This window comes from Nyctereutes procyonoides, unplaced genomic scaffold (assembly GCF_905146905.1).
Source record: "Nyctereutes procyonoides isolate TBG_1078 unplaced genomic scaffold, NYPRO_anot_genome, whole genome shotgun sequence".
Classification (NCBI taxonomy): Eukaryota; Metazoa; Chordata; class Mammalia; order Carnivora; family Canidae; genus Nyctereutes; species Nyctereutes procyonoides.
In genome coordinates, this window is record NW_026575052.1 from 13,075,298 (window position 1) to 13,350,593 (window position 275,296).

The 275,296-nt window shown below is 43.4% G+C and overlaps 6 protein-coding genes and 1 pseudogene across 15 annotated transcripts; 4 read left to right on the top strand and 3 right to left on the bottom strand.

Annotated features, from left to right (window-relative positions):
• The first annotated feature begins 2,263 nt into the window (after positions 1-2,263).
• Positions 2,264-20,836, top strand: THEMIS2 (thymocyte selection associated family member 2). The gene is made up of 6 exons (XM_055331094.1): positions 2,264-2,361; positions 4,560-4,700; positions 8,885-9,295; positions 14,455-15,527; positions 18,044-18,197; positions 18,833-20,836. The coding sequence occupies exons 1-6, from the start codon at positions 2,268-2,270 to the stop codon at positions 18,886-18,888; spliced, it is 1,929 nt and encodes a 642-aa protein (XP_055187069.1). The 5' UTR covers positions 2,264-2,267; the 3' UTR covers positions 18,889-20,836.
• A 3,253-nt stretch (positions 20,837-24,089) lies between these two features.
• RPA2 (replication protein A2) lies at positions 24,090-40,404 on the bottom strand. Its single transcript, XM_055332392.1, has 9 exons — positions 40,251-40,404; positions 39,904-40,010; positions 35,061-35,162; positions 34,817-34,930; positions 32,547-32,621; positions 31,775-31,891; positions 26,217-26,324; positions 25,941-26,035; positions 24,090-24,802 (listed from the first exon to the last, which is right to left on the bottom strand). Exons 1-9 carry the CDS (start codon positions 40,258-40,260, stop codon positions 24,718-24,720), a joined length of 813 nt encoding a protein of 270 aa, XP_055188367.1. The 5' UTR covers positions 40,261-40,404; the 3' UTR covers positions 24,090-24,717.
• Positions 40,405-43,168: 2,764 nt separating this feature from the next.
• Positions 43,169-74,842, top strand: SMPDL3B (sphingomyelin phosphodiesterase acid like 3B). Of its 4 annotated transcripts, none has more exons than XM_055332381.1 (9): positions 44,265-44,310; positions 58,442-58,540; positions 62,259-62,472; positions 65,853-65,950; positions 69,523-69,666; positions 70,651-70,823; positions 71,158-71,338; positions 71,421-71,554; positions 74,328-74,842. In XM_055332381.1, exons 1-9 carry the CDS (start codon positions 44,280-44,282, stop codon positions 74,691-74,693), a joined length of 1,440 nt encoding a protein of 479 aa, XP_055188356.1. In that variant the 5' UTR covers positions 44,265-44,279; the 3' UTR covers positions 74,694-74,842. The 4 variants fall into 4 exon arrangements, with proteins under 4 accessions (XP_055188358.1, XP_055188356.1, XP_055188355.1 ...); XM_055332380.1 differs by lacking the exon at positions 44,265-44,310 and adding an exon at positions 51,434-52,233; XM_055332383.1 differs by lacking the exons at positions 44,265-44,310; positions 58,442-58,540 and adding an exon at positions 43,169-43,309.
• Positions 74,843-75,623: 781 nt separating this feature from the next.
• Positions 75,624-109,329, top strand: LOC129513924 (acid sphingomyelinase-like phosphodiesterase 3b). Of its 6 annotated transcripts, XM_055332389.1 has the most exons (11): positions 75,889-76,027; positions 79,432-79,610; positions 80,443-80,536; positions 93,005-93,097; positions 96,813-97,026; positions 100,404-100,501; positions 104,078-104,221; positions 105,192-105,364; positions 105,699-105,879; positions 105,962-106,095; positions 108,870-109,326. In XM_055332389.1, the coding sequence occupies exons 5-11, from the start codon at positions 96,983-96,985 to the stop codon at positions 109,233-109,235; spliced, it is 1,140 nt and encodes a 379-aa protein (XP_055188364.1). In that variant the 5' UTR covers positions 75,889-76,027; positions 79,432-79,610; positions 80,443-80,536; positions 93,005-93,097; positions 96,813-96,982; the 3' UTR covers positions 109,236-109,326. The 6 variants fall into 6 exon arrangements, with proteins under 6 accessions (XP_055188359.1, XP_055188364.1, XP_055188363.1 ...); XM_055332388.1 differs by lacking the exon at positions 93,005-93,097; XM_055332390.1 differs by lacking the exon at positions 93,005-93,097 and having other exon boundaries at positions 79,432-79,588.
• Positions 109,330-110,158: 829 nt separating this feature from the next.
• XKR8 (XK related 8) lies at positions 110,159-116,209 on the top strand. The gene is made up of 3 exons (XM_055332391.1): positions 110,159-110,569; positions 112,777-112,973; positions 114,608-116,209. Exons 1-3 carry the CDS (start codon positions 110,277-110,279, stop codon positions 115,315-115,317), a joined length of 1,200 nt encoding a protein of 399 aa, XP_055188366.1. The 5' UTR covers positions 110,159-110,276; the 3' UTR covers positions 115,318-116,209.
• Positions 116,210-119,262: 3,053 nt separating this feature from the next.
• On the bottom strand, positions 119,263-219,772 carry EYA3 (EYA transcriptional coactivator and phosphatase 3). 2 transcript variants are annotated; one of them, XM_055332040.1, is made up of 18 exons: positions 219,680-219,772; positions 185,172-185,270; positions 177,200-177,243; positions 172,047-172,126; positions 167,328-167,394; positions 164,041-164,177; positions 157,542-157,679; positions 150,939-151,024; positions 147,390-147,573; positions 145,374-145,513; positions 140,078-140,161; positions 138,554-138,643; positions 136,273-136,331; positions 134,128-134,288; positions 131,258-131,372; positions 130,084-130,205; positions 124,797-124,897; positions 119,263-122,970 (listed from the first exon to the last, which is right to left on the bottom strand). In XM_055332040.1, the coding sequence occupies exons 2-18, from the start codon at positions 185,202-185,204 to the stop codon at positions 122,890-122,892; spliced, it is 1,722 nt and encodes a 573-aa protein (XP_055188015.1). In that variant the 5' UTR covers positions 185,205-185,270; positions 219,680-219,772; the 3' UTR covers positions 119,263-122,889. The 2 variants fall into 2 exon arrangements, with proteins under 2 accessions (XP_055188015.1, XP_055188016.1); XM_055332041.1 differs by lacking the exon at positions 157,542-157,679.
• LOC129513748 (60S ribosomal protein L19-like) lies at positions 206,703-207,295 on the bottom strand (annotated as a pseudogene).
• Positions 219,773-275,296: the final 55,524 nt, after the last annotated feature.

The following is a 275,296-nucleotide window of genomic DNA, read 5'->3' on the forward strand; positions in this document are numbered from 1 at the left end:
AAGAAATCCAGAAACGTGGCCTTAACTAAGCGATCAAGGTTACCATCACAGTGAAAAGTCCTGTGACTAGGTCCTGTGCCCCCTTGGAGAGATGATGATAAGAAGGGCATATCCCCTTGGTAGTAGCCTTCTAGAAAACCCGCAGCCCCAGCCTAGTCATGAGGAAAACATCAGAAAAAAATCCAAGTTCGGGGACATTCTGCTAAGTAGCTGACAATTTGTCCTTGAGCCTGTCAAATTTATAAGAACAAGCAAAGGTTGAGAACCAGTCACAGGACAGGAGACGTGCCAGTTAAATGCAATACAAAATCCTGGATGAGATTCTGGAACAGAAAAAGGACATCAGAAAAAAAGCAGATAAAATCCAGATAAAGTCTACAATTTAGTTAACATTAATGTAGTGATGCTGGTTTCTTAGTTTTGACAAATAAGCTCTGGTAATGTGAGAGGGTAGCATTAGGGGAATTTGAAACTATGCTGAGGGATATGGGAAATCTGCTTTTTGCAACTTTAGTGTAGATTTTAAAAAGTTTGGGACGCCTGGGTGGCTCAGTGGTTGCATGTCAGCCTTCAGCTCAGGGCATGAGTCCCACATTGGGCTCCCTGCGTGGAGCCTGTTTCTCTCCCTCTGCCTATGTCTCTGCCTCTCTCTGTATCTCTCATGAATAAATAAATAAAATATCTAAAAATAAATAAAAGTTTAAAAGTGTAAAATCTGCACTCAAACAATAAAGAGTAGAAAGAAACACAACCAAGTGTTAGTAATAAGTGTATTTGGGGGATCCCTGGGTGGCACAGTGGTTTAGTGCCTGCCTTTGGCCCAGGGTGCGATCCTGGAGACCCGGGATCAAATCCCACATCGGGCTCCCGGTGCATGGAGCCTGCTTCTCCCTCTGCCTGTGTCTCTGCCTCCCTCTCTCTCTGTGTGACTATCATAAATAAATAAAAATTAAAAAAAAAAAAGTGTATTTGGATAGTGGGAAAGTGTCCTCTTTTTAATTTGTCAAATGTCTTTAGGGTTTATTCCTTTTATTTTTAGCTTTTATTATTTCTTTTATAAAAGATTTATTTTTAAAGATTTTATTTATTTATTCATGAAAGACACACACACAAAGAGGCAGAGACACAGGCAGAGGGAGAAGCAGGCTCCCTGCAGGGAGCCCCATGTGGGACTCCATCCGGGTCTCCAGGATCATGCCCTGGGCTGAAGGCAGCGCCAAACCGCTGAGCCACCCAGGGATCCCCACCTTTCTAAAAAGATTTATTTATTTACTTGAGAGACACGGAGCGGGGCTGCCTGCAGGAGGAGGGGCTGAAGGAGGGGGAGGGAGAGACTCCCAAGAGGACTCCCCTTCCCCCAAAGGGCAAAGCTGGGCAGGGAGATCAGGACCTGAGCTGAAACCTAGAGTCGGAGGCACAACCGACTGAGCCACCCAGGTGCCACAAACTTATATTATTTCTTCGCTTTATAGTGGTAAAAAAGTGAAATAAAGAATTTTGCACAGTACCTAAATGATTTCATTTTGTCCTCACAACCAGCTAAGAAAAGATCCTTTGCCTTATTTTACAGATGAGGAAACTGGGGCTCAGAAGTCAGGGATTTGGGGACGTCTGGGTGGCTCAGCGGTTGGCCGTCTGCGTGCGGCTCAGGGCCTGATCCTGGAGACCCGGGATCGAGTCCCGCATCCGGCTCCCTGCGAGGAGCCTGCTTCTCCCTCCGCATGTGTCTTTGCCTCCCTCTCTCTCTGTGTCTCTCATGAATAAATAAACTTTTTTTTTTTAAGTCAGTGATTTGTTTAAAGTTAGATACCAATCAGCGGGCTCTCGCCTAAGATTTCTCTTTAGCCCAAGGAAGAAGTTTTAACTAGAAATGTCCAGAAGGCACGAGCATCCCGGAAAGGGTGAGCTCCCTGGTGCAGGGCCGCCAGGTCCTTCCCGCGCCGACGCCCGGCGCAGAGCTCCCCGAGGCCGCCGCGTTTCCCCTCCCGACTCGGGGCCGGCGGGGGGCGGCTGGGGCGTCAGCGCCCCGCCCACCGCGGGGTGCCCCACAGACCACCCGGGAGGGACGTGGGGACCGGCTTCCCGCGGTCAGAGCCTCCAGGCGCGGGGCCCCACCGAGACCCCCGCCGGCCGAGGCGGGAAGCGGGCGCCCGCGGGTTCCCACGCCTCGCGGCGGGCGGCTCCGCCCACGTGGCCGCGGGGCGGGGCTGCGGGCTCGGCGCGGGGAACGCCGCCACTCGCTCGGCGTCGGGGGAGCCGCGAGGACCATGGAGCCGGTGTCGCTGCACAGCTTCGTTTGCACCCTGGACCTCGCCTCCCTCCCGCGTGTGCTGCGGGTCTGCTCGGGGGTGTACTTCCAGGGTGAGTGAGGGCCCGGGAGCCCGCGACCCCCGGGAGGCCAGCTCGGCCGCCGCCGCCCGTGCCACCTGGGGCCGCTCCGCGTCTCTGCGCCTCGGCTCTTGCTTCCGTGGATGCGAGAGCGCAGACTGCCCCGCGGGGCGACGACGAGCAGTCAGTGAGCTCAGACCCTCGGCGGGCGAACCGGGCCAGGCGCAGGTGGAAGCGCGCTGCGCCCCGAGGGCGGCCTGGCGGTGGGGAGGCTCGTGCCAGCCACCCCCCCCCCCGCGGCCAACCTGCGCGCCTCCTCTCAGCCCTCCCAGCCCACCTGCGCCCTCAGCTCCGCTCCCCGATGCGTCAGCTCTGGAGTTGGGCCCTCCCTGCCCTCTGCTCCTGGCGCACCTGCACCGTCTGCCCGCCTGGTTCCCAGGCATGCGCGCACAGCAGGGGCTGAAGGGACAAGGGAGCGACTGACCAGCGGCAGAGGGAGCAGAAGCTGCTAAGAGGGTGAGGGAGGAACTGTGGCGAGGAACAGAGTGGGGATGCTGGAGGGAAAGGGAACTTGGGGACTGGGTGGAGGGGGCGAGTCTCCTTCCTTCGAAAGCGAACGAAGGCAGGGATGCCCTGTGGCATCCGTTCCCTTGCTTGGCCACAGCAGCCTCCAGTGTTCTGAGATTCCAAGGGGGAGGGGGGTGCAGTCCTAGAAAAAGGGGGAGACTTGAGAAGAGCCATCCAGGAGCCACCACTGACTAGGGTTTGCAGGTCCACTTGGGAACGTGGAAGATGCGGGTTCAAATGCTGACCCCCCCCCGGGGGGGGGCTCCCTGCAGGCCTCTGCTGTTTGTTCTACTGCCCACATCCCCTGACTGCTGTGTGTCACAATGGCTGCTTCCTCATTTTGCCTGAACCCAGGCATGGGAAGTGGCGAGGTGGGGGTGGGTGCGCAGAGGGGTGAGTAATGGGGCAGGTGGGTGGGCCCCACCCTCCGAAGCCCTAGTGTGCTGCGGTGTCCCAGCTATCCAGCTATACACACACCCTGGGCTGGAGTCCCAGTTCTGGCCCCTTTGACCTGGTAATCTGGGGACCCCACCCAGCCTCAGCCGGGAGCAGCTCATTTAGGAAAGGGACCCGGTCATCCCTCGGAGGGCAGTCACGGCGCAGTGTGGCGCCCCAGCAGCTAGTCCCGCCAGCCCTGGGGACCACCCCTTGAAACTGGAGACAGAGCTGCAGTTTATGAGCCTGGGTGCGTTTTCCTGGGATAAGGGGTAGGATTTTCAGCAGCTTCTCAGGGCTGTTGTGAAATGCAGTGGGTCAGGTGGCCTCAAGGCTGACCTGTGTGTGGGGTCGTGTCCCTTGTTAGCAGACGGAGCCTGTACCCCCTGTGGGAGAGATCTCTACTGAGTGCCTTCTATGCCCTGGACATTGCTTTAAACACTTGAAAATAGTTAAGTGGGGCTGCTGTGCTTGATGGTGGCACCCAGAACCTGCCTACAGGGCCCACTCTGTCAGTGGCCCTCCATTTTCTCCTGTGCTCCTTTTTTAAAAAATTAAATTAAATTTTAAGGATTTTATTTATTTATTTATTGATGAGACACAGAGAGAGAGGGGCAGAGACACAGGCAGAGGGAGAAGCAGGCTCCATGCAGGGAGCTGACGTGGGACTCGATCCCGGGTCTCCAGGATCAGGCCCTGGGCTGAAGGCGGCGCTAAACTGCTGAGCCACCCGGGCTGCCCTGTGTTCCCTTTAAAAATAATTCATCTGAAGAAGAAAAGACAGTTTACACCCTAGGGGGGTGTCAGGCCGTGTGTGACCTCTAGGCAGGCACCGACCGTCTCAGGGCCTGGCAGTGTAGCTGTACCTTGGGCCTTCCGGCCTAACTCACTCAGGACTTCAGCACATGCTTAGACGCGGCCTGTGCAGCTGCAGTGATGCTGAGACGACCAGCCCTGCCTATGAGCTCGGTCGGGGAGGCACGGGGATGTGGAGAAGGCCAGAGAAGTTATCGCAGAGGGGTAGCCAGCACTAAGAGCCGGCAAAGGCAGGGTGCACGCTGCCTGAGTACAGCTGAACGAGGGCCACGTGGTGGGGAGACAGGGAAGCCACTCCAGGCAGCAGGAGCATGTGCGAAGGTGAGGCAAAGCACAGCCTGTTGGGGAACAGGGCACTGGCCACCCGGCACTTGGCTCTTGCTGCACAAGGAAACTGGTCTGTCTCTCTGCAGGCTCCATCTACGAGATCTCTGGGAACGAGTGCTGCCTCTCCACGGGGGACCTGATCAAGGTCACCCAGGTTCGCCTCCAGAAGGTGGTCTGCGAGAACCCAGGAACCGGCCAGACCATGGAAATCACCCCTGACTTCCACGGTAAGGAAGGCAGCTGTGTCTCCTCCCAAGTGGCCCCTTCCGGGCACACCCGTGGGCTCGCCCGCCCCAGCAGGCACTCCCACCCCTCTAGGTCGGCGCATGCGCTCTCACATCCATCGCATGCGCTCTCACATCCATCGCTGCCCTGCTCTAAGGCCTGGGGTGTCCTCAGAGCGGTCCAACAATGCCCTTAGCCTGGGTGGCTGCACCCTCTCCATAACATCTCTGATCACATCTGCCTCTCAGCTGGGGCTCTTTCCTTTGTTCCAGGTCTTTGTCCATCTGCCTGTCTCTGTGTTTGCTCATACATTCGCTCACCAAACATTTGCTGACACTTGTGTGCCAGGCCCTGTGCTAGGGGTTTGGGGAGTGGGGCTCAGGATGAACCGGGTGCAGCCCTCCCCAGCCGGGGCCTTCCAGGATGGCAGTGAGAGGGCAACAACAGTCGAAACATAGTTTAGAGAGGGTTCCTGGCAGGGGGGTAGCCTGCCACAGGCATCTGTGCAGGCTTCCTGGAGGAGGTGGCACCTGAGCTGGAAGAATTCCCAGAGGCAGAAACTCCAGGGAGGAACAGGTGCATATCTGGTGCTCCAGAAGGGACGTAGCTCAGTTACGGCAGGAGGTGAGTAGCATTGGTGGCCCATGGGCCGGGACACTGAAGTTGACAGTCTGGATGGGAATCCTGGCTCTGGCAGCTACTAGTTTTATCTTGGCCAGTTCCTGGCACCCCTCTGTGCCTCAGTTTACTCCTCTGTAATAATCAGGCTTGATGTGAGCATTGAGTGAGTTGCCACGCATGAAGTGCTTAGCACAGGGCATGGCACAGAGCAGGTATACTCTGAGCGCTCATTCTACATATGATTTACCGAGATTGCCTGAATGGGACAGGCGAGGCCTTGGGTTCCAGGTGAGAGGCAAGTGGTGGCAGGCAGACTGCAAGTAGGGCTTTGTGGGGCACTGGCACATTTTGATCTTTGCAAGCACTGTGGAGCCAGTGAGGGTTTTAAATATGGAAGTGGTGGCTTTATTTTGTATTTTTGAGGATTTTTTTCTTTTTATTCTGAAATATGTTCAAGTTACAGAAGACTTGCTAGAACTACCATACACCCTTTATCCAGATGTACCAATTGTTTCCCAGTTCTCCAACACAAGGACATATATTACTATGTGTATGTCTATGTATTTTTTTCTGAACCATTTGAGAATGAACTGCAGACATGATAACCCTTTACAACTAAATATTACTCCTTATATTTACTATTATTCCTCAGTACAAGGACATTTGTTCATAAAAGTATAGTTCGATGATCAAATTCAGGAAGTTGAGTATCGATATAATACTACTGCCTAACCTAGTTTATTCAAATGTCAACAACTGCCCTAATAATTGTCCTTTATAGCTGTTTTCCCCTTGATCCAGAAGACAATCTCAGGTCACATATTGATTTTTCTTTTTCAATAGGAATTTCCTTCTCCTTTTCACTTATTTTCCTAGAGTGTGTGTGTGCGAAGTGGGGGGAGGGTGGGAGGAGGAGAGGGAGAGAGAATCTTGAGTAGGCTCCATGCCCAGTGCAGAGCCTGACATGGGGCTTGATCTCATGACCCTAAGATCATGACCTGAGGTGAAATCAAGTCGGACTCTTTTTTTTTTTTTTTCCCAAGTCGGACTCTTAACCAAGTGAGCCACCCAGGTATCCACTTTTTTTTTTTTTTTAAAGTAGGCTCCACACCCAGTGTGAAGCCCAGTGCAGGGCTTGAACTTACAATCCTGCGATGAATACCTGAGCTGAAATCAAGAGTTGGACACTTAACTGAGCCACCCAGATGCCTCCAGATCACATCTGGATTTCTTTTTTTTTCTTTTTTTTTTATAATAAATTTATTTTTTATTGGTGTTCGATTTGCCAACATACAGAATAACACCCAGTGCTCATCCCGTCAAGTGCCCCCTTCAGTGCCTGTCACCCATTCACCCCCACCCCCCAACCTCCTCCCCTTCCACCACCCCTAGTTCGTTTCCCAGAGTTAGGAGTCTTTATGTTCTGTCTCCCTTTCTGATATTTCCCACACATTTCTTCTCCCTTCCCTTATATTCCCTTTCACTATTATTTATATTCCCCAAATGAATGAGAACATACACTGTCCTTCTCCGATTGACTTACTTCACTCAGCATAATCCCCTCCAGTTCCATCCACGTTGAAGCAAATGGTGGGTATTTGTCGTTTCTAATGGCTGAGGAATATTCCATTGTATACATAAACCACATCTTCTTTATCCATTCATCTTTCGATGGACACCGAGGCTCCTTCCACAGTTTGGCTATTGTGGACATGGCTGCTAGAAACATCGGGGTGCAGGTGTCCCGGCGTTTCATTGCATCTGAATCGTTGGGGTAAATCCCCAACAGTGCAATTGCTGGGTCGTAGGGCAGGTCTATTTTTAACTCTTTGAGGAACCTCCACTCTGTTTTCTAGAGTGGCTGCACCAGTTCACATTCCCACCAACAGTGTAAGAGGGTTCCCTTTTCTCCGCATCCTCTCCAACATTTGTGGTTTCCTGCCTTGTTTATTTTCCCCATTCTCACTGGTGTGAGGTGGTATCTCATTGTGGTTTTGATTTGTATTTCCCTGATGGCAAGTGACGCGGAGCATTTTCTCATGTGCATGTTGGCCATGTCTATGTCTTTCTCTGTGAGATTTCTCTTCATGTCCTTTGCCCATTTCATGATTGGATTGTTTGTTTCTTTGGTGTTGAGTTTAATAACGACAGCCTGAGGAAGAAAAACCTACGTTTAATTGGGGTTCCTGAGGGCGCCGAAAGGGCCAGAGGGCCAGAATATGTATTTGAACAAATCATAGCTGAAAACTTTCCTAATCTGGGAAGGGAAACAGGCATTCAGATCCAGGAAATAGAGAGATCCCCCCCTAAAATCAATAAAAACCGTTCAACACCTCGACATTTAATAGTTAAGTTTGCAAATTCCAAAGATAAAGAGAAGATCCTTAAAGCAGCAAGAGACAAGAAATCCCTGACTTTCATGGGGAGGAATATTAGGGTAACAGCAGACCTCTCCACAGAGACATGGCAGGCCAGAAAGGGCTGGCAGGATATATCCAGGGTCCTAAATGAGAAGAACCTGCAACCAAGAATACTTTATCCAGCAAGGCTCTCATTCAAAATGGAAGGAGAGATAAAGAGCTTCCAAGACAGGCAGGAACTGAAAGAATATGTGACCTCCAAACCAGCTCTGCAAGAAATTTTAAGGGGGACTCTTAAAATTCCCCTTTAAGAAGAAGTTCAGTGGAACAATCCACAAAAACAAGGATTGAATAGATATCATGATGACCCTAAACTCATATCTTTCGATAGTAACTCTGAACGTGAACGGGCTTAATGACCCCATCAAAAGGCGCAGGGTTTCAGACTGGATAAAAAAGCAGGACCCATCTATTTGCTGTCCACATCTGGATTTCTTAATCTCCTTCAGGATGGCATAATTCTGTAGCCTTTGTCTTGACATCAACTTTTTGTAGAGTCTAGACTGGTACTTTTGGAGAATGTCCTTCAGTGTGGGTGTAGTGTGATGTGGCCTTGATTAGACTTGTGTGGGGCATTTTGGGGCAGGAAAACTCTGGAAGCAATGTTATGTCTGGATGTGGGGTGTTTAGGGCCAGTACAGTGGCAGGAGAAGAGCGGATGGGGACAGGGGAAAGAGGTGGGTGAAGAACAAGTCGGGCCACCAGAACTGGCAGACAGGATGAAGGGGGGTAGTCTGAGGTCATTTGGCTAGGAGCTCCTGGGTTTCTAGTTTGAGAGAGAAGGAAAATGGCACTGCCCCGCATGGGGTGATAGGTGTCGGATGTACGGGATTGGAGCAGTGGTGAGGAGTATGGAAGCAAAGTTGGAGGTAGGTGCGGTTCAGGATGTAGGCAAATGTCATTGTCAGTGTGTCTTTTGGGAAACACACTGCTGTTCTGTCCTTGGCAACCATCCCTCAGTGTTCTTGCCTGTCCGCGCGAGGAGGAACTTGTCCCTCAGCCCTGCAGCCTGGATGTCTAGATGCTTGGGGCCTGTCTCCAGGGAATTCTGACTGAGTTCTCTGTGGCAGACAGGACCTGGTATACGTGGCTCTGAACCCTGCAAAGGCCTGTCCTGCCTTGACACCCTCTGCTGTGCCCCACAGGCTACTTCAGCCCCCTCACTGGCTGTCAGAGCTATGGGACCCTGGAGGAGCTGCTCTCTGCTGCAACCCAGTGCTCCAAGACGCTGCCCATTTGCTTCATGTCGACCCACAGAATCACCACAGAGGCCAGAGTGGTGCCTGAGGACCAGCCCCTTAAACTCGAGGCTGTGGAGACACACCATGGGACCTATTGTGCCCGCTGTGTACTAGACACTGAAACACATCCGTTCATTCTGCACCTGCCTCTGTCTCAGAAGGGGCCCTTCTGGGAGTGGAAGCCCGGTGCCCCTCGGCCCCTGCTCAAGGCCCTGCAGGACCCAGCACTGAGCAACCTCCTCTTCACCTGCCCAACCCTCCCCTGGCGTACCCTGATCTTGAGGCCCCAGTATGAGGTCCAAGCCATCATGCACAGTGAGTTGCCTGGGCAGGTTGGTGGGGTCAGAGGGGGGCCCTGGGAAGCAGCACAGATGGAAGGTACCAGGTGGCTTACTCAGTACATTACAATATAACAGAATAAAGACTCCCAAATAGTGGGAAGTTTGGTATAAAAGGAGACAGGAAAATGAGGGGACTTAACTGTGAGGTCCTACATAGCAGTTTTATAAAATCAGGCAAAAGTTGGGATTGTGAACTGGCTAGCAACTAGGACAAAACAACAGTTACAAAGTAAAACCCTCCTGTCTGGGTGATGAGGGCACCGGGTGAATCCTTAGCTGTTTCACGGGCTATTTCTTAGGACAGGCTGGAAGCAGCGTGCAGAGCAGGGCTGGTGAAACAGGCAGACCTGGCCAGGTTTGGCCACTTGGAGGCCCAGTCGGAGCAGAGGCAGAGGAACAGGTGCCCTGGGGCCTCTTCCCTGGAGGGTAGAGTTTGAGGTTCAGCTCCCTGGCAGTTACCTGGGGAGCAGCTGGTCATGGCTGCTGGTGGGCTATGGTGGGAATTCCTTATCAGGGAATTCCTGATTTTTCAGAATCTTTGAAAACTACAATAAAGTAGTTTAGTAGTGGAAAAAGTAGTGGAAAAATTCAAATACAAGCACAGACTAGGATAACAAACCTCTGGACCCCATCACCTGACATCATAATTATTAACTCATGACCTATCTATCCCGTTTCATCTCTTCCCCACCTGCCAGATTATTTCAAAACAAACCCCAGGTATCCTATCATTTCTCATACAAAGACTTCAGTGTCTCTCTTTTAAAAATAATTTTTTTAAACAGACACACAATACCATCATCACACCAAAAAGAATTAACAGTAACTCCTAATACTACTACTTGGTGTTTGAATTTCCTCTATTGTCTCATAAATTTTTTTTAAGATTTTATTTATTTATTCATGAAAGACACACACAGAGAGAGAGGCAGAGACACAGGCAGAGGGAGAAGCAGGCTCCATGCAGGGAGCCTGACATGGGACTTGATCCTGGGTCTCCAGGATCACACCCTGGGCCAAAGGCAGGCGCTAAACCACTGAGCCACCCAGGGATCCCCCACATAAATTGTTTTACCGTTTATTCACAGCAGGATCCAGATAAGATGCAAACATTGCTGTTGATTGTTAGGCTTAAATCTGTTAATCTATAGATTCACGTTTCTTATTTTTCTTATAATTAATCTGTTGAAAGGCCTAGGCCATTCGTCCTGTGGGCTCTCTCCCATTTTGGATTTTCTTGCCGGCATCCTTGTGCTGGTGCCAGCATGCCTCTGTCCCCTGTATTTCCTGTTGTGTTGGGCCCAAGGCCACCCCAGGTTTGATGACCCCCTGGGAGGCCTCATGGGACTTCCTTCACATATGGTTGTACTCACAGCCATGATTTATTATAGCAAGAGGAAGGAGAGTCCTCTTCTGGTGGAATCACACAGGACTTGGCGAATCCCTCTAGCACTGAACTATGACAACACATGTAGGTGTTGTCTATCAAGGAAGCTCACAGACTCAGTGCCCAAGGTTTTTCTCAGGCGCTGGTCACATACTACCCTCTGCTTAGCACATACCAAAATTCCGGACTTCCATACAGAAAGCAGGTGTTCAGCATCACTGACTATTTTGTACAGTCTAAGGACAGGAAACCGCCCCCACCAGTTAGAAGATGGTGGGAACACGTGCTACACCATGTTCTCAGATGCCAGCCAAGGACCAAATTTGCAGGCAAGCTTTCCTCAGGCCAACTGTTAGCTCTTTTCTGTCCATCTGTAAATAGGCACTTAGAGTTTTGACCAGACACATGAGGCAGTTCTCACTGCTGCATGAGGTGTGGGGCAGGGAGTCCCCACCTGGCTCTATGTCTGTCACCAACCTAACTTGCAGCGCCAACCTTGCCATGTGATATAGTCAAATACAATGGATGGGCCAGCATTAGTAATGTGAGTGTCTGTTGCTGATCCTTACCTGATCCATGATATCCTTAGGACCCGAGATAGTGATTTTAATCCTATTGTCCCTCATTCGTCTATTAGGAAACTACTATAAAAAGCCCCTATGCCCCTTTGGTTAATTTGTACAAGAAATATGGGACATTGGGCAGCCTGGGTGGCTCAGCAGTTTAGCACCGGCTTCAGCCCGGGCCATGATCCTGGGGACCCGGTATTGAGTCCCAAGTCAGGCTCCCTGTGTGGAGCCTGCTTCTCCCTCTGCCTGCGTCTCTCATTAAGAAATAAATAAAATTTAAAAAAAAGAAATAAATATGGGACATTGTGTTTATATATGTCGAGGTTCCAGGATACCATTCTACCTCCACTCTGGCAGACCTGGCCAGGTCCTGTTTCATGAGCAGTGCTCTGCACAATGCCTCTAGCCTGCATGGAGGGACACCCTAAGAAATGACCTATACTTTACTAGTTTAACAACTTATTTATTTATTGAGAGAGAATGTGCATAGGGAAGAGGCAGAGGGAGAGGGAGAGGATCTCAAGCAGACTCCATGCTGAGTGCAGAGGCCTGCTCGGGGCTTGATTTCACATCCCTGAGATCATGAGCTGAAACCATGAGTTGGACATTTAATCGACTGAGCCACCCAGACACCTGTTTACTAGCTTTTAAAATGGATTGGCTCCCTAGCATTCTTCAAGGATGATTATTTAGGTTTTTAAAAAAATCATCATGAACTTGGCCACAGTAACCGGAGAAGGACAAACAGTGTATGTTCTCATTCATTTGGGGAATATGAATAATAGTGAAAGGGAAGGGAGAAGAAATGTGTGGGAAATATCAGAAAGGGAGACAGAACATAAAGACTTCTAACTCTGGGAAATGAACTAGGGGTGGTGGAGGGGGAGGAGGGCGGGGGGTGGGGGTGAATGGGTGACGGGCACTGAGGGGGACACTTGACGGGATGAGCACTGGGTGTTATTCTGTAGGTTGGTAAATTGAACACCAATAAAAATTAATGTATAAAATAAAAAAATCATCATTATGAACTCACAGATGAAATATTTTCAGTGTTCCAATCCACTGGAATTATTATTGATGCTCACACATCTCAGCTTTGACCTATGGGAGCCTTTTCAGTTTGGCTCCTGAATCCTTGTGACACACCTGCATGGTCTCGAATAGATTTTTCTTAGTTTCTGGTGTAAGATGTTCCAGACCATTGCACATTTCCTCTCTAGGAAGTATTCTCTTTCCCAGGGAGCCCTGGAATCCTGTGGGAAATAGTAGTAAGAGACCACAGTCTGGGGAACAAAGGCTTTTGATGGTGGGTTGGGCTTGGGGGCTGCCCTGGATAATGAGGCAGTTCAGGTAATCCATTAAGTGCTTTGAAGAAAAAAGCCAGAACAGTATAATGAACTCCCCATGCCCATCTACCAGCTTCAACCAGCTATTAGCTCACCTGGCACAAAGCAAAAATCCCAACTGTGACCTGAGGCAAGTCACATTGAACCTCAGTGTCCTCATCTATAAAACGAGAAGGATATTCCTTGCTCCATCTTCTGTGTGATATGGCTCAAACACAGCGGAGCCACCTCTTGAATTTATAAACCAGGTATTAATCGATGCCCAGAAAGGAAACAAGTTGCCAAGGTCATCAATCAGTGTTTTTCTTTTTCTTAAAGATGCATGCATCTATTTTAATTTATTTATTTTATTTTTTTATTTATTTCATTTTTTTTAAAGATTTTATTTATTTATTCATGAGAGACACAGAGAGAGGCAGAGTCACAGGCAGAGAGAGAAGCAGGCTCCATGCAGGAGCCTGATGTGGGACTCGATCCTGTGACTCTAGGATCACGCCCTGGACCAAAGGCAGGTGCTAAACCGCTGAGCCACCCAGGGATCCCCCATGCATCTATTTTAGAGAGAGAGAGAGCAAGCGCACAAGCAGGAGGGGCAAAGGGGGAAGCAGAGAGAATCCCAAGCAGCCTCTGCTCTGAGTGCAGAACCCATATACAGGGCTTGATCGCTAAGACCCTGAGGATCATGACCTGAGCCAAAACCAAGAGTCGGACGCTAAACTGAATGTGCCACTCAGGAGCCCCAACCAGTGTTTTCCTTAATTTCTTTTTCTGGGGGAGAGCATGCATGAATGGGGAGGTGGGGCAGAGAGAGAGATAATCTTTATTTTTTTATTCATGAGAGACACAGAGAGAGAGGGAGACAGAGGCAGAGACGCAGGCAGAGGGAGAAGCAGGCTCCATGCAGGGAGCCTGACTTGGGACCGGATCCTGGGTCTCCAGGATCACACCCTGGGCTGCAGGAGGCGCTAAACCGCTGCACCACCAGGGCTGCCAAGAGAGAGAATCTGAAGCAGGCTCTATAGTCACAGTGGAACCAGACTCAGGGCTCGATCTCACGACACTGAGATCATAACCAGAGCGAAATCAAGAGTCGGACATTTAACCAACTGAGCGACCCAGGTGCCCCTCTTGATGTGGTTTTATACTTAAAATGCAGAAAGGATCTGGAAAGGTAGCTTACAAAATTACATTCAAAATTTAAAAATGTAAACAGTGGTTGAACTAATTGGATATCTGATGCTATTAATGAATTATCAAATCATCATTATCTAGATATGGTAACGGCATTGTGGTTTTTAACTACTCCTTTTAGAGATACGGTGAAAGATCAAGATGGCATGATGTGATTTTTCTAATTAAAAATAATCAGTGGTGGAGGACAGACAGGGTATAAGTGAAAGAAGATAGGCTGTGCATTAAATGTTAAATAGTGACAGGGGGTTCACTATACTATTCTACTTTTATAAATCTTTAACAATTTTTTTAAAGATTTTATTTATTTATTCATGAGAGAGAGAGGCAGAGACATAGGCAGAGGGAGAAGCAGGTTCCATGCAGGAAGCCCAATCCCAGGACTCTAGGATCATGCCGTGGGCCCTAAGACAGGTGCTAAACCACTGAGCCACCCAGGGATCCCCAAATTTTTAACAATTTCTATAACAGCTTTTGAAAAGAGGTTAAAGAACAGAATGCTTAAGGAATCTGATACCACAGGAAAATGCTGCCAGAACAGAATAGGAACAGGTCAGGCAGCCCAGACATCATTGCCAGGGGTGGAGGGGCACCCCCGGGCGGGTGTGAGGAGTGCCTCTGAGCTGATCTCTCTCCACAGTGCGCAGGACCATTGTCAAGATCCCCTCCAGCCTGGAGGTCGACGTGGAAGATGTCACTAGTTCCTCTCAACACATTCATTTCATCCAACCACTGCTGCTGAGTGAGGCCCTGGCCCGGGGAGGCCCCTTTCCTCTGTGCATGGAGATCCTGGAAATTCCGGAGGGGCCCTCCATCTTCCTCAGCCCATGGGCAGGCTCCTTGCAGAAAGGCCAGAAGCTCTGTATCCATGGCCTGGCCTCACCACCTTGGCGGGTCCTGGTTTCAACCAAGGGCCGGAAGATACCCAGACACTTCATGGTCTCTGGGGCTTATCAGGGCAAGCTGCGGCGGCGACCCAGAGAGTTCCCCACAGCCTATGATCTCCTGGGTGCTCTCCAGCCAGGCCAGCCACTCCGGGTAGTGGCCACAAAGGACTGTGAGGGCGAAGGGGTGGAGAGCCCTGGGTTCACTTCCCTGGCTGTGGGCGACAGGCTGGAGGTGTTGAGATCTGGCCAGGCCCACGGGGCTGAAGGCAGGGACATAGATGTCTTGGTGTGTCAGCGGCTGAGTGACAAGGCTGAAGAGGAGGAGGAGGAAGAGAATGAAGATGTAGAAGAAGATGACCAGATTCTGCTGCCCCTTTACTTCTCTGGTAGTTTTGTGGAAGAGATGAGTGATAGTCGGCGCTATAGTCTGGAAGATCTGACTGCCCATTTTTCATTGCCCTGTGAAGTCAAGGTGGTGGCCAAGGACAGCAGCCATCCTGCTGACCCTCTGCCCTCCTTCCCAGGCCTGCGGCTGGAGGAGAAAATCATGGAACCTTTCTTGGTGGTCAGCCTCAATTCCAACCCTGAGATGTGCTTTGAGATCCCTCCCCGGTGGCTGGACCTGACTGTCGTGGAGGCCGAGGGGCAGCCAGGCCAGCCGGCTGGGCCTCTCCCTGTAGCCACGGTGGAGGAGCTGACAGATGCCTTCTACTACAGCCTTCGGAGGTTACCGGCTTTCAAGAACCAACCCCCCCCACCCAGGCCCCCCAAAAGTCAGGGTCTCAGTGGGCAGAAGAAACAAAGCAACAAGGAGAAAAGCGGCCAGGTACCAACCTACCAAAATGGGCAGGGAGGGGAAGTTGTCAGGGTCACTGCAGGTCCTGCCAGTTTTGTCCAGCATCCCATTTCTCTTTCGGTTGTGAAGAACTTACAGTTTATACACTTACACACTTTGTACCTATTATTCTTATAATCTAATGTTGGTATGATCATTCATATTTTAAGGGTGAGAAAACGAGGACTCCGAGACCTCCGAGACTTGCCCAAGTCAGTCACGAAGCAGAAGCCCTGAACCATGGCATAAGCACTCTGCCTCCAGGCTTACCTTGCTTTCCCTGCCCATCGTCCCCTCATGTAGGCCTCATCATCTGTCACCTGAACCGTGTCAGCAGCCTCTCCCACCCCTCCTCATGGCTGTCAGAATGGCCTCTCTCACTTCCCTGGTTACTGATGCGCCTCAGCCCCATCTTCTGAACCGTCAGTGGCTCCCTGTGGTAAGGGGGTAATGCCAACCCCTCAGCATGGCATCCAGGGAGGGTCTTTTATAAACTGACTTCAGTGTCACCCTCCCAGACCCATCCTCCACTACCCACTCTGGTCCATACTCAGCCATAAACTCCTAGAGCTTCTTCAGTATGCCAGGATTCTTGCCTCAGCACTTTACACATTCTGGTTCTATTGCTGGAATGTTCTTCCTCTTTTCAGTGGACAAGGCTCAGCTCAGACTTCCTCTGGCAGTGACAGCCTTCCCCCTTCTGCATTCACACTGATGTTTGTGGTATGCAGCTTGGGGGTGTGGGTAGGGGTGGGAACAGGTGGGACGACACCTAGTTTTTGGTGTATTGTGAGTGGTCTGTGAGGGCAGGGGCCTTGCCCACTCCCAGGTAGGCAGACAGCGCCAGTGAATGCTGAACTGATCCAAACTAAATCACAGGGATGGGGAAAGGACCAGACATGGAAGCAGAGGGACCCAAGCTTATGGCCCAGTTCACTTGCTCCATGGCCTGGCTTCCTCTCCATTTTCTCACCAGTGCACCTGAGATAAGGTCACTAACTCACAATTCTAGTTTCTTAGCTGCTGCCTGCTGGGTGTCTACTCTGTCGCAGGCTCCTTATGTGCGTAGCCCCACAGAGCTCTCATGACCTGAGAGGTGGGCACTGTGAGGTCAGGCACTGATGGATAGCTCTACAGTTGAGAACACAAGAGGCACAGAGAGGTCAAGTAGTTGACCCGAGAGCACACACCCAGCAAACAGCAGGCTGGGGTTTGAAGCTGGGTCTGACCACCCAGCCTGGGCACCTAACTACAGTGCTCTGCTGATAGCAGTTGATTTGCATCAAAAGCACTTTGTAAAGTGTAACAGGCTTACGGTTTTGGGATTTGGAGAAACTGGTATTTTGTACTGTGAGGGTAGATGGTGGGAGGGCAAGGGGAAGTGAGAAAGACAAATCGGGCAGTTTCGGCCCCAGAAGGAGACTGCATCTGTGGAGGAGGGTGGAGGGCAGTCCTTTTCTTTTCTTTTTTTAATTTTAATTTTTATTTTTAATTTATTTATTTATTTATTTATTTATTTATTTATTTATTTATTTATTTATTTATTTATTTATGATAGTCACATCACAGAGAGAGAGGCAGAGACACAGGCAGAGGGAGAAGCAGGCTCCATGCACCGGGAGCCCGATATGGGTTTCGATCCCGGGTCTCCAGGATCGCGCCCTGGGCCAAAGGCAGGCGCCAAACCGCTGCGCCACCCAGGGATCCCAGTCCTTTTCTGATTGAACACAGACTGGACTGAGGCATCTGAAACACAGGCCTTCCCGACAGTACCGGAGAACATAGTACAAAAAAATTGAGAGACCTCAGTTCCAGCCTTTGTTCCTGCTGGAAGTGACTTTGGGCCTGGTCCCTGCTCACTACCCTTGATCCTGCAACTTTTCTTCCCTGGGTTTCAGTATTTCCCACTGCTGATCAGGGGCCCTAAATGGTTTGCTCTCCAAAGCATAGAAAGAGCATAAGCTTTAGAGGTCATGAACATGGCTCTGGGTCTGAACCTTGGCCCAGCTTGCAATCTTGTGTGAGGTATGACCTGACACTCTATCTGAGCCTGTTTCCTTGTGGGTACATTGGGAACTCAAAACAGCTACTCAAGAGGGTCCCCTGAAGATAAACGAATAGGTGTGCATATGGCAGAAGGTAGGAGTTCAACAAAAGTCCTCCTCCTTCTAGGACCCCTCTCAGCTCCGGCACTCTGTCCTGATATTCTGTGACTGCTTTCTTCCCCTTCAGCAGCAGATGTGAAGGACACTGATTGAATCCCCTCTGGGGAAGAAACTCAGGGCACCCTGTCTCTAGCCAACTCTTTCCTCTTTCATCCTGGCCCCTCTCCTCTGCCAAAGAACATTTCAGGCACTAGAAACAAAAACACTTGGGTCCCACGGAGCCCTACCCTGGCAAGGAAGTCAAGAGGGGAGCAGAGGAAGTGATAGTCGAAGGAAATGACATTTCATGGACTCTGCTGCCCATCTCTTGGGACCCTGACTTTTTCTTTTTCTCTCGCTTAGTCTTCTGAACTCTTAGAACTGCAGCAAGCCCCTCTACTCAAGCACAAGATGCAGACGCTGCCACGGAATGCCAAGGACAGCTCAAATACATACAGCAAGGTCTCAGGCCACAGGAAGGACCGCAGGCACACTAAGTCCATCACAGAAGATGGAGGTGAGTCCCTGTCAGCCCCAGTTCACCCTTGTCCCCGCTTCTTCCCTCCTTACCCTGCTCCTGCTTGTACCTCTGACTGTGCTGGCCTTACCCTCAGCAAGGCCCCACCCATGAGCAGCCCCCTTCTGCTGCTCTCTGCTGGACAGAGAGGCTTTTAAGGGGATGGGCCAAGGGGTGCCTGGATGGCTCAGTTGGTGAAGTATCTGCCTTCAGCTCAGGTCATGATCCTGGGGTCCTGGGATGGAGCCCTGTATCAGGCTCCCTGCTCAGTGGACGAGTCTGCTTTTCCCTCTTGCTCTGCCCCTCTGCTCCCTCCCTCTCCCTCTTGCAAATAAATAAAATCTTAAAAAAAAAAAAAAAAAAAAAAGGATGAGCTTAGGTTGGAGGGTCCCTACTGTCCCTCTCCACGGGCTTCAGAGTCCTGGCAAGGAAAATGAGTTCATCTTCCAACATACTACCCTCCCCGAGGCATGCAAGGGGAATATTTACACAGTATTCAGACAGAATAATTTATAGTTTCTGGCCTAGCAAGGACCTTAGAGCATCCAGACCAACTCCTTCCCTGTCCAGTACCCTAAAAAGGGAAGGATCCTGCCTAAAGCCAAAGATCATCACTGACTTGGACTCTTTTGCAGATAATGATGACCATGATTATGAAGAAATACTTGAGCAATTTCGGAACACCCTTTAAATGCTGGAGGAACCGTGCTTCTTACCTGCTGTTTCTCAGAGAATCTGAGATACCAGCCAACGTTACAAAGCCTTTACAAGACCTTTGGACATGATCTCACTGAAATCAGACTGTGGACAGGAAATGGCTTCGTGCGGACCAATCTGAAAAGGGATGGACACACCAGCTCTCCTGAGGTTCTAGGTTCCTGCCACGGAACTAGCACGGGCTAGCTTGTTTGGGGCCAGCACCTTGTGCTTGACTCCTCAGCCTCAGAGCTCTGGTATCCAAAGGAGCCAAGGAGATTCTACTCAATCCTGAGTCCCCAACACCAGCTGTCTCACTGGTTGGTGCAGAAAGGAATCAGAGACCACCAACCTTGATGGTGGCGGCACAGTGTTGCTTGACTCTCAGTAAAAAGGGCTCAATGCTAAACATAACGCACTGAGAGCCTTTTCTTATGTTTGCCACTCCCTCGCCACCCCCCCCGCCCCAAACTCTAACCCCTGAGAGAACAGGGGCTGTGTTATCTGTGCAGAATGCAGCACATAATAGTTGCATGTGACTATCCAAGAATTTTTTCACTCTAAAACCATAGAATAAAAATGATATCTAGAAAAATAGGAACAGAAACCATTTAGTAAGGTCTGTGTGCTAGACCCTTTATAAGCATTATCTAAATCCTCGACTCTCTAGATAGACAATGGCCTGATTTTAAAGATCAGAAAACAAGCTTAAGTGGTCAGGTGTTTCAGGAGGCAGACTAGTCATGAGCCTGGGTTAGCATCCCTGCACCACCTCTCAGCTAGGACTATGAACAAGTTATTTTAACCTAAGCTTCAGTTCCTTCACATGTAAAATGAAATAGTTATCTACCTCACAAAATTGTTTTGAAGATCAAATGAGATAACCCTGGTATTTAGTGCAGTGCCTGGAACGAATAAACAATAAGAATCTTAGTATCATTACTGTTGACCTAGATCACGTAGGTATACCTGTGTATGGACTGGTTGGAAAGCCTCATCACCTCACATAACAGAGATAAATCTGTGTCTATGCAGAGACTAGCTCAGCTTCTAAGGTCAGTCCAGGCCTGTTCCGTGAGGTAAGACCACAGGAATCACCCCCTGGAAGTGGTAGGGTTTTGGTTCCTAGATTGAGGCAGTCACAGAACTAAGCACTGTGGTCAGTAGAGGTCAGATGAACAAAAATGTGCCTAGAGTCTCCAGCTGTGGTGGGAGCGGAGTGTCCATCTGCAGCTCCCAGATTCTGGGGAGCACACCTGAGCCTCTCCTTCCTCTGTTTGCTAATACGCCTCTGGGCTGTCCAGACCCATGGCACTTCTAGGCCTCCTGGCTTTCAGAACTGTGCATGGATTTCTCCAGGTGACTACCAAGCAGCTAATCCAAACTGCTGGGTCAGTTCCCATGCCTTCCTCCAGGGAGACAGTCTAAACTGAATGGAAGGACTGAGGAAAAGTGTATTTTGGGACAAACAATAAACAAGGAAAGTATGGAAAAAAGTTCCTCCTTGGCATGGGATCCCTAGGGCCAAGACAATATGCAAAATGCCAATAATTTTCACTTTCAGTCTGCATTTAATTGTGGCATCAAACTGAGCAAGCTCACAAAAGGGGGACAGAGAGGGCTACCAGCTACTACAGAAGGGGATTTCTAGTGGCCAAATGCTGCAAGAAGAAAGCAAGCCAATTTCATAGCTAGGACAACTAGGCTTAAAAGGAAAACATGTCGGCAGCCCAGGTGGCTCAGCGGTTTGACGCCTGCCTTCAGCCCGGGGTGTGATCCCTGAGACCTGGGATCGAGTCCCATGTCGGGCTCCCTGCATGGAGCCTGTTTCTTCCTTTGCCTGTGTCTCTGCCTCTCTCTCTCTCTCTCTTTCATGAATAGACAAATAAAATCTTAAAAAAATAAAAGGAAAACATGTTTGAAAACCACAACTGTAAATGTTTTATCAGAGCAATTGGGGTTGGCAGGGAACAAAAGCAGACAATGCCCGTGGGGTGCTTTTGTCTTAACTCTGGAATAAGCTACTGGGTGGTGGGGAGGGTGTTATAGTGGGGCTAGGGGCTCCCCCTGAACAGTGGTCTCCAAAGTGAACACAAACTTCTGGGAATACACAAGATGTATACTGGGAGAAAAGAATTGCTCATCCCTTCATATTTATTTTTCATATCTTTTCTCACTTCTATTTTGAATAATATAGAGAACATGCTAACAGTAACAGATGTAAATAACTGCTAAGTAAATGAACATAAACTGGAGATACATACTCAAAAATGGATCGAGTTCTGAATTTCCCTCAACCGTGTTTTATTTTTTTTATTTTTTATTTTTATTATTATGATAGTCAGAGAGAGAGGAGGGGTAGAGACACAGGCAGAGGGAGAAGCAGGCTCCATGCACCGGGAGCCCGACGTGGGATTCGATCCTGGGTCTCCAGGATTGCGCCCTGGGCCAAAGGGAGGCGCCACCCAGGGATCCCCCTCAACTGTGTTTTAAAGCTTTTTTTCTTTAAAAAGACTTTTTTTTTTAAGACTTTATTTATTTATTCATGAGAGACAGAGACATAGACAGAGGGAGAAGCAGACTCCTCACAGGGAGCCTGATACGGGACTCGATCCCCAGACTTGGGATCACACCCTGAGCCGAAGGCTCAACTTCTGAGCCACCCAGGCGTCCCAGAACTTTTTTAAAAAAGATTTTATTTATTTACTTATTCATGAGAGATAGAGAGAGATAGAGATAGAGATAGATAGAGATAGAGAGAGAGAGAGATAGAGATAGAGAGAGAGAGAGAGAGAGAGAGAGAAGCAGGCTCCATACAGGAAGCCCAACATGGGACTTGATCCCGGGACTCCAGGACCACACTCTGAGCTGAAGGCAGGCACTAAACCGCTGAGCCATCCAGGGATCTCCCCAAAACTTTATTTTTAAAAAGTAAGTTCTACACCTGAAGTGGGGCCCAAACTTATGACCCCAAGATCAAGTCACATGCTTTACCAACTGAGCCAGACAGATACCTCAACTGCATTATTTTTTTTAAACCATTCAGGGCACCTGGGTGACTCCGTCAGTTAAGCATCCAATTCTTGATGTTGGCTCAGGTCATGATCTCGGGATCCTGGGATCTAGCCCTGTGTTGGTCTCCAAGCTCAGTGGGGAGTCGGCTTGAGGATTCCTCTCCCTCTGCTCACACACAAGCACACATGCTCTCTAAAATATATAAAGAACTCTTAAAACAAGGGGCGCCTGTGTGGCTCAGTTGGTTAAGCAGCTGCCTTTAGCTCAGGTCATGATGCAGGGGTCCTGGGACCAAGCCCTGCATTTGGCTCCCTGGTTAGTGGGGAGTCTGCTTCTCCCTCTGCCCCCACCCCCACTTGTGTGCTCTCTCTTGCTCTCAAATAAATAAATAAAATCTTAAAACAAAAATCTAAAAAAAAAAAAAAAGGGAAAAAACCCCCAAATTTATTCATATACATCAGACACTATTTCTTATTGGCCCTTTTATAGTTAAACCTGATAAATACTATTTCCCAAGGCACCTAATTTCCCCATCAGTATACCTAGAGAAAGACTCTCCTGAGAACAAGCTGGAATCATTGCTTGGCTGTGATAAATGCAGGAGCCTCCTGCTCAAGCACGGTAAAGGCTCTAGAAGGCTGGCGTTTCATTCTGCTGAGGAGGGCCTGCCTGTGCTCAGCCTCACAGGCCTCTGTGGTGCTCAGAAATCTTATGCACATCTTATGCAAGGCTACGTAAATGCCAAGATGGCAGGGAATACAGCACTGCTAAGCAGCCACTCTGTGCTACTGGGAATGTGGAACCAGCAAATCCAATGATATTACTTATTTTGCTTTGTATTCCTAGTACTCAACAAATACGTGTTGAATTATTAATTAGTCTGTAACTGCTGAATCATCAAATTCAAAATCAAAAGACTTCTATCCAGAATTACTCTGTTGCCTTGCCCATTTGAGACTGCTAGAGAACTAGATGTCAACCACTCATAAAAGTATCCTATGCATTCAAAATTCAAATTCATGGATGATTTTTTAAAAAAGATTTATTTATATTGAGAGAGCAAGCATGCACAGTGGGGAGGAGCAGAAGGAAAGGGAGAGGGACGCCTGTGTGGCTTGGCGGTTGAGCGTCTACCTTGGGCTCAGAGTGTGATCCCAGAATTATGGAATTGAGTCCCAAAGCAGGCTCCTATAGGGAGCCTGCTTCTCTCTCTGCCTATGTCTCTGCCTCTGTGTGTCTCTCATGAATAAATAAAATCTTAAAAAAAAAAAAAAAAAAAAAGGAGGGAGAGAAAAATCCAAGCAGACTCAGATCTGAGCGTAGAGCCCAATGTGGGGCTCAATCTCACAACCCCTAGATCTTGACCTGAGCCGAAACCAAGACTTGGACACTTAACCAACTACACCACCCAGACACCCCCAAAATGTATGATTTTTTTTAAACCTGTTTTTAGCCAGTACCTTTTCTTTCAGGATATAATCAAGGATGGACAAACCTGTAGGTAAACATATTGGCTGACTGACTTCTTAAGCATCAATATAGCTCCCTAGATAGGAACTGTTCTTCGGGTACAGAAACAACCACCAGACTGTTGTTCACTTTTAGAAACTGGATGGTGGGCATTTTCCACATGGCTGCTAGTAGGTTTCATTTTGAAACAGGTTAGAGCAATTATAGAATTTTTATTTGCATGTTACATCTCATTAACTTACCTCAGAATTAGTTCTTTTATTCAAGATGTACCTTACATTCTGGAGTTGTCAGAAACATCTTTGAGCTAGTTTGCTCTCTCGTAAGAAATAGAACTGATTAAGCTCACCAAAGGCTGCAGGCCTTTGGATAGTCTCATCTCGAGGTTAAATGATAGATATTCAATTCAGTTATGTGACCATAAATTGCTAGAGTCAAGATTAAGGTTCACTTTATAACCTCTACTAATGGCAATGGTAGATACTTTACAAACCTTATTTTGCTCAATCTTCACGACACACCTATGAGGAAATGACACAGTTCTCTTCATAAATAAGGAAATGGGAGGCCTTTAGAACTGACGTAGTCTACCCAAGATCCTAATATGGGAAAGCCAAGATATCAAACCCAAGTCAAGCTATGCTACACATCTCAGATTATAAAGGTATTAATTATACCATCTTAGGAATAAAAAAAAAACATTTCCACAGATTCTGCAATAGAACTTTTATTAAACATATGGATTTTGTATGAAATCGAAATATTTCTTTCTCCCCTCTCCCCTCATGAGGTCACGACTCTAGAACTTCATGTTCATAAAAACACACTTTTGGCAGCAGTCATGACAAGGTGAAGGAAAGTGCAATTCTGAAAATAATACCATATAGCCAACTAAAGGGGGGAACAAAACCAGGCAGAGGTTAGCAGGTTTTTTGGCTAGCTCTCTGCTGAAGGCCCTAGTTCTGCTCATCTTCTCTCAACAGGGAACGTTATAGGAACAGAAACTCCTGAGTATTCTTTAATTAATACTGCCCAACTCTCTTGGTAGTATGTCTCTCCCACTTCCATCAATCCTGATGTTGTAAATGGCTGATTCGTAACTTTAAGAAAGTCCACCCAGGTTTATATTCTCATCAACTGCCCAAAATTGAGCTTCATAAAAACAAAAATAAAAACAAAAAGCCAGAGCACTAAGTTTCAAAAGGATGTTAAATGAGACCCTTTCTAGATGAAACCTACTCCCTAGAAGTCAACTGACCAAACATATGCACAGTTGGAGACAACAGATTATGAAATCTGGTCCAGCTGGAAAATACCTGGAGTACTCAATTAGATCCAGTTAGTCTGCATCTGTGGATTTAAAATGATCATCATCCACAGTGGAATAGATGTGGCCCTCATTGCTAAGAAAATCCACAGCTTGCCTAGAAAGAAAGAAAGAAAGAAAAAAAAAGGCTCATTATCAAACTGATGCAGAAGAAAGTAAACTGTCTTTTGGGTATGGCCAAACACAGATTTTGCTCACAGGGGACTCTTGCGGGGAGAAGTGCAAGTAAAATTGCAAAACTGAAACAATGCATGGAGACAATAGCTAACAGAGCTGCCCTGGACCCCCTCTACCAAACGGTATAAAGGCAAGAAAATACAGCCTAACTCAAATGCCAATCTATGCAAATTGAAACAAGAATCTAAGAATATAGTCTGCATGCACATAAAACTCCTAGTATAAACACCTATTTTTCAAAGTTCCTCCTCCCACCAACCCTCTGGGAAGTAAAGTTGAAGGACATAAAGGAAAGGCCTTTTCCAGAAACAATAGAACACCTTCATACCCTTTAAGGCTCTCAGGATCAGTATTAGTAACATGTTTAATAATATTAATAGTATTAACTGCCTATTTAATAACAGCAATAATTTACAGAGCAACTACTACATGACAGTGTTTCTGTACCTCATCATCACTGGAACTCTGAGATATGAATTAATATCTTCATTTTATAAAACAGGAAATGAAATCAGACCCAAGCCTTTCTTTTCTGTGTAAACCTAGAGTATCAAGTTACACTAACAAGTAACTATCGCATGCACCAAAATACTCTGCTTGTTTGATTCTTTCATCAGGATCAGGAAGCTGCTTGTCTAACATGGAAACAGAAGATGTTGGAAGGACGCTCTATGGTTTCAGGTTCAGACAGTCAAACGCACATCTCCACAGTGGAAACAGTAACACCAATGGGACTATACATGTGAGGACCAGGAGCTAAAGATCTCACTCCTCCAGGTCAAATTTTACCTGGTCAACTTTGACAAAATTATATCCCTTGCCCATAATGGTAATCACTGTTTGTTAAATGAACAAGTTAATCAGTGATGTGACGGGAAGCACCATCATTGTGAGTTCTTTTTTTATGTTTCCATGACTGAACAACTTCCCTTCTGTCAATGAGACTGCAGCTGACAGTTCTATTTTTATTTTTAATTCACTTCTCATTATCAGGAAACCCTGGTGAGTTGAAATGGGTACAATTCTAGAGCTCCAGTTGATAGAAACCAAATACTCACTTAATTGAGGCTACAGACATGTGTTGAAGCTGGTTCTTGAGATCCTGAAAGTTTAATCCTTCAGGTCTTGGACAAGCCTTAATCAAATTCAGCACCTGAAGATTCAATTCAAATGAGAAATATTTTAGCAACTACTCTGAATCAACTTCTTTATGTAAACCTGAGACCCTTTATGAGAAAGAAATGGTTCAGGTCCTTAACCTTAGAAACTCATTAGGGAAGTAACAAATTTAAGACTGCCTGTGTCTTGAATTTTTGGAGCCACACAGTGTTTACCTGGTTTTGGGCCACAGTGAGGCCATTTGCTGGGATGGAGCTATTCCCACCAAAGTTTCCTGTTTCACCCATTCCTGGATTGCTGATAGGTGCTCTCCCTGCTGGGGGCTGAATTAAGAAAGAAGTTCACAGTATTAGAAAATTTACCAATTTAAACACAGTCCTTGTTATTGTTAGATAGCCTGTTGATTAAGCAGCTCACAAAAATAATTTAAGCCATTCTCCCAATAACAATTGCTTACACTGGAAAGGATGACTATCATCATTAACAAGTATTTCAAGGGAAGATAAAGTGACTCTTTGAAGCACAGAATATCAGAGAGAAAGGTACCTCTCAGCTCCTTATTTTTGCTGAGGGGAACCAGAGAAAAACTAGCATTGAGAAGAAAATTACCTGGAGATTTGCTATAATAGTCTTTATTTATCCTTAGTACTTTATTATTCAAATGTGCACTTATTTATTTATGGCTTGTTTTTACCTTCTCCCTCTGCCTGTGTCTCTGTCTCTCTCTCTCTCATGAAAAAATAAATAAAATATTTAAAAATAAATAAATAATTATTTAATAAAAAATCTTTATTATTGAAGTATAGTTGACACACAAGGTTATATTAGTTTCAGGCGTATAACATAGGGATTCAATAATTCTATACATTACTGGATGCTCACCAAGCTGTATTCACCCATTTCTTTTTCTTCCAAAGATTCATTCATTCATTCATTCTTCATTCATTCATTATGATAGACATAGAGAGGGAGAGAGAGAGAGGCAGAAACACAGGAGGAAGAAGCAGGCTCCATGCAGGGAGCCCGATGTGGGACTCGATCCCGGGACTCCAGGATCGCGCCCTGGGCCAAAGGCAGGTGCTAAACCGCTGAGCCACCCAGGGATCCTCTGTATTCACCCATTTCACTCACTGCCCTCTCAAGCATTTACTGTCACCTAGGCATGAAGCATGACAGAGAGAGGAAAAAAAGATGGTTCCCATGACTCTGTTATTCTTTTTTTATCACCAAATTTTTAAGAACAGCAGACTATAATCACTGTTTCCATTTCACTTCTCCTTAATGACTCTCTAGCCCACTACTATTTGGACGCTCACTACTGAATATACTTCTGCAACCTCTTACGAAGTCACCAATGACTTTTCTTTTTTTTTTTTTTTTTAAGATTTTTTACTTATTTGTTTATTCATAGAGACACAGAGAGAGAGAGAAGAGGCAGAGATACAGGTAGAGGGAGAAGCAGGCTCCATGCAGGGAGCCTGACCCGGGTCCCCAGGATCACACCCCGGACTGCAGGCGGCGCTAAACCGCTACACCACCGGGGCTGCCCCCCAATGACTTTTCCTTTTTTTTTTTTTTTTCTATGTTTGGAATTCCTAGTTCAATTTCTTTTTTTTTTTAATTTTTATAAATTTATTTTTTATTGGTGTTCAGCCAATGACTTTTCAACCAACATACCCAACAGTCTCAGAAAGACACACTGACCACACTCCTCTCGGAATGTACCCATCCCTTCATAGGCTTCTTGAAGGCATGTTCTTCTGGTTCTCCACTTAACCTCTCAAACTGTACCTTCTCAGTATCTCTTACCAGCTTTTCTCTCTCCCTATCTCCCCAAAGGCTGACAGCTCCCCCAGGATTCCATCCCAGAGCTCCTCCTAAGGCCAAATTCTTGTTCCCAGCCATTGACTGGATACATCCACCTAGCCCTCTCACATACTCTGAAGTAAGATTATGACCCTCCCCAAATCTGCTTGCCCTGCTCCATTCCACCTCAGTGAGTAAAAGCTAACCCCATCCCACAGACTCCAGTTGTCTGGGAGTCCATTCACTTACCTCCCACAATCTGTCACCACAGCCTATCACACAAGCTCCAGCGTAGGTCAAGTCCACCCTCCTTATCCTGGCCTCCCAGTGGCCTCTCAGCCACTAGTCTCTCTGACTCGGGTCAACCCTCCTTTGCTACCTCCTTTGCTGTTCAGCTTCAGATCACATCCCTCCTCTGCTGGAAAGCTTTCAGGTGGCTCCCCCTGCCTGTGAAAATAATAGAAACCTACACATTCGAGACCTACCACAACTAGATGTCAAAAATCTCTATTTGACTGTTCTTTTTTTTTTAAGATTTTATTTATTTATTCACGAGACACAGAGAGGCACACAGGCAGAAGGAACAGCAGGCTCCCTGTGGGAACCCTGATGCAGGACTCGATCCCAGGACCCTGGGATCATGACGTGAGCCAAAGGCAGACACTCAACCACTGAGCCACCCAGGCATCCCTCAGACAGTTCCTTTTTTGACACACTTCACTCCCCAGCGGCACCTGGACTTCTTGCCAACTATAAACATGCCTCTGATTCGAACATGTTGTTCCCTGTCTGGAATGCCCTTCCTCTCATCTGCCTGGGAAACACTGACTTCTCATCCTTCAAAGCCCAACTTAATTGCCACTGCCTTTGTAGAGCTTTCTGACAAGCCCCAAACCAAGTCAGCCGTGTTCTTCCTTCTCAGCTCCCCCAGCATTTGGTCCATTCCCTCTCACAGCAGTCATTACACTGTTGGCCTGGCACTTCCTGCCACCAGCCTCTCCACCTTCATACTGTGTCTGGTCTGGTGCAGTACGTGTTCCATGCTTTATCCACTGAACTGAATGAATAGGATGATACAACATTATATGTGTTAAGTACCTATACCAGATATAAGAACACTGTGGAAGCTCATTAGGAGAAATCCCATCTAGTCAGGAGATGCATTCATTCCATAAATGTTCATTAAATGCCTACTGTTTGGAATAAATAAAACACCAGTCATGGTCCCCTGTTTTCAAGCTAAACACTGCCTTCACACTGCCTGCTGATTAGACAGAAGCCTCACATTTTATGATCCAATAATACTGAACTGAATGCTGTTTCTTATCTCGACACTGCTTAAAGTGGCTCATGTCCTGGTAACCCCACCTCATGTATCCTTTAGGACTTGGTTTAGGCATCACCTCCTCCAAGGGTCTTTTTTTTTTTTTTTTTTTTTAAGATTTATTCATGAGAGACACAGAGAGAGGTAGAGACACAGAGAGAGGGAGAAGCAGGCTCCATGCAGGGAGCCTGATGCCTGATGTGGGACTTGATCCTGGGACTTCAGGATCACGCCCTGGGCTGAAGGGAGGCGCTCAACCACTGAGCCACCCAGGGATCCCTCAAGGGGTCTTTCTTGATGTCAAGGTTTCAAAGCACCCTGTGCTTGCCACTTATCCTGCATTTATGATTAAGTGATCTGAATCTCCAAAGCTCAAATACAAACTCTTTGCAGGAAAGAGGTGTTTTGCTTTGAAGATGTTTATTTATTTGAGAGAGAGCACAGAGGGAGAATGAGAGGGATAAGTGGACTCCTAGCCATAGCCAAGTAGAGAGCCTTACATGGGCCCAATCCCAGGATGCTGAGATCATGACTGGGTCCAAAGGCAGACACCTAACTGACTGAACCACCCAAGTGCCCCAGGGCGTTTTGTTTACTCCTCAATATAACTGTCGATATTCCCAGTTTCCACTCCCTAACTACACATTCTCACTTTGAAATCATTTTTATGAAATATGTGATACATACACATATATCATTAAGTATTGTAATAAATACCCTAAACCTTCTATGCAATTCCATTCTTTTTAACCCACTTTCCCCATCCTCTATCAAAGTCTCCCTTTTGAAAATCCAGGTTTCCAAATCCAATAGCAGACTTCTCTCATCACCTTTCCTGACTTCAAGGCAGCATTCTACAATTGATCACCATCCCCTCCTTCCTAAAATACTATTTATTTATTTGTTTGTTTGATCACCATCCCCTCCTTCCTAAAATACTATTTATTTATTTGTTTGTTTTTTTTAAAGATTTTATTTATTTATTCATGATAGAGAGAGAAAGAGACAGAGACACAGGCAGAGGGAGAAGCAGGCTCCATGCAGGAAGCTCGACGTGGGACTCGATCCCGGGACTCCAGGATCATGCCCGGGCCGAAGGCAGGCACTTAAACCACTGAGCCACCCAGGTTGCCCTCTAAAATACTTTTTATTTATTTTTTTTTTTTAAATACTTTTTAAAGCATATCCTACAGAATCACATTTCCTGGTTTCTTCCTGCCAGTTGGCAACTTTTTTGACTTCTAGTGGCTTCTGTTCTACTCCAGACTTCTAAAGGTTAGTGTGTCCCAGAGCTTAGGTCTCTCTGACCTCTTACCTCCCCAGCTATCTCATCTCATCCAAGGCTTTAACTCCCAAAGTTTGGTCTCTAGCCCTAACCTCTCCATTGGAACCCACTTCTACACATTCAACCATCCATTCTGTTCTCCACTTGGATATCTGACACCTCATACTTGCTAAGTCCAAAAGAACTCTGGATTTTACCCTTCAAATGTGCTGGCTTCATTTAGTTGCTCAAGCCCTGAACATAGAAGTCATTTTTGAACCCTCCCTCTTTATATCCTGTATGTAACCCACCAAGAAGTCTACCTTCAAAATATGTCAAAATCCAACCACCTTTTATCTCAGCTGTTGCTATCAATCCTAAATTAATTATCTTGCTATTTCTAGTGCCTCATAATCTATACTCCATACATCAGCCCAGCCTAAGTGAATTTTTTAAAAACTCAAGACCATGTCACTCCTTAGTTAAGACCTGCCAAAGGCCTAGAATAATAATTGGTACATACCAGGCTCAATAAATATCTCTCAAAGGAAGGAATGAATTTCTCTCTGTATCCCCAGTGCTTACCAAATTGTTTGGTACAGAATAGGATGCAATAGCATCCTTAGTGGCTCATGAGTTCTCCAGCCTCTCCTACGCTATAACCAATAAACTTCCAACCTGAGACCAGAATAATCAAAGGACATTTTTTTTTAAAAAGTAGGCTCCACAACCAATATGGGGCTCAAACTCACAACCCTGAGATCAAGTCACATGCTCTACCAACTGAGCCACCCAGGCGCCCCAATCTAAAGACATTCTGTTTTTTTTTGTTTGTTTGTTTGTTTGTTTTTAAAGACATTCTAATACAAGAATAAACAAACCCTCTGTGGTCATAGACAGACTGGCCAAATGGAATTCACACAGCAGAAAATAATGCTGAGAAATTTCAATGTGATGCAAGAAAGATAACTTCAGGAAGAAAATAATGGTGCATCGTTTTAGCCAACGGGTTAGAAGAAAAGCAGTAAAATGCCATCCTACTTGGGATTTTTCTGAATATAATCCTGGAGCCAAGTGCTCAGCCTATATAATTATGTGTCTACACTTAAAGATTGTCTTAGGCCTCAGCCTTCCAAGTCAGTGGGGTCAGAGGAACTTGTAATTCTGAAAAAAACATGAGTGCTTCCTTTGGAATAAAATAACATGGCAAAGTTCATGAAGAAAATGTTCTGCAGACTGACTGAGGCCTCTCTTCTGGCTCAACCTTCAAAACGTTAAGAAAATCAAAGCCCCCAACCCCTCCAAATCAAAGCCAGAGCACAGTGGATGTCTATGTTCTTCCAGAGAGGAGGAAAAATTCTGAGAGTAAAGTCGCTCACCTGGCTGTAAGATTTGCTCAGGATCATGTGTGCATTGACAACTTCCAGAATATGTGTGGTAAACTCATTCATATCCTCCAGAGGCATGATCTTAAAGGCTACAAGGCTTTTTTTGTTCTATTAAAATAAAGAGAAAAATGGGAATAAAGGACAAGCACATTAAAATCAACCTCAGGTTAAAACACTGTGGCACTTGTCTTGGTTATATTTTGTCAATATAGAAAAAATGTGTTATGTACTTAAATTTTTTAACTCAAGGTTAACCCTAATATAGTCATTAATGGGACAAAAAAAACAAAACAAAAAAACAAAACCAGCTCAGAGTTCAGTAATTTGCCTAAGGTTATACAACCAAGCAGAGTATAGTCTCCTGAACTCCGAATCCAGTGTCCTCCCTTTTACCCCTAGTGGATGCCACGGATGGCAATTATAGGCAGGGATCCTGTTCTTTCTCTACCATTCCATTAGTAGTAGTTGTTGTTTTTTTTAAGATTTTATTTTTATAAGTAATCTCTATACCCAATATGGGCTTAGAACTCAACCTGGAGATCAAGAGCTGCATGCTCTTCTGACTCAGCCAGGCATCCCTCTGTTAGTTTTATATTAAGCTAAAGACCCATTATTTCTCTTTGAAGAGAATAACGAAGTAATTTCAATCTAACTCCCATTTAACATAAAGACTTGGTTCAATCTTAAGTATCCTAAACTCAGGAATGATTCCAGAAATTGCCTCATGTAAATATATTTTAATTATTATTTCTTCTGACTTTACCTGAAAAGATCGCAGATGGCCAGCCACTTTCACATATGTCTCTGGAGGAACCACTGTGTTTTCACTGCTGGCATCCTAAAAAATAAATACAAACCCATCACATTAAGGTTTTAGGGATGCCAGTGAAATTTTAAAAATGCTCAATTAAAAAAAAAATCTGCTAAATTATATATGGAAAGAGAGCATTATATAGTAAGAGCACAAAAGAATCCTCATGTGGCACTAACTAGTTTGCCTGCCTTTTAGAATTTACCTTTTTAAAAAATCAGACATTAGAATAGAAAGGCTTCTACAGACAACTTCCAGTTCCAAATTCCTATGTTATGTACATCATCAAAAAACACTTTGTGACAGTATATACATTTCTCTATCACCAGCTATGTATCATAAATATACCATGGTTTAATAGTGCTCTATTGCTTGCATTTTGAAAATTATTTTTTATTTTTTTAAAGACTATTTATGGGCAGCCCGGGTGGCTCAGCGGTTTAGCACCTGCCTTTGGCCCAGGGCATGATCCTGGGGTCACGGGATCGAGTCCCGAGTCGGGCTCCCTGCATGGAGCCTGCTTCTCCCTCTGCCTGTGTCTCTGCCTCTCTCTCTTTCTCTCTCTCTGTTTCTCATGACTAAATAAATAAATAATCTTAAAAAAAAAAAAAAAAAAAGGGATCCCAGGGTGGCGCAGCGGTTTGGCGCCTGCCTTTGGCCCAGGGCGCGATCCTGGAGACCCGGGATTGAATCCCACATCGGGCTCCCGGTTCATGGAGCCTGCTTCTCCCTCTGCCTGTGTCTCTGCCTCTCTCTCTCTCTCTCTCTGTGACTATCATAAATAAATAAAAAAATTTAAAAAAAATATTTAAAAAAAAAAAGACTATTTATTTGGGAGAGTCAGCACAGTGGTAGGGAAGGGGTGGAGGGAGAAGGAGAAGCAGATTCCCTGCTGAGCAGGGAGCCTGATGCAAACTCAGTCCCAGGACCCTGGGATCATGACTTGAGCTGAAGTCCCAGGGGAAAAAAATTTTTTTTAAAGATTTGAAGGGGCACATGAATGGCTCAGTTGATTAAGCGTCTGCCTTTGGCTCAGGTCATGATCCCAGGATCCTCCCTCTCCCTCCTGCTTGTGCACACTCTCTCTCTCAAATAAATAAAAAAGGATCGGGGGGGGGGGGGGAGGAGGGCACAGGCCAGTGAGGAAAGGGGAGAGGGAGAGGGAAGCCAACTCCCTGCTGAGTGCAGAGCCCAATTTGGGGGCTCAATCTCACAACCCTGAGATCATGACTTGAGCCTAAACCAAGAGTCTGACACTTAACCAACTGAGCTACCCAGGTGCCCCTGAAATTGTTTAATTTTTTATTATAATAAACAATGCTATGATCAACATTCTTACAACTGAATCTCAGCATACATCTTTAATTATTTCCTTAATGTAAACTTCTAGCAGTGGAGTGCTAGATCAACATTTTTATGATGGATGATTTTGATCACCAGTTAATTTTTTTTTAAAGATTTTATTTATTTATTCATGAGAGACAGACAGACAGACACACAGGCAGAGGGAGAAGCAGGCTCCATGAAGAGAGCCCGATGTGGGACTCGATCCGGGGTCTCCACCTGAGAGCTGAGCCACCTGGGCTGCCCTCACCAGCTAATTTTTGAGGTAGGTTTTATCAGTTCATACTCAAACCATCAAGGTCGAATGGTATCCATTTCCCTAAACAATGACAAATCATTCATCAAATATTTAGTAAGTACCTACTAAGTGGCAGAGGCACTGTGCTACCTACCACTCTTATCAGAAGTGGATGCTGTCATTCTTTTTTTTCTATGCTAAATTAATAAATTAAAAATGGTGGGCCACCTGGGTGGTTCAGTGGTTAAGTGTCTGATTCTTGATTTAGGTTCAGGTCATGATAGCTGGGTTGTGAGATCAAACCCTGTGTGGAGACTGCTTCAGATCCTCTCTCTCCCTCTGCCTCTGTCCTACTACTCCTTCCTTCTCTAACAAATCAAAACAACAAAAAATCCTGTTTTCACAGTTTGTATTCTATTGTCTCTGTCACTTGCCTTTTAACTTTGCTTTTAGTATAGTAGGGTTTGGAACATTTTAAACTTCTATGAAATCAAATGTAGTAACTTTTCATTTTAGGGTTTCTGCCTTTGATGCCTTGCTTATAAATTATTTTTATACTAAGAAATTAAAAAGACTAAAAAAGATCCCCATCTCCAGAGTCCCAAAGTAAGACCACTCTAATTCAAAAATAACTGCTTACGTCTGTGTCAACCCATTGGCGAACATCCATGGGTGCAGCTGTCATGTCATCTATTTTGTATACAATGTTGGTTGGGGCCTTCTCTGTGTGTCTGATTATACCCACAATAGTGACCTAGATCAGAAGGGAAAAAAAAGTTTGGTTTTCCTGGAAACTAAAACAACATTTATGTATTTTTAAATAAATAACTTTTATTTCATTTTTCATATGATGAAGTATCTCTTCCATGACCTATTTTACTTACCTGTGAAATCTCAACATTCCCAATTTTGAACATTTCATCAACTAGAGTGGCAGAGAGCAGCTGAGATATGGTACAGGGTACAATGTGTTGGGCTCGGGCTCTCTGAAAATAAAAAATATGTATAAATTCAATTAAGAAAATAATATTACCACCCATTAACACCTTTCATGTACCAAGCACTTTACAATTTTAGTATATGTGCTGCTGAAGCAAGCACAGCACTCTACATACATAACACTGAATCTTCAGAATGAATGTCATCACCCTTGCTTCACAGAGATGAAAACCAAGGTCATATAGCTAACACATACCACATTTTTGAATTCAAACTAGGTGTGCCTGACTCCAAAGCTCCTTATCAGTGGTTAAATTTTTTGGCACTATGGATTCACTAGAACAAACAAGCCAGAGTGGCGACAACATAAGGAAGGATGACCTGACCTGCTTTTGGAAAAAAAAAATTTTTTAAAGATTTTTAAAATTTATTCATTTGAGAGACAGATACACAGAGAGAGAGCATGTGAGCAGGGGGAGGGGCAAAGGGAGAAGGAGACTCCCCATTGAGCAGGGCCCATAAGGGCCTCCATCCCAGGACGCCAAGATCATGACCTGAGCTGAAGGCAGATGCTTAACCATCTCTGAGCTACCCAGGCACCCCTGGAATAAAACAAACTTCAGTTTTAGGATGAAGGCAAGCTGGAAGTGGCTACTACTAATTACTTTAGGTGGTATTTGGAAAGGGTTCGAGAAATGGCTAGCAGAGACAGAGTTTTAGAGTTGCTCTAAATCTTGTAATAAAATGTAACAAAAGTTAGATGTATAGCTTTCTCTTAAGGACAGATGCTCTCAAGATTGGATGGAAGTCTGGGGAAAATGGGATAAAGGCTTGGCCACACTGGACATCTTAAAGGGAAAGGACACAATGTGTTGAGCAAAAGAATGTCTAATGAGGACACTGAAATCCAATCCAAAAGCAGCCTTAAAAAAAAAAAAAAAGGCAGCCTAACAACAGTATAAACTCTTATTGTCACCTGCCACTGGCCAGGGCTTGTGTCATGGCATAAAGATAAAAAAAAAGTAATAAGATTTGCCCTCAACACACTCCTACCTAATGGAGGTACAACAAACCTAGTATCGATATACCATAGAATGAGATGCACTACATGGGACCCCAAAAAACGTATTTGCACTTTCAAGAAGTAGCATTCATGCTCTACCTTGAAATATGAAAACACTGACAGTGAAAATAACAGTAAGGGATAAGCATTACAGGCTAAGGGTAAATATGCACTCTTACAAACTCACTTAGGAAATAACTACAAGGAAGACAATGCATGGTGGATTAAAAATTAGAGTTCTTCCTGTCAAAAACCAAGAACTTGATAGCTATTCTACATGTAAGACAGAATATAATGGAATCTTGGCACTCAGGGATTTAGCAGTTACAGCCTTGTCCTGAAGGTCCATGATACTAGCAACATTTCCTTCTGCTGAAGCATAAATTTGAATGATGAGCATTGCCAGGATGGTATAACGTAAGCCCTGCCAATTACCAGCACAAGTCACAAAAGGCTTGAGGGTTAAGATTATGGCTTTATCACTCAGGAGCAGTGTGCTCATGGTCATGTTTTTCAACTCATTTGGATCTTAGTTTTCTTATCTGTAAAACTAGGAATGATAAACTGATGAAAATTAAGTATATGGTATAGTACTTCAAATAATACCTGGCACATCATAAGAACTCAAAAAATGTTAGCAATTATTCTGTCAGTGTTCCTCGCTGTTTATATCTGCAATAGCTTTTAATAAGGATGCGAAAGAATCAATAAATGCTTTTCAATTTTACCTTATGGAATTTTATAAGTGAAGTTACATGTGATATTGGTATTTATAGACTGAAAATTTGCTGAGGTCATGTTTTAGCTCTCACTACTATATATTCCGTTTCCACTCACAGGTGAGATTTTCATTGTATTTTCAGCGTAAGAAAACTAAGAACCACTACTGGGAACAGGAACAAGAACATGTGCTTTGGTGCCACACAGTCCTATGGACCTGTGTTCAATCCCAGCTCCATAGCCCTGGACATGCCACCACCTCTTCTGTCAAGTGGACATCCACCTTTCAAATTCTAAACAAAACATACAATGTATATAAAAATACTAATGCTGATTTCTACGTGTATTATGTATTCAACAAACATTATCATTCCTCAGTTAAAAAAAAATTACATATGGGTAATGCCTGAGGTGTTACCTATACCTTCAAATTTATCTCAAATCACAGATACTCGTTTTCTAACAAGCACCTATTATGATTGCAAGGAGTCCCTGGTTTGTTCCAAGAGATTCACAGAGTGTGCCAGGATAAGAATATTTAAATCCCTGGGTGGCACAGCGGTTTAGTGCCTGCCTTTGGCCCAGGGCGCGATCCTGGAGACCCGGGATCGAATCCCACATCGGGCTCCCGGTGCATGGAGCCTGCTTCTCCCTCTGCCTGTGTCTCTGCCTCTCTCTCTCTCACTGTGTGCCTATCATAAATAAATAAAAATTAAGAAAAAAAAGAATATTTAAATTAAAAATTATTTTCTAGCTGACTATGAATCACAGGTTACTCTGACAGCACTGTATGAAAACACCATTTTTATGGGTAAAAAGTGGTCAGTACTGAAAATTTCACATGGTTCAATAAAATGTAACAGGTTTACAGTAGATAGGAAACCTTTTAGATAGGGTGTTTATCTAATTTACTGTGGAAAAGGCACTAGATTTAAAAACAAAAGGATCTTGGTTTGAGTTTCCAGCTTATAACCATCATCACTCTCTTCTGAAAAGCTGTCTTAATACACAGTCCAAGTTAGGGATCTGAGAGAAAAATTCTATCAACTAGAATGAAGAAAACAGTCAAGCTTAGAAAAGATGAAAACCAATGGTCTAATTTTTGCTTTCTTCTTCACATCCTTAGGGAAGACAAAGAGTATGAGAGTCCCCTCTGGTCTTCCTGGGAAAAAGAAAACTGCAATAGAGAAGCTGCTCACCAGATTTTGGATTTGTGTCCCGTGTGTACTATCTAGTCCCACTTACTTACTAGCTATAGAAGCTTAGGCAGTCCCTCCATCTCCCAGAGCCTCTGTTGTTTAAGGAAGTAAACAATACCTTATGGAATGATTATATGAAATTGTATGAAAAATATAAAGCAACGTCCAAATGTATGGGAATTATCAATGAATTCTTTCCCACCGACACACACCCCTGAATTAACGGTTTAGGTAAACGCTTTTCAATCTGTATAAAAACCATAGAACCTGCTAATACTGAATCTCAACACCACATCTGAAGGACACCTAACAGAGTAGCCAAATCAACCTTGCATTTAAAGGATGAAATCAACAGTAGTTGTGAAATGCAAACTCATTTCTGAAAGGGTAAATAACAAGAATCTGGACATCTTTTTACAGATTGCTTCCCCATACATTACCTTATTTATGAATTCTCAGAACCACCCTGTGATTTAAGTAGTACTAGTACCAGTATCAGATGAGAAATACCAAGGGTCACAAGGTTCAAGTTGCGCCACTAAAGATACTGCCAGTGAGAAGGTGATTCTGGACACTATGTATTCTGGGTCCAACACTCGTGTTCTTTTTAACAAAAATATGTGGGATCAGGGGTGCCTGGCTGGCTCAGTCAGAAAAGCATGTGACTCAATCTACGGCCTCTATCACTGAGTTTGAGTCCCACGTTGGGTGTAGAGATTCCTTAAATAAAAACTTAAAAAAAAAAAGAAAACGAAAAAAGAAATCTGGGACCATTTATTCAAAGTGACTACAGGGCAGACACTTTATATATACCATAAACTAGAATATTAAGTCTCACAACAACCTGTAAGGTATGTATTATTAATCCCATTTAGGGGATCCCTGGGTGGCGCAGCGGTTTGGCGCCTGCCTTTGGCCCAGGGTGCGATCCTGGAGACCCGGGATCGAATCCCACATCAGGCTCCTGGTGCATGGAGCCTGCTTCTCCCTCTGCCTGTGTCTCTGCCTCTCTCTCTCTCTCTCTCTCTGTGACTATCATAAAAAAAAATAATAATAATAATAATCCCATTTAGTAGCATTCCCATCTGATTCCCAATGTTAAGAAATCTGCCCAATAAAACCCTGTAAGTAGTGTTGGAGCAATGGTAGCACATAGATCTATCCAAGAACATGCTCTTTCCACCGCTTTTTATCACTTCATTACATTTAATTTTAAAAAAAAATTAGGGCAACCCTGTCGGGACCCTTCTCACTTCTGAGAGCTTTCTCCGTGTTTCTGCTTCTATCACTTTGCTTTAAAAAAAAAAAAATCGAATACATGAAAAATGCAAAGTAGGCTAATACAAGTCCAGTTTTTCCACAAGACTGATTCATTAACTACATTGGTAAATTTCAAAATAAAGCCTATTCGGGATCCCTGGGTGGCGCAGCGGTTGGGCGCCTGCCTTTGGCCCAGGGCGCGATCCTGGAGACCCGGGATCGAATCCCACGTCGGGCTCCCGGTGCATGGAGCCTGCTTCTCCCTCTGCCTGTGTCTCTGCCTTTCTCTCTCTGTGACTATAATAAATAAATAAAAAAAAAATCAAAATAAAGCCTATTCAGCAGTGGAAGTGAATGTAGGAGAAAGTTCATTAAAAAAAAAAACAAAACAAACTTCTAGCACTTAATGCTAAGATTCGGTAGGGCAATAATTGCTAATTATCCAACCAGTTCAGGTTTGAAATCTTTCGCCGCATCAAGTTTCTCCCAGGGGTGTTAGGAGCTTCAAGACAGAAAGAAAGAAAACGAAATACTCTTTCAACCTACTGATTTCTTTTCAACCTGCGAAGGTGTCGGCGATCCAAAGCCCCCCGGGGACTGCGTGTAGCCGCCGGCTCCGCTAAAGGAGGAGCTGCTGTAGCTCTCAGATCCGCCTGGTTTGAAACGGCAGTATTAGTGCCCGCGCTGCTTCCCGAGCCTCTCTCTCGACACACCCAGGCCCCCTCACACTCCCCCCACGGCCAAGCACCCCCAGCACCGCGCTAACCTGTCCCACCGCCGTGCCCCGGCCCCCCGCCCCTTCGCCACACTGTGCCTCCTCCACTCCCACCGCCGCGCGCCTCTCACCGACCCCCGCCCTCTCGCTCTATCCTCCTTGCGACTCTCATGCTTACCGAACCACATCTCGGTCACTATTCCCTCAGGAAAGAGGTCCGCGACACTCCCGTCAGGTGGGCTCGCCGGACTCCTCAGAACCCTGTTGCGGCCGCAGTGCTAAGCGCACTTCCCGCTGGTGCCACAAACTCCTTCCCGCGAACGACGGAGCCAACCAGCGTCCAGAACGCTTCTGGGTTCAGCCAATCAATGCTCACGAACTCGTCGCTTTTTCCTGTCTTAAGAAAACGCGCACTCTGCTTCCGATGGGGCCGGAAGCCTCTACGGCCATTTTTACTAAGGGCAAAACAAGCTGCGCAGGCGGAAGCAAGGAGCGGCGAGAGGCTGATAGGGCCGTTTCTCAAAGTAACAACCAATCAAAATGACAATTACGAATCTCCGGCCGTATAATCCCCCTCCCGTGAACGACACTTTACGTCACTTCCTTTGTTCGGCGTCTTCCTTTTCCCGCCAAACTGTCACCAATCAGACGACGCCTTAATCTACACAGCCCCCCCCCCCCCGCAAAATTCTTGCTTCGGCGACTTCGCCTCGTCGTCGTGCGGCGCTTGCGCACTCGGTGACCTGGCCACGCTGTCTGCAAGGCACGTGGTGGGATTGCTAGTTCATTAGCAAAAAAACAAAACAAAAAGCCAGGTTGTCTTCGTTTGTTGGCATTCCCTCGTCCTGATTTTCCCCGGCGAGGCTGCAGTAACATACACCTCTCCCCCGGGACGCCCCTGCCCACCTCCTGTCCCCTCTGCCCCCGGGATTGTTTAAACCATCCTTCACGTAGCAGTGTTCTGTCCCTCCTGTAGAGAGAACACGTCGGTCAGCTCCTTCGCTAGATTGTTAGGCTCCCTCATGCCTCACTTATTTTGGTAAAAAGTGTGTATTGCTGCCTCTTTTGTTCGAAGTTATGTGCTGGTCAGGGGGATTCAACAGTGAATGAGATAGGTACGGTCCCTGGGTTTCTGGGCCATTTTATTTTTCGAAAACTGCAGGCCGTGTCTTAAATCACATTTAGCAACTCAGTCCGGTGAAGTGGATACCGCTACGGTCTCGGTTTTAACAAAGGAGGTAGCCGAGGCAACGAGATGCTAAGTGGTCTGATTTCATCCACCAGTGTAGTCGCTGTACCTTCCTGAACATTCTAGAATTGGGGCACAAACTCAAGTTGACATGTGAGTCAGGCAGGAAAACTGTAAATGTAGTAGGTTGGATAATAGAGGGGATTTTATTTATTTATTTATTTATTTATTTATTTATCTATTTTATTTATTTATTAATTTAATTTTTTTTTCTCCACGGTGACAAAAATAACCACACAAAATAACGACGAATAGCAACTGACAAGGAATATGTTCTGCTATATTTTTAGCAGACGCCAGAAATTTTGATTTTTATGTAAAAAGTTCTGAATTTTAAGTGCGGGTAAATTTAAAAATTTAAAAACACCATGTGGGCCAGAGAAAAGATATCTGTGGGCCAGACATAGCCTGCCTGCCACCCCTTACCTATGGAAATTCTGTAAACCTCCAAATCGAGATACAGCCAAGGACAGAAACCTGAGGCAAACATGAGTACGTTGTTATATTCAGGGTAAGGTGATTGAAATGTACATAGTCTAGCAAATAAGAGCATATTTATGATATATAGGATAAAATGTTTGAAATTAAGAGGATTCTGGGAAATCTAAGATGTGGATTTGCTTGGGGTAATTGGGTTCATTTGGGGTTAGATTAGTTATAAATTCAGCTGAGACGATCATACATTTAAGAATGAAGGAAATTATGGCAGGGCTTGTACAAAGAGTGTGACTAAAATTAAGGAGAGGGGGCAAGAAGCTGCAGCCCACATTGACCTCTCTTTTCCATAGGGATTTATATCACCGTATTTGTGGGATAGATGGTGGGGAGATCTTTTACCTGTGACCCACTTTCAGAGTTAGAGCTTCTTCTCTGTTCCCTGCTAAAGATTCCCCTAGGAGTTAAAAAGGATGTGTAACAAGTATTTTCTTATATAGGCTTTCCAAGGCTGAAGCTATCTGGTATCCAGGATGAGAGTGCTGGTAGGCCTATGTATTGTTTGAAGTTTTAATAATAATAAAAAGTTTTCAAAGAGAGAGAAAAAAAACCCACCAAAGAATATAAATGAAATGAAAATGTCTTAATTAAAATACTGCACAATGCAAAACATCGAAATAAGATTAATTAATTTCCTGTTTAATTTTCTCTACAATGAGATTTACTCACTTGTAATTTTTTTCATTTTTAATTTTACTAAGTCATTTTTATATGAGTCAATTCTTTCCTGGACAATTTTTTAAAAGATTTTTATTTATTTATTCATGAGAGACACACAGAGAGGTAGAGACATAGGCAGAGGGAGAAGCAGGCTCTCTTCAGGGAGCCTGTTCAGGGACTGGATCCTAAGACCCCAGAATCATGCCCTGAGCTGAAGGCTGACACTCAATCATGGAACCACCCGAGCACCCATGGGCAAATTTTCTAAGGAGTGCTTAATTCATCATTCAAGTTTGATCCATACAAATGTTACTGGTATTTCATATCTGCCACTGTAGTTTTATGGGTGCTCATTATTTTTATCAAGTACAGTTTGATCCAGGGGACTTTTTGAAGCTTTCAATATTATATACATCTGATTTTCTTTTTTTTAAGATTTTATTTATTTTTTTAAGATTTTATTTATTTATTCATAGAGACACAGAGAGAGAGAGGCAGAGACACAGGCAGAGGGAGAAGCAGGGTCCACGCAGGGAGCCCGACGTGGGATTCGATCCGGGTCTCCAGGATCGTGCCCCGGGCCAAAGGCAGGCACCAAACCGCTGCGCCACCAGGGATCCCCCTATAATAGTCACTATTCTTGCACTATTCTTTGTGCGTTTCAACCGGTTTTTGTACTCTTTTTCTAATTGGGACTTTCTTATTTGTGTTGTCATTGTGAACTCATGGCCTTTCACAGATTTAAATTTTCCAGTAACCTTGGCAGCAGCAATAATAAAATAATCATCATATTGTTACGGATGCCACGGTTGCCGCATCTTAGCTGGTGAAAGGTAAGTTCCTTTGTCCTGTCAGTGCTGCTAATGCTATTTATAGCCTTTTGGCTTTCTGACAACAGGAGAGGATGTTCCAATGCCACAATGCCATACAGTCTGATTTTTTTCTTCTTCCTCCAAGCCATGGACTCAGCGTCCCTCCTCTGGGTGGAAAACAGCACACATGAGCCTTTTGAGAGTTGTCTGTGGGTGGGGGCTGCTGCTCTTGGAGTCCTCTTAGTAATCACTCAGCAATGACAATAGTTAATTTTTTTAAAGATTTTACTGATTCAATTGAGAGAGAGCACGAGTAGGGGGAGCAACGAGGCAGGGGGAAAGGGAGAGGAAAAAGCAGGCTCCCCGCTGAGCAGGGAGCCCAATACAACAAGGGGCTCTATCCCAGGACCCTGGGATCATGACTTGAGCTGAAGGCAGATGCTTAACCGGCTGATCCACCCAGTGCCCCAATGATAGTTATTTTTTAAGGTTAGAAGTTTTCATTTATTTTTCCAATTTAACATGGAGTGCTATTACCTTACATTTGTTACACTGGCAGATAATTTGTGGATAGCATTGCTTGCTTGTTTTAATCTTGAGGGGAGGGCATCCGATTGGCAAAGACTTAGAATCTGGGCATGTCGCTGGGTCAAAGGGCAGGATCAAAAGGTCCTGCTTTGGGACGCCTAGGTGGCTTAGCAGTTAAGTGTCTGCCTTTGGCTCAGGTCATGATCCTGGAGTTCTGGGATCGAGTCCTACATCGGGCTCCCTGCGTGGAGGCTGCTTCTCCCTCTGCCTTTGTCTCTGTGTCTCTCATGAATAAATAAACTCTTAAAAAAAAAAAAGGTTCTGCTTTATTCACTTAATCTTCACACAGTCAAATGAAGTAAGCACTCTTAGCATCCTCATTTTACAGATGAAGAAACCGAGCTTCCCAGCCTTCTCCATACCATAGGCTCATGGGCAAAATAATGCTTATACAGCACACTGGATGAAATATTCAAGGCTGACAGGAGCCAAAGGTACAGGGTGACCAGTAGTCCCCGTTTGCCCAGACTTCCCCAGTTTTAAAACTAAAATAGGGATCCCTGGGTGGCACAGCGGTTTGGCGCCTGCCTTTGGCCCAGGGCGCGATCCTGGAGACCCAGGATCGAGTCCCACGTCGGGCTTCCGGTGCATGGAGCCTGCTTCTCCCTCTGCCTGTGTCTCTGCCTCTCTCTCTCTCTGTGACTATCATAAATAAATAAAAATTTAAAAAAATTATTAAAAAAAATAAAAATAAAACTAAAAATATTTTGTCCTGGGAACCCTTCCAGTCCCAGTCAAACAAGGTAGTTAGTCACTCTTGCAGAGGTGTCTGGCCAGGGGTCTCTGGCAGCCCCACAGCCAGCCTGCCTGGCTGACCTCTGGATGAATACCTCCTTGCTCTTGTAAACTTAGTGGTGCACTGGTGTGAGACTGAGCAATCAGCCTGAGATCCCAGAGCTAGTAAAGAGAGGATCCAGCATTGAACCCAGCCCTATGTGACTCCTGAGCCTAATGCTTAACCACAAGCATTGTCCTTCCGTCTTCCTTTATGCCCATCCCCTCAGCCTTGTCAGTACTGCTACCTCCTTAAATACTTAGCACTTTGATGTTGTCTTATCAAACCAACAGAGGTAAAAGGGGCTTATATTCACTTTTCTCAAAAATATTTGCAACTTTGAACTTTGAAGAGTGCCTCAGGAAGAGGAAGTGTGCCCAAAAGAAAGATGGTAAGAGAGGTACCTACAATGGGTTGACAGTGTCCTATCTGGATGTCGTGCTAAGAATTTGATTTTTTTCCCCCTTGGCCCTGGAGAGCCACTGAATATTTTGGAGCAGAGGAGTTATGTGGTCACCTCCAGGTTTTGAGATGATCTCACTGGCTGGGTGAGGGAACAAGGATAGGCCAGGGGAGGCCAAGACTGGAGATAGGGTGTTCTATTAGGAGGCTGGTGGGCCTGCACCAGGGCAGGGAGTGAGAAAGAGAGGCAGAGTTAAGGCAGAACCATGGGAAAGGAAACGGTTGAAGAGGTCTGCAATTTATTAGTTTGTTCTTCACTCAGGCTTAATTACTCAACCATTCACTTATTCGACACATATTTATTTAGTGCCTATTATTATTATTTTTAAAGATTTTACTTCTTTATTCATAGATATGCAGGGAGCGAGAGAGAGGGAGGCAGAGACACAAGCAGGCTCCATGCAGAGAGCCTGACGTGGGACTTGATCCAGGGTCTCCAGATCACGCCCTGGGCTGCAGGCGGCGCTAAACCGCTGCGCCACCAGGGCTGCCCTATTTCGTGCCTATTAAGTGCCAAGGGCTATGCTAATCTTTTTTTTGGGGTGGGGGGGCTATGCTTATCTTGAACCGACTCTAGTTTTGAATCTGGGTGACAAGAGGAAACAGGTCAGGAATTCAAGAGCAAAAGCCAGCCTCTTTAGTGAAGATTTGGCCATGCTGAGTTTGACAGGTATGGCCAACTTCAGAATTTCTCTCTGGGATCTTTAAGAATCATCCATCACAAAAGCCCAGCTTAGGGACGCCTGGGTGGCTCTTTGAGTGTCTGCCTTTGGCTCAGGTCATGATCCGGGGGGGGGGGGGTCCTGAGTTTGAGTCCCGCATCAGGGACTCCGTGAGGAGCCTGCTTCTCACTCTGCCTGTGTCTCTGCCTCTTTCTCTGTGTCTCTCATGAATAAATAAAATCTTCAAAAAAAAAAAAAAGCCAAGCTTAGATCAGACACAAATTATATGGCATACTTTGAGGCATTTCATGTTTCATTATGAGATACTTATTCTTTTGGATCAGTCATTGCTGCTGTAAAGGGAAAACTCAGGGAATTATTCTACGTTCTTTTCTTTTCTTTTTTAAAATATTTTTTATTCATGAGGGACACAGAGAGAGAGAGAGAGAGAGAGAGAGAGGCAGAGACACAGGCAGTGAGAGAAGCAGGCTCCACGAAGGAGCCTGAGGTGGGACTCGATCCCGGGTCTCCAGAATCACATCCTGGGCCGAAGGCAGGTGCTAACCGCTAAGCCAACCCAGGGATCCCTGTATGTTCTTTTCATGTTCTTGCTCCAAAACCTTCAGTGATCCCCCATGACCTATAGGAAAAAGCTTGAGGTCCCTTAGAATGGCATTCAAACTGGGCACCATCAGAGTTACAGTTTCACATTAATCTGTATGGATTTTACTGAAGCCTATTTCTCTCAGTAAACTGTAAACTTTTTTTTTTTAAGATTTTTTTTTTTTTGAGAGAGGGAGAGAGCATGGGTAGGGGAGAGGGGCAGAGGAAGAGACAAGCAGACTTCCTGCTGAGCAGGGAGCCCTAATGCAGGGCTCAGTCCCAGGACTCTGGGATCATGACCTGAGCCAAACACAGATACTTAACCAGCTGAGCCATCCAGGTGCCTCGAACTGTAAGCTATTTTTGTCCATCATTGTATCACCAGCACTTGGCACTCAAATGAGTAAATGTAAGGAATGTGCTTATTCTAGAATAACTGGACTGTCAGCATTCACAGATTCTATTATGGCCTCACTCTTGACCTTCTTGGACTCAGTGCACTTGACCCTCAAGACAACCACAGATAAAGGCTGGCTTCCCAGAGGCTCTGGGGCCTAGACAAAGGGCATCAGTCACCTGAGGGCCACCCCACACCTCCAAGGGCTTTGCTATCGGGGTGTTTGTGTTATAGGCATTGCTGAAATGAACTTTTACACAGAAACTTTTCTCTAAGAGTGATGGCGGGAGTTTCTGGAGTTTATAGTTGCCAAGAATCAAATGAATGCTTTGGACAATATGAAGAAAAGGAGCTGTTTTGCACTTAAGAAGGCAAAGTCCTAACCTTTCAGATTTCTCTGCCTCACTTACCTCTTCCAGCAAACCCAGGTCCAGCAGGGGCTGAGTGAGGGCTGAAATACCCCCTGGCTTTGCTTTGAGCCCTCGCTGTGTCTCTCTGTTTCTGTCTGGGAGGAAGGCATCTTTTCCTAATTCACACAAAGGCCTGGAGGGGTGCCCTTTTCTACTTAAACAGAGATACCTTATTGGTTAGCAGGGGGTGACAGTGATGAGGGCCTTCTGGGCACATTGACCAAGATGCTGAGGTATTTAAAAGAAGCCTCTGGTGCGGCACCTAGGTGGCTCAGTTGGTTAAGTGTCTGACTTTGGCTCAGGTCATGATCTCGAGGTCCTGGGATCAAGCCCTGCATTGGGCTCCCTGCTTAGTGGAGAGTCTGCTTCTCTCTCTCCCTCTGCCCCTCCTCCACCTGTACACGCACTCTCTCTATCAAATAAAATGATAAAAATCTTAAAATAAGTAAATAAATAAAAAGAAGCTTCTGCCTCCAGTAAAAAGCCGAGTGAGACTCTAGCAGCCCCTGAGATGGGTTTATAAGGAGCTCCCAGGCCCCCTCAGAGCTCTCCCCCTTGTTCCAGTGTCAAACCTAGTCTTTACCAACTCCCTGCTCAGCCCTGGGGAGACGCCTACCCTAACCCCTTGCCTGCCCTCCTTCCCCACCAGTCCCATGGGTTACCTTCCATACATGCCTCCATGTGGCTTGGATACTGCCCAGGTGTTTTGAATTAGGCCATAGGCTCAGGTGCAAGAAGCCACACTGCCTTATTTTTGTTAAGTCAGCAGCACTTGGTCTCTGAGCCCTCTTCCTTCTGCATGGGCAGAAAGTTCACTCTTGGTGATTTTGATGCTTTCCTGCATCTTGGGGTGACCCAGGGCCCTGAACACAGGCTGGACTTTGCTCCTCGGTTGTGTGTGGGCTCTCTTAAGAAACAAAATTCAACCTAGGAAATTTGAAGAACTGATTGGCTTTATCAGGCGACTCATGAATTTGGCAGCATCCATCAGGATGTTCCACCAAGGAGCTCAGAGGAGGTGTTTTTATGAAGGAGGGTAGGGCAAGGAAGTTATTAGCAAAAGAAAAGAAAGTATTTCAGGCCAGGTCATTTTTCCTTAGGGGGAAAGAGCAGGAATTCTGATCAACAGATTAGCTTTCTTTGCAGGAAGGGTAGAGAGGGCCCACATGACAGATGACCTCCTTGGTGCTAGCCAGAAAATTCCTGACTGACTGCTTAGGACTATGTTTCTGGGGAAGGTTAAAACTGCCATTAGGTTGCATATTGAGTCCCAGTTTGATGGCTTGGCCTAGTCTCAGTGACTCCATTTTGGCCTTGTATTTTCTTGTTGCTATTCTTTTTTTAAAGATTTTACTTAGGGAGAGGAAGTATGAGTGGGGGAGGGGCAGAAGGAGAGAGAGAGCATCCTCAAGCAGACCCGGCACTGAGCCTGACATGGGGCTCCATCTCACCACCCTGAGATCATGACCTGAGCTGAAATCAAGAGTCAGATGCTCAACTGACTGAGTCACTCAGGCGCCCCAGTGGTTTCCTTTTTGAAAGCCCCTTGATTGAGCTTGTGCAGTTACAGGGAGCCTGAGGCTCTCCTGCGACTCCGGACCCTGGGCTTTGCCAGGCCAAGAGCCTTATTGATTCATTTGTGTCATGTCTGTCTCTTCTGCTGAATGTAAGCTCTAGGGGAACAGAGGCTTTGTTTTGTTCACTGTGTCCCAGGCCCAGAAGCAAATAGACATCCAATATTTATTGAACCCAAGTAAATATCCAAGTACCCCCTGTCTGAAGATCTGCTCGCTCCTGGAAACAGCCTAGACACGTTTGGAACCGAGCAAGCTGTGTCTGCTGTCCTGGCTGGGCCAGTCTCCCCTCTCTGAGAGATGCTTCTCCTCCCCACTCTTATTATCCTTTTTAGGAGGGCAGAGGATAAAAGCCCCGAAGGTGGCTGTCTTCAAAAAGTTATGGCCTTCCACTTGAACACATCCTCCCCCAACGGAAGGGACCTTTGCTACCTGCTTAGAGCAGGGTTTATTAATTTATTTTTTTAATGATTTTATTTATTTATTCATGGGAGAGAGAGAGAGAGAGAGAGGGGCAGAGAGACAGGCAGAGGGAGAAGCAGGCTCCCCACAAAGGCAGATGCTCAACCGCTGAGCCACCCAGGTATCCCTAGAGCAGGGTTTAAAAAAAAAAAACAAAACAGCGAGAATACAATTTAATACCTCAACCAATGCCTCAGCCAGTCTGCTTCATTCTTCCCTACCTCTACTTACCTAGTCCCTAGTGTAGACTCTCACTGCTTTTCACCAGAACTTCTCTGCTTCAGCCTCCTTACTGGTCTCCCCAAAAACCCACCTTCCATGAAGCCAGTGCAGTCTATCTAACATGTTAATTGGGCTGTCTCTCCCCTAGTTAAGACTCTTCCATGGCTCCCCACAATTCTCAGCTTGGCAACTGAGCACGGCCTGGCTCTTACTTGCTTCCCTGGCTCAGGACCCCAAACTCTCAAATCACTCACCACTGCTCCCTGGAATGTTTCAACATCTCTGCCTTAGCAGGTGTTACCCCTCCTGCCTGGGATGCTTTCCTCTCTCTTTTCCCCTTCTCCTGGCTACCTGCTGCTTATACATCAAGATCAACCATACAGTTTATATGCCTTGTGATGCAGTGTAACAGGAGCGACACAAGACCAACTGAGAAGTCTTCTTGCCAACAAAGCAAACCCGAATGCCATCAAACCTCTAGGTCTAACTACCGTTAATAGGAAGTATGCAGGACAGAGGAACATGTGAAATTACACTACCAAGAAGCCATCAGCCAAATCCTCCAGAATGTGGGAAATTTAATAGGACAAACAACCAAGTTCCTTTGAAAAGAACAAGGCCAAAGGGAAGGAGGGAGAGGGAGGTACAGATTAAGAGAAACTTAATAGACGTATCAAGCAATTGGAATGTATGGACCTGAGGTAGGGAAGCCAAAGGGACCCCATTTTGTTTCAAAATGTTATTTATTTATTTATTTATTTATTTATTTAGAGAGAGAGAGAGAGAGAGAGAGAGAGAGAGCCCACAAGGGAGAAGGGCAGAGGGAAAAGGAGAAGCAGACTCCTCACTGAGCAGGGAGCCCGATGCAGGACTTAATCCCAGATTCTGGGATCTTGACCTGAGCCCAAGGCAGGCGCTTAACCAACTGAGCCACTCAGGTGTCCCAGGACTCCATTTTAGAAAGGCTCTGCTTCTGCTGTTTTTCTCTTGGGCCTCATTCACTCATGTTCCATATTTTGCCTCTGAATACACCAAAAAAGCTATGTTCCCACTTCAAAGGGAAAACAAGAAAGTTAACCATTCTCTGAATTTTGTCTTAGACCCCAGACACCTAGTAATACCTAAGAAGAGTCAGATATCAAACATGTTCCGGGACATTAGCTTCAAACAAACCTTAGCTGACACTGGCATCAATACCCCCTCAATCAATTCACTGATTTATGGAATAACATCTATTGTTCACCTGACACTTGCCTGTGACTGACCCTACCCTGGATTCCTGGAGAAACACATACCCTAGACCCTTTTCTAATAAAGAACCCCTACCCCCAAGCAACAAGACTCATTCTTCATTCCTTTGTGAGGCTTCTAGACACTCTGTCTGCTATTCTCTACCTGTCACTTCGCTATTCAATAAACCAGGTTTTCACTTTCTCTGGCTTGTATTTGATTTCTATCTATCCTGCATGAAGCCAAGGACTCTTGGCCGGCCTGGTCGGGACCCTCCCCTGCATTTTCAGATTCAGTCTGCCTGCATCAGACCTGGTTTGGATCCTGATTTGAGTGAACCAGCTATAAAAAAATAATGAGACAATCAAGACTTTAAACGTTGACCAAGTATCCACCTGGTGATAATAAAAAATTACTATTTTATTGCTCTGTTAGGAAAAAAAGAGTCCCTATCTTGTACAATATGGGCAAAATGATATGATCTCTGAGATTTACTTTAGAATAATTCAGGGGGCAGCTCCAGTGGCACAGCGGTTTAGTGCCTCCTTCAGCCCAGGACGTGATCTTGGAGACCCGGGATCGAGTTCCACCTTAGGCTCCCTGCACGGAGGCTGCTTCTCCCTCTGCCTGTGTCTCTGCCTCTCTCTCTGTCTCTGTGTCCCTCATGAATAAATAAATAAAATCTGGAAAAAAAAAAAAAAGAATGATTCTGTACAGTTGGGTTGGGGTACAAACGAAGTAGATTGTCCATAAGTTCCTAATCACTGGAATTGGAAGATGGGTGCCGAGGGCTCATGATCAATTCTCTCTATTTCTGTTTATGTTTGGCAATTTGAATAATGATAGAAGAGATTAGACCCGTTACCTCCCTTTCCTCAAGAGTTAGATTCCTCCTCTGGGCTTGTCAAGCCACCTAACATGTAAAGCTGCATTCCATTGGTTTCCTTCGCCCCCTTGAAGGCAGGGGCTGCCATGAGTCCCCTCCATTTTTTGGGGATGTGGCTCCTGGCATAAATGTGTGACCTAGTCTTGGTTGGCATGTGGTAGAGCATCTGGAGCTCCAGCTAGCAGTAAGTTCCTTTGATGGCAAAGGCCGGAATCTCATCCAGGTCTGTTTATTGGGCCGGGGTGGGGCAATGGAAAAGCTTGGAAAGTAGATAATTTTGCTGCTCAGTGATTGGGGCTGGGCCAGTTTCCTGGGGAATCTGATTGCTGTCTGGACAGACGTGCTCTGAGGAACAGGCAGGACAAGTGCTGCTTTCTACCTCAGAGTTCAGAGGCCTGGCTGGTGCGTCTTCGTGGGCAAGCCCAGCTCACACCCTGCCAGGCAAAGGAGGAAAAGCCAGAGGAAGCAGTGCCTCGGATGACTGGGCACACAGGGAAATAGGACGGAAACTTCTGCTTGGGCCCATGGCCACAAGCACCCAGAGAGGAAACCTGTAGTGTCCTCTACAGTTCCTGGAGAATCCAGGGGCTCCCTTAGAAAGTGAGCCCCAAGGATGAGGCTGCTCAAGCTGCTAATTTTCCTGGCCCACTGGGGAGTTGCCAGAGCTGAACCAGGTAGGTGCTGCAAGTGCCTTCATTTTGTACTATGACCTTGGGATCCGTGGCTCCTGGAAGCTGCCCAAAGAATGCTGAAAGTGCTGCTTAAAAATAGCAAGGCAGGAAGCAGGGAGGTCAGGAAGAGACTTAGTGAGTGGTGGGGGTGTTCTTTGAGCCTAAAGTTTTTAAAAATGTATTATTCATGAAAGACAGAGAGAGAGAGAGAGAGAGAGAGAGAGAGAGAGAGAGAAAGGCAGAGACACAGGCAGAGGGAGAAGCAGGCTTCCTGCCAGGAGCCCGATGTGGGACTTGATCCCAGATCCCGGAATCATGCCCTGAGCCGAAGGCAGATACTCAACTGCTGAGCTACCCAGGTGTCTCTAAAGATTTTTTTTAAAATATTTTATTTATTTATTCATGAGAGACACACACAGAGAGGCAGAGACATAGGCAGAGGGAAAAGCAGGCTTCCCACAGGAAGCCTGATGCGGGACTCAATGCTGGGATCCCAGGATCATGACCTGAGCCAAAGACAGATGCTCAACCACTGAGCCACTCAGGTGTCTGGAGCCTGAAGATTTTAAGTGGAGGCCAGACCTGACCAGGCGAGGGATACTGACTTTGCTAAGAGTTCATGCGTAAGAACCAGCCCTCTGGTAGAGGTAGTTGGTGGCAGGCAGGTTTGTGAAATCATTCAACAAACATTGGTTACGGGCCTTCTGAGTATCACACAGCATTCTAGGAGCCAGGAATGCAGCAGGAAAGAAAAGAATCAAAGCCCCAGTCCTAGTGAGGCATTCCTTCAACTAGGGAGAAACAGACCAAAAGACACATGAACAAGTAAATGGATGATATTCCAGGAGTAATAAGTGTTAGGGAGAATAATAAAGCAGAATAAAGGGGTGGGAGTGGAGCTGGGGGTACTTACGGTGTGGCCAGGGAGTGCCATTTGAGTAGAGACCCGAGGCAGTGAGGGAGGGAGCTGTATCATTCCAGCAAGAGAGCTCAGAAAGCACACAGGCCCTGCGTCTGACACTCTGGGGGTGCAGGTGAGGATGAGCCTGGGGCCAGAGTGGCTGGAGCAGGGTAGGCAAGGTGGGTGGCAGAGATGAAGTCGGGGACCACGGGAGTGGGGCTCAGGGCTGGCACCAGGTCACATATAAACATGTAGATAGCGTGAGGACTCAGGGTGGGATGGGACATCATTGGAGGGTTTTAGGCAGAGCTATGGCGTGATCTGACTCCTGTAAGCTTAAAAGGCGCCCGGGGCTATGCATTGAGAAAGGACCGTAGTGGGACAGGCAGGGTGACCAGATTATCTCATTGTGCCTGAGATTTGCCTCCTTTTAGCACCTGAAGTTCGGTGACCTGGGCACTCCGTCAGCCCTGGGCGCACTGGGGAGGGTGGGGGCGGGGGTGGGGGTTGGTCACCTCAGTAAAGGAGAAACAGCCAGACCCATGGCTGTTGTCATCCTCCAGCGAGCCAGACCTCCCGGCTCTTGTCATCCTCCAGCGAGAGGAGATGGAGGCTTGCCAGGACGGTAGGAGCAGGGCTGGCTGGAGACGGTCTGATTCTGGACAGGACTTGCTGGCAGATGGTGGGGGTGACAGGAGGACTCCAGGGTGACTCCAGGGTTCTGTCTCAGTAGCTGGGAGGACAGAACTGTCATTGAAGAGGCTCAGGAGGAGAGGATGGCGGTTTGATCAGGGATGTGTCCAGTTGGAGATGCCTGTTAGATTTCCCTGTGGTGGAAGACATGTCAGTGGGCGGGCTGGACCTGTGATTCTCCTTGGGATCCTAGGTTGTCCTTTCCTGGAGTTCTGGGATGGGCCCTTACGGGTGACCCAACACCCTTTCTGTAGCGGCAGAAACAAGGATGAAAGAGGGAGGGAAAGGCTCAGGGCTCTGCTGGTTGCTTGTTCTTTGGGGCTCAGTTCTCTCAGGCTGGAGCCTGAAGGGCTGGTGGCCTCTAGAGGCTGCCTTGGTCAGTGCACACCCTTGAACACTGCCCAGGAGTAGCTGGGAGCCCTGGCCAAGTGCTCTGCATGCATGGCTGGGCATCTCAGAGGCCAGCGAGGTGGAGCGCCAGGGCCTGGGGCCAGGAGACCAGAGCAAATTGCCAGAGAGGGACTAGGCTCCAAATGCTGTGACCCAAATGCGGAAATATCATGGGGACAAGCCCTGCGATTGTGCCATTCCCTATGAGGGCGACTTGCCTGGGAGAAGGCTGAGTGGCAGTCCTCCTTCCATCCAGGAGGCAGACCCTAGCCACTCCCTGGGAACCTGGGGGCCCTGCCAGCCTGACCGGAGAACAGAAATGGTTGGAAGCATCTCCCACTCTCTCCGTCCTTCACTTTCAATATGCTTGCTTGGAAATCCAAACACCAGTGGGCGGGCAGCCCCAGAGGCCACCCCAGAGTCCTAGTGGTTAGAAAGGATCCTCCTCCCCACAAATGCACTAAGACGTTCATTGTAGTGTTGTTTATGGTAGTGAAAAATCCTGACAGCAATAATGGAATAGCTGAATGGATTGTGGTAAAACCACCCGGTGGAAAAGTTTCAAGGCGATTCAGCAAAACCAAAAACAATAGTGACAATTATTAAGTACTTGTTTTGTGCCAGGCACTGCTGAAGTTTTCACATAATACCCTCTCGACAGCCTTGTCAAGCAGGGATTATCGAAGTCGCTGAGAAATTAACTAACTACCCCAAGGTGACACATGTAGTTTCTGAGTCAGGACACGAGCCCAGGCTGTACAACCTCACCTTGTTTATAAAATGATGCTGTCAAAATGAACCAAGAAACACTGGAGGTCAGTGTGAAGAAGAGCTAACATTTGTTTTTTTGTTTTGTTTCGTTTTTTTTTTATTATTATTTATGATAGTCACACAGAGAGAGAGAGAGAGAGAGAGAGAGAGAGAGAGAGAGGCAGAGACACAGGCAGAGGGATAAGCAGGCTCCATGCCGGTAGCCTGATGTGGGACTCGATCCCAGGACCGACCCCAGGATCGTGCCCTGGGCCAAAGGCAGGTGCTAAACCGCTGAGCCACCCAGGGATCCCCAGAACAAAATTACATTTTAAAGGAATCTCACAGTACCTGTAAGTTTTTTCCGAATCTGAGACTTTCCTGAAGTGCAGGAGAAGGTGGAGACACCCCGTCAGAGAGCAAGCATACCTGCTCTGCCTTGAACTGTGGGGTTTCTACTTCCACCTTCCTTAGCCAAGAGCTTGGGTGGGGCACCAGCTTGCTGGCTCCGACTCCTCCCACGTATCCCCTACGCAGCACTGTGTTTATCCTTCAGCTTCTAATTGCAGAGAAAGGGACAATCCCTTTCGGTGTGGGTCAGCATGGGAGGCAAACATTTCCCTCAAGAATAAAGCCTATGGGGCTGTCATGTGAAGAGAGAGCAATCTATGGACGTAACGCTAGGGGTCAATGTTGGATTTAACAAGGGAATCTTCTGTGTTTCAGAGGGCCTGAAAGGGGAGTTTATAGGGGAGGAGGGTTATTGCCCAGGGTCAAAAGCAAAAGACTAAAATAGAGACCAGGATCGCCTTGTGATGTGGCTTATACACGACAAGAGAGAAAAGTCATGGAATCACCGAGCATTAGAACCAGCAGGACCTTCAAATAACTTTGTGCAAGACTTTCATCCTACGCTCCAGGGAATAGAGGCTCCAGAAAAGAAGAAAAACTGAGGCCTGAGGGACACAGTGGCCCAGAATATGCACCCACGCTGGCTTGTCCACCACGTGGCCAGGGGCTCCATCTGAGATCACTCCTCTCATCCACGCCTTTATTACTGTCATCATTATGCCCATTCTACAGATGAGGAAACTGGGACTCAGCTGGGGAAATCTCTCATTCAAGTTGCCATTTCCAATGTGGAAGAGTCAAGGTTCAAAACCAGATTTCCCTTATTCCAAGTTCCATGCATGCCCTTTCCAAAACAACCTGCTGCCATAAGCCAGAAAACCTGGGTCCTACCTTTCAATACCTATGTGATCTTGAGCCTCTATGTCATTATCTGTAAAATAGGATAATGATAAAGTAGAGATTAAATAATGATAGTTAAGTGGGATCATACACACATATTGTAATGTGCTGTTAAAGTTTAAGGGATCTTTTTTTTTCTTAAATATCCAAGGTCACACTGCTTGCTAGCGACAGAGTAAAGTGCATTGTGATCATTTCTGCTCTGACACGATGCAAATCACAGGTCTGCCACTAGCTAGCTCACTTTCCTCATCTATAAAATGGTACAATAATAGAATATATTTCATAATTTTGTCATGAGTAGAGTGCATGGGTAGAGTGCTTGGCACAACATCTGGCATTCAGTTGGGCGCTAAATGAATGGCAGGTGTCCTTCTGCCTTCCTTTTCTTGCCTCCAACTGTAGGTAGACTCATCTTTTGGCCAGTTTAAGACCTTCTTAGGCTCTAGGAATTATTTTTGCAAGTCTCCCTCCCCCTATCAGGCATCATAGTTAAAGAATCTAACATTATATGATTTTACTTTATTTTAAATTTTATTTTTTTTATTTTTTTATTTTTTATTTTTTTACTTTATTTTAAATTTTAAAAGATTTTATTTATTCATGAGAGACACACAGAGAGAAGTAGAGACCCAGGCAGAGGGAGAAGCAGGCTCCATGCAGGGAGCCCGACTCGGGACTCGATCCCAGGACCCCGGGATCACGCCCTGAGCCAAAGGCAGACACTCAGCCACTGAGCCACCCAGGTGTCCCTACATTACTGTTTTTAAAATGAATTATTGATTTTTGATGGTATTGTTTTTTTCCCTGAACTTGGGAGCCAATGCATTTTTTTTTTCAGCTCTCAAACATTCCCCTGTGCCTTACAAGGCTACAAGGCCCTAGCCCCTATATTTGTTGTCTCCTGTGGACAAGGAGGCCTGGTGATCCTTTGGTGATGGAGAAGGAAGACCAGGAGACTGTTTTGCCTGCCCAGGGATGGGAAGCAGAACTGAGCTCTCAAAATTTATTTTATTAAAGATTTTGTTTATTTAGTTTAGGAGGAGGGAAAAAGTGAGCAGGGGGAGGAGCAGAGGGAGAGAGACAAGCAGATTCCACTCTGAGCGTGGAGCCCAACATGGGTTCGATCTCAGGTTCGAGCCTGAGATTATGACTTGAGCTGAAACCAAGAGCTGGATGCCCAACTGACTGAGCCACCCGGGTGCCTCCCTGAACTCTCAAATTTTAAACTAGAGGGAGGACTGTGGCCACCAGCCCTTTGCTCAAGGAGGGCCATCCAGGAGGAGACAGGATCTATCTTCACATTGTTCTGCTTCAAATTCTGGCCCTGGATCTGCGCTTTATCTGCAGAGGACAGTAGCTAAGGGGACTCTGGGGCGACAGGGGGAAGGTTGCAGCCACTCCCCCCCTCATCCCATCTCCCTCCCAAGGTGAAAGGGGGACTTGCAGGACACCCCCCCCCAATCAAATTCAGAGTACCTGCTGTTTCGCAGTGCTGAGTGCCTCAGCAGTATCTCCTCCTTGGCACTATCTCAATTAACCCTCACATGGACCCTGAGAGGTAGGAGGCACTGTAGTCCCCCTTTTACAGATGAGGAAACTGAGGCACAGAACTGCTCATGCTCACACAGCTAGTGGGCAATGGAGCTGGAATTCCGTGCTCTCAACCACTCGCTGTAATTGGTACCAAATTTATTCATAGTCTCCATGGTTAATGAACAATAATGACAGCTAAGACTGATACACCTTTTCCTAAAACTGAAGGAACTCATGAATACTTTCTTATTGTAAAAGATTCAGGCAGGATGGATATATAAAGACTCTTCATTTTATTTTTTATTTTTTTTAAAGATTTTATTTATATATTCATAGACACAGAGAGAGGGGGGCAGAGACACAGACAGAGGGAGAAGCAGGCTCCATGCAGGGAGCCCGATGTGGGACTCGATCCCGGGTCTCCAGGATCACACCCCAGGCTGTAGGCGACGCCTAACCGCTGCGCCACTGGGGCTGCCCAAGACTCTTCATTTTAGTGGTACCCCCAGGTGAGGCATCTGCCCAGTGAAGTCTGAGGAACTCGGGTCTAAAAGTAAAGTGTTGAAGTGCCTGATTCCCCACACCTTCCCAGTCTCTCCTGGCCCCAGGGGTCGCTGCCAGGGACAGCAGGTGTTTCGGGATTCTTCTCCACCAGCCCTTTCTCTTTATTATTTTATTTGCTGCTCGCAGACAAGCGGGCCAGATGTCAAGCACCTATAGGCTCAGCAAGGCTAACCAGCTTGTCAGAATCCTCAGCCAACACACCGAGGAGCCTGCATTGGAAACCAGGTAACTCACCTCCCTTAGGGTCCTTCTATTCACCTCCTTCTCCATGATGTTTTTGAGCTTAATTCCTCACAGTCTGTGACGAATCCATAGAAGCCTGTGGCTCCCACTGTTTGATGGGCAACATGTGTGTCTTATGAAAGCCATCTTCTGGAGGCTGAGTCAACATTGATTGTGTCTCGCTTTGGAGTCAGAGAGGGCTGGGCTTGAACCTCAGTTTCCTCATCTGTGAAATGGGCATAAGAACCCTACCTCACAGAATGGCTGCAAGGATGAAATGAGATGAGCGTGTGAAGGGCACCTAGCTCACATTCTCTGAGTGTGTATTCCCCACAGTCTCGCTCATTCATTGGATACGTGTTTGGGCATCTCCACACCCCAGGCACTGTTCTAGGTGCCGAGGACACAGAGGTGAACAAGACAGGCTGCACACTCTCATGGCACTGACACTGTAGACAAGGAAGATGGATGATAAACAAGTCAGCGAGATAGTTGCATTACGTGAGAGCGCTCTGGAGAAAATAAAAGCGAAGGAGGTGATAGCTAGTGACCAGATGGGTGGTGAGGGGTGGGACTGGAGAAGAAGTTGTCAAGGAAGGCTTCTCTGAGGTGGTGACCTTTGAGTTGAGGCCTGAGTGAGGAGAAAGCAGCCTTGGGATCACTGACCTGGGGAAGATTGGGTTAGGCAGCAGAGGAACCAGGCAAAAGGCTGTGCGAGGTGAATGAGTGGGCTGAGGTGCTCCGTGTGAGGTCTGTGTGATCTACCTCCATAATGAAGCCACCAGAGAGCCCAAGGAGGTGGAGGCCTCTGCTCTCCGTGCTATTCCTTCCACTATCGTAGCTTCTCCTGGAAGCTCTGGGAGGCCTCTGGGGCACGCACACACACACACACACACACACACACACACGCACGTGCACACACACGTCACTCCTGGGGAGGCTGGAAGGAGTTTCAGTTCTGTGCTCCGACTAGACTGGAGCTTGTGGGAAGAGGGAACCTGCCAGCTGATGACGTGTGAGCCTGTCAGCAGACAAGGAGTTTCTGAAGTGAAGCAACATTCACTGAGTTTTTTGAGGGCTGACATCAAAGGGGCAGAACCACTCACTGTTTACGATTAGTTGAGAAAAGAGTCTGCTTGAGACCCGGGAATGAATGGCCTCTGCATGGCCTTGGGAGGAAGCCAGGGCACCACACTCCGGAGAGAAGGGCGAAGGGCCTCTCGCTGCATCTGACCTGGCCAGCCGGTCTCAGGCTTGGAAGCAGGTGCACCCCCTTTCAGTTTCTGTGCAGGGGCTCAGGAAAACCCACCAACTCTGCCCATTTACTAGTTGAAATGGGGCAGTTAGTTTCTTTGGCTTGGGGTTTTGTCTCCGTAGGAGTAATTTCGCATATATTAATCACAATTGGTATGACAAATTTTCATTCCCCCAATTATAAACAAAGACTCTCAGTTTGGGTAAAAAATAAACAAGCAGGCATAGGCTGTCTACAAAAAGACACATCAAAAAAAAAAAAAAAAAAAAAGGCACCGGTTTGGGGCCCCTGGCTGGCTCAATCGGTAGACATCGAACTCTTGATCTCAGGGTCATGAGTTCAAGCCCCATATTGGGCATGGAGCCTCCTTCAAAAATAATAATAATAACAAAAAGACACTGGTTTTACTCCCTTAGCAATCACATCTTCCTGGGAGAACACTGAGAACCACACGCCGCCCTCTGTTTACCGTGTGATCTCAGAAGGTTGACATCTTAGCCTTAGTTCCCTTATCTGCAAAATTGGGATGATGATCAATGTAGTTGACCCTTGAACGACACAACCTTGTACTGCGTAGGTTCACTAATACACAGATTTTTTTGATAAACCCAGTACTATAATGTATTTTCTCTTAGGATTTTTCTTAGTAACATTTTTTCTCTAACTTACTTCATTGTACAAATACGGCATATAATATATATACAAAATATGTGTTAATCGACTGTTTATGTTGTCAGTAAAGGCTTCTGGTCAACAGTAGGCTATTACTGTTACATTTTGGGGAAGTCATAAGCTATGCACAGATTTTTGACTATGGAGGTTGGTGCCTCTAACCTGCATTGTCCCAGGGTCAACTGTACCTTCAGGGCTGTGGTGACTGTGTAATGAATGACCTTGGGAGGGATCATGATTTACTTAATCGGTCATTTGCACCTTAATGTAAATAAGCTTCTGATCCTTTCCTGGGACCAGGTTTAGATAAGGAGAGGTGAGTAGTCTTGGAGAGAGGATCAGGGGCTGGACTTTGCCTTCACACTTCTCCTAGAGCCACGCTGAGTGTTCTGTGGCTTGGGTGGTTCCCGTCTTTCCAACCTTGAAGGCAACCCTGGGAAGCTGGGACTCCCAGGCCCAGGCAGGGATTTGCTGGGCTGGGGGCAGGGCTGGGGGTATGACTGTCAACACTGAGTGATACAGGAAATGGAGGAGGAAGTGACAGCAATGATGGACGGGGAGGAAGTCCCAGGCCTTACCCTTGTCTTAGCCAAAACCACAGGATTTAGGGCAGCACCTAAACCTGTTCAATAAGCATTGTTGTAACTACTTATCTGAGGCCCTGTGTTGGGTTCAGATGACAAATCCACCCCATGGGAACTGTTTCTTTGTTTGGATTCCTTTCTCTCCATCACACCAAGAGATTTTTTTTTTTTTTAAGATTGTATTTATTGATTGATGAGAGACACAGAGAAAGAGGCAGAGACATAAGCAGAGGGAGAAGCAGGCTTCCTGAAGGGAGGGGAGCCCGATGCAAGACTTGATCCCAGGACCCCGGGATTATTACCTGAGCCGAAGGCAGACGCTCAACCACTGAACCACCCAGGAATCCCAGTTTTTTTTTGTTTTTGTTTTTTTAAGATTTTATTTTTAAGTAATGTCTATATCCAACATGGGGCTCGAACTTACAACCCTGAGATCAAGAGTTGCATGTTCCTCAGACTGAGCCAGGCAAGCACTCCTCACGCTGAAAGATTTTGGACATTTTAGCCACCCTCGGTTGGAAGCAAGGCCAAGTTTCAGTGGACCACTCCCAGCTGCACTCAGAATTGCTAGCCACTACACGCCCAAGAAGTTCAGCCCAATCTGAAGTTGTGTTCCTCCTTTTCTTGTCCAGCACTCTTGAGTTCCATCTCCACACACGTTCCCCAGGCCTTTGCTGGTATTAATTCACAAGACCTTGCAATGCAATTGGTGCTGTAAACCTTCTCCCAGGTCAGATTTTTGTATGTATTTCCCTGTAGCCTGAGAAGATCTGGCTTCAGTTCTGGACTCAGAGAGGTGCAGCGAGTCACCCAAGGTCACACAGCTTGTAGGTGGCTCCAGAGCTTGAGTGCTTAACGGTGACACTCCTTACACTTTGCTTTCAAATAAGCACTCTGCTTAGAAGCCCCAAAGGATTCTTTTGAGAGTCATGAAGTCCAATTCCCTGTGCTGCTGGGTCCCCTGAGGTGGGGAAATGGAAAGGGTCAAAGGTCACAGGTCAGGAACAGAGCCAGGCTTTTTCTCTGCTCCTCTCAGTGCCTTCCCTGGGCAAGGTCAGACCTGTGGCTCTTTCTCTCTGAACCCTGGCTTCTGAGGAGACTTCCTTTCACATTTGCAGCTCTTCTCCCAGCCCAGGACCCCTCCTGGGCTTCCTCCCCGTCCAGGCTCAGGGAGGTACCAGCATCTAAAAGGGTCTCCTTTCCCCTGCAGGGAAGTTCTGGCACATATCTGACCTGCACCTTGACCCTGACTACAAGGTATCCGAAGACCCCCTCCAGGTGTGCCCATCGGCTGGCTTGCAACCGGTGCCCAACGCAGGCCCCTGGGGTGACTACCTCTGTGACTCCCCCTGGGTCCTCATCAACTCCTCCATCTACGCCATGAAAGAGATTGAGCCGGAGCCAGACTTCATCCTCTGGACTGGGTGAGAGCAGTCACAAGGGCTGTAGTTCACCGGGCCGCTGCTGTGTGCCACCTGCTGGCCTGGCACCCTCCCCACCCTGTCCCCCTTACTCCCGATTCAGAGAGGATGCACGTGAGGCTCAACCTGCCCAAGGGACAGTGGGCCTGGCTGGCCCCACAGCCTGTGCCCTTGACTCTGTGTCTCCTAGCCTTAGCAGAACGCACCTCTCTCTGAGGCTGGGGACGCAGTCATGGCACATCTGGTATCTGGAGAGCTTCTGGCTTTTATTTTATTTTTTTAAATATTTATTTATTTATTTGAGAGGCGGGGAGAGAGAGAGAGCACAAGTAGGGGGAGGGGCAGAGGGAGAGGGAGAGAGAAAACCCCCAGCAGACTCCCAGCCGGGGTGGAGTCCCACACTGAGGCTTGATCCCCTGACACTAAGGTCATGACCTGAGCTGAAGTCAAGAATCAGAGGCTTGGGGATCCCTGGGTGGCTCAGTGGTTTAGCGCCTGCCATTGGCCCAGGGCACGATCCTGGAGTCCCGGGATCGAGTCCCACATCGGGCTCCCGGCATGGAGCCTGCTTCTCCCTCTGCCTGTGTCTCTTTCTCTCTGTGTGTCTATCATGAATGAATACATAAAATCTTAAAAAAAAAAAAAAAAAAGAATCAGAGGCTTAACAGACTGTGCCACCCAGGTGCCCCGAGAACTCCTAGATTTTAAGTCAGGGGAATGAATACTGGGGTCATTCCCACCAGGGTTTAGGGACTCTAAGCCCTAGAGATCCACATGAAGGGAGGGAAGAAGGGAGGGAGGCTGAAAGTGGTCCTGGCTTTGGCACCAAGTGTCCTGGCTGCCCTGGCCTTGGGGGTTCTCACCGGTCAGAGCACTGCTCTGCTGAGGATAGCTTGTGGGGTGATTTCTACTCAGCCAGACTCCATTTCTGCTCCTCATCCAAGAATGCTGCTGTGAGTCCTCCAGCTTCCCTCAGAACTGGCTGTCCTTGTCACTCATGGTCCCGGCTCCTTTCTCCCTCCCTTGGCAGGTGGCCTGTCTGGTGCTCAGCCCTGGGTAGACACTGGGGAACTGAGATGAAAGAAACCTGGAGCTCCCGGTCTTGTTGGCGTTACAGACAAACGCATGGACCATCATATCCCTGCCAGGAAAGAGGGGGGCACTGGGGGTGTGGGAGCTTTTCCAGGGCACCTGACTCCATCCGGCTGGTTGGGGGAGGACTTCTCACAGGAAGTGGCAACCAGGGAGCTAGGGGGGAAGGTTGGCAGGCGCTCTGACTTCCTGCTCCCTCGTCCAGCCTCCATGGACACTTGCACAGGACAGGATCAAACCCATCCTGCCCCCAACTGTCTGCTGGTCTGGTGTAGGAGTGACCGGGAATGACCCTCAGATGGACCCTGTGGTCGGCAGCGGGAGGCTGCAAGGCTGGACACTTCAGAAATGTGCAAGTGTCTCAGGAGGGGCCTGGGCGGCTCAGGAACCAGCGTAAGAAGAGAGTGAGCTTTAGGCTGTGACCCTGAACTCTCCCTCCTAAAGGGATCTTGCTCCGGCAGCCTCTGGATTTTCCAAGGAGGGGCCCTGGGAGGAACACGTAACACTCTGAAAGTCATGATCCCTCTGGGAAAGGCGACTGCTTTGGGATATTCACATCCTTCCACAGAAACATCATGTTTCCTAGAAATCTCTGACACCTAGAGGAGGTGTATCATGTTGAATGAGATGACCTTTGGGACCTTTTATAATTCAGTTTCTAAAAAGTTTTTTTTTTTAATTTTTATTTATTTATGATAGTCACACAGAGAGAGAGGGGCAGAGACACAGTCAGAGGGAGAAGCAGGCTCCATGCACCGGGAGCCCGATGTGGGACTCGATCCTGGGTCTCCAGGATCGCGCCCTGGGCCAAAGGCAGGCGCCAAACCACTGCACCACCCAGGGATCCCCCAATTCCTAAAAATTTAACTTCTCTGGATGAATTGCAATCCCTTAGGGGTAGGCTGTAGAAACTGGAAGCGTTTTCTAAAAGAAAGAATTAGATCCTCCAAACTAGAAAACAACGGGGAGGGGGTGGTGAATTTTGTTGTCTTTGGACCTGCTGGCCTGTCCCTAGGGAGGCCAGAGTGAATAGGTGCCTCTTGGGGCCCTAGGGAGTGTGTCAGAGACAGAGCAGTGTGTAATGCGGGTAAGCACTGACTGGAGCCAGCCTCCACCACTTTCTGGTTCCACAGCTTACCCAGAATTCTCCACCTCTCTGTGCCTTGTTTCTTCATCAAATAAGACTAACAATCGAACCCACGCTGGGGGGCTATCATGGATAACTAATCAGGAGATGTAGGTACAACACATCCCTGCACAAAGCAAGCCAGGGTGAGCTGCTAGTAACAGTATCAGCACTACTATGCTAATTAACTTCTGTGGGGGCTATCGAGGCAGCAGCTGCTTCACCCCATTGGGTCCAGCAAGGTCCTCAGACTTTAGATTGTTGGGGCTCCTACCCATCCCACACTTCACCTTTCCCCTTACTCCTCCCCTGCTCCCTGCCCTTGCTGTGCAATTTTTTAAAGCCCAATGTGGGACTTGAACTCATGACCCTAAGATCAAGACCTGAGCTGAGATCAAGAGTCGGATGCTTAAATGACTGAGCAATCCATGTGCCCGTTGTTGTGCATTTCTGAGTTGGAGGCAGGAATTTAGGGCCAAACAGGGGATTAAATGGTCCTGGGGCAGGTCCTGGATCTGTCCATAGAGTAGGATGAACTCTAAGCTCTGAAGCCAGTTCCAAACTCCTTAGAACCCTTGGGATACAGAGCGGGACTCAGAGATGGCTTTTCCACCCCAAGGTCCCTGGGGGTTTGCCAATCCCCAAGCTTCCCTCTTTACATAATAATATTAATTGCAACCTAGCAGCTACTATTTTTATTTTACTTTATTTTTATTTATTTTTTAAAGAGAAAGGAGAAGAGTTTTATTTGAGCCCAAGATAGGATAGCTGCCTGGGAAATATGCTCTTTGCAAGGAAGAAAGTGGTTCCATGAGTCTACATTTTATATCCTCCCCTTGCCTTTTTAAAAAATCCTCCCCTTGCCTTTTTAAAAAATCTCACAAATACTCTAGGAGTAGGTACCATTATCACCCCTATTTGGCAGACGAGATCACGAGGCTCAGAGAGGTTAAGCAGCCAGGCCAGGGACCCACAGCAGGTCAACGGCAGAGCCCAGGTTTGAACTCTGTCCTGCATGACCCCTGCCTCCAGGCCAGCCCTTGCCTCACAGGGGGTGTCTGAGGGGCAGTTCCACAGCCCATTTCTCATGGCTGAGCTGCCCCTTTCCTGTCTCGTGCCCCTTCCTGAGCTGCCCACACCAAACTGGCTCGGTGGTGTTTTGCAGTGATAACACCCCTCATGTGCCCAACGAGAGGCTGGGAGAAGCAGCTGTGCTGGGAATTGTGGGGCGCCTGACCAGGCTCATCAGAGAGGTCTTTCCAGGTAAGACCCTGCCCTCGTGCTCCCCCTTCACCCTCCCCCCCCAACCCCAGCATTTCCAGAAGGTGGAGCAGCAACAGCGGTAAGATGTGGGGAAAGAACCTTCAACCACTGACCATGCTGGCTGCTGGCCAGGCCCCGGGCCAGGCTCCTCACAGAGATGGATGGTTCCTCCGCTTTGGACAACCCTGCGAGGAACACGAGCCATCCCCGGCCTGTGTTTACACGCAGGTTCCTACTAAGGGGAGCGCCTGACCTTCACTGCCCTCTGCCCCAGCCTGTTTTACACGGGCTCACAGCCCTTCCCAGAGCACCTGCAGCTGCATGGAGGCGCGGTGGCCTGCTGGGTCTCACAGGGACTCACGCACATAGCCCTGTGTCCTGCTCTGCTCCCGGAGCTCCCACTCACCGCCCTCAAACCACCCCGGCTCCTGGGGCCTCTGGGAGATGCTCCTTTCCAGCCAAGGTGCCGTTCTTGGCGCTCCCAAGGTCTCCAGGGCCCAGGAAAGCAGGCAAAGCCTGTGGGTGATGAGGGAGGCAGTCCCATGGGACCTGACAAGGAGAGCGGGATCTGCACGCCCCATCAAAAGGCCCCCCAAAATGTTTTTAAGCAGACTGGGCCAAACACAGGGTGCTGGGGACTGACTCAGGCTCTCAGGCTGCCAGTTGGGGGCCGGTCAGAGCAGCCCGCTAGCCCCCAGCCCTACCTCCTCCGAGTTGGGGCACCTCTGCATCCTCTAAAGGTCTTACTCCCGGATTCCCAGGACCCAGATATAGATTAATGATAATAAGTCATCGCTGCAGCAGTAACTACATGTGTCTGTGTACTGAGTGCTAAGTGGCAGGCACTGCTCTCAAAATATTATATGCTGTGGCTCCTTCATTGTCGTGATGCTCCTGGAGAGAAGTGCTATTAGGATTTCAATTTTACTGGTGAGAAATGTGAGCCCTGGGAGTCAAGTAAACTGGTCAAAGTCATGTGCCAAGGGCAGCGACACAAATCCTGGTTTGAGCACCACTCTTATCCATCACTCCCGCTGCCGCTGTAGGAGGGGCCCTGCTCTGCTGTCACCATCCCACATCTGTCCTCGAGGCAACCTTCTCTCTGCCACCTCCTTCCCTGGACGTGAATCATTTCATGCAGAGTTGTCTGGATGTGTAGCTAAGGCACCTGGGGCTCAAATCTAGTCAGTTTCTAGGGAGGGATTCAAACTCAGATCCAACTCTGAGCACTCCTTCCTCTGCTCCACATGGGCTTCCGGAATAGAAGGGAAATAGTGGACAAGAAAATGCTTTACATGCTCATTACTATGAGTTCACACGCAGATGTCAATTAGAAGATCCTCTAGTTTATTACACATGTGCACATTTTTACTGAATTTCCTAATATCCAACATGCCATCAACTGCAACGTGCATCATTATTTTAGGTATTGCTCAGAAAAACATGCTTGTTAAGGTATGACGGCGCTCTCTCATGGCCTCAGGGGTAAGTCACAGCCCACCTGCAGGGACATTAAAATAAGAACATAGGAGAAGCACTGAAATGAGATATTATCTTATTTGAGAGTTATAGCAACACAGGCCATGCAGAACACTCTCCATTTTATAAATAAGCCGAATCACAGAGAAGTCAAAGCAAATTGTTAGAGAGGAGGAAGGGACTGGAAGTTGATATCTAGGGTCCACGTCATGTGTCATGTGATCTTTCTGCCATGTGCCTACTACCTGCTTTTCCCATCAGAGTCACCGTGAGCGCTGGCCCATCTGCTCCAGCACGGCTGAGTGGTGTGCACAGGTGCACTAGGCAAACTGAGCCTGCTCCTGACTCAGGCTTATCAGTTCCAGGGGGGCCATGCCCCAGAGATTCCATTTTCTGTCTGCGCAGAAGGAGGAAAATAATGGTACCCATCCCGTACGTTGTTGTGAGGATTCAGTAAAGCAATCCACTCACTCATTTAGCCAAAAAGTATTTACTGAGGGTCTACTGTGAGGGAGCTTTCAAAGGAACTTGGCTGTGAGCTAGATGCCAGGTTGTGCTTCTGCGTGTAGGGTGGCTTCTCACCATGCCCAGCACAAAGCAGCAGCAATAAAAGGGGAGAGCTTCTTTCTCTTCTCATCTGTCCTTGGAATTCCAGGGGTTTGTGTTTTTTCTAAATGGATTCTTTTTTTTTTTTCAAGATTTATTTATATTTTAGCATGGGGGGGAGTAGAGAAAGAGAATCTCAAACAGACTCCTTGCTGAGCATGACCCCAAGATCATGACCTGAGCTGAATCCAGTCTGAATCTTAACTGACTGAGCAGCCCAGGTGTCCCTCTAAATGAATTCTTTTTTTTTTTTAAATTTATTTATTTATTCATGAGAGACATACAGATAGAGAGAGGGGCAGAGACATAGGCAGAGGGAGAAGCAGGCTCCATTGCAGGGAGCCTGACGTGGGACTCGACCCTGGGTCTCCAGGATCAGGCCCTGGGCTGAAGGTGGCGCTAAACCACTGAGCCACCCAGGCTGCTCTAAATGGATTCTTAAGGGCTACCAGCTAGTGGCATGTATGTAAAAGGGGTGAGGTTTTTCGGGGCCGTTATGGAGATGGCTTCTGGGTTTGCAACGATTCCTGATGGGAATGTTACAACCTCCTCCTTCTGCAGAGCTTTCAGCACTCCCAGATCTTGTAGGCTCCGCGGGGCAAAAAGTTTGTGAAAACTTCCCAAGTGGGAATTAGAGGCTCCAGCCTCCCTCATTGGTTCAAGGTCACTCCCTGGGGAATGCCAAGCTCATGAAAGGGCACAACCCTGCCCTGAGCTCAGAGGACTTTTTGGTTAATTGTCCAATATTTATTGAGCAACTACTACTTGCCAGACATAGACGTAAAATAAAAGCAGGAATGAGGTTCCTGGCAAGGAGGAAGTGACTCTGATGGGTTCCCCTCCCTGAGGGGTCATCCACAAGCCACTTCCTACTCTGACCCCTGTCCCTCCTCCCCCCATCTCCATTGCACACTTCCACAGCAAGTGGCTCTTCCCTTTTTGTGACAGCCCTCACACCGCTATTAACTCAATACCTGTCAACCCTATAGCCCAGCAAGGTCCCTGGGACTAGGACTGGGTGCCTGGTTCCCGGGGCTACGCATCGGTCCCCACGAGGTGTTCAATAAACACCTGTTGAATCACAAATGTGTGAAACTCCTAGGGCTCCCAGAGTGAACCAGACCCCTTCCTTAACAGGAAATGGACCTGGAATTGCTAAGAACAAGCAGCTCACATTACCCAGGGGCTCACAAGGGATATGACGATCATTTAGGTCTTCTAGCTTTCTTCTCATCCTCTGATGTTTCCTTCCAAGCGGGAAACTTTCCTCTGGGAATGGGGTTAGGAGCTGGAATCAGAGAACTCACTGTTCTTCCTACCCAGATCTGAGCAATGCTGAGCCAGATTGTACTGAATGTTGTTCTCTGCCTGTCTCTGTATTTGTGCTATGGCCCTTGGTTCTTGATGGCCAGTGGCAGACCAAAAAGTACTAATTCCCCCCAAACGCTTTCACATAAATATATTTATATGTCTCTTTTTCCTCCCAGATACCAAAGTCTACGCTGCTCTGGGAAATCATGACTTTCACCCTAAAAATCAGTTCCCACCAGGAAACAACAACATCTACAATCAGGTAGCGGAACTGTGGGCACCCTGGCTCAGTAAGGAATCCATCGCTCTCTTCAAACAAGGTACTAGCACCATTTGCAACTAGAAGCACCTACTTGTCTGCCAGGGTCTGGTCGAATTGTCTTCACAACGACCCCAGGAAATAGGTACTGATTTTATCCCCAGTTTACAGAAAAGGAGACAGAGGCTCGACGATGTCGAGTCCCTCGGCCTAGGTCGACCAGCTTAGAGGTGGCCTACTTGAGAGCAGAATCCAGGGCTGACTCCACTGCCCGTGCTCTCCACGGCACTGGGGATCATAAGTGAATGTTTATTGAGCATTTGCTGGTGCCAGGCACTACTCTCAGCATATTCCAAAACTCCTCATGGAAACAAAGGGGCAGCAGTCACCTCCAGTTCAGCTAGGGTTTCCCACCCTTGGCCCGAGGGACATCTTGGGCCAGATAATTCATTGTGGGGGCCATCCTATGCATTGTAGGATGCTTAGGGGATTCATGGATGCTAGATATGAGTAACCACTGGATACAGTAACACCTTCCATTGCCAATACAAAAATTTCTCCAGACACTGCCGAATATTCCCTGGGGGACAAAATCAGTGGCTGAGAACCACTGATCAGAGACACAGCCAGCCCAAGGTGACCCTGCCTACTCTTCCCTGTCCTCAGTCCCCACTGGTCAAACCCACCCAGAGGCCTGCTGATTTAGTCCACAGAGAGTTGAGTGAACAGGGTTGATGGTGGATCTGCAGGGGCAAATGCATCTTATTGTAATGCACATTATAGAAAGGAAGAAACCAAAGCCCAGAGAGGTGAAGTAAAGATTTTCCCAAGCTGCACAGCTAATAAGTGCTAGAGTCAGGACTTGAGCCTAGGCAGCGGGCCTCCAGAGCCCCTGGTCTTGCTCACATGCCCCTCCTATGGGGACGATGGGAAGAGGGGATGCAAGGGCAGGAGGAGGTGGGAGTGACGGGGAGGGACACAGAAGCGTGTCTCATCAGAGGCAGGGGGCCGGCCCTTCAGATGCTCTCTGGCTGTGACACCTTAGGTGCCTTCTATTCCGAGAAGTTGCCAGGACTGAGTGGCGCTGGGCGAGTCGTGGTCCTCAACACCAATCTGTACTACAGCAACAACGAGCAGACAGCTGGCATGGTGGACCCCGGCCAGCAGTTCCAGTGGCTAGAAGAGGTGCTGACCAACGCATCCCGAGCTAAGGAGATGGTAAGGCTCCTGCCTCCACCTGCTACCTCTCTGGGGTGGACTCTGAACACGTCTCCCACCCCTGTTCGACCTCAGCCTCTCGCACGAGGTGCCTAGCTCACGGAGGGTCCTTCATCAGCCTGGCCCCGGGAGGGGGCTTCTCCTGTCCTTGTCACAGCCTGTGAAAAAGAGCAGGGTACCCCAGGTGGCAGGCTCAGCACGGGCAAAAGTACAGAGGTGGGAACCACATGGGGGAAAGCCATGGCTGGGTACTCAGTGCTGGAATCTGCCCCGGGAGTGGGCTGGGGGTAGCTTTGAGCATCCCTGAGCCCCCTGGGCCACCCCATCCTTGCAGGTGTACATTGTCGGCCACGTGCCCCCGGGATTCTTTGAGAAGACACGGAACAAAGCGTGGTTCCGGGAGAGCTTCAATGCGGAATACCTGAAGGTGGTCAGGAAGCACCATCGAGTCATCGCAGGGCAGTTCTTCGGGCACCAGCACACCGATAGCTTCCGGATGTTCTATGATGATGCAGGTACTCGATGAGGAGGACAGCTGCCAGCCCACCCCCTCCCACTCTTGCCAGGCTCTCAGGCCTGCTATCTCTCTCCTGAAAGGTGCCCCCATCAGTGTCATGTTCCTTACACCTGGAGTCACCCCCTGGAAAACCACCTTACCTGGCGTGGTCAACGGGTCCAACAATCCAGGCATCCGGGTATTTGAATACGACCGAGCCACACTGAGCCTGCAGGTGAGGGGCCCTGGGTCTGCTGGGGCCAGAGCGGGAGGATGGGGAGGGACCGAATGTTTTACCGTCTTGCCTAACTCCTTCCAGCTGATCCACTCTCCTCTAGAATTTGGGTTTAGAACCCCTGAGCCACTCCAAATTCTGCAACCAAGTCAGGTCAATTCTTGGTCCCCAGATCTCCCTTCACCCCAGATCACAGCCTCCTACCTGGCCTTCCTACCTCTAGCCCTGCCCTGTCATAGCTCATCTACTCCATACTACAGAAGGCACTAATCTTTTTAAAGCCTTTTCTCTCTCCTGCTCAAAAACTTTCAGTGGCTCCCCAGTGCCCACAGATAAGCTGGATCTCTTTGGCCTGGTATTCAAGACCTCCCACAGTATGACCTCATGCCCATTGCCTACCTCATGCCTGCACCGACTAGGCCTCAGCCAAAGCAGGCTCCTAACTCATCAAGCAATCCCTCATCTCCTGGGAACTGCTTGTGATTGTTGAAATGGCGAAGAAATAGCATTCCGTAACTTTTTCTTTTTTTTTTTAATTTATTTATGATAGTCACAGAGAGAGAGAGGCAGAGACACAGGCAGAGGGAGAAGCAGGCTCCATGCACCGGGAGCCCGACGTGGGATTTGATCCCGGGTCTCCAGGATCGCGCCCTGGGCCAAAGGCAGGCGCCAAACCGCTGCGCCACCCAGGGATCCCTCGTAACTTTTTCAACAAAATGTGCTATAAGCATCTACCATGAGCCAGGTTGGGTTCAGGAGTTAGAGAAGTGAACAGCTTTCCCGCAGCTGACATTCTTACAGGAGGCACACAATAAATAATAAAGGAAAGTTAAGCATGGCATGGAAAGAAGCACTAAGGACAAAGCAGAGTGAGGAGGCAAGCGGGCTTGTTGTCGGGTGTGTGGCACATGCACGTGCATGCTGTGAGGTCGGTGGGACTGGAGTGCCACCAATCGGGTGACATTTGAATTCTGAGTAAATTGAGGGTGGGAACCAGGTGAGGATCTGGGGAAGGTGGAGGAAAGAGCAAGACTAGAGCGCCCTGGGTGGGAACATGCGTGGTGTGTCAGGGAAGAGCAAGGTCTGTGGCTGCAGAGGAAGGCCCCAAAGGGAGAGTGGAGGGACGAGATCCTGTCAGTCATGATTAGGACTCTGGATCTGGAGGGTTTGGGGCAAATATTCTGGCTTAGAATTTTAGAAAACCACCCTGTCTGCTATGCAGAGAACAGGCTGTAGGGGGCAAGGGCAGAAACGGGGGTGATGATGAGTTAGGGGGTGACCCCACAATAACCACTGAGAGGAGACGGTGGTGTGGGCCAGGGTGTGGCAGTGGGGCAGTGAGATGCCTCAGATCCTGCATGTAGGCTGAAGGCCGCGAAGACAGGATTTGCTGGTGCCTGGATGAGGGTGTGAGAGAAAGAGAGGAGTCAAGGTTTTGGCCTCGGTGCCTGGAAGGGTGAAGCCACCCTTTACTGAAATGGGATCACTGTGGGGGGAGCAGGTTTCAGAAGGAGGAACAGAAGTCTGGTTTGGGACCTGTTTACTTTGGAAGGTCTAAATGGTGTCTTAGTGAAAATGTCTGAGCTGAGGAGGCAGCTGGGTATTCCAGCTGGATGCCCAGGAAGAGGTGGGTGTGGAGGTTTAATCCAGTTGTTGAGGGAGGACATTTAAAACTAGGGACTGGGGCAGCCCCAGTGGCTCAGCGGTTTGGAACCGCCTTCAGCCCAGGGTGTGATCCTGAAGACCTGGGATCGAGTCCTGCACGGAGCTCCCTACAGCAGGAGCCTGCTTCTCCCTCTGCCTGTGTCTCTGACTCTCTGTGTCTGTCTTATTTATTTAATAAATAAATAAAATCTTAAAAAAAAAATAAAACTAGGGACTGGATGAGGTAAGCCAGGTCAGGTCCTTGATTCTAGAGTCAGTGTGCATGTAGAGGTCTGACATGTTTCAAGAGTGTGGCCTGTTGACCACATGGGCACTCAGAGGGCCTCAGCAGAGGAATCCCAGGCTGGCTCCCCACGCCCCCCACCCCCAACATGCCCTACATCCTTCTCAGGGAGGGAGTCAGAGGGTTTGAATCCCGGCTCCACCACTCATGAGATTTTTGACCTCTTCCCGCCGCCTCCACTCATCTGTAAAACGGAAGTAACAGTACCTCCCAGGGTTTGGAGAGGACCCGCTAAAATAATGTAACGTGCCTACGGGGAAGCTGCCATCCATACAGGCAGCTCTTCCTACCCCACTTCTAGTGACCTGAGGCAGGTCCACAAAGGTTAAGTGGAAAGCAGGGAACAAACAGATCAACCTTTCCAGAGTCTAGTTCTGAAGATACATGCGATCCCAAACCCTCCTCAAGCACAATTCCACAACCTCTTTCAGCCGGGCACCCCATCCCGCTTCTTCAAGTGGCTTTTTATCCATTACTTCTGTAAATATTTACTGAGCTTCTCTGGGTACCTGGGACAGAACATGTGGAGGCCGCCGCGGGGTTAGCAACCTGGATTCCAGACCCCACCCCTGCCACTAAACACCTGTAGGGCCCTGGACAAATGAATTAACCACTTAGGCCTCAGTTTGCCCATCTATGAAATGGGGGTCATAAGGTCAGTTCCCTCATCGGCATAGCGGGCCTACCCGGTAAGTAGGAAATGCTAACCGAAGGCCGGCATTGTGGGAGCTGTAAAGAATCTGGGGGCAAATGCGAGGTGCGGGATTGTGGGGGTGAAAGCTGCCAGCTGCTCACGGCCTGCCCTCCCCCGCGCCCTCCCTCCAGGACATGGTGACCTACTTTGTGAACCTGAGCCAGGCGAACGCGCAGGGGACCCCGCTCTGGGAGCTCGAGTACCGGCTGACCCAGGCCTACGGGGTGCCCGACGCAGGCGCCCGCTCCATGCACGCGGCGCTGGGCCGCATCGCCAGCGACCCCCGCGCACTGCAGCGCTACTACGTCTACAACTCGGTCAGCTACGAACCCTCGGCCTGCGAGCAGGCCTGCCACGCCGAGCAAGTGTGCGCGCTGCGCGAGGTGGCCTTCGACGCGTACGCCGCCTGCCTGCGCGCCCCCGGCACCGCGCCCGCGCCCCGGCTCGCGCTCCTGCTCGCGGCGCCGCTGGGCCTGCGCGCGCTGCTGCCGCGGTGACCCGGGGCCGGCCCGGAGCAGCCGCCGCTCGGGGACCAGGCCCGGAGAACCCCCCCCTCCCCACCTCGGCACGGAGTTTAAAAGTTTCATTGGAAAAACAATGCTCAAAAAAAAAAGAAAAAAAAAAAAAAGGAAAAACAATGCTCATCGAGCATCCTATGCTGTGCGTCTTTCCTCTTAGCATAGAAGTAATGTGGTTTTTTTTAAGATTTTATTTATTTATTCATGAGACACACACACACACACACACACACACACACACACACACAGAGAGAGAGAGAGAGCAGAGAGACAGGCAGAGGGAGAAGCAGGCTCCGTGCAGGGAGCCCGAGGCCGGACTCGATCCCTGGTCTCCAGGATCAGGCCCTGGGCCGAAGCGGCGCTAAAGCGCTGCGCCACCGCCGCCGGGGGAGCCCTATGGATAATGCTGAATGCAACTCCCCTGCGCAGTTTGTGAACGGGTCTTGCAGGTTCCCCCCCACCCTGGCCTCCCCGCGTGTGGATGGTCCGAGTAGTACCGTGGGCCTCCAGGGAGGGGCGCCCCGCGGGCCCGTGCCCTCGGGCTCCACGGGCGCTCGGCCCGCTCGAGGCACACCCGCTTTGCGAAGTCCCGCCGTCGGGGAACAGAACCGGCCTCGCTGTCCTGCGACCGCGCGGATGCGAGGGGTCGCAGTCCCAGCGCGGGCGCCGCTCTCCCGGCCCTTCCGTCGTCTCCATCGCAAAGCGAGGCGAAGACAAGTCCGGGGAGGCTAAGGACGGACGGAGTGGCCGGGCGGTCTTCGGGCCCAGCGGCCCTCGGGCGCGGCGGGGCCGGCCTCCCGGGGCGCCGACGGGCGCGGGCAGCGCCGCGGGCGCCCCCAGCCGCGGGGTCCGCGGGCCTCGCTCCTCCCCGGACGGGGCGGGGCGGGGAAGTCCCGCCCAGGAGGCCCGGGCCCTGGGCGGCCCCTAGGGCTGCGCCCGCCTCCTTCCTGCCGCCGCGACCCCGGGCCCCGAGGGCGGGCCTGAGCCCAGAGGAGGAGGAGGGGGAGCGGCTGGCGGGTCATGCCCTGGTTGCCCCGCGCCGCGCTCCTCTGGGACGTGGTCCTGGGCTTTGGGGGCACCGCCGCCTTCCTGATCGACCTGGGCGCCGACCTGTGGGCCGCGGGCCAGTACGTGGTCAGCGGCCGCTACCTGTGGGCCGCGCTGGTGCTGGCGCTGCTGGGCGTCGCCTCGGTCGCGCTGCAGCTCTTCAGCTGGCTCTGGCTGCGCGCCGACCCCGCCGGCTTGCACGCGCCGCAGCCCCCGGGTCGCTGCCTGGCGCTGCTGCACCTCTTGCAGCTGGGCTACCTGTACAGGTGAGCACCACGCCCTCGGGGAGAGGGAGGCAGGCGCCTCGGGCTGCTAGCCCCGGGGAGGGCCGCGACGCCGCGAAGGGGGCGGGAAGGGAGGATGCGGACCCAGGAGAGGAAACTAAGCCCTGTGGGCACTGCTGCCCACAGGTGAGCTCCCCGCCCCTAAAGCCTCAGAGCCCAGGCCGGCAGACAGCCCTCTGAGCTCCTCCTCTAGCCCTACCCTCCTGCCAACCCTGGGGAAGAAACTGAGGCTCATGGTCTGGAGTCAGGCCTCTCTGGGCTCCAGTCCTCGCTAATTCACCGTCTATGGCCTCATGCCTGCGTTCTCTAAGCCTTTTTCCTCTTCTCCGAAAAGGCAACAGTGATGTAGAAACAGGTCTGGCAGGCGGCCTCTTGTGGGGAGTGGAGGCAAGAGCTGAGGTGCCTAGTATGGTGCTGGGCTCTTGGTGGGCTCTAGGGTATCGGCCGACTCCTTATATTTTCCATACAAAAAAAAAAAAAAGTTCCTTTTTTCCCTGGGTGGGGCCTCAGGCAGTCACTGGAGCCTCCGGGTCTCAGTTTACTCATTGCTAGTGGGGAAGGACAAACAGTGTATGTTCTCATTCATTTGGGGAATATGAATAATAGTGAAAGGGAAGGGAGAAGAAATGTGTGAGAAATATCAGAAAGGGAGACAGAACATAAAGACTCCTAACTCTGGGAGATGAACTAGGGGTGGCGGAGGGGGAGGAGGGCGGGGGGTGGGGGTGAATGGGTGACGGGCACTGATGGGGACACTTGACGGTATGAGCACTGGGTGTTATTCTGTAGGTTGGTAAATTGAACACCAATAAAATTTAATTTATAAAATAAAAAAAATCATCATTATGAACTCACAGATGAAATATTTTCAGTGTTCCAATCCACTGGAATTATTATTGATGCTCACACATCTCAGCTTTGACCTATGGGAGCCTTTTCAGTTTGGCTCCTGAATCCTTGTGACACACCTGCATGGTCTCGAATAGATTTTTCTTAGTTTCTGGTGTAAGATGTTCCAGACCATTGCACATTTCCTCTCTAGGAAGTTTTCTCTTTCCCAGGGAGCCCTGGAATCCTGTGGGAAATAGTAGTAAGAGACCACAGTCTGGGGAACAAAGGCTTTTGAGGGTGGGGTGGGCTTGGGGGCTGCCCTGGATAATGAGGCAGTTCAGGTAATCCATTAAGTGCTTTGAAGAAAAAAGCCAGAACAGTATAATGAACTCCCCATGCCCATCTACCAGCTTCAACCAGCTATTAGCTCACCTGGCACAAAGCAAAAATCCCAACACTGTGACCTGAGGCAAGTCACATTGAGCCTCAGTGTCCTCATCTATAAAACGAGAAGGATATTCCTTGCTCCATCTTCTGTGTGATATGGCTCAAACACAGCGGAGCCACCTCTTGAATTTATAAACCAGGTACTAATCGATGCCCAGAAAGGAAACAAGTTGCCAAGGTCATCAATCTGTGTTTTTCTTTTTCTTAAAGATGCATGCATCTATTTTAATTTATTTATTTTATTTTTTTATTTATTTCATTTTTTTTAAAGATTTTATTTATTTATTCATGAGAGACACAGAGAGAGGCAGAGACACAGGCAGAGGGAGAAGCAGGCTCCATGCAGAGAGCCTGACGTGGGACTCGATCCATGGTCTCCAGGATCACGCCCTGGGCTGCAGGCGGCGCTAAACCGCTGTGCCACCGGGGTTGCCCTACATGTGATTTTCTAATTGCGTGCGTGTGTGTGTGTGTGTGTGTGTGTGTGTGTGTGTAAGACAATTTTATTGGGTAGAGTAGCCACTTTCAGTTTTATATTGTACTGATTACTTCTACCAGTAATAATCAGTATGAATTGGATAATACTGATAGAATTTTTTAAAAGATTTTTTAAATTTATTCATGAGAGACAGAGAGAGAGAGAGAGAGAGGCAGAGACAGAGGCAGAGGGGGAAGCAGGTTCCATGCAGGGAGCCCAGCGCAGGACTCGATCCCTCGTCTCCAGGATCACGCCCTGGACTGAAGGTGGCACTAAACTGCTGAGCCACCCGGGCTGCCCCGATAGAATATTTTAAGGATTTATTTTTAACTTATTTCTACCTGCAACATGGGACTTGAACCCACAACTCCAAGATCAAGAGGTTCGTGCTCTATCTACTGGCCCAGCCAGGTGCCCCCTACAGAATTATTTCAATTTCGGAGAGGCCTTTTTATGTGGCAGAGCACCCACAACTATTTCATGCTCAATCTATTCAAGTCTTACAGCTAAAAACTTGAAATCAATCTTTGGAATATTTAAACATTGTTTACAAAATTAATTAAACATCCTGAGATCCCTGGGTGGCTCAGTGGTTTAGTGCCTGCCTTCAGCCCAGGGCTTGATCCTGGAGTCCCGGGATCGAGTCCCACGTCAGGGTCCCTGCAGGGAGCCTGCTTCTCCCTCTGCCTGTGTCTCTGCCTCTCTCTCTCTCTCTGTGTCTCTCACGAATAAATAAATAAAATCTTAAAAAAATAATTAAACATCCTTAAAATTTTAAACCTCAAAGTTTTGGTATGGCTGATTCTTCTGAGTACTTCAGATCTCTTAAAGAAGAGACAAAATATACAAAAATGATGTTTTCTTGTGAGGCTAATGTTGTTTAAGCTTCAGAACTCCTAGTCCTCACTCTCTTCCAGGGCCCCTTCTTTTGTCTGGATACATATTTACTTTCATACTTTAGCATTCTTTTTCTTACATACAGACACACAAATTGTATTTTATTTTTTAAATTAATTTTTTTTTTTAAAGTAATGCCTACACTCAGCATGTGTCTCAGACTCAAGATCTGAGATCAAGAGTTGTATGGCTTACCTGAACCAGCCAGGTACCCTGGGGCATACAAATTGTATAAGCCTTAGGTCCCACAGAATCTGGATCCTCCTGCCGCCACCCCCACCCCTTGCTTCCTTGGATCACTGCCTTATTTATTTTGTTATTCTCTTAGAGTTTCTATAAGACTATTTTTATTCCTCTCTGGGCTTTCAAAAATCCCATCAGACTGAAAAGAAAAAGAAATGTCATCTTAGTCCAGTTGAAGTTATTGGATCTGGGTCTTTAATCAATCAGTTCTTGGTCAGGACTCAAGACTTGCTTGTGCCAGTGCCAGGAGACTGTCAGCAGGCCATGCATGATCTTCTTTTTGTTACGTCTCTAAGACTTTTCAAGTCATACCTCCACATAGGTTTTAGTTTTTTTGTAACTTTGTGTCTTTCCTCAAAATCATGGGTTGTCCATCTAACTTGGGCAGCATTATATAACTCACTGTCCTGTTTGATAGCACTGATGGGGACTTTCACATTTTTGAAAATTCATGTATTCCTATTAATACATTATTTTGTTATATTAATAGGACCACCTGAAGGCTTCACTTCTTAGAAGAGGAAGTGAGTTCTGTGGAGTTAGCAGGATTTGAGGATGGTCGGCTAATTGGCTCTTGTTGTCCTCACCTACTTACCCATTCTGCCCACAGTTCCCTTTGTCTGAACTATTCGGCTCCTTACAGGCCTGTGAGTTTCATCCCTTATCCAGGTGGGAACAAGTACACATGTATACTTCATGAATAGACATCTAACTAATAAAAGAAGCAAATATGTTACTCATATGTGTTAACATTACTTATTAAGATTAAAAAGTTAGAGGGCACTTGGCTGGCTGAATCAGTAGAACATGTGGCTCTTGATCTCCGGGTTGTGAGTTCAAGCCCCATGTTGGGTGTAGAGCTTACTTAAAAGAGGAAAAAAAAAAGGAAAAAGGTTAAACATATTCTATAATAGTCGCTATTTTTTTAAAGATTTTATTTATTTATTCATGATAGACATAGAGAGAGAGAGAGAGGCAGAGACACAGGCAGAGGGAGAAGCAGGCTCCATGCAGGGAGCCCGACATGGGACTCGATCCCGGGTCTCCAGGATCGTGCCCAAAGGCCGGCGCCAAACCGCTGAGCCACCCAGGGATCCCCCTATAATAGTCACTATTCTTGCACTATTCTTTGTGCGTTTCAACCAGTTTTTGTACTCTTTTTCTAATTGGGACTTTCTTTTTTTTTTTTTAAAGATTTTATTTATTTATTCATGATAGTCACAGAGAGAGAGAGAGAGAGAGAGAGAGAGAGAGAGGCAGAGACAGGCAGAGGGAGAAGCAGGCTCCACGTAGGGAGCCCGACATGGGATTCGATCCTGGGTCTCCGGGATCGTGCCCCGGGCCAAAGGCAGGCACCAAACCGCTGCGCCACCCAGGGATCCCCCTATAATAGTCACTATTCTTGCACTATTCTTTGTGCGTTTCAACCGGTTTTTGTACTCTTTTTCTAATTGGGACTTTCTTATTTGTGTTGTCATTGTGAACTCATGGCCTTTCACAGATTTAAATTTTCCAGTAACCTTGGCAGCAGCAATAATAAAATAATCATCATATTGTTACGGATGCCACGGTTGCCGCATCTTAGCTGGTGAAAGGTAAGTTCCTTTGTCCTGTCAGTGCTGCTAATGCTATTTATAGCCTTTTGGCTTTCTGACAACAGGAGAGGATGTTCCCATGCCACAATGCCATACAGTCTGATTTTTTTCTTCTTCCTCCAAGCCATGGACTCAGCGTCCCTCCTCTGGGTGGAAAACAGCACACATGAGCCTTTTGAGAGTTGTCTGTGGGTGGGGGCTGCTGCTCTTGGAGTCCTCTTAGTAATCACTCAGCAATGACAATAGTTAATTTTTTTAAAGATTTTACTGATTCAATTGAGAGAGAGCACGAGTAGGGGGAGCAACGAGGCAGGGGGAAAGGGAGAGGAAAAAGCAGGCTCCCCGCTGAGCAGGGAGCCCAATACAACAAGGGGCTCTATCCCAGGACCCTGGGATCATGACTTGAGCTGAAGGCAGATGCTTAACCGGCTGATCCACCCAGTGCCCCAATGATAGTTATTTTTTAAGGTTAGAAGTTTTCATTTATTTTTCCAATTTAACATGGAGTGCTATTACCTTACATTTGTTACACTGGCAGATAATTTGTGGATAGCATTGCTTGCTTGTTTTAATATTGAGGGGAGGGCATCCGATTGGCAAAGACTTAGAATCTGGGCATGTCGCTGGGTCAAAGGGCAGGATCAAAAGGTCCTGCTTTGGGACGCCTAGGTGGCTTAGCAGTTAAGTGTCTGCCTTTGGCTCAGGTCATGATCCTGGAGTTCTGGGATCGAGTCCTACATCGGGCTCCCTGCGTGGAGGCTGCTTCTCCCTCTGCCTTTGTCTCTGTGTCTCTCATGAATAAATAAACTCTTAAAAAAAAAAAAAGGTTCTGCTTTATTCACTTAATCTTCACACAGTCAAATGAAGTAAGCACTCTTAGCATCCTCATTTTACAGATGAAGAAACCGAGCTTCCCAGCCTTCTCCATACCATAGGCTCATGGGCAAAATAATGCTTATACAGCACACTGGATGAAATATTCAAGGCTGACAGGAGCCAAAGGTACAGGGTGACCAGTAGTCCCCGTTTGCCCAGACTTCCCCAGTTTTAAAACTAAAATAGGGATCCCTGGGTGGCACAGCGGTTTGGCGCCTGCCTTTGGCCCAGGGCGCGATCCTGGAGACCCAGGATCGAGTCCCACGTCGGGCTTCCGGTGCATGGAGCCTGCTTCTCCCTCTGCCTGTGTCTCTGCCTCTCTCTCTCTCTGTGACTATCATAAATAAATAAAAATATAAAAAAAATTATTAAAAAAAATAAAAATAAAACTAAAAATATTTTGTCCTGGGAACCCTTCCAGTCCCAGTCAAACAAGGTAGTTAGTCACTCTTGCAGAGGTGTCTGGCCAGGGGTCTCTGGCAGCCCCACAGCCAGCCTGCCTGGCTGACCTCTGGATGAATACCTCCTTGCTCTTGTAAACTTAGTGGTGCACTGGTGTGAGACTGAGCAATCAGCCTGAGATCCCAGAGCTAGTAAAGAGAGGAGCCAGCATTGAACCCAGCCCTATGTGACTCCTGAGCCTAATGCTTAACCACAAGCATTGTCCTTCCGTCTTCCTTTATGCCCATCCCCTCAGCCTTGTCAGTACTGCTACCTCCTTAAATACTTAGCACTTTGATGTTGTCTTATCAAACCAACAGAGGTAAAAGGGGCTTATATTCACTTTTCTCAAAAATATTTGCAACTTTGAACTTTGAAGAGTGCCTCAGGAAGAGGAAGTGTGCCCAAAAGAAAGATGGTAAGAGAGGTACCTACAATGGGTTGACAGTGTCCTATCTGGATGTCGTGCTAAGAATTTGATTTTTTTCCCCCTTGGCCCTGGAGAGCCACTGAATATTTTGGAGCAGAGGAGTTATGTGGTCACCTCCAGGTTTTGAGATGATCTCACTGGCTGGGTGAGGGAACAAGGATAGGCCAGGGGAGGCCAAGACTGGAGATAGGGTGTTCTATTAGGAGGCTGGTGGGCCTGCACCAGGGCAGGGAGTGAGAAAGAGAGGCAGAGTTAAGGCAGAACCATGGGAAAGGAAACGGTTGAAGAGGTCTGCAATTTATTAGTTTGTTCTTCACTCAGGCTTAATTACTCAACCATTCACTTATTCGACACATATTTATTTAGTGCCTATTATTATTATTTTTAAAGATTTTACTTCTTTATTCATAGATATGCAGGGAGCGAGAGAGAGGGAGGCAGAGACACAAGCAGGCTCCATGCAGAGAGCCTGACATGGGACTTGATCCAGGGTCTCCAGATCACGCCCTGGGCTGCAGGCGGCGCTAAACCGCTGCGCCACCAGGGCTGCCCTATTTCGTGCCTATTAAGTGCCAAGGGCTATGCTAATCTTTTTTTTGGGGTGGGGGGGCTATGCTTATCTTGAACCGACTCTAGTTTTGAATCTGGGTGACAAGAGGAAACAGGTCAGGAATTCAAGAGCAAAAGCCAGCCTCTTTAGTGAAGATTTGGCCATGCTGAGTTTGACAGGTATGGCCAACTTCAGAATTTCTCTCTGGGATCTTTAAGAATCATCCATCACAAAAGCCCAGCTTAGGGACGCCTGGGTGGCTCTTTGAGTGTCTGCCTTTGGCTCAGGTCATGATCCGGGGGAGGGGGGGGGTCCTGAGTTTGAGTCCCGCATCAGGGACTCCGTGAGGAGCCTGCTTCTCACTCTGCCTGTGTCTCTGCCTCTTTCTCTGTGTCTCTCATGAATAAATAAAATCTTCAAAAAAAAAAAAAAAAAGCCAAGCTTAGATCAGACACAAATTATATGGCATACTTTGAGGCATTTCATGTTTCATTATGAGATACTTATTCTTTTGGATCAGTCATTGCTGCTGTAAAGGGAAAACTCAGGGAATTATTCTACGTTCTTTTCTTTTCTTTTTTAAAATATTTTATTTATTCATGAGGGACACAGAGAGAGAGAGAGAGAGAGAGAGAGAGAGAGAGAGAGAGAGAGAGGCAGAGACACAGGCAGTGAGAGAAGCAGGCTCCACGAAGGAGCCTGAGGTGGGACTCGATCCCGGGTCTCCAGAATCACATCCTGGGCCGAAGGCAGGTGCTAACCGCTAAGCCAACCCAGGGATCCCTGTATGTTCTTTTCATGTTCTTGCTCCAAAACCTTCAGTGATCCCCCATGACCTATAGGAAAAAGCTTGAGGTCCCTTAGAATGGCATTCAAACTGGGCACCATCAGAGTTACAGTTTCACATTAATCTGTATGGATTTTACTGAAGCCTATTTCTCTCAGTAAACTGTAAACCTTTTTTTTTAAGATTTTTTGTTTTTTGAGAGAGGGAGAGAGCATGGGTAGGGGAGAGGGGCAGAGGAAGAGACAAGCAGACTCCCTGCTGAGCAGGGAGCCCTAATGCAGGGCTCAGTCCCAGGACTCTGGGATCATGACCTGAACCAAACACAGATACTTAACCAGCTGAGCCATCCAGGTGCCTCGAACTGTAAGCTATTTTTGTCCATCATTGTATCACCAGCACTTGGCACTCAAATGAGTAAATGTAAGGAATGTGCTTATTCTAGAATAACTGGACTGTCAGCATTCACAGATTCTATTATGGCCTCACTCTTGACCTTCTTGGACTCAGTGCACTTGACCCTCAAGACAACCACAGATAAAGGCTGGCTTCCCAGAGGCTCTGGGGCCTAGACAAAGGGCATCAGTCACCTGAGGGCCACCCCACACCTCCAAGGGCTTTGCTATCGGGGTGTTTGTGTTATAGGCATTGCTGAAATGAACTTTTACACAGAAACTTTTCTCTAAGAGTGATGGCGGGAGTTTCTGGAGTTTATAGTTGCCAAGAATCAAATGAATGCTTTGGACAATATGAAGAAAAGGAGCTGTTTTGCACTTAAGAAGGCAAAGTCCTAACCTTTCAGATTTCTCTGCCTCACTTACCTCTTCCAGCAAACCCAGGTCCAGCAGGGGCTGAGTGAGGGCTGAAATACCCCCTGGCTTTGCTTTGAGCCCTCGCTGTGTCTCTCTGTTTCTGTCTGGGAGGAAGGCATCTTTTCCTAATTCACACAAAGGCCTGGAGGGGTGCCCTTTTCTACTTAAACAGAGATACCTTATTGGTTAGCAGGGGGTGACAGTGATGAGGGCCTTCTGGGCACATTGACCAAGATGCTGAGGTATTTAAAAGAAGCCTCTGGTGCGGCACCTAGGTGGCTCAGTTGGTTAAGTGTCTGACTTTGGCTCAGGTCATGATCTCGAGGTCCTGGGATCAAGCCCTGCATTGGGCTCCCTGCTTAGTGGAGAGTCTGCTTTTCTCTCTCCCTCTGCCCCTCCTCCACCTGTACACGCACTCTCTCTATCAAATAAAATGATAAAAATCTTAAAATAAGTAAATAAATAAAAAGAAGCTTCTGCCTCCAGTAAAAAGCCGAGTGAGACTCTAGCAGCCCCTGAGATGGGTTTATAAGGAGCTCCCAGGCCCCCTCAGAGCTCTCCCCCTTGTTCCAGTGTCAAACCTAGTCTTTACCAACTCCCTGCTCAGCCCTGGGGAGACGCCTACCCTAACCCCTTGCCTGCCCTCCTTCCCCACCAGTCCCATGGGTTACCTTCCATACATGCCTCCATGTGGCTTGGATACTGCCCAGGTGTTTTGAATTAGGCCATAGGCTCAGGTGCAAGAAGCCACACTGCCTTATTTTTGTTAAGTCAGCAGCACTTGGTCTCTGAGCCCTCTTCCTTCTGCATGGGCAGAAAGTTCACTCTTGGTGATTTTGATGCTTTCCTGCATCTTGGGGTGACCCAGGGCCCTGAACACAGGCTGGACTTTGCTCCTCGGTTGTGTGTGGGCTCTCTTAAGAAACAAAATTCAACCTAGTAAATTTGAAGAACTGATTGGCTTTATCAGGCGACTCATGAATTTGGCAGCATCCATCAGGATGTTCCACCAAGGAGCTCAGAGGAGGTGTTTTTATGAAGGAGGGTAGGGCAAGGAAGTTATTAGCAAAAGAAAAGAAAGTATTTCAGGCCAGGTCATTTTTCCTTAGGGGGAAAGAGCAGGAATTCTGATCAACAGATTAGCTTTCTTTGCAGGAAGGGTAGAGAGGGCCCACATGACAGATGACCTCGTTGGTGCTAGCCAGAAAATTCCTGACTGACTGCTTAGGACTATGTTTCTGGGGAAGGTTAAAACTGCCATTAGGTTGCATATTGAGTCCCAGTTTGATGGCTTGGCCTAGTCTCAGTGACTCCATTTTGGCCTTGTATTTTCTTGTTGCTATTCTTTTTTTAAAGATTTTACTTAGGGAGAGGAAGTATGAGTGGGGGAGGGGCAGAAGGAGAGAGAGAGCATCCTCAAGCAGACCCGGCACTGAGCCTGACATGGGGCTCCATCTCACCACCCTGAGATCATGACCTGAGCTGAAATCAAGAGTCAGATGCTCAACTGACTGAGTCACTCAGGCGCCCCAGTGGTTTCCTTTTTGAAAGCCCCTTGATTGAGCTTGTGCAGTTACAGGGAGCCTGAGGCTCTCCTGCGACTCTGGACCCTGGGCTTTGCCAGGCCAAGAGCCTTATTGATTCATTTGTGTCATGTCTGTCTCTTCTGCTGAATGTAAGCTCTAGGGGAACAGAGGCTTTGTTTTGTTCCCCAGGCCCAGAAGCAAATAGACATCCAATATTTATTGAACCCAAGTAAATATCCAAGTACCCCCTGTCTGAAGATCTGCTCGCTCCTGGAAACAGCCTAGACACGTTTGGAACCCAGCAAGCTGTGTCTGCTGTCCTGGCTGGGCCAGTCTCCCCTCTCTGAGAGATGCTTCTCCTCCCCACTCTTATTATCCTTTTTAGGAGGGCAGAGGATAAAAGCCCCGAAGGTGGCTGTCTTCAAAAAGTTATGGCCTTCCACTTGAACACATCCTCCCCCAACGGAAGGGACCTTTGCTACCTGCTTAGAGCAGGGTTTATTAATTTATTTTTTTAATGATTTTATTTATTTATTCATGGGAGAGAGAGAGAGAGAGAGGGGCAGAGAGACAGGCAGAGGGAGAAGCAGGCTCCCCACAAAGGCAGATGCTCAACCGCTGAGCCACCCAGGTATCCCTAGAGCAGGGTTTAAAAAAAAAAAAAACAAAACAGCGAGAATACAATTTAATACCTCAACCAATGCCTCAGCCATTCTGCTTCATTCTTCCCTACCTCTACTTACCTAGTCCCTAGTGTAGACTCTCACTGCTTTTCACCAGAACTTCTCTGCTTCAGCCTCCTTACTGGTCTCCCCAAAAACCCACCTTCCATGAAGCCAGTGCAGTCTATCTAACATGTTAATTGGGCTGTCTCTCCCCTAGTTAAGACTCTTCCATGGCTCCCCACAATTCTCAGCTTGGCAACTGAGCACGGCCTGGCTCTTACTTGCTTCCCTGGCTCAGGACCCCAAACTCTCAAATCACTCACCACTGCTCCCTGGAATGTTTCAACATCTCTGCCTTAGCAGGTGTTACCCCTCCTGCCTGGGATGCTTTCCTCTCTCTTTTCCCCTTCTCCTGGCTACCTGCTGCTTATACATCAAGATCAACCATACAGTTTATATGCCTTGTGATGCAGTGTAACAGGAGCGACACAAGACCAACTGAGAAGTCTTCTTGCCAACAAAGCAAACCCGAATGCCATCAAACCTCTAGGTCTAACTACCGTTAATAGGAAGTATGCAGGACAGAGGAACATGTGAAATTACACTACCAAGAAGCCATCAGCCAAATCCTCCAGAATGTGGGAAATTTAATAGGACAAACAACCAATTTCGTTTGAAAAGAACAAGGCCAAAGGGAAGGAGGGAGAGGGAGGTACAGATTAAGAGAAACTTAATAGACGTATCAAGCAATTGGAATGTATGGACCTGAGGTAGGGAAGCCAAAGGGACCCCATTTTGTTTCAAAATGTTATTTATTTATTTATTTATTTATTTATTTATTTATTTATTTGAGAGAGAGAGAGAGCCCACAAGGGAGAAGGGCAGAGGGAAAAGGAGAAGCAGACTCCTCACTGAGCAGGGAGCCCGATGCAGGACTTAATCCCAGATTCTGGGATCTTGACCTGAGCCCAAGGCAGGCGCTTAACCAACTGAGCCACTCAGGTGTCCCAGGACTCCATTTTAGAAAGGCTCTGCTTCTGCTGTTTTTCTCTTGGGCCTCATTCACTCATGTTCCATATTTTGCCTCTGAATACACCAAAAAAGCTATGTTCCCACTTCAAAGGGAAAACAAGAAAGTTAACCATTCTCTGAATTTTGTCTTAGACCCCAGACACCTAGTAATACCTAAGAAGAGTCAGATATCAAACATGTTCCGGGACATTAGCTTCAAACAAACCTTAGCTGACACTGGCATCAATACCCCCTCAATCAATTCACTGATTTATGGAATAACATCTATTGTTCACCTGACACTTGCCTGTGACTGACCCTACCCTGGATTCCTGGAGAAACACATACCCTAGACCCTTTTCTAATAAAGAACCCCTACCCCCAAGCAACAAGACTCATTCTTCATTCCTTTGTGAGGCTTCTAGACACTCTGTCTGCTATTCTCTACCTGTCACTTCGCTATTCAATAAACCAGGTTTTCACTTTCTCTGGCTTGTATTTGATTTCTATCTATCCTGCATGAAGCCAAGGACTCTTGGCCGGCCTGGTCGGGACCCTCCCCTGCATTTTCAGATTCAGTCTGCCTGCATCAGACCTGGTTTGGATCCTGATTTGAGTGAACCAGCTATAAAAAAATAATGAGACAATCAAGACTTTAAACGTTGACCAAGTATCCACCTGGTGATAATAAAAAATTACTATTTTATTGCTCTGTTAGGAAAAAAAGAGTCCCTATCTTGTACAATATGGGCAAAATGATATGATCTCTGAGATTTACTTTAGAATAATTCAGGGGGCAGCTCCAGTGGCACAGCGGTTTAGTGCCTCCTTCAGCCCAGGACGTGATCTTGGAGACCCGGGATCGAGTTCCACCTTAGGCTCCCTGCACGGAGGCTGCTTCTCCCTCTGCCTGTGTCTCTGCCTCTCTCTCTGTCTCTGTGTCCCTCATGAATAAATAAATAAAATCTGGAAAAAAAAAAAAAAGAATGATTCTGTACAGTTGGGTGGGGGTACAAACGAAGTAGATTGTCCATAAGTTCCTAATCACTGGAATTGGAAGATGGGTGCCGAGGGCTCATGATCAATTCTCTCTATTTCTGTTTATGTTTGGCAATTTGAATAATGATAGAAGAGATTAGACCCGTTACCTCCCTTTCCTCAAGAGTTAGATTCCTCCTCTGGGCTTGTCAAGCCACCTAACATGTAAAGCTGCATTCCATTGGTTTCCTTCGCCCCCTTGAAGGCAGGGGCTGCCATGAGTCCCCTCCATTTTTTGGGGATGTGGCTCCTGGCATAAATGTGTGACCTAGTCTTGGTTGGCATGTGGTAGAGCATGTGGAGCTCCAGCTAGCAGTAAGTTCCTTTGATGGCAAAGGCCAGAATCTCATCCAGGTCTGTTTATTGGGCCGGGGTGGGGCAATGTAAAAGCTTGGAAAGTAGATAATTTTGCTGCTCAGTGATTGGGGCTGGGCCAGTTTCCTGGGGAATCTGATTGCTGTCTGGACAGACGTGCTCTGAGGAACAGGCAGGACAAGTGCTGCTTTCTACCTCAGAGTTCAGAGGCCTGGCTGGTGCGTCTTCTTGGGCAAGCCCAGCTCACACCCTGCCAGGCAAAGGAGGAAAAGCCAGAGGAAGCAGTGCCTCGGATGACTGGGCACACAGGGAAATAGGACGGAAACTTCTGCTTGGGCCCATGGCCACAAGCACCCAGAGAGGAAACCTGTAGTGTCATCTACAGTTCCTGGAGAATCCAGGGGCTCCCTTAGAAAGTGAGCCCCAAGGATGAGGCTGCTCAAGCTGCTAATTTTCCTGGCCCACTGGGGAGTTGCCAGAGCTGAACCAGGTAGGTGCTGCAAGTGCCTTCATTTTGTACTATGACCTTGGGATCCGTGGCTCCTGGAAGCTGCCCAAAGAATGCTGAAAGTGCTGCTTAAAAATAGCAAGGCAGGAAGCAGGGAGGTCAGGAAGAGACTTAGTGAGTGGTGGGGGTGTTCTTTGAGCCTAAAGTTTTTAAAAATGTATTCTTCATGAAAGACAGAGAGCGAGAGAGAGAGAGAGAGAGAAAGGCAGAGAGAGAGAGAAAGGCAGAGACACAGGCAGAGGGAGAAGCAGGCTTCCTGCCAGGAGCCCGATGTGGGACTCGATCCCAGATCCCGGAATCATGCCCTGAGCCGAAGGCAGATACTCAACTGCTGAGCTACCCAGGTGTCTCTAAAGATTTTTTTTTAAATATTTTATTTATTTATTCATGAGAGACACACACAGAGAGGCAGAGACATAGGCAGAGGGAAAAGCAGGCTTCCCACAGGAAGCCTGATGCGGGACTCAATGCTGGGATCCCAGGATCATGACCTGAGCCAAAGACAGATGCTCAAAAACTGAGCCACTCAGGTGTCTGGAGCCTGAAGATTTTAAGTGGAGGCCAGACCTGACCAGGCGAGGGATACTGACTTTGCTAAGAGTTCATGCGTAAGAACCAGCCCTCTGGTAGAGGTAGTTGGTGGCAGGCAGGGTCAGCATGGGAGGCAAACGTTTCCCTCAAGAATAAAGCCTATGGGGCTGTCATGTGAAGAGAGAGCAATCTATGGACGTAACGCTAGGGGTCAATGTTGGATTTAACAAGGGAATCTTCTGTGTTTCAGAGGGCCTGAAAGGGGAGTTTATAGGGGAGGAGGGTTATTGCCCAGGGTCAAAAGCAAAAGACTAAAATAGAGACCAGGATCGCCTTGTGATGTGGGTTATACACGATAAGAGAGAAAAGTCATGGAATCACCGAGCATTAGAACCAGCAGGACCTTCAAATAACTTTGTGCAAGACTTTCATCCTACGCTCCAGGGAATAGAGGCTCCAGAAAAGAAGAAAAACTGAGGCCTGAGGGACACAGTGGCCCAGAATATGCACCCACGCTGGCTTGTCCACCACGTGGCCAGGGGCTCCATCTGAGATCACTCCTCTCATCCACGCCTTTATTACTGTCATCATTATGCCCATTTTACAGATGAGGAAACTGGGACTCAGCTGGGGAAATCTCTCATTCAAGTTGCCATTTCCAATGTGGAAGAGTCAAGGTTCAAAACCAGATTTCCCTTATTCCAAGTTCCATGCATGCCCTTTCCAAAACAACCTGCTGCCATAAGCCAGAAAACCTGGGTCCTACCTTTCAATACCTATGTGATCTTGAGCCTCTATGTCATTATCTGTAAAATAGGATAATGATAAAGTAGAGATTAAATAATGATAGTTAAGTGGGATCATACACACATATTGTAATGTGCTGTTAAAGTTTAAGGGATCTTTTTTTTTCTTAAATATCCAAGGTCACACTGCTTGCTAGCGACAGAGTAAAGTGCATTGTGATCATTTCTGCTCTGACACGATGCAAATCACAGGTCTGCCACTAGCTAGCTCACTTTCCTCATCTATAAAATGGTACAATAATAGAATATATTTCATAATTTTGTCATGAGTAGAGTGCATGGGTAGAGTGCTTGGCACAACATCTGGCATTCAGTACGGCGCTAAATGAATGGCAGGTGTCTTTCTGCCTTCCTTTTCTTGCCTCCAACTGTAGGTAGACTCATCTTTTGGCCAGTTTAAGACCTTGTTAGGCTCTAGGAATTATTTTTGCAAGTCTCCCTCCCCCTATCAGGCATCATAGTTAAAGAATCTAACATTATATGATTTTACTTTATTTTAAATTTTATTTTTTTTATTTTTTTATTTTTTATTTTTTTACTTTATTTTAAATTTTAAAAGATTTTATTTATTCATGAGAGACACACAGAGAGAAGCAGAGACCCAGGCAGAGGGAGAAGCAGGCTCCATGCAGGGAGCCCGACTCGGGACTCGATCCCAGGACCCCGGGATCACGCCCTGCGCCAAAGGCAGACATTCAGCCACTGAGCCACCCAGGTGTCCCTACATTACTGTTTTTAAAATGAATTATTGATTTTTGATGGTATTGTTTTTTTCCCTGAACTTGGGAGCCAATGCATTTTTTTTTTCAGCTCTCAAACATTCCCCTGTGCCTTACAAGGCTACAAGGCCCTAGCCCCTATATTTGTTGTCTCCTGTGGACAAGGAGGCCTGGTGACCCTTTGGTGATGGAGAAGGAAGACCAGGAGACTGTTTTGCCTGCCCAGGGATGGGAAGCAGAACTGAGCTCTCAAAATTTATTTTATTAAAGATTTTGTTTATTTAGTTTAGGAGGAGGGAAAAAGTGAGCAGGGGGAGGAGCAGAGGGAGAGAGACAAGCAGATTCCACTCTGAGCGTGGAGCCCAACATGGGTTCGATCTCAGGTTCGAGCCTGAGATTATGACTTGAGCTGAAACCAAGAGCTGGATGCCCAACTGACTGAGCCACCCGGGTGCCTCCCTGAACTCTCAAATTTTAAACTAGAGGGAGGACTGTGGCCACCAGCCCTTTGCTCAAGGAGGGCCATCCAGGAGGAGACAGGATCTATCTTCACATTGTTCTGCTTCAAATTCTGGCCCTGGATCTGCGCTTTATCTGCAGAGGACAGTAGCTAAGGGGACTCTGGGGCGACAGGGGGAAGGTTGCAGCCACTCCCCCCCTCATCCCATCTCCCTCCCAAGGTGAAAGGGGGACTTGCAGGACACCCCCCCCCCCAATCAAATTCTGAGTACCTGCTGTTTCGCAGTGTTGAGTGCCTCAGCAGTATCTCCTCCTTGGCACTATCTCAATTAACCCTCACATGGACCCTGAGAGGTAGGAGGCACTGTAGTCCCCCTTTTACAGATGAGGAAACTGAGGCACAGAACTGCTCATGCTCACACAGCTAGTGGGCAATGGAGCTGGAATTCCGTGCTCTCAACCACTCGCTGTAATTGGTACCAAATTTATTCATAGTCTCCATGGTTAATGAACAATAATGACAGCTAAGACTGATACACCTTTTCCTAAAACTGAAGGAACTCATGAATACTTTCTTATTGTAAAAGATTCAGGCAGGATGGATATATAAAGACTCTTCATTTTATTTTTTATTTTTTTTTAAAGATTTTATTTATATATTCATAGACACAGAGAGAGGGGGGCAGAGACACAGACAGAGGGAGAAGCAGGCTCCATGCAGGGAGCCCGATGTGGGACTCGATCCCGGGTCTCCAGGATCACACCCCCGGCTGTAGGCGACGCCAAACCGCTGCGCCACTGGGGCTGCCCAAGACTCTTCATTTTAGTGGGACCCCCAGGTGAGGCATCTGCCCAGTGAAGTTTGAGGAACTCTGGTCTGATTCCCCACACCTTCCCAGTCTCTCCTGGCCCCAGGGGTCGCTGCCAGGGACAGCAGGTGTATCGGGATTCTTCTCCACCAGCCCTTTCTCTTTATTATTTTATTTGCTGCTCGCAGACAAGCGGGCCAGATGTCAAGCACCTATAGGCTCAGCAAGGCTAACAAGAGAATCCTCAGCCAACACACCGAGGAGCCTGCATTGGAAACCAGGTAACTCACCTCCCTTAGGGTCCTTCTATTCACCTCCTTCTCCATGATGTTTTTGAGCTTAATTCCTCACAGTCTGTGACGAATTCCATAGAAGCCTGTGGCTCCCACTGTTTGATGGGCAACATGTGTGTCTTATGAAAGCCATCTTCTGGAGGCTGAGTCAACATTGATTGTGTCTCGCTTTGGAGTCAGAGAGGGCTGGGCTTGAACCTCAGTTTCCTCATCTGTGAAATGGGCATAAGAACCCTACCTCACAGAATGGCTGCAAGGATGAAATGAGATGAGCGTGTGAAGGGCACCTAGCTCACATTCTCTGAGTGTGTATTCCCCACAGTCTCGCTCATTCATTGGATACGTGTTTGGGCATCTCCACACCCCAGGCACTGTTCTAGGTGCCGAGGACACAGAGGTGAACAAGACAGGCTGCACACGCTCATGGCACTGACACTGTAGACAAGGAAGATGGATGATAAACAAGTCAGCGAGATAGTTGCATTACGTGAGAGCGCTCTGGAGAAAATAAAAGCGAAGGAGGTGATAGCTAGTGACCAGATGGGTGGTGAGGGGTGGGACTGGAGAAGAAGTTGTCAAGGAAGGCTCCTCTGAGGTGGTGACCTTTGAGTTGAGGCCTGAGTGAGGAGAAAGCAGCCTTGGGATCACTGACCTGGGGAAGATTGGGTTAGGCAGCAGAGGAACCAGGCAAAAGGCTGTGCGAGGTGAATGAGTGGGCTGAGGTGCTCCGTGTGAGGTCTGTGTGATCTACCTCCATAATGAAGCCACCAGAGAGCCCAAGGAGGTGGAGGCCTCTGCTCTCCGTGCTATTCCTTCCACTATCGTAGCTTCTCCTGGAAGCTCTGGGAGGCCTCTGGGGCACGCACACAGACACACACACGCACACACACACACGCACGTGCACACACACGTCACTCCTGGGGAGGCTGGAAGGAGTTTCAGTTCTGTGCTCCGACTAGACTGGAGCTTGTGGGAAGAGGGAACCTGCCAGCTGATGACGTGTGAGCCTGTCAGCAGACAAGGAGTTTCTGAAGTGAAGCAACATTCACTGAGTTTTTTGAGGGCTGACATCAAAGGGGCAGAACCGCTCACTGTTTAGGATTAGTTGAGAAAAGAGTCTGCTTGAGACCCGGGAATGAATGGCCTCTGCATGGCCTTGGGAGGAAGCCAGGGCACCACACTCCGGAGAGAAGGGCGAAGGGCCTCTCGCTGCATCTGACCTGGCCAGCCGGTCTCAGGCTTGGAAGCAGGTGCACCCCCTTTCAGTTTCTGTGCAGGGGCTCAGGAAAACCCACCAACTCTGCCCATTTACTAGTTGAAATGGGGCAGTTAGTTTCTTTGGCTTGGGGTTTTGTCTCCGTAGGAGTAATTTCGCATATATTAATCACAATTGGTATGACAAATTTTCATTCCCCCAATTATAAACAAAGACTCTCAGTTTGGGTAAAAAATAAACAAGCAGGCATAGGCTGTCTACAAAAAGACACATCAAAAAAAAAAAAAAAAGGCACCGGTTTGGGGCCCCTGGCTGGCTCAATCGGTAGACATCGAACTCTTGATCTCAGGGTCATGAGTTCAAGCCCCATATTGGGCATGGAGCCTCCTTCAAAAATAATAATAATAACAAAAAGACACTGCTTTTACTCCCTTAGCAATCACATCTTCCTGGGAGAACACTGAGAACCACACGCCGCCCTCTGTTTACCGTGTGATCTCAGAAGGTTGACATCTTAGCCTTAGTTCCCTTATCTGCAAAATTGGGATGATGATCAATGTAGTTGACCCTTGAACGACACAACCTTGTACTGCGTAGGTTCACTAATACACAGATTTTTTTGATAAACCCAGTACTATAATGTATTTTCTCTTAGGATTTTTCTTAGTAACATTTTTTCTCTAACTTACTTCATTGTACAAATACGGCATATAATATATATACAAAATATGTGTTAATCGACTGTTTATGTTGTCAGTAAAGGCTTCTGGTCAACAGTAGGCTATTACTGTTACATTTTGGGGAAGTCATAAGCTATGCACAGATTTTTGACTATGGAGGTTGGTGCCTCTAACCTGCATTGTCCCAGGGTCAACTGTACCTTCAGGGCTGTGGTGACTGTGTAATGAATGACCTTGGGAGGGATCATGATTTACTTAATCGGTCATTTGCACCTTAATGTAAATAAGCTTCTGATCCTTTCCTGGGACCAGGTTTAGATAAGGAGAGGTGAGTAGTCTTGGAGAGAGGATCAGGGGCTGGACTTTGCCTTCACACTTCTCCTAGGGCCACGCTGAGTGTTCTGTGGCTTGGGTGGTTCCCGTCTTTCCAACCTTGAAGGCAACCCTGGGAAGCTGGGACTCCCAGGCCCAGGCAGGGATTTGCTGGGCTGGGGGCAGGGCTGGGGGTATGACTGTCAACACTGAGTGATACAGGAAATGGAGGAGGAAGTGACAGCAATGATGGACGGGGAGGAAGTCCCAGGCCTTACCCTTGTCTTAGCCAAAACCACAGGATTTAGGGCAGCACCTAAACCTGTTCAATAAGCATTGTTGTAACTACTTATCTGAGGCCCTGTGTTGGGTTCAGATGACAAATCCACCCCATGGGAACTGTTTCTTTGTTTGGATTCCTTTCTCTCCATCACACCAAGAGATTTTTTTTTTTTTTAAGATTGTATTTATTGATTGATGAGAGACACAGAGAAAGAGGCAGAGACATAAGCAGAGGGAGAAGCAGGCTTCCTGAAGGGAGGGGAGCCCGATGCAAGACTTGATCCCAGGACCCCGGGATTATTACCTGAGCCGAAGGCAGACGCTCAACCACTGAACCACCCAGGAATCCCAGTTTTTTTTTTTGTTTTTGTTTTTTTAAGATTTTATTTTTAAGTAATGTCTATATCCAACATGGGGCTCGAACTTACAACCCTGAGATCAAGAGTTGCATGTTCCTCAGACTGAGCCAGGCAAGCACTCCTCACGCTGAAAGATTTTGGACATTTTAGCCACCCTCGGTTGGAAGCAAGGCCAAGTTTCAGTGGACCACTCCCAGCTGCACTCAGAATTGCTAGCCACTACACGCCCAAGAAGTTCAGCCCAATCTGAAGTTGTGTTCCTCCTTTTCTTGTCCAGCACTCTTGAGTTCCATCTCCACACACGTTCCCCAGGCCTTTGCTGGTATTAATTCACAAGACCTTGCAATGCAATTGGTGCTGAAAACCTTCTCCCAGGTCAGATTTTTGTATGTATTTCCCTGTAGCCTGAGAAGATCTGGCTTCAGTTCTGGACTCAGAGAGGTGCAGCGAGTCACCCAAGGTCACACAGCTTGTAGGTGGCTCCAGAGCTTGAGTGCTTAACGGTGACACTCCTTACACTTTGCTTTCAAATAAGCACTCTGCTTAGAAGCCCCAAAGGATTCTTTTGAGAGTCATGAAGTCCAATTCCCTGTGCTGCTGGGTCCCCTGAGGTGGGGAAATGGAAAGGGTCAAAGGTCACAGGTCAGGAACAGAGCCAGGCTTTTTCTCTGCTCCTCTCAGTGCCTTCCCTGGACAAGGTCAGACCTGTGGCTCTTTCTCTCTGAACCCTGGCTTCTGAGGAGACTTCCTTTCACATTTGCAGCTCTTCTCCAGCCCAGGACCCCTCCTGGGCTTCCTCCCCGTCCAGGCTCAGGGAGGTACCAGCATCTAAAAGGGTCTCCTTTCCCCTGCAGGGAAGTTCTGGCACATATCTGACCTGCACCTTGACCCTGACTACAAGGTATCCGAAGACCCCCTCCAGGTGTGCCCATCGGCTGGCTTGCAACCGGTGCCCAACGCAGGCCCCTGGGGTGACTACCTCTGTGACTCCCCCTGGGTCCTCATCAACTCCTCCATCTACGCCATGAAAGAGATTGAGCCGGAGCCAGACTTCATCCTCTGGACTGGGTGAGAGCAGTCACAAGGGCTGTAGTTCACCGGGCCGCTGCTGTGTGCCACCTGCTGGCCTGGCACCCTCCCCACCCTGTCCCCCTTACTCCCGATTCAGAGAGGATGCACGTGAGGCTCAACCTGCCCAAGGGACAGTGGGCCTGGCTGGCCCCACAGCCTGTGCCCTTGACTCTGTGTCTCCTAGCCTTAGCAGAACGCACCTCTCTCTGAGGCTGGGGACGCAGTCATGGCACATCTGGTATCTGGAGAGCTTCTGGCTTTTATTTTATTTTTTTAAATATTTATTTATTTATTTGAGAGGCGGGGAGAGGGAGAGCACAAGTAGGGGGAGGGGCAGAGGGAGAGGGAGAGAGAAAACCCCCAGCAGACTCCCAGCCGGGGTGGAGTCCCACACTGAGGCTTGATCCCCTGACACTAAGGTCATGACCTGAGCTGAAGTCAAGAATCAGAGGCTTGGGGATCCCTGGGTGGCTCAGTGGTTTAGCGCCTGCCATTGGCCCAGGGCACGATCCTGGAGTCCCGGGATCGAGTCCCACATCGGGCTCCCGGCATGGAGCCTGCTTCTCCCTCTGCCTGTGTCTCTTTCTCTCTGTGTGTCTATCATGAATGAATACATAAAATCTTAAAAAAAAAAAAAAAAAAGAATCAGAGGCTTAACAGACTGTGCCACCCAGGTGCCCCGAGAACTCCTAGATTTTAAGTCAGGGGAATGAATACTGGGGTCATTCCCACCAGGGTTTAGGGACTCTAAGCCCTAGAGATCCACATGAAGGGAGGGAAGAAGGGAGGGAGGCTGAAAGTGGTCCTGGCTTTGGCACCAAGTGTCCTGGCTGCCCTGGCCTTGGGGGTTCTCACCGGTCAGAGCACTGCTCTGCTGAGGATAGCTTGTGGGGTGATTTCTACTCAGCCAGACTCCATTTCTGCTCCTCATCCAAGAATGCTGCTGTGAGTCCTCCAGCTTCCCTCAGAACTGGCTGTCCTTGTCACTCATGGTCCCGGCTCCTTTCTCCCTCCCTTGGCAGGTGGCCTGTCTGGTGCTCAGCCCTGGGTAGACACTGGGGAACTGAGATGAAAGAAACCTGGAGCTCCGGTCTTGTTGGCGTTACAGACAAACGCATGGACCATCATATCCCTGCCAGGAAACAGGGGGGCACTGGGGGTGTGGGAGCTTTTCCAGGGCACCTGACTCCATCCGGCTGGTTGGGGGAGGACTTCTCACAGGAAGTGGCAACCAGGGAGCTAGGGGGGAAGGTTGGCAGGCGCTCTGACTTCCTGCTCCCTCGTCCAGCCTCCATGGACACTTGCACAGGACAGGATCAAACCCATCCTGCCCCCAACTGTCTGCTGGTCTGGTGTAGGAGTGACCGGGAATGACCCTCAGATGGACCCTGTGGTCGGCAGCGGGAGGCTGCAAGGCTGGACACTTCAGAAATGTGACAGTGTCTCAGGAGGGGCTTTGGCGGCTCAGGAACCAGCGTAAGAAGAGAGTGAGCTTTAGGCTGTGACCCTGAACTCTCCCTCCTAAAGGGATCTTGCTCCGGCAGCCTCTGGATTTTCCAAGGAGGGGCCCTGGGAGGAACACGTAACACTCTGAAAGTCATGATCCCTCTGGGAAAGGCGACTGTTTTGGGATATTCACATCCTTCCACAGAAACATCATGTTTTCTAGAAATCTCTGACACCTAGAGGAGGTGTATCATGTTGAATGAGATGACCTTTGGGACCTTTTATAATTCAGTTTCTAAAAAGTTTTTTTTTTTTAATTTTTATTTATTTATGATAGTCACACAGAGAGAGAGGGGCAGAGACACAGGCAGAGGGAGAAGCAGGCTCCATGCACCGGGAGCCCGATGTGGGACTCGATCCTGGGTCTCCAGGATCGCGCCCTGGGCCAAAGGCAGGCGCCAAACCACTGCACCACCCAGGGATCCCCCAATTCCTAAAAATTTAACTTCTCTGGATGAATTGCAATCCCTTAGGGGTAGGCTGTAGAAACTGGAAGCGTTTTCTAAAAGAAAGAATTAGATCCTCCAAACTAGAAAACAAAGGGGAGGGGGTGGTGAATTTTGTTGTCTTTGGACCTGCTGGCCTGTCCCTAGGGAGGCCAGAGTGAATAGGTGCCTCTTGGGGCCCTAGGGAGTGTGTCAGAGACAGAGCAGTGTGTACTGCGGGCAAGCACTGACTGGAGCCAGCCTCCACCACTTTCTGGTTCCACAGCTTACCCAGAATTCTCCACCTCTCTGTGCCTTGTTTCTTCATCAAATAAGACTAACAATCGAACCCACGCTAGGGGGCTATCATGGATAAGTAATCAGGAGATGTAGGTACAACACATCCCTGCACAAAGCAAGCCAGGGTGAGCTGCTAGTAACAGTATCAGCACTACTATGCTAATTAACTTCTGTGGGGGCTATCGAGGCAGCAGCTGCTTCACCCCATTGGGTCCAGCAAGGTCCTCAGACTTTAGATTGTTGGGGCTCCTACCCATCCCACACTTCACCTTTCCCCTTACTCCTCCCCTGCTCCCTGCCCTTGCTGTGCAATTTTTTAAAGCCCAATGTGGGACTTGAACTCATGACCCTAAGATCAAGACCTGAGCTGAGATCAAGAGTCGGATGCTTAAATGACTGAGCAATCCATGTGCCCGTTGTTGTGCATTTCTGAGTTGGAGGCAGGAATTTAGGGCCAAACAGGGGATTAAATGGTCCTGGGGCAGGTCCTGGATCTGTCCATAGAGTAGGATGAACTCTAAGCTCTGAAGCCAGTTCCAAACTCCTTAGAACCCTTGGGATACAGAGCGGGACTCAGAGATGGCTTTTCCACCCCAAGGTCCCTGGGGGTTTGCCAATCCCCAAGCTTCCCTCTTTACATAATAATATTAATTGCAACCTAGCAGCTACTATTTTTATTTTACTTTATTTTTATTTATTTTTTAAAGAGAAAGGAGAAGAGTTTTATTTGAGCCCAAGATAGGATAGCTGCCTGGGAAATATGCTCTTTGCAAGGAAGAAAGTGGTTCCATGAGTCTACATTTTATATCCTCCCCTTGCCTTTTTAAAAAATCCTCCCTTGCCTTTTTAAAAAATCTCACACATACTCTAGGAGTAGGTACCATTATCACCCCTATTTGGCAGACGAGATCACGAGGCTCAGAGAGGTTAAGCAGCCAGGCCAGGGACCCACAGCAGGTCAACGGCAGAGCCCAGGTTTGAACTCTGTCCTGCATGACCCCTGCCTCCAGGCCAGCCCTTGCCTCACAGGGGGTGTCTGAGGGGCAGTTCCACAGCCCATTTCTCATGGCTGAGCTGCCCCTTTCCTGTCTCGTGCCCCTTCCTGAGCTGCCCACACCAAACTGGCTCGGTGGTGTTTTGCAGTGATAACACCCCTCATGTGCCCAACGAGAGGCTGGGAGAAGCAGCTGTGCTGGGAATTGTGGGGCGCCTGACCAGGCTCATCAGAGAGGTCTTTCCAGGTAAGACCCTGCCCTCGTGCTCCCCCTTCACCCTCCCCCCCCCAACCCCAGCATTTCCAGAAGGTGGAGCAGCAACAGCGGTAAGATGTGGGGAAAGAACCTTCAACCACTGACCATGCTGGCTGCTGGCCAGGCCCCGGGCCAGGCTCCTCACAGAGATGGATGGTTCCTCCGCTTTGGACAACCCTGCGAGGAACACGAGCCATCCCCGGCCTGTGTTTACACGCAGGTTCCTACTAAGGGGAGCGCCTGACCTTCACTGCCCTCTGCCCCAGCCTGTTTTACACGGGCTCACAGCCCTTCCCAGAGCACCTGCAGCTGCATGGAGGCGCGGTGGCCTGCTGGGTCTCACAGGGACTCACGCACATAGCCCTGTGTCCTGCTCTGCTCCCGGAGCTCCCACTCACCGCCCTCAAACCACCCCGGCTCCTGGGGCCTCTGGGAGATGCTCCTTTCCAGCCAAGGTGCCGTTCTTGGCGCTCCCAAGGTCTCCAGGGCCCAGGAAAGCAGGCAAAGCCTGTGGGTGATGAGGGAGGCAGTCCCATGGGACCTGACAAGGAGAGCGGGATCTGCACGCCCCATCAAAAGGCCCCCCAAAATGTTTTTAAGCAGACTGGGCCAAACACAGGGTGCTGGGGACTGACTCAGGCTCTCAGGCTGCCAGTTGGGGGCCGGTCAGAGCAGCCCGCTAGCCCCCAGCCCTACCTCCTCCGAGTTGCGGCACCTCTGCGTCCTCTAAAGGTCTTACTCCCGGATTCCCAGGACCCAGATATAGATTAATGATAATAAGTCATCGCTGCAGCAGTAACTACATGTGTCTGTGTACTGAGTGCTAAGTGGCAGGCACTGCTCTCAAAATATTATATGCTGTGGCTCCTTCATTGTCGTGATGCTCCTGGAGAGAAGTGCTATTAGGATTTCAATTTTACTGGTGAGAAATGTGAGCCCTGGGAGTCAAGTAAACTGGTCAAAGTCATGTGCCAAGGGCAGCGACACAAATCCTGGTTTGAGCACCACTCTTATCCATCACTCCCGCTGCCGCTGTAGGAGGGGCCCTGCTCTGCTGTCACCATCCCACATCTGTCCTCGAGGCAACCTTCTCTCTGCCACCTCCTTCCCTGGACGTGAATCATTTCATGCAGAGTTGTCTGGATGTGTAGCTAAGGCACCTGGGGCTCAAATCTAGTCAGTTTCTAGGGAGGGATTCAAACTCAGATCCAACTCTGAGCACTCCTTCCTCTGCTCCACATGGGCTTCCGGAATAGAAGGGAAATAGTGGACAAGAAAATGCTTTACATGCTCATTACTATGAGTTCACACGCAGATGTCAATTAGAAGATCCTCTAGTTTATTACACATGTGCACATTTTTACTGAATTTCCTAATATCCAACATGCCATCAACTGCAACGTGCATCATTATTTTAGGTATTGCTCAGAAAAACATGCTTGTTAAGGTATGACGGCGCTCTCTCATGGCCTCAGGGGTAAGTCACAGCCCACCTACAGGGACATCAAAATAAGAACATAGGAGAAGCACTGAAATGAGATATTATCTTATTTGAGAGTTATAGCAACACAGGCCATGCAGAACACTCTCCATTTTATAAATAAGCCGAATCACAGAGAAGTCAAAGCAAATTGTTAGAGAGGAGGAAGGGACTGGAAGTTGATATCTAGGGTCCACGTCATGTGTCATGTGATCTTTCTGCCATGTGCCTACTACCTGCTTTTCCCATCAGAGTCACCGTGAGCGCTGGCCCATCTGCTCCAGCACGGCTGAGTGGTGTGCACAGGTGCACTAGGCAAACTGAGCCTGCTCCTGACTCAGGCTTATCAGTTCCAGGGGGGCCATGCCCCAGAGATTCCATTTTCTGTCTGCGCAGAAGGAGGAAAATAATGGTACCCATCCCGTACGTTGTTGTGAGGATTCAGTAAAGCAATCCACTCACTCATTTAGCCAAAAAGTATTTACTGAGGGTCTACTGTGAGGGAGCTATCAAAGGAACTTGGCTGTGAGCTAGATGCCAGGTTGTGCTTCTGCGTGTAGGGTGGCTTCTCACCATGCCCAGCACAAAGCAGCAGCAATAAAAGGGGAGAGCTTCTTTCTCTTCTCATCTGTCCTTGGAATTCCAGGGGTTTGTGTTTTTTCTAAATGGATTCTTTTTTTTTTTTTTTCAAGATTTATTTATATTTTAGCATGGGGGGGAGTAGAGAAAGAGAATCTCAAACAGACTCCTTGCTGAGCATGACCCCAAGATCATGACCTGAGCTGAATCCAGTCTGAATCTTAACTGACTGAGCAGCCCAGGTGTCCCTCTAAATGAATTCTTTTTTTTTTTTAAATTTATTTATTTATTCATGAGAGACATACAGATAGAGAGAGGGGCAGAGACATAGGCAGAGGGAGAAGCAGGCTCCATTGCAGGGAGCCTGACGTGGGACTCGACCCTGGGTCTCCAGGATCAGGCCCTGGGCTGAAGGTGGCGCTAAACCACTGAGCCACCCAGGCTGCTCTAAATGGATTCTTAAGGGCTACCAGCTAGTGGCATGTATGTAAAAGGGGTGAGGTTTTTCGGGGCCGTTATGGAGATGGCTTCTGGGTTTGCAACGATTCCTGATGGGAATGTTACAACCTCCTCCTTCTGCAGAGCTTTCAGCACTCCCAGATCTTGTAGGCTCCGCGGGGCAAAAAGTTTGTGAAAACTTCCCAAGTGGGAATTAGAGGCTCCAGCCTCCCTCATTGGTTCAAGGTCACTCCCTGGGGAATGCCAAGCTCATGAAAGGGCACAACCCTGCCCTGAGCTCAGAGGACTTTTTGGTTAATTGTCCAATATTTATTGAGCAACTACTACTTGCCAGACATAGACGTAAAATAAAAGCAGGAATGAGGTTCCTGGCAAGGAGGAAGTGACTCTGATGGGTTCCCCTCCCTGAGGGGTCATCCACAAGCCACTTCCTACTCTGACCCCTGTCCCCCCTCCCCCCATCTCCATTGCACACTTCCACAGCAAGTGGCTCTTCCCTTTTTGTGACAGCCCTCACACCGCTATTAACTCAATACCTGTCAACCCTATAGCCCAGCAAGGTCCCTGGGACTAGGACTGGGTGCCTGGTTCCCAGGGCTACGCATCGGTCCCCACGAGGTGTTCAATAAACACCTGTTGAATCACAAATGTGTGAAACTCCTAGGGCTCCCAGAGTGAACCAGACCCCTTCCTTAACAGGAAATGGACCTGGAATTGCTAAGAACAAGCAGCTCACATTACCCAGGGGCTCACAAGGGATATGACGATCATTTAGGTCTTCTAGCTTTCTTCTCATCCTCTGATGTTTCCTTCCAAGCGGGAAACTTTCCTCTGGGAATGGGGTTAGGAGCTGGAATCAGAGAACTCACTGTTCTTCCTACCCAGATCTGAGCAATGCTGAGCCAGATTGTACTGAATGTTGTTCTCTGCCTGTCTCTGTATTTGTGCTATGGCCCTTGGTTCTTGATGGCCAGTGGCAGACCAAAAAGTACTAATTCCCCCCAAACGCTTTCACATAAATATATTTATATGTCTCTTTTTCCTCCCAGATACCAAAGTCTACGCTGCTCTGGGAAATCATGACTTTCACCCTAAAAATCAGTTCCCACCAGGAAACAACAACATCTACAATCAGGTAGCGGAACTGTGGGCACCCTGGCTCAGTAAGGAATCCATCGCTCTCTTCAAACAAGGTACTAGCACCATTTGCAACTAGAAGCACCTACTTGTCTGCCAGGGTCTGGTCGAATTGTCTTCACAACGACCCCAGGAAATAGGTACTGATTTTATCCCCAGTTTACAGAAAAGGAGACAGAGGCTCGACGATGTCGAGTCCCTTGGCCTAGGTCGACCAGCTTAGAGGTGGCCTACTTGAGAGCAGAATCCAGGGCTGACTCCACTGCCCGTGCTCTCCACGGCACTGGGGATCATAAGTGAATGTTTATTGAGCATTTGCTGGTGCCAGGCACTACTCTCAACATATTCCAAAACTCCTCATGGAAACAAAGGGGCAGCAGTCACCTCCAGTTCAGCTAGGGTTTCCCACCCTTGGCCCGAGGGACATCTTGGGCCAGATAATTCATTGTGGGGGCCATCCTATGCATTGTAGGATGCTTAGGGGATTCATGGATGCTAGATATGAGTAACCACTGGATACAGTAACACCTTCCATTGCCAATACAAAAATTTCTCCAGACACTGCCGAATATTCCCTGGGGGACAAAATCAGTGGCTGAGAACCACTGATCAGAGACACAGCCAGCCCAAGGTGACCCTGTCCTCAGTCCCCACTGGTCAAACCCACCCAGAGGCCTGCTGATTTAGTCCACAGAGAGTTGAGTGAACAGGGTTGATGGTGGATCTGCAGGGGCAAATGCATCTTATTGTAATGCACATTATAGAAAGTAAGAAACCAAAGCCCAGAGAGGTGAAGTAAAGATTTTCCCAAGCTGCACAGCTAATAAGTGCTAGAGTCAGGACTTGAGCCTAGGCAGCGGGCCTCCAGAGCCCCTGGTCTTGCTCACATGCCCCTCCTATGGGGACGATGGGAAGAGGGGATGCAAGGGCAGGAGGAGGTGGGAGTGACGGGGAGGGACACAGAAGCGTGTCTCATCAGAGGCAGGGGGCCGGCCCTTCAGATGCTCTCTGGCTGTGACACCTTAGGTGCCTTCTATTCCGAGAAGTTGCCAGGACTGAGTGGCGCTGGGCGAGTCGTGGTCCTCAACACCAATCTGTACTACAGCAACAACGAGCAGACAGCTGGCATGGTGGACCCCGTCCAGCAGTTCCAGTGGCTAGAAGAGGTGCTGACCAACGCATCCCGAGCTAAGGAGATGGTAAGGCTCCTGCCTCCACCTGCTACCTCTCTGGGGTGGACTCTGAACACGTCTCCCACCCCTGTTCGACCTCAGCCTCTCGCACGAGGTGCCTAGCTCACGGAGGGTCCTTCATCAGCCTGGCCCCGGGAGGGGGCTTCTCCTGTCCTTGTCACAGCCTGTGAAAAAGAGCAGGGTACCCCAGGTGGCAGGCTCAGCACGGGCAAAAGTACAGAGGTGGGAACCACATGGGGGAAAGCCATGGCTGGGTACTCAGTGCTGGAATCTGCCCCGGGAGTGGGCTGGGGGTAGCTTTGAGCATCCCTGAGCCCCCTGGGCCACCCCATCCTTGCAGGTGTACATTGTCGGCCACGTGCCCCCGGGATTCTTTGAGAAGACACGGAACAAAGCGTGGTTCCGGGAGAGCTTCAATGCGGAATACCTGAAGGTGGTCAGGAAGCACCATCGAGTCATCGCAGGGCAGTTCTTCGGGCACCAACACACCGATAGCTTCCGGATGTTCTATGATGATGCAGGTACTCGATGAGGAGGACAGCTGCCAGCCCACCCCCTCCCACTCTTGCCAGGCTCTCAGGCCTGCTATCTCTCTCCTGAAAGGTGCCCCCATCAGTGTCATGTTCCTTACACCTGGAGTCACCCCCTGGAAAACCACCTTACCTGGCGTGGTCAACGGGTCCAACAATCCAGGCATCCGGGTATTTGAATACGACCGAGCCACACTGAGCCTGCAGGTGAGGGGCCCTGGGTCTGCTGGGGCCAGAGCGGGAGGATGGGGAGGGACCGAATGTTTTACCGTCTTGCCTAACTCCTTCCAGCTGATCCACTCTCCTCTAGAATTTGGGTTTAGAACCCCTGAGCCACTCCAAATTCTGCAACCAAGTCAGGTCAATTCTTGGTCCCCAGATCTTCCTTCACCCCAGATCACAGCCTCCTACCTGGCCTTCCTACCTCTAGCCCTGCCCTGTCATAGCTCATCTACTCCATACTACAGAAGGCACTAATCTTTTTAAAGCCTTTTCTCTCTCCTGCTCAAAAACTTTCAGTGGCTCCCCAGTGCCCACAGATAAGCTGGATCTCTTTGGCCTGGTATTCAAGACCTCCCACAGTATGACCTCATGCCCATTGCCTACCTCATGCCTGCACCGACTAGGCCTCAGCCAAAGCAGGCTCCTAACTCATCAAGCAATCCCTCATCTCCTGGGAACTGCTTGTGATTTTTGAAATGGCGAAGAAATAGCATTCCGTAACTTTTTCTTTTTATTTATTTTTTTATTTATGATAGTCACAGAGAGAGAGAGGCAGAGACACAGGCAGAGGGAGAAGCAGGCTCCATGCACCGGGAGCCTGACGTGGGATTTGATCCCGGGTCTCCAGGATCGCGCCCTGGGCCAAAGGCAGGCGCCAAACCGCTGCGCCACCCAGGGATCCCTCGTAACTTTTTCAACAAAATGTGCTATAAGCATCTACCATGAGCCAGGTTGGGTTCAGGAGTTAGAGAAGTGAACAGCTTTCCCGCAGCTGACATTCTTACAGGAGGCACACAATAAATAATAAAGGAAAGTTAAGCATGGCATGGAAAGAAGCACTAAGGACAAAGCAGAGTGAGGAGGCAAGCGGGCTTGTTGTCGGGTGTGTGGCACATGCACGTGCATGCTGTGAGGTCGGTGGGACTGGAGTGCCACCAATCGGGTGACATTTGAATTCTGAGTAAATTGAGGGTGGGAACCAGGTGAGGATCTGGGGAAGGTGGAGGAAAGAGCAAGACTAGAGCGCCCTGGGTGGGAACATGCGTGGTGTGTCAGGGAAGAGCAAGGTCTGTGGCTGCAGAGGAAGGCCCCAAAGGGAGAGTGGAGGGACGAGATCCTGTCAGTCATGATTAGGACTCTGGATCTGGAGGGTTTGGGGCAAATATTCTGGCTTAGAATTTTAGAAAACCACCCTGTCTGCTATGCAGAGAACAGGCTGTAGGGGGCAAGGGCAGAAACGGGGGTGATGATGAGTTAGGGGGTGACCCCACAATAACCACTGAGAGGAGACGGTGGTGTGGGCCAGGGTGTGGCAGTGGGGCAGTGAGATGCCTCAGATCCTGCATGTAGGCTGAAGGCCGCGAAGACAGGATTTGCTGGTGCCTGGATGAGGGTGTGAGAGAAAGAGAGGAGTCAAGGTTTTGGCCTCGGTGCCTGGAAGGGTGAAGCCACCCTTTACTGAAATGGGATCACTGTGGGGGGAGCAGGTTTCAGAAGGAGGAACAGAAGTCTGGTTTGGGACCTGTTTACTTTGGAAGGTCTAAATGGTGTCTTAGTGAAAATGTCTGAGCTGAGGAGGCAGCTGGGTATTCCAGCTGGATGCCCAGGAAGAGGTGGGTGTGGAGGTTTAATCCAGTTGTTGAGGGAGGACATTTAAAACTAGGGACTGGGGCAGCCCCAGTGGCTCAGCGGTTTGGAACCGCCTTCAGCCCAGGGTGTGATCCTGAAGACCTGGGATCGAGTCCTGCACGGAGCTCCCTACAGCAGGAGCCTGCTTCTCCCTCTGCCTGTGTCTCTGACTCTCTGTGTCTGTCTTATTTATTTAATAAATAAATAAAATCTTAAAAAAAAAATAAAACTAGGGACTGGATGAGGTAAGCCAGGTCAGGTCCTTGATTCTAGAGTCAGTGTGCATGTAGAGGTCTGACATGTTTCAAGAGTGTGGCCTGTTGACCACATGGGCACTCAGAGGGCCTCAGCAGAGGAATCCCAGGCTGGCTCCCCACGCCCCCCACCCCCAACATGCCCTACATCCTTCTCAGGGAGGGAGTCAGAGGGTTTGAATCCTGGCTCCACCACTCATGAGATTTTTGACCTCTTCCCGCCGCCTCCACTCATCTGTAAAACGGAAGTAACAGTACCTCCCAGGGTTTGGAGAGGACCCGCTAAAATAATGTAACGTGCCTACGGGGAAGCTGCCATCCATACAGGCAGCTCTTCCTACCCCACTTCTAGTGACCTGAGGCAGGTCCACAAAGGTTAAGTGGAAAGCAGGGAACAAACAGATCAACCTTTCCAGAGTCTAGTTCTGAAGATACATGCGATCCCAAACCCTCCTCAAGCACAATTCCACAACCTCTTTCAGCCGGGCACCCCATCCCGCTTCTTCAAGTGGCTTTTTATCCATTACTTCTGTAAATATTTACTGAGCTTCTCTGGGTACCTGGGACAGAACATGTGGAGGCCGCCGCGGGGTTAGCAACCTGGATTCCAGACCCCACCCCTGCCACTAAACACCTGTAGGGCCCTGGACAAATGAATTAACCACTTAGGCCTCAGTTTGCCCATCTATGAAATGGGGGTCATAAGGTCAGTTCCCTCATCGGCATAGCGGGCCTACCCGGTAAGTAGGAAATGCTAACCGAAGGCCGGCATTGTGGGAGCTGTAAAGAATCTGGGGGCAAATGCGAGGTGCGGGATTGTGGGGGTGAAAGCTGCCAGCTGCTCACGGCCTGCCCTCCCCCGCGCCCTCCCTCCAGGACATGGTGACCTACTTTGTGAACCTGAGCCAGGCGAACGCGCAGGGGACCCCGCTCTGGGAGCTCGAGTACCGGCTGACCCAGGCCTACGGGGTGCCCGACGCAGGCGCCCGCTCCATGCACGCGGCGCTGGGCCGCATCGCCAGCGACCCCCGCGCACTGCAGCGCTACTACGTCTACAACTCGGTCAGCTACGAACCCTCGGCCTGCGAGCAGGCCTGCCACGCCGAGCAAGTGTGCGCGCTGCGCGAGGTGGCCTTCGACGCGTACGCCGCCTGCCTGCGCGCCCCCGGCACCGCGCCCGCGCCCCGGCTCGCGCTCCTGCTCGCGGCGCCGCTGGGCCTGCGCGCGCTGCTGCCGCGGTGACCCGGGGCCGGCCCGGAGCAGCCGCCGCTCGGGGACCAGGCCCGGAGAACCCCCCCCTCCCCACCTCGGCACGGAGTTTAAAAGTTTCACTGGAAAAACAATGCTCAAAAAAAAAAAGAAAAAAAAAAAAAAGGAAAAACAATGCTCATCGAGCATCCTATGCTGTGCGTCTTTCCTCTTAGCATAGAAGTAATGTGGTTTTTTTTAAGATTTTATTTATTTATTCATGAGACACACACACACACACACACACACACACACACACACAGAGAGAGAGAGAGAGAGAGAGAGACAGGAAGAGGGAGAAGCAGGCTCCGTGCAGGGAGCCCGAGGCCGGACTCGATCCCTGGTCTCCAGGATCAGGCCCTGGGCCGAAGCGGCGCTAAAGCGCTGCGCCACCGCCGCCGGGGGAGCCCTATGGATAATGCTGAATGCAACTCCCCTGCGCAGTTTGTGAACGGGTCTTGCAGGTTCCCCCCCACCCTGGCCTCCCCGCGTGTGGATGGTCCGAGTAGTACCGTGGGCCTCCAGGGAGGGGCGCCCCGCGGGCCCGTGCCCTCGGGCTCCACGGGCGCTCGGCCCGCTCGAGGCACACCCGCTTTGCGAAGTCCCGCCGTCGGGGAACAGAACCGGCCTCGCTGTCCTGCGACCGCGCGGATGCGAGGGGTCGCAGTCCCAGCGCGGGCGCCGCTCTCCCGGCCCTTCCGTCGTCTCCATCGCAAAGCGAGGCGAAGACAAGTCCGGGGAGGGTAAGGACGGACGGAGTGGCCGGGCGGTCTTCGGGCCCAGCGGCCCTAGGGCGCGGCGGGGCCGGCCTCCCGGGGCGCCGACGGGCGCGGGCAGCGCCGCGGGCGCCCCCAGCCGCGGGGTCCGCGGGCCTCGCTCCTCCCCGGACGGGGCGGGGCGGGGAAGTCCCGCCCAGGAGGCCCGGGCCCTGGGCGGCCCCTAGGGCTGCGCCCGCCTCCTTCCTGCCGCCGCGACCCCGGGCCCCGAGGGCGGGCCTGAGCCCAGAGGAGGAGGAGGGGGAGCGGCTGGCGGGTCATGCCCTGGTTGCCCCGCGCCGCGCTCCTCTGGGACGTGGTCCTGGGCTTTGGGGGCACCGCCGCCTTCCTGATCGACCTGGGCGCCGACCTGTGGGCCGCGGGCCAGTACGTGGTCAGCGGCCGCTACCTGTGGGCCGCGCTGGTGCTGGCGCTGCTGGGCGTCGCCTCGGTCGCGCTGCAGCTCTTCAGCTGGCTCTGGCTGCGCGCCGACCCCGCCGGCTTGCACGCGCCGCAGCCCCCGGGTCGCTGCCTGGCGCTGCTGCACCTCTTGCAGCTGGGCTACCTGTACAGGTGAGCACCACGCCCTCGGGGAGAGGGAGGCAGGCGCCGCGGGCTGCTAGCCCCGGGGAGGGCCGCGACGCCGCGAAGGGGGCGGGAAGGGAGGATGCGGACCCAGGAGAGGAAACTAAGCCCTGTGGGCACTGCTGCCCACAGGTGAGCTCCCCGCCCCTAAAGCCTCAGAGCCCAGGCCGGCAGACAGCCCTCTGAGCTCCTCCTCTAGCCCTACCCTCCTGCCAACCCTGGGGAAGAAACTGAGGCTCATGGTCTGGAGTCAGGCCTCTCTGGGCTCCAGTCCTCGCTAATTCACCGTCTATGGCCTCATGCCTGCGTTCTCTAAGCCTTTTTCCTCTTCTCCGAAAAGGCAACAGTGATGTAGAAACAGGTCTGGCAGGCGGCCTCTTGTGGGGAGTGGAGGCAAGAGCTGAGGTGCCTAGTATGGTGCTGGGCTCTTGGTGGGCTCTAGGGTATCGGCCGACTCCTTATATTTTCCATCCAAAAAAAAAAAAAAGTTCCTTTTTTCCCTGGGTGGGGCCTCAGGCAGTCACTGGAGCCTCCGGGTCTCAGTTTACTCATTTCTAGTGGGGATGGTTGTAGGGCCTGCCTCTTTTAGTAGAGATTAAATGAAGTAAGATCTGTAAGTTGCTTTGAGTAAACATTCAACAAATGTCAGCTGGCTTGATCACTTGGGTCACCGTGTATGGAGCGGGGTTGTGTGTGTGTGGGGGATGTGGGGAGCTTCAGCAGCCCTGACCCCCAGAGCAGAGCTTGTTGTTTCAATCCCTCTTTCCGAGTTTTGTTCTGTCTGCCCCAACCTCTCACCCCCAGAGCAAGTGAAAGAGCAACATGGGGCCTGACTCACGCATGTCCCTTGAGCCAGCCAGGGCTGGACACAGGCTGGGTTCCAGAAAATTTGTGTGGGTTGTACTCCTCCTCTGAACAGGCAGGGCCCTCTAGAGATGAAGAAACTGAAAGGATGCAAGGGATCAGAGTCATGGGATGGAGTCAGGACACATGTGGTCTGGGTTGGGATGGGGTGGCTGGAGCCAGGATCTGCTCTTAAATCGATTTTACAGATTCGCTCCAGGTCTTGCTTTGACAAAGCTGCATCGGGTCTTAAGGAGTGGACAAGAGGAGCTTTGCTATTGCAGTTTTGCCCGAGGGGCTGCACAGGCATCAGTAACATGCTGGGCGGGCGCGAAGGAGTGGTTATTCGGGTCCTGGCAGGCCTCGCGGAGCCCTGAATCCGTAACTGTGTCATGCATCTTCCCTTCTCCTATTTCTGCTGAGCACGAGGCCAGCAGACTTTCCTACACTTTGGTTTTGAAAATGGGGTCTCTTGGACTAGACTGAGGCAGGGGCCTTGGGGGACCAGAGGCAGAGGCTTTTGCTGAGGGAGGAGCCCCAGCCTGGGCCTACCCGCCCTGCTCCCTTAGTGTGTTGTCAAGTCCATCCAGGGGGAAGTGACAGTAGGTGACTGAATTTGCTGTGATTGAGTGGGCTCAGTAGCCCGCTGAGATCAGCTCTGTGGGGGAGATCGTGGTGCATCTTCCTACCACCTCATGCCAATGCCAGTGGGGCACCCAGGCCTGTTTGGCCAACCTCTGGACCCCCTTAACTCCGCCTCTGTCTCCATGTCCATTACTCTGGACAGTCCTCTTAAATAGATCTGTGCTCTCACAGCTGAGGGCTCATCCCTCCACCCCTTCCTCTTCTCCACAGCCAGGGTAATCTTCCTGCAGCACCATCTGACCTATCTTGTCTGTGCTCGCAAGCTCTCAATGGCTCCCCACTCCACCCCCCCCCCAATCCTAAGAAAAATCTTATGCTTGCTAACATTTGAGAACTATCGCCCGAAGCAGTTTCACAGTAAACCTTTGAAATTCACACAGCTTTGGGGCCAAATCCTGTTTCCACCATTGATTAGCTCTTTGGGCCTATTTCCCCATCCGTTAAATGGGAATGTTGTCAGGAGTAAATGGTTTGTGATGACCTTAGGACACCCCGGCCAGGTGGAGCCCTGGTAGCTGGTACTGCTCCCCATTCTACGACAAAAAGCAAGTTCAGGGAGGTTAAGTCACTTGTGCCCAAGGCCCCTCAGCATGTAAGTGACAAGCTAGGACTGGCGGCCACCTGCATCGACCCAGTGGGTGAGGGAAGGTGGGACGCCACCACACACTAACCTGGCCCCTTGGGGCATCCGTGTCCGCCCCCCCCAGGTGTGTGCAGGGGCTGCAGCAGGGGCTCCTGGTGTGGCGGCAGGAGGCGCCCTCGGAGTTTGACTTGGCTTACGCCGACTTCCTGACCCTGGACATCAGCATGCTGCGGCTCTTTGAGACCTTCTTGGAGACGACTCCACAGCTCACGCTGCTGCTGGCCATTGTGTTGCAGAGCGGCCGGGCCGAGTCCTACCAGTGTGAGTGATGGGCCCGTGGCCAGTCCCCCTGTGGTGGCTTGGGAGAGCTTCTGATGAACGTCATGAGTGTTTTAACTCTTTTATAAAGGGTGCTTAGAAAATAGGAGAATGTCCCTTAGGCAAGGTCCGAGTCCAATCTGGAAGTTCCTCCTTAGCCTCCGAATTAGGACAAATGACAGGAATGGTGGCCGTGATGATTGAGGGCCTGCCATCAGCCAGGCACCTTGGGAGGTGCTTTCCTGTCGACATCACTCACATGCACAGCAGTCCTGTAGGCTCACGTGCTCTCCATGTCACATGAGGGCAAAGAGGTGTCGAAAGGTGAAGTGATCTGCTCCAGGGCACGTGGCACTCACTGGGCACGTGCTTCGTCTGTTGGAGCGATGTGGGTGTCTAGATCAGGGCTCCCTGGGGATAGTCTCCACTGTACTTGCAGGGGTGGCAGGGAGCGAGGGAAGAGACAGATTTTTCTGACTTTTTATTTAACCAACATTTATTCGGCTGCTATTATGTGCCAGGTCCTGGGCTGCTGGGGACCCCAAGGGAGCAGAATGTTTTATACCGTGAAGGAGCCCCGAGACAAGGCAATAGATAATTACTGTGCTAAGACTCCAGACAGACAGTGGGTGAGGTGCTACAGGTCACCTGCAGAGTGGGGCGGGGTGCGTGGGGTCAGGATGGGTGACTCTAGGGGATAGTCAAGCTGGAGCTCGCAGGGCACGTGCTCCTGGCCTAGCAGATACTGTGGGCTAAGCTTGTTCAGGTCAGCGAATGCGCATGCTAGGCGGACTGTGAGATATCAGCCCTGCTGAGACCTAGCATGGGGTAGTTAGAAGGGACATTGCCACAGATCTGCTCCCCAGGTGGGGCGGGGGGAGGCGGGGCAGTGGCCTCCTGGGCCACAACAGGTTCCCAGTAAACCTCTGTTGATGGTGGGAAGGGGAGGGGAGGAAGCATTCCAGAAATGTTCCAGTACTGCTTTCATCCCTCCTCAGAGGTCCTAGTGCTTCTTGTCCAGCCTGGGCACCCAGGAGGTGGGATAGGATCTCCATCGTAAACTCCGAGCATTGAAAAATCAAAACGAAGGCCCAGCCTGAGCTGGGATGTTCTGTTTGTATGGTGGGGACGGCCCTCCTGGCCTGGAGGGCAGCTTCAGCCACCCGCCTGTTGCCACCCCTGGGATTTCCTGCTTCCGTTTCTGAGACTACGAAAGAGGAAACTGGGATTGTTGGTTTTCAGGCCCCAGAAAGGCTGGGCTCTTCTGGGAAAGGGTTACAGGGCCCTAGAAGATGCTCAGGATGTGGCCAGGGCCCAAGGTGCCAGATGCTGGGTGACAGGGGTGCAGATGCGGGTATGTAAGTCACACAGTCCCCCACCCCAAATCGTGGAAGAATTAGCACCATGCTAGCACCTGAAAAGTAAAGCCTTGTGGCGAAGGGCAGACTCCGTATTTGGGTCCTAGCTCTGGTTTTGGTTGTGTGAACAGGTGCTACCCAGCTGTGGTTTCCCTTCAGCAGTGGGGGGCTCTCACACCCTCCTCAGGGTGGCTATGAGGTCGCGTGGTGTCTGTGACCCCTAGGGAGTGCCGGGCAGGCTGCCCACAGGGCTCACCTTTTTCTGCTTACTCTCTGTAGGGGTCGGGATCTGCACGTCCTTCGTGGGTATCTCGTGGGCGCTGCTTGACTACCACCGGGCCTTGCGCACCTGCCTCCTGTCCAAGTCGCTCCTGGGGCTGGGCTCCTCTGTGGTCTACTTCCTGTGGAACTTGCTGCTGCTGTGGCCCCGAGTCCTGGCCGTGGCCCTCTTCTCAGCTCTCTTCCCCCACTATGTGGCCCTGCACTTCCTGGGCCTGTGGCTGGTGCTGCTGTTCTGGGTCTGGCTTCAGGGCACAGACTTCATGCCAGACTCCTGCTCTGAGTGGCTGTACCGGGCAACGGTGGCCACCATTCTTTATTTCTCCTGGTTCAACGTGGCTGAGGGCCGCACCCGAGGCCGCGCCACCATCCACCTGGTGTTCCTCCTGAGTGACAGCGTTCTCCTGGTGGTCACCTGGGTGACCCACATCGCCTGGCTGCCCGGCGGGATCCCACTGCAGATGCTGCTGCCTGTGAGTGGCATTTGCTTCCTCTTGGGCCTGGCTCTACGGCTTGTGTACTACCGCTGGCTGCACCCTAGATGTCGCCAGGAGCCCGACCGGGTGGATGGGGCCTGGGGCCTCCGTTCCCTTGAGTGGCGTCGGCTGCCTCAGAACAGGCGCATGGCCCAGCTGGCTCAGAGCTTTTTCCCCAGGGTCAGGGATGAGGCTGCTTTGCCACAGAAGGGAGAGGCGAATGGGGTCCTTTGAGGCAAGGCCAGACCCAGCAGGTTCAGAACAGATGGAATCAACTGGTAAAATGCAGAAGATAAGCTAATTTTGCTGCTATGGGTGTTGATTCACCCCAGAAGCACTTACTGCCTGATGTACCGGGCACTGGCGACCAGAGTTGAGTAAGACAGAGGCCTGGCTTCAAGGATGAGAACAAGATGAGGACGGCTGGGCCCTGGGAGTCATGGGCTCTGATTACGTACAAGACACTTTGGGAGGAAAGAAGAGACCCCCTGCCCCACCCCCTACCCCCACCCTGCCAGCCAGTAGAGCTGGTTCCCCAAGGCTCCTAGAGCTGGCCTTTCACCTCCCTGGCCACCTCTAAACCAATTGGTGAAGGTGCTGTCCCAGTGCCTGGCTCCCCGATCCTGGGCTAGAAGGCCCAGGATCTCCAGGACGTGTTCAGAATTCTTCCTTTCTGCCCCACCTGTCACTCTACTCTGTTCATCTGACAAATGTTTACCGAGAGCAACTTCTGTGACTGGAATATTCTATCCTTGGAACCTGGAACAAGATGAGCTGCCACCCAAGCTTCATCCCTTGCCCTCTCCAGCTACTCCTGAGTAGGCTGCCATGAGGGAAGCCAGGGGTGTCCAACTGGCCACCCTGGCAGCCTCCCCAAGGCCTCGGCACAGCTGGCCCAGCCTCTGGCCCTGCTCTCAAGCAGCCACCTTTCAACCAAGTGCTTGTGAACCTGTGGTCTGGGCCATAGCTCAGCCCAGAGAGTATTTTTATACTTTAGGCAGTACACTTTCTACCTCAGAGTCTATGTGAGAGGAAGAGAAGGGGTGTGCATACATGTCTCTGCAAGTGAAGGACATGTATGTGTTGTTTTTGTTTAACAGTATTATTATTAAAACCTCATGAAACCCTCCAACCTAGTTGTGTCATTAAATCTACAGTGTTCAAAGACACTTGGAAAGAAGGGTCCAGGGACATGAAGTCCATCCTTAGAATTGGTAAGGGCCCTGGGACCAGACAAGAGGGCTGGTGCAGGCAGGATTTCTCAACCTTGTTTTCCAAGTTTCAGGAGCTGGTAAGCCATTGTGGGGTTGATTGTTGCCAGGCAGGCATCAGAACCCAGAGCTGGACCGACCCTAGTGCATGCAGCTTTGCTGCTAGGCCTGGCTGGAGTAGCCACAGACACCTCTGCTACCAGGAAGTGAATCCCAGAGCCCGGGTGAAGAAAGGTACCTGTGCTGGGAGCTCAGGGAGGGTGTAAGTGAAGAGGCAGCTTCGGGGATGTGGGTGTGGGCAGTGATGCCAGGGCGGTGGGACTTCTGTTGCTCTGGAAGATCTGTGGTTGGAGAAACTAGGGAACAGGGAAAGGGCACAGAGACAGGAAAAAAAAAGTGGCAGTCATCCATGTGAGGGGATCCAAGACAGTCTAAGTTCTAGTATTCTTTTTAGTGGAGACACAATAAACAGGAGAAGTCAAACTGTTGGAGATAGCATAGATGTGGGGGAGGGCACAGGGAGAGGGTGAATGTGGGCTGTGGGTGGGGGTTACGGTTCTGTATAGAATGGCCAGAGAATGTCCTGTTTTCATCTTTCTAGCTTGATTATTCTGGAAGCCTACCTGGGGCGGTGCCCTTTCAAAGGTTAGGTACTAATCAGATACTGAAGGGCTGAAGTTTGTAATAAACCCTCTTGGATCAGTGCTATTGAGATGTCTGTACCCTTGGAATGGCTCCTGCCACTCAAACCTGCAGTCTGTGAAGAGTCACGTCCTTTTTCCTTGGCTGCTATGGGTTTTGTTCATGCAGAGGATGCCTCCTATCTGGTTGGTGTTGGGCAGGTCCTAGGAACTTCCATCTAATTTCCCTGCGTTAATCGATGCGAGCAACTGTCAACTTACTGGAGGAAAGAAACTGCCCAGAAATTTTGAGATGCTTAAATACTTTTAGACCAATTAGACTTATTTAATAAGAATACTTGTTTTTATTAAAAGGATTCCAATAAAATACTTAAAAAAAAAAAATGGCCAGAGAAGGCCTCCCTGAGAACTGGATTCAGCCCTAAAGGAGGGAGGGCGAGGAGCATCCAGATGCACTCTGTCCCAAGGACCAAATCAGCAGTGTCCGGCGGGAGGCTTGCGCAGCTTTATGGGCAGGCCCAGGATGAGAGATGGGTGGGGCGTGGGAGGGGGGAGCCCTGGGGAGATGATGCTGGTGCTTTTTGACATAGAAAGGGAAGGTGGAAAGGATCTCCAGGATCATGTTGTCCAGTGATTTCCAGATTTGAATATCACGGACCAGGGGCACCTGGGTGGCTCGGTGGTGGAGCATCCCTTCAGCTCAGGGTGTGATCCTGGGGTCCTGGGATTGAGTTCCGCATAGGGTTCCCTACAGGGAGCCTGCTTCTCTCTGTCTTTCATGAATAAATAAATAAAATCTTAAAAAAAAAGTATCACGGAGCAGTAAAAAGGCCAACATGGTTGCTGACTTAATTGTAACCAAAAAAGGTGGTAAAAACTACCATCTGTTATCTTTATCATCTCTTATAGGAGATAAAGTCCTCAGAAAAGGGACCATTCTTGTAATCAAATATATTTAAATACATATAAACACATCCATAAGTGAAATCATTAGAATTTCTCTCAAATCAAGGGTTGAGACCCTAGAGGGTGGACTTAATGCCTAACCTAGCCTTGGACATGGGTCCTAAGGGTTTCACTGAAACAAAGATTGACATTATTTACTTTTCCAAGCTTCTTGTCACATGTAGAGATTAGGTTCAGGGGAGATGCCATATATGCCCAAATAGAAGACACAGTTTTAGGCAATTCCCTACTTTCCCCTGACAAAAATCCCAAAGATGTGTTTTTAATATTTTGGCGAAACTCTCGTCTATAATCACTAAATTGTCAAATAATGGTAGTATGTACCTAAATTAAAACATAGAGTGTAACACCTAAATCTATGGAATGAAGCAGTCACTTCATTTGTATATAAAGCTTACAGAATTATATTTTTTTAAAAAAGATGACAGTGACGTTATTTGCAATTAGAAATTGCCTTTCAAGATTCCCACCAGAATTTTTTTTTAAAGGTCAAGAAACTTGTTTTTGAAGAATAAAACCATCCTGAATTACTAATTTGTACCTGCCAGCAAAAGGCTTTTGAGAAATACACAGGTTATACTTACTATACACGAGATGTTTACTCCTAGGGCTTGAAAAGCAAATAATACTCTAGTATTTGTACTTAGGACCAAGTAAAGATGTAACAACTAACAAGTTTGCTTCAACTATGATGTGGCTAGAAATATGTACCTTCTGATGCAAACATTTAAAGCCTAGAATATAAGGTAAGTCCCTTTTCTAAAGGGGAATTAATATGGAGGAAAATACATCTTAGAATCTGACGCGTGTACTTAGAAGCTAGACTCGAATTCCGGCCTCCTTCGTTGGAATAAAAGGCAAAGGGATTCTCGACTGTTTTCCAGACAAGTTAGTGACAGATCCAAATATGAAGAAATGAAATGAGATACGGTAGTTGATGTGACAGGAAATCAGGCCAAATCAAGCGAGGTTTGGTATCAGTTTGTCAGTTTTATTGCTTTTGCATTTTAAGCTCATCACAGCAAGGTATCGATTTCTCTTTAATAATTATATTTCAGCACATTTGACAGCAAATGAAACCTCTTATCATTCCAGTCCTAAACTTTAAAAAGCAATAGGTTTTAGAAACAATTAATAAACTTTCCCTTGCAAGTTATTTTAAAATATTTATTTCCCCATGTACATTTATTTATACCAAATGGGTTAATTTGTTTTTGTTTTTGATGAAATGAATGACTGGGTTATTGAAGGGTGCCATCTTTCTAAGGAGCTCTTCAGGTTTTTTTTTATGAAGCCCTACTTAGCCTACTTAGCTGGGCAACTGGGCTGATCCTACTCAGAAAAGACACAGGAGCAAACTGTATAGAAAATAAAAACTTTATTTTTTTTCAAGTTTATAAGATAGTTCCCATTACATATAACATTATGGTCAAGGATTCTACACAGCCACAAATGCCCGCAGTCACATAAATATATCTGATCCACTCAATGCCTTTTCCTGCTAAATGAGGCATCTGAGGTCCAGAGGGTCATGTTTTGAGTAAAAGTTGTCCTTAATGAGATGGCTCCCGTCAGTGCATTAGGAACTAGCCACGGAGCCTTGCTTGCTGGAGCTAACTCAGAGGAGAGGAAGGGGCAGAGGGACTGTAAATCGGGGATGGGACAGAACGAGATTTTTCTCTCATAGTTTAAGATATTTTAGAATTCAGATTTAGCTTCTTTGTAAGTGTGAACATCTGGGGAGTTCCAAGTTTTGGATGAAAAAGGAAGCCAATTTAGTTGTAAGAAATAGAAGCCTGCTTAGAAAGGGCCTTAACTAGCCCCCTTCTATAGGAGTGAGGAAAGGAAGGCCCAAGCTCACCACCCTTGGCTTAGACCTTTATTCTCCCAGGAAGAGGAAGCATGTGGCTCTGCCCCTCCCCCCTCTCCCCCATGGTTCAGTGGCACTGACACCCATTCAAGGTAGTGAACATCTAGATGCTCCACACGCTGCAGCTAGAGTTTGCCAATCAGAATCTACTGGGAGCTTTAAAAGTGAGTTTGTATAAACTTTTTGAACAAGCTGTGGCACAGGTCTCCTGGGACACTAGCTTTGCCCCCCAACTTACAGAGCAGAAGACAGGAACACCCCAAACCAAATAAAAGCCCAAATAGGCATCTAAATTTGGAACAGGCATCTATTCTCCTGGACACCACCAGCTGCCCCAGGGGCACTGGACAGGGTGATGCTAAGGCACAGTCAGTTTTACATTCGAAAGTCAAGCCACCTCTTAAACCCAGGACACATCTGACAACTCCAGGTCCCATACTAGAGACAGTCCTCACCGTGAAATGTGCAGACCCATTTTGTAGAACCCACAGTGCCCAGCTGGGGGAAAGACTGATCACATGGCCAATTTCAAGGGTATACTTTCTAGCAAAGAGGGTTTCCCCCTGAAGAAATGACTCATGGTATCCTTTTGCCCTGAGCTTCTAAGAACTCTTGGTGCTACCCACTAACTTTCCTTTCCAGCTCTTTGTGCTGGGGAGGAAGAAAACACAGGGTAAAAGGAGGACACTGTGTTCCCTGGACAACTCATTTTGGCAAAGAGGAATCAGGAAGCTCTCATTTTCTGTCTGTCCTATAACGAGGGCAGCAAACATCAAAAAAAAAAAAAAAAAAGCAGAGGTTGCTCTGCTCAGTAGAGCTCCTCACCTCTTGTAGCCAATTTCAAGTTCTTTTTGCAGGCAGTCAGGGCAAGGGTGGGGAGTGGGGGATAAATGCCATTGAAAGAGGAGTCCAAGTCATATTACAGGGATAAAGAGCTTCTCCCAAAGGGCAGGGAGAGGAAAGTGTTTGTGTGTGGACCTGTGTGCATGATGGGGGTACCATTCCACAGCCTCAAAAGCCTGAAGTACAGCACCAACTACATGGCCTATGTCCAGTGCAGAGAACCAACAGTTATACTGTCAGTATGGGGAGAGCTTGGGGCCTGGAAGAAAGGCCCCTCATAGAGCTTTCTAAGATCAATTATCAAGCAAGGCAGAGCAGCATGTGGATAACTATGCTGAACACAGACCACAGAAGGCTGGCCTCAGACTACATGCCTCATCTCTTCCCCACCTGCCAAAGGAGACTGGGTCAGAGACGCAGCTAAGTAATGAGCACTGACTTCAGCTCCTCCCCCAAAACTGCTTCCCTAAAATTGAGTAATGGAGCACTTTCTCAATGAGCTCTGAAGGAATGTGTCTATCAGTCAGTCTTTGCTGCCATCTGGGTGGCCTGGCATTGGAAGGAGCCAGGCCCCTTTGTGCTGCAACATCTCTGGAAATGGATATGCAGAATCTCTAGGGGTGAGCAATTACAGCTGGGGTTGGTCAAGGGATGCCTCCTGCTGAGGACCCAGACTGCACACCTGAGGTGCTTATATGATCGCCTCTTCATGCCGCCTGGGAGAGGCTGAACTTCCTCAGCTCTAGGAATTTTGTCTGAGCAGATGCCCACATTGGTCTTGGAGAGATGGAGCATCCACAGACACAGCTAGGCTGCAAGGTTGGGATTAGTTGCCTGGCACCCACCAATCTTCCCAGAGGTCAGGGTGAGATGTTCCTGCATTTGGCCCAGGATTAAAATTTCAGGCATGGAGTAGGGTTCCAGCACTCTCATTTAAATCAGGAAAGTCTTTCTGGCCTTCTAGTTTCCCATTTTAGAACAAGATTTGAGAAGCAGGAAGGGTGTTCCATGGGAAAAATGGGTTTTGATCACAGCAATCTGTTCTTCAGTTTCAGGCAGAGATTTGGGTAAATATAGGCCCAAAATACCTTTCTTGGCTTAAGGGCTTCAAAGGAAGTCAAATGTAGTTAGAAGTCTGTTTTTAGACTTAACTTCTTAGATCCAAAGCTGAGGGACTGGCCAGAGCTGCATGGAAGTGGATGTGAGGTACAGGGGCAAGAGTCTAGTACTGATGACTAAGAAGGAAGAGAAGGTTGTAGGGGTGTCTGCTGGGAAGTGTGCTTCTCTGCAGGAGGAAAAGGTGGAATCTTCTTGTTTCAAGAGCCAAAGAAGCAGAAATTCCTCAGAAGCCTTAGTCCTTTCCCTACAGTTTGGAGGTAAGCCGTCTGGGATGCAGTCTTTGAATAAAAGTCAAGCTGAAGGCTTAGAATTTACTGCCTTAAAAGGGGGCGTTTCTAGAGTTGTGCCATTTGGTTAAAGGGGAACAGGGATTGGGATGGGGACTAAGGCTTCTAGGATGGGAAATACCAAAGCCTAAAGTTAATCAGTATTCAGTGCCCCACAGTTCAGCAAACTAGGAGATGGAAGAACGGGAAGGAAACCACCCTAGAGAGCAGACCACTGGAGCAGCTAAAGAGGTGCTACTGTCACAGAGAGGTATTTTAGATATTTCAATTGCTATTTTCCAAGGAAACTTTACACACCCCTTTCTTGCTAGAAAAAGAAAGGAGGGAAAACCTGCTTCAGAGACCAGACCCTTAACTATAAAAATAACATATACATTCCCTGGGAATATTTTCTAGAGCTAAGGAGATTACAAAGACTGCAAGAGATGGTATCACAAAAGTCTGCCATGTTTATCCTGTTACCGCAAGTCCAGAACAGTTCTCAAACTGGGCACGAACTAAGAGTGCAACTCTGCCCCAATAATTTCCTTTTCTTTTCTTCATTTTTTTTTGAAACAAAATAAAATGAAACAAAAAACAGAAGAATTAAAAGCACTGTAGCTGCGGTGAGTCTATTGTTCTCTCAATCCAACTGTCTCCTGCCTCTACGAGGATGAACACAGGGCTACAGCTCACTCTTGGCAAAAAAAAAAAGCTTCGTCCCTTGCAGCTGTTGGTTCTGATTGTGTTCTCGCCAGCATTCCATGGAGAAAGAGAGAGAGACACACACACAGAGACAGAGACAGAGAGAGAGTTCCCAGATGGTTCCGGTCTCTAGCTCCCTTGAGGAATAAAAAGGAGCTCATGGGGAAAGGTCTTCATTCCAGTTCTCAGAGAAAATCAAGCTCCAAAGCCTGGTGGAGGGACACTAGGTCTCCATGGTTTGTGATTCTCCAGAAAGGCATGTTGTGCTGGAAGACAGGAGGACAGTTGATTAGCCCAACTTCTTTTGCGAACTTATATTTACCTATAATATACCTCTTCCTCTCCCCAAGATACTTGGGAACACTCTCTCCTCCTGCCCACCTTATAGGGCTGTTACAGGATCAAGTCAGTCATATGTGTAAGGATTTTGTACACGCCAGGATACTTTACAAATGTGAGAGATTTTTATCAGGTCTTCAGTAGTAACTCTGCTTTTATGATATATACTTGTTCTAGCCATTACATAGGGTCTTCAGGATCAAATAAAATGACCCATGTAAGACATTACAACTAATATTGTATTTTCTTATAGATGGTCAGTCTTCTGTAAGTTTCAGAGCTACAAAGCTTAAATATTCTTTACAACTAAGATACACGAATCTAAGAAATATGATCCCATTTACTATATTGTCAAAAATCATGTCCAGGAGACCATGTGCTGTTGTGGAAGCCACATTTTAGAGAAAGGATTTGAAAAATTGAAGTATTGGAAACCATGTTCAATGAAGCTAAAGGGGATTAGCTTTACTGATCATTTTGCTCAAACTGATTGCAAGTCACCCAAAATACTGGTCTTATTACAACAGTTCTTTGGCAGTAAGCTCAGCGTTTTTCAAGCATGTGGCTTGCACATATTTAAAAGGCTTTTAATATGCCGAAGAGGAAACAGACTTGTTACGTTGTGCTCATGACTAGGCCCAGGATGTGAAAGAGACACAAGTTTTAGTTTAGTGGAAGGAGGAAGATCCTAACAGCTTGAGTGACTTCATAGAAGAGGATACACAGGAAGCAGTCTCCACATCCTTAGGTTTATTCAAGCAAGGACTAGAAAGTCTTCTACCAAAGGGCTACAGAAAAGGTCCCTCACAGGGTAGAGGCTGAACTGGATAGAGCTCTAAGGCATCTTCCAGTGGGTATATTCTATGGTAGATGACTACAGGCATCAGCTTAGCGGCACCAACTCTGCTAATGACTTAAGTTGTTCTTTATCTCCCCAACTCCCTTCTTCAAACCAAGCAGCACTATTGCCTCCATCCACTAGTGTCTTTCCTAGAGCGCAACAAGCACTTCAGAATCAAAACCTTAGAAATAACACATTTAAAAAAAAAAAAGGTCCTTGAATTGCTACATAAAATGGTAAATGAAAACATAATGAGGTAATAGTGCCACCTGATTATCAATCTCAGTTTATTAATAGTTGAAGTTTTTACATTAAGTGATGAAGAAAAGCAGGACAGCTAGTCCTAGTTGGCAACCTTCCACTTCCAAACCTAAGAAGCAGAGTTGCTGGAAGGAACCAGAGTAGAGGAAAAGAACTTTAATAAATGCAGATGAGGAAACTCAAAGAGAAGTAAACTGTCCAAAGTCACACAGCTAATAAATGGATAAGATCTGACCCAGTCTAATTTTAGATTCCATAGGCAAGACTCTTTCATCCACCACTTCCTGTAATGAGAAGAGGTGGCCTGGAGTTGGGACCTGCACAGCAGAATAATCTTTTCTGGGCTCAAAAGCAGAAAGGACTTTATCCAAAGAACTTTCACTTGATTGTACTGGCCTCTACCAGGTTTAATGATGGGGGTCTCTCCAGCAAAGCTCAATGATTTTAAGATTTCAGAGTGGCAGGGAGGAGAGAGAAAGGAAGGATCTAACAACTTACAGGGAAAATTCTATTTGGGGAAAAAAGGAACCTCTTTCTTTAAAGAAAAGGGAAAACATTATAATGCATAAGATTACTAAGATTTCTGACTTTTACCATTTCTCTAACTGCTTGATGCATTACCACATGGATTATTCTCTTAACCATGGTTACCTGTTTGGCTGCAATCTCTTCATCTCGCCCATCTCCAATCACTACGTATGTGACTTTCTTTCCAAACCTAGACACAATTCTCTCGAAGCAGCTCTCCTTGCCTGATAAGAAAAATAAATTTCCCATTAGGATAGTCTCCCTACCTTTTTTCAGCACCAAAGAGGGCTGCTGCTGGTTCACCTGCCTAAGCTTAGACAAAACAAGTGGCAGCCCAAGTAATTTGTCTGGTGGGGAATACGGGTGGCCGCTAGAGATCCAGCAGGCCTGCTACCCAAAGAATGTGAAATTGTGCTATTAAGATGACAACAGACTTCCTAGGCATTGTTCTTTTTAGGTTCTTATTTTAATCTGCATATTGAGGGTAAAATCCCTAAGATCTTAGTGTGGGGATTTTTTTTTTTTTTTTTTTAGTAGGGTCCATGCCCAGCACAGGTTTGAACTCATGACCCTGAGATCAAGGTCTGAACTGAGATCAAGAGTTGGATGCTTGGGGCACCTGCATGGCTCAATGGTTGAGCGTCTGCCTTTGGCTCAGGTCATGATCCCGGGGTCCTGGGATTGAGTCCTGCATCGGGCTCCTGCAGGGAACCTACTTCTCCCCTGCCTATGTCTGCCTCTTTCTCTGTCTCTCATGAATAAATAAATCTTAAAAAAAAAAAGGGGGGGGTTGGATGCTTGACTGAGTCTCCCAGGCACCCCTTAGTGTGGGGAGTTTTTATAAATGGGAAGCAAAGGGGCCTAGGCAGCGTGAGAGCTGGGAATACCACCTCCCTCTTCCATATCTCCTGTAGCCTACAAAGCAGTTCTCAAGGGATTCCTTTAATGAACTCTCAAAATAATCCAGTGAGATGAGTATCATTTCCCTACTGTAAAGATGAAAATGGAGCTGAAAGGATTAGTTACTTGTCCCAGATCACAAACAATCTAGTAGCTATATTTTGGGCTCCAGGTTCCAATCTAGGCTCTAGCTATCTTGCCATGATATAAGAATGATTTCAGAGGGAACCCGTTTTAGTGTAGGAAAAAAAAAAAAGTGGAAGCATAAGGTCCTGATTTCTTGTTGGTAACAAGAAATAGGCAAACAGCCATTTCCTCCAATTCTTCACTTTCCAGAAACAGTCCTTAGGCCAGAATCTTATGTCTTTCAGTGGGGGAATAGCCCCAGAGTACCAATGAATATGGCAGTAAATCTGTCACATCCAGAATATCCTATTATACTTTGTAATGTCAGCTGAGAGAGTGTCTCTCTGAAATTGACCTTGGGGAAGGGTGATCTCAAGCCATGGTAGACAGCTGAGAAACATGGCAGTGTATCAAAATTCAAATCCCATCTGGAAGACACTGGAAACATGCGCTGATGATAATGCTGTGGGAAAGATACTTTATTTGCGTAAATAGAAAGGAAATTATTTCCTTTGCTCTTATTTCCCTGTTTCTGCCACCATCTTCAGTTAAGCAAGGTCCTAACTCTGCTTTCTTCTTCATCCTTTCTTCCTGCAAGATCCAGTGACTTAGCACCAGGGTTCCTGTGTGAACAAGAAAAAAGTGCCTCTTCCCCAAGGCACTTGTCTGCCATCTGCTGGAAAATTGTTGTAATAAACATATAAATACATGAATTTGAGATGACTACATCAAAATTGACAACCTATCCACCCATACTCAGAAGTCCTGCTTGGCACATGTGAGCAACTGCAAGTCTTTGAAACTCCTAGCCTAACTGGCACCTCAAACCAGGTGAACTAGTCACCTGAACCAAATTCTGGTCCATTTTGGGCTTTAGCCTCCCACTTGTAATAAAAAGCTTGGCTCAGGTGCACGTAGGTCCCTTTAAGTGCTAACGTTTTACAATAGCATTGTCAAGCCTGACATTCAAATCAAGCAATGCAGTCAATGTTTACAGAATAAATACACATTAATCTCATAAATGATTCAGTAGATGACTGCAGTCCATGTCTTGAGCCCTAATTCAAACATTAAATAGTTCAACTAATAAATTTTTATTATGTTCAAAGTGTTGAAGAGCTGTTCGCATAATTCCATGCCAAATATTACATCCTTACAATCTAAGCCAACCTCTGCCAGATCCAATCTCCTTTACGATCTGTTTATAGAAAACCTTAAGTTAGAGTTTAGATTTTTTTCCGTAATACCCAACAAAGGGAATGTCTCATATTTAAAGGACAAGGACATAGAAAGATTTTTGTCATGGTATGTAATGATCTAGGATGAAATACATTTAGGAATGTCTCCTCTAAAAAAGATTTATTAGCAGCTCAAAGTGAAGAAGTAGCTATATAAAAAAATGACTCCCATACTGTTGGTAAATATACTTCCTCCATTTTACACTCTCAAAACAATCCTGAAGATGAGCCCTGCATTGAGGAGGATATGGCCAATGATCACTCAGCTTACCAAGTATCAGACAACTAAATCTGTAACAGCAAGACCAACTAAACCTTTGGAGAATATTAGGTTTCTGGGATTCCTGAAACAGTTTTGAGAATTCTTTTTATTTATTTATTTATTTATTTATTTATTTATTTATTTATTTATATTATTATTTTAAGATTTTATTTACGAGAGAGAGAGAGAGAGAGAGAGACAGAGAGACAGAGAGACAGAGAGACAGAGAGAGCAGAAACACAGGCAGAGGGAGAAGCAGGCTCCATACAGGGAGCCTGATGTGGGATTTGATCCTGGGACTCCAGGATCACGCCCTGGGCCGAAGGCAGGCACAAAACTGCTGAGCCACCCAGGGATTCCGAGAATTCTTTTTAATATCAAAGATAACGGAGTGGCCATTTAGAGAACCATAACTCGAGGAAGAAAACAAATATTTCTTCTCCTTACTCCCACTTCACAGTTCTGTAAAGGAAAGCCTCAATTCTCTGTGGTTACCAAGGTCCAGGTACCTATTGCTTTGCAAATTAGCTCTGGGTGAAATGAGACTGAGAAAAATTACCAAATAAACACAGGTACTGTCAAAGGAAATAAAATCATTCCCATTAGTTGGATGAGCCTTTGGATGTCAGGACTCAGGACATAAGGACTACAGAGAATTTACCTTTTAGATGTGAAAGGCTTATTCGTAAGTGCTCTGCATTCTTATGAAATGCATAGTGAAGCAGTGGCAGTGATACCAAAACACAAAGGGGAGTGGGTTTCCTGCAATCCCTTGTAAATGGAATAACTAAACATACAGAATAAGGAGAATAAAAATAAATTCTTGTATATCTACCACCAACTCACTTTTGTCAAATCGTAACACTGTACATAAAAAAATAAGAATGAGATATTACAGATTTGATTTCCTGTGTACCCCTATCTGTCGACCCTTCATTTATCTGAGTATATATATCCATAAACAATATATGGTTACATGGTTATGTACGTTTTTGACCTTTAGATAAATGATACACTCTGTACATATCTACAATGTGTTTTTTGTGTTAAACACTGTTTTTCATATTAATCCTTATGGATGTTATGTAGTTTTAGTTCATTTACTTTTTTTAAAAACATATTTATTTGAGATAGAGAGCACAAGCAGGGGGAGCAGCAGGCAGAGGGAGAGGAAGAAGCAGGCTCCTTGCTGAGCAGACAGCTTGACATGGGGCTCCATCCCAGGACCCTAGAACCATGACCTGAATTGAAGGCAGATGCTTAACCGAACTGAACCATCAAGGCACCCCAACAGGTTTTATATATTAATTAGTAAGTAAAAGAGCTGCAAATATCTTTTCCCAGTCTGGTTTATCATTTTATTTTTTATTTATTTTTTTTTTTTTAATTTATTTATGATAGTCACACAGAGAGAGAGAGAGAGGCGCAGAGACACAGGCAGAGGGAGAAGCAGGCTCCATGCACCAGGAGCCCGACGTGGGATTCGATCCCGGGTCTCCAGGATCGCGCCCTGGGCCAAAGGCAGGCGCCAAACCGCTGCGCCACCCAGGGATCCCTGGTTTATCATTTTATATTTTCACTCAATATAAAATAAGATTCGTCTAATTAAAATGATAATTTTTTGTTTTTTGAAAAGTTTTTTTTTGGGCCATTTAAATAAGATCCTCCTCTTCTATCTTAAGGCCATACAGATACTATTCTGTATTTTCTTCTAAAAATTAAAGTTTTGCTTATCATGCTGTTTTTTAAATCTACCTCAAACTTACTTTTACAAATAGCATAAGGAAGGAATAAAATTCTGCTTTTCTCCTCACATGGAGAACCCAGTTATCCTCGTACCAGTGAGTGAAGGTAAGTTCCATGAGGACAGAGGATTTTGTCTCTGTTATATTCCTAGTGCCTTGGCACTATTCTGGACAGAGGGAGAAGCAGACTCCATGCAGAGAGCCTGATGTGGGACTCGATCCCAGGACTCCGGGATATGGCCCTGGGCTGAAGGCAGACGCTCAACTGCTGAGCCACCCAGGCATCCCTGTATATGCCATATCTTGTTTATCCATTCATTTCATGGATTCATTCTACCTTTTGGCTATCATGAATAACACTACTATAAAGATGGGTCTGAAAATATTTTTTTGAGATCCTTCTTTCAATTGTTTTGGATATACAGCAGGAGTAGGATTGCTGATCAAATAATAGTTCTAATTTTAATTTTTTGAGGAACCACCATACTGTTTTCCACAGTAGTCATACATTTTGTATTCCCAACAACAGTGCAAAAGGGCTCCCATTTATTCATATCGCAGTCAGCATGTTATTATTATTTATTTTAAATTTTATTATTAAATAAACTCTATGCCCAATGTGGGGCTTGAACTCACAACCCCAAGATCAAGAGTCACAATCTCCACTGACTCAGCTAAGCACCCCAACTACATTTTTTTTGACAGCAGCCATTCTAAAGGGTGTGAGGAATTTAACCAATTTTAAGTATACATCTTAGTCTTTGATTTTTTAATCTAGTACTTTTTCTATTAGAGACTATAGCAGCACTCTCTCTGTGAAAAAGAAAAATAAATCTGGAATGAGGCAAAAGTAGATTTTCAAGCTACAATATTATGTTCTTTCAATTATTACAAAAGGTAAGAACATGATAAACATGAAGTCCTACAAACCTGAATTTGCTTACTGGCTGTGAAGCCTTAAGCAAGCTACGTAACTGGTAAGCCTGAACTGGCCCATCACTAATCTTAGGAAAAGACTGCTATGAGGATTAGAGATATGTATAAAGTGTCTAATTAAGGGATTGGTAAATAATTAAGTACATCATAAATTATGAAGTATTATGTAAGGCAAATGACAAGAAATAGAATAGAAATCATACCAATTTTGGTAGCACTATAGATGTTTTCAATAGGAAATATTTCTCCTAGCCCATATAGGAGAACCTTGGCCAGAGCTGGAACCAGCTGGGTTGTAGTGATCAGAACATTCACACAATTCTTTCTAGAAGGGAGAAAAAATAAAAAGAAAAGAAAAAATAAAAAGAAAAGAAAAGGAAAAGGAACGAAACCAACATGAGAGCAAGAATTCAAATGCGTCTTCTTTTTAGGATCTAATTAAAAACCTAACCTCAAAGGGCCTGTTATTTGTTCAATGCCATGTTGGGTTATTACTCTATCTCAGGTTTATTCATTTCCCATATTAAAGGACAGAGTCTATATACATAGTTGGCACAGAGGAGCAACTTGATTCTTGCCCCATTTCCCTCCTGACCATTGTAGTTCACTACACTTGTTAGCAAATAAACCACCACCACCGCATGTCACTGATGCCACACTCTGGAAAACCAGCAATGAAGACTTTTAGTCACAGACTATTCCATCTGAATGTAACTCAGCCCTTAAATAAGACATGATTTAGTCCTCTCTGCCTTTCACATAACAGCAACACAGATTCCAGAATACATGGTAATCTCATCACATGTCCTTTATCTTTATGGATATCCACCCCTTGGTATCAGTTGTACTATTTGCTTTACTGGTTGTAGATCTGGAATTCCTGATTTGAGGGAGGAAGCAACAGGGTACTGACGCAGACTGTATTTGGTTCTATTTCCCATTCTAAGCTTCAAGCTGAAATCTCCTTAGACTGCTTAATACATTCCTTTTCTTGTGAGTCCTGCCTTCCTGAGTGGGTTTTGGTACATTCCTCTGGAGCTTCCTCTACTTATGTGGTGCGTCTCCTACATGGATTTTTTGATGTGACCAGGCCCATCTCCTGGGCTGGAGATGATGGGTTACTCTGATCTTTTAATTCTGTGAGCAAAAAGTAAGGGGAAAGAAGACAGTTTCCATATATAAATATCCTTTGAAAATTTGAACATGTACTGTCAGCACAGAATGACTTCGTCTCCCACTTAACTTGAATATTTGTTGGTATCCTTTGAACTCCCTTCACCCCGTCCCAAACCTATGTTACAGAGTGGCCTATTGTGGACTGGTGCAGGAAAGAGGACAGCCAGGAGAGGATGAGAACTAAAAGAACCATTTCTGTACCTGGACTGGATGAGAAGTAAGGACTTCAATGCAGTTCCTAGCCAGGAGTCTGTTAAAACTTCAATTTCGGCTCTCAGTCTCTGCAGTGCTTCCTTCCTCTGGGGACTGAGCAGGCCTTCGGGAATAAAAGCAGACACGTTCATCACTCATCATCTGACAACATATCCCTGCTGTCACTGAGAAAGCAACTTCTAGAGTCAATTTAGAAACAGTGTGAGTCACTGAAATACTCTAATGAGCGAACAGATTTCTCTTCTTGGTAAAACCCTAGAGTAGCTTACTTCATTAAGATGCCTTTTCAACTTTATCAGAATGTTTTGCTAGGAGGGCCAACACCACAACAAAATCAGCTGAAAGAAACACTGTGATTAGATTCTGCCAAAGCAGAATCTTTCATCAACAGCCAGTAACATAATTTGCAGATGGGTGGACCATACTGAGTAGCACTGCTTTAGATGTGATATCAAGAATCAAAGGGAGAGAAATGAGGGATATAGTTGGAAGAGTGCAGCATTTCCAATCTCTCTAAAGAAACCAAAGCCCAAGGAGGAAAGGGGGGCTGCCTAAGATCACACAGCAAGTTAGTGGCTTGGTTTCAGAAGTCTATGCACTGCCATACATTGCTCCCATGGTGACTGTGCTTTCACCCTATCACAACACATTGACTTGAGATTTCAAGTTGAATGACCAACTTCAGGAATGTCATTTATTTGTACTGAAACAACTCCAGCTAAAAAGAGACTGAAACACTTTTTAAGATCAGGCAATTAAGCACAGAACAAAACAGAATTCATCTGATGGGAGCATGTTAGCAGACATTTGAACTGTAATACTCAAATAATAAATCTGGTGTTGTATTTTCTGTAGTGAAGGTAAAAACAGAAATCCTATATTCTATTTCAAATATTTCACAAAAACAGAAGGCATTTCTGTGAGGAGAATGGTGTATCATGTTTTCAGACTGATGGTTTCACAATGCAACCCTAGAATCACATGACTTTCAATGTCTCTGATAAAACAACAACAAAACCAGTACCTGTATGTCATGTGTAGCATACACATAAGTACACAGGTCACACACTTAACTAATAATATGATGTGGCACTTTTGTTAATTCCTATTTACAAAATCAGGTGGACATTACTTTTAGTGTTCCTTAGGGTAGGCTCAAGGGATTCTCACAGAGGATTATATCACTTTCTTTAGGAGACCAGGTCCTGGCACTCACTAAACAGAAGAAGGATCAGATACTTAGGTTGTATATGAAAACTAACAAAAGAAAGGCTAATATGTGGACAGAGTAAAAGCAAAAAGATGGAGTTGCCAAAATATAATACTGGCTCTGAATCATGAGAAAAAAATAGGCCATTAAAAAGGGAGTCTAAGGGAATCCCTGGGTGGCTCAGCGGTTTAGCGCCTGCCTTTGGCCCAGGGCGCGATTCTGGAGTCCCTGGATCGAGTCCCATGTCAGGCTCCCAGCATGGAGCCTACTTCTCCATCCTCCTGTGTCTCTGCCCCCCACCCCCGTCTGTCATAAATAAATAAATAAATCTTTAAAAAAAAGGGGGAGTCTAAAAAAAGCTAATTAGGGACACCTAGGTGACTCAGTGGTTGAGCATCTGCCTTTGGCTCAGGTTGTGATCCTGGAATCCTGGGATCGAGTTCTGTATTGGGCTCCCTGTAAGGAACCTGCTTTTCCCTCTTCCTGTGTCTCTGCCACTCTCTGTGTATCTCTCATGAATAAATACTACCTAAAAAACAAACAAAAACTAATTAAATTCCTAAAGCTTAGATGCCTGTGATTTTTATCTGGTACTGGGGGCTCTAACAGAAGTGAGCAAAATTATCTTTGAAGCCCTGTTTTTTATTTTCGGCACCACAACATAAGGCAGCATGGTGTGGCAGGAGGACTCTCTTGATCTGGGGTAATATACCTCTTCATAGTCTATCAAATCACTGAAACTTCATGCAACATTTCATATTAATCTTTGAGGGTGATAGTTTATAGCTTAAAATTTTCTTCTCATAAATATGTCACTAAAAAAAGGAACTGCATTGGGGAACTGGGCTGCCTGTTAGTAAGCACATGAGCCTTGGATCTTGGGCTTGTGAGTTCAAGCTCCATATTGGGCAGAGAGCTTACTTTAAAAATAGATAAATAAAATAAAAATAAAGACATTCTTTATATATAAAGGCTTGCATGAATGTAAAATGCACTGGATCAAGAGTTAGGGGATTGGGTATGACCATGGGTAAAATGTCCTCAGCATCCTCATGATAAACATGCTTTCTCAAATTGAAAATGAGAGGTTCTAAACATTAGAAATCTAATCTATGGCTAAGTTATTAATTCCAAATAATAGGATTTTAGGCATAGTGACACTGATAGTTGAGGGATTTCTGGGCAGAATTTCCAAGGTCTAACACATGGCTACTGCCAATCTAGAATTCTGGACTGAGTTTTCCATCCACCATAAACCTAGTCACTAGTTCTACCAAACTTGTTCTGGTAGTTTCATTAATCAGTCAAAAAATATGGCAACCTATTAACTAGTACTGGCAACAGTTGTGACTCCAGAATAAAACATATGTTATCCAACATAATCTTGGGAACATATTTCTTTAAAAAGGTATTTGTCTAAAAAGAACAAGAGAACTTTGCAAAGTCATGCTAAGAGAAGTCCATGAGAAATGCAGAGCTTCCTCCTCACAGGGTTTCAATCAAATCTCAATTTTTTTTAATACAAAGTTAAAATGTTATTGTGGCCCCAATTCCTAAGCAGTTGCTAGGGAGTTCTAAGGAATCCCTGGAAAAGAACACAGGAAAAAAAGAGGGAAACAATACCAGGTTGGTTGTATGCCACACTTACCACCCACATTGCTTTTATGCTTATCATAGATTTCTCTCACTTTTCGGTAGCGGAAAGCCAGTTTTCTCATCCAATCCACACCTCCCTGGACACCCACAGAGGAACCATGGCTCCCCCCACCTCCTGATCCACTGAAACCATCTGTTGAGAAACTGTAGTTGCTGCAGAAAGAGAAGATGATGAAAATTAATAAGTATACGGTATAGGATTTTGGGCTGAATCCCACCTGGGATTCTCTGTCCTATTCCTGGCAACTGACATCAAGTCTAAAGGCTAAGAGAACTTTCTCCCTCAATTTCTGTGTGTCAAATCTATCTTCCATTAGTTGTCTACCTCAACCCTATTACTGCCATTAAAAAAAGGAGGGAGAAAGAGGGAAAGAGAGGTAGGACCCATTCAAACATTAGCATCCACTAGATGTTGTCTTGGGAATAGAGCATCTTTTCATTAATGACAGAATATCTTATAATGAAAAAAAAAAAAAAGCAGAAAAAACCCACCCCAGAATATAACATTTTCATGTACACACATACATACAAATGATGGCAACTATGTAAAGTGGAGAAACATGTCAAGAAGTAATGGAAGGAAATGACTCCAAATATTAATAACTGCAAGGTATAATGGTAATGTTCTTCAGAGACGGGTTAGTTGGTTTATTTGATGGTGTCAAGATCTCTTGCTCTCTCTTGGAGTACCTGCTCTGAAAGAAGTTGGCTGTCACATGAGCACACTCAAGCTGCTCCATGGACAGACATACAGAGCGAAGAACTGAAGTGTCCTGTTAGCCACATGTGAGAGGCTGCAAACAGATCCTCCAGCTCTAATCAAGCCTTCAGATGGTTTAAGCTCCAGCCAATATCTTGATTTTAATCTCAGAGACTCTGATTCAAAACTACCTAGGTAAGTCACTTTCAAGTTCCTGTCCTACAGAAACTATGAGATGATAAATGTTTATTACTTTAAGCTACCAAGTTTTGGGGTAATGTTACAGAGCAATAGATAAGTAACACAGTTAAACAGTCTGGGAGAGATTAATACTTCCTAAGTAAAGATGTAAAAAATGACAGAATTAGAGACAACTTGGTTCAATCAAAAGTCAAAAATGAGTTCAATAAGTACGAGGTTCTATTCTTAAGAAAATGAAGCTGTCCAGATATTTAGGTAATTAGTGGTTAGCCACATGTAGAAGAGGAAAAAAAAAACCACTAGGCTTCAGGGTAGATCATAAACTGCTTCAGACCAGGCACTTTCCTAAAAAGTCTAGTAAAATCTCATTAGAATGGTGTGTTCCATGACTGTGCAAGCACCACATGCAGAACTGGATGCTGCTCCTGATGTTAAATCTTTTAATCTTTCTCAGCCCTATAGGATTAGGTCCTTCCTAAGTGTTATGTCCAGTCCTGCTCTATATGTTTGAGAATTCATGGGTGAAACAATATTAAAGTAGACATAGGGAAGAACCTATGAAAGGGACAAACATGAACAACATGAAAAAAATGTCTTTTTTTTCTGAATGTCTTTAAATAGAAGCTACATAAACTTTCAGATTATTTGCTAAGACTACTGGGCCAGAAGATAGTAGCCAAGAGAGAAATGAGGGGATGAGCAAGCATTTTGTCCCAGAGATCCCCTTGGTGTAGTGTTCACTGATACAATACTTAGGACTGGCTATTATAGGGTTATACCTGACGCCAACAGACTTCCACCATTAGTTTCCTTGGCAAAATTCCTGATGTTAATTTGTATATAAAACTAATCAGTCTGGAAGCACATTTTTCCTGATTTAAAAATCTGGCTAAAGAAAAACTAGTGTATCCTTTACTCTGAAATTCTCTTCCCTCATCCCGTCATTGCTACCCATTTTTTAAGGCCAAAATCAAATTCTACTGCACTGAGAAAGCCACTCCAATGCTGGCAATTAGCCATTCTCCACAGCCATCAGAATTACTTTCTTTTCTGTGTTCCATCACATTTTCTACTGTCACCTCTACACATCGCAGTCCATTGTTAACTCTGTTTCCTCTAACAGACGGTGACATCTTTTAGGGCCATGTCTTACTCATTTTTGTTTTTCTCTGAATCTAGACAGTGTCTTGTGCTTAACAAGTAATCTGATGTTTAAGACATCACTGTTTCTATCACCTCAAGTCTTGGCCATTGTCATCAGAAGCCACATCTTCCACGTGCACCTGGTCACACTCCTGTTAAAAGACAAAACCACACACTATTTCAATTCAGGGAGTATAAGTGCTATCACCACCATGACATAATGTAAAAAGGTCACAAACAATGGCAGATGATGAAATACCTTACAGTCTTTCTTGTGTGTGGAGGATCACTCTCACCCCCCTGCTGTCCAACTTCTTTTAAGGTTTAATTCATGTCCCACAGTCTTTATGAAATCTTCCTTAACCAGCCCAACCCTCAGGTGTGCTCTTCTCTTAGCAGTCATGGGTATAACACAACAGCTCATGGGTACAAACATAAGCTCCCCTACACTGTCAGGGATGTCTATGTCCTAAGCTAGACTACAAGGTCTATTACACTGTTGCCCTTCTATGGCACAACCTGTATCTTATACCTCCTTTGTACCCTTCTAGTCTAGTCCTTGTGTAGCATGTGCTCTTATGTAGCATATACCCAATAAATTTTTGTAGATGAAGCAGATATTGGCAGAGTATGGTATCAAAATGGAGAATGACTGAAACAGAAATCTGTAAATTCAAACTTAGGAATTAGAAGTGGTCATCTAAGTTAATCTCATGTTCTAAAAGAGATGAAATGAATGACCCAAAGTCATACGAGTGAAAGAAAGAGCCTGGACCTTCCAATTTGAATCCAAGGTTCTTTCCACCAAGCCCGTGCTACCACTGATATAAAATGCCACCCACTGCCTAACTGAGAGAATCACTCCTCTGACACCACCTAGAGCAATGTTGTGATGTCTGCCTGCATCAGAATCCACTGGGGAAGTTTTTTAAAAATGCATATTCTTGGGTCCACCCCAGACCTCCTTGAATCAGAATTTCTGGGTGTGAAGTCCTAGAATCTTCATTTTTAATAAACTCCCCAGGTGATTCTTATGCCCCCTAAAGTTAAGAACCACTGACCTGGGGGGCAGGAACACATTCAGGTCAAATTCTTCACAGAACTTTCAGTCCTGAGTGAGGACTATGTCTAGAAAATCATTACAAATACAATTTGGCAATAATTATTGGCACAAAGTAGGTTTTCAATAAATGTTTGCTGAATAAAAATTATGATGCCCTAACGTATCAACATGTGAAGTTGAGGAAGATAAAAGCACTGTGGAGGTCAGACAAAAGTACTGAAGTTTAGAGCCCTGGTAATTCAATTTGTTGGAGAATTGTCCATTGAGTAGAACTAGACTGTATTTAAACAGAAACAGAATTACTTTGTGTTTATAAAATGCTATCTTATTAATTAATTAATTAGATTTATTTTAAGTAATCTTTATACCCCATGTGGGGCTCAGACTCACGACCCTGAGATCAAGAGTCACATGTTCTCCCAATTGAGCCAGCCGGGCGCCCAACTATTTTATCTTTTTTTTTTTTTCTATTTTATCTTTTTAAATTAAAATTTTCACTGTTACTAAAAACTAGGTTATGTAAGTAGTACACAGCATGAACTTAAAAGGGCATGAGATATGCCCTTCCAACCTCTGTGTCCCAGCAACACACCCCCTTTTCCAGATGGAACAACTGCTAGTTTCTTGTGTAGGACAACTGCTTGACTGAGGTCCAGAATGGGGAAATAACTTTCCTAACCTGGAACTCACACTCTGATCTTCTGACTTCCCAGTCTCGTGCTCTTGCCTATATCATCATGGTCACCACAAAGGTAACTCAAATGTCAAAGCCAAAAAATTCACCAAGAAGCTCTGTGTTCTTGTATCTAACATAAAATGATTCTGGACATCAAAGTTAACCTACACATAGATAATAAGCATGTATAAATTACAATGAGTTAGAGCAGCCGTTTATAGATTTGATACATCAAAAGATTGTATTTTAAGAAAGTAAAATAAGTCAAAATATAATTGAGTACAAAGAATCAAACCCACCATACTACATGTTATTTAAGATAGATTAATAGGAGTGTTGGTTTATATTTCACTGTTTTGCCTAAAGGGCTGGCATTTCCTCTAGAGCTAGATCATTTCCAAATAATCTAACAGAAATAAAATTTTTGAGTCAATGAAATTGAGGGCCAATACCAAGACTAATGACCTAGCCAAGGCCTTGTTCTTATAAGACTATATAAGCCTAAGTGGTCAGCTGGCCTCTCCACAACCACCCCTTCTCCCACATTTCCTCTAAATAAAATAAGCATAAGGCTAGATAGTTATTAAAGAAACAAAATGTTTCACTGAAGCACAGAAACAATTTAAAATGCTTACTTCCAAGTCATTAAAAAATAGATGTGTATCAGCCACTTCAAAAATCATCTCTTCCATTGTTAAACCTGAGCCAATCACTACTGTTGGATCCTAGAAGACAATAAAAGAAAAATTTGTTTAATTGGTACTAAAAACACTGTTCCAATCTTTAAATATTTCAAAGTTATTCTGGGTCAAGGCCAAAACAACACAGACTAGCAAAAGTGCTTTAACTATTACTTATGCAATTTCATTGACAGAAGATTGTGCAAAGGGATTGTGCAAAGTTAATAATTTTAGGACTTAGTTTTTAGAAAACTAAACCCACCCCCCCAAAAAACCCACAACTCCAATTTGGGTAGAAATTCCTTGTTTTGTGAGAAATGTTATTGCTGAAATATTACTATTATAACACCCATCTCCCTTCCACCTCACTGCCATGTACAAGCATATACGGTGTAATACTGCAAGTCAGTTATCTAACAATCTCAACAGCCAGGAAATAAGTAAAGAAAGGACAAAGAGTCAAAATATTTGTATGAAAAGCAATGCATTTAGCTTTATAGTGAACCATCAGGTCTTCACTTAGAGGATGTATGCTCTTATTTTATATACTTTTATAATCAGCTTGTTACACAGTGTTACTAGCTTATGTCAGCTTACCAGCCTAGATATTAAAAGCCCATGGAAAGTACTTCTAACAGAAACATTAATGACAATAAGAAATAAATGGGAATAGTAAGAAAGCAAAGGAGGCAGATATTTTTATAAAACTTATTAACAGAAACTGAAAACTAGAAGCCTGGAGATAATTTAGTGTAGAAATATATAGCTTATCCCTCTATTAAAACTGATGTTTAGGGGTGTATGAGTGGTGCAATTGGTTAAACATCCAATTCTTGATTTTGGCTCAGGTTGTGAGATCTGCACTCAGCATGGAGTCTGCTTGGGATTTTCTCCCCTTCTCCCTTTACCCCTTCCCTGCATGTGCACTCTCTTTCTTGCTCTCTCTCTCAAATAAATCAATCTTAAAAAATAGAAACAAAAAACCTCCCCAAAATCCTGATGTTTGTACTAATGACTAAGTAAGTTAAATTCTGCTTTGTATATTTAGTTTATGAAGGTATGTAATTTTAGAGAAGTATTTTATATGTACTTTAAATTTACGTATCTAGCATATACTCAGCTAAATAAAATACTCAGTTTGGGCTGTTAAAAGTGACTTAAGGTTAACAGATCAGTCTTTGGAATATATAATCCTTAGGTTCCACCATGTTTTGAGCTTCATTTTCATATTTAATCTTCATAAAATAGTGCTCTTGAACAACTTCAGTTTAGAGTACTGGTCCCGGGTCTAGTGTCCAGTTTTATCAATACTGCCTGACCACGTAGCCGACCTGGTACAAGTCATCAGGTAAAGTTTCACATAGAAAGTAAAATGCCAACAGGGTAAAATGGAGGTAGCAGAGAAAGTGATTTTGGTTACCTGTCCATATATTGTTAGGAGGAGGACGGTTAAAACAAAGGAAGAAAGACTCCAATTACCTTTCCATATTTCTGGGCATAGGATCCAGTAAGAAGAGAGTGAAAGATGATGATGGTTTCATCCAAGTCCCACAGAAATACCCGCTGAGGAAGGAAAACATAAAAAAAAAAAAATGAGTGAGCATCTTTTCTAAATACAATGGAATGGAACAAGAAATAAGTAATAGAAAGAAAACTAAAAAATTCATAAATATGTGAAAATTAAACAACACAATTTTAGACTACCAATGGATCAAAGAAAAAAACCCCAAGTAAAATTAGGGAATACGTTGAGATGAATGAAAACTAAAACACAACATGCCAAAATCTATGGGCTGCAGTGAAAGTAGTACAAAAGGGAATTTGTAGCTGTAAATGCATGCCTTAAAAAAGAAATAAGATCTCAATCAATAATATAACTGTACAATTTAAGAACTGGAAAGAGCCAGCAGAAGGAAGGAAATACTAAAGGTTAGAATATCAGAGAGTAGGGGCACCTAAGTAGCTCAGTGGGTTAAGCAACTGCCTTTTGGCTCAGGTCATGATCCCAGGGTCCTGGGATCGAGCCGTACATCAGGTTCCCATTCAGCCGGGAGCCTGATTCTCCCTCTCCCACTGCCTGCTGCTCTCCCTGCTTGTGTTCTCTCTCTCTGTCAAAGAAATAAATAAAATCTTAAAAAGAAAAAAATCAGAGAGTAGAAAAATAAGAGAGAAAAATCAATGAAACCAAAAGTTGGTTCTTTGAAAAGATCTACAAAATTGGCAAGTTTTAGCTAGATTAACTAGGAAAAAAAGACTCAAATTAGTAAAATCAGAAATGAAAGTGGGGATGTTATTATCCAATTTTTATAGAAATAAAAAGAATTATAAGAGAATACTATGAATAGTTGCATACAAAAATAACCTAGATAGAAATGGACAAATTCCTAGAAATACACAAAATGCAAAAACTGCCTCAAGAAGAAATGGAAAATCTGAATAGACCTTTAATAGAGGTTGAAATCAGTAATCAAAAAGATACCAAGAAAGAAAAGCTCAGGACCAGGTAGATTAACTGGTAAATTCTACCAAACATTTAAAGAATTGACACCAATTCTTCTTTTAATTTTTTTTTTTTTTTTATTTATGATAGTCACAGAGAGAGAGAGAGAGAGAGGCAGAGACACAGGCAGAGGGAGAAGCAGGCTCCATGCACTGGGAGCCCGACATGGGATTCGATCCCGGGTCTCCAGGATCGCGCCCTGGGTCAAAGGCAGGCGCCAAACCGCTGCGCCACCCAGGGATCCCAACACCAATTCTTCTTTAACTCTTCCAAAAAATGGAAGAGAGAAAAGAAAGGAATACTACCTAAATCACTCTATGAAACCAGCATTACCCTGATACTAAAGTCAGATAAAGATACGTCAAGAAAACTGCAGACCAATACCTCTTACGAACATCAATAGAAAAAAAAATCCTCCACAAAATACTAGCAAACAAAATTCAAGTAGCATATTAAAAGCATCATACATCATGATCCTGTGGGATTTGTTTAGAATGCAAAGAGAGATCAACATACCAAAATTAATCAATGTAATCTGCTACCTTAAAAAAACAGAGGGGAAAAAAAACCAATGGTCAACTCAACTGATGCAGGAGAAGCATTTGACAAAATTCAACACACTTTCGTGATAAAAACATTCAATAAATTAGGAATAGAAGTCAGTTTCCTCACATGATAAAGACTGTGTATGAAAAACTCAAAGCTAATATCTTACACTTAATGGTATAAGACGGAAAGCTTTACTCCTGAGATCAGGAATAGGACAGGTATGCCTGTTTTCACCAGCTGTATTCAATGTAAGTATGAGAAATTTTAGCCAGAATAATTTGGCAAGAAACGGGGAAAAAAAGGTACCCAAACCGAAAAGGAAAAAGTAAAACTATCTCTGTTCACAGATGACACAATCTTATTTGTAGAAAACCCTAAAGAATCCACAAAAAATTGTTAGAGCTAATAAATGAATTCAGCAATGAGCTGTACTTCTATATACTTGGAATGACTGATCCTCAAAGAAATTTATTTATTTATTTATTTATTTATTTATTTATTTATTTATTTATTTATTTTAAAGTTTTTTTTTTTAAAGATTTTATTTATTTATGATAGACATATAGAGAGAGGCAGAGACACAGGCAGAGGGAGAGGTAGGCTCCATGCTAGGAGCCCGAGCGGGACTCGATCCCAGGGCTCCAGGATTGTGCCCTGGGCCAAAGGCAGGCGCCAAACCACTGAGCCACCCAGGGGTTCCCCCTCAAAGAAATTAAAAAAAAAATTCCATTTACAACTGCATCAAAAATAATAAATACTTAAATATAAATTTAACAAAGGGGTGCCTGGATGGCTCAGTCAGTTAATCATCCAACTCTTGATTTTGGCTCAGGTCATGATCTCAGGGTTATGAGATAAAGCCCTGCATTAGGCTCTGTACTGAGCATGGAGCCTGCTTAAGATTCTCTCTTCCTCCCCCTCTGCCCCTCCCTGCCATTCCCTATCTCTCTCTCTTTAAAAAAAAAAAAAAAGGGAATGAATTTAACTGAGGAGGTGAAACAACTGTACACTGACAACTATAAAACATTGCCAAAGGAAGTCAGATGGACATAATAAATGGAAAGACATATCATATTTATGGATGAAAAGATTTAACAATGCTAAAATGACACTACCCAAAGTGATTTACAAATTAATGCAATCCCTATCAAAATTCCAATGCTTTTTTTAAATAATAAATTTATTTTTTATTGGTGTTCAATTTGCCAACATACAGAATAACACCCAGTGCTCATCCCGTCAAGTGCCCCCCTCCGTGCCCGTCACCCATTCACCCCCACCCCCCGCCCTCCTCCCCTTCCACCACCAATGCTTTTTAAATAAACAGAAAAACTCATCCTAAAGTTCATATGGAATCTCATATCCCATGGCCTGAATGGCCAAAATATGAAAAAGAATGAAGTTGGAAGACTCATACTTCCTGATTTCAAAACTTATTACAAAGCTACAGTAATCAATACAATGTGGTACTTGCATAAGGACAGACACACAGACCAATGAAATTGACAAGATAGCTCAGAAATAAACCCTTACATATATGATCAATTTTGGCAAGAATACTAATACCATTCAATGGGGAAAGGAAAATATTTCTAACAAAAGGTGCTAGGAAAATTGTATATCCATGTACAAAAGAATGAAATTAGGCCCTTACTTTATACCATATACAAAAATTAACTCAATATGAAAAAAAATTCAATATGAATCAAGACCCAAGTTTATGAGCTACAACAATAAAACTCTTAGAAAACACAATAATTTTTACCTTCCTGATAAAAAGAACTCACAGAATAGGAGAAATATTTGCACATCATATATCTGATAAGTGATTAGCATCTAGAATACACAGAGTTCCTAAAACTCAATAACAAAATACCAAACAACCCAATTAAAAAATGTGCATAGGATTTGAACAGCTATTTCTTCAAAGAAATCTACAAATAGCCAATAAACACATGAATAGATGTCAAACATTATTAATCATTAAGGAAATGTAAGTCAAAACCACAATGAGTTACCATTTCACATCCATTAGGATGGATATTACAAAAAAAAAAAAGGGGGAAATAATAAGTGTTGTGGAGGTGGAGAAATTGGAACTGTCATGCATTGCTGGTTTTTATTCGTTCTTCAAAAAGTTGAACACAGAATTACCAAGTAATCTAGCAATTCTACTCCTTAGTTTATACTGAAAATAACTGAAAAGAGATACTCAAAGAAATATCTGCATAGCAATGTTCATAGCAGCATTATTCACAATAACTCAAAGGTGGGAAAACCAATAGTGTCCATCAACAAATGGATGAGTAAACAAAACATGGTATATGCATACAATCAATGGAATATTATTCAGCCATAAAAAGAAATGAAGATCTTACACATGCTATAACATACATGAACCTTGAAACCATTATGAAAGTGAAAGAAGCCTCACACAAAAAGGTAGATAATGTATCATTCCACTTAAACAAGACAGTTAGAATAGGTAAATTCCTAGAAACTGAAAGTAGAATAGAGGTTACCAGGGGCTGGTAGGAGAAGAGAATGGGGAGTTATTGCTTAGTGGGCACAGAGTTTTTGTTTAGGATTATTAAAAAGTTGTGGAAATAGGTAGTGGTAACAACCACCATTATAAATGTACTTAATGTTACTGAATTGCACACTTAAAAAAATAGTTACAATGGTAAATTTTATGTTATGTATATTTTACCACAATTTAATAAAACTAAGTGAGTTCTCAATAAATGTATCAGGACTTTAGATATTCTTTCTTGCCTTTTTTGTCAGGAAGAAAGGGAAAGAGAGTCCTCAAACACAGCCTCAATTTACTTATTATTATTTTTTTTAGATTTTTTTTTTAAATTTATTCATGAGAGACACACAGAGAGAGAGAGGCAGAGACATAGGCAGAGGGAGGAGAAGCAGGCTCTACATACAGAGCCCGATGCAAGGAGCCTGATGCGGGACTTGATCCCAGAACTCAGGAATCATGTCCTGAGCTGAAGGCAGGTGCTCAACCTCTAAGCCACCCAGGCGTCCCAATTTACTTATGTTTTAACACCTATCGATGAACTCATCATATTTAAATACAGTATCCCCCTGCCCCATTAAATGTTCATATTATAGAAAAATCAAAAACAAAAACAAATGAAAAATGCCACTATTATTAGTGTTTTGTATAATTTTCTAATCTTTTTAATTACAAAGCCAAATGTATGCCCATAATAAATTCTTTTAGTGCCTAACCACAAAATAATTGAGTGCCAATCTTGTTAATAAGTTACCAGATCTCGCTGCAGGTTTCAAAGAAGCTTGGCCTAAAGCCTAAAGCACTCTCACCTTCTCATTTTACTTTTAGATGTTTAAATGGAGAACACTATGACAGTACTTGAGATACCCTCTGCTTTCTGAATATGATGGAACTGTTCTTTCTGTTCTCCTCCGGAACATAGAGAACCATTTGTTCTTTCCCTTAAAAAGTTATCTGGCTACCTAAATTCAAAAAAACTTTTTCAAAGCCTTGGTGAAAAGCATCTGAAAGTAATATGGTGAGCTATGGGCACAGAGAAATAAATGCGTTTCTTTCTCTCTTCACTTGGCCAATTTCATTCCTCTTGCCCAGGAATCAGGAGGCATTCAACACAGAACTACACTATCTCTAGGAGTTTCAGATATGTATGTTCAATAAACTTAAAAAACGAGAAAAAAAAAAGTTTCCTCCCATACTTCCAATTCACTGTCCTGGGAAGAGCTGGCATCAGCTTTCCTTTTGCCCCGGTTCTTGCCAGTCATGTTTTTTCTGGACTGGTCATCAGCCTCTTTATTTGGTGTAGTTTGGGACAAAGACGGACTTGTAGAAGGGTCTCCTGGAAAGGAAAAGCAAGAGATATATTGCCAGTAATCAAAGGCTTTAAGGACCAGAGTAGGAAGAGGGTCAGCATGTTTTCTCTCCTTAAGAATCATATTGCAAGGATAAAGGCTGAAAAAGCAAACTTTCTCTAACCAGTTTAGGAATATAGATCTAGGCATCAACATTGAGCATTCACAGCTCCTAACATCACAGAAGAGAGTTATAAATAGAATTTATATACCTGCCTCTCAATGGAAGAACACAGCTATGAAGTTGTTCTAAAAAAACAAACAAACAAACAACAAAAACAAAAACAAAAAAAACCCTGTATCTGATAAAGTTTCTACACCAATTTCTCAACTTGGCACAACTGACATTTTGGGCCAAATAATTTTTGTCAAGTGGATGTCCTGTGCATTATAGATCTCTGTCCTCTATCCACTAGATACCAGTAGCACTCCCCCACCCACGGTAACAAATGAAAACATTTCCATACATTGCCAAATGTCTTAGGTGAACTGGGGAGAGAGCATGGCACAAAAATCACCTTTAGTTGAAAACCATGACTCTAAATCTATTTAACAATTTAAAATAAATTAGAGAAGGTAGCAGGACATGCTAAACTACCCAATATAGAAATAATCAGCAAAATTCAGAGTAGGAAATGGTATGAGAGAAAGAGTCTGGTTTCTTCACAAATACAGTAATATCAAGGAATAAAAAAAGAAGGGAATTTGTTAAGAGACACAAAATACATATCTACCAACCCCAATGTATGGACCTTACTTTGATCCTAATTAAACAAACTATAAAAGGAAAAATAAAACTCCTAACATTCATGAAAAAACTACAAATAATACCTTTTAGTATTTTATGATATTAAGGAATTATTGTTGAATTACTTTAGATGGGATAATGGCATTGTCGTTATGGTAGCAAGTATTTATCTTTTAGATATATGATGCCTGGCATTTGAGGAGAGAACTGGACAAAGTATAGTTTAAATAGGAGTTAACTGCTGAAGATTAAATGTTGAAGATTATTTGAAGGTTAAAACTGTTATGAAGAGCAAAGATATTTAGAGATATGAATTCAAAACTAAGGCATCAATATGTGTAATTATTTCAAACTTATGTAAGTTTGAAGCAGTGACCATCTATATGTCTACTTAGAAGACTAATGAAGGCAACATGCACAGAAAACTGCTTCAGTTATAACACAAAGCACTGTTTTTAAAATTGTATCAGTGCTAATGATAAACAGTCCTTCCTCCAGTTATGTGATGTGACAGCCAACCACAAATTTTCCTGAAAAATGAAGACAAATTAAAAGCACATACATACACGTTCATTGAATGTGTACATAAAGCCTTTGTCAGTTTTTTTTAAACCTAGACTTTGTAATTTATCGATACATTTCAAGCCTAAATGTATAACTTTAAACTTATACCTTAAATTTTATGTATTTACTTGAGGGGTAAAGGATCATAGCTTTCCTCAGAATCTTGGCGATTCATGACCCATAAAAAGTTAAGAACTACTACTCTAAGGCCTCAGCAAGCACCTAAAATAAGCACAGAACTAAAACTGGAGTCCTCCAACTTTTACAAACTGTGCTAAGATTTTGAAGTTCCCCATGACAAGCACATTAAAGCTAAAGGGTGGGGTGGGTATCACAGTCTTTTCATTCTTGGTACTTTCTGTTCACAGCACCAGGTATTACATTCAGCTTGTCAATGACTCATCATATAGTCTGGATCCAATGTTTAAATACTCCTCACCTGAGAGGGAAAGCCAATAACACAGTGACTCAGACCAAAACAAAATGATCTTTACTATTATATGTTGAATGAAGTGCCCTTAAGCCAAAGTTTTTGAAATGATGGTGCTTACCAGAGGAAAGCCTCTGTGCTGTAGGCGCAGGTACCATGACACTAGGCTTCTCCGCCTGGTATGTGGCTGCTGCTAATGTGGTACTCTCAGCGTCACTGTTAGTCTGGCCTGTGACTCCAAAGCTGGAGCTGGGGTAGCAGGTCTGGTACTGACTCTGACCAAGGATAGTATAGGTGGGATAGTCCTGGAGACCGAGGGGAATAAGGGGGGAAAACAAGACTCTCAGAAAGAGCAAAACACTGATTTCAACACAAGAGACTTTCATGTCCCTCTTATTCACAGCTATTTTCTTTTTTTTTTTTTTTAATTTTATTTTATTTTATTTATGATAGGCACACAGTGAGAGAGAGAGGCAGAGACACAGGTGGAGGGAGAAGCAGGCTCCATGCACCGGGAGCCCGATATGGGATTCGATCCTGGGTCTCCAGGATCGCGCCCTGAGCCAAAGGCAGGCACCAAACCACTGCGCCACCCAGGGATCCCCACAGCTATTTTCTTAAAACATTTATTTGACTTCTCATTTACCCAATCTCTAGCTTCCACTTAAACCAATGATTTTCAAAATGCATTCTGTGGCAGCCTAAGAGTCCAGAGGAGAGACCTGAGGGGCTATCTTCACCATGAGCAGAACACTGAGGGAAGGGTCCCAAGCACTCTAATTTCTCTTTTCTACTCTAACAGCTTTCTTATTTTCCTATTTTAGGTACTGAATTTCTGTGTAAATTTCTTCACAGAGTATCTCTATCTTCTTAAAATAATCAAGTTTTCTTTAAAAATGAAGTTTCTTTAAAATATCTGGAGGGAAGCCTCAGGTGGCTCAGTTGGTTAAGCCTCTACCTTTGGCTCAGGTTATGATCTCAGGTCCTGGGAGCATGCCCCAAGGGTCTCCCTTGCTGAGTGGGGAGCCTGCTTCCCCCTTTCTCTCTGCCTCCCCCCCCCCACCTCATACTCTCTCTCAAATAAATAGATAAAATCTTTAAAATAAAATAAAATATTTGGAGGGAACGGCTTCTGGGTGGCTCAGTCAGTTAAAGCATCTGACCCTTGATCTCAGCTCAGGTCTTGATCTCAGGGTCGTGAGCTCATGCCCCACTTTGGGCTCCATGCTGGGCATGGAGCTTACTTATACAAAAAAAAAAATGGAGGGAACTTTTGATGATTTCATGGGCACATTCATGTCAAAGCTTATCAAACTACAACTGCAACTTATGCAGATTATTTATTACTATTTTTTAAGACTCCAACTATTCATTCATGAGAGACACACAGAGAGAGGCAGAGACACAGGCAGAGGGAGAAGAAAGCAGGCTCCATGCTGGAGCCCGATGTGGGACTTGATCCCGGAACTCTGGGATCACGTCCTGAGCTGAAGGCAGATGCCTAACCACTGAGCCATCCAGGTGTCCCAAATGCAGATGTGTTAATTATACCTTAATAAAGCTGCACAGAAATGTGCATGACATATAGCTCAAATACATATCCTAAAAAATTTCCACTGATACTGATGTTAGTAATAAGCAGGAAGAAACCAATCAACCAGACCAATTATAAAGAGTACTGAACATCTATCATAAACAAATACAACTCAGTGTGTGTGTCTGTGTATGAGCTGGAATATTACAGAAAAGAGTGAATTGTACTGGCTGAACTCAAGGGAGTTAAAAACCTAGCAGAAGAAGACAAAAATATGTCCAACAAATTGGCAATAAATTATATGTCAAATGAGTGAAATACAGAAGAAGACAACTATCACTGCAGACTGTTGTCAGAGAGCTTTCTGAGATAGAGGGAATAAGAGCATGAATAGGCCCTTATTAAGGGACTAGAGATGTTGAGTCTGGTTGAAACAAAGGCTCTTAGAGGCTTGAATGAGTTATGCAAGCCCATGAATGTGACTTGGATTCTTTAGACAACTGTGTATAGTTTGTATGGGGCAGGTAATAAGGACTATCAAAATAAAACAAACAAGTAAAAATACAACAAGATTCTGGACAGGTAATTGATGGGATAAAAGTGGACTTTTGAGAAAATTACTCAGATAGTGTTTTAAATTAAAAAACATTTTTTTGGGATCCCTGGGTGGCTCAGCAGTTTGGCGCCTGCCTTTGGCCCAGGCCCTGGAGTCCCGGGATCAAGTCCTATATCGGGCTCCCTGCATGGAGCCTGCTTCTCCCTCTGCCTGTGTCTCTGCCTCTCTCTCTCTCTCTCCCTGTGTGTCTCTCATGAATGAATAAATAAAATCTTAAAAAAAAATTTTTTTTTTAGTAATCTCTAACCCTAACAGGGGCTTGAACTCATGACCCCGAGACTAAGAGTTGCACGCTCTACCGACTGAATCAGCCAGACATTCACAGTGTTTTAGGAAATGGTTAGGCACAGAGAAAAACTAGAGATGAGATAAACAGTTAACTGAAGTAATTCAGGATTAAAGGGGAAAAAACCAAAACATGGGAAGTAATAGAAAAAAGGAAAAAAGAGAGAAAGAATTCTAGAAATGGCTGGATTAGAATAGGTGAGAAAAAAACTGCAAACAACTGGTCTGGTTTGAGGCCTAGATATGTAAAAATCGTCTCATTGAGAATTCATAGGGAAAAATGGTTTTACTTTTGGAGGATGAGACAAAAAAGGTGGAATAAAAGCCTGGTTTTTGATATGATGAACTTAGGGAAATAGTAAAACATTAAAGAAAAAAATGGCCATCGATCAGCAGGAAGTCTGTAGATATTATGAAGTCAGAACTAGAATAATCATTTCAGGGGTAGTAAATGGATATTGTGAATGTGGTTAAATATTACTGGGGATGAAGTAATAAACATGTGGAAAACTACAAAGACTGTCCATGAGAGAAAACAGGATCAAAAAGAAAACCTATAAAAGGGAAAGAGATAAACAGTACACTGAAAAGTGCCAGGTATACAGTAGAAATTCAGTAGTCTGCAAATTATAAGAATGAACGAATGCAAAAACAGCCAAACATAAAAGATGAACCAGAACAGTTAATTATAGCCAGAAAAAGAGATTCATGGAGAAAATTTCACTGCTGCAGAGAAAACAAATAATAACATAACAGCAAATCAAAAAACCCTAAAACCTAAAGATATTACTAGTGATCTAAACATAAGGAGTTAATAGAACAGTGATCAAGATCAGATCATGAAGAATTCACAAAGGAATGAGTAGCTCAATAAAAAAGTGGAAGAACATTCATTCCACAAATACTTATTATGTGTCTTTAATGTGAGAACCAGGCATTTTCTGAACTCTAGGAACATGTAAGTGAACAAAATAGAAAAATAAGTCCCTATCCTCATGGAGCTTTCTAGTAGGGACAGGGCAGGAGGTAGACATGCATAGTAAGTGAAGGAGCAGATACAGCTCTATCACTCAGAAGCTTAGCAGAGTAATGAGAGAAACTAGAAGGCAACCTGAAAAACCATGCAGGATCCTAGAGTTCTGGTTGTTTATTAGACTGGCAAATTGACCATGGAGAGAAGAGAAGAGCAAGCTTGATGAACCATATCAAATAGGATGAATAAAGTAGCACAGTACCTGGTTTGAGATGCTGGAAACTGCTGCTGCTGGAATATTGGCAATTGTAGATGAAGTGGATATCAGGCTGGCATTTGTGCTTGAAGCTATAGGATTGAGAGTGTTAAAAGATGTTAAAGATATCATGCAAAAGCCTAGAAGAAATGGAAAATATATTGTATCTTATGTAAACAGATCTACAAGGAGATAAAGAACATTGGGCAAAAGAAACAAATATTGGTTTTGCTCTACTGCATGCCATACCTTACTCTAATCTTGATTAGAAGTAAAACAGTTCAAACATTTTTCTGTTTCAACTCTTCCTATTAGGAAGTGTACTTACTTATACAATACACTCACTCATACTAATGATATCAATAATCAGAAGCTAAGCCAACTCCAGTCTATCTTTTGAGCCGTTGAAAAATGACTCATCTGCAATATGACCTACTGACAACGAAGAGAAACAACAAGAGCTCTGGTAAATCCACGTGTAAATCCTACACTGTGGTATTTGTTGTTATTTGCCCCAAATTATGCCTTTCCTAATGCAACATAACCACCTTGAGAAATAAAGCTGATCCCCCAAACATGCTTAAGAGTTGCTTTTGGGCTCTACTCAAATCATGGACTATTTATATGATCAACAAACATGATGATGGCATTTGATGATTTTACCAGTAAGCCTGGAAAAACTTGGAAAGTATTAAATATTATTCTGGCCAGGTAACGATTTAGTCTGTAAGCTATTTAGGCTGCCTATGCTGGGAAAGGAATTTGGGTTAAGTTTTCATACTCTTCTATCACAGATTCCACCAGGATTTTAGTCAAATCTTCATTGACTACTATTTGTTACAGTGACTTTTTTCAGGTGGACCATATGACTGAGCCTGTGAGGTACCTGTCTTGAACTCCTCTCTCTCACTTATCATAAGCACACTTAGACATGGTTCCCACTGCAGTTACATGTGCCATCAGGGCTCACCATCGAGTAGACCTGATTGACTACCTAACCCATTAGCAACAAAGTCTTTAGAGGTAAAGTTAAGTCATGGAAATGGAAAACTTCCATGAAGAACATAACAGATGAACAAATGGAGCAGAAATGTGAGGGTTCTTGTCAAAATCAGAGGCATCCTTACCCTTTCCCAAGGTTACTCTGCTTAGAATGAGGTCTAGAAGAGATTAGAAGACAAAGTCTAAGCAACAGCTATTGTTGCAACCCCAGCTTTCATACAAAGAACGTGGGACAGAGAAGAGTTAAGTAATTTGTCCACTATCATGGAACTAGTGGCAGTCATGATCGTGATTGGGATCTCCAACTAGATGAGCTAAGATCAGATTTCCGGACTATCCAGGGAGATTTTCTTTTCTACAACACTTCTTTCCCCAGGAGAACTAAATGACTCTTAAGAGTTTACCTTCTTAAACCACAAGACCAAATGAAATAGATTTTATAACCCCATAGATGGTATTTTCTTTCTACCAATATTCATTTTCTTCTCTACTATGGCTTAACCCATTTTGTCCCCCTATAAGGAAGTACAAGGAATTACTGTACAATACACAGGCTTCAATAATTCTGTAAATAGTTTTTAATCATTTTTGTGGATAGAGATTTTGAGTGGCTTTCAGGTTCTATTACCAGTATACTATGGTAGGCACCCATGCAGTAAAACAGATGGAAGGACAAAATGTGATTTAAGGTGGGAAAGAAAATGAATAATTTACTTAATCTCTCCTAGCAAAGTCCATTTCTAGCTCAATTTTTCTTTGGTCTTTATTCTAGCATATACTCCTCTTTTACTCCTATTTACCTTTAATTGTTTTACCTTCTAACTTATAAAGGGTTAGCACTACAACCCATTCATATCTGATCTTTACATACATGGAAGAAAAGGTACTCTGACTGACAAAGTGGTTTTACAAATTTAACAATTTTTCAGACCATTTACTGAATTGGGTAGACCTTACAAAACAATTGGTCATATACCCTATGCTAGGAAGTTTAATGACTTGATTAGTTAGTTGCTGATCCTGAGTTTTTAACAAGTATCTTACTAAAAATCACTAACTACCTTCAGCAATAGTGACTTCTATTATAGGAAATGCTGGCCTGATGACCTAGAAAGTTTATAGGGTTCAACAGCCCTTCTTTCTCCAACTCAAATCATTTCTATTATGTGCCATTAGTTCATTCAGTCAGCAAACTACGGTTTACTATGTACCCAGAAACTGTTCCAGTCACCGAGGAATAGAGGAATGAACAAGGCAAAATCCCTGCTCTCATGGAGATTAGATTCTACTGATAGAGTTAGATGATAATTAAACAATATTTTTAGGCTCTTTTAACAATCACAGAACTCAAGCTAAACTCACCTAAAAATATAATCACTGTATACTCTATACATAACTGACTAAAAAGCCATGCATCTCAAAAAAGTACTTATCATTCTGTGCATATGTGTGTGTGTATATATATATTATATATTCCACACATATTTATATATATACATAAATTGCAGATATAAAAAAAAAAGCAGCAGCAATAAAATTGCAACAAAAAAATAAACTTAGAGGATCATCAAAACTGAAGTGGTAGATCCTATTGATAAATATCTGAAGACTATTAGCTCTCCAAAATGCCAATGGCATAGCTAACTGTTTTTGGATAGTTTCCACTCCTGTTCTGACAATGGAGCTGTGAAATCACAGAAAGACAAAATTTCTGAGAGTCATGCCCCACAAGAGGTCCAACTGATACAGTCAATATACACAGATAGCTTTAATCAGAAGATGGTGGTTATGGAATTGAGGGCATAGCCAAATTAAATGATACTGCCCCAAAGCCAGAGGGCTAACCTAAGGGTTAGTGATACATAAAAGTTGGCACAAGATCTATTTTCTACCCATATCTAATCTTATACATGTCTCCCTCTACCACCCTTGCTTACCTAGCTTTCAAGTTACTCAAAATAAGATGAGCTCTTTCTCACCTGAGTACCTTTGTAATACTGCTTGCTCTGCCTGGATTGTTCTCCCTGGCCTGTCCCTTTTGCCCTCCCAGCATGATGGCTCCTCCTCAGCATGTCTACTTCCTCAGAGACATTCTCTTTGAGCCCTCTATTGATACTAACTCTTTGGGGAACCTCAGTGGCACAGTTAAGTGTCTGATTCTTGGTTTCCAGGTCATGAGATCAAGTCCCATGTCAGGCTCCATGAAGCCTACTTAAGATTCTCTCTCTCCCCTCCCCACTGCCTCCCACTTGGCATGCTAATAAAAAATAAATAAAATAAAAATTAAAACTACTTGTTTTCCCAGTCCCAGCAATCTATTCTTTTTTTTCTTTTAAACTTTTTGAAATCTATTTAATGATTTACATGCTTATTTTGTTTCCTCCACTCATCTGTAGCTCCATGAAGGCAGAATCTGTCTTATTCATTATCTCCAGTATCTAGCAAAAAACCTGGCACAGTGTATACAGGTGATGCTCAATAAATACTTGCGGGATTCATGTATCATGTAACATGTCAAGGTCATCAAAAACAAGAAAACCCTGAAAAACTGCATAGTCAAAAGGAGCCTAAGTAGACATTACAATGAAATGAAATGTGGTATTCTGGATGGGATCCTGGAACAACAAAAAAAAGGCATCAGGTAAGAACTAAGGAAATATGAATAAACTATGGACTTAGTTAATAATAATACACCAATATGGGTTCATTAATTGTAATAAATGTTCCAATCTAATGTAAGATTATGTCAATAATAAGGGAAATATTATGCAAGATGGAGGGGATATAAAACTCTATACCATCCTCAAAAACAAAACTCCTAGTCAATGAAAGACTATCAAAAATATTATCATGTGCTACCAACAATACTAGAGCACAAACACATTCATTAAAATTCAAGATTGAGTTAAAATTAATTTTGAAATTTTTGAAATTAATTTCACCACTTAATATTAACCATTTAAACCACCTCAACTGAAGAAAATAATCAGGGACTGGACCACATAGTTATACCTTAGGAAAAGACTGATTTAAAGAAGCCAGATCTTTTTTTTTTTTTTTTAAAAGAAGCCAGATCTATTTCACCAAAGAGTTTTCATGAACATTGCTATATAAACTAAAGAAAGGTTTTTATTTATTTTTTTTTAAAGAAAGGGTTTTGATCAGAGTTGATCAAGCCTGAAGTAAAATTATTTTAGGCTGAAATTATATACATTTTAAAAGAAATTGCAGTATGTTGACACACAATGTTACATTAGCTTCCAATGTTACATTAGCTTCAAGTGTACAACAGTGATTTGACAACTCTATACATTAATTGTAGCACGCTTTGGGGTAAAATGAGGAGACACTGCTGTTTTGACCATTAAAAAAAAATTGATTGAGTTCTTTTTATTCTGTGGAAGGACTGGATAGTTACACAGGGGGAAAGGAGTAACCCTGGATGGCTGATAGTCACTATCTATGCTAAAGTGAAATTAAAAGTGTGAGTGAGGAGAGTAATATTGATAGAAAACAACCCAGTACTTGTATTTCAATTTTAGACAATTGTTTCAAACTCATATTCTACCAATTTTTTCTTCAGAATAAATGGCAAAAATCAGTAACCTGATGGTTACCTTCTGCCTTAAATCCTACCCTTTGCCAAAGTTCTAATGAACAACGAAATGGGCCAAGCAGTTAACCAGAAAGGGAGGAGGAAAAATGAACTTAGTTATCTGTCAGTAAAGGTTCTCACTTAAGGGAGAGTTGATATTGACATCATGATTTCAATACTGAAAATCATAAATACTGTACTCATGCTCTGAGGTCAGACTGCCCAGCTTACATCCTGACTTAATTATTCACTAACTTTGCGACCTTTGACAAATTACTTTGCTTTTCTGTGTCTTATCTTCTCCATCTGTGGAACCGGATTAATAATAGTAGCTTCCTTGTAGGTGTGTTGTGAAGATTACCTGAGTACACCTGTTACTTAAAACAATGCTAAGAACATGGTAATCATTTAAGTACCAACAATGATCATTATTAACAAACGAGGAGAACAAATTTAATTGATCAAAAGGAGAAAAATGTACTAACATGTAACAAGTATGGATAGTGGTTAATGAAGTTCAAAGGATGTTCTCATGACCCTTTCAAGTCAATGAGTCCTAAGTCCTAAGAGACTGTAAAAAGGTTGTTCCTCTTGTTTGACAAGGAGGGAGAAGTAAGCAAAGCTATTAGATTCCTTAAACTCAAGATACAACTACAGAGGAGTGGTGATGCTACACCTTGGAAAAGGGTTATTAATATAAAACAAGAGAACTCTTTGCTTTTCTTTCATGACCTAGGTGTAGTCATCAGGAATATATCTGTTTAGGAGGGACACAGCAACTAGATTTGCCTGTAGTTGGATCTAAAGGCCTATTAACCTAGAGAAACACTTCACAAAAATGAAATGGGGTAGAAGAGAAGACAAAGTCATGCTCTTGAGTTTTTGCCCTCCTAGTTTATTACCATTTTAGAAAGAAAGAAAGAAAGAAAGAAAGAAAGAAAGAAAGAAAGAAAGAAAGAAAGAAAGAAAGAAAGAAAGAAAGAAAGGGGAAGAGACAGACAAAGAAAGAAGGGAAAAATAAGTAAAAAACAGGAGACTCAGTAACTGCTGGGAGGTAAAGACAGCTCAGAGCAAGGTCTTAGAATGTAGTGACCAGTTTGTTCTCAAGCAGAGGTAGTTCTCAATCATTTAAATGAAAACAATTAAAACTGAGCATCAAAATATTTTACTTAATCTACATCGAAACATTCTTCATCACCAAAGTTTATATCTTAAGAGTACCTTAGACCAGTTTTTGCTGTCCCACTCCCACTCCTCTAGCATCTATTTTATAAGGAATAAAATTTTAAAGCTGGGAGAAATCAGGAGAAAGGAGGCAGATGAGATGCCAGGTACATGAACATTAATTCCCAATCTGGAGCAATGACAAATTGCCTGTGTTCGATTTGGAAGGGTAGGGAATTAATTTCATAGTGCCTTCTGAGTTTCTTTGTCTTCATTTGCCATTGTCTAATAGTCTTGTCATAATTCTAACCTTTTAGAAGAACAACTCAGGAAGGCAAAGATGTTTAGAATTCATTTAAGGCTATGCTTTTTATAATGAAATAGGAATAAGATTGAACTTTTTGAGAAAGAAAAATGCTCTCACCAAGAAACAGCAAGTGGGAGTGGAGATATGACTGTAGCAAAATACCTCACATTCTGCCCTATGTGGACTTCACATAAAGAAGTCAGCAAAGTTCTACCCCATGGAGTCTTCTGCTTATAGGACAAAATACCACTGAGAACAGACTAAAACAAAATCAGATAGGTTTTCTGGACACCAACATGCAAAAGGGAAGGCTTTGATGCTACTAAGCAGCTCATATTTAAAGGTTAAACTACTTACAAACCATAGTCCTGGGTTCTGGTTTGCCAAACACACACAAAAAAAAGCATGCACAAATGCAAATATCATCCCCTTCTATTTTACAAGATAGATCTCCTGTATTACCCAATTTGTTTGGAGATCTAGGTAGACTGAAAACAACAAAAACAACAATAATAAAACACACACAACCATGCCTATTTACCTTGAATGGGGTAAGAATAATGTGCTGGGCTTGGCTGGCTTGTGGTTAACCCTGTAGTGCAGGTAAGAACACTGTGTTGACTTGGAGATGGAGTCTGAATTAAACCACTTTCAGGTTTCATACCTGGCCACAATGCACCTGAATCAGATAAATTGGACCAATTACAAACAACAAACTGGGACTGAGGAGCATGGTTATGCTTTCAAATATCAGCCAGTAGGTTTAAAACCTAAATCTTAAAACAAAAGTAAATTTGCTTGTAAGAGAAAATTACTGATTCTCCCATTCATAATATACCACAAGCAAATACAATTTCAAAGACTGGGAAGTGGGGCCACAGAAACAAAATCTTGTCAAAAACCCCATTAATGATATGATATAAATTCATTTCAATGGCTGGGGGAGACTGATCAGGGTTCAGAAAAAAAGGTACTGACACCCAACTAGAATACTGATTGTAAAGTGCCTGTTGACCATGTACAGTGATAAATAATTTATCCGTTGTCACGGTGGGAGACATTCCACAGAAGTTTAAAATTCACTTACCCATTAAATAAGCACCAAATCTTTCTAAAATGTATTAAGTACTTTTCTGCCTTCTTAAGCTGGTTATTTTGTTACCTGTTTCTTCTGATTAGGAAAGACATACCTGCTTATTTTTATAAATTAAAAACATTAAGGAAATATGTAACTTAGAAAAAAATAAAGTCATATATAATCCCAGCATCCAAACTTAAGCACTATTTACAGTTTGCAGAAGAGTCACTTAGATTTCTTCTATATATGTACTAATCTTTTTTTAAATAAAAATGGGATGTTATACATACTGTTCATAATTTGCTTTTCCACATAATACCTGTGAAAGACATCTTTCTACATCAGAACATATAAATCTCTCATATTGATAGACATCATAGCTTGTTCACTTTTATTTTATTTTTATCACAATGCTCCTGGGTGACAATCTTTCTAAAATATATTTATATCCTTTCCTGCCTTCTTTGCAGGGAGGAAAGAGTGAACAAAACATACCTTTAGATTTTCTCAGAATTACTGTCACAAACATTAATACTGTGCTGTGATATATATATTACAAAGACACTACCCAGAGGCTACTGGGATATGTGAAGACATTTGCTTAGTACTAAACAGAACTCAGTTATAGTTCTTTATCACTTTGTTTTTTCCTCTGTGACCTATCACTTGACAATCACTTGTTTCTCACTTTCCTCTTTCATTTGCAGTAAACTAGAAAACCATAAATGAACCTTTGCTTCTACGTGACAGCCTAAGGATGTCCTTTATGGTGTATAGTTTTAGTGATAATTTTGGCTACGCAAAAATCTCTTTATAAAAAATCTTACCGTCTGGTTGTTCACTGTATTCTGACAGCTATGGCTGGTGGATTGGTGTAGTTGGAGCTAATAATTAGGTACAAGAAAGCTCATCAATCACATTCCAGGCAAGAAATCAATACCAAGGTCAGCCATAGCTTCAAATTTAATATTAGCTCATTTCACTTACTTCTAACCTGATACTGAATTATAGAAGTATAATGCACTGATAATAAGGGCCTCTGCTTCACGAGGGCATTGAGATATCTAGGTGCAACTCTGATCTGATCTGTAAAATTTGTAGATTAGCAAATGTAAAGGAGATGTGAAAATCTCAAATGGACGTGGGCTGTGGCAATTGCCTTGTCCCAAACTCTTAAAATATAAAAAAACCCCAAAAGTCATATTCTTTTTTCACCTATTAAACACATGAAATAACTTATTTTTTTTATTTATTTTTTTATTTATTTATGATAGTCACAGAGAGAGAGAGAGAGAGAGAGAGAGAGAGAGAGAGAGAGGCAGAGACACAGGCAGAGGGAGAAGCAGGCTCCATGCACCGGGAGCCCGACGTGGGATTCGATCCCGGGTCTCCAGGATCGCGCCCTGGGCCAAAGGCAGGCACTAAACCGCTGCGCCACCCAGGGATCCCGAAATAACTTATTTGATGAGACTGAAGAATACCATCATCTCCAAAATGCATTAGGAGGATTGGCCCCTGTTCCATGCTTAGTTTATGATAATTAGCCACAGCTACAGTTCTACTATATCTAAATTTCAACACTAAAAGTATTTGAAAATGTTATTTTTTAAGTATTTATGTGAAATTTGGATATCAGTGCCATGATTCTTGGTGGTTGAATATCACATTTTTTAGTAAACAAAATGCCATTTTAATGTCACAATAACTTTCAGATTTATTGTAATCAATGTAATTTTTTTCCTAAATAGGTTCTGAATCTGAGGTGTTGGATCTGTGAAAATGTTTAGATTACACTGTACTAAAGTATAATCTTATTAATGAGAACAGTATTACCTGAAAATGTTTTACTAGTCTCATTATTTAAGATATATTTAAGTTTCAAAATGTAAAATATCTATAAACTGGCCCTTATAAGGTAAAAAAACAGACAAAATGTCCAAGGTAAGTGGGAAAATGGCTACTTATAGTAATTTTGAATGTTTTTGACTGAAAACATGAAGTTGATATTTAAAATACAATTATTTTATGAAGAATAGAAGAATAAAAGACCATATGAACAGTGCCTCCAGCATCACGGCAGCCTTGCTCTGCAAGCATATAAACATCTTCCTTTAAAAGTGCCCTCCCCAGAATTCCAAGTCACAGACAGCATGACCAAATGATCTGACTGTACTGCAATATTGCCCATAGTAAAGATGAAACCAAATCCTGGTTTCCTGACTGCTAGTCCATTGCTCTATCCCTACAACTACAAAGCTTATCAAGTCATTTTAAGCACCAAGGGCGTGGTGTGGAACAACAGCTGGTCTAACAGTGGCAAATGAAGCCTGTCTCTGAAGTGCTATCCTCTCAATGCCCCCACACTGGGGTCTTACCACAAACTCTACCCAAGTTTCTCAACACAAATACCTTATCTTTGGTTAGTCACTAACCAAACTAATCTGAGCAGCTCAGTTTACAGTAATATGTATCAGAGTAGTGGACCCTAAGAGAAAAATTAGTTTGGTTAGGAACTGAAGTACTAGTTGCTTAGGAAAAAAACACATGAAAGAATATCTTGATTTGTTGATTTGATAGCTCAATGGGATGAGCTATTATAAATACTAATTTAATGAGTATTTTTCCTAATTATAAAGCAAGTATGTGATAGGAAATTAAGAAAATATAGAAAGTATAAAGAAAAAAACTAGAGTCTCATTGCACAGAAAAAATATATAGGCAGTTCTTGCTTTTGTATGGCTCTGTGTTAATTGAAACCCATCCATAGTGCAACTGTGTCTTCACCTTGCATGGTTCTGTGGTAACTGAGATCGAAGCTGTAATGCCTGTGCTGTGAACATTCACATTTGTCTTCCAAATTATTCTTTATGTACATTTTTGAAAAATACCTACTTGGACTACCATATTGTTTTTAGTTTTACATACTGCTTTTTGAAATTAATAATAAACTTTTCTCAAGATGCTGAATATTTCTAAAGAATATCAATTTATAAGGGACACCTGGGTGGCTCAGTTGGTTAAGTATCTGCCTTTGGCTCAGGTCATGATCCTGGGGTCCTGGGATTGAGCCCGGCATCGAGCCCTGCATCAGACTCCCTGCTCCAAAGGAGCCTGCTTCTCCCTCTGCCTGCCTCTCCCTCTGCTTGTGCTCGCTCTCCCTCTCTCTGTCAAATAAATAAACAAAATCTTTAAAAAAAAAAAAGAAGAATGTTTATTTATAGAACATGATTTCTAAGTTTTCCATTCTGTAGATACACTGCAATTTAACAGACACCTTTCAATTAAAAAATGTAGGCTGTTTCTAATCTTTTACTGTTAGAAGTAATGCTTGATGAATACCTTGGTTTGAAAATTTTCTGTATCTCTAATTAGTTCCCTAGGATAAATCCCTTGAAGTGAAATTGCTGGGGGAAATGGCATGAAGATCCTTAAGGTTCTTAACAGTATTACCAAATCTCTCTCACATTAAGAGTTCTTTCAAAAGAGGCTGGGATAGTGGCAGCTAGGTAATCTTTTATGAGCTCCTAAAGAAAAATGGGTGCCCCATTCCTCTCACATGTTTATTGAGATCAGTGGACCCTCTAATCCTCTTTCTACCATTTTACTACATTTCTATGTAGCTCTTAAAAATAATATGATCTTTATTCCTTTACTTTTACAGACTGCTCACAATATACTGCCTCCTAGATTTCCTCTAGTCTTGTCTCCTTTCATCAAGAGGAGGAATATTTTCAAATTTCAAATTCAACCCTGAGACACAGACTAAATTTATGAGTACTTCTGAAATTAAACAGACCAGGGTTCAATTATAATCCCAGGCATTTCCTGATTGTATGACCTCAGGCTAGTCACATGATCCTTCTAAGCCTGTTTCCTCATCTATAAAAAGGGATAATGCTACTGCTCACTCCCTCGGACTGTTCTGAAGAATAAATAAGACAATAATGTGAAGTGTGAGGTACCTGTTCCCAGCTTACTGCTTTGTATATAAAGTACTCCATAAACATTAGATATTATTACAACAAGATTTCCTGAAGCCCTGTTTACATCTGAAATAAAATAACAGACCAGCAATCTAACTTTAGTGCTAATAGGCAACACTAAGATAAAATTGCCAAATCTTCACAAGAAGAAATAGTGTTTTATACTTGAGTGAACATACTTTTTAAAAAAGAGCTATATCTATAATTTCCTTAATAAATCTGAGACTATGCCACATCTACCATTCACATTACCCCAACCTAGATCTCCAAGTAAGCATCATGTTACTTAAGAATCAAGTTTAGCTGATTCTCTCTTTGAAATACTGATAGAAGAATTTATGAAACAAGTCTCCCTCATTCCCAAATATTAAACAAAACCAGATTAATAAGAGTCTGTTAATACCAATACTTCTTTACAATATAAAGAGTTTCAAGTTTTTACCAAGGATCTATTACACAGAATTTTCTTTCTTTCTTTAATACAAAGGAATGCAGTGATCATAAAAGACACTATAATATGCATATAGTACTACATCAGGTATTTTATAATCTGAGATTAGAGATATAATAGGAATTTTATCTAACACTGAATAGCAGGAACGACCGCCTGTTCAACAATGTCATAAAGGGCTCTGGACTTACTGATAATGAATTTCAATCAAAACAGAAGGTAAAAAACCAATATAAATATACTTATTTTATACTTGCTAGCTTTTACTAGATAGCTATTGAAAAATTATTTTGATACAGGCAAAAAGATAGAAGCATAAACGTATTCACAGAGAGTTCTATTTCCAAAAGGACTGCTCAGTCTTGGCTGGTTAAATATATAATAAATTTAAGATTTTAGTATAGTGGCTGATACTGACAGGCATGGAGGCATGGACATGCAAATGGGCAAACAAAAGCAACTACCGTATCATTAAAACATAACCTCTCATTTTTGTTTCTAGTAGTTACCAGGAACTAAGGCATGCTAACAAGCATAAAACTAAGAAAGCTGTCACTATCATAGAAGATTAGCCCATGGGCCAGGTAAAACAGAAATGTAGAAACCAAAAGGAAGCAACACTAATACATCCAGAGTCTGAGGTGGCCTTTTAGAAGATCTTTCTAATTTGCAGCTAGTTTCAGTAAAGGCTACAGAGATGTAATTTTATTAACATGTTGCATATGTGAAAATAATACAGTATTCCCTCAATTTTCTAACACCAGTTCTAAGAAGCCAGGGAAGGGGCAATAAAAGCACACTGCATATATCTATCAATTTACACACAGAGAGAAAAATCAGCACAGATATTAAGTGCTCAAAAGAGTCTCAATCGGACTTCTAGCAAATCAACCTAAATTCACAGTTCATGTCTAACATACCTAAAACGACAGAAAAAACTATGCACAAGATAAGGGTTCATAAAATTGGGGACTCTCTTCATTCTAAGATGACTTTTTGGTTCAGCAGAGCAACAACTGATTGGTTTGGGGCACAAGGAGGAAAGAGAGGGTGAAACTGACCAAAAAAAAGGAGAGTAAACTATAAGGCATATTCTATCTGGATATATAGATTACCAAGTTTTAGCAGGAAACTGAGTCACCTCAAATTATATTATGCTTATCTAACCATGGTAGCATGTTTTATATAATGAAAATAATAGTAACTCCTCAAAGAGTTTCCCAAACACTTAAAGATTCCAAGCTTTACATTCAGGATTTTAGTACCTTAGAAACAGCTAAAATGTGGCAGATAAACAAATGAGTATTGAAAATTATGATTTTATTTAACATGCATCAAACATACTGTTGGAAAGTTGCACACTTAACTTCTATCACACTCGTAACTGAGTAGATAGACACTCTTTAAGAACAACTCATCACCTTTCAGCTTCCTGATTAGCCAGCCATACTTGATTTTTGGCAAAGATCAAAGTTTCTGAGGGATAAAATCAACACTCTTAGAAACTGCTTATAATAGAATGTCTTACCGAAAGGAGGTAGTCCATATGTTTGGGTTGCCTGAGGGTAGACAGCATAGGGTTGAGACTGCTGTAGTGTCTGGTACGGAGTCTGCCCAGGGTAAGCAGTTTCCGAAACAGGAACTGAGAGGATATGTGCATAAGGTCTAGAAAAATTCAAGAAAACAAAAACTATCATGTGTGATTTATTTTTAATGAAAAGCAGAGGAAATAGCTAATACCACTAAAAGCAAAAAAAAAAAAAAATCAGCAATGAGGAGACTAACTTTCCACATAAAATGTTTCTTACTATGGTCAGAAAGTAGTAGTAATTTTTCTTTTCCAGGTTCTACTATCACCTAAGAAACATTTTTATGGGAAATTTAATAGTTCCAAATACCCTCCCAAGGTCCAATTACTATGTTACAACCATTTGTGATAGGTTACATGTAGCTTGTAGATAAACTTGTTTATCTACCTGTAGAATGAACCCCTAACAGAAAACTGGATAGAAAGAGATTCACAATTGGCTCTTATTCTCCATCCAGCCCTTGGGCCAAACTTAAGTTCTAAGAGGGAAAGCAGGACTTGAGGAGAGGGTTAGGCTGGTAGAGATAAGGCAAGCAACCACTATAAATCAAAGCACAAGGGAGTAAGGGTAGGCTCCAATATTCCCAAATCAAGCCTACCAAACAGGAGCCAGGTAACTAATAAAATCTGAAAAGTCCCAGACAGGGCTCAGAATCTCCCCATGGATATTTAAGCCAGAGTATAATGCCACTGGTTGCAGCCAACCCTATCAGGTTTAGCTAGGGAATTTGACTTTAGTAGTGAAACTTCTGGGACTTTAACTAGATGACATGGTCATTTCATCCATGCAATAAAATGGTCCCACATTTTGTGCACTGAATTTTTAGATACCGGTTATTTGGTGAGTTATGTTGTACTTAAAATTGTAAGCATTTTGTGTACCACGTAAATCAGAACAATAAAATATTGGGAAGAAGGAATGTTTCAGAAGGGGAAAACGTTTTTTTTTTTCAGCTTTGGGGGAGAGGAAAATGAATGAAAGCTATAAGGAAGTACTATGTGAGCTGAGCAGATAAGATGTGCAGAAATGAGAAAGAAAGGGTGTTCAAGGTCAAGAGAAAAACTCTGGTAAAGGTACAGAGGAAGGCAAAGAAGGGCTTTAGCCTGCAAGTAGCACAGATTATATTAAAGGATTATATAAAGTGAAGGAGAGTAGCAAGAGAAGGAAAAGACAGCAAAGACCTTGAATACCAGGCTGGGTTCAGACCAATCTGAAATAATTGGGAGTCACTGAAATTACTGAGCAAAGAGTGACAAGATTAGAGCTGTACTTGAATAAAGATTAATTTGACACTGCTTTGTAAAATGGGTTAGAAGTGGGAGAAAGTTGAAGGAGAGGTCCAGTTAAAAAACAGCTATAATGCGATGGTTCGCATAAATGCTAAAGAGGTCTGAATTGAGATAGAAGGCATAGCTAATGAGGGGATGTCCTGAATGCAACAGGTATGAAAATATTTTTTTGAATAGGCAAACGAATCTGGAAATGCCTGATGTTCCTATCTATTCTTCTTAGCCAGATCTAAGAAGAAGAAATAGCTCAGATTGTAGCTATTAAGTTACATGGGAATAATTTAAAATCCTGGTGACTTCAAATGGACTGATCTCCAGATATGTTAAAGATCATAATACATAGGATGGCTCAACTTTTGAGCATCTACCTTTGGCTCGGGTTGTGATCTCAGAGTCCTGGGATAGAGCCCTGCATCGGGCTCCCTGTTGAGTGGGTAGTCTGCTTCTCCTTCCCCCTCTATCTCTGTGATCTCTCTCAAATAAATAAAATCTCAAAAAAAATCATAATATCTCTTTTTCCTACAGTGTTTTTATAGCTCAAAGTATTTTCTTATCTCCTTCATAATCTCAAAGAACATATTCAATCATTTCACAGAAAAAAATGGCCCAAAGATGGGCCATTAATGGTTAAATACCAGATTAGAACTTGGAGACCTCATTGAATTGACTTTTATTTTTAATTGATGAAAAATTCAAAAGGTATAAGTGGGCACAAAAAGGAAAAAAAGAAATGCCAGTTTTCTTTCTATAACAGTTCCACAGGTATCAGTCACCTTTGTTACCAATTCCTTTTTGTGTTTTGCCTATGTAAGCACTTGCGAATACCTTCTAATTTAATAAACACATTTCATGTGTCGATGAATGTGCAGGCTCACTCTTTATCAATGAACAGCTGATAGGCATACACTCAGTTCTGTACCTGCTCATCTTGGAGATGATTAGCTTGTAGATCTTAAATGCTGATCTTACCTGTTGAAGGCCCAAAATGTTGCTCTTAGTGACTTCAACCTGCTATGCCTAACTTGAAGCCTAATTCTACTTTGAGGGCATTCCTAAAGCAAGAAACTGAACATAGATCAGGCTGAGAAGTCCCACTAGGAGGCTGGCTTAAGCTGTGTTTATTGATGTAGCAAGGTAGAGGAAAGAGAGAATGATCAGAGGTCAATCAGTGATATGCTTTGATCACGAATAGTATTTTTCATTTTCAGTGGGTAGTCAGTTATTTATTTATTTATTTTATTTATTTATTTATTTATTTATTATTTTTTTAAAAATTTATTTATTCATAGAGACACACACACACACACAGAGAGAGAGGTAGAGACACTAGAGACACAGGTAGAGGGAGAAGCAGGCTCCATGCAGAGAGCCTGACGTGGGACTCAATCCAGGGTCTCCAGGATCAGCCCTGGGCTGCAGGCGGCGCTAAACCGCTGCACCACCGGGGCTGCCCTCAGTGGTTAGTCATTTAGAGCAAGCTCATGGGTAACAGTGATCTACCCCAGGCAACCATCTACTTTTTAAAAGTATGTTACAGATGGGATCCCTGGGTGGCGCAGCGGTTTGGCGCCTGCCTTTGGCCCAGGGCGCGATCCTGGAGACCCGGAATCAAATCCCACGTCGGGCTCCTGGTGCATGGAGCCTGCTTCTTCCTCTGCCTGTGTCTCTGCCTCTCTCTCTCTCTCTCTCTGTGACTATCATAAATAAATAAATAAAAAATTTAAAATAAAAAAATAAAATAAAAATAAAAAAAATAATAAAAAATAAAAGTATGTTACAGAGACTCTATGATTAGAGGGAATAAAAAAATTGGAGTAGGGTCAGAAAATAAGAGGTGAAATTAAGTTAAATGACTTAATAAGTAAAATATCAAATTAAATTTTGAAACGAACCTAGAAAAAAGGCATATAGATTTTTGAAATAATTATTGAACTTACTTTGCAGAATACATTTGTGAGGTATAATCATTGGATGAGCGAGGGATGTAATCGGTGCATGTCATAACTGAAAGAAAGATATCACCAGGTAAAAAGTTAGAACATGTCAAAAATGAAATGAGAAAATTGCATATCTCACTGTAGAGTCTTTCAAACTAAGTAACAGCTTGGACATGAGAAATTTAGAAAGACTATGCCATAGAAAATCCCTCTCTTACAGTAATGGGTTTAGAGACTTTTTGAGACAGTAAAAGAAGCTACAATGTGGGGGGTTTGGAAAAGAGTTGAAGGTTAGCACCAGTTATCTTTACCTTTATCCATCACTGATCTAAAGCCACAGATGAAACAACCTCCTAAGCTTTAACTGTGCTTACAGGCAAACTTAAAAAGCAAGATCCATATCTAAAAAACTGCATTATTCAGCTTATTCATTCTTTCAGTGCTTCTACTCTTCTGAGTAAAAAAACCAGGAAGACAGATTTGGGGGTAAAGTACCCAGTTTTATTAGAAAATTGTTGCTACTGCTGTTTACAATGCAGCAAAAGATGCAAGTAGCTTCCGTACCACTATTTTTCAGCTTTGTAGAGATAGCTTTCAAATTTGGCAAAGACAGATCTGAGGAATGATGTGATGCTCTGATGAACCATCAAGTAGAGAGACTTTCACAGGTAGTATCCTTTTGACTCCTATGATTTCATCTAAAATAGCTGTTGTGAAGGCTTAACCCTACTGATTTCATCTGTAAATATTCTACTGAAATCTGACAGGTAGCAAAATCCTATTCATTAGGCACTATTTCAGTTCATGCTGTAGACAGAGTTATATCATAAGAACTTGTACCAGATCCCTGAACTGTCCAAGAACTTCCTTTAACATCTGTAAAGGAGGTTGCTCTACTATTAATAGGAATTAAGAGTAAACCAACTAACTTTATGTCTAGCTGGGTTTCCTGAGTGAACTAAAAAGGGAACTGTGGTCAAGAGCACATGAGGGGCCAACTCAGGGTCAACAATAAGACACTGTTTTTTTTAAAAGATTTTATTTATTTATTGATGACAGACAGAGAGAGACAGAGAGAGAGAGAGAGGCAGAGACATAGGCAGAGGGAGAAGCAGGCTCCATGCAGGAAGCCCGATGTGGGACTTGATCCCCAGACTCCAGGATCATGTCCTGGGCCAAAGGCAGGTGCTAAACTGCTGAGCCACTCAGGGATCCCCCAACAATAAGAAAAATTGATATCTGTGAGTTTAGCATAGAAGATCTTTCCACTGCCATTGTTCAAAGTCTTTAAAAATAATTACTGGAAATTTGTAGATCACATTCATCCATAATAATTTTGACAAAAATGAAAGAGAGATCAATTAGGTCTAAAGTTCTTTATTCACATCCATCACAGAAAACATAACTTCATTTGAATTCTGCATGACAGTTCCTTCCCTGCTGACAACTACTTTCAAAAACCCTAACTCAGGATGCGTGGGTGGCTCAGCAGTTGAGCATCCTGCCTTCAGCTCAGGGCATGATCCCAGGGTCCTGGGATTGAGTGCTGCATTGGGCTCCCTTGGAGGAGCCTGCTTCTCCCTCTGCCTCTGTGTCTCTCATGAATAAATAAATAAATAAAATCTTAAAAAAAAAAAAAGAACCCACAAATCCTTCTCCTCTGATTTAATTGTAGAAGAGATCGACAAAACATGCTGGGAGACTTAGGCTGATATTTACTTCTCTATAGAATGAACGAAGCTTTATCTTTGCAGTAGTTAGGAACCATTAAAGGATTATAAACAGTCAAGACATAATCTGTAATCTGCTATAACATTAGAATAGTAGTAGTGAAGATGAGGCACAACCTTGAAATACAATCTGGAGATAAAACTAACAGGACATTCTGACAAATCTGCATATTAGGAATGAGGAAGACAGGGGAATACAGGATAATTTTTATGTTTTCAGCTTGAGCAACTGGAGGGACAGTGAAACTACTTCCTCAGATGGAGAAGTTTGGGAAAAGAAGAGATTTGATGGGGCCTAAGGGAATAAAAAGCTTTCACACATTTTAAGTATGACTTTCAAATATCTAAAGTTGATTTATCAAATAGGCAGTTGGATACACAAATGAAATTGGGGGAGAAGTCAGACTGGAGATACAAATTTGGAATTAACAATGTATACAATATGTAAAGTAATGTAGTGGATGAGAGGATAAAGAAAAAGAAAAGATGCTGGACTAGAAATATATCCTGAGGCCCAACATTCAGAGTTCAGGCAGAGGAAGAAGGGCCAACAGAAGAGAAAGGTGGGAGGAAAAGTGGTGAGAGGCAGAATATGAGAAGAAAGAAACATCCACTAGAACTAGTACTCTCACAGTAACTGCAAGTAGCTTAGGAGCAATTTCCTTGAAAGAGTGGTGATAGAAGCTAAACTTGAGAGGGCTGAAGAATGAATAGAAGACAAGAAAACAAGAAAGGGCAACTCTTTCCAGAAGTTCCAATGGGTCATGGAACAAAGGAAAGGTCTAAAACTAGTGGGGAATGTGGATTCAAAGGAGGATTTTGTTTGTGTTTTAACATGGCAGATATTGTGTCATGTCTCTTTTCTGACAGGAAGGATTAAGAAGAGAAGAATGTGGTGATGCAGGAATGGTTTAATTAACTACAATACCAAAGTCCTTGGGGAAGGTAAGAAGGGGTTAGATATGGAACCCAAATAAAATGTCTTACCTTTGGCAGCACTAAGAATACTATTTTCATCCTGATGAGAATGAAGCAAGAAAACATGGGTACAAACACAGGTAGGCTTGCAGATTTGGTGGTGGAAGGAGGATAAGGGAGTTTCTTGTCTGACAACTTCTATTTGTGATGGAGCCATCAGTTAAGAATGAGGAAAGGTGAATGAAGATATGGGTACTCTTGTGCTTGTGAAATATCAAAAGGTAGGGCACCTGGGTGGCTCAGTGATTGAGTATCTGCCTTTGGCTCAGGACGTGACCCGGGAGTCCTGGGATTGAGTCTTGCATCAAGTTTTAAATATCAAAAGGTAAAATTCATTAAGGAAATGTAATAGGATTTCCAAGCATGCTGGGTGCCTATTTGAGGACTTGTGAGTAGTAAGTCAGCTCAGTTTATATTTATCCAATGTTTAGCTATGTGAATGCACTTAAAGGGAAGATGGAGAGTTGTATTAAATTAGATTAAATTAGGACTGGAGTTTAACAAGAAGAGTACTAGAGGCAAAGTTTTCGAGGGTATTTATAAGAGAGTAATTATAATAAAGAGCCACAGAATCTATGCTGAATAAGAAGGGATATAAAGGCAGACAGATATGACGACAGGTATTTGATAGGTCATCTACATGGATTTTGAAATTACCAAGAACAGTAAGGGTTTGGATGGAGAAGAAAACAAAGAAGACCTACTCTTTAAAGCACAAAATGACCAGTAGTTCAGTCTAGGGTAAAAAGAAATGTAGGGGAGGCATAAATATAATTTCAAAGGAATTAGAGTTTTTGGAGGGAAAAGAGAAAGAGAAATGATTTGGAAGGAGCAAGAAGATTCAATTTACCTCCTGGCCCTGGAATATATAATTCCCGGGGATGAGTGGCACATTAAAAAATATTAGAGAGACTTTTCGTTGATTATAGCAGTTTCCCATAGCATGAATAGTTTCTCCTATGCATCAGAATTACCAAGCTATCTTCTTGAAAATACAGATTCTGTGTATCAGATTTATTGAATGATAATCTCTGAAAATGAGGCCAGAATTCTACATTGCAAACAAGCATTTCAGATGATTCTTAAGTATGCTAAAAGTTAGAGAACCAACAGAATAGTACTTTTGAGGAAATAATAAATATAGCTTAAGATATACCATTTCCCTCCTCTCCTTCCATCCTTCCTTTTTTTTAAAGATATAATAGCATTTTCTAATACATGGAATTATATCAGGTTAAGCATGACCACCTTAAGAGAAGAAAAATCTCCTAAACAAGTGTCTTTTTAAAAAGTGTCTTATACAAACTTATTCTTTTAAATTATTTGGTGAAATATGGAAGGGCACTAAATTTCAGGGAGAACTACTTGTCCTATAGAGGCAATCTGGGGTAGTATGTGTATGCTAGAGAAACTTGACACCTCTGCAAAAAACAAAACCAAAAACAAAAACAAAAAAACACCAAAACCAAAAACAAACAAAAAAAACCCAGAACACTCTACAAATTTTTGTCTATTATATGAATGTATCTGTTGAATAGGAGAAAGTAGATTGGTAAGTGGATGATGTATCTTATTGGGCTGGATCTCTCCCAGGGCCATCAATCTTGGGCTCTTACTGGATTACTTTTCTTTTTTGGCATAGATGGACAGGTAGAGAATCATTTGATTATTAGAAAGGTGGGAAGACATCAAGGCGTCTGGAGGAATAGTTAGTGGTTGGCCCACAAACTTTTCTGATTTTGAGTAAGGCAGTATTAACATTTAGAACATCCAACTTCAAAACAAAAATAAATTCACCAAGTGTGACTCCTCAGGTACATGGATTCCATGTGATTTTGTTCCTCAGCTGGTATGTCAATAAAGCTTATATGAAAGCACAAGAATACACACATACACACACAGAGAAAGGAAAGGCTTCTGGATATATGGGGCAAACAAGGCAATTAGTGAAAAACAATTCAAAAAGAAGAGCATCATCCATTTATAGGAGTACACAGAATACAGTACTTACTTTCCTCTGACATGGTAAGGTTTGAAGCAAGGCTTGAAGTTTCAGGTTTCTGATCACTGACTTCAGGGCTGCTCACTTGGCTGAGAGAACCAAAATGAATACATTAGTCCCTCATGGACTTGCTATATTGCTAAAAGTGATTAAATCAAATTCATTTCTCTTCCTAGGCTGTACACGTAAAAGGCAAAGTAAGACTTCATTGTATCATTTTTGGTTTTTAGCAGCTATCTGAAGAGTTAGGACCAGGGCTAGTATCCTCAATATTTGACTGTTCTTTCTCATATCGCTAGATCCTTTCTGTTTTCATGTCACTCACAACTTCCAAGTAAGTCGGGGGGATCCCTGGGTGGCTCAGCCCAGGGCATGATCCTGGAGTCCCAGGATCAAGTTCTGCATCACGCTCCCTGCGTGGAGCCTGCTTCTCTCTCTGCCTTGTGTCTCTGCCTCTCTCTCTCTCTCTCTCTCTCTCTCTGTGTCTCTCATGAATAAATAAATAAAATCTTAAAAAAAAACGAGAGAGAGAGAAGAAAAAGAAATTCCAAGTAAGTCATAGGCAAGTCAAGAGTTTTCCTAAAGACCATGTAGTAAAAACAAAAAACAACACACACAAAAAAACCAAACCAACCGGCGCTGTTACTTTGTTTCCATAAGTTCCACAGGAAAGCAGGGAGATGTCTGATTTCAGAGAGTGGTTTTCTTAATTACTAGAGAAATTTTTTCAAATTACACATGCTTGCTTCCAAGAAGGGAATTCTGAACCTTAAAATGGTTCATTCTACCATATTTCTCTTTTCCTCCAATTAAAAAAAAATTTTAAATTTGTTATCATATCCCAGACTGAGCAATATCTTTATTTTTTTTTAAGCTATAAGGAGAATTCAGAGAAATTAAAAAAGGTAAATCACAAAAATTGGGGGTACAAATCATTATGTTAGACACTTCAATGATGGTAAGATTCTCACTGAAATTCTGGAATAGAGATTTTACTAAGTTTCATCCCTCCCAATGTCCTCCCTCTTCCTTCTACTTTACTTTCTACTTTCCAGTTATCTTCTCAACTACTAGGATAGCATAATGGTTAAGGGTACACATTCCAGAGCCAAACTGCTTACAATTATATTCCACTCTGCCAAAATTCACTTAATGACTTTGGGTTAAATTTCTTTGTGCCCCAGTTTCAACTGTCAAAGAGGGACAATAACAGAGCCTAACTCATATGGCTGTTAGATTAATGAGTTAATATGTGAAAAGTACTTACAGACTAGAACAGAGTAAATACAATATAACCATAGCCATGATTATTATATTACAACTTCTCCCCAGCCCAGGCATCCTTCTCACATTAATTTTCCTTAGAAAGAAATCTGCTTTGCTAATGTATATGCTAGGGACAAGTAGACAGCACTGTACCAGAGGCTCCATATATCTCCAAAGTTAATACTCACTAATAAAAGGTAAGAGTAGTTTCTACACAGCAGAATTTTTAAAAGAAGTGTTACTTATAAAAAAATACACAGCATCAAAATTCTTAAAGCTCTCTTCTTTTTTCTTAATGGACCTGTAACATTCAAGTATAAAATCAAGATTTTTTTTCCTGGTATATTCTCAATGTTCAAACAATTTTTCCTCAAATGTAATCAACTTTTATTTTTTTCAAGTTTATTTATTTTTTAAGTAATCTCTACACTCAGTGGGAGCTTGAACTCACAACCCTGAGATCCAGAGTCACATGCCCTTATGACCAATCCAGTCAGGCCCCTGTAATTAACATTTATTTATTTATTTTTCTTAAGTAGGCTCCATGCCCAATGTGGGGCTTGAACTCATTACCCTGAGATCAAGAGTTGCATGCTCTACCAACTGAGCTAGCCAGGCACCTCTGTAATTAACTTTTGCTCATTTATTTATTTTAAAAAAGATTTTTTTTTTTTTATTTGAGAGAGAGCACAACAGGGGGAAGGGGAGAGGGAGAAGGAAGCTTCCCACTGAGCAGGTAGCCCAACTTGGGGCTCGATGGGTCAGGACTCTGAGATCATGATCTGAGCGAAAGGCAGACACTTAACTGACTGAGCCACTCAGGTACCCCTGTAATTAACTTTTAAAGCTAAATCCCCAGATAAAGTTTATCTATTTACTCAAATGGCTGTATTTTTGGAATAGCGTTTAATGTACTAACCAAGATGTGACTATGAAAACTGAAGGGTAAGGGTAAGAAATCATACTAAACAGTTACATCAATGTTTCCCAAACTGGTCTATTATTATAATTACCTGAATAATTGGTAAAAATACAGACTTCTGGGCTCCATTTCATGCCTTAGATAGGATTCCCAGCAGAACGGTATAAAAATAGACAAGAACTTCTATTCCTGACTACAATGACCGTTTTGTCTTCTATGTGTACCTGGATAAGTCTGGGGTTCACTGTTATACCCATTTCTGAAGGACTATTTCTAGACCCTATAACTTAGAAGGTATATTTTTATAGTCTAGGATATAATGGTATAAATCCTATGGTCCTGGAATATTATATTATAGCAAAATCCCCTACATAGTTCACTGAGCGTCTAGAGATTCAATAGAAACAACAGTGTCAATGGGATGCCTGGGTGGTCGGTTGAGCAACTGACTCTCAATTTTGGCTCAGGTCATGATCTTAGGGTCATGGGATTGAGCCCCATGTCAGGCTCCGCACTCAGTGGTGAGACTGCTGGAGATTCTCTCTCTTTCCTTCTCCCTCTGCCTCTCCCCTGTTCATGCTCTTTCTCTATCAAATAAATAAATCTTAAAAAAAGAAAGAAAAAGAAACAAAAGTGCCAAAACAGTGAATTAAGCAGCACTTTGTTAAACATTTAAAATTATTTTATCCAGGGGATCCCTGGGTGGCGCAGCGGTTTGGCGCCTGCCTTTGGCCCAGGGCGCGATCCTGGAGACCCGGGATCGAGTCCCACGTCGGGCTCCCGGTGCATGGAGCCTGCTTCTCCCTCTGCCTGTGTCTCTGCCTCTCTCTCTCTCTCACTGTGTGCCTATCATAAATAAATAAAAAAAAATTTTTAAAAAAATTATTTTATCCAGGAAAATTATGTACTGTCTCAAAATTTAATTATTTTTAATTATATAAACACAAATTTTACTTAACAGTGTGTGCATGATGGAACAACAACAACAAAAAAAAGATGTTCTAAAATAAAATGATTTCAAGGTGCCTGAGTAACTCAGTCATTGTTTGCCTTGGACGTGGGTCATGATCCTGGGCTAGAGCCTTACATTGGGCTCCCTGCTCAGCGGGGAGTTTGCTTTTCCCTCTGCCTAATTTGCTTTTCCCTCTGCCTGCTGTTTCCCCCTGCTTGTACTCTCTCTCTGTCAAATAAATAAATAAAATCTTAAAAAAAATTAATAAATAAAATGACTTCTACCCCCCAAAAAGCAAGAACACTCAAACTCCAAAAAGTGAGCATTACAAATACTTGATACTCATTCAGTAGAATTTTTGTCAATAATCAACATAATCAACCAATACACAAATAAGCAAAATTAGGTATGGACATATAATGGAATATTATTCAGCCTTAAAAAGTAAGGAAATTCTGACACCTGCTGACATTGATGAACCTGAAGACATTGCATTAAGTAGAACAGGTCAGTCACAGAAAGATAAATACTGTATGATTCCACTAATATGAAAAACTATTATTTAATGAATAGTTGGGGAATATGAAAAAAGTTCTGGAGACGGATGGTGGTGATTATTACAGAACAGTGTCAGTGCAATATGAATGACATGGTGAATTTATGTTTATGTATGCTTTATCATAATAAAGAAACTGAAGGAGAGAGAAGGGATAACTGCCGGAAAAGATGAAGTTGGTAGGTTCTATAATATAACTGAAAGGATTAGCCTTACATATAAGCAGGGGAATAACTTGAGAGGATAGGGTAACAGGGAATATTGTAGAGAAGCAGATAAATAGGTATATCTGGTTATAGGTAAATGAGGTAGTTTCTATCTAATTGTTTCTAACTTTCTGAATTAGGTAGCAAGATCCCCAACTGTGTGGATAGGGACAGAGTGGAGGGGAGGTGAGATGAAAGGAAGGGGAGCAAGCAGGAGGCAGGGAGGGAGTGAATGATAAAAGGAAGGAAGGAAAGAAAGTTAACTTTAGAGACTAGGGAATAAAACACCAGGAAGGGTGGCTGGACCACCAAGAGTGTTTAAGTGCCTGTGTAATTTTTTTTCTTTTTTTTTTTAGTGCCTGTGTAATTATAAATGAAAACAGACCGATCAGCTCAATTTTCTGTTTTTCTCTCACAAAGTTCAGGTAATTGGAAATAGCATGGAATAAATGGATAGTGGGTTTAACCAGGGCTGTGGTTTTGCTAACGCAACGTGACATAAGGGAAAAGGAGAGTTAAAAGTGTTTGTAAGGGACTGATTAAATTAATAAATGTTATAATTTAAACAGCATAAGAAAAATACTTAAGTCTTTTTTTGTGGGAAGGGTAAACGGTTAAGAGTGAAAATATGATAGCTCATTTAATGGAAAGTGAACAGGAAGATATATAGCTACTTTGGCAGTAGCATAAATGAGCAGGAACGTAAAGTGTGGTCCTAACAGTAAGATTTTGGAAATTAAGATGTCACAGGTGATACAGTTACTGGTTCACAAGCAATAGGAAGAACGAAGAAAACAGAAAACCATGGTGTTTTGGAAGCCAGAGGGTGAGGTACAGAGACTGCCCCTTGTCTAAGGGGAGTGAAGCTAATGATTAAGGCATCCCATATTCATTCGATAATTAACAGAAAATCCCTTGGATTTCCCTTATTTCTGCTTATTCTTCCCATTCTGTATACTGTACATCTGATTGAAGAACATTTATTGTCATGTCTCTTCCATGTATCACAGTAGCTGACAGATAACCTGAGCTCAGTACATATTATTGAATAAGAAAATATCAGCACATATTTGTTTCAAGGACAACCTATTAGAAGGAAATTTTCATCTTAAACCAAATAATTTCAAAAAGAAATTTGTAAAGACTGAGATACAAAAACTCAAAAGGAAACTAGTCAACCCAAAACGCACCCATTTACTAATCAGTGTGTGAAAAAAACCTTCTATGTAGATCATTAAAAAGAAATTCAACTTCACATACCTTAAAGTTTGCTCTCCTGATTCCTGCATCTTGGCTTTTTTCACCTGCAAAAATAAATATACAAAGCCATCAACACAGTGATCTGCTTTTGAAATCATCTATTTAAATGGCAGGCTAATATTAACTAATAAATTAGACAGAGTGTTGCATGTTGTTTTGCTTAGATTTATGTAATTAACTTTTGTTATATTTTAGAGAGATGAACTCCTTTGTTTTTGACATGAGCTCTTTTCTTTTAATGAAATAAGTGTTTTCCAGATTCAAGGTAAAATGTTTACCAGGATTTCTACTCAAGATAAAATGTTTATCAGAATAAAGTATTCAAACTTGAATACAAACTAGTTGGTTTTAAATTTTAACAGTCATCAAATAGTATGGCAATCCCAATATCATTTAATTTATTAATTTATTAAACAGAAATGCCTTAATATCTAAATTACTTGCATGCCAAAAATATAGATAAATTCTTATGAGATTATGAGTAATTTTTTAAAGGATTATTTATTTATTAATGAGAGAGAGAGAAGGAGGCAGAGACAGGGAGAAGCAGGCTTCCTATGAAGCTGGGAGCCTATTGCGGGGCTCAATCCCAGGACCCCAGTATCACGACCTGAGCTGAAGGCAAACACTCAACAGACTGAGTCACCCAAGAGCCCCAGGTTATGAGTAATTTTTTAAAAAGATTTTACTTATTTAGTTTGAGAGAGAAAGCACACATGAGTAGGGGACGCGCAGAGGGAGAGAAATTCAAGTGGATTTTACACTGAGTGTGGAATCTGATACAGGGCTCAATCCCACAACCCATGAGATCACGACCTGAGCCAAAACCAAGAGTGGGATACTTAACCAACTGCACGACCTGAGCCAAAACCAAGAGTGGGATGCTTAACCAACTGAGCCACCCAGGAGCCCCAGGTTATGAGCAATTTAAAAAATATTCTGCATGCTGTTCTGTTTTCTTCCAGATTTTCACCTTTTCTAATTCCTTTGGAGGTGAAAGCATTTCCACTGAAACAGTTTAACCCACAAACGGATGATCAACATTTAACACTACTAGTGGATTTTCCTGCTTTCATATTAGAAAGAAACTGATGTTAGAATTAGAACTCTCTGATTAGAATAACTAGTCATAGTAGAAACATGCTTAGTATGCTTAACCATACAAAATTACGGATCCTTAAAAGTAGTTCATGCTAACAAAAGGCAGAAACTCTGTTAAATAATTTTAAACAAAAATATCAAGTGGAAATATAGCTATTTAATATAATTAAATTTAATATCTCAGACATTGTTTGCCTTGATTTGGGCAATTCTGTGCCGCTGTAATTCAGGGATAGGAAGTATGTGCTACCTTGGTACTAGAGGCAGGTAAATGAACTCAAAGGATACAGAGGGACTTCACAAGTACGGGTTCAAACAACAGAATTCAGCAACTGACATAATATAAAAAAGCTACTCTGGAAAACAGTCTAGTAGTTCCTCAGATAAGGCAAATAATAAATATAAGATAAATACAAGGCTATAACATTTCTCATGGACATCTATTCCTCATGAGAAAACATGACAAATTCACTCTTGGTTCCTTGCTTATGGCATGCCACATATGTTATATGTAATGCTACTTTAATTTTCATAGTTACCAAACAAGATAAAACAATGAAAAAGGGGGCATTAAAAAAAAAACCCTCTGGGGGCCTGGGTAGTGCAGTCAGTTGGGTGTCTGACTCTTGGTTTTGGCTCAGGTCAGGATCGAGCCCTGAGTCAGGCTCTGTGCTCACCTCACCTCCACTTTGTTCCTCCGGCTCATGCTCTTTCTGTCTAAAATAAATAAATCTTAAAAAAAAGAAAAAAGTCTAAGAATAATAGGCATAGCATACAGCATATAGTCAATCACATTGCAACAGCATTGTGTGGTGATAGATGGCAGCTACAACTCTGGTGAGCAGAGCACAACTCAGAGTAGCTGAATCATTATGCTGTATATCTGAAACTAATGGTGTATCTACTATATTCAAAAAATTTTTAAATCCTCTAAATTTAAAAATAAAATTACAAAGGCATATGAAGAAAAACAAGAGCAAACAAAAACCAGTGAGGCAGATAAAGTCTTACTAAGCATATTAAATTCCAAAGCCATAAAATAAAAAAGATTTGAATATACAAAAATTCAAAATTTCTATATGATAAAAGATACCATAAACCAATCAGGATCAAGGGGTCCTAGGATGATATACGGACCTGGACAAAAACATTTAACTTATTACAACTGTAAGATATAACCCCACTGAAAGGGGTGGGAGACAAATGAGGTACTTAAGAAAATAATGGATGACATTTTAACTGGAAATTGCAAAGTTAGACATAAGAAAAATTCAACTATCTGGTCTCACAAATGACAAAATATATGCCTTTGTTATAAAATGCGCTGTCCTTCCCACCTGGACAGTATTTACATTAGGTCAGATGATAATGTAATTTTCTAATAGTGGGGATGAATTTATGCTTAGCTCACCCTAAGACTCTCCTTCTCCAAACAGTCATCCATATAAAGAAAACTGGAGCACTGAGGAATCTAATTTATAATCTTAATTTTATTAAAACCACACAGTAATAAACTTAGCTCTAAAATTCCAAAAAAAAAAAAAAAGTGGCACTGGAGCAAAAAATTTAAATATGCCACAATACCATAGGGTCTTTTTTATTTTTAATTTTTAAAGCTTTTGAGAGAGAGGGTGCGCGTGCATGAGCGGCGGAGGGACAGAGGGAGAAGCAGATTCCTTGCTGAGCAGGAAGCCCAATACAGGGCTCAGGGCTCAATGCCAGGACCCTGAGATCACAATCTAAGCCACCCAGGCGCCCCTATCAGAGGGCTATTCAAATTTTATACCACTTTTTATTTATTATAGGGTCAACCCAGTACAAAAGAACAAGTAATACTAGAAATGGAGAAGATGTTCCCCAAATCATATCTACCAAATAAAGTTTGGAGGAAGAAAATGTGTTATCAGCTAATTTTTTACTTTCCATGGCCCACTGTTTGCCTTGACTTGAGCAATTTTGCTCTCCTATAAATCAAAGATAGATAGCATGTGCTGCCTTGGAACTCCAGGCAGGTAAAGGAGCTCAAAAAGATACAGAGATGTCACTGGATTACAGAATCACGGATTCTAACAATACAACCCAGAAACCGAGAGAATGTAAAATAATGTAACTACCTTGGAAAACAGTTTAGTTGTTCCTCAAAAGATTACATATATAGAGCTATCATATAACCCAGCAATTTGACTCCTTATCTATATAACCAAGAGAAATGAAAACATATGTCCACGGATGTTCATAACAGCATTATTCAAAATAGTCAAAAATTGTAAACAACCTCAATGCTCACAAATAAACAAATAAATGGATAAATAAAATGGTAAAATAATGATAAATTAAATAATGACAAATGCTAAATAAATTCATACAATACTATTTAACAATAAAAGGGAATGAAGTACTGATACATGCTAAAACATAAATGAACCTTGAAAAGATTATGTTAAGTGGAGGAAGCCAGTCTCAAAGAATCACAAATTGTATGATTCCATTTACATGAAATGTCTACAAATTGGTAAATTTTTAGAAAGAAATTAGATTAGTAGTTGGCTAGGGTTATAGGGGATGGAGCAAATGGAGTGTGACTGCTAATATGTATGGAGTTTCTTTCTGTAATGATGTAAATGTTTTAAAATTGATTTTGGTGATGGTTGAAAAACACTGTGTTTAGTATATTTACATATACTAAAAACCAGCAAATTGCACACTTTAAAATGAATATGTGAATTGTATCTCAAAGCTGTTATTTTTTTTTAAATGACATATAATCTTATTTTTGACCTAAGATAACACAAAAAGAACCACTGGCAAACTCATGAATCAGGGTTCTATTTGTGCCTCTGCTTAAATAAAAAAATCCTGCTTTAATTTAAATGTAACAGAGTAAGGGAATGCTAGTAACACAGTACATGAATTCAGAATATCCACATTCTGTTTCAAGTACTTCTTCAGTCTGTGATTTTTCAGATGATCAATGCTGGCTTTGTATTGATGTCTGAAAGTTTTAGTTTTATGAGATAAAACTGCTGTTAAGTCTGGAAGAATAGAACTCATTTGAAATAACTTAGGTACTTGCTTATACATATTAAAATAAAAAGTATGTTTAAAAATTGAGGTATGCTACCCTTTACAGCTCACCTTCTTTCATAGGGAAGATAAAGAAATCAGGGGTTCTCTCCTTACTACCTGTTCCACCTCTTTCTTCTCTTTACCCTCCAAGCCCCAAACACATTTTTTTTAAAGATTTTATTTATGAAAAAAAAAAAAGATTTTATTTATGTATTCATGGGGGGCGGGGTGGCAGAGACACAGGCAGAGGGAGAAGCAGGCTCCATGCAGGGAGCCTGACTGGAACTCAATCCCAGGACTCCAAGATCACACCCTGGGCCAAAGGCAGGCGCTAAACCGCCAAGCCACCCAGGGATCCCGCAAACACAATTTTTAAAGTCCTTTTTTTGTTCCCAAGCTTCGCTCTTTTCCATGTTTTAGCCTAGAGAGTATACTATGGCTATTGGCTATAAGCATCTGCCACCTCTGTTGTCTACAGTAAGTATGAGGAATTTCTTTTAAAAATTTAAACACAAAAGGCATACATGCTCATATTTTTAAAAATTCAAACCATTCAGATATGTATAAAAAATAAAAGATCTTTTTCTGACCCATCACCTCCATGAAATAATCAGTATTAAGTTTACTGTATATTATTCTAAAAATTTTTCCTACCCTGTGTATCCTTTCAAAATGTGAATTTGGAAAGCACCCCTGACAGCCATGAAGGAGTTTTTAAAGTGCTTCTACCTTGCCAGGGACAGTCTTGGTTTATATCTCTTATCCCCAAACCAAGTCTGGTTAGTGTCCTGTTTACTCTTCAAGAGTATTGTCCAGTTTAGAAAATACAACTGCTTCAGTGTATTTGAAAAAGATGAAGGCTGGGATGGGGGGAAGAAGGAGGAGACTGAGTAATTTCAAAGTAACTGGTGACCACAGAGTGAATCATTTCTGACTGCAGAAGACTATGGATTGACTGGCAAGAAGGGAGAGTGAAAGAGAGAACCCAATGTTAGGATTTACATTGCATTGTCAACAATGACCTGAACAAAGCTTAAGATAGAGCAAATAAGTAGTAGAGAAACAAAAAGATAATTCAGTAGGCAAGAGACAAAAAGACAAAAAGAGTTATAACATAACTCCAGTTAATACTGCCCACCAACATCTCTCTATGTATACAGGTAACAGTCAGTAGGGTAAAACTCTTGGTTTTATTTATTATCATCAACTTGGGATAGAATCATTCTTTCTACTCAATTTTTAGATCTCTACTACAGCCTGTGAAGACTTTTCTCCTCAAAGTACAATATTTACCCTTCCCATTCTAATTATTTTTAACACTTTATAGGCATTCATTAATCATAGGGACAAACTACAGGCCAAGGCTGTGTACATCTCCCTGTGATCCAGAGCCCATACTCTGATCCTTCTCTTTTATGCTACTTACACACCAAGTCAATATTTCCCCTGCTCCAATCAACCCCAGAGCCTGACACCAGACCCCTAGTGATAGCCTCAAAATCCCAAAAGCTCTTAGAATTATTCAAACGAAACTTAAATTGTTTACCTTGCCTTGCCTGTGGAAACTCCAATAAAGACCATGTCTTCTGTATTCCCCTATCTCCTTTCTGTCTCCTGACGCTGGTACTTCCCCTGTGGCCTGGGGTGATGTGCATGGCCTTTCATTTCTAAGGACTGTAACATTAAACTTTTCTTTCAATGGCATTGACCTCCCCATATTGTCACTCAGTTACCTTTATAAATTAAGACTAAGGCACAAGTCAATAAAAAAAAATTATGCCCTGGGTCAATCACCATTTAGAGTCAGCAGAAAATCTGCTTTTAAAATGGTTTGTTTAATCGGGGCAGCTCAGGTGGCTCAGCGGGTCAGCGCTGCCTTCAGCCCAGAGTGTGATCCTGGAGACCTGGGATCGAGTCCCATGTCGGGCTCCCTGCATGGAGCCCACTTCTCCCTCTGCCTGTGTCTCTGCCTCTCCTCTCTCTCTCTGTATCTCTTATGAATAAATAAATAAAATCTTTTTAAAAATTTTTTTAAAAAATAAAATGGTTTAATCTGGGACACCTGGGTGGCTCAGCGGTTGAGCGTCTGCTTCAACTCAGGGCGTGATCCCAGAGGTCCCGGGATCCCGCATGGGGCTCCCTGTGGGGAGCCTGCTTCTCCCTCTGCCTATGTTTCTGCCTCTCTCTCTCTTCATCTCTCATGAATAAATAAAATCTTAAAAATACAATAAAATGCTTTAATTTCTCACCTTCTTAAGTAACAATCAGGGTTGCATATCATGTTATAGAAATTGAACAGAACAGAAAGGAAATGAAGCAGAACAGAAAAGATGATCACCAGCAGGTCAGCCTCACAATCCTCATTACCTTCAATAAGTGAGGAGTAACTAACAACAATACCCTTATTTCAATAGTGTGTCAGCATGTAAGTCTTGAAACTAGACCTCTATCTTGACTAGATCTCTGTTTTGCTACCCTAAAAACTCAAATGACATACTTTTCTTTAGTACATTTAATGTCTCTAATCTAGCTATATTTGTTCTTACTGTACATATCCTAAGAACACTGCTGAGGATGATATCCATGATTATCATTGCCCCATCAGGGATAGTGATGGCATTTCCTGTTTCAAGGTCATTTTACCAAATGTGTATGACTTTCTAGTCTTATACTTACCTTAAGTGAGAAGGCTAAAAGAATAATGGCAAAGTAATCATTAGTATGACTTCTCAACATAAAACAAGTATTAGAAATGTATTAAAGGACTTCATGCAAGCAGGTATCCATCCTTCTGCGGTTTAAAGAATATATCCGGAACATGAAAAACATACCCTATTATCTGCTTTCAAAATTCAAATTTTTCTAAGTTGGATTTTCATAAAGGTAAACATGTATCATTCTACATTCTCTCTTAATATGATATTCAAGAGGCTCATTCAGGATAGTAAGCTGACTCAGAATTTATCTAACTTCTGAAAAATAATCAACACAACAGGAAAAGATTCTTTATTATAAAGAGATCTTAAAAGAATGATTACTATTGTTTTCCTATTTTATTTTATTTTACTTACTTTATTTACTTTTTAAGTAGGCACCATGCCCAACATGGGGCTTGAACTCACAACCCAGAGATCAAGAGTTGGATGTTCTACTGACTGAGCCAGCCAGGTGCCTTTACTTTTTTTTTTTCTTTTTTCTTTTTTAATGCTAAGGTTCAAAATACAAATAGAGCAAAACAAACAAACAAAAGGCCATGGCCAGGCAATAAATCTGTATCACATGGAGACATTTACAATTACTTTATTTATATTAAATATTTCAAAGAAATTAAGAATCTAACCTAGACTCTAGGGTCTTACCCGTTTTTAACAATCAGCTAGTAGTCAAATTATACTTTTTTTCAACTACTGTTTTTTGAAAAATTAAGTCAATCAGAGAACTTTAGGTAAAGATAAAACTAAGTTTTCTGGCAGAAATGGTATATATTGTTTTCCTGGTAAATAGGTATCTTCTTTTATTTTCTAAAAACTGTAAGAACAGCCATTGGTGTTTTTTTCTTTTTTAATGACATTTCCAAATACAATACTTGTTTTGTAATGCTGAATCTTCTAAGCAGACTCCCTAGCATTAAGTTAACAAAATGTGAATTTTAAGAATATAACACCTTTTTCTTAGAAGTATTAGGAAGTCTTTTCCTTATTTTTATTCTAATTTTAACTTGTAGCATAACAGTAATATTTAAAATCTCTTACAATTAGATTTTCTAAAAAAAATTTTAATTGAGACACTTAAAGGAGACACTTACTGGTTGTTCTGGTAAGTCTTGCTCTTCTTCCATGAGGACCAGTATTCCTTTCTATCGTTTATGTGGCTGGATTGTGTCTGTCACAGCAGTCTTCACTGTCTGTTTAAAAAAAAGGGATGGGGGATTCAAAGCTTTATGTACTCTTAAAGCATTATCATTGAGGCCATCAGAGAATAATTTTTTAAAACTTTTTGTTACTCCAATCTTTCTACGTGAATCCCAATCTCAAAATCTCAAACCTGCACGTGGCTTTTCAAAATTGACATGCTGCACCAAGTCAAGATAGGTGTACACAATGACCTTTATACTACCTTGTAAAAGCCAACACGTGGAACTCCTTCTGCTGTACTTAAAACATGGTTACTATAGTGCCTAATGCACTAAACATTTTATAATGACAGCCACGTGCAGATAACTAAAACATGATTTTTAGGATTATTGTTACATTAAAAAATGATAAAAACTAGCATAGCAAGTCAATAAGTTATGATAACATCTAACCTGCTTGAATGTGGAACATTTACATAACTGTTAACACAGACAGACACACTGAATCACTTTAAATAGGACAAATTGGAATAGCAATTGAATACTTTCACAACCAACTATCTGTATATATGTAATTAATTTAAAGGAAAATTCCTCTGGGTTTATTTTAATAATGCAAATAAATAAGTAAAGCAAAACCTTGAATTTTAGAATTAAGGAAAAATCATGTAAAACTAAGACCCAATTTTATTCTGAAATAACAAGCTCCATTAAATATACTACCTAGTCAATTTGAGGGAGGGAGAGAGCGAGCACGTGCATGTACACACAAGCAGGGGAGAGGAACAGAGGGAGAGGGAAAAGCAGACTCTCTGGGCTCAATCCCAGGACCCCAAGATCATGACCTGAGCTGAAGGCAGACAGTTAAACAATTGAGCCACACAGGCACCCCACTACCTAGTCAATTTTTAAGCAAACTCTTTACCTTCTCAGACCCTATTCTTCCTTTCCTGATTTTCAAACTAAAAAGAAAAAAAGAGGACTCAAAGCCCCACATTTACAAGTAATAACATCTTATGGTGGCCTGCTGGCAAGAAAGAGACAGGTAGATATTAGCAAACTAAATACATTATAAAAATAAAACTCCACTTCTATGTAACACAAATGAAACCGACACTTCTCCAAAACAGACGTGATAGCTTACGCCTTTAATGAAGGTCACACCTGTTTTCACTTCTACCAACCACTGTAATTAAACATATAAAGCTAAGGTAAGTATAGAACCTTATTGCTAAAATAATGAGAAGAGAAGAGAGAAAAAACATGTAAAGAGAAATGAAAAACTTCAGTTGTGCCAATATACCTCCCCTTCTACTGCTCTATATTGATGCAATACAAAACACTATTTTAGAGCCACACTCCAGAATGGGGAAAAAGAGGGAACACACAAGTGATCAGATGCAAAATTGTCTAACTCCACCACAGCTTTACTCCATTCTCTGACCTAGATGTCAAAGAAAAAGTTTAAAGGTCAGAACCACTTGATGATCAATACTCACGTGTAGCTCATACATAGAGCCTCAAAAGCCAAGTTCTCCAACTACATGACGCAGGTAATTGGTGCTGCAGAATTACAGGGCGCAGTAACTAAAGCCCACAGGAGCTATCTTGCCTGAACTTGTTTTGCTCTCCTCAGAAGAGCATAATCAATGTGACGTGAAACGGATTCACAATTGTGAAAGATGAAACATTTTTATGTTTTACCAGCTTATATCTATTTTAGTTTTAAATTGAAATGTCTTTATGTTATGGGATTTTAATATCGTCTAAATGTACATAAGGTACACATAGAATTTCATCTGAAAAGAAGGAACAAAATAGGGCCAAATTATGAGGGAAGTGTAATGCCTTTAATACCTCATTTGTTGGATTTTTGTATGACCATTTCTTAGCTAAACAAAAAAGTGATAATATTCCATATTTTACTTAATTGAAGGACATATGTAATAACTGCAATCTCTAATTAGTAGATTTTCAGCACGGCAGAGGGTAGGGATATTCCTTCTTATGGGGGAAGGGTTATAAAATCTGCCTCCAGGCAAGAAGGTAAGAAAAATTGTTTTAAGGATACTCAGTAACATGTGCTTTAAGTTTAAAACACAGGAACTATTTGATTTAAGAAATATAAACATTTAAGAAGAATTTTTTTTAATCGATCAAAGGGATCACAGATTTTGTAAGGTAAATACTATTCTTAATTGTGGGGAAATAAATTCTCAAGCCATATAAAACTAAATATTAAAATCCTGAATTTTGTTTTTTAGAAATATGGCAATATTATAGTGATTTTATAATGAAAATGAACAATTTCTCTATTTTTCCTAAGACAAATTCTATGGTAAGTTGAAGAAAACTTTAAGGGAAAAAATTGGAAGACATTTTTTCTACCTCTCCTATTTCTCCTTTGAAAATAAGCACTGGTTGTTGCTTCCATCTTAAAAGTCACCTTATTTTCTCAGCTTTTCAATTTAGGGGAAGAAAAGGGGCACAATTTCTATGATTAGGAAAAAACTTTAAAAATCAAGTAGCTGCGGCCCCCCACGCGCCCCGGTGTGGTGTGGGGTGGGGCAGGTGGGAACCCCCTGGGTGCCTGTGGGGCTGTAAAATAAATAAATAAATAAATAAATAAATAAATAAATAAATAAATAAATAAATATCAAGTAGCTGATCAATGATCACCAATAATTTTGATCATTTAAAACAAACAAAAGCAATCTTAAAAGGAAAGCACAATTTATTACAGAATCTTCTGGAATTCTATTGGCAACATGTAAAATGCATAAAGTTGCAAGCATACATTCTGGTACATTTGTGTATATAATATGTTAATAACTATAAATTATGTATTTCCATCACAATATTCATCTAAGTACTACTTTCTGTTAATACAGTAGTTTTCCTTCCTTCCAATAATTTATAATTTGAATAACCTGAAATATAAGGACATACTAAATACAAGAATACAAGTATTTGTCACATTCCTCGAATTTCTCAATGAGCTAAAACTTTAATATTAAGATCTGACACCATTTTCTGTAAGTGGCACATGCTTACTTACAATCAAGTCACATTTACTAGCAACCAGATGGAAGTGCTGTATAATATAGACACAGTACTATAATAATTGATAATAAAAAAGGTACAGAATTACTATACAAATCTTAGTATTCTCATTTTCATGTTCTACAGTTTAATCTAATTGTGGGTTTTTGTAAACCATTAATCTAACATGACATTATTCTACACTAAACGAAATTCATCTTCTAAAATATCCAAAAATACACAGACTTGACATAGAAGTAGAAAATGGATTCTTATTGGAACTTAAATGAATACAGTTACTTACAATTTAGTCAAACAGCCAGTGAAATTACGAAACAAGGTGTGAGTTAATCTTTTAAGTGCCTTTCAGCATTTGGATAGTAATGTCTTCTCACAACTTTCTAGTTTCAATTCTTATTGTTGATTTCTAAATCACAAGAGTTTGTCAGTATCTAAATGCCTTTATGGGCAGAAATTGGGAAAATCTACAACTGAGAACAGAAATAGTATTCTGTTCCGTATCTGTAAATAGATATGGAAAAAGATTTTCCGTATCTGCAACTGCTCACAATGAAAAAATAAGGAATTTTGTTTGGATTTGAAGAGATCACATAATTTTAAATACTATGATTTCACATGTTCATAAATAAAGCAGGATACTTTTATAATATGACAGCCATAATTTTTATTTTTAATCTTTAGAAATCAGAAGGGAAATAACTAGTAAATATTTTATTTCAATATTCTAATTAGATTTCTACCTCATAATTTCTGTTTTGTATCAAACTGAATATACTATTCATCCTGTAACTGTAAGTGGCTACATGCAAAAATCTAGGTTACTGCAATATTATTATAGCTCTTGCATATAGGAAGGGGAGAAAATATATATATTCTAAACACACATATAAAGAACAAAGATCAAATCATAATGAAAATAAACACTACTCTTAATTATAACATCAAGAGAAGTGTCTAAATAGGGCACAACATTCTGATCCTAGAAGGGGAACTTGCCTGTGGCTAAGTGTGCACAGATTAACTGAATATCTTTGATACAGTTCTAAAGAGTATCTCTAAAGAGAAAACAGGTAGCTCATAAATTTAACCACTGACCATGCCGTGTTTTAGCAGTCTACTTAATATTTCTTCCAAGGCCTTATATATACATATTTTTAGAACATAATAAATAAAGGCTGTAGAAGTTTCCCTGTGGAAAATTAACAGCATCCTTCCCAAAATTAAGTATGTCACAGCAATAACAGTTATATACAACAGTAATCTAAAGAAGTATCCAAAAAAGTGGCATATCATCATTTAAGATTATTAACATGTGTATTACTCTAGGATTTAAAAGTACATAATCAGCAAATATCTTCCATGGTATCCTCAAATATGTGTGTGCCTTGAAGAATGAAAACAATAAGCAAAATACCATCTTCTAGTGGCTTTAAGATGACTGCTTCAGGTATTGTTATTTTCAACAATAACTGATCTATTTTAAAGGAGATCCATAAATGAATTCAGAAACTAGTGCTCTAATACCCAAAGTATCAAACATAAAACTTAAAGATATCTCTTAAAAACAAACTCTAATTTATAAACTAAGGGGCCTTAATAAGGCAAAATCAGAAAAAGTGTCAGGAAAAATGGTTTCAAAATGTGAAGAAACATTTCTATGGTCTCTTGCAGAACACTGCTTATTAGTACTAAGTGTTAGTGGGTGTGTAGAAAACTGGGCTTCGCAATCCATAGAATGTATACATTAGTTTCAAACAAGAAGTGAACAAAGGTTTATTCCATACCTACAAATGTCTTACTGAAATTAGGCAAAAATAACAATGAATATCTTGGAGGAGAGGAGAATTATTAAGAGAATTAAGGAAGACGTATGCCATACCAGCCTTTCAAATAAGTTACAGTGGGAAGGATGAAACAGGAATAATTTACCAAGCATGTAAAATACACCACATATTTTTACATTTATTGTCTTACCTAGTCTTATCTCCACAACTATCCTAAGACACAGGTGTTATCCTCATACTATGGTAAGGGCAACTGGGACTCAAGAAATTGAAACACTTTGCCTGAGAATAACAGCAATAATGTCTCAGGTTAAGGTAGAAATATACCAAATAAAGAGACTAGAGAATGGTGGTGATGGCTGCACAACACTGTGAATATACTTAATGTCACTGAATGGTATATTTAAAGTGGTTAAAATAGTTAATTCTGTTATGTATATTTACCACAATGAAAAAATACAAAAGACCTATGAAACAAGAAATACCAAATGATCAAATCCAAAAAGTGCTTATAAACTAGAACTTAAATAAAAACTTGAAACAAAACAAAAACAAAAAAAGTGCTTCGAAGTAGAGAAAATCAATACTTAAAAAGTACTGCCAGAGCATGCAACTATCGGTCTTCCATCTTCAGGTTTTGAGTTTGAGCCCCACGCTGGGCATAGAGATTACTTAAAAAAAAAAAAAAAAAAACTGCCAGAAAAACAATATCAATATGGAGAAAAGCATGACTAATTCTAAATAAATTAAAAACTAGGCATTCAAGAAATTTTGGAGAAAACAGATTAGCATATTTCTCTCATCTGTGGAAATGATAAAAATTGCATGCAATAGAAGAAAACATAAGCAATGAATAGACCCAATTATATAAAATATACTTTCATGCAATGAGGAATAATATATCTAATACTAAAAGAGTGTAACAAATGGAAGCAAGACCTGCAAGAATTATAATAAACCTTAAGGTCTGCAATATAAATCCACCCAATTCTACATTACTGATCACTTATAATGTGGCAAACCGTAACTAATACTTATATCCATCAAAGGATACAAACAGTTTAAGTAACCACCAAGATCAAATCAGCACTTGGGAAAAAAGATTCTCACTACTAATTGAAAAAACTTTAATAATTTCAAGAGACTACTTCATTCCTATGAAAATACCAAAAATAAAACTAAACAAAATCAAGTGTTATCTGAGCTATAAGAAGATAAGAAATGTTCAGGCACTGGGACACGTTGGGTGGCTCAGCAGTTGAGCATCTGCCTTTGGCTCAGGGTGTGATCCTGGGGTCTGGAGATCAAGTCCTGCATCGGGCTCCCTGTGAAGAGCCGGTTTCTCCCTCTGCCTATGTCTCTGCCTCTCTATGTCTCTCATGAATAAATAAATAAAATCTTTTAAAAAAAAGAGAGAGAGAGAAAAAAAAAATGTTCAGGCACAACTGTAAAATCATGTTATCTGCAGACTGTTCTCTGGTTAGAGTATAAAACAGGTCATAAAATTGCCCATGGCCTGATTAATTCTCTAATTTTTCCCCCAAAATTAGATAGAAGGGTAAAAAGCTAACTCTAATTCAAGAAACAGTAAGTTTGTTTAGAGAAATGAAAAATTGGAAACAATCAGCATGTGGAGAATGGCTTACCTAGGCTGTAATTCTATAACATTCTATATTAAAATAGAAACTGTAGGGGTGCCTGGGTGGGTTAAGGTAGAAATATACCAAATAAAGAGACTAGAGAATGGTGGTGATGGCTGCACAACACTGTGAATGTACTTAATGTCACTGAATGGTATATTTAAAGTGGTTCTCATTTTTTTCAGTTAAGCCTGTGCGCGCAGCTCAGGTCAGGTCCAACTCGGGCTCCCTGCTCAGCAAGGAGTCTCCTTCTCCCTCTCCCTCTGCCCCTCCCCACTGCTCATGTGCTCACATTCTCTCAAATAAAGAAATAAAATCTTAAAAAAAATAAAATGGGAACTATAACCTATTTCAATAAGCTCATTTAAAAAGGTGAAAGAAAAGATTTTACATTAATTATGAAACTTAATATAATTTGTTAAGAGTCAAAAGCAGATCCAAAGGGGATACAATGTTAGATGTCTCAAGGTTTGTATAGTAAAATGTTTACACACATTATTTTACAAATGCTCCTAAAAAAGTGTTCAAGACATTAAGCTAAAATTGGACATAAATTCTCCATTCTTGCCCCATCCTTTTTCCTCAGGAAAAAACTTCAACTTTGAGAGAAAAGCAATTTAAATTGTATTGATTCTCCCTTACCCCAAATCTTAAAGAAGTTCAAGACAACACTACAGGCAGAAAGACTTATTAATTTTCTTGTTCCGTTATCTCTTTCATAAGCAAAAAGTCAAGTCAGACCCTGCACACAAACCTAGGGTTGTTTCATTTTACGGTTCTATACAAAAGCACTGAACTTCCACTAAAGAATTTGATATCAGAAGATATTTCACATTCGATTTTACCCTATTAGACAGAAATTACTCTATGAATACAAGAAAATATATAACATAAAATGCTATACAAGGAATATAGATTTTAGGGTTGTAAACTAAAATCAAAAAGGTGAAGACACTGCCTCATGAAGCCTCTTAAGTAGCAGAACCAGTAGCAGAACCCAAGATTATAAATTCCCTCATCTGAAGCTTTTTTTCCCCTTTCAGGTAGAATTGAATATAGGACTCCCTTTTGAAAACTACATTCCTAATATTAGCATAGGCTATTTATTCCTTTTCCTACACTAAATCTCTTAACTATTCTATTACTTTGACTTCGTGGCATTATAGCATAATTTTTAAATGTTTTAAATTTATAAATTCAACACATTTTCAATGTTAACTGGCATCTTAAGGACCGCCTCAAAATCTTAAAACCAGATTCTTTTTTTTTTTTTAAGATTTTATTTATTCATGAGAGATACACAGAGAGAGGCAGAGACACAGGCAGAGGGAGAGGCAGGTTCCCTGTGGGGGACCCAGGTGCCTCTACCAGATTCTTTTCTAATGGTACTTTTTCTTTTTTTTAAAGATTTTACTTAGGGGATCCCTGGATGGCTCAGCGGTTTGGTGCCTGCCTTCAGCCCGGGGCATGATCCTGGAGACCCGGGATCAAGTCTCACGTCGGGCTCCCTGCACGGAGCCTGCTTCTTCCTCTCCCTGTGTCTCTCTCTGCCTTTCTCTGTGTGTGTGTGTCTCTCATGAATAAATAAATAAAATCTTAAAAAAAATAAAGATTTCATTTATTCATGAGAGACACAGAGGCAGAGACACAGGCAGAGGGAGAAGCAGGCTCCATGCAGGGAGTCTGACGCGGACCTCGATCCCGGGCCACCAGGATCACGCACTGGGATGAAGGCAGGCACCAAACCGCTGAGCCACCCAGGGATCCCTCTAATGCTACTTTTTAACTTCTTGTGAAGTCTAGCAAAAATAACAATTGGTCTTTACAACATAAGTTTTTAATTTACAATGTACAGATGGATTTACTGTTAATGAAACAGGTCATTTTAATTACAAGGTATATGAAAATAAATTCCTTTACTATTTCTACTCAAAGATAAGCATCACGATTTTAGAAAATTAAAATACTTATTAACCTACTAAAACCTCAATGTTGTTAGTGAAAGTTCCATGTTTCACAATTAATGATTAAGAATTCTTCAAATGGAAAAAAAAATTATTCAAATGGGACACCTGGGTGGCTTAGTGGTTGAGAATCTGTCTGCCTTCGGCTCAGGGCATGATCCTGGGGTCCTGGGATCCAGTCCCACATTGGGCTTCCTGCATGCTTCTCCCTCTGCCTGTGTCTCTCATGAATAAATAAAATCTTAAAAAAAAAAAAAAAAAGAATTCTTCAAAACTCCTCTAAACCTCTACTATGGTCTATAAGTCTGACAGTTTATAATTCTGTTAATACCACTGTTGTGTACTCACTTGTTACCAATTCAAATTCATGTTTTCAAAGCTTGTTTTGGACAAAGTTGTGGTATGAACTTGTTTTGAATAGCTTGCTTTGATGGAATTGTTTTTGAAGATATTAGGATTTTCTTATCGAACTTTTGCACCTTGAGTGGAGAGGACCATGAAGTCCCCGATACCATGGTAAGAGCAGTGGTGTCCATCAAGTGATGAACTTAAAAGTTCAACTTTAAAAACCAAGAGGTCTGACCACCAACTTGACAGCGTTCGGTCTGGGCAAGGCTATTCTTTGCCGATCTACACAGCCCTCTGAAATCTTGAGAAGTTTGCTCCTGCTATGGCCAGACTACCTGTGGTCGGCAGTGGCAATAAATCATGTAGCAGTCTCAGGAGTAGAAGGGGCATCTGTTCTGGCCTTGGTGAAGCTACTCCTCACAGGCAGTGGCTCTTGGAGTAAAAAACCTGTGGAGCAGCCCACCTTGCCCGTCAACACCACTATTAATTACTGTCTGTGAGCAATGTGCCCCAGCAGCAAGGGACCTACACCAGCAGTTGACACTCAGCTTTTAGTTGCAATGACTGACTCCACCAAGACCAGCTTGTTGAAAGGTACACCTCAACTAAATTTGGATTTTATTTCTTTCATCTCCCTTTTATCTGAAACAATAGGGTAATTAATTTATCATTAGTTTGCAATATCATTAGTTTATTGGCTTATTACAAGACATTATCTTTTATGCCATTGGTTTGTAAGATATTAATATTATAAATTCTAATTCCCATAAACATGTGTTAAATAAATTATTAGCAAAGACAATCTCTGTCTCAGAGCATAATTTGCCCCAAATAAAACAACTACTAGTTTTCCTTTGGTTGATTCCTGTGGAATTTGATCCTAAATTCCACAGTGGCAGAGACCACTTTCTTCTTTTTAGTATCTGACAGCACATTGTGGGCATTCAATAAATATTCAACCAAGTACAATTTCTAGGCTCTTGATTCCTCTAAACATTTACTTAAAAGCAGTTCACTATGAAACTTCAATACATTTAGAGGCACAGAACATTCAAATCTTCATGTTTCCCATTTCTCACCAGGGATGTCTAAATCACAACTTTAGTTCTTTACAAGGTTTTGTTAACTGACTTCAGGAATATCACTTTGAAGTCTGTGTTAACTGAAAGGCTCCGTTCAAGTAAAAGCAAGGAATGATATACTTTATATCACATCCATAACAAAGAATTACAGCACAGGCACTACTTATATAGCAATCAGGAGCCCTCGGGTTTCTCTCCCTTAATAGACTAAAGTTAGAAAAAGAAAAATGGGGGGGGGGGGGAGCATAGAGAAAGAGGAAAAAGAATCCCCTTTCCCAAACACACATATACACATAAAATAGATTTCTGATGAATGATAGGTCCACACCTTAATCCCCAGAACCAACAAATGCCATCTTATTTGGAAAAAAGTCTTTGCAGACGTAATTAAGGATTTTTAGATGAGATTATCCCGGATTATCTGGATAGGTCAAAAATACTATCTCCAGTGTCCTTGTTAAGGGTGAAAATGAGTAAGAGAAACCTCATTTGAAATGGAGTTCAAAGGCCTTGAAGGGGGTGCTCTCAAGCCCTACCAACTTGTCAACTGCAGACCACGAAGGAAGAAGCATACCTTGCGTCTTCCAACAGAAGAATCCTACTTTACTACAACAGTGGCAAAAGGTAAGATATCCTTCTTGCTAGGCGATAGCCCAGTCAATGAGAAACCATCACCACCCTGAACTCTCCTCCAATGGACTTCTGCTCAAAACAGCTCCTCCGTACTTCCTCCTTTTTCCCTATAAAGGAGAGATATAACTTGCTTTGATGCACTTCACTTTATTGCACTTCCCAAATACTCTGATTTTTGGAAATTGAAGGTTTGTAACAATCCTGTGCTGAGCAAGTCTATTGGCACTATTTTCCAACAGCATTTGCTCACTTTGTCTATGTACCACATTTTTAAAATCTTGCAATATTTCAAGCTTTTTCAATATTATGTTTGTTGTAGTGATCTGCAATCAGTGACCTCTGATGTTACTACTATAATTGTTTTCAGGTGCCATGAACTGTGCCCATACATGATGATGACCCTAATCGATAAATGTTGTGTGTGTTCTGACTGCTCCACTGACCAGCCATTCCCTCATCTCTCTCCCTTTCCTCAGCCTCCCTAGTCCCTGAGACACAACAATACTGAAATTAGGTCAATGACTAATCCTACAATGGTCTCTAAATGTTCAAGTGAAAGGAGGAGTCACACATCTCTCACTTAACTTTTTTTTAGTGTAACCTGTTTATTGAATTAGCTGACTCGATAGGGTGCCTTATCATCAGGTCTCCTCTTTCTCTTTTAAAAAATTTTTTGAGGATATTTGGCAATGTTACCTTAGTTTCAGATATACAACACAGTGATTCAAGATCTCTATAAGTTACATTATGCTCACCACAAGCGTAACTACCATCTGTCACTACACAAAGCTATTACAGTATCATTAACTATATTTCCTATGCTGTGCTTTTTATTCCCATGACTTACTCTTTCTATAACTGAAAGCCTGTATCTTCCATTCCCCTTCACCCGTTTTATCCCTCCCTCTGGCAACCATCACTTTGTTCTCTGTATTTGTAAGTTTGATTCTGCTTCTTGTTGTTTATTTATTTGTTTTGTTTTTTAGATTCCACATATAAGTGAAACCATATGCTATTTTTCTTTCTCAGTCTGACTTATTTCACTAGCATAATACCCTCTAGGTCCACCCATGTTGTAAATGTCCTTTTTCTGCATATCTCACTTTAAATGAAAAGCTAGGGGCAGCCCCGGTGGCGCAGCGGTTTAGCGCCGCCTGCAGCTCGGGGTGTGATCCTGGAGACCCGGGATCGAGTCCCGCGTCGGGCTCCCTGCATGGAGCCTGCTTCTCCCTCTGCCTGTGTCTCTGCCTCTCTCTCTGTGTGTGTCTCTATGAATAAATAAATAAAATCTTTAAAAAAAATAAAAAAATAAATGAAAAGGTAGAAATGATTCAACTTAGAGAGGAAGGCATATCAAAAGCTAAGGCAGACTGAAAGCCAGGCCTCTTGTGCCAAACAGTCAAATTGTAAATGCAAAGAAAAAGTTCTTGAAGGAAATAAAAAGTTTCCTTTTAATTTTCAGAGTAAAATTTCAGGGAAATTTTATACACTTTTCAGAGTGTAGTGAATACATGAGTGGTAAGAAAGCAAAATGGTTTCATTGTTAATATGGAGAGATTTTGAATGATCTGGATAGAAGATCAAACCTGCCACAATATTCCCTTAAGCCAAAGCCTAAGCCAGGGCAAGGCCCTAACTCTCTTCAATTCTATGAAGGTAAGAGAGGGGAGGAAGCTGCAGAAGAAAAATCTGAAGCCAGGTGAGGTGGATTCATGAGATTTAAGGAAAGAAAGCCATCTCTACTTCATAAAAATGCATAGTGAAGCAGCAAATGCTGATGTAGAAGCTGCAGCAAGTTATCCAGAAGATCTAGCTCAGATTAATTGATGAAGATGGCTACACTAAACAACAGATTTTCTTTCTTTCTTTTTTTTAAGATTTTATTTTATTTACTCATGAAAGATACAGAGCAGGCGAGAGAGAGGCAGAGGGAGAAGCAGGCTCCATGCAGGGAGCCCGACGTGGGACTCGATCCCAGGTCTCCAGGATCAGGCCCTAGGCTGCAGGCGGCGCTAAACCGCTGCGCCACCGCCACCGGGGCTGCCCCGAACAACAGATTTTCAATGTAAATGAAATGGCATTAAATTGGAAAGAAGATGCCATCCAGGACATTCTAGCTAAAGAGAAGAAATCAACATTTGGCCTCAAAGCTTCAAAGGACAGGCTGACTCTCTTGTTAGGAGTTAATGTAGCTGGTGACTTTAAAATGAAGCCAAAGCTCATTTACCATTTCAAAGATCCTAGAGCCCTTAAGAACTATGTTAAATCTACTTGTCTGCACTCTGTAAATGTAACATCAAAGCCTGGACAACAGCACATCAGTTTACAACATGGTTTTCTGAGTACTTTTTTTTAAAAAAAGATTTTATTTATTTTAGAGACAGAGTGAACATGCCTGCATGAATGGGGGGGGGGCGCAGAGAGAGGAGGACAAGCCCTCTGTGTTGTGTGTGCAGCAGAGTTCAGGCTCCATCTCATGACCCGACCCTGAGAGGTCATGACCTCACCCGAAATCAACAGATGCTTAACCAACCGAGCCACCCAGGTGCCTCAGTTTTCTGAGTATTTTAAGCCTACTGCTGAGAACTACTGCACAGAAAAAAATATATTCCTTTCAAAATATTACTGCTCATTGACAATCTACCTCGTCACCCAAGGGCTCTGATGAAGATATACAATGAGATTAATATTGTTTTCAAGCCTAGAATATATTATTCCAAAACTAAAATTATACCAAAATAATTACTCCAAAATAAAGTTTATCTTTTAAAAAGGGAGTATCATTACACATTAGCATGGCTGAAATGAACAAAGGAAAACTGACCATATCAAGTGTTCACAAGGAAGTAAAGCAACAAGAACTCTCATGCATTGTTAGTATGAATGTAAAAAGTACAATATAGCCATTGTGGAGAAGTTTGAGTTTCTCAGAAAGCTAAACATCCACTTACCATATGAACCATCAATCCTACCCTGAAGTATCCACCTAAATGAAAATTTATGTTCACCTGAAAACCCGCACATGAATGCCTATAGTGGCTTTGCTCATATATACAATGAGAACTGGAAACAAATGTCTTTCAAACCAGTGAATGAATAAACTGTTGTACATTTATAGAATGGAACACTATGCAGCAATTCATGGAACTCAGATGAATTTCCAATACATTACGCTAAGTGGAAGAAGCCACACTCAAGAATCTACATATTGTATAATTCCACTCATATGACATTTTTCATGTAAGGACAAAAAAGAGATCAGTGGGTGCCAGGTGCTAGGGATGGGGAAAGGACTGGCTACACAGAGTTACAAGGGAACTTATCGGGATAATTGGAACGGTTTTCTACCTCAATTATATTGGTCATTACATGATTATATGTATTTGTAAAACTCAAGAGAACTTCGTATGATGACTTTATTATATGTGTGAATTATACCTCAAAAATTATATAGGATCTGTTTATATGTTTAGAAAAAGGGATCCCTGGGTGGCGCAGCGGTTTGGTGCCTGCCTTTGGCCCAGGGCGCGATCCTGGAGACCCGGGATCGAATCCCACGTCGGGCTTCCGGTGCATGGAGCCTGCTTCTCCCTCTGCCTGTGTCTCTGCCTCTCTCTCTCTCTGTGACTATCATAAATAAATAAAAATTTAAAAAAAATGTTTAGAAAAAAATTAATTGTATATGAAGTTGAATAAAATTCTGATTGTGAGCACCTAGGATCGAGCCCCACATTGGGCTTCCTGCTAGGTAGGAGGTCTACTTCTCCCTCTCCTCCTCCCCCTGCTCATGCTCTCTTGCTTTCTATCAAATAAATAAAATCTTTTTTAAAAAATCTTAAAAAATAAAATAATAAAAATCTACATATTTTGTTTAAAAAATTATATAGCTGTAATATATACAAATAAAATTATAAACATAGATCAATGGTTTATAAATACAGAGATTGAAATGTTGGTCAATAAAATTATAAATAGGGCAGCCCCGGTGGCGCAGCGGTTTGGCGCCACCTGTGACCCAGGGTGTGATCCTGGGGACCCTGGATCGAGTCCCACATCAGGCTCTCTGTATGATGGCTGCTTCTCCCTCTGCCTGCGTCTCTGCCTCTCTCTCTCTCTGACTCTATGAATAAATAAATAAAATCTTAAAAGTAAAATAAAATAAAATTATAAACAGTTGGATCAACAATTCACAAGTACAGAGACTGAAATGGTGGTATTACTTGATATTATCTTAGAGGAGTTTTCCATCACATAGAGGACTTAAATAAGGTCAAACTGTATAAATTTTTTATGTTAAATGGAGCTACCTTCAAACAGATATCCCTACCTAAACTAGAGTGGTAGAATTCTAACCCTATGCTAAGCCATTAAAGGTAGATCTATACAATACAATCAGAACCAATTACACCTAACTAGAAACAGATAAATTACACCTAAAATAGAAACATATGTACTCAATAAAAAAAAAAAAAAAGAAACATGTACTCAAAGACAAAAACAAAGAGTAAGGGGTACTTAAGAGACAAGCAATGAACCAAAGATCTCTGCAAAATACATAGACATTTATCAAGCCAGAAGAATTACCCTACAGAAAATACTTCGCAAACCCAATGATATACCATGAAAACATGTATCTGGAAAAAATAAATAAATTAAAAAAACAGAAAAAAAAAAAAACAAAGAAAATCCTTTAGTTGGAAGTCTTAAAAGAAAAAAAGTCGCATAAAATCCATATCATTTCATCATTTACCGGAGTGTCATTATGGATGTTAACATCGAACAGCAATGTTTTCTTTTAAAAAAGATATTTAAGGGGCTTAGAGGCATAATACCAAAAAGGTTGCAAAAAATCATTAAGCAAGCTTGCTTTATAAGACAGATGGTTCTGGGCAGCCCCAGTGACGCAGTGGTTTAGCGCCGCCTGCAGCCCAGAGTGTGATCCTGGAGACCTGGGATCGAGTCCCACATTGGGCTTCCTGCATGGAGCCTGCTTCTCCCTCTGCCTATGTCTTTGCCTCGCGCTCTCTCTCTCTCTATGAATGAATGAATAAATAAATCTTAAAAAAAAAAGACAGATGGTTCTTAGAAGTTTGTAATCAAGTTTTTATAAAATCAGTCATTCCAAATACACTACAGGAGCTTGCTTAATTTAACTGGCAAATTAATACAAGGGAAAGAGATGGGATTCAGAGTCAAAAAGGTTTGTTTAGCTCTGTTAACTACTAGCTGTAAGACCTGGACAGGTCACTCTTATCTCTCTTGTAAATATAGATTCATTTTAAAATTCAATGAATACTTAGAAAAAGAGTCTAGTACAATCCATGTGTCTAACACAAATATAGGTACCCCCAAAATGTTAGTCCCCTTTGCATTCATAAGTGTCTTGCTATACACTGAGAGTGGAAGACTAAATAAGGTAGGACCATATCCACAGGTTATTTAGTCCAGTGGATTTCTTAGGTACGAAACCACTGCAAACCCACAAAAAAAAGAGAGAGAGAGAGAGAGAGAGAGAGAGAGACATCGGACTTCATCAAAATTTAAAACTCCAATTCTTTAATTTGTATTCTGGTTTCTATACCACTATAAAATGTTTCCTATGGAAATTAAGAGTTACTTTTTTCACTAATTTTTCTCAGTCCACATCTGTGTATGTCCTATCAGTGCTTATGGTAAATGTAGTCTCCTTAGACTTTACCAACGCCCCACCCACTCACCTCTGGTAACTACCAGTTTATTCTATTTAAGAGTGGTTTTTTTGGTCTCTTTTTCTTTGTTCATTTGTTTTGTGTGATACGAGTGAAATCTTATGGTATTTATCTTTCTCTGACTTACTTCACTTAGTATTATATACCCTCTAAGTCCACCCATGTTGGTGCAAATGGCAAGATCTTTTATTTTTTTTATGGCTGAGTAGCAGTATTCTGTGTATGTACCATATATTTATTCATCTGTGAATGGACACTTGGGTTGCTTCCATATCTTGGCTACTGTAAATAGTAATAAACATAGGGGTGCATATATATTTTTGAATAATTAGTGTTTTCATTTTCTTTTCCCATTTTAAAATTTTATTTTGTATTTTATTTAAATTCAATTTGCCAACATACAGTCATCTCATTGTGTGCCTCCTTAATGCCCGTCATCCAGTTAACCCATCCCCCCCTATTTTTATTTCTTTTGGGTAAGTACTCAGTAGTGGAATTACTGAATCACATGGTAATTCTATTTTTAATTTTGAGGAACTTCCATGCTGTTTTCCACAGTGGCTATACCAATTTGCATTCCCACCAACTGTACACAAGGGTTTCTTTTTCTCCACATCCTCACCAACATTTGTTATTTTGTGTGTACTTTGGAAAAATGTCTACTCTGATTTAAAAATCAGAAGACTGCTTATTTAGTGTTGAGTTATATATGTTCTCTATATATTTTGGATATTAACCTCTTATCGAATGTGTCATTTGCAAATATCTGCTCCCATTCAGTAGATTGCCTTTTTATTTTGTTGACAGTTTCCCTCTCCATGCCAAAGCCTTTGATTTGGATATACTAAGTGTACTTCTGCAGGATCTGACGATGCTGACTGGCCCCTCTGTACTAGATTTCTTTTGGGATACTTGAGAATTGCCTTCTTTACACACAAGGTTAGGTACCTTTATTTTTTTATTTGATTTTTTTAAAATATTTTATTTATTTATTCATAGAGACAGAGAGACAGAGAGACAGAGAGACAGAGAGAGAGAGAGGCAGAGACACAGGCAGAGGGAGAAACAGGCTCCATGCAGGGAGCCCGATGTAGGACTCGATCCCGGGTCTCCAGGATCACGCCCAATGCTGCAGCGGGGAGCTAAACCGCCACGCCACTGGGACTGCCCGGTTAGGTACCTTTAGCCCTTACAAACACACATGTATTATTTATCTGTGTATGTGTACATATATTTCTTCTAAGTAGTTCTGCTTCTCTGATGAAGCCTAACATCTGCCAATCCTGACAATTTACTAATAACGTTGCAACCATTAATACCCACTTTGCTGTGCCTTAACCAGCACCAAGTACCATCTTTTAAATTTCTTGCCTAACTCAACAAGTAAAACATGATCTCAAATTGCAAAATAGAAAGCATGATTTTTAAGAAATAAAACTTGTCCATCTTTTATTCCCTTTGTGCTTTCTAGAATTTATGCCCTATTTAGCTTTCTCCAACTTATAAATACATTCATACTTTTGTCTACAACTTCGATAGCTTTATTATCTACATTTACATGTATTTATCAGGAAAGGATATTAATTTGGTCAAATGCTTTTCTGGCATTCAAAATGATGATCATACCGTTTTTCTATCATCTATTAAAACTTGTTAATAGATGTTCTAATATTGAGCCATATATGCATTTATTTCAGAAACCAAACCCTTGGATTGTAGAATATTATTTTAACAAACTGTTAAATTCTATTTTCTAGTACTGAATTTAAGATTCTTACATTGATACTTGTAAGATTCTTTCACAGTTTCTTATTTTGTGGTTTTCATGAAGTTTCAGAATCAACATTTCATTGGCTTCCTTAAAAAAACCATAAACTTACCTTTAAAAAACTTTTTTATTTATTTATGAGAGACACAGAGAGGCAGAGACATATGCAGAGGGAGAAGCAAGCTCCCTGCGGGGAGGAGCCTGATGTGGGTACTCATCCCAGGACCCCCAGCCTCACGCCAGAGCCAAAGGCAGACACTCAACTGCTGAGCCACCCAGGCATCCCGGGGGGCTGCTGGTTTTCAAAGTTACCATGGAATTAGAGAGAGGAGGATGGCACTTGGGCAAGTTAAACTGCTACAAAGTTTACTGTTTTTCCTGAAATGTGGCCATTTTTCTTGAATAAATGCTCCCAGTTTACTGTAAGCCTATGGTTAATTTTCAGAGTTCTGAAACAGTTGATTGTGTCTGCCCGGGTTCCCATTGCTTTTATGGAAGGGAGAATTTCAGAGGTTCTCACTGTCATTACTGCTAACATCCTGCACTTTAACTGAGAAACTCCTTTAACTCAGTTTTTTGTGTTTTTTTTTTTGGGGGGGGGGAAGCTAGCCCCAGTGGAGCTAGGGGTAGGGTGATGAGAGTGATGGGTGGGGTGGGGGGAGTGAGGAGAGAATCTTAAACACCCTCCACACCCAGTACAGAGCAGATGTGGAGATGGACCTCATGACTCTGGGATCATGACCTGAGCCTAAATCAAGAATCCGACATTTAAATAACTGAGCTACCCAGGCAACCCTTAGCTCAATCTTTATGTTTATTATTTTGCTATATTTGCTTTTGAATTTTTCTCTTCAAAATTTCAATATTTACATTTATTTCATTATTTATTTCCTCTGAAATTACTAAAAAATGCTTATCTTTAAAATCTTCAGTTCATACTATTCGCTATTTCCTTTAGTGTCAGCTGCATTTGATTCCTTTTTCATAACATTACTTTTCCTCAAATGATTAAATCTAGACTATTAGAGTTCATTTTTACAGTTGGGAGTTTTACTTTTTTCCCTCAGAGTAGATGAGAATTTTTGTTCATCTGTTGTATAGGTAGGTTCTAGTTATATACATTCACTTACAGTGATTATGGAAGAGGGGTGAAATATACAGTTCATCAGTGTCCGCAGGTAATCTGCTTTCCGGATATGAATCCATCTCTTCTGAACATCACATAAATTATTAGGGATATCTCTGGCCTCTTATGCCATGACTTTCACTTTGAAATAGCTATCAAAGCTTTATCCTAGGGAGAAATACCAGACTTAGCTAGTCACTTTGCTTTTCATTTCCTCTACTTTTGTTATAGCAGTCTATAGTTACTTCAGACTCCTCATTCTTCTTTTTCTAATCCCAAAATTCATTCATTCATTTATAAAATATTCATTTAATGTGTACTATGTGCCCTCCATTGGCTTAGATACTGGGAATTCAGTGATAAACACAAAATCCCCAGCCTCAAGGAACTTATATTCTAATAGGAAGATGAACAAATACATAAGGTAATATAATTTTACAAAGTAATAAGTACTATGGAAAGGAATACAAAGAGACAACAACGGACTACAGGGGAGCTATTTCAGATAGGGTAATAATTTCTCTGCTTTTTCAGCAGAGTTCTGAATAATGAAAAGGAGAGTTATAAGAAGATGCAAAGGAAGAGGTTTCAGAAGAAAACAAAAATAAAAAAAAGTGAAAGGATAAAATCTTGGCATGTTTGAGATACAGCAAAGAGACCGGTATTAACAAGTGAAGGAATGGTTGGAAATGAAGACTGAGAAGCAGGCAAAAGCCACATCACATACAGCCTTGTAACACATGATATGGAATTTGGGAAGGCAATGGGTGCTTCAAGCTAGAGAATGACATAATTTGTTTAATATACACTAAACTCCAAGGGGAGAATAGAAGAGAGGGAAACACATGCCCTCTCCAAGCAGACTGTACAATGTGTCTTGAAAGCATTTCTCCAGGCTTTATCCAGGAGACAAACACCAGATGCTCAAAATCAAGAGTAAGGGCCGGAAACTGATTTATGCTCCAAGCACCCTTCAATTTCTTCATAATTGTTTACTTGGAGTCTGATACATTTTTGGAACTTCTACATATACTTCCAGCTGTGATTTCTTCTCCTACTCTCTATTAAATCCCATCTCATTGTTTATCTTTCAGAAATTCACCAGTCTCATCAAATGATGGCAACCTTTCTTGATATATTACCTTTCAAAAAACATCTAACATATCTAACATATTACTCAAAGTCCTTTGTACTGGAGTCCTGCTGAAGTAGACAAAAATATCTCACAACCCTGGGATCATGACCCAAGTTGAAACCAAGAGCTAGATGCTTAACTGACTGAGCCACCCTTATACTCAAGCTGACCCACCTTAAAGCTCTCTGTCTTTCAAGGGACCCTAAGAAAGCCTTTTAGCTCTCACAATTCAGGCATCAACACAAATTACATTTCTGTGGGGGAAAAAATTATAACCAACAACACCTTCCCTGCAGAACTGTCTGCAGACAGACAAAAGCCATCACCACGGTGGTGAACTCCTTCCATAAATAAACAGCCCAGCCAACTGACTGTGGTAAAGTTGGTGAATTCTTCCGGTTACTTTATTTGGGAAGTATGACTGACCGACATATCATTGTCAGCTGTACGAATATTTATAGTAACTTCACACTTAACAGAATACTATCAGAACTTACAGAGAAATAATTTTTAAAAAATACACTTAGGCTGTACCACGTTCTTAATAAGAAAAATACTTTATCAGGAACAGATTCTCTAAGAAGAATTGTTCTTAACCTAATATTATTTCTTGGAAAATCATCCCTTCAAGTTGTCTATAAAATAACCTTTAGGGATCCCTGGGTGGCGCAGTGGTTTGGCGCCTGCCTTTGGCTCAGGGTGCAATCCTGGAGGCCCAGGATCGAATCCCACGTCGGGCTCCCGGTGCATGGAGCCTGCTTCTCCCTCTGCCTGTGTCTCTGCCTCTCTCTCTCTCTCTCTCTCTCTGTGACTATCGTAAATAAATAATAATAAAAAAAATTTAAAAAAATTTAAAATAACCTTTAATAAAAATTTAAAAAACTTTCCCCCCGCAAGCTTCTGATAAAATAGGGGATGTATTCTACAAGAAAAATTCCAAAACCATAGTAAAAAGTATTGCAAAGGAAGAGTTAATCTGAATTAGATTTGTCAAAGTGAGCTTAATAATAATCTAACAGTTCTACTACAATCCTTCCAACTCTTTCTGTTTTTAGTAACTTGTCAATCACAAACCTAAGAATTTATTTAATGTGCCAGATCCAGACTCCATGGAACTCAAAGCCTCCAAAATTTTATTTCTTTTTTTTTTAAGGCAGATAAAGGTTTGTTTTATTGAATAACTGATCTGATTCATGCTGAGGCCACTATGTACAGACAAGAGAGAGGGAGTTTTATTTCTTGGTCTCTTCCTCCTTGGAGAGAGTCTTGATGATTTCCTCCTTCTTGGCCTGGAGCCACTCTTCAAGGCGCTTGCGGGCCTCCTTAGTCTTAGATCTGCGGGCCTCAGCCTGGTCAGCCAGAAGCTTCTTGCGAGCCTTGTCTGTCTTCAGCTTGTGGATGTGTTCCATGAGATCCACTTGTTCTTGAACACGTTACCCTTCACTTTCAGGTAGAGGCTATGATACATGTGGTGGTCAATCTTCTTAGATTCACAGTATCTTCTGAGCAGCCTGCGTAGAATTCTCATCCTCCTCATCCACGTTACCTTCTCAGGCATTCGAGCATTGGCAGTACCTTTTCTCTTACCAATGCCCATATGCCTGCCCTTCCGGCGGGCCAGAGTGTTTTTCCGGCACCGAGCTCGGGAATGGACAGTCACAGGCTTCCAGATTATTAGCCCATCTTTGATCAGTTTTCGTATCTGCTGACGGGAGTTTGCATTGGCGATTTCATTGGTCTCATTGGGGTCCAACCAGACCTTCTTTTTGCCACAGCGGGGGACACTGGAGGCAAGCCTCTTCTGAAGCCTGAGCATACTCATGGCTGCGGCCAGCGCCGAAAAGGAAAGAACCCAAAATTTTCTTTATCCTTCTTTGATCTGTGAGGTTAACATTTCTAAGAGAATCGCAATTTTTTTCTATAGGTGCTATGGCCTGATACATGGTTTAATTCCAGTATGAATATCCTATGTGGGGCCCAGGAAATTTAACAAAAATCCCCTACCCCTGGACAAGCAGAGCAGGACTAACTCCATTTTGTGCTACATCTGCCACCTTCTATATGACCCCCACATAACCTGCTTATTGCTTAAGGCGCTGCCCCACCCTGGTCAAACTGCTGGGCACACCCTAATGGGAAATCGGCTCATAACAATGTAACCCCGCCTTGTGCCTGCCAAAACTACGCACAAATTCTGACCAAAGTAATAGGCCAGCTCAAATGGATACTATAGGGTGAGATGTAATTCAATTGGCCACCTGCGTGTGGACATGACTGTGCAACTTTCTGTGTATCCCATTGGCCACTGCCCCCTATAAAGCTGCTAGGGCTCTTAGTCTCGGGGTCCAAGTCCCTGCTCCGCTGTGTCAGGTATACTTGGACCCAAGCTCGAGCTTGTAAATAAACCCTCGTGTGCCTGCATCGGTGTCGGCTCCTTAGTGGTTTCTCGGATTCACAATCTTGTGCACAACACCTATAAATGTGTTTTCCAGTTATATAGAAAAAATTTTACCCTATTTCTTCCACCTTTGAAAAACAAAACTGTATCACTTCCTATAAATCTATCTATATATATATATATCTATATATATTTATATACCAGCTCTCTATTATTCAGATAAAATTTATCTTACACTATACTAACAGAACTAAGTCTTTTGAAATGTATGTCTTCAGTTGTCAAAACTATAAAATCTAGGTTCAGTTCTTCTATTAATGTTTTATTTCCCCAAACTTATTTACTCTTTTGAGAATATATCAGCCAAAAATTCAGTACTGTCATTTCAGCACAAGGTGAGGAATAGTGAATTTTTTTCTATATTTAAAAAAATGTAATTCCAATGTAGTTAATGCACAGAGTTGTATTAGTTTCACAGTAGTAGTGAAGTTTGAACACCTGTTATTTTACTCTTTTCAACATAATTCACCTCTAGAAGAAGCAGGCTGGGCAAGCTTGAAGCATTAACTCTGGAGCCAGACTACTTAGGCTCAAATCCCAGCTCCACCCTGATGAAAGGTATGGGAGTTTACTTATTTATAACCTTCCTATTTCCCAGTTACTTCATCTGTAAAATGGGAATAATAAATAAATAAACAAATAAATAAATAAATAATAATAATAATGTGTCTTCATCATAAGATTTAAATGAGTTAATATTTGTGAAGCTCTCAGGATACTGCCTGGCACTACAGGAAACATGATATAGCTATTTGTTAAAGAAAAATAATAAATAAGTATCTTAGGCGTAAGATAAATTCAGGAAAGAAATCTGGTCTTGAGTAAAGTCAATTTGACAACTAGTTGCCCTTAGTTTTTCAAAAGGAAAAATATTTAGATTATTAAGTATATGGTCCAAATAACAAGAGATTCCTATGAAAGATTAAATAAGTTGGACCTGTAGCTTTACCTTTCTCATTTGGCTTTGATTCCCAATACCTATATAACAACTTTCCCTATGAGCCCTTTGCAAGAAACACTGTTTTCAAGCTCCTGGACAATAAAACATTGAATGTCAATCACAGACTGTTACTTAGCAAATACACAGAACTCATCATGGTCACTAGTACTTTTAGGAGATCCAACTGTGAGTTGTGAGTTATTGCCTACTGAGTAAATATTGCCTGACTATCGTAAATAAATAATAATAAAAAAAATTTAAAAAAATTTAAAATAACCTTTAATAAAAATTTAAAAAACTTTCCCCCCGCAAGCTTCTGATAAAATAGGGGGATGTATTCTACAAGAAAAATTCCAAAACCATAGTAAAAAGTATTGCTTTTTAACTAACATTAATGGAATGTTTTTTATGGGTTAGAACACCGTTCTAAGTACTTTACATGTATAACTCATTTGATCCTCTCAATAAGTCTATGATAGGTACTATTTATCATTATCACCATTTTACAGATGAGGAAACTAAAGTATGGAGAGTGACTTGCCCAAGGTTATTTACCTAGGAAGACACCAACCTGAAATTCAAGCCCAGGCAGCCTCGCTTCAATGTCTGAGGTCTCAAACCACAGCTATGTACCATTCAATATGGAACATCACAGACAGTACTGATGACTTTAAAAGGCTGACCAAGCTAAAAATGCATGCTATGCCATGCTACACCAGTAGCCAGAATTCACAAGCCAGATAATAATAAAAAGGCAAGTTTTCTTCTTTATCCTCTCATTCTCATTCTCCTAGGCCTCTCAAGTGAATGAAGTGCTTTATTATTTTTTTAAGACTTATTTATTTAGGGGGATCCCCGCGTGGCTCAGTGGTTTGGTGCCTGCCTTCGGTCCAGGGTGTGATCCTGGAGTCCTGGGATCGGGTCCCACATTGGGTTCCCTGCATGGAGCCTGCTTCTCCCTCTGCCTGTGTCTCTGCCTCTCTCTCTCTCTCGGTCTGTGTCTCTCATGAATAAATAAATATTTAAAAAAAAAAAAGACTTATTTATTTAGAGACAGAAAGAGAGAGCGTGTTTGTGCACGCATGAGCACAAGTGGAAGGGGCAAAGGGAGAGGGAGAGAAAATACCCAGCAGACTCTGCACTGAGCACAGAACCCCATACAGGGAGGGCTCCATCTCATGACCCTGAGATCATGACCTGATCTGAAACCAAGAGTTGGATGCTTAACTGACTGTGCCAGCCAGGCGCCCCAAGTGAAGTGCTTTAAATAGTGCATGGAACATAGTAAGTGCTTAGTAAATGTTAGGAGGTGGTGGTGACAAAAAAAAAACAGTAGAGTATGCTGCTGACCCTGCCTCACTTATTGGCAACGATATGCTAGGAACTGTTGATATCTCTACTCTCTTTACCCCTTTGTGATTACAGGAAAGGAGTCAGGACAATACATACGTGCAGTCTACTCTTTAGACATGTTACTTTCACCTGACCATATACACACAAGCAAACTGCTTCACTCCTCAGGTCTCTTTTTTGGTTTACAAGGACTGGATTGGGGCCAGAAGAAAGTAGAATAAATAAAGCAGCTTTGTAACCTTTTGATTAGCTGCCAAGGGCAGAAACAAAATTTGTGAAAAGCAACTTCATCAACTTAAACTTTGACTATTATTTGGAACCTAGCAAAGGATTCTAATGATAGAAGTTCTACATGTGAACAAGTGTTTTCAACCTCCCGATTCTTTATTATTGCAGTTTTTAAAATGATATGCCTGGACACAGTAAAGAACAGAAATGACAGTAATGGCAATTGGCAATAGAGTCTCCCTCTCTTAATTGTTCTGCATAGTTATTTAGATTAAAAGCTGAACAGATTCAAGATATATTTCAGAGAAAAAAGTAACAAACTCATTTTCAATTCCAAAAAAAACAATATTGGAAAAAAATCTAGCAGTCATTAGAATTTTTCAAACTGCAGGTAAAATGTATTAATATCTTATTAACTTAGTGGAGATCAACAGTTTTAAATGAAATACAGTAAAACAAAAGAGTAGAAAATATTACAATTCACATCCAGTAGTAAAAATAACACTTTCACAAAACTCCTGTTTCAATTTTAAACATTAATATGTACATTAATATGTACAAGTATTGGATAATATACATATATATGTGAGTACTGGGTAACAATGAAAAACTGCATCTTATAGTGGGTCCTGATCAAAAAAAATTTGAAAGCCACTTTATCAGAATAAAAGAAAATGCCAGACAATAGGAGAAAAATATCCACTTCAAACTACATAGGAAATAACATTCAGAATTTTGGTGGTTCTCTAAATTACAGTATTTTTAAGGCAACCCTCTGAAAAAGAAAACCATCTGCATAAGAATTAATAGTTTAACAGTTATTCCAAATAAACAATTTCACAGAATGTGAGGTACCGACATTAAATAAATACATACTAACAGGAGATACACAAAAATGAGATAAAGCAAAGATTTTCTGTTCATCTAGCTATTAAATGCCACGCCAATGTTAGAGATGGCTTATTTTCTTTGCAAAAGCTCTCAATTCTCACTCTCATGAACACTTATTCATCAATGTTATCTAATCATTGCTTCTGAATCTACAGCAAAGATGTGGTAAAAAGAAAAAGCAGATTTGAAAATTTCAGTGAATTAGTAACACTTTTTTAAAAAATAAGACCTGTAAATACTATTTTTTATCCTAAAATGTTCTCTAAATTCTAATTTTCTAAAAACCAAGTCACGTACACATTATTTTCTATTATGCTGTCGATAAAGAGAGTGAAGCTATCATATCAATCTAGTAGGAAAAAAATTAACATCATTGTGCTAAATTAAAATTCCCTCTTATTTTGAAAAAAGGAGGAACAACAGGTAAATCTGACCTAAATCTTTTTCAACTACTATGGAAACTAAAGAATAAAGTTCAATCCCACCTAAGAGCTAATCATTCTAATTTATTCCCATAGTAACAGTGCTGATAGCAATAAACAATTTTCGTAAATTCAGTAATTACATTATTAAATTTCAGGTAAAAGTACTATTGAAATTTTAGAAGAGAAACTGATTATCAAACACACATAAAAGAGCTGCTTTTGAAACAAATATTAAATGTTTAAACCAAAGTACATTCTAAACACCAATAAGTAAATTATCATAGCAAAGCCTAGACTTTTCAGCTCCATAATAGTATTTTTCCCAAAAAAAGACAAAAGCTACTATGAAAAAGGGTGTACTTACTTATGTCTGAATTAACAAGTGGAGTTAATATGTAAAAAATAAGTAGTATCCCTAACCAAGTGTCACTTCTTACCAGAAATAACTGTAGTTTTTTTCTGTTAACCAGATCCCATGATTCTCAACTGTTTTTAAAATACTCAGAAAAATCACTTCTCCTATCTCAGTCCCAGATTCTTAAACTACCACCTCAACTGATATAAAATCATCTCCTTCCCTTGGAGACGCAACAAAAATTTTTATATTTGGGAATAACAAAAGCACAAAGAAGAATCCTAATATGATTAATGATATTCTAAATGACTATTTATTTGCATTTTTAATTTACAAAGGAATTGACTTGTCAAAATTCTCCTCCTCTTTTCTAAGTAAAACTAAAAACACTTAGTTTTGCACAAAGCTCCAAATTTGGAAATGAAACACAGGTAAGTCAGAAATTTTAGTTTTAGTTTCGTTTGTATTTCAAAGTTGTTAAATTCATATTGGGAACATTAAGATTTCAGAGTTTGAGACATAAATTTGTTGAATACTTTGCAGATCAAAGAAAGAAAATATATTAAGATCAAGAAGGGCAGCCCCGGCTGTGCAGCAGTTTAGCGCCGCCTGCAGCCCAGGGTGTGATCCTGGAGACCTGGGATCAAGCCCCACGTCAGGCTCCCTGCATGGAGCCTGCTTCTCCTTCTGCCTGTGTCTCTGCCTCTCTCTGTCTCTCATGAATAAATAAATAAAATCTTAAAAAAAAAAATCAAGACATGTTAGTAATATAGAATGCACTTTATTAAAAATACTGCCTTTTCTCCAAAAACTCAAAAGTAACTAACTTCCACAAAATAATTTTTTAAGAGGCAAAGACCTGGTCCTGTTTTCCTTAAGCTATAAAGGAAGAAATCACTAAACTAGTAGAACTCTGTACAAAAAGATCATGAACTCTGAAGCCAGAAAGACTAAGTTTAAACCCAGCTGCCTAACTAACTGTGTTACTTTGGGCAAGTTTTATAACTTCTGTGCCTTGGTTTCCTCATTTGTAAAATGGAGATAAGAACAGTACTTACTTAACAGGGTTGTAAAGATTAAAGAGTTAATATAATTAAAGAGTTAAACCACACGGAATATATATATACATATATATATATAAATGAATGAATATAATGAATTTATTATATATAAATGAATGAATATATATTCATTATATATATATTCATTCATTCATTTATTTTAGACATAGAGAGAGAGGCAGAGACACAGGCAGAGGGATAAGCGGGCTCTATGCCTGGAGCCCAACACGGGACTCGATCCCAGGTCTCTAGGACCGTGCCCTGGGCCAAAGGCAGGCGCTAAACCGCTGAGCCACCCATGGATCCCCTAAAGCTGCTTTTATGTTTACTGTTTTACCATTATAGATTTTTACAGTTCATTTGTGAAGACTCCCAAATGAAACTGATTTAACTGTACCTATAAAGAACATGATTTTATATTAAACTGTGATCCAAATTAACACAAGAACCTCAAACTCGATTACTGATGAGAAACCAGTGTTTTGAAAACAACATAAAATCATAAAATCTTTAAAAAATCATATACCATTGTCACTGGTAGAAAGTAACATTTTCTTAGGATGAAAGTTTAATTCTAATTATGTTATCTCCTTCTACTTTTTTTTTTTTTTGCTACCACCTGGTGATATAGGTTATATTACATCCTATAGTTTAATTCAAATATGTAGAAAGAAAACCAAATTCAGGATTTAAGTGTAAATGTCATTCTTACATAATGTTACCTAGTTCACATGAGCAGCCTGTACATGTATTATTGAAACCGAACATAGTAGGGACCCAAAATAAATTTGCTAAAAGAAATGTATTACAAAGATTATTGCTAACTATTTTCTACAGCAAATAAAAGCAAGTCTACCTAGTACAAATTATTAACCAAGCTAATAAGTTAAAGTGCATCCAACACAATCTGTAGTAAGATCTTTAAGACATTAAAGTACTAGACTGCCTTGGGAAGGATCTGTTAACTTACAGTTAAGTCAGCAGTATTTTTTTTTTCTTATCTTTTTTTAAAAATTTTCACCCAAATGTTAGAATTATTTGTTCCAGTTCTGTGAAAAATGTCACTGGAATTTTGAAAGGAATTGCACTGATTTTGTAGATTGCTTTGGGTAGTATGGACATCATAATAATATTCTTCTGATACATGAATATGGACTATCTTTCCATTTATTTGTGTCATCTTCAATTTTTAAATCAATGTCTTATAGTTTTCTGTGTACAGGTCTTTCACTTCCTTGGTTAAACTTATTCCTAGACATTTTATTCTTTTTGATGCCATTATAAATCGGATTGTTTTGTTAATTTTTCTTTCTGATAGTTCATTATTATTGTGTAGAAATGCAACAGATTTTTGCATATTGATGTTTTATCCTGCAAATTTATTGAATTCATTAATTCTAACACATTTCTGGGGAGACATTATGTTTTCTACATGTAGAATTAGGTACCTGCAAATAATAGCAGTTTAACTTATTCCTTACCAATTTGGATACATTTTCTTTTTCTTTGTGTAATTGTTGTGGCTAGGACTTCCAATACTATGCTGAATGAATACAGTGGGTAAGAGTGGGGGCATCTTTGTCTTGCTTCTGATTTTAGAGAAAAAGCTTTCAATATTTCACTGTGGACTATGTTTGTGATGGCTTTGTCATATACAGTCTTTATTATGTTGAGGTATGTTCCCACTATTGCTATTCTAAGAGTTTTATGAGTTTTATGATTTCAATGGAGGTTGAAAGGATAGCACTATTTATAATTTCCTTTTTTGATTTAAAATACTAATACAGGGGCACCTGGCTGCTTCAGTCGGTAGAGCATGTGACTCTTGATCTCGGGGTCATGAGTTCCAGTCCCATGTTGGGCGTAGACTAGATTACTTTAAAAAAAAAAAAAAGTAAAATACTACTACATATTTAAAAGGAGAAAATAGTAAAGATAAATTTTATGAAGCCCATATTTCAAATAACTGGGGTTTTTAATTATTTATTTATTCATGACAGACACAGAGAGAAGCAGAGACATAGGCAAAGGGAGAAGCAGGCTCCCTGCAGGGGGCCTGATGCGGGACTCCATCCCAGGACCTTGGGATCACAACCTGAGCCAAAGGCAGATACTCAACCACCTAGCAATTCCCAAATAACTGTCTTTAAATATACTATAAATAACAAAGAAAATACTCAATTATTTTTACATTTAATAATTAGATACTAGGACTTAGGTTGATGGGACCGAATAAAGATATCAAGATGATGGTATGGTTTGCTATGTTCTCTGCCAATAAAACATATTCACAGCTTATGCCATACATTCTATATAAGAACATGCACCTGTATTTTTTTTATTTTTTTAATTTTTATTTATTTATTTATTTTTGTTTTTTATTTAATTATTTTTTTTTTGCACCTGCATTTTTAGGTTCATTAGCAAATAGAAAGTACACCTATTTTCAACTTTATTCAAAATGTAATAATCCCTTGACATAAATGAATGTATGAGAAGAATAAACTATTCCTAATTTTTTTTTAAGATTTTACTTATTCGGGGATCCCTGGGTGGCGCAGCGGTTTAGCGCCTGCCTTTGGCCCAGGGCACGATCCTGGAGACCCGGGATCGAGTCCCACGTCAGGCTCCCGGTGCATGGAGCCTGCTTCTCCCTCTGCCTGTGTCTCTGCCTCTCTCTCTCTCTCTGTGTGTGACTATCATAAATAAATAAAAACTAAAAGATTTTACTTATTCATGAGAAACACAGAGATAGAGAGGCAGAGACACAGGCAGAGGGAGAAGCAGGCCCCATGCAGGGAGCCCGACATGGGACTCAATCCGGGGTCTCCAGGATTAGGCCCTGGGCTGAAGGCAGCGTTAAACCGCTGAGCCACCCAGGCTGCCCTATTCCTAATATTTTTAAATACATTTTGAACTATTTCTATGTTAAACTAGTCTATGTTAACTATTTTTAACTATTCTTCCTCCATTTAAAATACACAAAAGGTAAAATATCCTGCCGTTATATGCAGAACACAAAAGTCTTTTAGACAAACAACTACCAAAATAGAAGTTCTATTAGCCTTATATCTGAAAGCAAAACAAAAAGAATGACGTTATAAAGTGGCTTAGGCAAATCACAGAAACCATCACACTGCAAGGTACAAAAGGTAAGGGCATGGTAGAGGTGTACTTTGCTTCTGGAATTTTTAAAGCTGCACTTTCCTTAAAACATATTCCAGGGTTCAAGAATAAAAATTAAACCATGTAAAACAAAGCACAGTAACAAGGAAAATGACAAAACAGCAAAATAATTAAACCAAATAAAAACAGAAAACCTGGGGCACACTGGTGGCTCAGTGGTTAAGCATCTGCCTTTGGCTCAGGTTGTGATCCCAGAGTCCCACCCGTATCGGGCTCGCCATAGGGAGCCTGCTTCTCCCTCTGCCTATGTCTCTACCTCTCTCTGTCTCTATGAATAAATAAAATCCTTAAAAAGTAAAATAAGAAAAAAACCCAGAAAACCTGACAGGCATAAAATAATATGCAGAAATTTATTTTAAATGGAGACTTTAGGGTCACAAGCTAAGACTGCCAAACTAAAGGAGAAATTTCTATAGAAAATTGACAGTGATTCCTCTCCTGAACATTACAAACATATACACTAAGTTGTCTCTAGTGATATTTTTATTTCCTTGGAAGCTGGGTAAGACAGGCAGGCTTTTTAGTAAACAGAAAATCTATTAGTTCTGGGTAAGAAGACCAGGAGCATGAGCACAATTGCTCCAATGAGACCATGGGATGTTCATTTCATGTAAAGGCTTTTATGGAGCATTTATATCATAATAGGCTAACGTGATTTTAGAAGAAAAGAGACTCCCTAAGACTAATTTCAACTTCTACTTCTGCACAATTTCTTTCTAGAATCCACCTTTGAAGGCAAAATGACTCCACCCTTGCATTTAAAAAGCTGTCATAAGTTTCTTATCTTAAAACTCATTCCTGTGATACAAATGTATTGAAATGAACCACTAAATACTACGTTGTACTCTCTGATCTGCAACTTTGAGGGAACTAAAACCCACTTCTGAATGCATGGACAAGACTTCTTTATTTGTAAAAACTGACCTTAGAAAAATCACCAATTCTTTGTCTTGATTTCCTTATTGTAAAATGAAGGGGTAAGTCTGAGCTCTGTGGTTCCCTCCAGCCGTAAACTGTAGAAATTCATCTAGGTTTAGACTTAGACATACTCAAGAAAGAAAAAGTTCAGAGATGAAAAAGGTTAAAAGAGGGCCTTGCATCAATCCAAATGTTTCTCTATGGAATATCTGTGGCTAAAAAAAAAAAAAAAAAAAAGTCCACAAACCAGGAGGTAAGGAAACAGAGTCAGCCCATACTCACTGGAGTTAGTTTTTAAGGATGCAAAATGATGAGAATAGGCTGAACAGAAACTAGAGTTTCCAGTGTAGGTGGTGGGGAAGATAAGAGGTATGGGTAAGGAGCTCTCAGCCATTAGATGAGGCCTGAAAGCCACCCAGAAGGGTACTTCTCTGTAGGTTCTAGGACTAGTATGGCCAAGCTCCAAAGTCCTTTGCTAAAAATAGCTGAAGGGAGTAGCCCAATTCTGGAATGAGCCAAGGTCTATGCTATGCTTGCATATGTATATGTATCACATAATGAGAGAAACTTTTCTGTAACTCACTAATCAGAAGTGAAACGGACACTAAAAGCTGTATTTATTCTGTTCACTTAAGCACTAAATTTCAGAGCATAATTTATATTTCAGAAGCTGCTCACACAAAAACATTTGCAATCAAATGCTACACACCACCATAAACATCAGAAAAACAAAAGTAAAAATTATCCAATCCTGTGTCTCAAAATATACCTCAGATCACAAAATTTGAGAAATAGGAACTAACCACTATTAAATCCAATCTCTTCAACTTATTTTTTTTTTTTTAAATCTTGAGTCTGGGATCAAGCCTGAGCTAAAGGCAAATGCTCAACCAGAGTCACCCAGGTGTCCCCGATTTCTTCATCTTAAAGGTGACTATAAGCCATCAGAGAAATTTAAGAAATTAAAAGCCTAAGTCTCAAATGAGAAAAAGACGGTTCTAAGGCTAAGGTGGAGGGGCTGCCTGAGTGGCACAGTCAGTTAAGTGTCGGACTCTTGGTTTGGGCTCAGGTCGTGAGATCCAGTGCATTATGCTCCATACTCAACATGGAGTCTGCTTGGGACTCTCTCTCTCTGCCCCTCCTGCTTCTACTCTTTCTAAAATAAATAAATAAATAATTCTTAAAAGGTGAAAATAGTAAAGAAAAAATAACAGAATAGTCAAAGTAATGATGTACTGTAATGTCTGGCTTATGAAGAAACAGGAAGAAAAATAGAAAACTTGTCAATAGAGTAAAAATGAAAAAATTTCTAAGAGGTAAGGAGAAAGATACATATGCACACTGAGTTCAAATAAAGAAAACTTAGTGCGAAATTACTATAGTGCGCTCTTTAGCAGAAAATATTTCAGTGACACTAAAATCTTTGGCAATAAGCTTATTAAATCTGGGGCTAAAAAATCTCCCAAGAAACCGTCCTCTGTCATAGCAACTGTTCTGTAAGTAAAAGCCTATGCAGAAACAGAGATGATCATCCCAAGATTATCCGCATTTTTGCCTCAGCTGTGCACATCCATTCTCAAGGGACAGAGAACACAAAAATGACAGGACATCCTCAAGGCCTGTCAGCTAACCAGACCACACAAGCCCAATCTCTAGCAGTTCCGTGTGCCTGCCACCTGTTAGCCTGCTCTGGAGAGAGCACCGAAAACTGTGCTCCAGCAAAGAACTGGAACCGCCTTTGTTGTTCCCTAACAACGGAAGCTACCCGAGTTGGGTCTCACACGACGCCTCAAGGCAAAACTTCTCCCTGGCCGGATAAATCGGCCCGGATTGGGGCTTTGGCTAAGCATTCCCCTAGCTAAGAAAAGGCGGGAGAACCCCAGGCGAAGCACAAATGTCACCTACTAGTCCCAGGAAGGGACAGGGGTCGAAGGCGATGGAAGTTGGAGGATAGGACCCAGGTAGGACCCGAGAGACACAGGCTGAGTTTCGCAGTGGAGGAGGGGAAGCACAACAAGGAGGTGGGCTGTCCTGCTGCGGGAAAGCACAGCGAGATCCCAGGGAGGTGCTAACGTGAGAGCCGGGGGAAAAGCGAGAGGCAGTGGTGAGAGAAGCGCCGAGGCGAAAGGCAAGAAACCGAGGCTTGTACCCGGAGGCTAAGGACGAGGAAAACAGGCAGGCAAGAGAAAAGGTGCGCGCGGACGGGCGAGGCTAAAGGGAGGTGAAAGAGGCGAGGCCGGCGAGGGAAAGGCTAAAGTGAAAGAACCATTGCAGGGACAAGGGACAGGCAAAGTGAACCCCCACCCACAGGGACCGGGACAGAACTTTTGACCCGTCCCTCTACAGGCTGTACTCGACCGGCCGCATTCAGACCCTGACGCAGCGGAGACTCACCCTACGGCTGCAGAGGCCCCAAAGCAGGACATGGGTACTGGTCCAGACTCACAGGAGAACCAAGCGGATGGAGGAAACCGCGGCGTTAGCGTGACCCGGATGCGCATCCCTAGGAACCGGAAGTCAGCGGCCAGGGTCACCTCGCAATCCACACCTCGTTCCACCAGAAGCCTCTGGGCGCATGCGTCAGACTTCACGAGGCGGGGCGAGGACGGGCCTAGGCCCCGCCCACTCCGCCCTCCCGGAAGCCCCGCCCCTGGTGACGCCCCGCTGGGCGCCTAGGACGTGCTTAGCGCGAAGAGGCCGGGTCTTGCTGTGGGAGCGTTGGTGGTGGCCCCGGGGTACGAGCAGCCCCGGTAAGGCATATTTCAGCGTTCACATTTTCAGACGGTCTTTTAAAATTCGCGTAATACGGATCCCTGGGTGGCGCAGCGGTTTGGCGCCTGCCTTTGGCCCAGGGCGCGATCCTGGAGGCCCGGGATCGAGTCCCCACGTCGGGCTCCCGGTGCATGGAGTCTGCTTCTCCCTCTGCCTGCGTCTCTGCCTCTCTGCCTCTCTCTCTCTCTCTCTCTCTCTCTCTCTCTCTCTCTCTCTCTGTGACTATCATGAATAAATAAAAATTAAAAAATGAAAAATAAAATTCGCGTAATACCCGCCTCCCCAAAGCCATCGTGAGAAGAAATGCCGGATGCGTCTGATTTAAAAAAAACTGTGGGAGGAGGAATGTGTGAGAAGTTTTGGAAACAGTGGTGTAGAGGCGAGACTAAGGTGGTGTTTTTATCCTCAATACTAGTTTATTTCTAATATTGGATTAATCTCACAGTGGCTTCTATTTCGTGCACATTATTTTATGGGAAAATTTTTATCAGAAACGATATTAATGCTTCACTAACTTTAAATTACTACCCAAATATGGGCAAGGAGCAAGGTTGAATTCAGGTATTGTGGGGACTTGAGATTTATTCACATTGAGGGCCCTGTTTAAAAAAAAATCCATAATTACATGGGGCGCCTGGGTGGCTCAGCGGTTGAGTGTCTGCGTTTGGCTAAGGGCGTGCTCCTGCTGCCCAGGGATGGAGTCCTGCGTCGGGCTCCCCTGGGGAGCCTGCTTCTCCCTCTGTCTCTCATGAATAAATAAATAAATCTTTTTTAAAAATCCAAAATTATAAATACAATATGAGGTATAAAAATGAATCTTTTCTTTGGAGAAAAGAAATCACAAATTATGAGTTTTTAAAATTTAACGAATACCATAAAATCCAGAAAAATTACAAACTAATTTTTCTTTCTTTTTTTAAGATCGTATTTATTTATTCGTGAAAGACACAGGCAGAGAAAGGGAGAAGCAGGCTTCATGTAGGAAGCCTGACATGGGACTTGATCCCGGGGTCTCCAGGATCACCACCTGGACTGAAGGCGGCGCTACACCGATGAGCCACCCCAGCCCCCCAAATTACACACTATTTTTAAACTGCTTGGTACCCCTCAAATACATTTTTCTTCTTTTCTCTGTTTTTTTTTTTTAAGATTTTATTTATTCATGAGAGATTTAGAGAGAGAGGCAGAGACAAAGGCAGGGAGCCTGATGTAGGACTCTATCCCAGGACCCCAGAATCACACCCTGACCTGATGGGAAGGCAGACACTCAACCACTGAGCCACCCAGGTGCCCCTTTTGCTCTTTTTTTAAAGTAAGCTGCAGAGCCCAATATGGGGCTCGAACTCTACACTGGGAGATCAAGACCTGAGCTGAGATTGAGAGTTGGATGCACAACTGCCTGAGCCACACAGGCACCCCTAAAATACTTTTTCTCTACATTTTTGGCTATGTATATTCTTTGATCACCTCTTCCTATGACAACAATTTATTAAGTAATATCATTTACTAAGATCCTTGACTCTTACACCACTCACATCAGTGAATTCTCTTTTTTTTTTTTTTTCCACGGTTTGGTCCTTGTGAGTCATTATTATTACAATATACTTTGACAAAAATAGAAACCCATTTCATATCAATACAACAATAACAAAAAAAACAGTTTCCTGGACTGTTACACTGGTAACATTTTCCAAAGGTTGCTATTTACAATTACAATAGCCAAAAGGGAAGGTGGGCTGTGGCCTGGGGGACGCCCAGAGCAGGGAGGTGGTGGGGTCATGGGGTCAGGAGCGGAGGAGCTAAGAGGGGCTGCCATCAAAATTTGTTCAGAATCTGACCACTTGCTGCTTCTCTTGGTAAAAGCCACAATGTGTGACTGCTCTCTTATGTACCCTTACTTTTCCATGATTAACATGGCAGCAAACTTCTGTTAAAAACTTTAAGCAGATCGTGTTCCTTCTCCAATGGACTCCATTTTCTTTTTTTTTTTTAATATTTTATTTATTTATTTATTTATTTATTTATTTTTTTAAAGATTTTATTTATTTATTCACGATAGTCACACAGAGAGAGACACAGGCAGAGGGAGAAGCAGGCTCCATGCACCGGGAGCCCGACGTGGGACTCGATCCCTGGTCTCCAGGATTGCGCCCTGGGCCAAAGGCAGGCGCCAAACCGCTGCGCCACCCAGGGATCCCTATTTATTTATTTATTATGAGAGAGAGAGACAGGCAGAGGGAGAAGCAGGCTCCATGCAGGGAGCCTGACATGGGACTGGATCCCGGGTCTCCAGGATCACGCCCTGGGCCGAAGGTGGCGCTAAACCATTAAGCCACGGGGGCTGCCCTGGACTCCCATTTTCTTTTCTTTTTTAAGATTTTATTTATTTGAGATAGAAAGAGTGAGAGAGAGAGAGCACAAGCAGGGGACAGAGGTAGAGGGAGAAGCAGTCTCCTTGGGAGCACGGAGTCTGACATCATGACCCAAGCCAAATGTAGGCACTTCACTGGCTGAGCTACCCAAGTGACCCTAGACTCCCATTTTCAAGTGAAAACAAAAAAATCCTTAAACTGGTCTACAAGACCTTCAAGATGCAACATGCCTCCTCCCCCCAACCAAGTATAACGAACCTCATCTCCTATTCTCAGTTATTCCCCCCACCCTACCCCACCCCACTCCAGGCACATTGGCCTCCCTGCTGTTCCTCAAATCTGCACATAAACTCAGGCCCCTGGTGTTTGCTGATCTCTCTGCCTGGAATGCTCTTCCCCCAGATAAATGGATCATTCACCCTTTCACCTTCTTTATGGCTTTGCATAAATATTACCCTCTTAATGAGAACTTCCCTGCCATTGTATTTAAAACTAAAGCACCACCACCCTCCCTGCATTTCCTAGCCCAGTTCCCACTTATTTTTTCTCAAATAACATTTATCCCATCCATTTGCTGGTGGAATTGGTTAAATGTCTTTCTCCCACGTATATTCGCCAAAATGTCAGCTCCAGGAGGGCACAGATATCTGTGCTTTGTTCAAAGGTATATTTCAGCACCATTACAGAGCCTAGCACATTGTAGGTGCCCAATAAATGTTTGCTGACTGAAAAGATAAATTGCTCATTTATGTTGCTTTTGCTCATCTGAAAATGTGCAAGCTGAGCCACCAATTCCACCAGGGGGAGCCCATGAGTAGCCAATGTGGTATTCCCCAGAAAAGTTATCCTAAAGCACCATACACATACAGAATTTTAGAGTAGGGCCACAGAAGAGCACAAAAATTCCTCCCAAGAGCATGAGTGTTGTACCTACTAACAATAAACAATAAAACCCCTCAAATGATCTTCACAGTCCCTTAAGAATAAAATCTTAAAAAAAAATTAAGCTCTATACTATGATCTGTGAGGCCCATCATGACATGTTCTCCCTGACTCTCGTATGTCATGCCCAGCCTCCCTTCCTCTCACATACAGATCCAGTCATCCTGTCCTGCTTTCTTCCTGTATACACCAAGCTTTCTTACCTCAGAGCCTAAGCGCATACTGTTCCTGCTCTCTCTCATACTCTTCCCCAAACCTACTGATGACTGATTCTGCTACTCTCAGTTAAATTCACCTCTGAAGGCTTCCCATAGGCCTAGTCTGCTTCTAAAGTAGCTCCTGCATCTCCTTCCTGCATACTTTTCCTCAGGGTCCCTATCACTATCTGAAATTACCTTGTTTATTGTCTATCACTGGAAAGTAAGCTCCACATGGGTCTTTTATATATATATATATACATATATATCTTTTATATATATATATATCTTTTATATATATATATATATTTTTTTATTGGAGTTTGATTTGCGAACATATAGTATAACACCCAGTGCTCATCCCGTCAAGTGCCCCCCTCAGTGCCTGTCATCCAGTCACCCCATTCCCCCACCCACCTCCCCTTCCACTACCAGAGTTAGAAGTTCATTTCCCAGAGTTAGGGGTCTCTCATGTTTTGCCACCGTCTCTGATTTTTCCCACTCATTTTCTCTCCTTTCCCCTATAATCCCTTTCATTATTTTTTATATTTCCCATATGAGTGAAACCATATAATGATTGTCCTTCTCCAATTGACTTAACTTCACTCAGCATAATACCCTCCAGTTCCATCCACGTCGAAGCAAATGGTGGTATTCGTTGTTTCTAATGGCTGTTATATTCCATTGTATATATAGACCACATCTTCTTTATCCGTTCATCTTTCGATGGACACCAAGACTCCTTCCACAGTTTGGCTATTGTGGACGTTGCTGCTATAAACATTGGGGTGCAGGTGTCCCGCAGTTTCACTGCATCTCTATCTTTGGGGTAAATCCCCCAGTAATTGCTGGGTCCTAGGGTAGCTCTATTTTTAACTCTTTGAGGAACCTGCACACAGTTTTCTAGAATGGCTGTACCAGTTCACATTCCCACCAACAGTGCAAGAGGGTTCCCACAGGGGTCTTTATCTCTCTTGCTCACTGATGAATTCTCTGTACTAGAAGAGTGATTGGCATATAGTAGGTGCTCAATAAATTAAGTACAAATATTTATTGAAGCTTTGCTCTTACTGTATATGGTAAATATATAAGTGCCCATATTTTTCATTCAGTTATCCCAACAAACTTGGGAAGTATTGCGATTATCTCCACAGATGAGAAAACTAAGGCAAAGATAGGTTAAGGAGGGATTCCCAGGTGGCTCAGTTGGTTGGGCTTCTGCTTTAGGCTTGGGTGATGGTCTCAGGATCCTGGGATAGGGCCCCTCGTTGGGCTCCCTGCTCTGCGGGGAGTCTGCTTTTCTCTCTCCCTCTGCCTCTACCCTCACTTTTGTACTCTCAAATAAATAAATAAATAAAATCTTTAGGAAAAAACAGTTAAGGAACTTGTTCAAGGCCACACAACTGACAAGAAGCAAACCTAGGACTTGAACCCAGGTCTGTGTGACTTCAGAGCCCATGATTTATCTCAAACTATAGGATGAGCTTATGTAGCCACATATGAATTCATTTTACTTCCTCGTTTCTTTTCAATGATTTCATGCATCTTCATTTGTCACAGTCAGTAGGAGTGGAAATGTGGGTTTTTTTTTTCCCTGACCTATTACACTACTTTTGGTGACAGATCTAAAGAAATATGCCAAAGAATATGTGTTTTTTTTTTTTTGAGTTGGGTTTAATTAGATATTTGTTATATTATTTTCTGTAGATTTAAAATATTTTGAATATTTCATTCAAATATTTAATACAAAAGAAAGGCTATTAAAGTAGTCTAAACATATTATAGCCAGGTCCTTTAAAAAAAAAAAAAAAGATTCCTGCATTTATTCCTGAGAGACAGAGAGAAAAAGAGAGAGGCAGAAATACAGGCAGAGGGAGAAGCAGGCTCCCTACAGGGAGCCCTATGAGAGATCTGATCCCAGATACCGGGATCATGACCTGAGCCAAAGGCAGGTGCCCAACCGCTGAGCCACCCAGGTGTCCCACCAGGTCTTTTTTTAAAGTCTATTTATTTTTAAGTAATCTCCACACCCACTGTGGGGTTTGAACTCACGATCCAGAGATCAAGGGTTGCATGCTCTTCCAACTCAGCCAGCCAGACACCCCTGTACCCAGGCCTTTCTAAACAAATCCAAATGTAAATCAAAACACAAGCCTAATTAAACTGTAAGTATCTAAAAGTAATATCTCTAACTTATATATTTCCATTTTTAAAAGACACAATGAATGTATGATCAGTGTTTTGTTCACAGTTATCAACTTAAACTCTCCTGATTGATGTATCTGAAGCACAATGATCTGGGTTTTTTTCTGGTAATTTCTCTATTGTATTTAGGACAATATCTTATGATACACATGACAGTTGAACCTCTAAAAGCAATGTATAATGGGTGGGATAAAAATAAGATTACTGTATGATCCAGCAATCCCACTTCTGAGTATGTATCCAAGAGTCAAAAGCAGAGTCTCAAAGGGAGATCTGCATACCCATGTTCATAGCAGCATTATTCACAATAGTGAAGAAATAGAGACAACCCAAGTGTGCATCAGCAGGAGAATGGATAAACAAGATGTGGTATATACATACAACAGAATACTATGGAGACTTATAAAGGAAGGAAATCCTGTCACATGCTGAAATAAGGATGAACCTTAAGTCACATAAGTAAAATAAGCCAGTCACAAAAGGACAAATAACAGTATGATTCCACCTACACAAAGTATCTAAAGAAGTCAAATTCACAGAAAGTAGAATAGTGGTTACCAGGGCCGAGAGGAACTGGACAGAGGAGAATTGTTCAGTATACACTAAATTGTACACTTAAAAATGGTTAAGATGGTGAATTTTATGATTTTTTTGCCACAATAATTAATTTTTTATAGAACTACCCTATGATCCAGCAATCACACTACTAGATATTTAAAAAAAGAATACAAAAATACTAATTCAAAGGGATATAGGTACCCCAATGTTTATAGCAGCAGTATCTACAATAACCAAATTATGGAAACTGCCCATGTATCCATCAATTGGTGAACGGATAAGTAAAATGTTACACACACACATGCACCATGGAATATTACTCAGCCATAATAAAGAATGAAATTTTGCCATTTGCCATGACATGGATGGAATTAGAAAGTATTATGCTAAGGGAAATAATAAGTCAGTCAGAGAAAGACAAACACCATGTGATTTCACTCATATACAGAATTTAAGAAATAAAACAAAAACAGGGAAAAAGAGAGGCAAATGAAGAAATAGACTCTCAACTATAGAGAACAAGGGGTGCCTCTGCCCCTGCCCTTCCCCTCTGCTCATGCTTGCTCTCTTGTGCTCTCTCTCTCAAATAAATAAAATCTTTTAAAAAAAGCTATAGAGAACAAACTGAGGGTTACCAGAGGGGTGGGAGGTGGGGAGGGGGTGAAATAAATGATGGGATAAGGAGTACACTTGTGATGAGCATCAAGTGTTGTATGGAAGTAATGAATCACTATATTATAACCTTAAACTAATATTACACTGTGTGTTAACCAACTGGAACTTTTAAAAAATATATTATTTTAAAAAATTATTTTTTATTTATTGATTTATTTATTTGACAGAGAGAGAGACAGAGCACAGGCAAGGGGGAGTGGCTGGCGGAAGGAGAGGGAAAAGTAGGCCCCCTTCAGAGCGGGGAGCCTAATATGGGGCTTGAACTCAGGGCCCTGGGATCATGACCTGAGCCGCAGGCAGATGCTTAACCGACTGAGACACTCAGGCACTCCATAATTGGTATCTAAGAAAAAACTTTTTTTAAAAGCAATCAATAGCAATCTAGTTAATGCTATAAGAATGCGGGTCACTTTATGCCTATTTGGCTGTGTATAGAAATTATTAGAGTCTCTTTCACAGTTTTGCCTAAATTTCCACCAGTAAAAATACTTTGAGGTAGAATGAACTCACATTTTTTAGTATATGTGCTGCTGAAGCGAGCACTAAACTCACATTTAAAAAAAAAGATTTATTTATTTTAGGGGTGGGTGGCTTATTTGGTTAAGTATCTGCCTTCAGCTCAGGTTGTGATCTTAGAGTCCTGGGATGGAACCCCACATCTGGCTCTGTGCTCAGAGGGGAGTCTGCTTCTCCTCCCTCTGCCCCCACCCTTGCTCATGCTCTCTCTCTCCCTCTCTCTCTTTTTATGATAGTCACAGAGAGAGGCTCTCTCTCTCTTGAATAAAGATTTTTGTTTATTTGAGAGAGAGAAGGAGAATATGAGCAAGAGGGAGGGGCAGAGGGAGAGGGAATCTCAAGTGGACTCTACTCTGAGCATGGGGCCCGATGTCAGGCTCAAACTCATGACCTTGAGGTTACAACCTGAGCTGAAACCAGGAGTTGGATGATTAACCAACTGTACCACCCAGGCACCTCTAAACTCACATTTTTAAGATACGCAGTAACCATTGCTGTCTTCAGAGCAAAGCATTTCCAGTCTCCTGAATATATTATCTTCACTTTACCCACAGGCATCTTTTCCTCATGGGTACTATTGTTGTGTGTATTTCCCCCTAACAAATTATTATGATTTGGCACCATCCAAGATCTCTTGCTGTATAGACAATGATTCTGGTATAAAACTCAGGTGTTTTAGGAACACCTCACAGCAATGCATATAGGATTAAAATTATAGCCCTGGAAATCTACATGAGATAGAAATGGAACACTTTCTGCATCCCTATCACGGTCAGCTTTGTATCACAAAGTGTGTTCTGGTTATCTATTGATATGTAACAAACTATCCCCAAACTCAGCAGTCTTAAACAATCGCTGTATTATATCTCACAGGTTTGGAGTCAGGAGTTTGGGCAGAGCTGATTCTTCTCTTCTGTATGGCATCAATCAGAGTCAGTTGGTAGTATTCTAGCTAGCAGATAGGCCGTGAGGCTAGTGTGGCAGGTCCAACACAGCCTTTCTAGACTGGGTTCAGCTAGCCCCCTCATCACATAGTCTCAGAACCTCTCTACATGGTCTCTCCATGAGGGTAGTTGAACTTTTTAAGTGGCAGCTCAGGCCTCTATAGAGATGGGTCTTGGAAGCTGCCATTCTTTTAAGGCCAGCCTGGAAACTGACACTACAACACTTCCATCCCCATTGGTCAAAGTGGCCATAGACGTCATCCAGATAGACCTGGCCATTGTCAGAGTAACTTGGACCTATTGCCACTACTGTGGTTGGCCTGATGTTCACCAAAAGAGCTCCTGGGAAAACATTCATATTGTTGTGTATCTACTACTTTGTAATATGCTAGACTCTGAGGACACAGCAGAAAACAAATTAGACCAAACTTCTGCCCTCATGGAGCTCATATTCCAATCAATCTGTGGTCAAAAATATGTGTTGTATATGTTTGGCTGGGCTCAATATCCATTCCCACTTCTTTCTGCAGAAGTGGGAAGGTTAAAGATGGCACTTCCCAGGCTCCTCTATTGCTAGGGTTCTAGATGAAAACTAGGTATTGCCAATTAGAGGGACTGGGTCAGATTTACAAGAGAAATGAGTAAGAGACAATTTTCCTGCACATTGGCTCTTTCTAGTGGTCAATAGGATCATCACTGGAGATGTGGGGCTTTTCTGTGTCAGTCTTTCAGTTTCTATTTCCAGCTTCATGAGTTAGAAAGATAGTTATAGCAACAGCAGCCAGGAAGACAGTTCCCCAGTCCTAGCTTTCTGATTTCTGAACCTTATTTATAGAAGTATGTTCTTAAGATCAGTAATCCCCCAGCTGGCCTCCTGATGCGTACTCTCTCCTTCAGATTTTCCCACAGTTTTCTAAACATCTAGTTTCCTAATATAATTGCTTTCTGCCTTAAGCACCTAGAATGATTTCTTTCCTGTGTGGAAACCTGAGAAGGTATAACATTAAAATTGAAAATACTTGGTTCCCACTACGTCTCCCTTCTAGGTAGACCCTCCTATATTTGCCTGATGGCTACATTAGAGTCACTCCCTGGATATCTGAGCATCTGATGCCCTTGCCTTTAATGCCTCCCAGACAGTCTGGAGTCCCAGACAGTTCTACAGCTTTAGGGTCTGGGTGAACAGGACCTGTCCCAGGAATCATTGGAAGCTTAGAAAGTGCAATTGCGGGATCCCTGGGTGGCTCAGCGGTTTGGCACCTGCCTTTGGCCCAGGCCTGATCCTGGAGACCCCGGATCAAGTCCCACATTGGGCTCCCTGCATGGAGCCTGCTTCTCCCTCTGCCTGTGTCTTTGCCTCTCTCTCTGTGTTTTTCATGAATAAATTAAAAAAAAAGAAAAGAAAGAAAGAAAGTGCAATTGCTGCAGTGGGGGATCCAGGGACACCATCTCAGCAAGACCCCTAAAGAGGCAGGGTTCTTCCTCTGCTGGTCCCTTCACTGCTCCCACGGCAGTGTGCTTCCCAGGTATAAAATGGGAATAAGAATACTTTTCCTAATTCAAGGAGCTTTGTAAACTATACTACCACATAAAAATAAGATGCTACATATTATCTGAACCAGTGGTTCTTCAAGTATGGAAGTCTCCAACGCACTATCAGGGAGTGAAGTGAAATTAAAAAATTACTTAAGATAATACCAACTTGGGGTACCTGGGTGGCTCAGTCGGTTAAGCATCTGCCTTCTGCCCAAGTCATGATCCTGGAGTCCTGGGGTGGAGCCCCATGTCGAGCTCCCTGCTCAGCTGGGAGTCTGCTTCTCCCTCTCCCTCTGCCACTCCCCCTGCTTGTGCTCGCTTGCTGTCTTTCTTTGTCAAATAAATACATAAAATCTTTTTAAAAATTATAATACTCAGTATTTTACTTTTTCACTCTTATTCTCCCAAGAGTATGGTAGAGTTTTCCAGAGACTATGTGATGATGTTATTCCTCTGATAGGTAAGGAATATGTATTCAAAGATGTGCTTTACTTTTAAAATTTATGTTTTAATTGGGAAAGGAGCAAATAGGGATCCCTGGGTGGCGCAGCGGTTTGGTGCCTGCCTTTGGCCCAGGGCGCGATCCTGGGGACCCGGGATCAAATCCCACATCAGGCTCCTGGTGCATGGAGCCTGCTTCTCCCTCTGCCTGTGTCTCTGCCTCTCTCTCTCTCTCTCTGTGACTATCATAAATAAATAAATTTAAAAAAAAAAGGAAAGGAGCAAATATTCATAGCTATAACCCATTTAAACAAAAGCTCTTTGGGGTTCAAAATCATTTTTAGGAGTATTAAGGGATCCAAGATTAAGACATTTGAAGGACGCCTGGGTGGCTCAGCGGTTGAGCGTCTGCCTTTGGCTCAGGGCATGATCCCGGAGTCCCAGGATCAAGTCCCATATCAGGCTTTCTGCATGGAGCCTGCTTCTCCCTCTGCCTGTGTCTCTGCCTCTCTTTCTCTGTATCTCTCATGAATAAATAAAAAAAATCTTAAAAAAAAAAAGACATTTGAGAGCTGCTGACTTAGACCATTGTAATTCCCATTTTTGTACTCTCTACAATGGCCCCCACTTTAACAACTTCTGGATGCCTGCTTCCCACTCATGGTCATATCCCTGCCATGTCCAAAACTCTTCTACCAGAATGCCTTTCTATTTTGATTAACACACTTGAGATAGTATCTTCTTGCACAGATGTCCAATAGCAGCTGTCTTGGCACAGCCTTGAATCTCCACATAACTATGAGTGGGGAACAAAGACCCACAAACCAGCTCCTTCCCTTACTGGTACTGGGTCATCCTGGCCAGTTGCCGTGACCAAGCTGAGTCATCCCCACCCCTTATCTCTGTCCAATTCCAGCCTCCCCCATCCCTTATTGCAGTTTAGAGGTGGGTCAGGCTGAAGCCTCCTGGAAGCTTCCTGCCAACCAGATAATAGATTAATATTTGCTTTTAATTATGGCTATATCCTCCCCCAAGAATGCTGTTATCTGTGTATTTATACTCTGTTAGATTTAAAATTAAGACATAAACAGTTAGCAATGGATAATTCTTGTGACTAAGGATGAAGGAGAGTATTCACTTCTATGTTATACATATCAGGCAAGTTTGCTGGGTTTTTGTTTTTGTTTCTTTTTTTCCTATCATGAGAATGTGTAGAGATTAAGGACACAATGTCTTTGGGGACATTGTGTCTGTTCTCCCAGAATTTGCTGGCTCTCCCACTAATAATTGTGTGACACTACACAGGTCAAATAACCTCTTAGTACCTCATATTTATCATCTGTAAAATGGAGATTTTAAAAAGCACCTATTGGAGAAGTAGGAAGAGGAAGGAAAAAGTCTTTATCTTATAGAGTTGTATGATAATTAAAAATATGTAAAATGTGAGATGCCTGAGTGGCTCAGTGGTTGAGTATCTGCCTGTGGCTCAGGGTGTGATCCTGGGGTCCTGAGATGGAGTCCTGCATCGGGTTCCCTGAGGGAGCCTGCTTCTCCCTCTGCCTATATCTCTGCCTCTCTCTGTGTTTCTCATAAATAAATAAATTAGATCTTTTTAAAAATATGTAAAATGCTTGGAATTATACAGATACATACCTATATAAATGATTAAAAATCGAGAAGAATGGAGATGTAGAATCTATGCTGTGAAGCTTTCATGAATTTAGAAATATAGAAAAAGATTATAACGGGTCCTAAAGTCTTGATCTTTTTTCCCCAAGATTTTGTTTATTTAATTGACAGAGAGAGAGCACGTGCACAAGCAGGGAGAGTGGCAGGCAGAGGGGGAAGCAGGCTCCTCACTGAGCAGGGAAGCAGGCTCCTCACTGAGCAGGGAGCAGGACTCGATCCCAGGACCCTGGAATCATGACCCTAGCCGAAGGCAGATGCTTAACTGACTGAATCATCCAGATGCCCCAAGTTCTGATCTTTATAAGGAAACTTGAGAAGGTGACAAGCCATTAACCCAAGTGCTTTGGAGAATGTCAAGCACTGGATGATCCATTCTCCTTTGTTTAGAAGATGAGAAGAAGGGTGCCTGGGTAGCACAGTTGGTTAAGCATCCGACTCTTCTTCGTTTTGGCTCAGATCACAATCTCAGGGTCATGGGATTGAGCCTACTGTGGGCTCCATGCTGAGCATGGAGATTGTTTGGGATTTTATGTCTCCCTCACCCCTTGCTCATGCTCTCTCTCTCTCTCTCTCTCTCTCTCTCTCCAAGAAAAGAATAAAGAAAACAGTGGTTATTCACTTAAAGCTATAACTATGTTTGTTATAAAAGGTTAATTTTTCTCCAGTTTAGTGATAAATTTTTTTAAATTCTTTTAATCAATTTATTTATTTATTTGAGAGAGAGGGAGAGAGTGCGCACAGGGAGGAGCAAAGGAGGAGGGAGAGAATCTCAAGCAGACTCCATGGTGAGCAGGGAGCTCGATCCCATGACCCTAAGATATGATCTGAGCAGAAACCAAGAGTCAGATGCTCAAAAGACTGAGCCACCCAGGCTCTCCCTAGTTTACTGATAAATTAAGCCACTGATTATGTCTTTGCTGACCAGTATAAAAAGTCTAATTAACTTGACCAGTATAAAAGTCTGGGCAGGGGCATCTGGGTGGTTCAGTCAGTTAACCATCCAACTCTTGGTTTCCACTTAGGTCATGATTTCACATTCAAGAAGTTGAGCCCCCCATCAAGCTCCTTGCTCAGCAAAGAGTCTGCTTAAGATCCTCTCTCCCTCTCCTACACTTCCCCCGCCCGCCACCCCCCGCCATGCATGCACACTCTCTCTGTTTCTAAAATAAATAAATAAAATCTTTAAAAAAAATTCTGGACAGATTCTTTAAAATTTAATAATATATCAAAATACATTCCTTCATGTGAAAAGAGTTATAAAAAATAAATAAAAGACTCTAGTAGATTAACTTTTGTATATGTGCTGTCAAGGAAACACACTGACAGATTAATTTTAAAAAGCAATTCAGAGGGGCATCTGAGTGGCTCAGTCAGTTAAGCATCCAACTCTTGGTTTTGGCTCAGGTCATGATCTCAGGGTCATGAGATTGAACTCTGCCTCAGGCTCCTCACTCAGTGCGTAGTCAGCTGGAGGGTTTTTCTCCCTCTTCTTCCTCTGTCCCACCCCACACACTTTTAGGTGCTCTCTGTCTCTCCAAAAAATAAGTGAAAAAAAGCAACATAGAGAATACAATTCTGATACATGCCACAACATGGATGAACCTCGAAATATCATATTAGGTGAAATAAGCCAAACACAGAAGGACAAATATTATCTAATTCCACTTGACGAGTTACCTAGAACAGGCAAATTCATAGAGACCAGAAGTAAAATAGAGGTTACTAGAAGTTGGAGGAAGAGGAAATAGGGTATAACTGTTTATTAGTACAGAGTTTCTGTTTGGGATGATGAAAAACTTCTGAAAATAGTAGTGATGGTTGTAAAGCACTGCCAGTGTACTTAATGCCAGTGACTTGTACACTTACAAATGGCTAAAACAGGGTGGCCTGGGTGGCTCAACTGGCTAAGCAGCTGACTCTTAATCTCAAACTAGGTCTTGATCTCAGGGCTGTGAGTTCAAGCCCTGCATACCCAGTATGGAGCCTACCTTAAAAAAATTAAATAAAGTTTAAAATAAAAGGCTAAAGTGGCGAATTTTATGTTACATATATTTTACTACACACAAAAAAATACATGCCAAAAAAAAAAAAAAGCCATGCAAAGGAAACAATGTAAAATTTTTTTGCAAGACAACTAGTCTGGATTCTTCAAATCATCGATGTCATGAAAAATCCAGAAATGGAGAGGAATTGCTCCAGATTAAAAGAAAATAAAGAGAGTGCCTCAGTAGGTTAAGCCTACTCCTGGTTTCAGCTCAGGTCATGACCTCAGTGTCTCTCTCTCTCTCTCTCAAATAAGTAAATAAATCTTTTTAAGAAAAAGAATAAAGAGACTCAACAACCAAGTGCAATGAGTGAACTTTGATTTGATCTTTGATTTGAAAAAAATTTTAAATACATTCTTGGGAGGTGGGGGGGATGGGGTGACTGGGTGACAAGCACTGAGGGGGCAGTGGACAGGATGAGCATTGGGTGTTATGCTATATTTTGGCAAATCGAACCCCAATAAAAATATACAAAAAAATAAAATACATTCTTATATCAATTGAGGAAATTTGAACATGAACTTTCTGTAAGATATATTTTTTTAATTTTTTATTTATTTACGATAGTCACAGAGAGAGAGAGAGAGAGGCAGAGACACAGGCAGAGGGAGAAGCAGGCTCCATGCACCAGGAGCCCGACGTGGGATTCGATCCCGGGTCTCCAGGATCGCGCCCTGGGCCAAAGGCAGGCGCCAAACCGCTGCACCACCCAGGGATCCCCTTTCTGTAAGATATTAAAGAATATTTATTATCTTTTTAGGTATGGTAATGGTATTGCATTTATGTAGGAGAGTGGAGTTATCCTCAGGAAATACATGAAGTATTTAAAGGGTAATGTCTGCAGCTGTCAAAGAGTTCACCAAATTTAAAAATGCAAGGGCGCCTGGGTGGCTCAGTCTGTTAAGCATCTGCCTTTGGCTCAGGTCATGATCAAGAAGTCCTGGGATGGAGCCCTGCATCAGGCTCCCTGCTCAACAGACAGCCTGCTTCTCCCTCTCCCTCTGGCGCTCCCCCTGCTTGTTCTCTCTCTCTCTCTCTCTCTCTCTCATAAATAAATAAAATCTTTTAAAAAAATTTTAATGCAGAACAAAATTAAAGCAAATGTAGCAAGATGTTAGCATTGTGGAATTTAGATGGACATATAAGTGTTTCTTGTTTTATTCTTTCAGCAATTCTGCATATTTGAAAACACTTGAAAAATTCTGAATCTTGATATTTAAAGACAGAACAGTATTTGTAGAGGACACCTCCTATTTGTGTTCATCCAGTGTACACACCCCTCTTCTGGTAACAGAACTTCCACTTACCTTCTGAGCATTCTCTCTCCCATTGTATGCTCACTTATTATGAATTTCAATCAAGGTGCCCTCTCCTTCCCTGAGAAAGGGGGTAGGGTATGCAACACAACTCAGGTCAGTCAAACAGTCTCTTGGGAGAATTTAACCTTGGGTAGATCAGCACAAGGCACACCCGATAGTTCCTGGAGAAACTGCCCATCATTTCCTGCTACCTAGATCCCTAGAGCTACCCTGTATGCTTTTGCTGAGGCTTGACTGATAGCCTTTTCTTCAGTGTATTCTATATTTTCCCAATAACATATTTTGTTGTTGTTGTTGTTGTTGTTATTAAGACCAGAATTAGTCACTGATGTCTTTAACCAATGAACCATAGCTGATCCAGTGTTTGGTCTGTAAGAGGCATATGGGGTGCCTGGTTCATTCAGTTGGTAGAGTAGGCGACTCTTGATCTCCAGGTTGTGAGTTCGAGCCTCCTCCAGGGTGGAGAGACTACTTAAAAATTAAAAAAAAAAAAAACTTTTTTTAAAGAAGAGTGGCACAGGGATAATTTCTAGCATGAAAAATCTCTTGCTTTTATGTAACAGTTAAAATCTTAGAGGAGGCAGCCTGGGTGGCTCAGTGGTTTAGCGCCACCTTCAGCCCAGGGTATGATCTTGGAGACCCAGGATGGAGTCCCATGTCAGGCTCCCTGCGTGGAGCCTGCTTCTTCTCCCTCTGCCTGTGTCTCTGCCTCTCTCTGTCTCTCTCATGAATAAATAAATAAAATCTTTTTTTAAAAAAATTTTACAGGCAAGAGACAAATCACAATTGTGAAATGAGCTGTGAACCTAAAACCAATAAAAAACTTTCAGAGTGTAAACAAAGGAAAAAAAGAAAAAGGCATTAAATTTATTCCTTCATTGAACTGCAGTCTCATCTACCAAAGTAGGCAATGAGAGTGGAAGTAAATGGAACATAGAGAAAGGGGGCAGCCTGGGGGGCTCAGCAGTCTAACACCACCTTCAGCCCAGGGCTTGATCCTGGAGACCTGGGATCAAGTCCCACGTCAGGCTCCCTGAATGGAGCCTGCTTCTCCCTCTGTCTCTGTCTCTGCCTCTCTCTCTCTCTCCTCTCTGTGTATTCTCATAAATAAATAAAATTAAAAAAAAAAAAGCCTCACTGCTCCACCGAGCATGGGCTCTCACAGCAATATGGCCACCATTTACCAAGAGCTCAGGGTCACACAGGTGCTGGGTTAGTCCTTCGTATCCATCACCTCACTGAATTCTCCCAATGGCACAATTATCATTTATTATTCAACTACATATACTCTGATTATCCCCACTTTACAGAAAATTGAGTGAAGCCTAAGGTTGCTAAGTCACTAAGCCAAAGTCCCAGAAGGAGGAGGGGCAGGATCCCAATATAGGCGAGTGGCTCCAGCGCTCTGGGTCAACAGAACCTGGAGGGCCAGCAAGCTCCAGCTTCCTGGTCCAGCCTCATGGCAGCATCCCTGGGCCCTAGGCCCCTACCAAGTTCCTGAGCCAATGTGGAGAGAAATCAGTGGATATTAACAGAGACTCTGCTTCTCTCCGCTCACTCTGATCCCAAGAGCTTCTTCCACAGTGTTCAACTGCTGGCTTCCTGAGTCACCTCTCCTGCCTGAGAGAGCAGAAAAACCAGGTGGGGAGCCCTAGCCATCCCGATGCCACACCCTCTCAAGGTACTTGCTAACATTTTGCAGTGTTAACTCCATTCACAGGAACTAGATTTCTCCCACTCCTACTCTCCTGGAATTAGTAAAGCCTAATGATTAAAAGCAATAACTTTGGAGGCAGACACACCAAGGCTCAAGTCCCTGCATCACTTCTGCCTCCCTGTATTAAGTTTCTTCATCCTCAACCTCCCAACCTAAAGTAGAAATGCTAATCTTACCTTCTTAGTAGAGTTGTTGTGAGATTAAGATGCTTTCTGGTCTTTTGTAAGCACTCGGTAAATAGTGTTTGCTATTTCCATGGTTTCCATTTTTATTGCCATGCTATAGTCTGTCATTTGGGGCTTAGATCTCCTGCCTTCTTTTGTCATATTTTTTTCTCCCTAGTAGTGAATCCCAACCTTTGAGGGCTCCCAGGGCATGGATGGGTCTTCTTCATTTTGATGTATCTTCCAGAAACAAGACTTTAGCCTACCTGAAGTCTTCATTTATAAAAGTTATTTCCAGGTGGAAGTTTGCCACAATACCCACCAATTTTCATCTAGAACTTCAATGTAGGTGATATGCCCCCTGAGAGAACCAATAAAGGATGGGGCATCCTGAGGTGGGGCTAGGGCATGGGCTCTCAAGTTAGCTGCACCTGGACCTGCATACTCCCTCCCTCTCATCTCTGAACTTCAGTTTCTTTAGCTATAAAATGGGGAGTATTGGGGCACCTGCATGGCTCAGTTGGTTAAGCATCTGCCTTCGGCTCGGGTCATGATCCCGGGGTCCTGGGATAGAGCCTGATATCAGGCTCCCTGCTCCACAGGGGGCCTGCTTTGCCCTCACCCTCTGCCTGCCATCCCCCTTGCTTCTGCTCTTTCTCCTTCTGTCAAATAAATAAATAAAATCTTTTTAAAATTAAAATAATAAAATGGGGAGTCTTGCTTTTAACCTGAAGAGAGGTAGTGAGGATTCCATGAGATAATGGCGGGAAAGCCCAGGTACCTGACGCAGAGTAGGCAGGGGTACTGCCCATTTCCTTCCCTCTGGGAAGCCATCACATTTTTTAAATACTGCCACCAGCATCCTAACAGAGAGGTCCCAGCCCTAGAGAAATAGCAAAGCTCCCCCTTTCCTGTTGCCTCTTCTACCTTCCTTCTCGTCCTTCTTGTATTTCTCCAAACCTTTGCCATTCTGAAGTTGGGGTGGGGAAGGGAAGAGAGTCTGTCCCTGGGGTTCAGCTCTGAAGTGGCCCTGCTCAGATGCCATTTGGTCAGGAGCCAGATTTGCTGATTAGAAAAACACATCCGTTCTGGGCACCACTACTGAAGGTGAAAGCTCTGAGAAACGTCAAAAGCAGCAGTCAAGATGATTAAAGAGTTCAAGAATAGAACCTTCAGGTTAAGGAAGTGAAGGCAGGATGGGAAGGCTAGGCTGCTGAGAAACACTTTTCAAAGAAACAGACTGTGTGTGTGTGTGTGTGTGTGTGTGTGTGTGTGTGTGTGTCTATGCTGTAGACTGGCAGCAGCGGTGAGTACGGGGCAGTGAAAAGGTCTTGGTAGGTCCATTGAAACAGAGGCCAGAAGTCTCTTTAAGAAAAAGAATACGAGGGGATCCCTGGGTGGCTCAGCGGTTTAGCGCCTGCCTGCGGTCCAGGGCGTGATCCTGGAGTCCCGGGATCGAGTCCCACGTCAGGCTTCTGCATGGAGCCTGCTTCTCCCTCTGCCTGTGTCTCTGCCTCGCTCTCTCTCTGTAGGTCTCTCATGAATAAATAAATAAAATATTAAAAAAAAAAAAGAAAAAGAATACGATGGGGATCCCTAGGTAGCTCAGCGATTTGGTGCCTGCCTTTGGCCCAGGACGCGATCCTGGAGTTCCAGGATCGAGTCCCACGTCGGGCTCCCGGTGCATGGAGCCTGCTTCTCCCTCTGCCTGTGTCTCTGCCTCTCTCTCTATCATGAATAAATAAATAAATCTTTAAAAAAATAAAAGAAAGGGATCCCTGGGTGGTGCAGCGGTTTAGCGCCTGCCTTTGGCCCAGGGCGCGATCCTGGAGACCCGGGATCAAATCCCACGTCGGGCTCCCGGTGCATGGAGCCTGCTTCTCCCTCTACCTATGTCTCTGCCTCTCTCTCTCTCTCTCTCTCTCTCTCTCTCTCTCTCTCTCTCTGTGTGTGTGTGTGTGACTATCATAAATAAATAAAAATTTAAAAAAATAAGAAAAGAATACAAAACTATCATTATAGAAGTGTGCCTCCTAGGCTTTGGAAGGGTTATGAGCAGGTGAGGTGCCCTGAAACATAAGCTCTGCTGATTCCACAGTATATTCACCTCATGAAACAAACTGGTGGTTACCAGGGGGGAGGTGGGTGAGGGGGCTGGGTGAAATAGGAAAAGGAGATTAAGAGCATACATATCATGAGGAGCACTGAATAATGTATAGAATTGTTGTATATGTACACCTGAAACTAACATAACACTGTATGAACCATATTGGAATTAAAATTTAAAAAATTTGCATCTAACCAAGGATGTGACAAGTGAGCTGGCAACAGGTCTGGGAAATGGACATACAACTAACTCCATTATCCTGCAGACTTTGGCTGGAAATGCCTTCTCTCCCTTCTTCCCCAAACTAATGCCTCCTTAGTCTGCAAGTTGCAATGTAAGCCTACCCTCTTCTCTGACATCTTACCAGAGGCAGCCCTTCCTGCCAGCATGGAATGGTGTGCCACCCTCACATGTACACCTCTCACATTGTGCTTGTTTGTACCACTCCCCTTGTGTATGAGTTATCTATTGCTGCGTAACACATTTCCCCAAAATGTACTGGTTTAAAGCAATACGCATTCATTATCTCACAGTTTCTGTGGATCACACAGTCCCGCATGGTTTAGCTGAGTCCTCAGTCACCTTCAAGCTCAACTAGAAAAGATCTGTTTCCTAGCCCATGTGACTGTTGGGATTCGGTTCCTCACAGGCTGCCGGACTGAAGCCTCAGTTCCTCAAGAGCTGCTGGCCAGATGCCTCCCTGGGTTCCTTGCCATGTAGGCCTCTCTGTTCAGCAAGCAAGGCAACTGGCTTCATCAGAGTGAGCAAATGAGAAAGCCAAGAGAGAGTGCCAGCAAGGTAGAAGTCACAGTCCTTCATAACCTAATCACAGAAGTGTCATTTATCGCTTTTATCACATTTCATTTACTAGAAGCAATTCCCTAGGTCCAGCCCATACCCCCAGGCAGGGAATTACACAAGGGCATGAATACCAGGAGGTGAGGATTGTTTGGAACCTTCTCAGAAACTACCACAATTGTCACTCCTTCTACTCCATATTGTCATTGCCTATTGTCCTGCCTGTCCCTGCCATTCCATCATGAGTTCCTTGAACACAGAGACCACGTTTTACTCACCAGTTAGTCCTCCTTGGTGCCTAGCACAGTCCTCTTGGGCTTTTTAACTGAATAGGTGATGAATAAATGAATGGCTGGTTACTTACGGTAGCAGAAAAGGAACCAAAGGCAAGCGTATCATTTTACTTAAGAGAAGGTGCTATTTGGGGCACCTGGGTGGCTCAGTGACTGAGCATCTGCCTTTGGCTCAGGTCATGATCCCGGGGTCTTGGATTGAGTCCCCATCAGGCTCCCTGCAGGGAGCCTGCCTATGTCTCTGCCTGTCTGTGCTCTCATGAATAAATAAAATCTTTAAAGAGAGTGAAAGAAAGAGAGAGGGTGCTACTTATTACCTTTTGACCCAGTCATTTAATTTCTAGGAAGTTAAACAATCAGGAATGCAATTACAAGGATATGTTCAGAAGTTTACAAATTAGTTGTGAGGATGTTCTATGGAATTGTTTATAAGGTCAAACCTCCCCCTCAAAAACAAAAAAACCAACCCACAAACTACCTGAATGTCCAGTGATAAAAAGTTGAGTAAATGCATTATGCTACAGTCATACAATGGATATTCTGCAGTCTTTAAAATGAAAGGTGTTAAGCAATAGTGCATATCAGGGAAGGATGCTTGCGACACTGCATATTATCTTAATATTGTACAGTATTGCACATTATTTACTGTACATCTGGAAAGCAGATAGTTGCAAAGTAGTGTATGTATTCTATACCTTTACTAAGTAAATATGCACATAGAAAAAGTCTGGGAGGATTTAATCAGCTTCAAGTAGCCATGAAATTATGAAGATAAGCCAATTTTTTTTAAGATAAACCAATTTTAAACTGCTTCAACAAACAAGTATTTTTGGCAGGCAGCCTCTGGCCTTGGTTCTCTCTGGCTCAGTATCACTGCAGTTCTTCTGGTATTCCCCTCATGCTTGCCCTGCCCCTGCAGTCAGAAGATGGCTGCCCCATTTCCAAGCAGCATACCTACATTCAAAGTAGGAAGAACAAGTAAGGGGAGGCTCCAGTGGTGGCTAACTCATTACTAGGAAAGCAAGAACTTTCCCAGATGTCCTCCACTAGATTTCCCTAACACTCTCCTTGATTGAGTCACATGAACAATCCTAGCTCGGGAGGCTGGGGACACTAGAAACCAAAATTTCATGATTAGCTTAGAAAATCATGATTTATCCCCTGCTTACACTATCACTCAAACAAACTGGGAGGTAGATCTGTTAGGAAAGGAGGAGAGTGAAATGATACTGGGTAAGCAACTAGCCTCCTTTAGACAGGACATGATCCTACCCTACTGGTCCCACTCCCAGTCCCAGTCACCTCATTCCTAGTCTGCTCAGTTAATCACCTGCTATTCCCTGAAGGCATTGGAGCTTTCAACATATGAATATAAGATTCAGGGTTAGAAAATGTGAAAAAAAACCTGCTAGTTATCTTCCATTACCCATGATTTCCTTCTTGTAATAACAAAATAACCCTCATCTCAAGATATCAAGGGGCATATGGCTGTCCAGCTCTAGCCCGCTTTTCCCAAACCCCCTTGCAGCCAGCTGGGCGTGACCATGCGAGGACTCACCATTGGAAAGTAAATAGAATTGGTATGAACCTCATTTCTCCTAGATCATTTCTTAAAAGGAAATTGTTAGGCATCTACTTATTTTCTCCCTCTCCACCAAGTTGGGGCCGTTGGTATAGTTAGTGGTGGAGAGCTTGCTTTAGCAATGTCCTAGGAAATAGCAGAGCAGTAAGAATAGAAGGAACGTGTGTCCCTAAATGTCTGCCTGGAGTGGAGCCACTTACTCATCTCTGGACTCACTCTGAGCCACTCATATGCTTAAAGAAATAAAACAAGGGGCACCTGAGTGGCTCAGTTTGTTAAGTGTCTGCCTTTGGCTCAGGTCATGGTCCCGGGGTCCTGGGATCTAGCCCTGCATTGAACTCCTTGCTCAGCATGGAACCTGCTTCTCCCTCTCCCTCTGTTCTTCCCCCCTGCATGCTCTCTCTCCTCTCTCTCAAATAAATAAATAAAATCTTAAAAAAAAAAAAAAAAAAAAAAAAAAAAAGGGCAGCCCCAGTGGCTTAGCGGTTTGGCGCCACCTTCAGCCCAGGGTGTGATCCTGGAGATGCCGGATGGAGTCCCGAGTCCGGCTCCCTGCATGGGGCCTGCTTCTCCCTCTGCCTGTGTCTCTGCCTCTCTCTCTGTGTGTCTCTCATGAATAAGTAAATAAAATCTTAAAAAAAAAAAAAAGAAAACAGCAACGACAACTATTAAACAAGAGATTTTTAAAAAGTATTCTGTATTTTTGAATTGCTTTATTAAAACAACTTATTCTACTTCCTAACTAATATAGAAAACAAACTGCGTTATGCTAACAATTGTTAATAGTTTAAAAGGGGGTTAGGGGACGCCTGCGTTGGTCAGTGTTTGAACATCTGTCTTTGGCTCAGGGTGTGATCCCGGATGCGGGATCAAGTCCCACATCTGGCTCCCTGTGAGGAGCCTGCTTCTCCCTCTGCCTATGTCTCTGCCTTCTCTCTGTGTCTTTCATGAATAAATACATTTTAAAAAATATCTTTAAAAAATAAAAGGGGGTTGGGAGGAAAGATGAGAAAAGAGAGGAGTCAAATAAATGTAGGCATAGGTGTTTTTATAAAGAAGTGGGAGAGACAACCAAACTATTAATAGGCAAGACATTGATTGAAGTTGGTCACAAGACCTGATGGGGGAAAAAAAAAAAGACCTGATGGGGGAGGTACCTGGGTGGCTCAGTGGTTGAGCGTCTGCCTTCCACTCAGGTCGTGATCCTGGGGTCCTGAGATCGAGTCCTGCATCAGGCTTCCTGCAAGGAGCTTGCTTCTCCTTCTGCTTCCTCCTTCTCCCTCTCCCCCTGTCTCTGACTCTCTCTCTCTCTCTCTCTCTCATGAATAAATAAATTTAAAAAGGAGGAGGAGGAGACCTGATGGGTCTACTTTGGTTTGGAATGGAGTTAACATGTTTTAGCTGAAGCTAAATACGAGGACCAAGGTGAGACTGAACCAGTGCAGCCTGTCTATGGGATGAAGGCCCATGGTTCAAAAAGGGTCTGTGAGCTATGAATTAGACAACAGGACCATTAATCAGGGTCTTAGGTTGCAAGCAATAGAGAGCACGTCTGACTCTTTCAAATAAAACAAACCCCACAAGGAATTTATTGGAAGGACACTGAGGAGTTCAAAGAATCTAAGGAAGATCTCAACAGCCAAGTCCCAGGAAAGGACAAGATCCAGCTAAGCTCTAAGAATCCCACTAGCAGAAACTTCCAGTTTCTCTAGAGCAAAATAATCTGGAGGGTTTATTAAAACACAGATTCCTGGGGCATCTGGTTGGCTCAGTTGGAAGAGGATGAAACTCTGGATCTTGGAGTTCTAAATTTGAGCCCACGATGGGTGTAGAGATTACTTTAAAAAAAAATCAATAAACTTAGAACAGAGCAAAACAAACAAACAAACAAAAAAAACCAGACTCCTGGGGCCTACCCTAGAATTTCTCATTCAGTAGGTGTGATATAGGGCCTGGGAATTTGTATTTCTAACAAGTTCCCAGATGCTGATGCTGTTGGTCCAAGGACCACAGAGGAGAACTATTGCTTTATGGTAAACATATCACATGACTCAGCTCTGACTACCTTCCATCCTTGCATGTCTCCAACTTCAAGTTTCCAACTAGACTAGAGAAAGTCTAGTTGACTCAGAGTTGGGTCATGCCTGTGGTCAGAAAGGTAGAGTCCTGTGATGGTAGCCCTGCAAGTATCACATGGGGTGGAGTCGAATAGAAGTTCCCCAAAGGAAAGAATAGTGAACACACAAAAATAGTTGTCCTCAAAGTGGCAATTGGCCAAGCTGAATGCACAACTCCATCTGGAGTGAGATCTGGGCAGCAACTTCTCCTCTTCGAGGCAGAAGGTTCCAGAAGAGAGAATAAAATGATAATGATGATAATAATAATAATAATAATAATAATGGGAGAAAGTGGACTCCTCTGGACCATTATGTCTATTCAAATCTCATTCTATTTTCCTAACAAAGGAGATGCCTAAAAAAATAAAATAAAATAAAATAAAATAAAATATAAAATAAAATAAAAAAAAAATAAAAGGAGACTCCTGCCCCCAAGAGGCCAATGATCAATTCCACCAACTCCTTGATGACTGATTGGATCCATGAGGTGGCTTTAGACTTCACAGTGAGGTGCATTTTGACCAATTACGCCACCACCCAAGACAACAATCATCCTGCATACTGTAGCTTTTCCCAGACTCAGAGAGACTGACACTAAAGATAGTTCCTAAAAAGACTAAGCATCCCAGTTTTGCATTATATTTTGTAGGCTCACAATGAATTTTCTCCTTTAGGAAAACTTCGCAGAGGGGAAAAAAAAGTCTGTTAACCTAAGTAACCAAGCCTATATAAGTCTAAATTGTCATCTATCAGATTTTCTTAAAATGAGGCCCACTCGAGCTTATAAACCAAGGTGATGATTTAACACAGCAACACGGAATGTGTTAAAAACACCACATTAATATTTACACAGCACTCAATAGGATATACCATATTAATAGAATAAAGGACAAAAATATGATTGTCTCAATACAGGCTTATTTAATTTTATTGCTCTTCACTTAATGGCACTTCACAGATAAATTGAAGGTTTTGTGGCAACTCTGTCAAGCAAGTCATTGACACAGGTCAACGTCATTTTTCCAACAGCATTTGCTCGCTTCGTGTCTCTGTGTCACGTTTTGGTAATTCTCTCAGTATTTCAAACTTTGTCATTATTATTACATACGTTATATGACACCAAAAGCTCAGATGATGGTTAACATCTATTAACAAAAAAGTATTTTTTTAATTGAGGGATGTACATTTTTTGAGACTTAATCCTATTGCACACTTACTAGGCTACAGCATAGCAGGAATATAACTTTTACATGCGCTAGGAAGCCCCAAAATTCACTTGACTCACTTTATTGTGATATTTGCTTTATTGCAGGGAGACGTCTGGAACCAAAGTCACAATATCTCTGAGGTTCGCCTATAGATGCATAAAAAAGCATTAGACAAAATCCAACCTGTTTTCATGATAAAAACCCTCAACAAAGTCAGAAGTAGAGGGGAACTCTTTCAGCCTAATAAGGGGGCATCTATAGAAAACCTACAGCTAACATCACACTTAATAGTTGAAGACTGAATGTTTGCCCTTAAGATCAGTGTAGAGTGGCTGCTAGGAGCTGGGGACAGAGAAATAGGAAGTGACTACTAATGGGTACAGACTTTCTTTTGAGGATGATGAAAATGTTCTGAAATAAGACGGTAGCAATTGTTGCACAACCTTGTGAGTGAATATCCTCAAAACCACTGAGTTGTGTGCTTTAAAATGGTAAGTTTTGTGATATGTGAATTATATCTCAAACAAAATTGTTACTAAAAATGTATATTTACACAGGGGCAACTAGTTAAAGTATAGCTAGAAGGGGAAAAACATTCCACAGTCCCTGGCAATTTGTTTGAGACAGGAGAATTATTTCTTGTAATATCCTCTTGAGCTTCCCCAAAACAGGTGGGAAAGAGATCCCAGCCTAAGAATTTAATTTTGTTAGAGGGAAGAAAAACCCTGTAATTTTCAAGTGTGTTTGGTCCTTTGTTTTGAAGCGTTCAGTGAATCAGTGTCAGCCTGGCCTTTAGCTTGGCGTCTGGTATGGAGAAAAAAATCCTTTGTGTAATGAAGTATGAGAAGTTTGGAGTAGTTCACAGGAGACTGGAATGGAGCTAGGGAGAGGCTGGAGGAGATGGGGGTGAGTGGATTCCTAAAGGGGATACAGTCAGAAAGAAAATCCTCTTGGCAGGAATGGCCCATGAAATTTTAGGACAGTGATGTCTTCTAGATCATTTTAAGCTGGTGCCCATACTATGCTGAACTTGTCCTTCTGTTTCCCCCAAATCTCAGTGGAATCTGCAAAGTGCTAGTGATATTTGGATGAAGGGAGGAACCAGGAATGTGTCCAGAAGTGTCTGAGAGTGCCTGCAAGAAAAAACAGCACCAGAGGAGCAAGAGTAACTGTAAGAAATGCTGTTTCTTGGGCTAGCCAAGAGGTGGTCACCCCACATCCATGTCATCCCTTGCCAACATCACAGAAATTAGGGAAAGACAGCTGGAGACCAACTTAAAGATGGCTTTGGGGGCACCTGGGTGGCTCAGTTGGTGGAGCATGTCACTCTTCTTTTTTTTTTTTTTTTTAAGATTTATTTACTTATTTGAGAGATAGAAAGAGAGCATGAGAACATGAGCAGGGGGCAGAGAGAGAGAGAGAAGCAGATCCCCTGCTGAGTGGAGAGCCTGACTCCGGGCTTGATTGTGGGATTCTGAGATCATAACCTGAGCCCAAGTGAGACACTTAACTGACCACTCAGGTGCCCCAGGAACATGTCAGGCTTGATCTCGAGGTCGTGAGTTCAAGTCCCACAGTGGGGGTAGAGTTTACTTAAAGAACAAAAAAGGGATGAGGGTATCTGGGTGGCTCAGTCAGTGGAGAATCTGACTCTTGATTTTGGCTCAGGTCATGATGACAAGGTCCTGGGATCAAGCTTGCAGTAGGGCTCTATGCTCAGCAGGGAGTCTACTTGAGATTCTCTCTCTCTCTCTCTCTCTCTCTCCCCTCCACACCTACTCCTTCATGCTCTCTCAAATAAATAATCTTAAAAGAAATAAAAGGAAGGCTACATGTTATAAAAAGTCAAACTCCAAAAAGAAAAAGTCAAACTCCAAAAATAATTAACCAATAAGGATATTTTTTTTTCATATAACAAGAAGTCCTAAACTGGATGGGTTCTGGGGTTGGTGAATTCAGCAGCTTAATGAAGTGATCAAAGGCCCACTGTTGGGATCCCTGGGTGGTGCAGCGGTTTGGCGCCTGCCTTTGGCCCAGGGCACGATCCTGGAGACCCCGGATCAAATCCCACGTCGGGCTCCCGGTGCATGGGGCCTGCTTCTCCCTCTGCCTGTGTCTCTGCCTCTCTCTCTGTGTGACTATCATAAATAAATAAACATTTAAAAAAAAAAAAAAAAAAACAAAGGCCCACTGTTCTTTGACTCTTGCTGCTCTATTATCCACAGTTTGTTGGCTTGTCTTCAGGCCACCAGAGATCCAATTACCCTGTTTATATACTAAAGTGAGCCTATGTTTGTTTTCTTGATCAGAATTCTTTTGGCTACAAATGTCAAAAATCCAATCTAGGCCAATTTAAGGAAAATAGAAATCAAATAGGACTTCAGGCATGTCTGGAACCAAGAGGTCATCAAACTCTCTTTTATTTAATCTTTCACATTTATTTGATTCTGTTTGGCTTTGCTCTCAGGCAGCAGGATGACTGCTGGCATACTCAATCTTCAATGCCATATATCTCATGCTTTGTAGTGGGGGAACAGGGAGTGTGCCATGGGGAGGGAGAGAGAGAGAGGTTCTTTTCCTTCTAGTGTCCATATGACAAAATTTTTTTAAATATTTTATTTATTTATTCATGAGAGACACACACACAGAGAGAGAGAGAGAGGCAGAGACACAAGCAGAGGGAGAAACAGGCTCCATGCAGGGAGCCCGATGTGGGACTCGATCCTGGATCTCCAGGATCACACCCTGAGCTGAAGGCTGATGCTCAACCACTGAGCCACCCAGGCGTCCCCCATATGACAAATTTCATGAAGGGATCCTAACTGACTAAGTCACAGGCCCAACCCTGGACCATTCACTGGCAACAAAAGAACATAGACCTTGGATTGACCAGCCTTGTGTCTTCCACCACTCCTGGGACTTGGAGTCAGGACCACCCAAACCACAAAGACTGAGCTGAATTTGGGGAAGGAAAAATGATTTCCCACAGGAAGACAGGCAGAGCAACAAAAATGTGTCTGGCACCTCCCTGAAGGCTGAGAACAAGAGGACACCAAGATTCCAATGCAAACTGAGGCTAACAGTCACCTTCCAAGAAATCAGAAGGAAAGAATGAAAGAAACTGGAATTTTGGGAGGGCCTACTATGTACTTTCCCAAGGTCACAGAGCTAGAACATGACAGAGCCTGGATTTAAATCTATGCCTTTTTAGTTCTAGGGGGACTAAGCACAGAGGAGACAAGATAAAGAGGGACTATAGTATTGTGAAGAAAATATGTCCAGCACACACCATAGCAAAGCACTTAGCCCAACCAGGGAAGCCTTTCTGGAGGAGGAAATGCTTGAACTGAGGTTTGAAGGACAATAGGTGTTTGTCAAAAGAGTAAAGAAGAGAAACAGGAAAAGAGGTTGTCTGAGTAGGCGGGGAGATCTCCAAAGGCCAGAGTTTCAACTTTGGAGAGTCACTGTCTCCGTGGGGTGGGAGCTTCCTTGTCCTGCCTCCTCTCAGCCCTACCCCATGCCATTGCGCCATGACGAGCCGTCATTTTTCTGAGACACACAGTTATTCCCATGGGGGTTTCCAGAAACATTCTCACAGTGGTTGAAGCAGTGGCCTTCATTCTACTCTCTGTATGGCCAGCTACTCTCTGTATGACTATTGGCTATTCACTTCCCTCTTTGGATGGAATTATCCATACAATTAGAGTGGGCAAACGGACTGTGGTGATGGTTGTACATATCTATGACTACACTAGAAACCACCGAATTGTACACTTGAAATAGGTGAAATGTATGGTACGTGAATTACATCTCAATAAAGCTGTTTTAAAAAAAAAAAAAAAACATTGTGGGCTAGGTGATAGGGCAAGTTGCAGAACTACTGCAGTCAAGGCTTTGCTACTTTGTAGCCAGGTGACATTGGCACTTTGTTTTGCTTTATCTCTCTGAACCTCATTTTTTTGAACCTCATTTTCCTTGTTTTAGGAAGGGAATTATATCCTTGTCTCATTTAGGTAGTTAAGGAAAAGGTGCAGTAAGGTGCTGCAATGTTAGAATTCTGGCTCTATCACTACGGTCTCTCTGTACCTCTACTACCCCATTTTTTTAAAAGATTTTATTTATTTATTCACGAGAGACACACACACACACAGAGGCAGAGACACAGGTAGAGGGAGAAGCAGGCTCCATGCAGGGAGCCTGACGTGGGACCGGATCCCGGGTCTCCAGGATCACACCTTGGGCTGAAGGCAGCGCTAAACCGCTGCGCCACCCGGGCTGCCCCTACCCCATCTGTATAATGAGAGTAAGAAGACCTAGTTCATAGCGTTGTTGGGAAGATTGACTTGACACCTATTCAGTTCTTGGAACTATGCCTGGCAAGTGGCTCAATAGTTCAATAAAAATGGTAGATCATTTATTATATCCACTTCATAATCCTAGATTCTATTTGGGATCTTCTCTAAGAGGTTAAACTGCCCACTGAAGTTTCTATTGGATTCCCTGAGAACTGAGGATTCCCCTGCCCTCAAGGTAGTACACAATTTTGGAGGTGGTCAGACAACCTGTGCTCTTCTTCTCTAAAATTGCCTTTTCCATATGAGTGGGCTTTGGCAGTTCCCAGCCATGACCAAATGGAGAGGGGCAGACCCCACACCTGAGCTGGAACAGTCAACTTCTTTCTCCCAAAAATTTGGAAATTAGGACACTAGTATGTGTTTACCAGGTGGCGCTGGAGCTGAGACATTTTGTGCCATGGTAATGGAGATATGAAGAAGCCAGGGAGGAGCCCAGAACAGAGCCACAAAGAAGGATAAGAAACCTCTAGCCTCAGAGGGAGAAGGAGAGTGTAGTTCTACCTTGAACCCTGGTGCATTCTCACTTAGTCATTTAACAAATTTATTGAACATCTACTATGTTCCCCGCCCAGGAATAAAGCAGTGAACAAGAAGGACAGATTCCTACGCTGAGGAATGGAAAACCACTGAAAAGTTCTGTGCAGGGAAACAACATAATCTTACCATATTTTTAAAAAATTGGGGCACCTGGGTGGCTCAGTCAGTTGGGTGTCCGACACTTGGTTTCGGATCAGCTCATGATTTCATGAGTTGTGGGATCAGGCCCCATATTGGGATCCATGCTTGGCAGGTGGTCTAGTTGAATATTCTCTCTCTCTCTCTCTCTCTCCCTCTGCCTGCCCCCCATGCTCGCTCATGCTCTCTCTAGAGAGAGAGCATGTGCAAGACCGTGTGAACATCAGAAGGGGCAGAGGGAGAGAGAGAATGTCAAGCAGACTTCATGCCCAGCACAGAGCCCTATATGGGGCTGTATCTCACAACCCTGAGATCATGACCTGAGCTGAAACCAAGAGTCAGATGCCCAATCAACTGAGCCACCCAGGTGCCCCCCAAAATAAATCTTTTTTTAAAAGATTTTATGTATTTATTCATGAGAGACACACAAAGAGAGACAGAAACCTAGACAGAGGGAGGCCTGCTGCGGTACTCGATGCCAGGACCCCGGGATCATGACCTGAGCCAAAGGCAGACACTCAACCACTGAGCCACCCAGGTGCCCCCCAAAAAAATAAATCTTGAAAAAAATCATTTTGGCTGCTGTGTGAAGAATGAGTTGTAGGGGAACAAGTGGAAAATTGGAGAAAATATCGCAATGGTCCAGGCAAGAGATGATGATGGCTCAGACTATGGCAGTGCAGAGGAGTGGTGACCAAGAGGGGATCTATTTTGAAGTTTCCAGTTCCTGGTTCTAGTTCCTCATGAGACCTGTCTACTTCCTGCCTGTGAGCTCATCCAGATTCCATCCCCCCCCCTTTCCCTTCTCCAACATGTTTATTATGCTTGGACTAGTGTGTACCACGGATTCTGTTATTAGGAGTTGAACCATCCCTGACTAAGTCACCTTGGTTCTTCAGGCTAGTTTAATTCACCACTAGCCAGGACACGACCAGTTTCATTTTCCCTGCATTAAGGAAAGTGTTTTCTCCTATGAGTCACACATATAGGAATCAACAAGTTTCAAGGAAATGTTTTCTTCTGGAGAACTTTCAAAGGAAATAGTCAAAGAAGATTTATTTTGTGATATGGAAAAAATGCTTATGATGTATCCTATGCTGTCTCCTGTTATATCTACAAGGTCCGATAAGGGGAACAGATAATAGTAACATTTGCTAACATGTTTGGCTATTATGTGCCAGGCCTTTTTCAAAAGCTTTGTATATATTTTGTAAAGATTTATTTAGTTATTTGAGAGAGCACGCACACATGTGTGTGCAGGGGGAGGGACAGGGGGAGAGCTGGAGGGAGAGCAGACTCCCCGCGGAGCATGGAGCCAGATACAGGGCCCCATCTCATGACCGTGAGATCACGACCTAAGCTGAAATCAAGAGTTGGAGGCCAACCCACTGAGGCACCCAGGCATCCCAAAGCTTTGTGTATTTTAATTCATTAAAGCTTCAAGGCAACCCCTCTATGAGGTAGGCTATCATAGTTCTTATTTTACAATTCATTTCATTGCCCTATTTGACAACTGAGAAAACCGAGGCACAGAGAGGTTTGATAAGTGTCTAAGATGATGAAACCTAAGTGGTAGATCTGTGATTCAACCTGGGCATTCGAGCTTCATGCCCTCAGCCAGTGTTTCTCCACTATGAGTTCTGATGGCATTTTGGGTGGGATGATTCTTATTGTACAGGACTGTCCACCTAACTCATTGTGGTTAATGTAGTTTCCCGGGCTTTACAGACATTAATTCAGTTTAATCCTCTCCCCAACCCTATGAGTTAGGTGTTACTACTTTCATCCCCATTTTACAGAAGAGGAAACTGAGGTTAAATAGCTTGTCCTGAGTTATCCAGCTCATGGGGGGGGGCATGGCAGAGGGTGCCACTAGGGTTTAAACACAAGCAGTCTGGCTCTAGCTGTTGCTTTTAACCATTCTGTCCTCCTGCCTCATTAAGAGGTAAGAGAATAAGATGAAGGAGTGGAGCACCCTGGCCAATTGCACTGTTAAGGAGAGTCCAGCAGGCCTTTCAGCGTGGACTTAGGAGCTCAAGGGAGCTCCTCCAGCTGGAAAGGTGAAGACTGGCAGGAACCAGTGACCATTTCTTCATGCGAGACTAACCAGCAGGTAAAGGGGAAGGGAGAGGTGGTCAGAAAAACTCTAATCTGCAAAGCATATAGGACAGGAACTGGGGTTAATCCAGAAGTGAGAATCAGGAATCGACAGCAGAGCAAAGCAAAAGGAATGTCCAGAGCACTGGCCTGCTGGGGGGGTGGGACGGGGGTGCCTTATCTTCCCTAACTTGGGTTTTCCCCAGCTCCTCCTCCTGCAGCTCTTCCTTCCTGTAAAGGTATCACGTTGCCTGAGGCATCCTGGGCACTCGTTTCTCTGTAACTCTGCACTTTTATACTCAAGATACGCTCTGCAATTGGCACCAATTTGGGCAAAGCCACTAATAGCTGATGCCAAATCAAATCCGTGACTCTATAATTTGACTCCAAAAATAATTCAGCCAAAGCTGAAGGCTGAAGGCCTAGAGATACTGGTATCTGCCCTCCCAGACTTTCTACTTTTAAGCTGCAGAGTTATATTTTGTTTTTTTAAAGATTTTATTTATTTATTCATGAGAGACACAGAGAGGCAGAGACATAAGCAGAGGTAGAAGTAGGCTCCCTGCAGGGAGCCCAATGCAGGACTCGATCCCGGGACCCCAAGATCACGACCTGAGCCAAAGGCAGATGCTCAACCACTGACTGAGCCACCCAGGCGCCCCAAGGTGCAGAGTTTAAAAGGTAAACTTGTGGAAAGCAGCAGTGGGCCACTGCCCAGGACACCACCTCACTTTGAATTCAACCTTCTGTAGTACAGCTCTGGGACTGTAGCCCAGACCGGTAACTTTGTCTTCATTTTCTGCCTCATTTCAGACCTTTAAACTTGTGGAAGATTTGGACAGACTCTCCTCTCTGATTCCTCTTATCCTGCCTACTTCGGAAGGAACACCCAATCCTGGGCCAGCAATTGCCTGTTTGCCAGTGGGCGAAACCCACTCAAACCAGTGGGTTTCTCCAGAAGAATTTATTATACGAACCCAGGGATCTTACAGAACCCAAGGCAATAATTGCAGCCATGTAATAGGATGTAGAAATGGGGCCTTTCCCTGCTTCTGTTTCTCCAGAGATGCCAGAGCATAGACATCATGTCCCAAAGTGAATGTGAAGTCATCTCCCAAGTAGAAGTTACAAAAGCAAAATGTAGAACCTGTTTTTCTACCTTTGGACGTCTGGGGCAGATCTGTGATATTAAAATGTGGGCAGAATGTAGAAAGAGGAGGGGTTTGATGAAGACATATCTTAGGAGAGAACTTTGTCTGTCCTGTTTTCCCACCATCTCACCCCTGCCCCTAGAATGACACGGCAGAGAGGGAGAGAGGCATAGAACACATCGTTTCAAGCCCAGGAAGGCAGTTCTTCAATGACAGGGGAGCCTCTTCACACTGAGGCCCGAGGCTGACTTCTCCCTAATCAATCCTGAAGATAAGAGAAGGCTCAACAACTACTTTGACAACTTTTATCAAGAGCTTTATATGTTGGGCAGCCCGGGTGCGTCAGCAGTTTAGCGCCACCTTCGGCCCAGGGCATGATCCTGGAGACCCGGGATCGAATCCCGAATCCCACGTTGGGCTCCCTGCATGGAGCCTGCTTTCCCCCTCTGCCTCTCTCTCTCTCTCTCTCTCTCTCTCTCTCTCTCTCTCTCCCGGATAAATAAATAAAATCTTTAAAAAAAATAAAAAGAACTTCATATGCTAGATACGATTCTATGTATTAACGCATTTAATCCTCCCCATAATCCTGCATAGTAAATGCTATATATTTCAATACATATATTGACTCTTTCTTTCACCTACATGTTGTAAATATTTTCCCACAATAAATATTCTTTCCCACATCAATAAATATTCACACGGAGTTGATGGCTGCAATCTTCCTTTGCAGAAAAGCATCATAGTTTAGCACATGGACTCTGAAGTCAGATCACCTGGTTCAAATCCAGGCTCTACCAATCATATATGGTTCAGGACCATTTTTATAAAGGAAATGAGTACTTGTAAGCTGAGGTTGGCAACCTGCTTGACCTCCTCCCCATCTCCAGCCCTTTGAGGTCACCTTTTACTCCGCTTCTATTTCTCAAACACTGAGCATCTTCCAGAAACTGGAGATGCATCAATGAATGAAATAGATGTATTCTTTGCTTTCAGAGTTTATATTCTAGGAAGGGAGACACACATTAACCAATAAAAATGCCAAAAAAGGGGATCCCTGGGTGGCGCAGCTGTTTGGCGCTTGCCTTTGGCCCAGGGCGCGAACCTGGAGACCCGGGATCGAATCCCACGTCAGGCTCCCGGTGCATGGAGCCTGCTTCTCCCTCTGCCTATGTCTCTGCCTCTCTCTCTCTCACTGTGTGACTATCATAAATAAATAAAAATTTTAAAAAATGCCAAAAAAGTCATGCAAAATAATACAAATGGATAAATTCAATATAGAAAAAAAGCAAGGGGCTACTGAGATGGGGAAAACTGTCTTTCTTGGGAAGTTACATAAAACTGGCTTAAACTCCCAGAACTTGAGAGTAGGATATTCAGAGCCCCTCCCTGCACGTCTAAAGATACACGTGACTGGGGGTGGAGGACAGTGAACTTTCAGCTTCCGGTCTCCCCTGGCTCTTGTTCCCTTCTCTTGCATTCTTAACTCCCTGCCTTTCTATAGATTCCTGGGATGAACTAGCAGGACCCTGAAAACCACGATACTGCTTGGGGTCTTGGTTTACTTCCTCCTCCGCCCAAAATATGTTTGTTTGTTTAGAGAGAGGGAGAGAGCAAGCACCTGCAGGGGTTGGAGGTGGGAGTGGGTTAGAAGGAGAGAGAGAATTTTAAGGAGGCTCCATGCTTAGGGTAGAGCAAGCCACAAGGCTCAATCTCTGACCCTGACATTAGGACCTGAGCCAAAATCAAGAGTCTGGCACTCAGATGACTGAGTTACCCAGGCACACCCCTCACTTGGGATATGATTTTTTACCAACTGAGTCCTTATAGGTCTTGGCAGGCCCCGTGAAGCAGCTCCCTTTCAAATGTAGGGCCCTTTGGAGATTACCTCATCCCACCACTCCTCCATCATCAGATGGAGAAACTGAGCTGGTCACCTTCGATAATTTTGTAGAGAAATTTAAGTTTCTCCTGAATCAGAAAATTATTATGATAAAATGCACGTTCAAAGGGACATAGAAATTGATCTGAAATTTCATCAAAAACTATCAAATCATCATCATCATTCAGGGCATTTCCACATTCCAGATCTAGAATCAAAGCTGAGGGAACTGAACAAGATGCATAGAAATGGATGTTTCAGAAAAGAGAAGTAACGGCAGTCGACAGGAAGAACAACATCCTCAATTTTCAAGATACTTACCGAGTGTGCATATGTTTTTTTTTTTCCTAAGTTCCCTCTTCAAAGAAAAAGTATTCCTCCTCAGTTCTAATAAACTTTTACTTATTGGCACACCCTGTTTGCCTTTGCTGTTAAAGAGACAAAAACCAAGCAAATTGTGAGAATCCTTATATAAAACTTTAAAAATTATAAGGGTCAGTGCTGGCAAAGACATAACAAAACGGGTATTTACACAATTTGCTGATGACATTGTAACTGGAATAACCCCCTTTTGAAAGCAATTTGGCAATATATTTTAGGAGACAAAAAGTTCTCCTGGAAGAACACAGGCAACACCCTTTTTGAACTCAGCCACAGTAACTTCTTGCAAGATACATCCATGAAGGCAAAAGAAACAAAAGCAAAAATGAGCTATTGGGACTTCATCAAGATAAGAAGCTTTTGCACAGCAGAGGATACAGTCAACAAAACTCAAAGACAACCTACAGAATGGGAGAAGATATTTGCAAATGACATATCGGATAAAGGGCTAGTTTCCAAGATCTATAAAGAACTTCTTAAACTCAACACCAAAGAAACAATCCAACCATGAAATGGGCAAAAGACATGAACAGAAATCTCACAGAGGAAGACATAGACATGGCCAACATGCGCATGAGAAAATGCTCCGCATCACTTGGCATCAGGGAAACACAAATCAAGACCACAAGGAGATACCACCTCACACCAGTGAGAATGGGGAAAATTAACAAGGCAGGAAACAACAAATGTTGGAGAGGATGCGGAGAAAAGGGAACCCTCTTACACTGTTGGTGGGAATGTGAACTGGTGCAGCCACTCTGGAAAACTGTGTGGATGTTCCTCAAAGAGTTAAAAATAGACCTGCCCTACGACCCAGCAATTGCACTGTTGGGATTTACCCCAAAGATACAGATGCAATGAAACGCCGGGACACCTGCACCCCGATGTTTCTAGCAGCCATGTCCACAATAGCCAAACTGTGGAAGGAGCCTCGGTGTCCATCGAAAGATGAATGGATAGGGATCCCTGGGTGGCGCACCGGTTTGGCGCCTGCCTTTGGCCCAGGGCGCGATCCTGGAGACCCGGGATCGAATCCCACGTCGGGCTCTCGGTGCATGGAGCCTGCTTCTCCCTCTGCCTGTGTGTCTGCCTCTCTCTCTCTCTGTGTGTGACTATCATAAATAAAATAAAAATTAAAAAAAAAAGAAAGATGAATGGATAAAGAAGATGTGGTTTATGTATACAATGGAATATTACTCAGCCATTAGAAATGACAAATACCCACCATTTGCTTCAACGTGGATGGAACTGGAGGGTATTATGCTGAGTGAAATAAGTCAATCGGAGAAGGACAAACATTATATGGTCTCATTCATTTGGGGAATATAAATAATAGTGAAAGGGAATATAAGGGAAGGGAGAAGAAATGTGTGGGAAATATCAGAAAGGGAGACAAAACATAAAGACTCCTAACTCTGGGAAACGAACTAGGGGTGGTGGAAGGGGAGGAGGTTGGGGGGTGGGGGTGAATGGGTGGCGGGCACTGAGGTGGGCACTTGACAGGATGAGCACTGGTGTTATTCTGTATGTTGGCAAATTGAACACCAATAAAAAATAAATTTATTATTAAAAAAATAAAATTAAATTAAATTTAAAAAAAAGTTCTCCTGGAACTTTCTCCTAATTAAATCAAATAAAGAGGAAATGAGGTAGCAAAAACTTGGAAGTGACCTATGTGTCTAAGGTGTTTTGAGTGCTTACTTTGTGGTGAGTCCCATGTTGTACACTTGACACAGATTATCTCATTTAATCTTAAAACACTTCTAAACAATATATGCTAATTTACCCCTCATATAACAAGTGGAAAAACTAAGGCTATAGGAAATACTGTAGTTTGCCGATGGCTCAGCAGAGTTAAAGCTGGGATTTGAATCCAGGCAGTCGGCTTCCAGGGCCACATGCCCCACCACTGTGTTTTGCTGTCTCTACCCAGTCTCTAACGTCAGTGACCTGTTGCTCCAGTGCAACTTCCTTTTCCTCTGACCCAACCCTAAACATGATAGTGATATCTTGATCTGATAATGAGTTTAGGAAAAGCTTCAAGCAAGGGATGTCTTTAGTAGTCAGGAGTAATGATGATCCAGAACTCCCTTCTGCTCTGCAGTGGTATGTGGAGGAAGGGCAGTGAACAGCCTTTTGTCAAGCCTCCACAACACAATGACTGTGGATAGGTCATTTCATGAAATCCTCCCAACTCCAAGTGGGGATCATTAGCCTCCTTGACATGTGTGGAAATTGAGACTCGGAAAGAGGAGGTGACCAGCTCAAGGTCATCCAGGTTAATGAAAATGGTCCCAGGATCCTAGCCCAGAGGATCTGATTCTAGAACCCACACTCCCTCCCCAGGTTGTCTCTTTGACAAAGACTCATAATTACTGCAGTCAGCTCAGGCATATGGAATGAGGAGCTGGTGGGGTGGGGAAAATGTTGGCAGATCAATCCAGGGGTGAGCCAGCTCTGGCGACACATCCTAGATAGGAAGTCAGGCAGTCCCAGGTTTGAGATTCGAGAAAAGGGGGGGAGGTTAATATGGCCTTGGCAGATGCTTGACTAGTGCAGCTAAGAAGAATGTAATACGTAAAGTCTGAAGCTATCTATGTTCATGTGCAACTGGAAAACTAGGTAGGGAAAGTGAAGCAGAATCCCAGTCAAGGACTGGGCCAAGATGGCAACATCTCAGGATCATAAACTTATGGGTCCTCAGAATCTTTTGCTAATACTATTCCATGTCTACAACTGTTTTCCTTACAGGAGATGAGGGGTAAGGGAGGGACAATGATACCAGCAAACTCATCCCTGGGGATCACCCTTCTGCCTATCCAGAAGTAAATGGATGCAGAAGACAAACCTGAATCTAGAACTTGCCATCCAACTTATCCATATCTCCTGCCCTTGCCGGGCTTGGCCCACAGGCCAGGCTGGATAGGCTTAGAAAAGGGGCCTCAAAAGAAGGAGCTGGGAAGCTGAGGAAGCCAATCCAGAGGATGCAAACCACTCCCCTAGCAACAAGAAGATCTAGAGAGCATCTGGAGATGAAGTCTTCCTGAGGGAAGGCACCTCGGGATCAAGGATTCACTCCTCCGAGTGCAGAATGAGAGCTCGAGATGTATGGTTCTAAGCACTTTTTCAGAGCAGACCAGGTTGACTTTGGAAAGAGGCCAAACCAAGCTTGAGCAAGAGCACCCACCCGAGCACCATCTCCCGCACGCGGTCCTCATCTGGCTAAGGTGAGGGAACCTAGTTGAAGTCTGAGGTAGGAAGGATGGGAAGCATGCAGACACTGAGTACCTACAGTGTGCCAAGAGTTTCGCTTATCTCATTTAACCCTCTCTACCACTCTAAGAACTCAAATTCTTAACGCTCCCCATTGCACGGGTGAAAAAAGATACTCATGCAGATTCTTTGCATTGGAATCAACAATCCACTGAAGTGAGCTTTCCCTAAAAAGGCAGGGGATTAATTTTAAGGAACAAAAGGGGTGACTTGAAATCCACGGACATGTATAATAATTAGTGCTTACTTCGTACTCACCATGTATTAGACATTGTTCTATGCACTTTTATCTAATTACTATGGCAATCCAATAAGGAGGTACTATTACCATTCCCACTTAACAGATGACAACCAAGGCACAGAGAGGTTCAAGAACTCAGCTAGGATCACAAAGCTAGTAAGTTAGAGCCAGAATCTGAACCAAGGTAGCCTGAAACAAGAGACTATGCCCCAAACCACTACACCAATGGTTACCTAGCCACCTACCTAGCTATCTGACAGGTGGCTGGGCCTAAGAGATAATCTGGAATGAGGACTCTATTCCCTTCTTCTGCCACAGACCAGCTCTAGTCTAGTCCAGTTTCTGTAGTGGAAAATGGCCTAGCCACCCCCCTGAGTTCCTATCTCCTTCATTTAAGAGGCCAGCCAGATTAAAACTAGAATTCCAAATTCCTGTAAAAAAGACTCTGATTAACCCATTTTTAGGCCAGTTTCATACCCCTAGACCAGTTGAGATAGGGTTGAGGGAGGGGTACAGGGTCACCTAAAACTAGAAGCCTCATCACATTACACATGTGAAGATGGGAGGGACAATTACCCAGAAATGGAAAGATTGCACTGAGAAGTTACCCCCCAAAGATTTCCACTACAGGAAACTGAGGCTCAGGAAGAATGGGGAACTTGCCCAAGTTTACCAACAGTAAATGATGAAGCTCAGATTCTAACCCATGTTGGTTTGTCTCCAATCTAAGTCCTTTCCTCTGCAGCATACAAGCTCCTCACGAAAGTAAAAAGCTTTATAAGATGAATAAGGTAATTTCACAGTGTCATTTTCATCCAACCACCTGATAGATAACAGGTGCTGTCATAGGCAATGGGGTTACATGGTGAACAAAACAGACAAAAATCCCTGCTGTCACAGATCTGACACTCCAATGATATCATCTAATGACAACAGAGGCCCATGGTATGGAAGCTGAGGTTTTTGGTTTTTGGCTGAGGCCCCAGGTGGTGTGGAACATGAGAAGAACTTGGAATTTGATGTCTGCCGTAGACTGGCTCCTTGGAGTGGCACACACCATTCTCTCTGTGGATTGCAAAAATGGCACCAATTCCTCACCTTTCCCTTTGCTGTGAAATTTTCTAGTGCTCTCTCACTCTGACGCCAACCTTAGAATCACTTTGGCCAATAGAATATTAGCAAATGTAATACAAGCTGGAGTTTAAAAAGTGCTTGTATGATACGGTTTGCCCCTCTTGTGCCTCTGCCATTACCATGAAAATATACCAGAACTGGCCTACTGGAAGAGCAGAGCCAGAGGTCCTTGTTTTCCCAATCAAGATCAGAGTAGATCAGCCAATAGCCATCCAATCTGGAGACATGTGAGCAAGTCCAACCAAGATCAGCAGAGCTGCCTAGCTGACAACCAGATGTATGAGCTTATTGCTGCGTGCTTTTGAAGCATGTGGTTGTCTACCATGCACCATTATTACAGTGATGGATAACAGGCACATGCCCTCCCTACAGATGTATTAATTTCCTTTGTGGCCTTGATGGAAGAGTAACTCCAAATGACCCATTTCACTAAAGGAGCCATATGCTTCTTGCCCTGGAGGACAGGGCCATAATGGAAACAAATCTCATCAAACTCCTTCTCCTGAAAATTTAAATTTTGAGACAGTGTAATCAAGCTAGGAGATATTATTGGAGGTCATTCATGGTGGTGGTGGTAGGAGCACTTGGGCATAAATGTATCTGCAACCTAATCCTGGCTCTCCACCTCTCCTTTGGTTCCTGTATGTCCCCAAACTTGCTTCTTCCACTACTCATAAATTTTTTGAGCCCTACCCACATCCTTACGATAAATTTCTTTTTGCTAAAAATGGGCAGAGGTGGTTTCTGTTGCTTACAACGAAGAACCTTAACTGCTACTCCACCATCTAGACTCAGATTTAAGTCACAGCTCTGCTATTTAGCAGCTGATCGTTGTCCAGGGACTTGATGGATGGATGACCTCTTAAGAGGTTGTTTGGCCTTTGTGCCAACCAATAACCATAGGGAAATGAGGGCAACAGTGTCAGGGGCTTTGAATGCCAACTCTCATTCTTTCTTGAAAGGGAACAATTACCTCTCCCCTGCATCCATGCATCTGGAGTATGGCCAGATAACCAACCAATGCTTGGTTCATGGGATGCTCCCAAGTGGGTCTTTGAATCTTGAGGGACAGTCTCAGAGACAGAGGGATAGCTGGATTAATCACAGTGGGGACAGTGCCAGTGCCAGTGCCTATGCCCATGACATTGATCCCACAAGCTAGTTCCTGGAATGTGGACTTGGCTCCATTAGTTGCCCACCCTCCTGTTTCCTGAGGCTGGTTATCCTGCTTTCCTTTCAGTTCTAGGATCCATCTGATGTCCTTCCAGTAAATTCCATTCTAAAGTCAGTTTCTATTACTTGCATCCAAAAACTCTAACTAGTGTAGTAAGGATAATGCCCATTTTACAGAGGAGGAAAGCATACTGGGTTAAAATATATTGACTTGACCTAGAGCTCTATCAGACTAGATTTCGAGCACTTTGAGGGGAGAGACTGTGGTTGATTTGTCTCTATGTCACCATCTTTCAGAACAGGGTCTGCCAACGAGCAGGAACTCTGGGCATACTTTAGAAAGTAGGAAGGAAGAAAAGAAAAGAGGGAGGGAGGAAGGAAAGAAAGAAAGAGAAATGTATATGGAAGAAAAGAAAAAGGAGAACTTCCTCCCACCCCTGAAAGGTCAAGCAAATTGTCACTCTTTTCAGATCCCTTTCCAAAGACTTCAGGAATTAGATAAGGTTTGTAGAGCTGCACAATCAGAAGTGATACAATCTTAACCCTTTCCCTATTTCAGAGGATAGGAGAGTGGAAAAGAAAGAAAAGGCAGTTTTCAGAGGCAGATTTGCGGTCCCCCCCCCTTGCTGCTTGTATAACCTTGGAATGCTGAGCCCTGGTGTCCAGATCTGAAAATGAGCATGTGTATCCATGTTTTTAAGAGACATTAGATGCCTGCAGAACAACGTGCTAGGGATTTAATGGTGAACAGACACATACAAGGACCTTGCTCCCCTTGAGCTCACAAACTAGTAATGGTTGTGCTGGGGAGAACAAGTATTAATCAAATGAGTACGCAAGTAAATGGAAAATTAGAATTGTGTTAGCACTATCTAGGTGAAATATACCATTTATAATGTTTGTGATGGAATACAATGAGAATTTATATGGAAGAATATGATCTAGTCCAAGAGGTTGAAAAAGGGTCCATGGAGAAATGAGATTTGAGTTACAGGTAATCAGGAGACTGCACAGAATATCTATGATTAAATGATGAAAGAGAACATGGCAAGTTTGAAGAAAAGAAAGAAGGTACAAGAAAAACAGAAAGTTGATGGAAGGGAATCCCCGGGTGGCTCAGTGGTTTAGCACCTGCCTTCAGCCCAGGGTGTGATCCTGGAGACCTGGGATGGAGTCCCACATCAGGCTCCCTGCATGGAGCCTGCTTCTCCCTCCGCCTGTGTCTCTGCCTCTCTCTCTCTCTCTCTCTCTCTCTCTTTCATGAATAAATAAATAAAATCTTAAAAAAAAAGTTGATGGAAGGCAAGACTAGAAAAATAGAGAGCAGACTCTACAAGACTTAGACACCATGGGAAGGACTTTGATCTCTCTCCTAAGAGCAATGGGAAGGCAGTGAAGTGTTCTGGGTGGGTGAGTTACACAATCAGATTTGCATTTTGGAAAAATAACCCTGGAAATGGTATGAAGAACCTGGAGGCGAATTAAAATGGACATAACAGACAAGTTTAAATGGTCAAGGTAAACGTCCAGGCAAGAAGAATTAATAGCTTAGGTGGCTCAGTCGGTTAAGTAACCAGTTCTTGGTTTCAGCTTAGTTCATGATCTCACGGTCATGAGATTGAGCCCCAAGTTGGCCTCCGTACTCAGGAGGGAATCTGTGGGAGAGTCTCTCTCTCTCTCCCTCTGCCCTTCCTCTCACCCCGCTTGCACACACACTCTCTCTCAAATAAAATAAATAAATAAGTAAATAAATAAATAAATAAATATTTTTTTAAAATAAAGAAGAGTTAATAGTTTAGACAAAATGGTAGCTTGGAGTGGAAGATGAGAAAATTGAGAGAAAAAATTGACTTAAAATCAAAGAAGTAAAATTGAAAAGACTCAATCAAAGATTGGATTGGGAAGAGGGAAAAAATAGATATTAAGGATGATTGTCTAGGCACCTATCTCCCATAACCAGAAGGATGGTGGTGCCATTAGCTGAATTAGGACTGGATTTAAAGAAAAGACTGTAGACATCTTAAATTTGGAAGGCCTTTGAGATAGACAAGAGGAGGTGTCAAGTAGGCATTTAGGTACATCAGTCTGGACTCAGAGATGTCTGGGCCAAAGATGTGAATATGTGACCATAGTTGTTAAATACATCTTGAACTCAACAAGCTTGCCTGGGAAGAGAATATATTGAGTGAGAACAGAGGAAGTCTAGAGTTGAAACTTGAGAAACCTAGGATTTAAAGTCAGATAAAAAAAGATGAGTCATGGGACCCCTGGGTGGCTCAGCAGTTGAGTGTCTGCCTTTGGATCAGGGCATGATCCCAGAGTACCGCGATCGAGTCCCACATCAGGGTTTCTGCATGGAGCCTGCTTCTCCCTCTGCCTATGTTTCTGCCTCTCTCTCTCTCTCTCTCTCTCCTCTCTCTCTCGAATAAATTAATAAATAAAATCTTAAAAAAAAAGAAGATGAATCTGCAAAAGATACAAAAAAGTAGCGCCAGAGAGATAAGAGGCAAAGCAGAGATAATAGCCACTAGCCACTTGTTGATTTTGCCATCCAGCATCTGCTCTGAGATAGGCAGCATAATGCCTCCCCTCAACCAAGATATCTATGTTCTGGCCCTGAATTCGGTACATATGTAACCTTATAGAATAAGAGGAATTTTGCATATATAATTAGGTCAAAAATCTTAAGGTGAGGAGATTACTTTGCATCATTCAGATTGGCCCAATGTAACCACAAGCATCCTTACAAAACAGAAGAAGATTAGAGTCAGAGAAAGAAATAGAACAACAGAATCAGAGGTTAGAATGATGTGACCATGAACCAAGGCATAGCCCCTGGAAGCTGGAAAAAAGAAGGAAACACATTCTTCCCTAGAATCTCCTGAAAGAACACAACTCTGCCAACATCTAGATTTTAGCCACACAAGACCCATTTCAGACTTCTAACCTCCAGAACTGTGTGAGAATAAATTGTGTCATTTGAAGCCACCACAGTTGCGGTCATTTGTTACAGCATCAATAAGAAACTAATACGTGCCCTCTCTTCTTTTGATAATAGCACCCCATTTTGCTTCGAAGAAAGCAGCCCTATTCTAGACCTGTATACTCCAATAAACTCTAACCTGAGGCTCCAGTGGTGGGCTAGGTGACCTCACCCAAGCCAGTTTGCCCAACACCCCCACACACACATACACACCCCGCATTGATCAATCAGGATTGGGCCTATGATCTCAGCTAGCGCAAACAGAGCAAATCTCAGGATTTATGCTAGGGCTTTTGGAAAAGGAGACTCGCTCTTTTTTGCTGAACGTGAATGAGGAAGAATATAGCTTTGAGAGTCACTGGCAGTCATCTGGCAACCACGAGAGAGAGACAATCTGAAAATGGAGTCAACATGGACTAGCACAACTTGAGAAGTGGAAAAAAAAAAAGAGAGAGAGAGAGAGAGAGAGTAACCAGATCCTAACACAGGGCTATTATTCATCTGGTACACACTGGAGTAGTCAATTTTTGAAATATTTCTGTGGGTAAATAAATGTTGCCCAGAACCCCCTGGGAACAGAGCAAGTCCCTCACTGCCTCCCAGCCACTCTTCTTCAGGAATCCCTGGACTTCCCCATCACCTGGTAACTAGAGAGTTAATGCCAGGATCTTCAGGGGACTTTCAGGACACTCCTTCTGACATCTACTCTGATGGATCAGTGACAGTGCAATGATAGTTGTTAAATATTTTTAATAGTACTCCTAAAAAAAAAAATAGTACTCCTGTCCTAATACTATTGTTTGAACCTATCTATTCACCTGGGCCCAAACATCTACCCTGGACTATTATTGACAATATATTCTTTTGTTGTTTTTTAAGCCAGCATAAGTCAAGATTTCTGTCACTTGATAATCAAGAGAGAGCCCATCATATATATACATATATACAACATAGATGGACCTAGAGGATATTATGCTAAGTGAAATAAGCCAGATGGAGAAAGACAAATGCCATATGATTCCACTTATCAGAATTTGATTCCACAATGTGTGGAACAAAAAAAGCCAATAACTAATGAATAAACAAAAAGCAGAATCAGACCTGTAAATCAAGAGAACAAACTGATGGTTGCCGGAGAGGTAAGGGGTAGGCAAAATGGATTTGGGAGAGTGGAAGATACAGGCTTCCACTTATGGAATGAATAAATCACAGGAATAAAAGGCACAGCATAAGAAATACAGTCAATGATAATGTAGGAGCAATGTAACAGGAAAGATGGTAGGCTTGTGGTGAGCACAGCATAATGTATAAACTTGTCAGATCCCTAAGTTATACACCTGAAACATATAACTGTGTGTCGACTATACTCAAATAAAAGTTTAAAAAAAATTTTTTTAAGGGACTCCACAAACTCCAATTTTTAGTACATGTGCTGCCAAAACAAGCACCAAACTCCACAAACTCCAGGGGAAATGTGAGGTCACAGAAGTTAGGGGATGAGAGAATTTTGAGAAGGGAATGGTCAACAGAGTCCAATGCTTCTGAGAAGTCAAGTGAGAAGACTGAAACTATGTCAAGTATAAAATCATAGAAGCCTATAGCAGGTGCTCAATAAGAGTAGCTCCTCTCCATTTACGTCTTCCGTGCTCCACCAAGAAATATTAGTATAGGTTAGATTTAGCTGCATATAAAGAAAACCCCAAACAACAGAGACTTAAACAAGAGAGAATTTTATTTCTTTCTCACATAAAAGGGGTCCAGAGGTAGGCAATAGTAGCCAGGAATAGTACCCCACCAATACCATGGCTCCAGGCTCTTTAGATCATACTTTCCATCATCACAACAAATAGTTTCTATTTTGAAGGCCCCTTCAAGGTCAAAGACAGCTGCTGCAGCACCAAATTCCAGGCAAGAAAGGAAAAGGAGGGAAAGGCAGAGGGGATCACTTAGCTAAGTCAACTCTCTTGAAGCAGCATTTCCAGATCTATCAACTCTTTAACATCTCATTGGCCAGGACTTAGTCACAAGGCTACCCCCAGCTGTAAGGAAATGTAGTCTTTAAGCTTGATGTGTTGTGACTCCAAATAAAATAAGAGTTCTTCTATTTTGGAAGAGAGAATAGATGTTAGGCAACCAGCAACATTGCTACGTTAGCCCCTCACATCTGATGACGCACGTAATGGTCCTTGACAAATTAGAAATAGTTTTCTGTTACCTCCCCCAATACTTCTAACACATCTGTGCAGTTGTCATTATCTCCATTTTTACAACTAGGGAAACTGAGGCTCAGAGATAGACATTCAGTTGCCAACCAAACAACCAGTGAGGACAGCACTGGAAGGCAAATCTAGATCTAACCCCAAGCAAGGCCCATGTTTTTTCCCTATTCCACATCTTGCCTTGCTGACTGAATTTTGGCTGCTACTGTTGCTGAAACTCATTTGTTGTGAAACATCCACAACGTTAGGAGTCACCACCAGGCCGTAAGGTCAAATATAAACAATGAAACAATGAACTGTGGAGAGCAATCGTTACCCCTTTCCTTTCTTGTCTTCCCCTTCCTCTCCCCAGGGCACAGAATAAGTGCCTCTGGAGTTATTTCTGGACTGTTGCTCTCTCTGGACGACACTCAGCCTGGGGTAACATTGCTGCCAACTGAAGAAATGGGGGGGGGGGCGTATCAGCAGTTATCTGGACTCCCAGTTATACATCTGGGCTCCCAGGAGTTATAGACAGGCTCCCTGTCATCCAAGAACAGCCAACACTGCAGCCCAAGTGTCAAATTATCCTCTTCCGAGGAAAGGGAAGAGAAAGGAACTGGTATTTATTACATCCATTTTACAGATCAAGAAACTGAGACTGGGGAGGGGAAGTGATTTGCCCAAGATCACAGAGCCAGTGACAGAGCTGAGGTTCAAAAGATTTGTGGCATTTGCTAATTTCGGTGGTGTAAATACTCCCGAGAGGGCTGAGTTCAAGCTACCAACATGGTAACCAGCCGGAGCCGACCATTGAACAGCAGACATAATGCTCAATTTCATTTTTAACACAACTGCCACTTGCTAAAGTGTGAAGACAGAGACCTCAATCTTTTTGATTTGTTCTCACCCCCCATGGCAGGGTGCTACCTATCAACAGGCAATCATTAAACATTGGTGAAATGAAGGAAAGACACCCAGGCTGCTGCAGACAGCCACACATGCCAAAGACATCACATGTGTACAGAGTTTTATGGACTAAGCTCTCTCGCACACAGCAGAGTTCATTGAGTCAACAGCAGGCAGCACCACCTTGAACTTTACGGCTCACCATGAAAAAAGATGCTTTGAGAGTTAAGAGTTTCTCCCTTCCAGACCCACTTCTTCCTACCTTGTCCTCCCTTTTTAAAAAAATTTTTTTTTGTGTGCAGTAACATAAAAGTTACCATTTTAGCAGAGCAGATTTTAAGAATACGCTTCAGTGGCATTAAGTATATTCATATTGTCGTAAACCATCCACACCATCTAACTCTAGAACTTTTTCATCTTCCCAAATTGAATGCCATACCTGTAATGCAGTAACTTCCCATTTTTCTCTTCCCCAGCCCAGGCATTCACCATTCCACGTTCTGTCGCTATAAACTTGACTACTCTTGACTACTCTAAGCATCTCCTATAAGTGGAATCATACAAATATCCGTCCTTTGTGTCTGGCTTATCTCATTTATCATAATGTCTTCGAGGTTCATTCAGTTTGTAGCAGGTATGAGAATTTCCTTCCCTTCTAAGGCTGAATAATATTCGATTGCATGTACATACTGACTTTTGTTTACCCAATTCATCCCTCATGGATAGTTGAGTTCCTCCCACCTTTGGCTGTTGTGAATATTGCTGCTACGAACCTTAGTGTTAGAGTCCCTGCTTTCAATTCTTTGGGGTAGAGTTGGGTAGAACTGGAACTACTGGGTCATGTGGTAATTCTGTGTTTTTGAGGAACTGCATACTGTTTTCCACGGTAGCTGCATCATTTTCTATTCCCCCCAGCAATGAACCCAAGTTCCATTCCTCTGCAGCTTTGCCAGCTCTTGTTATTTCCTGTTTTCACCTCACTTTGGCTTGATTTGCATTTCCCTAGTGAAGAGTGATTGTGAGCATATTTGCATGTGTTTGTTGGCCATTGGTATGTCTTCTTTGGGAAAATGCCTATTTAGTTCTTTGCCCATTTTTTTCATCAAGTTTTAGTTTTTTATTGTTGACTTGTAGGAGCTCTTTATATATTCTGCATATCAATCCCCATCAGGTATATGGTTTGCAGATAATTTCTCTCATTTGTGGGACACCTGGGTGGCTTGGGGGTTAAGGCATCTGCCTTTGGCTCAGGGTGTGATCCTGGAGTCCCACAATCGAGTCCCAAATTGGGCTTTCTGCATGGAAGCCTGCTTCTCTCTCTGCCTGTGTCTCTGCCTCTCTCTGTGTGTCTCTCATGAATAAATAAATAAAATCTTTAAAAAAAAATTATCTCATTCAGTTGGGTTGCCTTTTAACTCTATTAATAGTGTGCTTTGGGTGACACATCCTTTCTTTCAAGGAACTGATTCATCATTTTCTTCTAATTGCCAAAATCCCCTTACTCATGTATGTGACAATTCTTCTTTAAACACTCTGAATGTCCTTTAGAATGACCTGGGGAAGTTAAATAAGAAAGACAGACTAGTTAAACTTTGTTTTCTCTTTTATGGTTTCACATTTCTGAGGAAAATTCAGGGTTACACAATATGAACTTTATGAGCAGGGGTGAGGAAACAGGGTTATGAGCTGGGATGAACAGAAAGCCTCCAAGGAGAATGATACAATCTATCTGGACAGGACATGACATTTGCCCATACTTACGCCATGCTGGGCACTACTCTAAGAAATTTTAAATCCTCAAAACTACCCTATTATGTCAACAGTAAAATTATTCTCATTTTACAGATGAGGAAATAGAGGCCCAGAGAGGTGAGAATCACAGACCAGGTGAAGCCAGAAATTGAACCCTGGCAACGTGGCCCCAGAGGCCACTTTAATGATCACTATGTGATACTGCGCAGGCTTTGGAGGCAAAATGGTATGAATTCAAACTCAATTGGGTAATAAGTACATGATTACAAACCCATTAACAATCTGAGAGAAGTTCAAACCAAAAGCAATATATTACTTAACACCTACCAGCAATTTGAAAGGGGGACAATGCCAAATGTGGGTGGGGACTTGGAGACATAGAAACTCTCCTTTAACTGAGGATGTGAGTGTAGACTGGTACAACCACTCCAGAAGTGATTTGGCAATCCTTAAGTTCAATTACGTAGGAGTGAAGCCTCTGATCTAGAAATGTCACACCCGGGTTTACATCCCAGAGAAATTCTCATTGGTCCATAGGGAAGCATCTGGAAGGATCTCTTCATAGCAAGGTTTATAGAAAAGGAAGCAGAAGACAATCTAACTTTTCATTGCCAGAGGAACAGGTAAGTAGAGTGTAGACACACACGATGGAGGGCCAGGCAGATGTTTGCAACAGTGACCCTGATAGGCTCGCTTCACCACAGTGAAAGTGTAAAAACAATGCTGAGTGGGACAACTATGAGACACAGAAGGAGGTCCATAGCCCAACTTACATAAATTGTGCCTTTAGTGTGAATTTTAAATGAAGACACCCAGAAGATAACACTACATTTTCCAAGGGTACATACAAAGGCAAGGATACTTCTTGAGCGCCCTAGAGCTGTTGTGGGGCGTGAGATCGAAGAAAGATGGTAACAGAAAATAATAGGCATCCAGACAGAAAAATGCACAAGGAAGGGGTCTGGCAAAATGCAGGTGAAAAAAAGCATTGGCGCCAACTCAGTCATAAAGAAAAGGATGAAGTCGTGCCACTTGCGACAACATGGGTGGCCCTGGAGGGTATTATGCCAAGTGAAATACGTCAGACTGAGAAAGACATACACCCTATGGTTCCACTCATAAATGGAATCGTAATAAAATGAATAGACAAAGGAAAACCAGAATCAGACCTGTAAATACAGAGAACAAACTGACAGTTGCCAGAGGGGTGGGGTGCAGAGTGTTGGGCAAAATGGGTGAAGGAGAGAAGGAGGTACAGGACTCCAGCTGTGGAAGGAGTAAGTCACAGGAATACGAGGCACAGCATGAGGGATGCAGTCAGTGGTACTGTAATAGGAATGTAATGGGATAGATGGCAGCTACACTTGCGGTGAGCACGGCATAATGTATAAACTTGTCAAATCACTAAGCTGTACACCTGAAACTGATGTAACATTGTGTGTCCATGATACTCACATTTTTAAAGAAATTTTATTTATTTATTCATGAGAGACACAGAGAGAGAGAGGCAGAGACACAGGCAGAGGGAGAAGCAGGCACCCTGCGGGGAGTCTGATGTGGGGCTCAATGCCAGCACCTGGGGACCACGACCTGAGCTGAAGGCAAGATCCTCAGCCCCTGAGCCACCAGGTGCCCCACTCACATTTTTTTTTTAAGAAAGGATCAGTGCATTCCAGTTCTACCAAGGCATTGCTGTGTGACCTTGGATAAGTCATCTCCTTCCTTAATACTTTTTTTCTCATTGGGAAGAGGGAAGATATAGACCTTCACCCCTTCCCCTCATGTCATGGAAGGTGTCTACAGAGGAGATCAGGGTGCTGGAATGAAAAGTGTATGGCCTTTGGCGCCAGCCTGACCCAGCTGTTTACTGTGTGGCCTTGAGAATCACTTCATTCCTGAAGCTTCTGCTTTTTTTTTTTAAAGATTTTATTTATTCATGAGAGACATAGGCAGAGGGAGAAGCAGGTTCTCTGTGGAGAGCCTGATGTAGGACTGGATCCCAGGACCCCGGGATCATGACCTGAGCCGAAGGCAGACGCTCAATCACTGAGCCACCCAGGTGCCCCCTGAAGCTTCTGCTTTAAATAAAGTGGTCAAGGCAGGCCTCACTGAGAAGGAGACATTGGAGCAGTCTAGATGGAAGTGAAGGAATGAGCCAAACAGATAGCTATCTAGGGAGAAAAGTAATTCAGGCAGAGGGAAGAGTCAGTTTTATCCATAGGTGATGATGTGAAACTCCCCTGGCAGTGCCTGGCACACAGTAAGTGGTCCCCAACCACTGAGTGTTCACCCCTTTCCCTCCTCTCACAGAGATGTCGGGATCCAGGTGGCCACTTAATGCACCTTCTAGCTTTAGCGACAATGACACTCTGGTTTCAGATGTCCTTTGAAACACTGCGTTCATGTACACCATCCACTTGTAAGAGCACCCCTATAACTGACCACAGGAGTCTCAGCCCAGAAAAAAGTCATGGCTTCTGGGGCTTCAGCCTACATGGGGAGCATAAGAGTTCTCAAAGAGAAAATTCAAAACAGCAAGGTGGGGCCCACGCCAGCTCCTGTTGCCCTCAAGAAATCTCCAACCCAGCACACACCAACACCAGGATGGTGCTTACAGGGACTTGGGCGAGGGTACAGTCATATGGAGGGGAGGAAAGATAAGAAGGGACCCATATTTACTAAGGCAGATCTGGGTTTGGATATTATTCCACCACTTACTAGCTCTTATAAGTCACTGGACCTCTCTGAGCCTCAATTTCCCCCTCTGCAAAATGGACTTGAAGATATCAATTCTGTACAGAGGCTATAAGGACTCATTAAGACTTGTGAAAGTGGCAAGCAAATGTCTGGGCTCAACAAAAAGTAGGTCCCTTTCCGTTTATACCAAGTACCTAGGAGGCAGCCACTGTCTTAGTCTTTATTTAATTCATTTCTAGGAGGATAAAATCAGCTACGTTTCAGTGGGGCCTGTGAGGTTTCATTAAGACAACAGATAAAAACTATGCTTAGCATAGTTACTGGCCCAAAATAGGTACTCTGTATGTGTTTTTGTTTTTTGTTTTCTGTTGGGTTTTTTTTTTTTTTTGGATGGATGGATGGATGGATGGATGGATGGATGAGTGACTGGATAGGTAGGAGGATGGCTTGCTGTCAGGTTGTCAAGGGAAACATGATTTGTATGACAGTAATCCTAAGTCTGCACAAAAAAACAAGTGTTTACAAGAGGGTTTTATTATATCTGCTTGTAGCCTTAAGTCTCAAGCACAAATATAACATAGATAAGTAAAAACAAGCATAAACATGCCCAGATCTAGTCAACTGTGCCCTACCCTTACCACTCTTGTGTTTGTGACTCATCTCGATGAGGTGAGGGACCACATCTTGTTTCAACCAACATTCTTCAACTGAGATCACTAGTGTGAAGCTGCGGTCAGGGCAGGATGAGGCCTTCTTGACATGCAAGATGGCTTGGAAATCCTGATTGGTGATGTTTCATCAAAAGAATTACAACATAGCTTTTCCCATAATCCTGTCACCAAGAAGGAAAAGACACAGATGAGCAGCCAGCTTTGTGTTCACTGCAGCTTTGTTATGTGCAATCCTGCAATCACTTTGCCCTTCTGAGTCCCATGTTTCCCTTAGTGAGATGAAGAGATTGGACCCTCCTAGCTCCACCATGTTCTTTTTTTTTTTTTTTTTTTTTTTGCTCCACCATGTTCTGATCTTCTGAAAATCCCTGACATTTCTTTTAAAATATGGACAGAAAACTTTGTAAGAATGTGCATTAAATTCCTTCCCTATGTATCTCTCAAGAGTCTCCTTAAACCCTTTCTCTATTTTTTTTTTATCGTCTTAAGCAAGCGTTTAAGTGACCAAAGCGAAAGTACACTTTCAAGGTGGGAGAGTGTACAGGCCTAGAGGTGGTAACTGCCTCCTTAAACCCTGCCACACCAGTGTGTGTATATGTCAGTATATCTGTTGATGCTACACCCAGGGGAAGCAGTAAGCTTTGGAGACAGACAGATCTCAATTCTAGACCTCGTGTGAGAAATTGTGGATACAGAGATGGTTAAGATTCAGATATTGCCCCCGGGATCTGGGAGACAGACATTGAGGTGGATAAACCTCAATAACCATAGTAATTAAGACATTAAAAAGTTGGCCCCCGGGCACCTAGATGGCTCAGTCCATTAAGGGTCCAACTTTTGGGTTCCACTCAGGTCATGATCTCAGGGTCTTGGGATCAAGCCCCCATGTCAGACGCCATGCTCAGCACAGAGTCTGCTTGAGGTTCTTTCCCTCTCCTCCCTCCCTTTCTGTTCCTCCCCTGCTCTCTCTCTCTCTCTTTCTCTCTCTCTCTCTCTCTCACACACACACACGCATGCACACACTGTCAAATAAATAAAATCTTTAAAAATAAATAAATAATAAATGTTTTACAGAATTAAAAAGTTGGACCCTCCCAGCCCTAAAATGCTGAAAGCAGGAAGTCAGTTACCTTCCCTGGAGGAATTCAGGGAGGCTGCCTATAGGAAGTGTTCTGAGTGAAGTTAAAAAGAGAAAGAATCTGAGAAGGTCACGATCAGACAGAGGTCACAGGGGAGTAAAAATGGCTATGTTCAGAGCCGTGCAGAGATCAGCAGCGCTGCAGTATGGGCCACAGCCTAAAACGTTCTTCCCGCCTTCTTGGGCCCTGGCTGGGAGGGAGACCCTGGCCTGTGTGTTGGGGCAACACTCTGAGCGAAACAAGGGGGCAATCACAAGTTACCACCTCCGAACTGGCTGACTTACTCTTCATTGAGTGCCTACCGAATGCAGACCCTGTGCACTTTATACATCACAGCAGTGTTTGCTAAAGTGTGCCTGCTAGTCACCAGGGCACATGAGGAGACGGAAGACTGAACACCGAGAACTTTTTTATCTTTTTTTTTTTAATGGTTTTGGTATCACCATCTTTATTTTCTAAGATTTTATTTGTTTATTTGAGAGATACAGACAGAGGGAGAGAGAGAGTGTTGACAGGGAGGAGAGGCAGAGAGAAAAGCAGAGTCCCTGATGAGTGGGAAGCACAATGCAGGGTTCGATCCCAGGACCCTGGGATCATGACCTGAGCCAAAGGCAGATTGTTAACCAACTGAGCCACCCAGGAGCCCAAAGAAACCTTTTATCTTAATAGTTATGTTTTATATGGGGCACCAGGGTGCCTCAGTGGGTTAAGTATCCAACTCTTGATTTCAGCTCAAGTCATGATCTCAGCATCATGAGATCAAGCCCCGAGTGGGGCCTCATGCTCAGCATGGAGTCTGCTTGAGATTCTCTCTCTCTCTCTCTCTCTCTCTCTCTCTCTCTGCCTCTGCCCCTCCTCTAGCTCATGTGACAAGCGCACAGGCTTTCTCTCAAAATAAATAAATATTTTAAAAAATAGTTATGTTTTATGTTTATGTTCATCTTAGTTTTCACTTATAATTTAGTTATAAAGCATCCTTTTAAATAAATAAAGTTTTTTTCTTTTCAACTTTTTATTTAAATTCTAGTTAGTTAACATACAGTGCAGAATTCTGTGATTCATCACTTACATACAAACCCATCATGATGAAGTGCTCATCATAACAT

Excerpts from the sequence above, each read along its gene's own strand:
- THEMIS2 (XM_055331094.1), top strand. The coding sequence starts at position 2,268 with ATGGAGCCGGTGTCGCTGCACAGCTTCGTTTGCACCCTGGACCTCGCC. Across the intron at positions 4,701-8,884 it reads AATCACCCCTGACTTCCACG|GCTACTTCAGCCCCCTCACT; the intron begins GTAAGGAAGGCA and ends TGTGCCCCACAG. Across the intron at positions 15,528-18,043 it reads ACAAGGAGAAAAGCGGCCAG|TCTTCTGAACTCTTAGAACT; the intron begins GTACCAACCTAC and ends TCTCTCGCTTAG.
- RPA2 (XM_055332392.1), bottom strand. Across the intron at positions 32,622-34,816 it reads GCCAATGGGTTGACACAGAC|GATGCCAGCAGTGAAAACAC; the intron begins GTAAGCAGTTAT and ends TTTATTTTTTAG. Across the intron at positions 31,892-32,546 it reads GCCATCTGCGATCTTTTCAG|AACAAAAAAAGCCTTGTAGC; the intron begins GTAAAGTCAGAA and ends TTATTTTAATAG.
- SMPDL3B (XM_055332380.1), top strand. The coding sequence starts at position 52,173 with ATGAGGCTGCTCAAGCTGCTAATTTTCCTGGCCCACTGGGGAGTTGCC. Across the intron at positions 62,473-65,852 it reads GACTTCATCCTCTGGACTGG|TGATAACACCCCTCATGTGC; the intron begins GTGAGAGCAGTC and ends GGTGTTTTGCAG. Across the intron at positions 70,824-71,157 it reads CATCCCGAGCTAAGGAGATG|GTGTACATTGTCGGCCACGT; the intron begins GTAAGGCTCCTG and ends CCATCCTTGCAG.
- LOC129513924 (XM_055332384.1), top strand. The coding sequence starts at position 75,735 with ATGCCCTGGTTGCCCCGCGCCGCGCTCCTCTGGGACGTGGTCCTGGGC. Across the intron at positions 105,365-105,698 it reads CATCCCGAGCTAAGGAGATG|GTGTACATTGTCGGCCACGT; the intron begins GTAAGGCTCCTG and ends CCATCCTTGCAG. Across the intron at positions 106,096-108,869 it reads GAGCCACACTGAGCCTGCAG|GACATGGTGACCTACTTTGT; the intron begins GTGAGGGGCCCT and ends CCCTCCCTCCAG.
- XKR8 (XM_055332391.1), top strand. The coding sequence starts at position 110,277 with ATGCCCTGGTTGCCCCGCGCCGCGCTCCTCTGGGACGTGGTCCTGGGC. Across the intron at positions 110,570-112,776 it reads CAGCTGGGCTACCTGTACAG|GTGTGTGCAGGGGCTGCAGC; the intron begins GTGAGCACCACG and ends CGCCCCCCCCAG. Across the intron at positions 112,974-114,607 it reads CCGGGCCGAGTCCTACCAGT|GGGTCGGGATCTGCACGTCC; the intron begins GTGAGTGATGGG and ends TACTCTCTGTAG.
- EYA3 (XM_055332040.1), bottom strand. The coding sequence starts at position 185,204 with ATGGAAGAAGAGCAAGACTTACCAGAACAACCA. Across the intron at positions 177,244-185,171 it reads AAGACTTACCAGAACAACCA|GTGAAAAAAGCCAAGATGCA; the intron begins GTAAGTGTCTCC and ends TTATTTTTGCAG. Across the intron at positions 172,127-177,199 it reads TCAGGAGAGCAAACTTTAAG|CCAAGTGAGCAGCCCTGAAG; the intron begins GTATGTGAAGTT and ends TGGTTCTCTCAG.